The sequence below is a fragment of the Grampus griseus genome (genome assembly GCF_964374135.1).
Source record: "Grampus griseus genome assembly, chromosome: 1".
Taxonomy (NCBI): Eukaryota; Metazoa; Chordata; class Mammalia; order Artiodactyla; family Delphinidae; genus Grampus; species Grampus griseus.
The window spans coordinates 31,106,293-31,338,714 of NC_139017.1; the positions used below are offsets into that span (position 1 = coordinate 31,106,293).

At 38.3% G+C, this 232,422-nt stretch overlaps 2 protein-coding genes across 2 annotated transcripts; one reads left to right on the forward strand and one right to left on the reverse strand.

Moving 5' to 3' along the window:
• Positions 1 to 11,838: 11,838 nt before the first annotated feature.
• Positions 11,839 to 174,974, forward strand: RALGPS2 (Ral GEF with PH domain and SH3 binding motif 2). The gene is made up of 20 exons (XM_082655989.1): positions 11,839 to 11,972; positions 51,659 to 51,803; positions 56,970 to 57,074; positions 58,143 to 58,193; positions 73,398 to 73,481; positions 88,002 to 88,091; positions 91,464 to 91,556; positions 98,329 to 98,455; positions 134,046 to 134,183; positions 135,276 to 135,366; positions 139,228 to 139,295; positions 140,674 to 140,809; positions 141,604 to 141,755; positions 151,394 to 151,448; positions 154,130 to 154,207; positions 155,808 to 155,913; positions 156,474 to 156,566; positions 163,815 to 163,920; positions 166,497 to 166,588; positions 169,273 to 174,974. The coding sequence occupies exons 2-20, from the start codon at positions 51,747 to 51,749 to the stop codon at positions 169,300 to 169,302; spliced, it is 1,752 nt and encodes a 583-aa protein (XP_082512115.1). The 5' UTR covers positions 11,839 to 11,972; positions 51,659 to 51,746; the 3' UTR covers positions 169,303 to 174,974.
• On the reverse strand, positions 106,514 to 128,829 carry ANGPTL1 (angiopoietin like 1). The gene is made up of 5 exons (XM_082675511.1): positions 128,524 to 128,829; positions 122,637 to 123,482; positions 111,365 to 111,558; positions 109,784 to 110,054; positions 106,514 to 108,478 (listed from the first exon to the last, which is right to left on the reverse strand). The coding sequence occupies exons 2-5, from the start codon at positions 123,457 to 123,459 to the stop codon at positions 108,291 to 108,293; spliced, it is 1,476 nt and encodes a 491-aa protein (XP_082531637.1). The 5' UTR covers positions 123,460 to 123,482; positions 128,524 to 128,829; the 3' UTR covers positions 106,514 to 108,290.
• Positions 174,975 to 232,422: the final 57,448 nt, after the last annotated feature.

Below are 232,422 nucleotides of genomic sequence, written 5' to 3' on the forward strand. Positions count from 1 at the left end.
CCTCTAGAAAGAATAGGTGTGTCGATTAAATGCTGCCCAGGTAAGTTTGTCTGAATTCCCTTTCTAGGCAAGATGGGCCCTGATCAGTGTCCAAAAGCCTGACCTGGACATTGGCAGGCAAGACTAGACCAGGGGTTGGTGAAGCAGAGAATTGGAAGGCATCTAGAACAAGGTAAACACAGCATTGACCTGATGTTTCTGGGCAGCAATTTGAAAACAAGGGAAAGAAAATGGAGACACTATGATTGTTCAGGTCTTACAACTTCTGGCTAGAACCAAACATTTAAATTAATGTTGGTGGTTTAGAAAAGTGCTTAGAAATTAACATTATAATACATAACAAATAACGTTACTTATAAAACCTGAGAGAAACACTTTTCAAAGTTTTTTTTTAACTTTTATAATATTATTTAATCTTTAGAATAAAGATATGAGGAAGACAGCATGAATATTATCATCCTACTTTTAAAGTAAAAGAAACTGGATACAGAAAGGAAAGTTAAGTTGTTTATTGTGGTTTACTGGAAAATGGTGACTAATGCCTAGTTCACCATGCTCCCAACATGATATTATTTATTCCAGGATAAATATTGAGAAATAATAATAAATAAAAGATCAGTTGTTAATAAGAAGACTTGAAAATAGTCTACACATCATACTTCTTATTTTACCCAGGAAATGGTTGGGGACAAGAAATAGAAAACTACTCACACTAGCTTCAGAAACAGACATGGCAGACAAACATCATGACATAAAAGGAAGCAAGGCCAGTGGACCTGGAACTGGGAAGTCAGGAATCATCTCTCATGTGGCTTCTGTCCCTGCTCTCATCATTCTTGTAGTCCTCTACAGAGACTGGCTTGTTTTTCCTGCTTCCTTGTGTCTTTTCTGCTATGCACTGAGTGCTGCATAACCTTGCAGTTTGGCTCCCAAGACCAACTGACTGCTTCTCAGTGACCTTATTCCAAATTCTGGGAGAAGTGGAATGGTTTAGCTTGCCCTGGTGGTCAAGGGAGGAACAGGTACCGGTTCATAGTCACTTAAGGCCACTATCCTAGCACAGGCTCTGGGTGATGGCAGAAGTGTGGGTAAAGAGGTAGACACACAACAAATATGAGAAAAGTCTTATATGCTCATATGCTATCAGTATTGTCCTATCATTAAAAACCAGAAACCAAAAAATAAATTAAATTTTTTAAAATTTTAATAAGTTAAATTACATAGAAAAAACCCCAGAGAGGACAATATACCTAGTCATTGATTATAATAAAATGTCAGATTCAAGAGGATTGTTTATTATAGTATAGGGTCCAATTTGGGGCATTTCAACCCAAAAATACTAAGGCTTTAGGTTTGATTGGAAATTAAGACCTTTTAAATGATAAATGGAGGCACTAACTCAGTAGGTTAAAATAATTTTTAAGAAATAGATATAAAATTTAAAAGACATGAAAAGGTACACAATGGAAATTTAGTCTCCCATTCACCAGTACCCTCAGCCACCAGTACCCCTTTTCAGAGGTAATCACCATTGTTATTTCTGAGATATCTTACCAGAAATGTATTCTCTGTATATAAGCACACGGTTCTACATCTTGCTTTTTTCAGTATACTTTAGAAATTATTTCATATGAATATAACTTGAGTGACCTTATTTTTTTTAATGGCTGTATCCTATTGTAGGGGTGTAACATAATTTTTTGACCAGTTTCCAATTGATGACATTTAGTATATTTCCAGACTTCTGTTATTACTGTCCTTGTATATAGCTCTTTTTTTTTTAATTTTTTAAAAATTTATTTATTTTTGGCTCTGTTGGGTCTCCGTTACTGTGCGACAGCTTTCTCTAGTTGCGGTGCATGGGGGCCACTCTTCTTCGCGGTGCGCGGGCCTCTCACTGTCGCGGCCTCTCTTGTTGTGGAGCACAGGCTCCAAGTGTGCAGGCTCAGTAGTTGTGGCTCACGGGCCTAGTTGCTCCGCGGCATGTGGGATCTTCCCAGACTAGGGCTTGAACCCGTGTCCCCTGCACTGGCAGGCAGATTCTCAACCACTGCACCACCAGGGAAGCCCTATAGTTCTTTTTGTATACAAGTGAGTTTATCTGCAGGATAAAATTTCTAGAAATGGAATTTCTGGATTAAAGGGAATTATATTTCTGATTTTGAAAGAAATTGCCAAACTGCCCTCTGCAGAAATTTTACCAATTTCCTTCTAATCAGCAATTCATAACAACATCAGTTTGCTCACACTTATAGGTGAGTGTAGAGTTATGACATGCTTAAGTCTCGAGTCTTTTACTTGCTGGGGAATTTCCTCAATTTTATCTTCCAACCTACTGTTGACATCTTTATATTGGCTATTATATTTTTAATTCATAAGAGCTTTTTTTCTGTTCTTTGATTGTAACTTTCTCGTATTAGTCTTAATAAATGCAATATTGTGTCTTGCTGTAAGGTACTGATTGAACTTTTTAAAAATTTCCCCTTGCTTTGTGCTTTTTTTTTTTTTTTGGTTTCGTTTTTTGTTTGTGGTTTGTTGTTTGTTTTTAGAGGTGGGGGCAGCTCTGCGTTAGAGACTTTTCTAAGATGTTTGGCCATTCTTGACTGACTGTTCATATGTAAAGGTCAGATACCTTTCCTCAATATTTTTGATTTAATATTCTATAGAACAAAAGTCCATTCTCCCTTTGGGGTGGGGGAGGGATGGTAGCTTGAGGGGGAACAGGGGCTGTGTGTCCAATTGTTCCTTCTAGTACTTTTGTCCAATTCTATTTTTAGAGGCACTTTCATTCCCACTTTTCTCAGTACCCAGTGTCTCCAATTCCTAAACTTTCCAGAGTTCTGCTGTGCAAATCAGCTGGCTTCTTTTGGCCCTTCTCCTCTGCAGGCAGTTAATTTCATTTTTCTCCACTTAATTAAATCTATTTGTCCTTTATTTTTTTCATCTTCCCAAAATTTTTATTCATTATCCTCTCCTCTTCCATTCTTTTCATCCTTTATTATAATTTTAGGTGAATTTTGGGAGGTAGCAGATAGAAACATGTATATTCAGTTCACCAAGTTTAGAAGGTAGTCAATAAATTTGTTTTTAATCTATCAGAAACCCTGCTTTTCTTGTGGTTATATTGCAAAATTAATAATGTTGTTAAGAAAGAAAAGTACTGAAACGTAAGTACATCTTTGTAAATATTTATGTTTAGATATAACTCAGCCCCCAAACCCATTAGTTTTAAAGTGGTTTTATTTTAGTTTCAGTGTGTGTGCTGCTATTGTTTATGTTATAGTAGATATCAGTAAATTTAAAACAATTTTTTGGAAAAGTGACTAACATATTAGGCTGTTTTTAATAAAGTCATGTTTTCTAACTGTAGTTACAGTTTAAAAGTCAATCTGTAATTAATTTTGCCACCATTTATTTATACTTTCTCATGTCAAATACTCTTAAATAACAACCACTATGTTATAGATATAGTGGTTTTTAAAGACAAGTATAATTGCCAGTTCAACAATGAGTTTCAAATCTGTGTATGCTGGGTTAAGCCATAATGAAGAAAGTCTAAGTGAAGTCTATTAAATACAGTAAGAATTACATAAAATTTATTGGTTGATCTAACAGAGGTATTAAATGCTTATGTTACTAATTTTCAGAAGGAGTAAGAATATTTCTTTCTGGAATGTGAAACCACAGATAGAATTGCATCTCTCCGGGGAAAGGGTCTCAGTGGTTATACAGTAAGCTTTTCCCATCTGTAATGTGATAACCAACTTTATTACTACACTACTATGGTAGAAAATTATCTCCTATAATATATTTTTTAATACATTTGGCTGGACAAAATGGGGAATTGGATCTAATGCCTTTTTTTCCCATTTAACTTTCCCCATTATTCTAAAAACATTTAGATTTTTGAAAGCAGTTTTACTCTGGAACTCTTGAATAAGCTTCTATAACCAAACTGGATTCTAGAAAATACTATTTTAAAATTAAACATGTATTGGGTATCTCATGTCAAATTGTTCATTGTTAGCATAAAGTATATTATATTCAATAAATATTTTCCAAGCTTCATTTATGTACATGACGTTGTGCTGTTAATTGACAAGAATATATAAGAAGCACAGTTTTTTGGGGAGGCAATACAGCATGGAGATTGTGAGTCAGACTGCCTGGATTTGACTCCCAGCTTTGTCATTGCTTAGCAGCATGACCTTGGGCAAATCACTGAGCTTCTCTAAGCCTCATTTTCAAAAATATGGTAAAAATACCTGCCTTTCAGGGTTGTCCTGAGAACAAAATGAGGTAACATAGACATTTAATGTGTTGTCTGTATTGTAAATGCTCAATAAACATGAATCCAGAGATAGAGAGAGAGAGATTGAAAGAGAGATTGAGAGAGAGATTGTATGGTGCTCTCCAGGAGCTTACAGTCTATTTGGGGATACAAGAAACACACACTTGGTAAAACTGTATGTCATCACATAGTAAATTTCCAAAGTGAGAGAGTGATACCATGATAACCTCAGCAGGGGTTGGAGAGGGGAGATGTCAGTGTGAAATGTCAGACAAGAGGGACATGGAAAAGTTGCGCTGGAATGAAACGAATGGAAGTATATTTGGTGCTTAAGAGGAGAAATAAGTGTTTGCTTATTGAATGACTAAATCAAAGAATGGCCTGGCTAGTGTGTGGAGTGGTGATAAGGTGAATTAGCACGGTGGACTGAGCTTATAGAAGTCCTTGGATGCCGCCTTAGTAAACCATAAGGAACTGGGGAGTTTTCAACTGGGAGGTGAGTAAGGGTAGAGAAGACCTGTGACATAATGAAAATAGTGGTGTAGGAGAAGGTGTGTAAAACTGCAAAAAATTTATAAGGCTAAGGAGTAAATGGAAGGACGGAGAAGAGTTAACATTAAAGGAAGGAAAAGAGTTAACATTGATTCTAAAGCCTGTTAAAGAGAAGAAATGATGTGAACGGTGACTGAATAAGAAAAGTTTTCAGGTTAAAAAGAAAGTTCTTTTATTGCTGTCCTTGCTTTTATAAAAGCTATACATGCTTCTGGTAAAAAAAAAAACACAAGACCAAACAATAGAAATATATAAAGTATATAGAGTAGAAAAATGAAAGTCCCCTCCTCCTCCCCCAATTCCGTTCTCCTGGGGTAACCATTGTGATAGTTTGTTTGCATAGCTCTCCAGGCTGATTTCTATGTATGCACCAACTTAAAAGGAAATGGGAGACTGGTACACACAGTTCTCTTCAACTTGTTTGGGTTCTTTTCCATGTTGGTTCATATACAGCTATGTTTTCATGTATGCAAGGAAACATTATAATTGTATTTACCCACTGCTGTACTGATGGATATTAAGTATTCCGATTTTTGCTGTTATAAACAATACTTAAAGAGCAGTCCTGTATAGTTCTTTGAATGTCACCACAGTATTTTTGTAGGACGATATCTATGTGTGAAATTGCTGGGTCAAAGGGTACGTACCTTAAAAATTTTCCTTGCTTTTGGCAAATTGTCCACTAAAGAGATATGCTCATTTATACTCCTGCCATCAGTGTTTGACAGAGTCTGTTGTCCACATTCTGGCTAAACCTGAATATTATAAACCTTGTTAACTGGCCAGTCTATTAGGCAAAACATACCTTGTTTTAACGTGTCTTTCTCTGATTATCAGTAAGGGTAGACGTATTCTCATAAGTTTTATTTTTTTCCTGTGGTGATTTCAGTTTTGACCTTGTAGAGGTTCAACTGATGATAAGTGTCCTCATCTAGAGGCCATAGAGGAAATTAGACATGTGGTACTGAAGTCTGGGTAAGTTTCACCAGTGGAGCAGTGATAGTTGAAACAGTAAAGTCATAAAAATTCCCTGTATAATCGTAAAAAGAAGGGAATACAAGGCCCTTAGGAAACAGCGTTAGCAAAGAGGAAAAGAGAAAGCGCTAGAAACTGAGCAGTAAGCTCAGGTAGAAAGAAAGCTCAGTAGTTGTTGAGATAGAAGTAGAATCAAGATTGTGCTCTGACATGCTAACTGGTTAAAGGATTTTGGGTAAGTCTTGAATCTCTGAGCTGTAGTTTCCTCATCTCTAAAATAAAAACGTTGGATAAGATGTCCCTTTCACTGTAAAATTCATTGTTTCTATAATTTTAACCCAAGAGATGAGACGATTTCATGGGGGTAGTCAACAATTTTAGAAAGCATGTAGGATTTGGCAGTGAGGTGGTCATTTAAAATAATTAGGATGTTACAGTCTATGGATGGCTTATTGCTGCTTTTTTTGAAATTATAACTTTTTTTAAAAAAAGCTTTTTATTTGGAAATAATTTCAGATTTATAGAAAAGTTACAAGGAATACCCAAACACCGTTTACCCAGAGTCACCTATTGTTAACATTTTAGCTCTTTTGTTTTATAACTTTTGTTTTCTCTCTCTCTCTCTCTCTCTCTCTCTCTATATATATATATATATGTGTGTGTGTGTGTGTGTGTGTGTGTATATTCCCCCCCCAACCTTACATACATCCTAGTCCTTTACTCCTAAATACTGCAGTATTTAGGGACATAATCACAGTACAGTTATGAATTTCAGTGATTTTAACGTTGATACAATACTTTAATCAATCTACCATCTGTTTTCCAATCAACCTAATAATGTGCTTTATAGAATTTTTCCCCTCCAGTAAAGGATCCGATCTAGTATCTCATGTTGCATTTAGTTGTCATGGCTCTTTAGCTGGGATATTTTCACAACTTTTGTCTTTTGTGGCATTGACATCTTGAAGAATACAGCCCCCACCCCCCTTAAAAAAACGACAACAGCAAGTTCCTCATTTGGGATTTATCTGATAGTTCCTCATTAGATTCCTCATTAGATTTCCTCATTAGATGCTGTGTCCTCTGGGGATTGCATCTTGAGGCAAACAATGTCCATCTGTCCCTCATTCGTGATGTTAATTTTGATTACCTGGTCAAGGTTTTGTTCAACTTCTCCAGTGTATAATTACTGTTTTTCCTTCCTTGCAAGTGATAGGATGTCTATAGGAAGAATTCTAAGATGATGCAAATATCCTGTTCCTCATCAAAATTTCTCCCTACAGTTGGCATCCATTGATGGTTCTTGTCTTACCCAAACTTTGCTACTATGATTGCAAAGTGATGATTGCTCAACTCCAGTACTCCCTCCACATTTACCTGTTGGCATTCAACATTCTAGCATAAGCGAGAGTACTTCCTTCTTCTCTATTTATTTAATCTATTTATTACTGGTATGGATTTATGAACTCCTGTTGCTGTTTTTTAATTCTAACCTTAATTTGAATGCAGGGTATATGAGTATAAGGAAACTACTGTGATGACCATCACTGACAAAGATTCTCACCTTCCATTAAGTGTCTAGAACAATGCCTAGAATTTTTATAAAGGAAGTAGAATGCGATAATAATTTACTTATCTGGTAAACTCAATTTTCAAAATATAGAGGAAAATACGAAAGTAGGCAAATGGATTCTATACTAAGTAAATGCCCCGAAGTATCAGAGTTGCTTTAGCATTTTCTGAGGTTCTTTACTCCTACTTTATACATGTATTTTTAAAATATTGGTTATTTGGCTAGCATGTTAAGACAGTTCAAAGGGAGGTGTGAGTGTGCACACAATCAGTGCTGTAGCAGTGGTGCAAGAAGGGACAGCAGGGGGATCAGTCATTAGTACCGTCCAGATCAATTAGACTCAAAGGAGTGCAGGAACATAGTAGGCCATGATTATTTATTGTAGAGTGAAGGGTACTAAGTACTTCTAAGCTTCTGGGGACATCTTGGTATTACAGCTTTTGTATTTAAGACACCTCTGGGTCATTAGGTATAGGTTAAGCTACACCATGTTTTTGTTTTTGTTTTTGTTTTGCTATACGCGGGCCTCTCACTGTTGTGGCCTCTCCCATTGCAGAGCACAGGCTCCGGAGGCGCAGGCCCATAGGCCATGGCTCATGGACCCAGCTGCTCCGCGGCATGTGGGATCTTCCCGGACTGGGGCACGAAACCGTGTCCCCTGCATCGGCAGGTGGACTCTCAACCACTGCACCACCAGGAAAGTCCCTACACCACGTTTTATTAGTTTAAGGCAGAGAAACAAGTGATATTTCAGAAAAAACATCAATACAAGTGGTTTAAATGAAGCTATTACTAGCGCTTGCAGATTAAAACCTCAGTTATCTAGAATATCTAATCATGTTCAATCCCTCACTGCCCCCTTTCCTTACACTGCCATATAAATGAGGCATTACTGAAATTGTCCTTAAAGTTAATATTGAAAATTATTAGTTCATGCAAACATTTATTTATACACTAACTGGTCTCCCCAAGAGTTGTTCCAGAGAAACATTAATCTTAAGTAAATACATCCCTGCTGATCCACACCCTGCATAGAGTTGCCCTTGTGAGAGATAGCTCAGTCGTAAAATAAGGCCTTACGCCTTTTGAAATTTGTTGCTCATATTTGAACGGACTGGTGATTATCTTTGTTCTTCGTATCTTAGTATCTGTGGCATGTCTCTCTCGATTTGGGAATTGTGGCAGGCTCTCCTAGTAACTTGGTGTCAGTTTTCTGGAGAATGTCTGTCTATCCCTTCAAAGACCCCTGTGCATTTGAATTTTGGATATGCTACTTTGCCTATATTTTCAATCAGATTATCACAAACATAACAGATTGTTTCAAAATATCCAGCCAATATATATATTTGAAAAAAAGGTTACAGCCCAGAGAAATAATAGATATATGTTATTACTGAAATTCTGTTGATTGCAATAGAATTAGGTGTTACTGAAATAATCTTTCTTGTGACACCAGTTCGATTTTGTTTTGACAGCTGTAATGAGATGAGTTGTTTGTTGATTTGTTTTTTTTTTGCAGTGGTGGTCTCTTGTCTTTGAAACTGCTTGTTCTACATCTAAATGAGCTCCTTGGCTTATCCCTTGGAAATATATTGATGGACAGTAATAAAACTGTTACATAATGGTGATTCTTCTGAAACTACTTTTAAGCATATTGAATTCTTATTGATTTCTATTTTATATAATGGCATTTCTATTTTATACATTCGTACTTTTTGTTATACTAAGACTTTGCATATTTCTTGTCTTTGGCAAAAGCAAATGGAAAACATAAAGCAACTCAGAGAATTTAACAGTGATAAAAGATGCTCTGGTGAAGAAAATTCGCTGCTCGTACTCTTTGGGTGTAAGAAGTCATTGTTTTCATTTACATATCAGTGAATCGGAAGGGACACTGACTTTCTAAAATAATTTCTAACCTATGGCAAAAACAAAAAAGACATTGAGAATGAACTTTTTTCTGTATTTTTATACACAAATTCTTAACCTTAACCAGGTTCAGAAATTTGAACTTAACATAACTCTAAAAGTTAATAAAAATACTATTTTACAAGTTATTAACATAAGAAATTCAGTATGTATAAGAATTTAGTATCTCCATGGCCTAGCTTCATGAGTCACATGGCTTTTTCTCTTCAGAGTCCAAATGAAAACTTCACTGCTCTTACAGTAAACTGTGAAAATTATTGGCAGATGTGGGAACACAGGCTCATTTATTTTTATGAAACCCTAATTCAAGTTTAAAGTAGTTGCAAGACATTTATACAAAATAGAATTCCCTGTTGTTCCTCAGTTTTCCCATTTTTTAAAAAGCAGTGATAATGGGATATATATACATATATGCTTATAAATATATACATATATAATTGTATGTATTACTGTCGGCACATAGCCATCTACCTTTTCCTTAATCTTTTTTTTTGCCACTTCTTTTTTTTAAATTTTATTTTTATACAGCAGGTTCTTATTAGTTATCTATTTTATACAAATTAGTGTATACATGTCAATCCTAATCTCCCAGTTCATCCCACCCCCCACTGCTTTCCCCCCTTGGTGTCCATATGTTTGTTCTCTGCATCTGTGTCTCTATTTCTGCCTTACTAACACTTAAAAAAGATTAAATATTTACCCAACTTGATTTACCCAACTGGAAGGATTTTTCCTCCAATTGCTAATTCTCTTTGCCTGTTGTTCCTTTGGAACCTGAAGCAATTAACATCTAGGGGAAAACTTCTTGTATGCATCATACATTTCTCCCCTTTTCACCAGTAGTCTGTTTTCCTTTTTTTTTGTGCCTTGGTCTATTCTCATTTGAAAGATTTTTGGTTTGTTTTGTTTTGTTTTGTTTTTTTGTGGTATGTGGGCCTCTCACTGTTGTGGCCTCTCCCGTTGCGGAGCACAGGCTCAGCGGCCATGGCTCACGGGCCTAGCCGCTCCGCGGTATGTGGGATCTTCCCGGACTGGGGCACGAACCCGTGTCCCCTGCATCGGCAGGTGGACTGTCAAACACTGCGCCACCAGGGAAGCCCTTTTGTTTTATTTTGGTTTTGGTTTCTCTGCTTCTAGTGAGTTCATCATGATTCTTTTTAAGACTTTCTTTAAGAGTAAATGAAATAAAAATGAAGAACCATGAACTTAACCTATGTTTTTTTTTCTGTTGCTTTTGTTTTTTAACCTACCTTTGGGTGTGGGGTGGGGGAGAGGGAGGCTTTAAAGAAGTAACTATTTGAAAGAAAGGGGTTGAAGGGCATTCAAGCTTCCCTAACTAGAGTGAAGGGCTATGACACAAGGCAATCAAAGCAGGAAATAATTAGCATTCTTCAATATCACGATTAATCCATTCTGTTTAGTGGTTATTAAAGAGAGGAAAGAAACCAAATGAGAATAATTTTGGCCCTTTCATGTTTTATGCACAATGCTGGTACACAGTATTCCTTCCACATTCTACTGCATATTGCCTAGAGAAAGGGCTGCAGATTATCCAATAATCATCCATTTCTAAACGGTCTAATGATAGCATATACAAAGGTGCCTCACTTAAAACCTTCCATTTATAGTCACACTGCATCAAATGGTGCTAATTCTAAGTAGGCCACCGCATACAGTGCACCCTCCGAAACAACACCCTTTCACAGTTTAACCAAATCCATTCCTTTTTCATTCACAGGAAAGATTTAATATTTCAGAATCTTGTTCTTGCATTCAACGTGAAAAGACTGCTCACCTGGAACTCATCAATTTGAGACCCAAGGGATGCCAGATTTCTGTCATTTGCTCATTAAGCCAAGGGCATCACACAAAGGCCTACTTCTAACGCCTCTCGAATCTTAATATGTGAGAGTATTGATCACTATAATTTATGATCCTACGGCAGTGGGGTGGCTCTTCACATTTGGAACCCCCTCACTTGTGCGCAGCGACTTCTAAAAACACGGCTAGCGCGGGCAGGATATTTGATCTGGAGCCCAAGTGTTTCCAGACTTTGTTCTCTGGCCTTAAAGAAGAGGTGCCTGCGCTGAAGGAGACGGCCACCACAGGGGATTTCACCGTGGAGGGCCGGATGCGGGGAACGGATGGCGGGGCTGCTGCGGGGGCCACACCTGTCCGTCCGCCAACCCTTCCCGCCCCCTCGTTTGGCCGGTAGCGGCCCCTCCTTTGGGCGGGCACCCAGCAAAGGGACTGCGGCTGTTGGCGCGCGCCGCGGCCGCGGGCCCCCAGCAGCAGTTGGTCTCCGCACAGCTGAAGAGCCGCTAGCTGCGCGCGCGCCGGGAAGACCCCGCCGGCCGCGGCGCTCAGGGCCCGCGCGAGCGCGCTCGGTTGGTGCGCGAGCGCGGCTCCGCCCCGCCTGCTCGGCGCGCGCCCCCGCCCAGTCCGCTCTCCTCCCCCACCCCCGGCGCGGATGGGGTGGATCCAGCTCACTCCCGTCCCCTGAGCGGCCGCGGTGGCGGCCGGGGCTGAATGAGAGACGCCGACTGCTCCGGTCGCCGAGCGCTAGCCTAGGCGGCGGCGGCTGCAAAGCGGCGGAGCGGGGGGGCCGGCGCCGTCTTTCCAATCTCCGAAGCGTCTGCCGCGGCTGCACAGGTCGGTCCCCTCGCCGTGGGCCTGGTGCGGAGCCTCGGTGGGCGGTGCGGGGGAGGGAAGGTGGGAGCGCTGCGCCCCGCCGGGCTGCGCGGAGCCGCAGCGGCGGCGGCGGCGGCGCGGGGAATGGCGGCGGCTCGGGCGCTGCGGTGTGTTGATCTCCCGGCCGCGGGCCCCGGCGCTGCTCGACCCCGGCGCGGAGAGAGAGCTGCAGAGCTTGGGCTGAGGGAGGAGGGGGGCCGGCGTCTGGGAACCCAGGGCCGCGCCTCCCTCGGCGGCTCGCTCTCGGCGTCAGGAGGCGGCCATGGGGTCCCGGCTCCGGGTCTCTGTCCCGAGGCCGGGGGCGCGGCGACCCTCCGAGCCCGCCTCGCCTCCCTCTCTCCTGGGTGGCGGAAGCCCCTGGGCTCCGCCCGCGCTACCCTGGCGCCCAGCGGCGCCTCAGCCTCCCTTCAGGTGAGCTGGAGCTGGGACTCCGGGAGCCGGGACCCGCCGAGCCGGGCCACACCCCCTCCCCGGCCCTAGCAGCTGCGCCCCCGAAGCCCGGCCGCCCAGCTGGCCGCCTGCGGACCCGCAGTCTCGCGGTCAGGGTGACCTGTTGCGGAGCGGTCCGTAGCCCTAGTCGCTCGCCGGCCTCGTACCCAGAGGGGCGGTCCTGCGCTGGCCCCGGGCCGGGCGCGCGGCAGGACGCGGGGCCTGGAGCGCTGCCCGAGATCCGGTGCTGTACCGCTAGGAACGGGCGTATTGAAAAAAAGAAGAGGTTCCCCACGATCTGATCAAACAGTTGCAAATATCCGGGATTCTACTGCAGTATCGGATTAGGCAGGCTCATAAACACCATGCTTTGGAGGTGATTTGCAAAAAACCCGAGACAGGAGTGAGAAGCTGTTATCTGTATCTGGAAAATAGCAGTAAACCTGTGCGGAGCTACATTATCCCCCACCTGCCCCCATCAAAGCGCTTTTCCTGTAGCTGTGTTGTAGACGCAGGCCAGTTTCAGTGTACGTGGGCGTGTTTGGGAAGAAGCTGCGAGCTGATAGGAGGTACCTAAGTACAAATGTTAATTTGTTTTAACTGGGAGGGGTGAGGGAGGAGGAAGAAAGGGCACGGATGTTAGCTGTGGAGGAGGGGCCATTGAAACACTAAATTTCTGTTTAAGAGAGCGCTAAAAAGGAATATCGAATACCTGGCGTTTAAGACCGTAAAGTAGGAAATACAGGCAGCAATTAATTGAGCTTTATCTTTTACATGCCCTGGGTTTTAAAATTTCAACGCTATAGTTGCTGTAGAGAGCTTTGTTTTCGTACCAGTGTTTATGAGTTGGTGTTTTTCTGTATTCCCCATCAGATCGACTTTGTGTAAGTCTCTCTGAAGATGACCATCAGAATTTTGGGAAACTTTTCGATCCGTGCAGCATAGTATTACAGTCATAGCAAGTCATAGCTTGCTAGCTGTAAAAGCCTGTTCCATCCAGATAATTATGCTTATCCTAGTGCTGTAAAATCATAATGTGTATTACTGTTACTGCTGCATATTTTACTGTAGACTTTAGAATTATAAAGGAACTTATCCAAACAGTGTTATTTTAATAAAAAGAACCTCTTACTCAAGCTCTGTAGGCATAAAGTTTATCATCTAGCTTCAAAGATTTGGAAAGTACTTGTCTTACTAGCTTAAGGGACATGTGTAAGGACCTAAGATGCCTTTTTGAATAAATAATTTTAACATAATTTATTTTAAACTTAGATTTTCTCTTTTTAAAATTCAGTATAATAATTTTGAAATGGCAAGATCTACGTTTTTTTCATTTGATTCATTCATTGACCTTTCTTTCAATTAATTTGAATTTGACTTTAAAATACTCAGGGTGGGACTCTGGAAATATTGTTCATTTTGGCTAAATTATTCCAGATTGCAACAGAACTTTAAAGATAGTGCTGTGTTATCAATATTGCAACATGCTTTTCTAATGTATATTTTGATTATCAGGAAGAACAGACCAAAATCTCCTGAGGGAAAGTATAACTACTATGAAACTGGCTTCGTTAATCTTTTACTTTGTGTACTTTTATTATACACGTGAGTGATGTATTTGTGTGTGTTTATGTATCCAGTTCTTGTCTTTTTCAGCTTTTTGTGTCATTACAGTTGAGACAGTAGTTTTTTGTAGTGAATGATGGATAGATGTACAGGTGAAATTGTTCTGTTGCAACTGAAAACACTTCAGCTTTTGTCCAGAGGTCCAGTTTGTTCATTCATTCATTCTACACATGTTTATTGGGTTCCTATTTGGTGCCAGTTAGTTGTCTAGATGTTGGTGATACAACAGAGAAAAAGGTCTGTGCCCTGATGGAGCTTAAAGGGTAAGTAGGCAAAAATAGTCTACTGCTTCATTGTCAGATAACACTGTTTAGTGTTAGTTTAAAAGTTTCAGAAGTAAAAACCCCTCTGATGAGTTTTTTTGATTAAGGATATTTGTTGTGTTTTTCCTTCTAAGAATAGTGGGAATTATTACTCAGTGAACAAAAGCATTAAGACAGTTGTTTTAAAAATATGCTGATGTTTATGTACTTTGGGTATCTGGTTCCCAAGTACACCAAAAATAAACATTCTACCTGCAGTCACATGGTGCACAGTTTACATGTGGTTAAACAGCTTTATTCTTTTGGTTTATATAGTTAAATGTTTGCTAAAAATGCTCTCTTGACACTTGTTTATAAGGGAGTCTAATTCTTTTTTTTTTAAGTCTAAATTTTAAAAAAAAATCATCTTTTCTTCTTCTGGCTGTGTATGTGTGAGTGGACCAAGGTCTCGTTGTTCTTCCTTAGAATCTGATAACCATTATCACTAAAATCAGAATTTTGACTGAAAGTGATAGTTGTTTTTTTAAATTAAAATATGAAAAACATTGGTGTAGTTCTTCACCGATTACAAAGCTTTTTAATATATATTATCGATACTTCAATGTTTTGGTACTTCTTATTTACAGGAGTGCCAACAATTAACCCTGACCTTAGGTAGGCATTATTATCTCCATTTTAGATGAGGAAATGGGTTTAAAGATGTTAGCACACCACCGATAAGCAAGCAGTGAACCTAAACCCAAGTTGTAGCTCTTACTATAATGCGGTGCACCACCTGGGGAGTGTGGATGGGGAGAGCAGCAGCATCCAGTGCTATACTACAGCTACTAGCCTGCTTTTCCAGAAATTTCAAAATAATTTTTAAACTTTAAGCCCAACAGTTAATTGAGATTTAATTAATTGAATTTGTTTTCTTTTTGTGAGTTAAACTTTAAGACCTACTTAAAATCTAAAAGTGCTGCTTTTTTTGCTATATAAAAAAAGGCAGTTTGGATTCACTTCTAATTATAAGTGTTTTGAGAATAAGACATTAAAATCAGTCCTCTTTTCTGAATATGAGGTTTTTATTGTGTAACAACTGTATTTGGAATAAAACGTTGCTTTAATCTGGATGCTACATTTTTTTAGTTATTCAGTTTTCAATAAAAAGATAATTCAATAGCCTGAAACTCTGGTTTAGGGTTTCTCTTTAGTGAGAAAATGAAGATCGGATGCGAATAATTTCGGTAACTTGGAATTAATCTGGAATCTTTCTTGATTAACATCTTGAACTTTTGATTTAGGAAAACTTTTAACTATGTAATAGGAATAAAAACACTGGAAATTGAAGTGTGTGACATCCACCTGTTCTATGGAGAGAAAAAAGTTTGTATAAATTTAGTCAGTCACTTTAATAAGTAATGGCTAGTTAGGGATGTAGGAAGAGTATGAACAGCAATGTTCATAGGACTTAGCTTGACGGTGCCTGACAGTTTATGTATGCCACTACAGGGAACTTTGGCACTGGCTTTTGAATGATACATGGCTTTAGAGTATGAGAGGCTTAAAATGAAGCTCTCACCTTGAGCTTAATTGGTACCCTTCTGTTATCTTATTTACATAACCTTTTCTCAAAACAGATTTTTCCTTTTTATCTCGATTTCCTTTTTGTTGACTCTTGGACAGCCCTTTTCTGAAAACCCTACTTAAACAGCATCCCCATTACTCTCTACCCTCACCTTTATTTGTCTTCAGAACATTAATTTATCTGACATTATAGCATACATTGATTTTGTTTATTATCTTCTTCCCTCTGGATATAAACTTCATGAGGGCAGGGACTTAGTTTTGTTCACTGATGCATTCCGAGCACCTAGAAAAGTACCTGGCATAGTTAATACCCAGATAAAATTTGTGGAGTGAGTGAGTTAATTGGTATTAAATGATACAAAGCTCACTAGTTTTGTTTGTTCTTTGAAAAAAAAATTAACTTTTGACTTTAAATAATAGAACTGTGCAGTTAAAAAGAAAGCTGTACTATAAGACTTAAAATGAAGAACACCACTCCCCTGTACAACTTTCCCTGCCAGGTCCTGCTCCTAGAGCAACCATTTTTGATACTTTTAGCTGTTTTTTTTTATAATATTTACGTCCATATTTTAAGATATTACTTGTTTTTCAATTTTAGATATCTGTTGGCTTCCTCCTGTGGAAGATGAGTCTATCTATGGTTTTGGGTTCTTATGCCACCTGAAGTTCCTCTCCCTTTATCTCCTAATATAGTTATAGCATGCTGTTTATTGTTTGCATTATTATGATTTTGTATGCATGTTTATTGTTGAACTGTGCAGTGTACTATGATGATATTTCTTGGAGTTAAAATTTTTTCTTTTTTGTTTTTTGCTTAGTTTCCTATTTGTCTCTGTTTTTTTCTTTCCCAGAAACTGTCTCAGTATGTTCAAACACATCAGGTAACTGATCATTCGATTTTTTTTTAATTGGAAAAATCCCAGGGCTCTCCATCCTTTTGCTCAGACCTGCAAGGGGGCTCTCCACTCTGCTTGGTCTTAGCTTGTGATTTCCCTTCATGATTCTGTGAATTCTCTTTGCCTTTTCCCTGCATTAGAGCCTATGGTCTCTCGATCCATGTCTTCCTCTTTCTCCAGTTTACCCCTTTGTTTTGGTGAAATACATCCCTCAGTAACTTTCAAGAAAGGATATTTGAGGAGGTGAAATTTTTGAGATGTTTGTATTGCTGAAAATATCTTCTTTCTACCCTGACACCTGGTTGATAATTTGGCTGGTCTGGGTATAGAATTCTAAGGTGAAATAATTTTCCCTCAAAATTTAAGGGATTGTACTATAATTTTTGAAAAGTCTTATGCCCTTTAGTCTTCATCCTTTATATGTGACCTTTTTCTGTTAAGATCCTTTCTTTGTCATCAGTCTCTGATATGTCTCTGATGTTGTATGGGTCTTGTGTGGATCTTAACTTCATTCTTATGCATGGGACTTAGTGGGCCTTTTCAACCAGCAGTGTCCGTATTAGATGAGAGCGGAGATGATCTAGTACAAGACTCAAGCCAGTTTTTTCTTTAAAGGGCTGAATAGTAAGTATTTTAGGCTTTGTGGGCAGTACAGTCTCTGTCACTACTACTCAGCTTTGCTTTTGTAGCGTGAAATCAGCCATAGACATAGACTTGTGGCACAGGTGGAAGGATTAGCCTTTGAACTTTACTAGGAGTACGGAGAGTTTGTCTACAGAATTGGGAGAGAAGAACAGAATATATGGAAAGAGACATGATGGTGGTAGCTTGAGGAAGTTCTCATCTGAGGTTTTCTGTTAATGTATGAGAAGCAAGATCATTAGCTGAGAGTAGGGAAGAATGGGAGTATGTATTGGAGGTTTGACAAGAGGGAAAATATGTGACATAATCATCAAAGAGTGGGAAGGGGAATAGAATAGAGTAGAAGAGAATAGAATAGAGAAATATAGTGTGATTGCCAGTCAGCATTAAGGGCCTACTTGAGAGAGATGATCCTGAATTTCATGTTCCTGACTTCAATAGGAATACCTCTAAAATCTCATCAAGTATGACAGCTTACTGAAGGTTTTGTGTTTTTTTTTCCCTATCAGATAGGGTTTTAAAAATTAATCATCAGAACGATTTTCATACATAAGTACTATATACATATAAATGTGTATATTTTTATACATACAAACGTGGCCTGTATATAACTGCTTATTTCTAGAGAAATGCCAAAAGAAAGTACTATAATTTTTCCCAAATGCAAATTTTGATTTAGATATCATTCATTTATTCATTTTTTAAAAGCCATGGAGCATTTTCTGTGTTCCAGGAATAGTTCTTGGTGCTGGGGATACAGCTAAAGACAAAAACATTTGCCTTTATTACATTTATATTTTAACTAACTAACATAATTAAATTAAACACACACAGAGACGTTAACAAGAAAGGAAAATTATGCAGAAAAGAGAACATAATAGATGTTATTAACTGTATTTTTTCAGCTTTACTGAGGTATAATTGACAAATAAAATGGTAAGATATTTAAAGTATACAACATGATAATTTGATATATGTATACATTGTGAAGGTATTCCCTGCATTGAGTTAATTAATACACCTGTCACCTCATATAGTTTTCTTTTTTTTTTTTTTGGTGAGAACACTAAAGTTCTACTTTTTAAGCAAATTTCAGTTTTACAATATAGTGTTATCAACTATAGTTACCATATGATATACATTAAATCCTCAGACTTTTTTCTTATAACTTTCTTATAACTGAAAGTTTATACTACCATTTTACCAACCTCTCCCTATTTCCCCTACCTTACTATAAGTTTTTGATAATATAACTAAAAAAGGTTAAGAAATACCTTCTAGTCTTAGTTTTGTAAGACTTTTTTCTTATAATATCATAAGTATTGCATTTTATCAAGTGCTTTTTCTGTATTGTTAGAAATGATCATATATATTTTCTCCATTAATCCGCTATAGGATGTATTACATTAATAGTTTGCATTATTGCGTCCAACCCTACATAGCTGTGTTGCATTCGTTTTTTTCTCCCTCTAACTGCTGAACTTGATTTGCCACTGCCTTAGAGCTTTTTAAAAATTTACTTTTATCAGTAGATAAATTTATCAGAGATTTATATGTATCTGTTTGACTTCAGAGTTGTGGTAGGTTCATAAAATGAGTTGTGAAGCTCTCCCTTTTTTTCTCTTCTCTGAAATAATTTTGTAACATAGGGATTATGTGCTCCTTGAAGGAACTATAGATGTAACATCGAAGGTGAAAAATAAAGTTTCTAGAGGAAAACATAGAAAAATATCTACATGACCCTATGGAAGGGAGAGGTTTTTGTTAAACAAGACATAAGGAATACCAGAAAAGAACGATTGATAAATTTTTCTTCATTAAATAAGAACTTATGTTCATCAAAGGATACTATTAAGAGAGTGAAAAGACAAGTGACACAGTGGAGAAAGTGTCTGCAATACTTATAGTACAACAGTGGACTTGTATCCAGAGTATATGAAAAATATACAAGTCAATTAAAAAAAATACAGGCAACCCAATTTTAAAACAAATGGGCAAAAGACCAGAAAAGGCATTTATGAAATGAATTATCCATATGGCCAAAGTGAAAGGTACTCACACATAATTTTCAGGGAATTGCAAATTAAAACTACCATGTGATATGAGTACATACCCACCAGAAATAGTGTAAATGAAAAAAACCTGAAAATACTAAGTGTTGACAAGAATGGAAAGCACTTGGGACACTCATCCATTTCAGATGGCTTTGAAAATTGGTACAAACACTTTGGAAAATTCTTTAGGTAGCATCTGCTAAAGCTCTACATGTGTATGCCGTATGATCCATCAATTTCACTTCTTGATATAGACCCAACAGAAATCAATATATATGCACATCAAAAGACATGGACTTTAGAAGAAACATAGGGGTAAATTTTCATGACCTTGGATATGACACCAAAAACAGGAACAACAAAACAAAAATGACATAAATTTTATTTCATCAAAATTTAAAACTTGTTCTTCAAAGGACACCATCAGGAAAGTGAAAAGATAACCCACAAAATGGGAGAAGATATTTGCAAATCAAATATCTGATAAAAGACTTGCATTCAGAGTACATTAAGAGCTCTTTAACAACTCAATAAAAAGAAAACCCAATTTAAAAACGGGCAGAGGATCTGAATAGGCATTTCTCAAAGAAGATATACAGTAAACACATGAAAAAATGCTCAACATCATTAGCTATAAGGGAAGTGAAGTTAAACCATGATGAGATACCCCTTCACACTACTAGAATGGCTAGAATCAAAAAGTTAGATGATAACAAGTATAGAGGCGGATGTTGAGAAATTGAATCCCTCATCCACTAATAGGAATGTAAAATTGTATAGCTACTTTGGAAGATAGCATGGCAATTCTTAAGATGATTAAACATAGAGTTACTATATGACCCAGCAGTTCTTTCCTAGGTATATACCCAAGGAAGATGAAAACATGTCTCCACAAAATATTGTTCACAGATGATTATGGCAGCATTATTCATTGTAGGCAAAAAAAATGGAAACAACTCAAATGTCCGTTACCCAACAAGTGAATAAACAAAATGTGACATATCTATACATTGGATTATTATTTAGCCCTTAAAAGGAGTAAGGTACTGATGCATGTTACATCATCAGTAAATCTTGAAAGTATTATGCTAGGTGAAAGAAGCAGTCACAAAAGGCCACATATTATATGATTCCATTCATATGAAATGTGCAGAACAGGGAAATCTGTAGAGACAGAAAGCAGATTAGTGGTTGCTTGAGGTTGGGGCTAGGGAATGGGGAGGTCTAAGGAGTGTGGGGTTTCTTTTTAAAATGATAAGAATGTTCTAAAATTGACTATAGTGATAGTTCTACATGCCATTGAATTGTATACTTTTTTGGGGGGGCCGTGCTGCGCAGCTTGTGGGATCTTAGCTCCCCGACCAGGGATTGAACCCGGGCCCTTGGCAGTGAAAACTCAGAGTCCTAACCACTGGACCGCCAGGGAAGTCCCTGAATTGTATACTGTAAATGGGTGAATTGTATGGCATGTGAATTACAACTCAAAGCTGATTAAAAAAAACAAGACATGGCAAAAATAATCAGTGATGTGAGGACATTTTCACCATATTTAATTGAGAAAAGCAAGATAACAGAGGAATATATAAAACACCCATTTTAGTAAAACAAACAATAAAAACCCTGTGTGTGTGAGAGGGAGAGTATAAGTGATCTTGTAAAGCAGAAAATGTTGCACATCAAATGTAAACATTTGTTACCTAGTTGGTCTAAGGTAAAAAGGAGAGAGAGGGAAAGAAGGGAGAAAGTAAAGGAAAAGGGGTTGATTTAGAAAAAACAGCATTTATAACATCATTTCAGTTATGTAAAACATAAATCTTAAAATGGTAGTTGTCTATACGATGAGGTACCAGGGTTTTTTTTCTTTATCATGTTTTTCTGGGTTTGATCCTTTTTGTTTTATTAATATAACTATTTGAAACTAAATTAAGAAACAATACAAATAAAATAAGTTATGAAATCTGGAAAAATATAGCAGTTTTTTACATAATAGCTCCCAACTGGAAGCAAGCCAAATGTCCGTCAGCAGAATAATGGAGCAATAATTTGTAGTATGCTCTATACTGGAATACTATACATCAGTGAAAAAGAAGGAACTACTGCTATACTTAGCAAATGTGAGTGAATATCACAAAATGTTGAAAGAAACCAGACACAAAAGAGCATGTACTGTGTGATTCTCTTTTTGAAGTTCAGGAAAAGGTCAAACTCATCTATGTTGATGGAAGTCAGAGCAGTGGTTAGGGGTTCGGACTAGGGGAGCAAGACTTCTGGAGTGCTGGAATTGCTCTATATCTTTATCTGATTGGTGGTTGCATGCATGTCTACATAGTAAAAATTTATAAATACATTTCAGTATTTGTGTATATCTCAATAAGAAAAGTAAAACACTTTAAGCCAGAAAAAAAGAATAAGTTTTTAAAAATCTGGTGCTCATATAAAAAGTCTTTGTAGGGGCTTCCCTGGTGGTGCAGTGGTTGAGAGTCTGCCTGCCAATGCAGGGGACATGGGTTCAAGCCCTGGTCTGGGAGGATCCCACATGCCGCGGAGCGGCTGGGCCCGTGAGCCACAACTACTGAGCCTGCGTGTCTGGAGCCTGTGCTCCGTAACAAGAGAGGCCGCGACAGTGAGAGGCCCGCACACTGCGATGAAGAGTGGCCCCCGCTCACCGCAACTGGAGAAAGCCCTCACACAGAAACGAAGACCCAACACAGGAATAACAAATAAATTAATTAATTAATTAAAAAGTCATCTTCTTAAAAAAGAAAGTCTTTATATACTTCCAAGGTTAGTTATATCACTTCGAAAGACAGTTTCTCTCTACCCTCATTTTTAATGGCTGTATTGTATCACTTTGTGTGGGTGTATCATAATTTATTTAATCAATCTCTTAATGGACACTTAGGTTGTTTCTAACTTTTATATACTATGAAGAGTGATAGAGTTCGCTTTTTTTATACATATTCCTGTACTTTTTTGATGATTTCCTTTTTTTTTTTTAAATTTTATTATTTATGTTTGGCTGCGTTGGGTCTTCATTACTGTGTGTGGGCTTTCCTAGTGGCATGCGGGGACTACTCTTCATTGCAGTGCACGTACTCCTCATTGCAGTGGCCTCACGTTGCGGAGCGCGGGGTTCAGTAGTTGCAGCATGAGGGCTCAGTAGTTGCTACATGCGGGCTTCAGTAGTTGTGGCGCATGGGCTTCGTACTTGTGGCTCGTGGGCTCTAGAGCCCAGGCTCATTAGTTGTGGCACGTGGGGTTAGTTGCTCCACAGCATGTGGGATCTTCCCGGACTAGGGCTCAGACCCGTGTCCCCTGCATTGGCAGGCGGATTCTTTTTTTTTTTTTAATATCTTTATTGGAGTATAACTGCTTTACAATGGTGTGTTAGTTTCTGCTGTTCCCCTCCCTCTTGGGTCTCCCTCCCACCCTCCCTATCCCACCCCTCTAGGTGGTCACAAAGCACCCAGCTGATCTCCCCATGCAGTGCAGCAGCTTCCCACTAGCTATCTGTTTTACATTTGGTAGTGTATATATGTCAGTGCTACTCTCTCACTTTGTCCCACCTTACCCTTCCCCCTCCCCATGTCCTCAAGTCCATTCTCTATGTCTGCGTCTTTATTCCTGTCCTGCCTCTAGGTTTGTCAGAACCATTTTTTGTTGTTGTTCAGGTTCCATATATATGTGTTAGCATGCAGTATTTGTTTTTCTCTTTCTGACTTACTTCACTCTGTATGACAGACTCTAGGTCCACCCACCTCACTACAAATAACTCAATTTCGTTTCTTTTTATGGCTGAGTAATATTCCATTGTACATATGTGCCACATCTTCTTTATCCATTCATCTGTCAGTGGACACTAATGTTGCTTCCATGTCCTGGCTATCGTAAATAGTGCTGCAATGAACATTGCGGTACATGACTCTTTTTGAATTACAGTTTTCCCAGGGTATATGCCCAGTACTGGAATTGCTGAGTTGTATGGTAGTTCTATTTTTAGTTTTTTAAGGAACGTCTATACTGTTCTCCATAGTGGGCAGGCAGATTCTTAACCTCTGCGCCACCAGGGAAGTCCCTCTGATCATTTCCTTTTGATGAATTTCTAAAAGGAGGATGGATTGCTGTTTGGAGGTTAAGTACATTTGTATTTTTGCCCATGGCGTATAATTGTTTCTCTGTACTCTTACTGACTTGGTGATTAGCTTTAAAAACATAAATATTGATCTGTAATGTAATAAATTCTTGTTATAATTTGCATTTTTTAACTTTTTCAGTGAAGTTTATATTTTCATGTTTTCGGACATTTGTGTATAATTTCCTTTTCATATCTTATATTCTTATTGCTCAGTCTCTTAAAAATCTTTTAAGGAGATAAGTCAGATAAACAAAAAGTACATAAAGATTAATACAGTTAACCTCAGAAAGAGAAAGACAAATACCATATGATATCACTTAACATGTGGAATCTAAAATAGGACACAAATGAACTTATCTATGGAGCAGAAACAGACTCACAGATACAGAGAACAGACTTGTGGTTGCCAAGGCGAGGGGTTGGGGGAGGATTGGGTGTTTGGGATTAGCAGATGCAAACTGTTAACATAGAATGATAAACAACAAGGTCCTATTGTATAGCACAGGAAACTATTTTCAATATCCTGTGATAAACCGTAATGGAAAAAAAAAAATACAGTTAACCCATAACTTAAGAAATGAAACATAACCAGTGCAGTTGAAGCACCCTGTTATTTAACATGTTAGAGCTCTTTATGTATGAAGAATATTGTTTTTGTTGGTTGTTGTAGATCTTTTCCCTATTTTATTTTTTTGTCACCTCACTTATTTTATTAAATCTAAGTTGACTTCAGTTGTGAGATACACTGTGTAACAACAGTTAAGGATAGAAATATGCTGTCAGTTAAACCATGACACTCTGTTAGTTTTAAGAGGCATCCTGATTTCAGAGATGTTAAAAGATGAGAAAATATTCATCCTAGAATTGATGCAATACATGTGTTCTGCTGTCTATGTGTGTCATGTTTTCTTTAGTCAGATTTATCAGTCTTCTACTGTTTCTGTTTTTCTGTTATCAGTCCAAGACTTTCCTGTGCCAACATTAAAAAAAACTCACCTATGTTTACTTCTTGTGTTTTTATGCCTTAAATGTTTTTCATCTTTAATTCATCCTATTTATTTTAATGAAAGATCTAATTTTTGTCTTTTTATCCAAATAGCCAGTTGTCATAAAGTTAAAGGACACTCACAGTTTTTTGATCGAGGAATGAATGATATATTCAGATGTACTTGTTTGAAAAATAAGGCTATGGATTTTGGTTGGGTTTAGTCTAAAAATTATCAGTTGGATTATCTATTAAATATATATATATATATATATATATTTTTTTTTTTTTTCGGTACACGGGCCTCTCACCGTTGTGGCCTCTCCCGTTGCGGAGCACAGGCTCCGGACGTGCAGGCTCAGCGGCCATGGCTCATGGGCCCAGCCGCTCCACGGCACGTGGGATCTTCCTGGACCGGGGCACGAACCCGTGTCCCCTGCATCGGCAGGCGGACTCTCAACCACTGCGCCACCAGGGAAGCCCTGACTTACTTCTTTTTGTCAACAGTATTTCTGAATGTTTTCTGTGAGCCCAGTACTTGTGAATGTTACCATAGAAGAATAAGTTTTAGATCTTGCACTCATTGTTTACATCTTCTTGGTGAGAGATGAAGTCTTTTATGTGAGTGAAACCACAGTAAATAACATGAGATCATATGTAGTTATGTGTCAGATTGAAGAGCAGTTTGCAGGAGCGGAGGGAGGCTCAGTGAGGGCAGGAGTGGTCCTTAAGAAATGTGTTTCATTAAGGTGGTAAGAACTTAAATATTGGGGAACAGCATTACTGAAGATATAGTAACAGAAATTAGTCTTTTTGGCATGCTTTGGATTGAAGGGTTTTTGGAGTGATGGAGTGGGAAATAACTTGGTAAAATGGGCAGGTTATTCAGTCCTTAGAAGTAAAGCAGATTAAAATTTAAGGGGTAGTACATACTCTTAATAACTTAGCTTCTCACTCTGTTTCCTTTCTTCTTAAGGCTGTAAATTGATAATTTGTAAATGAAGACTGGAGGGAAAATCCAAACTGTTTAGAACCAGTGTTCTTTTAAAAAAAGGGAGAGGGGCTTCTAGTTATATATGTATTAGGTAATCTTCCCAACAAGAAGGTTTAAAACAATATTGATAGCAAAGTAACATTAATAAGTTATATGTTTACTTTTTCCTTTCTGTCCCTATGACTTGGTCTTAGCTAATTAGGTAGCAGAAGGTTTTCAATTCAAAACTTTCCTCTGCCATTAAGAAAGCCAAAAGGTGTAGGGTTGAACTCATCTGCAGAAAGAGTTTTAGAGGTATAATGTTGAAGATTTGAACTTAAGGGAACTAGCAGTACTGTTGAAGCCGTCTGTGGGCAGCAAGGGCAGCTGTGAATTGGCTGTAGTAATAGTGTCAACATATCTAGCCCCCCTCTTCTGCTTCAGTTCAATGTGGCGTAATAGACATAGCTATAGGAATGGATAGGGTTATTGATGTTTACTACTTCTGTCTCTGAGCAGAATTGAAAATGATAGATGGCAATGGGTTTTTCCTTCTCTCAGTCATAATACTGTTGCTGTAGTATGGCCACCCTTGACTTAACAGTTGCTGGGCCTGTGTCCCATGTCTTACTTGTGTGACCCTGTAAATTATATGATCTCCTTAATAACAACCAAAATTTGTATTTATAACTCCTTAATTACACTATAACTAAATAGATTAAAAATACTGAAAAGACTTTTGAGCCCCAGATTAATGGTGACTTAGCTGACTCAGTGTCCTAGACATGTGTTTTATAATTCTGGTGTGCCTACAGTTCCTTTGAAGGAAATCTCCTTTTTCCACAGTACACTGCAGAGGAACAGACTTTAATAGCTATGTTTTTAACCATATAGAACTATATTGCACCTGATTGGTCCAGGAGTGGGCATTTGACCTAAGGGCTGTTAATCTGTAAACCAGCTAACAACCTAGGATTGTCTGATGGGGGAAATTACAGCCATTTATAGGAAACATGGAGTTAATTTGCCATTGAGCCATGGGAGCTGATGCTGGAAGGATACATTCGTGTAGAATCCTGTAAAACTAAAGTTTAAGAGACTGGAAAGTAAGTATAAGCAGAAGCTATGAGTACAGAAATGATAAAGGAGTTGAGAAAGCCAGTGGGTAACCAGAAAAGAATATGGGGCACCTGTCCGAGAGAAGCACAAAGCTGTAAGCAAGAAACCATGTGGTGAGAGAAAGACAGGCACAGAGCCTGAGATTGAAGATTCTGCTTTCTGGCTCTGTAGATACTCTTCTTCCATTACCTCTAGTACGTCTGTGGCTCCTGCCCTTCTTGAGACGACATCCAGTTTTTTCCCAAGAAAGAATGCAGGCTTTGGGGTCAGACTTCTGGCAGTCAAATTCTGGTTATGTCTTTTACTATCTGTGTGACTTGGGCAGGTTGTTTTAATTGCTCTGTCTCATTCCTCATCTGTAAAAAGTGAGCATCGTAAATCCTTTCCTTTTGGGGTTGATGTGAAGATTAAATGAGATGACACATACAAAGCTTTTACAACAATACTAAGACCATAATATATACCTAAAATGATATTTGGGGTAACTTGAATGAATTTCTTGCAAGTAAAAGAGCCTAAGTAGTTAATTTACTTGTAGATTCACTTAGAGAAGTGCAACCCAGTGTGTGGGTTGGTAAAGATTATTTTAGGTAGTGTATAGGGCATTAAAAAATACTGTCTTATTCATTGTGAATAATAGGACTTGTTATATTTACAGGCATACCTTGTTTTACTGCACTTTGCTTTATTGCACTTCACAGATACTTTGTTTTTTTACAAATTGAAGGTTTGTGGCAACCCTGCATTGAGCAAGCCTGTTGGTGCCATTTTTCCAACAGCATTTTCTCACTTTGTGTCTCTGGGTCACATTTTGGTAGTAATCCTCACAATGTTTCAAGCTTTTTCATTATTATATTTGTTATGGTGATCTGTGGTCAGTCATCTTTGATGTTACTATTGTAATTGTTTTGGGGCACCACGAACCTTACCCCTGTGTAAGATAGTGAACTTAATAAATGTGTGTGCTCTGACTTCTCCACCAACTGGCCATGGCCCACCCCCAGCCCCGCTGGTCTCTCTCCCTCTCTTGGGGCCCCCCCTATTCCAAGAAAGGGTATTGAAATTAGGCCAGTTAATAACCCTACATTGGCCTCTATGTGTTCAAGGGAAAGGAAGGGTCGCACATCTTTCCCTTTAAATCAGAAGCTAGAAATGATTAAGCTTAGTGTGGAAGACATGTTGAAAACTGAGATAAGAAGTGAAACAGCCTTATTGTTCATAATGGAGAAAGTTGTAGTGGTCTGAACCGAAGATCAAACCAGCTACAGCATTCTGTTCAGCCAAAGCCTGATCCAGGGCAAGGCCCTAACTCTCTTCAATTGTATGAATACTGGGAGAGGTGAGGAAGCTGCAGAAGAAAAGTTTGAAGCTAGTAGAGGTTGGTTCATGAGGTTGAAGGAAAGAAGCCGTCTCTATAACGTAAAAGTGCAAGGTGAAACAGCAAGTGCTGATGGAGAATCTGCAGCAACTTAGCCAGAAGATCTAGCTAACTAAGATAATTAATGAAGGTGGCTACACTAAACAGCACATTTTCAATGTAGACAAAACAGCATTCTATTGGAAGAAGATGCCATCTAGGACTTTGATAGCTAGAGAGGAGAAGCCAATGCTTGGCTTCAAAGTTTCAAAGGACAGGCTGACTCTACTGTTACCAGCTAATGCATCTGGTGGCTTTATTTATTCATTCATTCATTTATTTTTGGCTGCACCACATGGCTTGTGGGATCTACTTTAAATTGAAGCCAGTGCTCATTTACCATTCCAAAAGTCCTATGCCCCTTAAGAATTATGCTAAATCTACTTTGCCTGTGCTTTACAAATGGAACAACAAAGCCTTAAGGGTAGCGCATCTCTTTCCAATTTTTGTTTGTTTTTCAAAACAACTTTTTATTGAAGCATGGTTGATTTACAATGTTGTGTTAGTTTCAGGTGTACAGCAAAGTGATTCAGTTATATATATTCATTTTCAGATTCTTTTCCATTACAGGTTGTTACAGGATATTGAATATAGTTCCCTGTGCCATATAATAGGTCTTTGTTGTTTATTTAATTTATATGTAGTAGTATGTGTCTGTTAATCCCAAACTCCTAATTTATACCTCCCCCACACCTTTCCCCTTTGGTAACCGTAAGTTAGTTTTCTATGTCTGTGAGTCTGTTTCTGTTTTGTAAATAAGTTCATTTGTATCATATTTTTAGATTACACATATAACTGATATCATATAATATTTGTCTTTCTCTGACTTACTTCATTCAGTATGATAATCTCTGGGTCCACTCATGTTGCTGCAAATGGTATTATTCCCTTTTTATGGCTGAGTAATATTCCATTGTGTGTATGTATGGGTATGTGTGTGTGTGTGTGTGTGTGTCTATATATTATATATATAGACACACACGCACATACCATATCTTCTCTATCCATTCATCTGTCAGTGGACATTTAGGTTGTTTCCATGTCTTGGCTGTTGTAAATAGTGCTGCTGTGAACTTTGGGGTGCATGTATCTTTTCGAGTTAGAGTTTTTGTCGTTTCTGGATATATGCCCAAGAGTGGACTACTGGATCATATGGTAATTATTTTTTAAGGAACCTCCATACTGTTCTCCATAGTGGCTGCACCAGTTTACATTCCCACCAACAGTGTTTACAACATGTTTTACTGAATATTTTAAGTCTACTGTTGAAACCTACTGCTCGGAAAAAAGATTCCTTTCAAAATATTACTGCTTATTGACAGTGCACCTGGTTACCCAAGAGCTCTGATGGAGGTGTATGAGATTAATGTTGTTTTCATGCCTCCTAATACAAGATCCATTCTGCAGCCCATGGATCAGAGAGTCATTTTGACTTTCTAGTCTTATTATTTAAGAAATACATTTTCTAAGGCTATAGCTGCCATAGATAGTGATTCCTCTGATGGATCTGGGCAAAGTCAATTGAAAACCTTCTGGAAAGGATTCACCATTCTTGATGCCAGTGAGAATGTTCATGATGCATGGGAAGAGGTCAAAATATCAACATGAACAGGAGTTTGGAAGAAGTTGATTACAACTCTCATGGATGATTTTGAAGGGTTCAAGACTTAAGTGGAGGAAGTAACTGCAGCTATGGTGGAAATAGCAAGAGAACTAGAACAAGAAGTGGAACCTGAAGATGTGATTGAATTGCTGCAATCTCATGATAAAACTTGAATGGATGAGGAGTTGCTTCTTAGGGATGAGCAAGGAAGTGTTTTCTTGATATAGAATCTACTCCTGATGCAGATACAGTGACAAACCTTTAACAAAGGTTTAGAATATAACAAAAACTTAGTTGATAAAGCAGTGGAAGTGTTTGAGGCTTGATTCCAATTTTTGAAAGAAGTTCTGTGGGTAAAACGCTATCAAACAGCATTGCATGCTACAAAGAAATCATTCATGAAAGGAAGAGTCAATCAGTGTGGCAAGCTTCATTGTTGTCTTATTTTAAGAAATTGCCATAGCCACCCAGTCTTCAGCAACCACCAATGTGATCAAACAGCAGCCATCAACATTGAGGCAAGACCCTCCACCCACAACATGATTGACTTGCTGAAGGCTCAGATGGTGGTTACTGTTTTCTAGAAATAAAGTATTTTTTTTTAAAGAAAGAGTACATTTATTTATTTATTTATTTATTGGCTGCGTTGGGTCTTCATTGCTGCTTGCAGGCTTTCTCTAGTTGTGGTGAGTCGGGGCTACTCTTCATTGCGGTGCGTGGGCTTCTTATTGCAGTGGCTTCTCTTGTTGCGGAGCACGGGCCCTAGAGCACGCAGGGTTCAGTAGTTGCAGCACATGGGCTTCAGTAGTTGCAGCACATGGGGTCTAGGTCGTGTGGGCTCTAGGGCACGTGGGCTTCAGGATCAGTAGTTGCAGCTTGTGGGCTCTAGAGTGCAGACTCAGTAGTTGTGGCACATGGGCTTAGTTGCTCTGTGGCATGTGGGATCTTACCGGAACAGGGCTCAAAGCCCTGTCCCCTACACTGGCAGGTGGATTCTTAACCTGTACCACCAGGGGAGTTCCCCAAATAAAGTATTTTAAAATAAAGGTATGTACATTTTGTTAGACATAACATTGTACACTTAATAGACCATAGTATAGTGTAAACATAACTTCTGTATGCACTGAAAAACCAAAAAAATTGGTGAAACTTGCTTTATTGCAATATTCAGTTTATTGCGGTGGTCTGGAACTGAACTCAGAATATCTCAGAGGTATTCTTTATTTTTTAACCATTTCATAGTTACTTGGTGCTGTTCTAAGCATTTTACTTGTGTTAACTCATTGGATTGTCACAATAACCTGGTGAAGAAGGTACTGTTGTTACTTTCATTTTAAAGAGGTAGAAACTGAGAAACAGGAAGGCTAATCATCTTGCCTTATGTTATACAATATGTAAGTGGCAGAACTAGGATTTGAACCCAGGTGTTATGGTTGTAGTTCTAGTTTTTAAGCATCTATTTCCTTCTCAGTTCTTATTTGCCTTTTAAATGAAGCCAAGGAAGAGGTCTCAGTTTGTTGCTACTATTTCTTTTACATTTCTCTAGTGCTTCTCTCCCATTTTTAACAAAGAGGTAGCATTTATGAACAGAGTGTTAGGTGAGCAAGATATGATACGAGGTAGTATACTACTGTAAGAATTTTATACTGTATCTGAAGTGGTATAATATCACTTGAAGGTAGACCATGGTAAGTGAAAAGATACATACTATCCTCAAGCAATTCTGTTTTTAAAAAGGTTACAAGTAATAAGCCATCAAAAGAGTTAAAGTGAAATCAGAGTATATACTCATTTAATTCAAAAAAGGCATAAAAAGAGGGAAAAAAAGAACATGGGACAAAGAGAAACAAATAGTAAGGCAATAGACTTAATTTTAACCAGATTGGTAATCACATTAAATATAAATGGTCTAAACACACCAGTTAAAAGGCAGAGATTAACAGATTGGATTTAGCAAGACCCAACTATATCATTGCCTGTAAGAAACATAACTTTAAATATAAAGATACAAATAGGTTAAAAGTAAAGGATGGCAAAAGATATACTATACTTACAATAGTCAAAAGAAAGATGGAGTGGCTATAGTAATATTAGACAAAGTAGATTTCTTCAGAGCAAAGGATGTTTCCAAGGATAAAGAATGTCATTACAAAATAATAGAGGTCAGTTAATCAAGGGGGCATAACAGTTCTAAACGTTTGTGCCTCTGATAACAGAATTTCAAAAATACCTGAAACAAAATGGATAGAACTCCAAGGAGAAACAGTCAAATCTGCAATTTTAGTTGGATATTTTAATACCCTTTCCTGAGCATTGAAAGTTACAAAGATATTTTACAAAGATATAATGGACTTGAACAATACTGTCAACCAATTGACCTAATTAACATTTATAGAATATTTCACCTAACGATAGCAGAATATTCTTCTCAATTCTTCTTACATGTCCACAGAACATTCTCCATGATGGACCATGTTTTGGGGTCATAAAACAAGTCTCCATAATTTAAAAGGATTGAGATCCTGTGCTCTCTGATCACAATGGAATTAAATTAGAAATTACTAACAGAAGACTTTGGAAAACTTACTTGGAAACTAAATAACACAATTCAAAGAGATTAAAAGATTTTGTATGGAATGAAAATGAAAACACAACATATCAGAATTTGTGAGATTCCACTAAAGCAGAACTTGGGGGGAATTTATAGCACTGAATGCTTATATTAGGAAAAAAAAGATCTCAAATTAATGACCTCCACTTCTACCTTAAGAAATTAAAAATCAAATTAAACCATAGTAATTAGAAGAGAGGAAACAGTAAAGACCGATGTGGAAATTAAGTATAGAAAACAGAAAAAAGTAGACAGAATTAGTGAAACCTAAAACTGACTTTGGGAAGATCAATAAAATTGATGAAGTTCTAACCGGACCGACAGAGGTGACATCATTACAGATTCTATAGATAATAAAAGAGTAACAGGGCTTCCCTGGTGGCGCAGTGGTTGAGAGTCCGCCTGCCGATGCAGGAGACACGGGTTCGTGCCCCGGTCTGGGAAGATCCCACATGCTGCGGAGCAGCTGGGCCCGTGAGCCATGGCCGCTGAGCCTGCACGTCCAGAGCCTGTGCTCCTCAATGGGAGAGGCCACAACAGTGAGAGGCCCACGTACCGCAAAAAAAAAAAAAAAAAAAAGAATAACAAGAGAATATTGTGAACAACTTTATGCCTATAAATTTTATAACAAAGGAAAAGGACAAATTCTTCAAAAGACATGCTACTAAACTTCACTCAAGAATAGACAACCTGAATGGCCGTGTATCTATTAGAGAAATTGAATTTTTGATTGAAATATTCCCACCAAAAGAATACCTCCAGGCCCAGATGACTTCACAAGTGAATTCTACTAAGTATTTAAGGAATAAATTATAGCAGTTCTACAGAAACACTTTGAGAAAATTTCAGAGGAGGGAGTGCTTCTTAATTTATCAATAGTTCTAGTAGTTTCATAGGTTCCATCAGATTTTCTACACAGTCATGTTTGCAAAAAAAAACAGACACTTTTTCCTTTCCATTCTAGATGCCTTTTATTTCTTTTTCTTTCTTGACTGCACTGTCTGGAATCTCCAGTACACTGTGGAACAGAAGTGGTGAGAGTAGACAACCTTGTTTTATTTCTGGTCTTAGGGAGAAATCATTTGGTTTTCGACCATTAAAACTACATTATTTGTAGTTTTTTCAGATATGCCCTTTATTGGGTTGAAGAAGTTCCTTTCTAAAATGTGCTCCGGTATTATCTGGAATGGAGGTAAGACTGTTAAATGCTTTTTTATTTTTGCATTTATAGAGTTGATTACATGGTTTTTCTTTTTTAGTTGGTTCATAGAATGAATTACTTTCATTGCTTTTTTTTTTTTTTTTTTTTTTTTTGTGGTATGCGGGCCTCTCACTATTGTGGCTTCGCCTGTTGTGGAGCACAGGCTCCGGACGCGCAGGCTCAGCGGCCATGGCTCACGGGCCCAGCTGCTCCGCGGCATGTGGGGTCTTCCCGGACCGGGGCATGAACCCGTGTCCCCTGCATCGGCAGGCGGACTCTCAACCACTGCGCCACCAGGGAAGCCCCATTCATTGCTTTTTAAATGTTAAACTAAACTTGCATTCCTAGAATAAACCCCATTTGGTCATCATGTACTATATTTTCTTTAGAAAAATGTTGCGTTCAGTTTCCTATAATTTGTTTAGAACTTTTGCATGTGGAATATTTTTGTGCAGTCTTCTTTTCTCATACTGTTTGTGTCTAGTTTAAGTATAAGGGTTATTCTGGCCTCACAAAGTATTATTAAGTGAGTTTAGTAAAGTTATGGGATACAGGATCAATATATAAATATCAATTGCACTTCTTTGTACTAGCAACGAACAGTCAGAAATTGAAATTTAATAAAACCGATACCATTGACAATAGCAACATGTATGAAATACTGAAAACTACGCACAGCATTGCTGAACAAAACTTAAAGAACATGTAGATACATGGGGAGATATTCTTTGTGCATGGGTTGGAAGACTCATTGTTGCTAAGGTGAAATCACTCCCCAATTGAGCTGTTGATTCAGTGCAACCCAATCAAAATCTTAGCAGGCTTTATTGTAGAAATTGACAAGCTGATTCTGAAATTCATGTAGAAATGGCAAGGACCTAGAATATCTAAAACAACTTTGAAAAAGGAGAACAAAGTTGGAGAGCTAATACTACCTGATATCACAATTCATTATAAAGCTAAAGTAATCAAAACAGTATAGTATTGGTGTAAATATAGAGAAATAGATCAGTGAAATAGAAGAGTCCAAAAATAAGTCCAGTAAATATATAGACAACTGAATTTTAATGAAGTACAAAGGCAATTCATTGAAGAAAGGATAGTCTGTTTTAAAAAAATGCTGGCTCAATTGGATATCCATATACAAGCAAATGAACTTCAGTCTGTATCTTGCATTGTCTACAAAAATTAAGTCAAAATGAATCATAGGCCTACGTGTAACACCTAAAGATATAAAATTTTTAGACAAAAACAGGAGAAAATCTTTGTGACCTTGAGTTAGGCGAATATTTGTTAGGTACGACACCAAAAGCACAACCAATAAAACGACACATTGATAAAATGAACTCTATCAAATTAAAAATGTGTGTTCTTTGGGGGCTTCCCTGGTGGCGCAGTGGTTGAGGGTCCGCCTGCTGATGCAGGGGACATGGGTTCGTGCCCCGGTCCAGGAAGATCCCACATCCACATGCCGCGGAGCGGCTGGGCCCGTGAGCCGTGGCCGCTGAGCCTGCGTGTCCGGAGCCTGTGCTCCGCAATGGGAGAGGCCACGACAGTGAGAGGCCCACGTACCGCAAAAATAAATAAATAAAAAATGTGTGCTCTTTGAAAGATAATAAGAGATGCTTAGTAAGCACCTGTGGAAATGAGTTGGCTCTTTGGTCCTCTTGGTGTCCTGACCTGGAACTGAGGGTCATGGGCTCCTGCCTCTCTTACGCTCTCAACTGCCTCAAGTGGCCCTCTATAGCCCTTATTTTTCTCACCTGTAAAATGTATGGTTTGGACCACATGATTTCCAAGGTTCCTTCCAGCTCAGGCACCCAACATGTCTGTGTAACAACTGACTTGGAAAGCAAAAGAAACATGTTTTAAAAAAAATTTTTTTTTAAGTTTAATTCTTTTGGAGCAGTGGTTCTCAGCTGAGGCAGTTTTGCTCCCCAGGAGACATTTGGCAGTATCTGGAGATGTTTGATTGCCAAAACTAGTTCAATGGCATCTAGTGGATAGAGACCACAGCTACTACCAAACAGCCTACAATGCACAGCAAAGTCCTCCTCACACAGAATTACCTAGTTCCAAATGTCAATAGCACCAACGTTAAGAAACCTTGGTTTAAAGTATCTAAAGTCAATTTAGCTGCTTATTATTTGAAACCTGTGTTATTATACATTCCTGTGTTGAACATGTTATTGGCAAAAAAAAGTTGCTAAATAAAATCCTTTGGAGAAAATTGTCTTAGACTTTTGGGAATGTGAGGATGATGTGTTTATGAGACTCTTTCTTTCATTTTTGAAATAATGATTTTTATATAGCCACCTGGAGTTGATCAATTTGGATATGTTGAAATATTTGTTTTCATATCATTTGGAAAAAGTGTTTTAAAAAAATTATGACCACCATACATATAATTTCCCACGCTAGTCTAGTAGAAGCCACCCGTAGAGCTTAATTTTAATTGATGGACTAAAATCTAGTTTGTTTTTGAAATAATTAGTGGAGCTTTGATATCTGAAATTTAGATTTAAGATTCATTAATTTAAAATGTCTACCTAGCCTCCTTTTTTCCAGTATTCCACAAATAGGCCAAGACCCTGGTTCTCAGATAAGTTCAGCAGCTTACATGGTGACACTTGGATTTTAGTATTTTCTTCTTTTTCCTTTTAAAAAGAGAGCCTGGGGGAGAAAGTAGGTTTTAGTGGAAGAATGAGGGAAAAGAACAAGGATTTGAAATGGGTTGAGAACATTGGTCCTTATTAATATGTTGCTTACGAGGAACAGTATTTTTCCAAGTAGAGGAATACTGGGAATTTTGTATATTCAATTTGATTAGGAGTAGTTTGCTGGTACTACAAATATATCTACAGTTGTGCCCAGAAGACTGATGTTATACGGCTGAATTTCGTCCAATTACAGCCTTCCTCTGCATATTACTCCCATCTGTTGTACTAAAGGAGTGCTTTCTGAGGTAGAATCTGTCCCTGTTTTTGTTCTAGACCAAGAGTTGGCCAACTTTGCATAAAGGCCCAGATAGTCAATAAAAGTATTGCAGGTCATACAGTCTGTGTTGCATCTATTCAGGTCTGCCTTTATAGCATGAAAGTAATCATAAACAATACAGAAATGAATGAGTGTGGCTGTGTTCCAATAAAACTTAATTTATAAAAACAGGCCTGGGTTCAGATTGTGGGTTATAGTTGGCCAGCCCCTGTTCTAGACCATCAGCATTTTCTCTTTGGAACATTTGACACTTTCTGGTTAGTTTCCCAGTGGTGGCCAGTTGCAAATGGAAGAAAGAGGTACCTTTTCACTTGCAGCTGCTCTGCTTGTATGGCATGGCTTTTCCTGATGATGGTATGTGATAAGTAGATGACAGGAACTTTAAATGAGAAGTAGAATGGTAAGGCAGGCTGAGTTCCTTTCTTGATCACAACCCAAATTCTAGCAAGTTTACCTTTGAAAAGTTTCTGGAATTAGTTATTTTTTTTTTATGTAAGTACTTATAACCTCTTGGCTAGAGTAGGGCAGTACCTTCTTATCGCTCCCTCTGCTTTTAAGGTTCTCTCCCTAATCCATCAGCCTGCACAGATGTTGCCAGTTACCTTTCTAAAATGAAAGTATTATGGCACATATCTCTACCTGTAACATTATACAGTGACTTTCAGTCACCGGGGATAGTGATTCGTAACCGCTTTTCATTTCTGAGTCCCTTTGAAAAATCATTTGATAGCTGTGGATCCAGGAAAATGATATTTTTGTGTGTTCATCATACAGTTTTCCTGCTTTTGGGGAGTTGGGCATTTCATGGCCCCAGGGTTTAATTCATAGTCTCTTAGTTAAGAAATCTTGATTTAGAAAATAAAATGCATGTTTCTTTCCCATGCTGTTAATGCTTTATGATCTGACTCCAGTCTGCCTTTACAGTTTATTGTCCATGTTCACTCACACACACACACACACACACACACACACACACATGCATGCTTTTTCTGCAAAGAATTAACCAACATTCTCCTATCATGCCAATTTCTCCTATTCTGTCTTTGCAAGTATTATTTCCTCTTGCCATGAACGTCCTTACCATTTCCCTTGCATCGGCCTAATATCTACTCATCTCAAATATCAGATTCTCTGTGAAAATTTTCCTCACATTTCCTCCTTGGCATAAATAAATATGAAGGAATTGTGGTGACTGATACATGTAGGGAAGCCTTTCTTTTGGAAGGGAGGGGTGGGAAAAACTTGGAAGGAGGAAACTTCCAGGAAAGATTTCTTTACTCTTAAGAGATATTCCTCTTCTTAAACGTCTGTGAGCCTCAGTTTCTTAAGTTGAACATAATATTTATCTTAGGGGGCTGTTAAATAAAGAAGAGTGTTCCAATCTCCATAACACCTCAATATTTATACAGGAAATTATCTTCTCCTGGTCATTGGGTGGCCCCAGGAACTTACGCAGGAGTAAACATCTTAAGAGACCCAGAACTCTTGGTTCTTAATAAAATGTTCGAATGGAAAACTAGGTTGTAAATTTACTAAAACAAAATTTCCTGAAATCCTTCTGCTGAAATTCTGGTAGGGTGTGTTTTGTGAGCTACAAGTTACTATGCAAATATTTATGTTGTTAAAGGCATTGCTGCTTTTAAAAGGCCAGTGGAGTTTTTGCTATTAGAATGATGCTTTTTTTGTCTAGTCAGTTCTGATAGAATAGAGCTCTGTCTCTCACAAATTAACACTTGTGGTTTTCACTCTTCCATGAATGACTGGGAGGGTGTATGAAATATGATAATTTGTAATTTTTCTGGGCACATATTTGATCCTAGTCTGACACTGGTAGGCACATCTCCGTGTAATTTGTTATTCTCCGTTTCTTGTGTGTAGTTAATTATTATTGCCAGCACTGTCTGCTGTGGGAGCCAGCTTGTAGTGCTGTGGCCAAAGAGGAGCAAAGGCAATACATCTAGGAAGAGGGATTTTGGATAAACTAAAAAGTAAAATGTAAGATTCTGTGGTGGTTTAGATTCATGATGTGAATGAGTCTACTTTGCAAGTTGTATGGTACTGTAAGTAGAAATTATTTAAGTGTTTTTAGAGTCATTGAACGTCTGTAGGAGTAAAAAAATTAGTTATACTTTAATGTGTTATATGCCATAGTAATATTCTCAAATTTGGGGATTTTTCAAGATGTCTTGGGACAGATCCCTCATAAACATGAGGGTCTGTTGTACTTGAAGTCATCAGAAGGGTATCCTTTGTTGAGATTTATGAATTCAACAGGAGTATCTTTCTGTCACTGTGTATGTGCATGTGTGCATATCTTCTGAATGAAACTTGTAAGATCGTATAATTTAATAGTCCCATATATAAGGACTCTGCCTTTTCATTGCCTATAGGATAAAGTCCAGGCTTTTCTTTTTTTTTTTTTTTTTTTTGCGGTACTTGGGCCTCTCACCGTTGTGGCCTCTCCCGTTGCACAGCACAGGCCCCGGACGCGCAGGCTCAGCGGCCATGGCTCACGGGCCTAGCCGCTCCGCGGCATGTGGGATCTTCCTGGACCGGCAGACTCTCAACCACTGCACCACCAGGGAAGGCCCAGGCTTTTCTTTTTACTGTGGCAAACGTTGCCCTTTATACCTACTTCTCCAGACTCAGTTCCTGTTGCTTTCCATCACTCGTGCATTTTACCCTCTAATTACATTGCCCTCAATTGTTGGTGGTTCCCTGAATGCCAGTGACAAAGGCTTTCACTGTTCGTAGCCTGTGTACGTGGTATTTTCTCTCATGTTCACCTAATGAACTTCTGTTAGACGTGAAGAGAGAGAGAGACCAGATATTTTACCCTCTACTGCCCCACATTTCCACAGTATTTAAACATCCAGTTAAGGATTGGTAGAGAGAGAGGGTAATTTGGCATTGTAGAAAGCACGAAAGTTTAGCAAACAGCAGACTTGTATTTAAGATCTACCTCTGCGTTTAACTGATTATGTGAGCTTGGCCAGATCACATGACCTCCCATTAGAGTGTTGTCTTACTGTAAAATCAGGGGATTGGAATAAAGCAGGGGGTTAGCAAACTTGCCTGTCCCTTCTTTTCTTTTTCTTTACTTCCATTTTCCTTCCCTCCCCTTCTTTTTTACTCTTGCACATTTGAAGGATACAATGCTTTCACATTGCTTTATAGTAAATTACTACAGCGGTGATTCTCGGTGGGGAGTGGAGGGGTAGCGCATTTCCCGGGATGAGGGAGGCAAATATTAAAATAAAGGAAGACCTGGGGGTTTGAAATGTACTCCAAGGGGAGATCTCCAGAGCACCTTCCACCTCTTAAATAATATTCATCTGTGTTATTGCATGAGGCAAAAATATTTAAGAGTTTATGTAGCTTAGTTCCAAAAGGCTTGTTCATGAGATCATTTTGGCTCTGAGGTTGAAAATGACACTAAATAAATGGCTACTAACGCCATCTGTTGGTAGGAAGAGTTTTACTTTTTATTAGATGTGTATTCTCTGAAATTTTGCAAGTTGAAGATTTTTACGTCGAGGAGGTTTTGTATAATTCAGGAGAACTTTTTATTTTGAAAGAATTTCAAACTGAAAGGAAAGTTATTATAAGAGTAGTAAAGAGAACTCCTGTATGCCCTCTATACAAATTCACCAGTTTTCAACATTTTGCCCCATTCGCTTTGTCATTCATTTATTTCTCTTTCTCTCTCACACACATACATGCTATTTTTCTGAAATATTTGAGATTAGTTTGCATGCCTCATATCGTTTTACCTCTTTTTTTTTTTTTTTTTTCTTGCATTACACAGACCTCTCACTGTTGTGGCCTCTCTCGTTGCGGAGCACAGTCTCCGGACACGCAGGCTCAGCGGCCATGGCTCAGGGACCCAGCCGCTCCGCGGCATGTGGGATCTTCCCGGACCGGGGCACGAACCCATGTCCCCTGCATCTGCAGGCGGACTCCCAACCACTGCGCCACCAGGAAAGCCCTCCCTTTACCTCTTAATACTTCATTTCTTAAGAACAAATTTTTTTTTTTAAAGGGCATATGCGTTTTTTGTTTGTTTTTTAAAGAAGATCTTGGGGGTAGGAGTTTATTTATTTTTGCTGTGTTGCGTCTTCGTTTCTGTGCGAGGGTTTTCTCTAGCTGTAGCAAGCTGGGGCCACTCTTCATCGCCGTGCGCGGGCCTCTCACTATCGCGGCCTCTCTTGTTGCGGAGCACAGGCTCCAGACGCACAGGCTCAGTAGTTGTGGCTCACGGGCCTAGTTGCTCCGTGGCATGTGGGATCCTCCCAGAGCAGGGCTCGAACCCGTGTCCCCTGCATTAGCAGGCAGATTCTCAACCACTGCGCCACCAGGGAAGCCCAAGAACAAATTTATTCTTTTATATAACCACAATATAGTTATCAAATTCAGGAAACTGATAAAATACTTTGATCTACAGTCTGTATTCCGGTTTTATGAATTGTCCCAATAACATCTTTTATAGCATTTACTGCCCTCCAATACAGGATGTATAGTTGTCATATCTCTTGACTTTCCTTTAGTTTGTAATGGTTCCTCAGTTTTTCTTTGTGCCTCGTAACAATGGCATTTTTTAAAGAACGCATTTATGGAATATTCCTCAGTTTAGTTTTGTCCATTTCCTTGAGATTAGATTCAGGTTATGCATTCGCAGCTTGAGTACTCATAAGTGATGTTGAATCCCTCCCGGAGTATCACATCAGAGGCACACGATGTCTGTCTGCTCCTCATTGGTGATGGTAAATTTGATTCACTCAGTCAAGGTGTTGTCCAGTTTCTTCACAGTATAGTTACTTATTTTCCCTCTTGCAACTAATAAGCAGTCTGTGGGAAAACAGTGTTTTTGTACTTTTTAAAAATTAAAGTCTTTGTAGAAAATTTTTTAATTAAATTTTTTTTTTAATTTAAAAATTTTCCAAAGTTAGGAAAAAATTGACTTGTAAACCTGGAGATAGCCACATTTTAGTGTATGTCGGTACAGTCTCTCTTCTATGCTATAATGATAATGACAACCAAAAAGGATTATACCTCAAATACTGTTTGTCAGATTGCTTTATTGATTTAGCAGTAAGTTGTGGATATTTCCCCATGTATCACTAGTATATCCTCCTGTGGTATTTTAGTGGCTGCCTAGTGTTCTATTGTATATAATCCTTTGCCTACGGATTGTTCTGTGATGTTCAGTTTAGCCTCATGTTTCAGGTATAAGAATCTCCTGGGTGTCCAGGCTATTGAGTTGCCCTCCTTTTTAGACCATTTTGTCTTGCGTTTTTAGGGAGGCACTGCTGTACTGTTGCCTCACCTGAAATCTTGGCTCCTTGGCTCCGACATAGAGTCCTGACGTCTGTCTTGATCCTGTCACACTGACTCGCCATGCTGTTTTTCTGTTCCACCATTTCATACTGACAAGCTGAGTTCCTTTCTCTGATCATTCTTAGGCCTACAGTGGCACATTTTTGCCAAATTCAGAAATGTATTTCTGATTCAACTGAATTGTTTTTATGTTTTAATTGCTAAAATTGTGCAGTATTGGGATTTTTGTTTAATTTCAAGTAGTGTATAGTCTTATGAGTGGACTTTTATGGGCTAGTCTTCTGAGTTGAGCTTCTGGCCAAAATGCACACACACCCACCAGAACACACACACACAAACAAATGTTTGAAGCACGGTTCATCTTTTTGCTTGGAACTTCCTTTCTGTTACCTGAATTTCTGGTTAACCTATATTTATATTTTGGGCCAGGTCGTATAGGAGATCTGAGAGCTCTTATGTATTAGAATCACTTGGCAAATTATCTTTAGTGAACCTTCTATGCTGGAGGTAGAATATAACCTTTAGAGGCATTATTTAATAGATTTTTTCCCCCTTTAATATCTAGTCATTTGAAAGTCTCTCTTCCCCTACAGCTAATTCGTTTTAGACCGTTTAGGTACATGGAAATATAAGCTTTCTTTGTAGCTGTGGGCCAGTTTATAAATGGTTCATCTCATTACATCTACAATTTAGTACAAATGCGACAAAATTATATCGGAAAGACTTGTGTTGGGTCTTTATTGACTTAAGGCAAAACAGTTTTAATCCAAGCACATTCTTTAAAGTAGCTTCATTATTTTTAAGCTTTCCTTTACACTGAGAAATAATATCTGCTGTTTCATAGATGGGGAGGTTTAAGTGGACCAGTTTCTTTTCATTGCCCTTTTAATATATGCACTCTAGGTAGGGTATTAAAGTGGCAGTGTGGTAAGTGAAACAGTTTTCTGCTATCATCTTTTTCCTTCTAATTTAAGATCTCAGCTTACTTTGTTTTGAAAATCATCTTAAATATGTACCTAAAATATTTATAAATAAAATATATGTCTGGAAAAAATATAGAGATGTTTAAGCTTAAACAGTAACTTGGTAAGTGATCTAGTAAACAGTCTTGCCGGGAAACAACTTAAGTTCTTTTGACAGGAGATTTCTAAATATATAGATTAATTTAGACATTATCTTTTTTTTTTTCAACCTGGGTGGTGTGTGAAATTGCTAAACCTGTCATTGTGGTTCGCTTTACAGTGATTGAAGTTTCTCCAGAACGTCTTTTTTTTTTCCTTACAGTTTCAGGGTGTTCTTATCCATGTGAACTGCTATTGTTTGAAACATGCTTGTTATCCTTTGATTAAGAATTAAGCAAAAAAAAAAAAAAGCATAGCTTAGAATTTTTTATCACTTATTCTGTACTACTAAAGATACGTGGAATAATTTCAAGTTGTGTACTTCTGAATAAATTCATAACATGATTTATAACATTCATGTTTAATTTACCCTTAGAAATTAGTCAGTCAGCATGCAAAGTGGTATCTCTCTTAAGGGACCTCTCAGCGTTAAATGCAACGATATAGTATTGCAAGCTATTTGTAGATTTATCTCCTTTTTGTCCTGAAAGATATAGTTATTATTAGTTAACATGTTTACACACTTAGAACTTCTAAGAAATGAATATTTTTTAAGTAAAAAAATTTTTTTAATTGTTTAGTAAATTTATTTTCCAGTGTACTTGTGTCAAAATATGCTTTCAAAATGGTTCGTTTAGAGGCATAGTTTACTTAGTTTTTCTAATTCATTAGTTTATATTGTAATATTCACATGCTTTTGGAATTTAGAAGGTCTGCCTTCTATTTAGAAGAAGGTCTGCCTCTTCCTCTCCTTTTGTTTTGTTTGTTGTTGTTGTTTGTTTTTTTGTTTAAAGCCTCATTACTGATAGATGGACTGTGAGCCTCTGCCTAAATATTAGGGAAGTTCCTTGCTCAAGGCCTTACAGCTGGCTGGTAGTGCCCAAGCTAGGATTTGAGCCTAGGACTTTCCAACTCCAAAATTTGTGTTCTTGCTGCTATACTCTACCATTTTTAGATGCATTGAGTTTTTCCTATATGATTTCGTTTAATTCTTACAACATCTCTCTGAGGTACATTTTATTGTCCCTCATTTATAAACAATTAAATCAGAGTTCAGAGATTACATAATTTACCCAGCATCACATACCTGCTTAAAGTCCTAGAATTAGTATTCTGTATCTTATGCTTTTCCCACTGAACTGCTTTCACTACCCCTTAGCGTGGGCGGGACCAGCATTCACAAATTAATATGAATTTTGTTAAATTTTTTTCTTTTAAATATCATCTGAGATTGCCATTTTCATGGCTCAGGGATTCTGAATTAGAATGGTGATGGAGGATGAAGGTGATAGAAGTTAAGAGGATAGAATGTGATCATGGGAGTTTTATACAACTAGAAGACTAGGAGAGGGTCCTGGAGAGCAGAGATTAGAGAAGCCTGGGTGGGAAAGGGGCCTGTACGTCACTTCAGGTGCTTTGCTTTTTTGGCAAAAGTTGGGAGTATTGTTTATTACTCACCTTCCCTAAAGCCCAGTGGCATACCCCTGCATGGTAATCCTTGAAATACTGGTTTTAGTTTCCTAAGGTCATTTCCCTACTCAGAAACCTTTAATGATGCCTAGTGCCTGTCCCTTCCAATTTAAATTCCCCCTCTTTGACAGTTGAGACCCTCTGCAATCTGGTCCTGTCACTTCTTTGAACCTTTCCAGAGCTCATCAGAAAGGTTCTCCCCACCAGGCAGGTCAGTGTCCACATCATAACTTCTCTCTGGGCCACCTTTACTTTTAAATTTGCACCCTTCATGGTTTTTACTTACCCTTTCTTCATACTCTTCAACCTGTGTTTCTTTATAAACCTATACATCATTTTCTCCTGTAGAAATCATGCGACTCTTGAAGCTGAATCACAGCTTAACAAGTTGTAGCATTCTCCGATTCTCTCATTTCTGCTCTTTCCCCTCTAGCCATTTATAAATCTGCTCAGAGGAAGAACAACCTTTTAGGTTCTCTTCTCTGGTTCCCTTCTTCCCTCATTTTGTCTCTCCCCCCCCCACCCCCGCCCCCATCCTAGTTTTTTCCTATCCATCAGTTTATCCTTCTTTCCTGTCTTTTGTTTTTCTATCCACCTGTCCTCCTTTTTTTCCTCCCTTCTGGCTGCCTATTCCTACTGTGTAAGCTTGGGCAAGTTACCTATTTGCTCATCTCTAAAAATGGGGTGTAATATAATAACTTCATAGGGTTTGTTTTGATGATTGAGTGAATTTTTAATGAAAAAGTGCTTAGAGCAGGACCTGGATAATAAGCACTCCATAAATGTTAGCTTTTGTTTGTTATTGTTGTACCGTTTTGTGTATTTTAATGTATGAAACAAATGGTAGGGTGTCTATAAAAGGAGAAATAGTTTTTCTTTTTGACATAAAAGCAAGTTATTTTTTAAAATAGTTATTAAATAGAGGTTAATTTAAAACTTTTAAACATTTTGACAGTCATCTAAAATCATTAATCATCCTAACAGTCTCGATTAACATAACTGTTTCTATTCCTGACTTTACTTTTATTCGATACAAAGTTAAACAGAAACCAGGACAAGTTTTTCTACCTAGAGATAAATTAGTATTTCAGGTACATACTACAACATTCTTACTTGCTTGCTGCATGGACTAATTTTGTGATAAATTCTTTCTTTGTCTGAAAAATGTCTTTATGTTGCCTTCTCTTGGATGAGAATTTAGCTGGGTATGGAATTTTAGGTTGACAGTTATTTTCTCTTGGCACTTTGAAAATATTTCATTGTCTTCTGTGTCTTTTGGTATTGTTGAGAAGCTTTCCATTTAATTCGTTCCTATGTAAATAAAATACCTTACCCACTTGTTTTTTAAATAAGTATTCTCCAGTTTAAAGTGATGTATATAGAATATGATTCTTTTTATTTATTTATCCTGCTCAAAGTTTGTGGTTCCTGAATGTGAAGATATATGTCTTTCCCCTATCTTGGAAACTTCCCAGCCTTTCTCTCTTTAAGTGTTGCCTTTCGTTATCTCTCTTCCTCTGGAACTCCTCTTAGACGTGTTAGATCTTGTTCTATTTTGCATTTCTTTAGTCTTGCTTCACATTTTACATATCATTAAGCCTTCGTTAGAATTTTTGCATAATTTCATTTCTCTTTTCTACTTCACAAATTCTCTCTTTAGTTGTGTTAATCTGATGCTTAATTCTCCAGTGACTCTATCTTCCTTTTCTTTTTAAAAATTTTATTTGGTTCCCTTACAAACGTCTGTCTCGCTTTTTTTTTATAACGTCTTATTGTATTTTCAGTGTCTTCTTTTAAGGCCGCTGGCTTTAATCTTTAATCTGGTTTTATAGCCTGTATCTGATAATTTTTCATCTAAAGCTCTCAAGAGATAATCCTAATGATTGTTGTGTTTCCTGCTTTTACTTACACTGGGTTGTTTGCTTATAGAGTTGGTAAATTTCTATTTTGAGCTTGCTGGCAGGGGGAATTCCGCATTGCCTGGGTTGAAGGAATGTTCCCCCCCCCCCCCAAATTTTGTTCCCTCCATCTGCCTTGGGTTCCAGAAGTCTCACTGGCTTGTGAACATTTTATTTGAATTTCTAGTCTTGAAGGTCTTGGGCCATGCTGGTAGTATAAATTCAAATTCTGTGTCTGTGCTGGAGCATGCCTAGGATTACAAATTATCATCTTGTAGACACCCTCCACCAGCCACAGTGGTAAGCCCAGGCCAAGACACACAAGTTTCTTATCTTGCTGTACCAGAATTTTTTTTACAGACCATCTTATCACTGATTGGGTAGACTATCAGTCTCTCTGGCTTTATTCTAGGTAAAAGTGTGTGTGGATGGGTTGGTGTGGGGAGTGTATGTCTCAATTCCATTCTCATCTCTTGGTTGCTTTTTCTGTCCAACTGATGTCAATGTCCATTTCTAAATTTCTCTTGTGGTACAAAGATTTTTACGTTGTTTTTCAGCCATGTTGCTGGAAATAGAAAATAGTCATCATATTCTTTTAAATGTGTGTAGTATTGTGTGTATTGAGTATTTGATTGCCATTCTCCCTATACTTTTATTGTTAATTGGGCATTTATCTAATGTTATCCTGTGAATAACTGCTTTTGTTCAGTCATTTATTCATCTTTCGCAGATTAAATAGGCAATTGAGGTCAGTATTGTGTTTATGTGCCTGAGTGCAAAGATGAAAAATAATGGTTTTTCTGTTGTGTTTTGTTTTAAATATGGGTCTTTAAAATCAAGGAACTCAAAATTCATTAAGGAGAGACATTTAAATATATCAGTGTGAAAATATAGCAATAGAATTCTGACAGAAGAGCAGTGGAAGCATAAAAGAAGGAGACTAATGACCTCTCTGTGGGAGGCATTGGGGAGCTCTTATAACCCTGGATGTTCATCAGAACCCCTTTCTTTTTAATTTCTTTTGTAATAACTTGAACATGTTATAAGCAAATACCAAAGGTGATCTTGTTTAGTGCTATAGCAGAAATGATTTGAAGAGGCAACCACATTCTTTATTAAACTTTTGTCAAAATAGCTCAGTATCAATCATGTCAAAGACAAAATCTTTTTTTGTTGTTGTCGTTACTCATCAGACTTTTGATGGCTGTAATTATTAAAACAAAGTACTGGGGAATTCGGGACTAATCTCTAATTTTCTTAGATAAAAAAATAAAGAAGGCAGTGCAAGTTTAGCTTAGTGTCAGAAATGCTGCAAGTGCTATGATATACAGACATTTAAATCTTTGGACCTTCCATGAGTGTCATATAAAATGTCTTTAACATTTATTTTAAAATAAATTTTAAAGGAGAGCCAAGCACTATAACAACTTTTAAATATTGAGTTGCAATTATGTTGTTTTAACTTTACCCTGTTACTTTTTTTTTCTCATGAAATTTGTAAGTTTACAGTAAGAAGGTTCAGTTTCTTTTGTTGAAATTGTCACTTATGTTTTTTTTCTTATAATTGTCTATTTGAATTTTTTAATGTGGTTATATACAAAGGCATGAAAGTCACTTCTGGTTTTCACTATTGTAAATAGTGCTTGATTTAAATAACCTTTATCTATGTAGTTTTTTCTTTTTCTGCCGAGTTTTTTTTTTTAAGTTTCAAGTGTCCCAGCTTTGGCAGTTTACTATTTATTTATTTATTTGGTTGCTCTGGGTCTTTAGTTGTGGCAGGCGGGCTCCTTAGTTGTGGCATGCGAACTCTTAGTTGCAGCATGCATGAGGGATCTAGTTCCCTGACCAGGGATTGAACCCGTGCCCCTGCATTGGGAGCTGTGGAGTCTTACCCACTGGACCACTAGGGAAGTCCCCTCCAGAGTTATAGTAAGATGAATTTCTGGTACTGAGATTTTAAGCCATGTGTAAGCATATCAATTCTGTACTATCTGAATGTTTCCAAAGAAATTGCAGTAATTAATTACATTTCACTACCTTTTTCCTTATAGTTGCTTAGCTCTTCTAGAGCATGTTTTGTAAAACTATTAAATGTCTTTAGCATAATATTCTTTCTTTCTTTTTTTTTTTTTTTTTTTGCGGTACGCTGCTGTGGCCTCTCCCGTTGCGGAGCACAGGCTCCGGACGTGCAGGCTCAGCGGCCATGGCTCACGTGCCCAGCCGCTCCGCGGCGTGTGGGATCCTCCCGGACCGGGGCACGAACCCGTGTCCCTTGCATCGGCAGGCGGACTCACAACCACTGAGCCATCAGGGAATCCCTAGCATGATATTCTTAATGATGATAGCATAAATTATTTTAGAAAAGAACTGGTACTATGAAATGAGATTACATTAATGAGAAGTTGTCACTTTAACTTTACCCTCTTGTTTACTGTTTTAAAAAAGCATTGGTTTCTTTGTGGGGGTACCATTGAGAAAGTGAGGAGTTAGGAGACTGAATGATTGTGCCTGCAGTTTAAATAATCTAGTTTGTGACCTCAAGCAGGGGAGGTAAATCTACACATTTCAGATTTCCTATTTGGGGATTATATTGAAGTACTATGCCTGTTTTGGTATTTAAACCCTTTTAAAGGACAGATTAAATGTCCTTAGAAGTTTCAGAAGAGAATAGGAAATAATAAATTTCATTAAGAAAAGAGCTGCTGTGATGTTCGTGTTTATTATGAATGATTGTGCTGTTTATACATAGCGCTAGGAAAAGTAAATAATATTAAGGCATATATTTGACTTATCTAATTTGAACTTTTTTGTGTGCAAAGCACAGAAACGTCTTGGGGCACTATTATAAAAATATAAACCCATGCCTGTCTCTTAGGACTGGCAGTGTTTTTATGGTATCGTATGAGGCTTTGCTGTACTTAAACAGTATTAAATACTGACATGTAGTACATTTGTAAGTAATTATGAATAAGATTTTTGTTGAGGTATGCTTTGCTATACTTTTTTTTTCATGTAATGGGTTTTAATATGACAATTTTCATAGGGTATTTAAATGACATTTTGATTAAAAGCAGGCAGAGAAAACTGTTCTTTATTGTTAATAGTTTACAAATGTATTAATGTTTTTTCCTGGTGTATTACCTCTTTTTCAGTAGATATTAACCATAAAATTTATATATCTGATATATAAGTTTTAGACTAAGGATACATTTTTTTTAACGATTTGATTAATTTTTCTTAACACTAGGGGGCACTGTTGATTTATGAATTCATATCTAAATTAATCAGGCATAGCATGTGGAATGAAATGAAATTATTTGAAGACATTTCATTGCAAATTGAGTGTTGCCTTCAGAGAGAATTTGGATTATCAAGTTCATTTTGTATAGTACTATAAATATAAATGATTCTTAGTAAGATTCTTAATAAGAATAAATGAAGTTTATAAAATAAATACTGTAGATTGAAGGAAATTAGAGTATTTCTATGCTCTATTCATTTTCATATTGGTTTTCTAAATTTTTTTTTAAAAATCATTATTTCTAATGTATTTCTCATTTTAAAAATTCTAGCACGATGTTTTGCTCTTAGCAGGTACTCAGGGTATATCTGAAGAAATGAAGATAAATTGAAGATGTGACTGAAGGCTGCTATCATTAGTAATACTTTTTAAGCATTTGAAAACCAGCAACATGTTTTGCTACATCTAGGAAACATATTTTAGGCATTCTCATTCATTATTTCTGCAGTCAGGATTTTGCTGATGCCCACCAACATGTGTTTTGTGAGAGGTATACTTCTAAGGTTTTTGTCTTCTTTAATTAGAAGACTCCCTTGAATTTAAGCCTTGTGTGGATTCATTAGATAGTAGACAAAGTGTGTGTCATTATAATAGCACTCTTACCATGTGTCAGCACTGTTTTAGGTGCTTTGAATATATTAATTTCTCCTCACCACAACTCTATGAAGTGGGTACTTATTGCTATCTCTGTTCTATAGGTAAGGAAATTGAACACAGAAAAGGCAAACAGTTTCCTGGGTTCAAACTTAAGCAGTTTTTTTCTAGAGTTTGTGCTTCTAAATCACTGTCCTATATTGCTTCTCCAGAGAGAGGAAACTTAGCATTTCAAGAGAATTATTATTGATATTTCAAACTAAGTTTTTAAAGTGGGTACAATTTTGTAATGCACAGCATAAGGAATATAGTCAGTAGTATTGTTAATAACTCTGTATGGTGACAGATGGTAACTAGATTATTGTGGTAGTCATTTTGTAATGTGTAAAAATATCAAATCCCTATGTTATACACCTCAAACTAATATAATAATGTAAGTCAATTACACTTCAATAAAAAAGTAGATATAGTTTTAAATACCTAATTTATAGACAATTAACCATTTCTCTTATGAAAGATATCATTGAAATTTAAAGTTGGAAAGGGACCTTACTCTGTTTATTTGTGTCATTTTACAGAGAGGAAGAAATTCCCTCCTAGATAGGTGAAGTTACCAACACAGTGATATACAGCAAGTTTTTTGTGGAAAGGGATTAGACTCTCAAGTAAACATTCTGACTTCCAGTAAAGTGGAAAAACTATGGTGGTGTGGAAAGAATATTTGACTAGAATTTTAGATGACTTGAATTTTATTCTTGACCCGTCATTTACCAGCCTGTGTCCTCAGAGGCTATGTTTGTGTTATATGAGTATCATGATATCTTCCTTAGTCTTATTGGTAGTTGTGAAGATCAGTGAGATAATGGAGTAAAGATACTCAGCAAACTTTAAAGCCCTATACAAATAAATATATCATGTACTGTGGTATTTTTATAACATGCTCCATAATAATTTATTTTTAATTATTCATGATATCTTTGTAAACTACATTATCAGCACTGCTAAACTTATTCAGTATGGTTGAGTTAGGGATGTCATTCAGATCTCTAAAATCTATTTCATTAGACCATATATTACTTTGCCACATGTTTTTTACACTTTTCACTTTCTTAAGACTAAAAAGATTTTGAATTTTTCTCACAATAAATGAAAAATTATACCTTTGCTTTGCTGATAAAGAATATAACAGCAACATGTGTTGACCACTGGCCATTTGGTGTTTCTGATCATTTGAAAATAGCATAATAGGATTGTCCTCAAACCAGATTTAGTGATTTAACTGAAGTGAAAAATAAAGTTTAGTAAATTTGAAGTATTTTATTTCTTGGCATGGTGACAGGCATGGGTTTCTTTTCTTAAACTTCCAATAAGACACACAGTTAAAGTTTTCTATTTATTTTTTACAGGAATAATAATGTATTTGTGGCCTTGGACGTGAAGCAATCAGTCTTCTGTTGCTGTTAACTAGCGTCAGGGACTGATGTTGTGGGAAGCATGGACCTAATGAACGGGCAGGCAAGCAGTGTTAATATTGCTGCTACTGCTTCTGAGGTAAGACATTTAAAAAGTTTAGTTGTAAAATTTCTTACCTGGCATTCTGATTTTTTAAGCATTATGATTGGTCACAGATGTAAATCAGAGCTTGAGAAAAAGCGTTACGGACTTTTCAGTTTTCAAAAAACTATTTTCATTGTACCATCCATGTGTTCATTGTATGTTTTAGGAGTTCATCCCTACCTACTTCATATACTTGACAAATCATGATTACTTAAAACCCTTTCTTGGGTTTAGTTTTAAAGAATGCATAGAATTTCTTTTCAAAGTGTTTTTACATTTTATGAACCTTGAGGGCAACAGTACAAATAGGGCAAAGAATGACATAATATTGACACTGTCAGATCCCTTGATTCCAAGCCTGTTGAAGGAGATCAAAGACCTATTAGGCTGGAATGTTGAAAGCTACTCCGGTGATGTAGCTCAGAGTGTTAAAGATGGAGATAAAGACTGAACTAGGTGCTCACCTACCCCCCCCCCTTTTTTTTTTGCTTTGTCTGTAAATCTAGGGTACTTGGCCTGCTTTCCTTAATAACTTTTGTATTTAGCTTCTATATTTCTCCTTAATTTTACTCTTACCATAGAGGATGAGAATAAATGTTTATGACACTTTAACGCCTTGACCTCAGAGTTCCTTGATAACTTCATTTTGCCCAAGCCAATTACTTAGGCCTTGCTGTCATTGAAAATATTCTATTCTAAGTCAGTAGTTTCAATTATTTTTCTTATTAGATGATTTCTGTATTTTTTAACATCTTTATTGGAGTATGATTTCTGTATTTTTAACTCTAGCTCTGGCTTCCCTTATGAATTTTATTAAGCATTTCTGATGGATGGACTTTTTACTTACAATATGAACAAAATCAGGTTACTTTGTTTCTATTCTGCTGCACTACCTGTAAAGAAAATAGGCCACCCTCTTTCTCTGACTTTTGTTAGTAGCATCACCGTTTCCTTAGCATCAGAGTTCAGATCTGTAGATTTGGCATTAACCTGCTTCCCCTTGCCCACCACAGCCATTTTCACATCACAGCAGGGAGAGTCCGCTAACAAAACAGAAGTTAGAATCCTCTGTAATGTAATCATCTAGTGACATCTCATCCTGCCCACACTCAAGTGGAGAGGATTACACAGCGGGGTGACCACCAAGAGATAGAGATGCCTGGCAGCCGGCTCAGAGCCTGTCCACCACACCTTATCTCTGAGATCTAGTCCTTTACTCCTTATTTCTACTAGTACCATCTTAGTTTGGTCATTTATTATTTCTTGTCTAGAATGTTATAGTGGCCTTTTATTTTGATCTTGCACTTCTGTTCCCTGCTATTTTTGGTACATTTGACTGTAATTCAATTTTAATATTCTTAAAATAGCTGTTATACTTTATTTTATTCCCAAACTGTCCATGGTTCCTCATTACCTACTAACTAAATATTAACTAAATACACATTCAGCCCTGCATTTAAGACTTCCATCAAAATGAGCCTAAATTTTCTTTCTAATGGATTTAACTGCTAATAATTCTTTATGTGAAATTTACATTCTAATGAAAGAATACTACATCTTGTTGATGTTTGTATAAACCCTTAGCCTTTTCTATTTCAAAAAATTAGGGAAGTTTTCTCCTGATTCCCTGAACAGATAGGAGCTTTCTGATTTTTGAAACTATCACTTAAAAAAAACCATTTTTAATAATTTTTCCATAAATTTATACATAGCTTTTCTTCCTCCTTGAGACAGGGATTATATATGTTTGTAAATATGTCTGTAATATATGTATATTTACATGGTATTTTTATGACCATATTTCTTGACTATGTTAAATGTATGTGTGTATATGTATAGTATATTTATGACTGTATCCTGAAACATGAGCTAGTATTACAGGAAACAGTACACAATTGTTTGTTAAATAAAATAGATCATTTCACTCATATAAAAAATTGTGTTGGCCTTTCTGAAAGTGGATGAATTACATCAGACCTCAGAGTAATATAATTTAGTACATGAGAAGTAAGGGGTGGGGGTGGGGGGGAGTCAGCCTTTTAAATTGTCCTCCTGCTGTGGCAAGAAGATAAAATTAAAAATATATGTTTTTCTACCTTCTCTTAAAATAAGGATGTGTTAACATATCAAAATGCAAACTTCACAAATGTGAAAACCTCACAAGTACTTAAGGTATTTGATGGGTGATTGACTCCTCCTGTCTCTGCCTTCTAGACTTAACCTTTGTTTAAGCTTCTGGTCAGTAGAGTGGTGGCAAACTTTTTTCAGACATTTAGAAGTGTCAGTAGTTTTTTAGTCTTGTTGTGAATAAAGAATTACTACTATGCACATTATGTCTCAGTACTGCTTAGCTTCTTGTCGTTACCAGCTTATTTATTGGTAGTGGGAAAGCAGATAGAAGCACATCATTCATAATTTTTAAAGCCTCTACTAATGGCTTGTAAGAAGGAAAAGAGGAAAATGATTACTGACTTTGATAAGCAATAAGATTGCCATTATGATTTGCTCACTTGTCTTGAATGAGTTAGAAACTTGGAGAAAATTACCAAATTATGTTTAAAACGAATGTATTTACTTGACAATGTATTTATTATTTGGTAGTTATTGGATTAGTATATACTGCTTAACTGATGTCTATTTGAATGCTTAACATGAATAAATTTCTATATTTGTCTTGGAATATAAAGTAACATTGTCAACATACTGTAAGCTAGTCTTAGTTACAGAAGTTAAGCACATGGAATAAGATACTATATATGAAATCCATTTATGAGACTTTGGACTTCTGCTCAGACACGTAAAGAGCTTGGAATTCATTACTCCTGTCCTCACAGCTTGATAAAAGCTGAACAAACTGAAAACCAATAACTCGTCTTAGCTCTATCAGAGAACTGATGTCACAGAGCAAATTGACAGTGATGCCCTGAAAACTGGAGAAAGAGGCAAATACAGAGAATCACTGTTTACCAAGAGCAGAATTCCGTGGAGCCAGGAAAGGGTAGGAAAGCTTACTGTAATTGACAAACTGCTGGAGGCAGTGTGTGGACTAGCTTGAGAGTTAAGAACTCCTGGGGGCTCAGTTTTAGGTCTCCCTCCCCACTTTTGTGAGTTTTACCTCCAGGAGCCCCACCAAGTTCTCACAGTGAGGTTCAGAGGAAAATCCCTCCTGTTCCCAGCAGAGGGAGGGGAAAGTAACCATTTTGAAATATACTAGGGGGAAGTAATCATCCTAAAATATGCCCAGCACATTGTATTCCCCACCTGACCTCAGGGGAGAGTGCTTTACCAGAGCCTAACCTACTTGCCGAAAGAGAAATACCCAACTCTGGGCCCTCTAGCCTTCCTGTCTTACTTTCTAAGGGGAGTCCGGGGTACTGAGAAGCACCTAAGGTCACAGCCCAAGGGCACAGGCTCACTAAAGTACCTGATTGTAGGGCAATGGAACGCTTCTCCTCTTCCCACACCTTACCACCACATCAACAGGGCTCCTGTATAATAGTAAAGGATCACAGCTGAAAGAACTGCAAAGCACAGACTCTTATCTAAGGAGGAGTTTCTAGAAAAACCCAGAGACCAAAACAGGGACACTAGAGGAAAGTGAAGGCACCCCTAACCACAACAAATAGTAAGCAGCATAACTCCTGTACAAATAAACGTAAACCCTTACACTAAAGGCCTATTTGCCTCAGTTTCTGTTACCCACTAAATCATGTCTGGCTTTCAGCAAATTTTAAGTCATGCTGAAAGTAACAAAAAAACATAGGCTGAAGAGGCAGAGCAAGCAGCACAGCCAGACTCAGATATGGCAAAGATTTTGGAATTAACGGACTGGGAATTAAAATAACCATGATTAATAATGCTAATAGCTCTCATGGAAAAAACTGACCAACATGCAAGAATAGATGGATAGTAGAAGCAGGGATATTGAAACTCTAAGAGTCAAAAGGAGATGCTAGAAATCGAAAACGTCGTTCCAGAAATGGCGAGTGACTTTGATTGGCTCACCAGTAGACTGGTGACCAGTAGACAGCTAAGGAAAGAATCAGTGAACCTGAAGACATGTTAATAGTATCGTCCCAAGCTGAAGTGCAAAGAAAAAATAGAATGAGGAAAATGGAACTCAGTATTCAGGAACTGCGGGGCAATGACAAAAGGTGTAGCATGTACGTAGTAGGGCTGCCAGAAGGAGGAGAAAGAGAAAGGAGCAGAAGAAATATTTGAAGTAATAATGGTTGAGAATTTTCCAAAATTAATGACAGATCCCTTCTTTGTAATGATTTTGATATTTAGTTGCTCCTGCAAGGGAAGTAAAAATGAAGCATAATGACAGGTGCTCAAAATTGTTGTATAATAACTGATAGGTTGACATACATAATATTATACCTCTGTAAACGAAACTTTGGTTCGTTTTTTCTGCCACTGACTGTAGCCTGATATCCTACCACCGTTTCACAGAGAGTGATCTAAATGTTCTTGCAGGGATGATACTCTGGTTTCAGCCAAAACTGATTGCAAAATAACACTTTTATTTTGTAGTACAGATGAAGTGGAAATTTAACAGAAATAAGATTTTCAGGGCCAAAAGCCGCCTTTTGTTCTGCATATAGCAACAGCAAATTCAAAATTAAAGCAGAAAATGCTTAAATCTGTACTATAATAAGAAGAAGAGTATCAGTTGTACTATCACAGACAGACATTCACTTAACAAACTAGACTGGGTTATTTAGTTAATGGAGTTCTGAATGTTTTCCTGTGGTTTATGTTAGGAAAATAATTTGTCTTTTTCTTAATAAAAATTAGTTTTAAGAATTATAGATGGGTATATCCTTCTCCCCTAACTTCTTTTACCCCATTTGAAAATCATTGAACTTGTTATTGATAATATCTTTTATTTCTTTTGGAAATGATAGGATGTCAGGGTGAGGAAACAGACAGGAAAACTTACTCGAGAACCTAAAAACCTAAAGTTGAGGTTAGATTTCAAGTTGCCCGACCCTTTTCCTAGTGCTCTTCCAAGGAAGCAGTGTGTTCTGCCCAACTTTTCTACAGCATTTGTTAACTCACTTTTAGCTTCCTCAGTTTTAAGGCCGGTCTAGTTTCCATGACACTTAACTGAAAGACAGTTTTTAAATGGCTGCATTTTTTTTTCCAATTCAACAGAAAAGTAGCAGTTCTGAGTCATTGAGTGACAAAGGTTCTGAATTGAAGAAAAGCTTTGATGCTGTGGTATTTGATGTCCTTAAGGTTACACCAGAAGAATATGCGGTAAGCCTCCCACCTCTTGTTCTCCAGTTTTTGCACATAATTTACATATTGGTGCTATTCAGTTAGAATTTGTAGGCCCAACAGAGGAGATTTTTTTTAAAAAACTGGATGTGGGAATCAATGGGGAGAGTAGCACAACAATGGAGCAAGCAGAGGAATGAACAGGAGAAGGTAAGAAAATCCATTGATATTTTTAGAGCAGCTTCGTAAGTTACACTATCAACTTGGTAAGTAATAGTAAGTATTTACCTTCATGGTAATTGCTTTTGTCCCTACCAATACCACCTCCCCAAGCTAACTGTACTTTATTGACATATGTAAGAAGAATTTTTACTTTTTCCTAAATTAAAAAATTAAAGTTGAAGGCATTATTGCAGTATCATGAAGGATACCTAGAAAAACTTTTAATTCTTAACTGATGTAAGTGTTCATTTATTTGTGCTTTTTCCTTTAACTTGTTAGCAGAATATATTGATTTCCTGATATTGCATCACTCTTGCATTCCAGGAGTAAACTGTGTTTGGCCATAGCATATTATTCCTTGGTATATTGCTAGATTTTGTTTTACATCTATAGCCACAGTTGAGATAGGTCCCTGTGAAGTCCTTCAATATGAGTTGCCACTAGTGTAGAGTCAGTTACTTCTTATAAATTGGGAAGAATACCTTTTCATTAATGTCATATTTTATATTACTGTTTGAGTAGATATGATTTAATAGTCACAACAACAACACTGCTCTATGAACCAGTAGATCCAAGGTTTTTTTTTTTATTTGGATTTAATGTATGACCATGTTCAAATTTTTAAAATTAGTTTTGTTTATTTTGTAGCTTTACCTTATTTATCTCACAAAACAATATGAATAGGCATGAGATAATCAGAAATAATTATATTTAATGATATAAGGGCTAAATTTTCATTTTCTTAAGCCCTTATAAAACTGGGATTTATTTCTGGTAAAGATTTGAGTACTCAATATGTTTTAGTACAGAATATAAGTTTAATTGCAAATATATGTCACATTATGGAATGCCAAGAAATTGTAATTTTTTTACTTTTTATATCAGGGTCAGATAACGCTAATGGATGTTCCAGTATTTAAAGCCATTCAGCCAGATGTGAGTAGTTTTAAGAATTTTCCTTTAAAATATACAAGATGGTGAATTATAGTATCCCCAATTAAGAAGTTTCAGAAGTGACAAATTACACTGTATATTAATTTTTAAATGTTTAAAGCTTTTGATGTAACTTCTCTCTATATTACTCAGCCTCAAAAACTCATGTGGCATTCATAGCTATACACTGTTGAGTCATAGATAGTACTGTTTGAATCATTTTGGTTGATTTGGCTTCATCATTTTACTGAAGTATCTATTTTACTGATGAGAAAACAGAATGACATTTGTCCCCGATACACAGCTAAGTGTTGGAACTGGCTTTCAGACTCTAAAAACTGATGCTTTTCCCACTCTTATCAGGTAAGAATATTAATATGATTCTGTATCTCAAAACTAAGTCATTGATAATACCGACATATTCAGTACCATAAGGTATTTTTTTAGTTCTTCTGGGAACAAAATATAGTGTATTTGTTGCAGTATTTTCAAGTCAACTATAACATAGATGTTACAGAAAACATCTGTATCTTCAGTAGTATAGACAGTATTAGTCCTGTGTTTTTCAGGTAAGTTACTTAATGTCTGAGTATCTCAAGTCTGTCACTTAACAAAATGAAAGGATGGGCCTGAATGATCTCTGAGTCTTTGTCATTTCCACAACTCTGTGTTTTTCTAACTTTCCTTCCTTACCATGGAGGACACCCTCAATAGAACCATTAGTTTAGCAACAGAGGAAGAGAAACCATCTAGTCTATAAATAAGGCACAAACAGAAAATGGCTTTTGTATTTAAATGATAGTAACTGAAATATTCATTTCCTCACATCCCCGAACAAAACAAAGCAAACTAAATTCTTTATAAAAATTACATTTTTTTGCCCTGAAGTTCAGCCATCTTCTCCTTAGACATATTTTTTTCCTTTTTTTTTTTGCGGTACGCGGGCCTCTCACTGTTGTGGCCTCTCCCGTTGCGGAGCACAGGCTCCGGACACGCAGGCTCAGCGGCCATGGCTCACGGGCCCAGCCACTCCACGGCATGTGGGATCTTCCCGGACCGGGGCACGAACGCGTGTCCCCTGCATCGGCAGGCGGACTCTCAACCACTGCGCCACTAGGGAAGCCCCTATTTTTTTCCTTTTGAATAAACTGCAATTACTATATTTCTGTTTCATACAACATTAGTACCATCCAGTAGAAATATAATGTGAACCATTTCTATAACTTTACATTTTCTAGTAGCCACATTACAAATTAAAAAGAAACAAGTAAAATTAATTTTAATAATTGTATTTAACCTACTGCATCCAAAATAATTATCATTTCAACTTGTAATCAGTATAAAAATTATTGAGATGTTGTACTCTCTTTTTTCTGTACTAAGACTTTGAAATTCAGTGTATATTGTATAATTACAGCACATCTTTATGTGGAGTTGCCACATTGCAAGTGCTTGTGCTTGATAGTCATTTGTGGAGAGGGGTTTGACATTGAAGATCTAGACAGTGACTATTACTTAAGGACATAAACTTCAAGTCAATGGGAAATTTTTATTTCCCTGGGACATCTAACAGTGCTTTGTAAACTTCATAGAAGTGAACCTTAAAAATTCCCTCGACCCCACTTCCTGATCTCATTTAACACCAACCCCACTGATTTTTTTTTTAACCTAAGTATCTTATTTATCCATTCTCTCTCTACTCTCAACACCCCAATCCAAGACACCATTGTAACTCAGCTGAATTACTGCAGTGCCCTCTTACCTGATCTGTCCACATCCACCCTGACCCTTCTAAACTTTCTCTACCCAATAACCAAGGTAATCTTTCAACATGTAAATCTGCTCATCGGATTCCTCTGCTTATAATGCTTCAGTGGCTTCCTGTCACTCTGAGGGTAAAGACAAACTATCCTAATACCATCTACAAATCTCTTCAGAGTTTTGCCTCTTCTTACCCACTCCAACCTTATCTTATACCTTTTCCACCTTTTTCTGGTCTAGCTACAGTGGCCTTTTAGCCCCTCTCACCACTGAGCCTGTGTACATCCTAGTTAACTGCTACTCATCCTTCAGTTCTCAGATCAAGTTTGACTTTCTCAGGTGAGCCTTTCTTCTCTTCCTACAGGCTCTCCCAGCACTTCCTAGTTCTTTACTGGACTTGTCAGTTGCAGTTTTACATGTATGTGTTGTGGTTCAACAAGTATTTACTGAGTGTGTATTCTGTGCCAGGCACTGGCTTACAGCACTGAAGAGACTACAATTCCTGCCCTCATGCATCTTACATTTGAGTGAGGTGAACTAGCACTGTGTCATGAAAAACATGGAACAGCCAGAAAAGGACAGGGTGGCGTAAGGGCAGTGGGAGCTGTGATTTTAGATAGGATGGTCAGAAAGGCTTCACTGAAAAGGTGCCGTCTGAGAAAGACCTGAACGAGGTGAGAGAGCAAGCTGTACTGGTGTTTAGGGGAAGAGTGTTCCAGGCAGAGAAAACAGTACTGATACTTAACTACCGTAAGTTTCGTTCTTAGTTCTTCCGGGAACAAAATATAGTGTGTTTGTTGTAGTATATACAAGTCTGCAATGGCCCTGGATACTTTTCATTATACTTTTATTTTATGACTTTATAATATGACTGTGTGTTGTATTTTAGAGACAAGAAAGAAATCAAGGAAGGCATTTTTTTTTAAAGGAGACTAACATTTATTATGCATCTACCCATTGTAAGCCATTTATTATGCTCACATAAGGGAAAAGATTACTGGTGTGAGGTGTGAAGCCCAGGGCAAAAGCCAGTGAGCTGCAGTGAGTGAGCGCGAGGGTCTAGTAGAAAGTGAGAAACGTAGAGAGGGCTGGATGGCATGGTGCCTTGAAAACCATTCCTCTGAAAAAGATCGGAAGGTAGGGGAGGGTTTTGAGCAAACAAGTGACATTTTCTGACTTGGGTTTTAAGTAGCTCTTCCTGACTACTGACCAGGGTATGTGGGGAAGCAAGCCTGGGGGTGGGGAGGGGCTGGTACCAAGGACTGAATCGAGGAGACCAGGTGAGAGATGAAGGTGGCTTGCATCAGGGTGTGAGGGAAGAGGTGATGAGAAGTTGTCAGGCACTGTATGTGCAAGAGGCGTCAAGGATGATGACAAGGTTTTTGGCCTGACACCGGACACATGTAGTTGATAGTCTCTGAGATGGAAAATTATTAGTATTGTGTTCATAGCTCCTGGGGCTGCCATTTATATAGGATAGACTGCGCAGTGTAGCCTGTGGAGAAGGGCCAGAGGAGCGGGTTTTGAAGGAAGACCCTGAGTTCAGCTTTGGACGTGTTTAGTTTTACCTGCCTGTTGGACAGCCACAGAGAATGTTAAGTTACGTAACATATACTAGCGTATATTTTCAGTTCAGACTGGAAGTGTAAGTTTGGGAGTTGTCAGTGTAGGGATATTTAAAGCATAGGTGAGATTACCAAGAGAGTGAACACAGATGCAGAAAAGAAGGGACCTATTTAGTGTTGAGGAGGAGCTAACAAAAGAAACTGAGAAGCAGCAGCGGGTGATTTAGGAGGAAACCTAGGTTAGTGTGAAATTCGATGAACCAAGTGAAAGACATTTTTAAGAAGGAAGGCGTGATCAGGTGCAAAGTGGTGTTAATCATGTGCTTATTTGTTCATTGCTTGCCACTTCTGCTAGGTTTTAAGCTACATGAGGACACTTAGGTCGGATAATTTTGCTTTCACTATTTTATCTGTCTGGCATGTACTGGGAACTCAGTATTTAGAATGAGAAAATGAACAGTGTTTAGTAAATGTTTGTTCAATGAGAGAATGTCTTAAAAAATTGAAATAGGAACCCTTGGAAGAAATGCTGTAGCACCACAATATTCTGATGTATCCATCTCATATAATCATCAAGATTACATTAAATCTGGCAGCGTAAACAGGACTTTGTCATCTGGCAGAAAAATGTTTTCTAATTTATCCTGAGATATTTAAGACATACAACAAGGCATATGTAATGAGATGAACCTCTCATCTCAACCTTCAGCCTAAGCAGTACTGTTGAAGCCACTCTGCGTCCTCCCATATTCACCTCTCTTCCCTCCTCCCACCAAAGGAACCACTATCCAGTATTGATCTGTATCATTCCTGTGCATTTAGATACAGATTTTCTGTAAGTATATGTATCCCTTAGCAATATGTGCTTTTGCAGGTTTCAGATTTTTTTATGTAAGTGGTATCCTGTTTTTTTTCTTCTTTAGCTTCTTATGTCTAACATCATTGACTAGCATCCATGTTTATACTCTAGGGCATTAATTACTGAGTTGTAGCACATTAACATCCTTAAATTTATTAAATACTGCCAAATTGTTTTCCATGTTGTTTGTACAGATATTGTTTATTATGTGAAACTCTTGCTATTGATAACTTTAACAGAAGATTTTTTAAGCCACGATGGTGGCCAATCTAATGTATTAGTCTCATTTATTAGCATAAAATGGTGTCTACCTTATTATGTAGTTAGAATATTAACTTTACTAAAGAATGAATTATTTTTGTTAAATCCAAATTTAACCTCAGATATGAAAAGATAGTGTTATCACTGAACCCAGTAAATTTATCTTCATGTTTCTGCCCATTATACCAATGTTCATTCTACTTTATATATAATTTTATATAAAACTTAAAAAACTATATATATATAATGAGACTATTAAAAAGATCTTTAGTTAAGTTACACTAAAACTGTTTCAGTCAAAACTCATTATTATGTGTGAATATCCACATGTAACTTTATTTCAGGTGATGATTTATTCACGTTTTCTGAAATAAAATGTGTTCTAAATTTGAGCTTTGAAGATTATAGATTCTGAATCCAACTATGTGGTTTATTGGTTTTTCTTGCAAATTGGTGATTGAACCACACAGGTCTCACTCAGTTTTCTACAATAGAGGCAATTTCTGAGTTATTTGAAACTTATTAAAATATATAACTCCTATTAATTCTGTTCCCTAAGTAGGTCCCTGTCATTCTTACCAGTTTGTGGCATTCTGTATTCCCAAGTCTTTCATATAAAGCAGAATTTGTTTAAACTTTTGTCCCTAAACTTATTCTTGACTTGTAGAAAGAAAGGGGCAGCTATAAGAAGCACAGTGATTTTCTCAGAATGAAGCTGCTTATCTGCCTGTCTGTTACACTGTCTACCTCAAAATTGCTCAGGGAAAAAAGAAAAATTCCAAGCCTTTTACTTCCCTCTAAAAACTATTGGCCTTATCTTTGAGATGTTAAAAATTATTTTTTATTATATAGGGACTGGTCTTAGTCGTCAGTAAAATACTGGACAACGAAATCACATCTTGAAGTAAGCAGATCTGAAGCAAACATAATGCTAAGTCTGGTTTTTCTCCAACCTTATATCACACTTGAAATTACCTCAGAGTGAAGGAAAACAAAAGAACAGATTTCGACACTCTGTTTCTTAGTTTTTTGTTTTATGGTAGAGAAGAATAGAAAAACATGTTCACCAATGAAAAGAATTTAATGGTAAAGGAAAAGTCCAGTAATTTTAAAAACTACTTAGTAGGAATATAATTACATGTTTGCTCTGGTTTTAGTTTTTAAGGTCCCCTGTCTGAGTGATTTGTACCATTTATCCATTTTTAATACCAGTCAGAAACCTTCGAGTCATTCTTTTCCCTTCTCCCTGCATCCTCTTTCCTCTGTTCTCCAGTATCTCCGGTCGACTTTACTTCCTAAATAACTTTTCTCCCCTTCCCCTTCCCTATGAACTCTGAAGGTTGTTTATTAAAAGAGCACAGTGTTTTTTCAGGGCTGCTGCTCATTGGCTCTAGAAGTATGAACATTCCTTAGTGCCTGTACATGGTTGCTGGGCCTGAGACAGGTCTCAGCTCAATCTGTTATCTGTATATACTGGTGGATCCCCCTTCATCTGAACACTTCGCCCTGATATTCCCATAGCTAGTGCTACAGAAATCCTAAGAATCTTCACTTGCCCTTTGGCCCAAGCAGCATGGCCAAATTTGGAAGCTTCTATGTATAGTGTGATCCCTCTCACACAAAACCAGTCTTTTCGTTCTTCTCCCCTCCTCCTAATAAGTAGCCATTTCTTAGTGATAGGGACTGGAAGGAAACACAATAATATGGTTGCTGGCACTGAAGTTATACTGATTACAAGGAAGGAGAAAAGTTAGTAGTTCCATCATCTGCACTCACCCTCTGTTAACATGTCCTTACAACTCTCACTTCCACAGAGTTGCTCACTGTCTTTTTGTTCTTGTTGTTCTTTAATTTAAACCAGTTTTGGGGGTAAATTTCCATGTACTTTGCTGCCTCTTTTTCTTTTTTAATCAGTGTCCAACATTCACAGCTCTCTGAATGGGTGCTCAGAAAATGCTTAATTACTTAATTTCACTTCCTTTAAAATTAATTTTAAAGCCCTTTGAATCCCAAAAGATAATTTTTAGTGGCAAAACATAAAAGCAATGAGCCAGAAGAGATGCATTTTTGTTTCAGCTTTGCCATCTATAGACTGTGCCAGTAATACAACCTATTCCATATCTTCAGCCTTTCTTAAAAAAAAAAAAAAATTAAATGTGTGAAATAAGGGATTTTGGACTACTTGACCTTTAAAATACCTTCTAGGGACTTCCCGGTGGCACAGTGGTTAAAGAATCCACCTGCCAATGCAGGGGACACGGGTTCAAGCCCTGGCCTGGGCAGATCCCACATGCCACAGAGCAACTAAGCCCGTGCACTTCAACTACTGAGCCCGTGTGCTTCAACTGCACTCTAGAGCCTGCATGCCGCGACTGCTGAAGCCGCGAGCCACAGCTACTGAAGCCCACGCGCCAGGAGCTGGTTCTCCACAACAAGAGAAGCCACCGCGGTGAGAAGCCTGCGCACTGCAACAAGGAGTAGCCCCCGCTCACCGCAACTAGAGAAAGCCCGCGCGCAGCAACAAAGACCGAACACAGCCGAAAATAAATAAATAAATAAATTTTATTTAAATAAATAAATAAAATAAAATACCTTCTAGGTCTTTTGAGAAATTCCTGGAAGTAGAATAATTTTGGGGCGTGACTTCAGAGTAAGAGCTTCAGTTAAGTGTAGCTGTCAATCAGTAATAAATAGGACTTTGACCAAAACTGCAGAAGTCTTAAGGAGGTGATAATTGTTGGGGGTGGTCATAAGTCAAGTTCTTAGAGATTGGGGGTCTCACTAGAACGTAAATTCCACAAGGGCAGAAACTTTTCTGCTCTTTTCACTGATGTATCTATAGTGCTTGAATAATACTTGTTCAGTATTTGCGTTTGATGAGTGACCATTCCAAGGCTTTATTCTGTACAGCCTACAGGCATATCGTCTTCCATTGTTTATCATGTTTGGAGTTATTTTTGCAAAAGTCTGTTACCCAGTCCAAGAATGTAACTTTTATAAAGTAACACTCATTCTATGGAAGCAGAATTTTTTTCCCCTCTGCCCACAATTCAGAACCATTTTCTTCCCTAGTATGAATTCTTCAGTGTTCAGTAAGGGCAAAAGTTTACCATAAGGGAAACACTCATTAATTTCAAGTATGAATTTTCTGGTATTTAGTTGAAGCTCAGCTCTTGTTAAAGTTTTCCCACATTTCTTATATGCATAGGTTGCCCCAGTATGATTTCTCTTCTGATTGTGAAGGGTTTTTTTCTTTTAGAAAGCTCTTACACATTTACAGGGCTTCCCTCCATTGTGAGTTCTTTCATGTCGAGGAAGCAATGACTGTATTCTGAAGATTTTTCCATGTTTATTACATTCATAGGATTTTGGGGGTTTTTTTCTATTATGAATTCTCTGATGCTCTATAAAGCTTGTATTTCTCCTGGAGGCATTGCCACGTTCATTACGCCGATGGGGTTTCTCTTCAGAATGAGTATTACGTTATTCAACACAGGATGAGTTATGACACAAAGCTCTCTTGCAATCAGGCTTTCTCTCCAATAGCAATTCTCTGGTGATTTTGATCAGTCTTAAGTAAGGGGGGTGAACTGCGCTTGAAATCTGTCCTGTAGTCATTACGTTGAATAACGTTTACCTCTCTCATGAGGTTCCCAAGTGTTTATAAAGTGACAGGCTCTGACTGAAAGTCCTGTGATGTGTATTACATTCAAAGAAGAAAGTTCCACACTTTATTATTTGTTCTGGTAGGTCAATATAATAAGTCATTTAGATTATATCAATAAACACATTAAATACAAAGGATAGATAAGGCCCTCCTGAATAACTGGGATGCACTAGAGATTGAGGAAGAATCCTGGTTAAATGAGGGAAAGTACATAATAGGTCATTCTGAATCTTATTAAAACATTTCTGAAAAACTTACAATTGAGATATTTCTGACAATATGTATAAAGAGCTTTCTCTATGCGAAATTTCTTCTGTATGCAAACAGCCTATAATCTTGGCAACATCCAAAATTCCAACATCAGGAATATCATAATTCTATCCTTGTTTTAATGAAAATTATCATTTTCATTAGAATTAAAATGTAAAAATCCATGAATATAGTGGGAGGTTTGAAGAAAGCAAAGAAGACATGTGACTCTTCTTGTGGACTAGAAAAAGCTAGCTGTTTTGTCAGTTCATATTATTGCTGTTCCTTACTGCGAACTTCCTTTATATACAGTAAGGGCAGGCTTAGATTAGAACTAGGGAAGATAACTGTTGACTAGGAGAGTAGGTATATCACAGTATCAGTGGCAGAAGATAGCTTCTGCCTTTCTCTCTGATCTCCCTATAGAGGTGGCTTTAAGGTATTGGAAGGAGGGAGGTTGGGGGAGGAAAGAATGTGAGTACATTACATTACAGAAAAGTGAGGTGGTGTTTTTGATTTAACATATTCCATTAGAATTATATAGTTTCAGGGCTTATTCTACCCATTAAGAATATAGGAATCGCGGTGAGCCCCTCATCTCAGGGTGAGCGCCCATCTATGGCTGAGACTTCTTTCCAAAGAGCCATACAGGCTGAATGCTAATGGCTGTATTATGCCCCGCTAAAGCTTCCAGCTTTGGAGCCTAGGAATGCCTCAGCAGCAGTCATCTTCTCACTCTGAGGGCCCCCACACCCCACAGTCTTTTACAAATTCCATTGCTTTTTCTTTCCTTGCCTCAGTCTCTGTCTACATGCTGGTCTATATTGGCCTTTTCTCTTCTTCTATCTATAGGTATCCCTACAACATCACCCTTAGAGCAGTGCTTTTAAAAGTGTTGGAACCTACAAGATGAAATTTAGATCAAGAATTTGACTTTACAGAACAAACCTACAAGACGTAAGAGAAGCTGTGGCTCCTGAGAAATTCAGTAGTTCTTTCATAGGGTAGGTGGTCATCAGTTGTGGTGTTTGCCTTCCCACGTGCTTCCAAAATAATCTGTTTAATGGCTCAAAATCAGTCCGTGAATATACTTTCAAATACACTTTTAATGACTATTAAGAAATCGCCTTTGTATATGTGAGTTACTGTTAGAAGATTTCTCTTCACTGCCTGATTTAAAAATTGAAGGTTGAATCCATTTGAACAAATTTTAAGAGGCATCAAGGCGGTTCTGTTTCATTTAGCCTTTGCTAAAACAGAGGCTTATTTACGCAGTGTACTCAACTTGAATCAGTCTTATTCATAAGTTAGACCCCCAAAAAAACGTCTTTTGAGTCACTAAGTTTACTTTAACTTTTTGGTGTTCGTGGGAAATGGATTAGTATAGAATAACTTGACCTGGCTGATAAGCTGTCAATACAAGATGATCTGGTAGGAGAATTTATTTCTTAGATTGTATAGTGTCACTTGGAGAAAGAGTCTAGGTTCTGAGACAAAAAGAGGCAGAGACAAAGGGAAAAGCATCTTTTTTCTCACAGAGATATTTAGTGGCTATTGGGAGGTTGAGATGGGGCAGGGCAAAATTCCTTTAAGGCCAGTTAACCATAAATGCATGTCAAGGTTTAAGAAGAAAGTACTGGATGAGTTCCTGGAGTCCCAGTGCAATGCCTACTTCATAATCCATTAACTTGGTTTTTGTTTTCGTTGTTTTTTAAACTTTTTATTTTGAGGTAATTACAGTTTCACAGGAAGTTGCAAAAAAATAGTACAAGGATCATTTTAGATTCACAATATCAAACCCAGGAAATGGATGTTTGTACAAGACGTGTCTGTATAGTTCTGTGACGTTTTACCTTTTTTTTTTTTTTTTAATTTATTTTTGGCTGCGTCGGGTCTTCGTTGCTGCGTGTGGGCTTTCTCTAGTAGTGGCGAGCGGGGGCTACTCTTCGTTGCGGTGCACGGGCTTCTCATTGTAGTGGCTTCTCTTGTTGTGGAGCACGGTCTCTAGGCGCGTGGGATTCAGTAGTTGTGGCATGTGTGCTCAGTAGTTGTGGTGCACAGGCTTTAGAGCGCAGGCTCAGTAGTTGTGGCGCATGGGCTTAGCTGCTCTGCGGCATGTGGGATCTTCCCGGACCAGGGCTTGAACCCATGTTCCCTGCATTGGCAGGCGGATTCTTAACCACTGCGCCACCAGGGAAGACCACGTTTTAGCACTTGTGTAGATTTGTCTTATTGCTACCCCCATCCAGATACAGAACTATTCCATCACCACAAAAGATTTCTCATTTGTGCTACCCCTTTACAGTCACACCCATCCTACTCCCACCCTCATTCCCCACCATCCTTAACTCCTGGCAGCCACTATGCTGTTCTCTATCTTTATAGCCCTAGTTTGTTGTTGTCTTAGATGGGCTAGTAGTGTAACATTGTTTCAAAGGGGAAATGTTTTCTGAAGCAGAGACTATCTTAAGTTTTTAAGAACCTGCTTGTTCTTATTTTTTAATTATAAGTCTCTTTAGGATGGAGGGCTCCAATGGAATTTTAACCTGTTTGCTCCCAAGTAATGTGACTGGAGGTTCATTTAACTCCTGCCTTCTTTCAGTCTGCTTCAAACAGAGTTTTATTAAAGGGGAAAAGCATTTTTTCATTAAGCTAATGGTGTTGAAATGTCCCAAAAATTGAATGGATTTTTCAAAATGTCTTAGCATTTCTTAGTTGAGGAATCAGAAAAGCATTAAAAAAAAATTTTAATGTAAAAAATAAGGCCACAATTCACTAATACCTTTGTCTGTGTTTCTTATCATAATAAATTATAATGATAAAGGTAGGATCAAATGAGTTGATATGTCTAAAGCACTTAGAACAGTGCCTGGCACATAGTGATCTCTATGTTAGTTTTAACTATTATTTTTATTGCTGCTGTTAAGACATATGTTCTCAGGAAGAAAGGACTTTTTAAGCACAAAATCAGCAGATGAGATCACACAGAAAAGGACAGGTGTATTGGCTACTTTAAACAAACAAAAGCCAGCCCCCATATGCACATAAAGAAAATTGGGAAGATGTTTACATAGGTTTATTCGGGTGGTGGGTTTATAGGTGATTTACGGCCCCCTAACCCCCATTTTCTATTTAACAAATACATTTAGCGACCATAATTCCTCTTACAGTTGGGGAAATTAAAGTATAATATATAGAAAGGGAATTAAATATACCTAGTTTTGATATGACTCTTGTGAACTAACACTCAGCAGTGCTAGTATAAATGATTCAGTATTTCAGAAGGGCAGTTTGACAAGGATCAAGGCCTTGAAAGGTTCCTACTCTTTGACCTAGTGATTTCACTTCTAGGACTATATATTTAGGAAATGATCAGAAATGTCGGAAAAGGTGCAAGAATGTTCATTATAGTGTAACCTTACTTACAATAGGAAAATGGCTTATCAAATGGCTTGATAAGTTTAATAGCAATTTGTTAGAGACACTTTGATTATAGAATTAATATAAATATGGAAATTATATTAACTGGTTAAAAAACAAATTCAGAGTTGATGGATTTAAATCTAGGAATTTTGTCCTAAACTGTGACATCTTTATATGGTTGTATAAATAGGCTGTGATTTTTAGAAAGAACAAACATGTCTTCTAGAAGTTTGATGTTTTTAATATAGTTATTATATGTCATTTTATGTTAATATCTACCACTAAATATTTTCTGTCTCTACAGGGAGATAATGTGCAATGAGCATGTATCTAGGCTGAGTATCAAGTACCAAAAATTTCTTTCACTGTAGAGTTGCTTCTGTCATTTTTTTTTTTCCGTTAGTAATTTCGAATTTGAAAGTTGCAATTTAATTTTAGGTTTAAAAAAAGTAATTCATATCTTCAGAGCATTTACTGTTTATCTATTGTGTTAAAGTGATAATTTTCATCACTTTCTTCAGTATTCCCTGTCTCAATTGCTCAAGCCAGAAACTTGGGAATTGTAGTACTTCTGGATACGTCATTCTTAGCTTTACACTGTGTGGATCCAGTTTTTGACCAAGTCCTGCCTACCTCCAAAATATCTTGAATATTTTACCAGTTTTTTTCAATATCCACTGACACTACCCTACTCAAGGAACATTACCTTTTTCTTGAAGTATTATAATATCATCACAACTATTTCCTCAGTCTTCCCTTGAATCAATTCATTCTTTTTTGTTTCTATTTTATTTTAAAATTTTATTGGAGATATGCATATATCATGTTTAAGAAGCCATATATTTCCATAGGAGAACAAAATATAGCACTATCCTGTTGCTCCCACCCTTCCAGCCTCCACCCTTGAGCCCCACGCCCATCCAAGCCTCTTTGTGTTTCTTATTTGGAGAAATTTATATGTTTTTAAGATAATATGTCTAAATGCCTATTGCTTATGATTTTTCCATTTTGGTTATGATTTATTGATTCTCTACTATAGAAGATGATTTCAGTCTCTTATTTTCTCTTCCTCTCACATTTACACAATTTACTTCCTCCTCTTTCTGTGTAGTTATGTCACAATTTTGACATGAGTAAGTAATACTGGCTCAACCATTCTTTACAAGTGTAGAGAAAGCTAAAGAACAGTTGAGCCATGATTACTTACTTAAATTTTGTTTTCCTTGAGCTAAATAACTTACTTTAGCTTTCTCTACATTTGTCACTAATATTTCTGCCAGAAGTGAATGTAACGAGTGTGTTTTCTCAATGTGTTCAAACACTCCAGATATTGCTTCATCTTTCAGAGATGTCTCTTCGAATTTCCATCCTTGCTACTTACCATCTGGACTGTTGTTCTTAAGGTCTGCTCATTGCTTTGTCCCAGGATCTCCCTTTACTGTTTATCTGGGAATTTCCAATATTTTCTTTCTATGTTGGTTCCTCGGTTTCCTGGATCTTGTCTTCCTTTTTCTTTGCTAGTTTGTTTTGATGGAACACATATTCTACTAGCTCTCTGATAATAGGTGCATATAAGGCAAATTCTCTGAGACTTTCATGTCTGAAAATGTCTGTGGTATACTTTCATACTTAATTGATATTTTTGTTGGATAAAGAATTCTAGGATTTTGAAGGCTTTGTTTCAGTTGTCTTTTAACTTCTAGGGTTGCTATTGAGATTTCTGATACCTTCTGATCCCTATTTTTCTGTAGGTGATCTGTTTTTGTTTCGTTCTGTTTTTGAACTGATAGATTTTATTATTTCTTTGTCTCCAATGTGCTACAGGTTTTTGATGCTAGGCCTTGGTTTGAGTCTTCTTTTTCTTTTCTTTCTTTCTTTTTTTTTTTTTTTAATCTTTTGTAATGGGCATTAGACAGGTCTTTTGTCCTTCAAGTTCTGGAGGTATTTTCTTGAATTAGCTTTTTTTTTTTTTTTGATAAGTTACTTTCCTCTATTTTCTCTGTATTCTCTTAAAATTCTTTTTATTATTCAGAAGTTGACTCTTCTAATTAACATGATATTTTTGCTCCTACTTTTAGCTTATTGTTTAAAAGATATTATCACCTTTATCTCACAACTCTTCTGTTGATTTTTTAAATTTCTTGTATTATATTTTCATGTCCAAAGCTTTTATTTTGTTTTCTAAATATTTCTTATTTGTATCCTTCTGTTTTTGCCATTTAATGGGAGAAATATCTGTCTGAAAGTAATAATTATATGGTTTTGTCCTTTTCTTTTCTCAGTTTTCTTTTGTTCTCTGACCTAACTTGATTTCTTCAGAGGTTTTTCTTTTTTCCTATGGATTCTGTCTCTTTCTGGTGGTGGTGGTTGTATTACAGCAGGGTTCTTTTTTTTTTTTTTTTTTTTTCCTGTATACAGAGATTTTATTCAATTTTTAAAGAAAATGAGGACTTTAGACAAAGCTTTGACCCTATAACAAAGCAAATCTGTCCAGCTTTAAATACAGCAGGGTTCTTAACCTATTTAGAACCTTGAACCCTTTTGGCAAACTGAAGCTTCTGGAACTGAACGCTTCTTTAATATCAAAGGAAATCAGTCCTAATAAGATACACTTATTAAAATATTTTTAAAAACTCTTCTATGGCAATATATGTGCCTCTTTATTAACATATTAAGTAAGATTTATAGGTGATGAGATTACAACTTCAAAGTAGTGATGAGGGTGAATGATATTTTTGAGATATCTGTACCAGTTGTAATGTGCTATGAAAATATCTGTGATTTTTATTAGTGACAAAGTCACATGTATTGACAATTCTTCTATAATTTGTGGCCTGCATGTATAATTAAAAGGAATGTCATTTCAGTTAGAGGTTAGTGTAAAACAAAAATTTATTTATTTTTTTTTACATCCAAGTTCTTGTGCCCTTTGAATTCTATTGATAGACCCTGTGGGGGATCAAACCCCCCTTTATTAGAGGTTTCTTCAAATACCTGGGGTCGTTGGCTGTCAGCTCAAAGATTGAGGTACTAGAAAGCTGATTGGAAGCTCTGAATGAATGACTGGGGCTTGACAACTAGTGGGCTTCACTCTATGTTGTGGGATGCTCAGCTTTCATTGTTTGTAGATAGATTTTTCCTCTTGGGATTCAAACCTCTTGAAAGAAGAACCCATCATTCTGCACATGGAGTATAAGTCTAATTATCTGTGTTCACATAGACAAGTAATTTTGCCCTCTTATATTCTAATAAAATTTCCTTTTGTGTTTTAACTGAATGGTTATGCTATTAAATGTGTTCATATTAAATAAAACAGTTCTGGGAAAGTACACAACTGTCTTTAATGCTTTGAAACCATTAATGCAACAGGAAAACTGGGCTATTTCATGAATTTATATTTAATTTTCAACTTAATTTTTCAGGAGCTTTCAAGTTGTGGATGGAATAAAAAGGAAAAATACAGTTCTGCACCAAATGCGGTTGCCTTTACAAGAAGATTTAATCATGTGAGTTGCTTATAAAATTTTGATGTTTAGTTTCTGAAATTCAATTTCTCAGTTTATAATTTTCATTAAGAAATAGCTTTAAGTTTTTACATCAATTCTAGAGCATTTTCAGCCAGTATCTCTTCAAATATTGTCTCTGCATGATCTCTGTGTTTTTCCTTCTGTAATTCCTATTGGAAATTTATTGGAACTTGACATTCTTTCCTACTTGTATCTTAACCTTTCATATTTCATCTATCCCTTTGTGCTCTGTTCTGCATGATTTCCTCAGATCTATATTTCAGATCACTAATTCTTTTCAGATGTGTCAAATCTGTTTCAAATCTGTGCTTTTACACTACTGTCATTTTTTTTCTTATTTTTAAAATTTCTTAAATCATTTTCAACTTTTTATTTTATAATTTCTGTTATTATCCAAAGTCCTGGGAGTACTAATTCTCTGTATCTGCTGATCCTTACTCAAAATGGTTTGTTTTCTTATGATTTTGTAATTTTGAATTGAGAGCTCATGTTCATTTAAGCTTTAGCTGTGGGAATTTTGCTGCTGCCTAGATTGAGGGTGTATACTGTCTAAGAGGCATTTTGTTTGCTTTTGCCAATACCAAGGGCTATTACAGAAGTAGGACTATTTTTTTATGTTATATGTTTTGGCTGGGGAACATCTGTACTGCTCTGTACTGAAAGTTTAAGCTCCAAATCCAATTAAGGGCAAGTTACAAATTCTTGTGAAAGGCTTAATTTTCTCCTTCTTCTGTGTCATCTCCCTCTGTCAGTAGGTGAATTGTTTAGTCTACTTTTTCACCAAAATTGTAGCCCTTTGAAGATCCCTTAGATAGGAACAGACAGGGGACGGTAGAGGTGTGAGGCCTTATATTATGACTTTGAAGGAGTATTAAATCCCTAGTCCCTATGCTCTTGAGAGGAAATCTTCCAAGGACAGCTGTAGTACCCTTTCCTTTTTTGCCTTTATTTCCTTTGTTTTTGACCTCTAGTGAAATCTTTTCTTTTCCTTTCAAGTTAGTTATACACTTTTTAAAAAATGGTTGGGGTTTAAAAATGGGGTTTATAGCAAATAGTTTCTCAAGTTATTTGGTTCACTGTATACCCAAAATGGAAATGAGTTAAAGGTTTTTTTTTAATTAGATTAAACCATTATTAAGGGGCCTAGACAAACATGTTTTATACTGAATTCCTTATTTAAGCTATTTAGAAGTTTTAAAATTTTTCTGAGGTGGTCAGAATTTATCATCACAGTAAAACTTTTTTCTTTGCCATACAAAAACATTGTAACAATACCCATAAATTTGACTTTAGGTTTTTAAGCACTCATATTCTTCTCTTTTTTTTTCATATTATTCTTAAGTAAGCCAAAAGGTTGTTAGAGTCAAATATGTCACAGTGTACCAAAAGCTCTTATGCTTAATCAAGATTACAGTTGATCTATAATAAGCTCCATTACTTAGTTATTCCATTACTGTCATTTTCTCCTAGGAGGGTGTTAGGAAATCTGAAGGTAGCAAATTACAAAGGAAGTTACAGAGAGTCTTTTATTTTTAAAATGAGTTTCTTGTAGGACTTCCTTGCTGGTGCAGTGGTTGAGAGTCCGCCTGCCAATGAAGGGGAGACGGGTTCGTGCCCCGGTCTGGGAAGATCCCACATGCCGCGGAGCGGCTGGGCCCGTGAGCCATGGCCTCTGAGCCTGTGCATCCGGAGCCTGTGCTCCGCAACGGGAGAGGCCACAACAGTGAGAGGCCCGCGTACCGCAAAAAAAAAAAAAAAAAAAAAAAAAAGAGTTTCTTGTAGATAGCATATAGTTGGGTCTTCCTTTTTTTTGGTCTGGTCTGACAATCTCTGCTTTTCAATTTAGACATAGAAAAAAATGCAAAGAGAGTTTCTGTATATCCCTAACCTCCCCTAATCTTAACATCTTAGGTAAGTATAATACAGCTATCAGAGCCTGGAAATTAACATGGGTACAATACCATTAACTAAACTAAGGGCCCTATTCAAATTTCTTCAGTATTCCCACCAATATCCTTTTTGTTGTTGTTCCAAGATACCATTTTGGATCCCACATTGCATTTAGTTGTCACTAATTCCAACAAAAGAGTTATTTTGGAGTCTGTTTCTTTTTAATGCTTTTTCTCTTAACAGTCAACTTTGAATCTGTTTCTTTGTGTGTCTGGTAATTTTTTCATTTGTATTGTCATCATTATGGATAATATGTTATAGAGATTCTGGATTTTGTTGTCTTCTTTAGAAAAGTATTAATTTTTATTTTATCAGGCAGTTAACTTGGCTGGACTCAAAGTCTAAATTCTGCCTCTCCTTGGAGAACATATTTCTCCTTGGAGAAGTCTTTCCAGATTTTATCTTCATTTGGGCTTCTTCGAGTTTCCCTTGCACGTGCACAATTGCATGGTCAGCCAAAGATTTGGATGGAATTTTTTTTTTTTTTTTTTTGTGGTACGCGGGCCTCTCACCGTTGTGGCCTCTCCCATTGCGGAGCACAGGCTCTGGACGCGCAGGCTCAGCAGCCATGGCTCATGGGCCTAGCCGCTCCGTGGCATGTGGGATCTTCCCAGACTGGGGCACGAACCCATGTCCCCTGCATCGGCAGGCGGACTCTCAGCCACTGCGCCACCAGGGAAGCCCCTGGATGGAGTTTTTATATAGATTTGGGGGATTTTTCTCGCCTTTCCAGAATTTCCCCCCTCACTTTCTAGCCAATTGTCCTCTGACTTTCAAAGCCATTAAGACTGTGGCCTTCTGCTTGAGTTTCTGGTGCTCCACATTGTAACTGGTGAATGTCCTCAGACAATAAACTTTATAAGTGCCATTCTCACCCAGTGCATCTTACTTTTTCCAAAGATCTGTTCTCCAGTTTCTGCCTTCTTTTGGTTCCTCTCTTGTGCTTTTAATAGTTGTTTTTATAATTTGTAATTATAATCAGATGAGCATTTCCAAAGATACCTGCTTCTCCACATTACCAGAAATGGAACTCTCCCCCATCCTTTTAAAACTATGATTTTTTATTAATTATCGAAACAGTAACATACATTGCAGGGAAACTGTAGCAAGGTAGAAATTTATTAAAAGGTGGGGGGAGAAATCACCCTGAGGTGACTGTTGTTAACATTTTTAGTATATATTCTTCCATTCTTTATTTTTTTACTAATCTCATAGAAATAATGCTGTACATGTAATTTACAGTCCTATTGTCTTAACATACCATGAAATATTATTGTATCATAAAATCATTTTGAAAACATTTTAAGTATCTGTATAATCTCCTATGACTTGACTCTATCATAATTTTAATAATCACTCTATTTTGGCTATTTCTCTGATAACTTGTATTCATGCCTTCTGGCCAGTGGCTTCCTGATTTTTTTTTTTATTGGGGGAAGGGTTGTCTAAGTTTCTTTTAAATGTTACCTTTTGATAATCAGAAATTTGACTAATAATTGGAAATTAATGTTTTTAGGAATGATAATGATTTTAGATTATGTTTATAAAAATACTCCTTTTAGAAAATATAGATGCAATTATATATTGTCCATGATTTGCTTCACAGTATTAATGGGGCACTTGAGGGTAGAGTGAGGGTGGAGGTGAGAAAGCTTGGCCATAACTTGGTTGTTGAAGCCAGTTGATGTGTACTGGGGACTTCATTACTATCATCTGTTAGTTCAGTATACATTTAAAGATTTCCATGATAAAAAATTAAGAAACTGTCTTTAAAAGCTTAACATATGTTTGGCTGCAAATAAAAGGTTTTCATAATGCTTTTATATGATTATAAAACCCTGAATAAAGCAACTAGAGTTAAAAATAGCCTATGAATAAAATTTTTCCAGGATTTACTTCTTAATGAACTATTTGATACATTTTTAAGAATGTGTTAAATGTTTGTTTGAATCTTATGAAATTGCCAATGTTTGACCATTTTTAGGCTACAAAACTGGCAAGTTCATATGGTTAATCTAATATATATTAGGAATTATTCTGATAAACAACTGTGAATTCACCACCTAAACTAAGAAATAGAATATTACCAAAACTATTGAAGTATTTTACATATTCTTTGTTCTATCCTCAATTAAGGGGGGTAACCATTATCTAAAAATTTTTATTTTCTTCTATCTTTTGTATTTTTTTAAACTTGATTTAAAAAAAATTTTAACTCGTCTCATAATTCCCATATATATAGATTTACCAGAAATATTTGTACCCCTAAACAGCATGTTGTATATCTTGCTTGTTTTTCATCTTTGAAAAATATATCATCAGACTATATGTAGTCTTCTCTGGTTGCCTTTTTTCACTTCTGTGTTTCTCTGCCATATCCACGGTCATGTATGTAGCTCTCGTTCATTGTACTTTCAGTGCTATCTTCTAGCGTTTCATTGCATGAATGTATCAGAAAGAATGTATTATTCTTTTGAGGATGGACATGAGATGTGTCTCCTAATTTTTTGCTGTTATGAAGTATGTTGCTCTGAATATTCTAAGAGTCTTTTTGGTACCCATGTGCAGTAGTTTCTTAGGCAGCGGCTTTCAAACTTTTTGACTGTGACCCACAAGAAGATAAAATATTTTACATTTCAACCCAATACAGAAATTAAAGTTTTCTGAAATAATATTTACTTGTATTAGATGATATGTACTTTGATCTTTTTCTGCAAAAAAAAAAAAGCAGTTGAAAAACATTGCTGCTTAGACTTACTAAACTGATACCATAAAGTGGGTGAAAAACACTGTGATTTGTTTGAAAAAATATGTGCCTAGATGTAAAATTTGTATCATAAAGAGTATATCCATGTTTAACTACACAAGACAGTGTCTAATTTTTTTTTCAAAATGATGGTACCAAATTTGCATTGAGCTTTCATTACTGCATATCCTTGTCAACATTTGGTATCATCAGACTTTGCAATCTGGTATAAAATGACTTCAGCTTTCATTCTCATTCAATTAAATATTTATTAAGTTCCTACTATGTCCTGGGCATTGGTCTTGATGTTTGGGATATATTAGTGAATACGAAAAACAGAGACCACTCTCTTCGTGTACCTTTTCATTCTAGTTCTTCCTAATTTTAATTTCACATATTTCTTTTTTCATTTTCAGAAGTTCTGTCATTTTCAAATCTCTCCAGTCATTTGTATTATTCTCTTATTTCCTACTTTAAACCACTTATTGTAAAATAAAACATGGATACAAAAAAACACACAAAACAAATATATGGTTTAATGAAGTTTTACTAACTACTCTACAGACTCCTCCAAGTGCCTCATCTCAGTCCACACCCTTTCTTCTTCCAGCAATACCCACTGTCTTGACTTTTATAGTTCCCACTGTCTGGTGTTTTGTAGTTTTATCACATAAATGTGATCGCTAGTTTAGCCTTGCCAGTTTTTTTAATTTGTTAAATGTTTACCACTATGTTTTTTTGAATTTTATTTTATTTATTTTTTTATATAGCAGGTTCTTATTAGTCATCAATTTTATACACATCAGTGTATAAACTTCAATCCCAATCGCCCAATTCAGCACACCACCATCCCCACCCCCCCATGGCTTTCCCCGCTTGGCGTCCATACGTTTGTTCTCTACATCTGTGTCTCAACTTCTGCCCTGCAAACCGGTTCATCTGTATCAGTTTTCTACGTTCCACATACATGCATTAATATACGATATTTGTTTTTCTCTTTCTGACTTACTTCACTCTGTATGACAGTCTCTAGGTCCATCCACGTCTCAACAAATGACTCAATTTCATTCCTTTTTATGGCTGAGTAATAATCCATTGTATATATGTACCACAACTTCTTTATCCATTCGTCTGGCGATGGGCGTTTAGGTTGCTTCCCTGACGTGGCTGTTGTAAAGAGTACTGCAGTGAACATTGGGGTGCATGTGTCTTTTTGAATTATGGTTCTCTCTGGATATATGCTCAGTAGTAGAATTGCTGGATCATATGATAGTTCTATTTTTAGTTTTTTAAGGAAACTTCATACTGTTCTCCATAGTGGCTGTATCAACTTACATTCCCACCAACAGTGCAAGAGGGTTCCCTTTTCTCCACACCCTCTCCAGCATTTGTTGTTTGTAAATTTTCTGATGATGCCCATTCTAACTGGTGTGAGGTGATACCTCATTGTAGTTTTGATTTGCATTTCTCTAATAATTAGTGATGTTGAGCAGCTTTTCATGTGCTTCTTGGCCATCTGTATGTCTTCTTTGGAGAAATGTCTATTTAGGTCTTCTGCCCATTTTTGGATTGGGTTGTTTGTTTCTTTGATATTGAGCTGCATGAGCTGTTTATGTATTTTGGAGATTAATCCTTTGTCCATTGCTTCATTTGCAGATATTTCTCCCATTCTGAGGGTTGCCTTTTCATCTTGTTTACGGTTTCCTTTGCTGTGAAAAAGCTTTGAAGTTTCATTAGATACCATTTGTTTATTTTTGTTTTTATTTCCATTACTCTAAGAGGTGGATCAAAAAGATCTCACTGTGATTTATGTCAAAGAATGTTCTTCCTATGTTTTCCTGTAAGAGTTTTATAGTGTCTGGTCTTACATTTAGGTCTTGAACCCATTTTGAGTTTATTTTTGTGTATGGTGTTAGGGAGTGTTCTAATTTCATTCTTTTACATGTAGCTGTCCAGTTTTCCCAGCACCACTTATTGAAGAGACTGTCTTTTCTCCATATCCTTGCCTCCTTTGTCATGGATTATTTGACCATAGGTGTGTGGGTTTATCTCTGGGCTTTCTATCTTGTTCCATTGATCTATGTTTCTGTTTTTGTGCCAGTACCATATTGTCTTGATTACTGTAGCTTTGTAGTATAGTCTGAAGTCAGGGAGTCTGATTCCTCCAGCTCCGTTTTTTTACCTCAAGACTGCATTGGCTATTCGGGGTCTTTTGTGTCTCCATAGAAATTTTAAGATTTTTTCTTCTAGTTCTGTAAAAAATGCCATTGGTAATTTGATAGGGATTGTATAGAATCTGGAGATTGCTTTGGGTAGTATGGTCATTTTCACAATATGGATTCTTCCAGTCCAAGAACATGGTGTATCTCTCCATCTGTTGGTATCAACTTTAATTTCTTTCATAAGTGTCTTATAGTTTTCTGCATACAGGTCTTTTGTCTCCCTAGGTAGGTTTATTCCTGGATGTTTTATTCTTTTTGTTGCAGTGGTAAATGGAAGGGTTCCCTTAATTTCTCTTTCAGATTTTTCATCATTAGTGTAGAGGAATGCCAGAGATTTCTGTGCGTTAATTTTGTATCCTGCAACTTTACCAAATTCATTGATTAGCTCTAGTAGTTTTCTGGTGGCATTTATAGGATTCTCTATGTATAGTATCACGTCATCTGCAAACAGTGACAGCCTTTCTTCTTCTTTTTCAATTTGTATTCCTTTAATTTCTTTTCCTTCTCTGATTGCCATGGCTAGGACTTCCAAAACTATGCTGAATAATAGTGGTGAGAGTGGATATCCTTGTCTTGTTCCTGATCGTAGAGGAAATGCTTTCAGTTTTTCACCATTGAGAATGATGTTTGCCGTGGGTTTGTCATACATGGCCTTTATTATGTTGAGGTAGGTTCCCTCTCTGCCCACTTTCTGGAGCATTTTTATCATAAATGGGTGTTGAATTTTGTACATCTGTTTTCTGCATCTGTTAAGATGATCATATGGTTTTTATTTCTTCAATTTGTTAATATAGTTTATCACATGGATTGATTTGTGTATATTGAAGAATCCTTGCATCCCTGGGATAAATCCCACTTGATCATGGTGTATGATCCTTTTAATGTGTTGTTGGATTCTGTTTGCTAGTATTTTGTTGAGGATTTTTGCATCTGTATTCATCAGTGATATTGGTCTGTAATTTTCTCTTTTTGTAGTATCTTTCTCTGGTTTTGGTATCAGGGTGATGGTGGCCTCATAGAATGAGTTTGGGAGTGTTCCTTCCTCCACAGTTTTTTGGAAGAGTTTGAGAAGGATGGGTGTTAGCTCTTCTCTAAATGTTTGATAGAATTCACCTGTGAAGCCATCTGGTCTGGGACTTCTGTTTGTTGGAAGATTTTTAATTCCAGTTTCAATTTCAGTGCTTGTGATTGGTCTGTCCATATTTTCTATTTCTTCCTGGTTCAGTCTTGGAAGGTTATACCTTTCTAAGATTTTGTCCATTTCTTCCAGGTTGTCCATTTTGTTGGCATAGAGTTGCTTGTAGTAGTCTCTTAGGATGCTTTGTATTTCTGCGGTGTCTGTTGTAACTTTTCCTTTTTCATTTCTAATTTTATTGATTTGAGTCCTCTCCCTCTTTTTCTTGATGAGTCTGGCTAATGGTTTATCAGTTTTGTTTATCTTCTCAAAGAACCAGCTTTTAGTTTTATTGATCTTTGTTCTTGTTTTCTTTGTTTCTATTTCATTTGTTTCTGCTCTGATCTTTATGATTTCTTTCCTTCTGGTAACTTTGGGTTTTGTTTGTTCTTCTTTCCCTAGTTCCTTTAGGTGTAAGGTTAGATTGTTTATTTGAGATTTTTCTTGTTTCTTGAGGTAGGCTTGTATTGCTATAAACTTCCCTCTTAGAACTGCTTTTGCTGCATCCCATAGGTTTTGGATCATTGTGTTTTCATTGTCATTTGTCTCTAGGTATTTTTTGATTTCCTCTTTGATTTCTTCAGTGATCTTTTGGTTATTTAGTAACGTATTTTTTAGCCTCCATGTGTTTCTGTTTTTTATGTTTTTTTCCCTGTAATTCATTTCTAATCTCATAGCGTTGTGGCCAGAAAAGATGCTTGATATGATTTCAATTTTCTGAAATTTACTGAGGCTTGATTTGTGAACCAAGATGTGATCTATCCTGGAGAATGTTCCGTGCGCACTTGAGAAGAAAGTGTAATCTGCTGTTTTTGGATGGAATGTCCTATAAATATAAATTAAATCTATCTGGTCTGTTGTGTCATTTAAAGCTTCTGAAAATGAAGCTTTAAAATGAAATTTATTTTCATTTTGGATGATCTGTCCATTGGTGTAAGTGAGCTGTTAAAGTCCCCCACTATTATTGTGTTACTGGCGATTTCCTCTTTTATAGCTGTTAGCAGTTGCCTAATGTATTGAGGTGCTCCTATGTTGGGTGCATGTATATTTATAATTGTTATATCTTCTTCTTAGATTGATCCCTTGATCATTATGTAGTGTCCTTCCTTGTCTCTTGTAACATTCTTTATTTTAAAGTCTAGTTTATGTGATATGAGTACAGCTACTCCAGCTTTCTTTTGATTTCCACTTGCATGGAATATCTTTTTCCATCCCCTCACTTTCAGTCTGTATGTGTCCCTAGGTCTGACGTGGGTCTCTTGTAGACAGCATATATATGGGTCTTGTTTTTGTATCCATTCAGCAAGCCTGTGTCTTTTGGTTGGAGCGTTGAATCCATTCACGTTTAAGGTAATTATCGATGTGTATGTTCCTTCGACCATTTTCTTAATTGTTTTGTGTTTGTTTTTGTAGGTCCTTTTCTTCTCTTGTGTTTCCCTCTTAGGGAACTTCCTTTAGCATTTGTTGTAGAGCTGGTTTGTTGGTGCTGAATTCTCTTAGCTTTTGCTTGTCTGTAAAGCTTTTGATTTCTCCTTTGAATCTGAATGAGATGCTTGCCAGGTAAAGTAATTTTGGTTGTAGGTTCTTCCCTTTCATCAGTTTAAGTATATCATGACACTCCCTTCTGGCTTGTAAAGTTTCTGCTGAGAAATCAGCTGTTAATCTTATGGGAGTTCCCTTGTATGTTATTTGTCATTTTTCCATTGCTGTTTTCAATAATTTTTCTTTGTCTTTAATTTTTGCTAATTTGATTACTATGTGTCTCTGCGTGTTTCTCCTTGGGTTTATCCTGTATGGGACTCGCTGCGCTTCCTGGACTTGGGTGGCTATTTCCTTTCCCATGTTAGGGAAGTTTTCGACTATAAACTCTTCAGATATTTTCTCTGGTCCTTTCTCTCTCTCTTGTCCTTCTGGGACCCCTATAATGCGAATGTTGTTGTGTTTAATGTTGTCCCAGAGGTCTTAGGCTGTCTTCATTTCTTTTCATTCTTTTTTTCTTTATTCTGTTCCACAGCAGTGAATTCCACCATTCTGTCTTCTAGGTCACTTACCTGTTCTTCTGCCTCAGTTATTCTGCTATTTATTCCTTCTAGTGTAGTTTTCATTTCAGTTATTGTATTGTTCATCTCTGTTTGTTTGTTTTTTAATTCTTCTAGGTCTTTGTTAAACATTTCTTGCATCTTCTTGATCTTTGTCTCCATTCATTTTCCGAGGTCCTGGATCATTCTCACTATCATTATTCTGAATTCTTTTTCTGGAAGGTTGCCTATGTCCACTTGGTTTAGTTGTTTTTCTGGGGTTTTATCTTGTTCCTTCATCTGGTGCATAGCTCTCTGCCTTTTCATCTTGTCTATCTTTTTGTGAATGTGGTTTTTGTTCCACAGGCTGCAGGATTGTAGTTCTTGCTTCTGCTGTCTGCCCTCTGGTGGATGAGGCTATCTAAGAGGCTTGTGTAAGTTTCCTGATGGGAGGGACTGGTCATGTGTAGAGCCTGGTGTTGCTCTGGTGGGCAGAGCTCAGTAAAACTTTAATTGCTTGTCTGCTGATGGGTGGAGCTGTGTTCCCTCCCTGTTGGTTGTTTGGCCTGAGGCAACCCAACACTGGAGCCTACCTGGCCTCTTTAGTGGGGCTAATGATAGACTATGGGGGGGGCTCACGCCAAGGAGTACTTCCCAGAACTTCTGCTGCCAGTGTCCTTGTCCCCATGGTGAGCCAGAGCCACCACCCCCACCCCACCCCCTCTGCAGGAGACCCTCCAACACTAGCCGGTAAGTGTGGTTCAGTCTCCCCTAGGGTCACTGCTCCTTCCCCTGGCTCCCAATGTGCACAGTGCTTTGTGTATGCCCTCCAAGAGTGGAGTCTCTGTTTCCCCCAGTCCTGTCAAAGTCCTGCAATCAGATCGCACTAAGCTTCAAAGTCTGATTCTCTAGGAATTCATCCTCCCGTTGCTGGACCCCAGGTTGGGAAGCCTGACGTGGGGCTCAGAACCTTCACTCCAGTGGGTGGACTTCTGTGGTATAATTGTTCTCCCATTTGTGAGTCACCCACCCAGCGATTAAGGGATTTGATTTTTATCTATCGTGTTTGCGCCCCTCCTACCATCTCATTGCACCTTCTCCTTTGTCTTTGCATATGGGATATCTTTTTTGGTGAGTTCAGTGTCTTCCTGTCAATGATTGTCCAGCAGCTAGTTGTGATTCTGGTGTTCTCACAAGAGGGAGTGAGAGCACATCCTTCTACTCCACCATCTTGGTTCCTCTCTCCACCACTTTTTAATTTACAGTTTCTCCCTTTATCCTTTTCCTTACTATTTACCTGTGGAGGAACCTCTAGAGTCTCCCACAGTCTAGACTGCATTCAGTGCAGTTTAATATGTTCTGTGTCTTCTAGAAATTAGCTGCTGGTTCCAAAGGTTCAGTTGGGTTCAGTGCCTTTGGCAAGAGTCTGGGTTGTGTTGGGTTTTTTCATCAGGTCTGTTTCTTGATGTTAGCAGTTGTCTAGATCCGTTATTTGAGGTTGTTAAAAGGTGAATTCTCATTTCATTCTTTTTTATTTATTAGTGGGAATGCTTTTATAAAGAGACATTTTTCCCTCATCTAGTATTTGCATACCCAGAGGTCCATTTCCTATGGCAAGGAAGGATAAATATTGGATTTTTTTCTCTTTATTTAGCAGTTCTGAAGATAATGAATTGGTGTTGTCATTTAACGAAGACCAAGTAGTTTATTTTAATTTTATTTTGAACTCATAAATGTAAACAAAGATGATGTGTTTCAACCCATTGCAATTATTACCCTTATTGAAACTCACATTGTCCCATCTTTGGCCAATGGAAGTCTCTTCAGGTTGGCAGACCCTAGTAATCTTGTTAACAGTTTCTTTGCTATTTGTGTGAAAAGATGTTGCATGTTCATTTTGTCCATCGCCTGCCCTCTGCCTGGAATCAACATTTCTTTAATAAACCTTGGTTTCTTATAGTGGGACATGGACCTGGGTGCTAAAAATGCTCATTGCTACTAGGGTGACCATAATTTCTAGGCCATTTCAGCAGATATAGCTAGGATATCTATATATCATACACACACAAATATTTAAAGATAAAATATCTCATGAGTTCTTATTAATACTTCTAATTCAAATTCAGGACCAGAGTTTTACTTCACCTCTTCCATATTATATCTGCATATCCTTTCTTCCATACCCCCAGTCTGGTTTTCAGGGAACACAGGGCATGATACAGTATCCTGTGTGACTCATTTGCTTTAGCCTACATAACAAATAACAGTCTCAGAATAACAATACTAATACCAATAATATTCCTATAAAGAGGTAACTATATGTTTTGCAAATGTTGTATTTTTTATAATTGTATATATTGTCTGGGCATATAGGCATTATATAACGTACTCGCCTTCTTTTAACCCTCATTACTCTTATTTCTGTGAATAAGTGCATATTTAATGCTCACTACCATCCTCATGTTGATGTTTCTCCAGTCATTTGACTGTCGGAAGCTCGTTTTCCAGGAAATTACTTGGGAAGGGTTCATCGGAACAGTAATTCTTGAGTTTTTTACATGTTGACAAGTTTGCCTGTCCTTTGTATGAAATTTCTTTCTTGATAATATTTGATATAGTACTCCATTTTTTTTTCTGGCAGAGTGTTGCTATTGAAAAGTCTGATGATAATTAAATTTTCTTTTCCCTAAAAATCACTTTCTCTTTTTGTCTCGGCCTAAAGATTTTTTTCCTCTAAGTCCAGTAATTTCATTAATCTATGCCTCAGTGTTGATCATTCTGGGGCAGTGTTCTCAGGTGTGGTTGGCTTTAGCTGGGACTTTCAACTGGGGAGCACCTACACTTAGCCTTTCTGGCATGGTGCTCTCAGGGTAGTTGGACTTCTTACATGGTAGTTTAGGAGTCCCAGAGAGAATGTTCCAGCAATCAAGGCAGGGGCTGCATGTTCTTTTATGACCTTTTCCTGGAAGCCAGCATCAGTTTTGTTAATTTTCTGTTTCTTGAAGCAGTCATGAGCTTGTCTAGGTTCAACGAGAGGTGACATACACCCCAACTTTCAATGTGAGGAGTGACAGAGAATTTGTGGCCATGTTTTTAATTTTATTTTTACTTTTATTTTTTTTAATTAAAAAATTTTTTATTGAAGTATAGCTGACTTACAATGTTGTGTTAGTTTCAGGTGTACAGCAAAGTGAATCTGTTACACAAATACATATATCCGCTCTTTTTTAGATTCTTTTTTTTTAATTACCGTAGTATTTGACATAAAATTTAATTAAATCAATGATTATGCAGTTTAGATTGAATCGTAATTAATATTTGCTAAGGTTGTTAAAATATCTAAAGTATAACTTTAGATATACTGTAGAAGTAAACTTTATTAGAATCAGGGATAATTATTGCCATTAGTAGCTCAAGTATAGTAACAAATATAAAGATGGCTTGGTAAAATATATACATTTTACATTTACACATTTGTTTAGAGGTGAAAGTTGCAAGTAAAATCTAAAATATTTCTCACTAAGAAAAGGTGACAAAATATCAGGCAGTGGCTTTATCCTTTGCACTAAGATTTCTAACTGCATCCTGTTTTTAGGTTTGTATAATTTTGAACCAACTGATAGTGCTTTGATTTTGCTTTCATAGTACATGAATATGTTACATACATATTACTTTATATCATATGATAAGCCCACTATTTTCACCAGAGTAGAGCATTTTAGTAATGTTACAGATCTAGTCAGCATTCTGATGAATGATTTTTAATGTTTTTTAAAAGAAATCTTGAAAATGGTTTCATTGAATTAGAAAACGTTACATAATTTTAAAAATACAATCTTAATTTTAGAGTGACTTAGATATATTTTTCTTTATGATATTTTATTTTATTTTATTCATACCAGTAAAACTGTACTTGAGATTCTTTACACTTATGATTCTACTCAATGTAAATAAAATGGCAGCATGGGATTACACAGCCACAGTAAAACATACTATAGCATGTTTTACAATGTCTGATCTTAGAGCTTGTCTATTTCTGCCAAAGTGTTTCAAAATACAGCAGAAAACACTTTTATAGTGCTCATGTTGCATCACTCTGGTTTTATTGCATTCTCTTTTCCTTCAAAATTTGTATTAGCTTTTATAAATTAAAAATTGTAGTGATGTTTTTATGTGTGTGTACACACTTATATACATTTCTGTATCTGTCTGTGTATATATGAAGTGTATGCAACATTTGAAGATTGTTTATGTCCTGGTGGTGAATCAAGGGAAAGAGAAAGTATTTTTTTTTAACAGCTATCTGTTTCTCAAATAGCTCTTGTCATTAATTTGATCCTAGTAAGTAAAGAATCTTGCTATTCAACTATTTTTAATTTCTATTTGCAGGTAAGCTTTTGGGTTGTTAGAGAGATTCTTCATGCTCAAACATTAAAAATTAGAGCAGAAGTTTTGAGCCACTATATTAAAACTGCTAAGGTAAGACAAACTTGTGTTTCTATTTTTGAGTTTAATCATTTAGCAACGCTTGTAAGTAAATGTTTGCCTGTGACACTATGTTCACTTTTTATCGACCCTAGAAAATATGGCCTACTGACTAATATAAGTCTGTTTTTTAAATTGAATGCCTGTTTCCTTTGCCTTTTCTTTTATTCCTCCTGTCTTCCTCCCCTTTCTTTTATACTTTTCCTCCCTCTCTCAGAGAAGCTGAATTACATAATATTTGACTGGGCAGAGGTCAGATTATGATGAAGTTTAATATTTATAAAATACTGGTCTATTCTGCAGGCGATTGAAAAAGCCTTATAGGATTAAGTAGGAAAATACGTATCAATTATTTGCCTTTGAAATAGATCACTCTGCCAACCATATGGAGAATGATAAGACTTTATTTTTTTTTAAATAGTATAAATGAGGATGTTAACCAAATACCTTAATTGAGCAACGTAGATAATAGATGCAGCAAGAGAAATAAAACATGGATTTCAAGGATAGTCAAAATTTAGAGAGGAGGATGGAATAGAACATTCAAGATTTTATTAAAATTTGTAACAACTCCAAATTTATGTTAACTAAAAAGAGGTATAATTGTAACCATATCCGTCATTATTCTTATAATAAATGCATAACTTATCTCACCTGTGAACAAAGATGGAATAAAATGAGGATATCATTTTTACAATTGTAAATTATTGTAAAAATGTAATTATTGTAAGTCATAACTCTTCCATATTTCCCCCTTGAGCACCTTGGAACAATTGTATTCTAACATTCTATGGCACTAGGTGGCAGAGCTAGCCTTCTGAAAATTTGATATTTTGCAGAAGTGTCATAAAATTTTTAAAAACATTCTTTGTGATATGTTAGATAAATATTGGGTTTTAGCTAATAGAAGTCCATGACTTTTCTCCATAGATCCTGAATTTGCATTATTGTTTTCTGGTATTTTTGTTAGTTTTTTTTTTTATGTACTTGTTGTATGTTCCACTCAGAACCACCAAATTTTGTCCATCAAACCTGCCATTATCCTCATCAAATAATCATTTAATTCCAATTCAGACTCTTAGGCTTTGAGTTATTTTTGACGGTGTTTACTTTCATCTCAAGCCCTAAATTCATAATTTTTTTGTCTCATTTCTGTCTCTTAAATCCCTGTAGTTAGACTCGCCTTCTGTATTCAGTTTGTTATAAAACTGGCAGGTCTTTCTCTTCTTTTAGTAGGTTGTTTCAGTTACGGTTCTGTAGAGACAGGAAAAAAAAATACACACACACATACATATATGTATATAATGTATAAAAAGATTTAAGGAATTATCTCGTGTGATTAGGTGGGGGGAAACGCAAATCTGAAATCTGTAGGGCAGACAGCCTAGAAACTTGGGCAGGAGTTTCTAGATTTTTGCTGTTATAAGTACCACTGCTTATAAAGCATTCATGTGTGAGTCTCTTGGTGCTCAACTGCAGGTTAAAGCCCTAGAAATATAGAGAGAAAAGACAAATTTATCTTCAAAGAAATGACAGTTACACCACTAACTTTCATTGAATCTGGTGAAAAATAACATTTTTTGTGTGTTGGCTGTTTAGGTTTTCTCTCCTGAAATGTCTGTTCAAGATCTTTGAACAATTTTCTATTATAGTATTGGTCTTTGATTTTTATAGCAGTTTTAAAAATATAATTCCAGATACTAAAGTTCTTTGCTATATTCTTTGCATACATCTTCCTATTTGTGACTTGTTTTATAACTCTTTTCATGTTATCTTTTGATATAGATGCTCTTAATTTTAATAGTCAAATGTATTAATCTGTAACTTTCATTTTCTGATTTAAGAATATCTCACTTAAATATCTTACTCTCACCTCTGAGAATATCAAAGATTTTCTCTTATATTATTCTTTAAAAGTTCTACAGCTTTGATTTTGATATTTAATTCATCTGAAATTTTAGATATAATATGTAGGAATTATGGATTCCAGTTCATATTTTTCCATATGAATAATCCTGTTGGCACCATTTTTTAAATCTTTTTAAAAAGTTCTCTTTCTTTTGTCTGGAAGCATTGTTATGTCATCCTTGTTCTTGAAAAATGCTATTCCAGACTTACAGTTGTTTTTGTTTTTAATTTACTCTACTTGGGATTTCTTGAACTTACTAGCCCTGGGAATTAGTGTCTTTTGGTAATTTGAGAAAATAATCCACCATTATCTCTCATATTGTTTCTACCCCATTGTTTTTTATCATGTCCGTCTGAAGCTCCATTAAGATAAATGTTGGCCTTTTTTGCTCTTCCTTTGATGTCTCTTTACCTTTTATTTCACATTTTTTAAAAGACCCTTTGGCTTTTATGTTGCTTTCTAGATAATGCCTTCATTTTTAATCTTCATTTTATTTGAGGCTAATACCTGATGTTCTCCATTTGTGAATTATTGTTTCCTTGTATTTATCCTTTTCCTTTTCCTTTTTTTCTCTTACTTGAGTTCATATTTCTTGAAATTTTATGGGGGTTCTTTGAGACCTGAGTTAAGGTGGTATTAGTTAGGGTTCTTCAGAGGAATAGAACCCTTCACTTTGCCTTGGTTTTCATATTCAGAACAGGCCATTTTTGCCTTGGAGTCGCTTCATGGTGAGGACAGTTTTTAAATGATAAGACCATTGAGATGTAAGCGTCTGATAGTTTGAAGAAACCTGGGCAATTAGCAATAATTTGACAAAAATAGTAGATCTCTCGGTAAACGGTTGGAACCTAGCATTAGATGGGAGCCTTCTGCACGGAGGCTGTAAAAAGCAAGGTCTGGTATTGGGAAGCAGGTGGATATCCCAACATGAACAAGGAACAAAGGATTTGAAGATTCAGCCAGGAGGAAGCAGGAAATTGAGGAGGGCTATGGAAAGCAGGTTTGAACCCTAGCCCTGGAATAATGGGGATCCGGAGTAGGACACCAGATCAGGATCCTGGGCATGGACGCTTCCTTTAAACTCAGATCATAAGGCAGAGGCTAGTAATATTTCAGTATAAGGAAGGAAACTGCTTACAAGAAATGAGGATGCATGGTCATACCAGGTAACCTTGATACTGAGCCATAATTTTGGTTTTCTTAATGTATTACACAACTAGAGGTAGATTTGTTCCCAGAGCTTGGGGGCAGTGCCAAGTTAGAATGTGGAAGTTCTATTGTGGGCCGAAATCAGCTTACTGTAAATATAGTGGATACCCCAAAGACAAATCTCAACAATGAGGGTAATAAGTACTAGAACACTACCAGTTGCCTAGATTATACTTGTTGTTAAAGTTGTCTTGTATTCATGCTGTTTATTTTTCATCTCTCCTCCCTGCTTTTCTTAAATCTTCCAGAAACTGTACGAGCTGAATAACCTTCACGCACTTATGGCAGTGGTTTCTGGCTTACAGAGTGCCCCAATTTTCAGGTTGACTAAAACATGGGCGGTGAGTAATTTTCCTTAGTTAATGAAAGGTTAGACTTCCTGTTGGAAGTAAAGATGTGTTAGTTCCTTTTATAGTTCTTAGTAAGGTTAATATTATGATAATAGATAAGGATTTTTGAAGTACTTTGTACTGTTCTTTGAAACCTACATACTTTTTTCTCTCTCCTTAAATAAGTATTTCACTAGGCTTGTTAGGTATTTTTTGGGTAAATTAACAACTTGGTGCTTCGTTTCTGCTCTTTAGGAACTCATTTTTCTAGAACCTCTTTAAACATCTTTGACAACATAGCATTTCAAGCTTATTGATGGGAAAGTGTAAATGCAAAAAAAAAAATTGTGTTAATCATGTAAAGATTATGCTTTTGGAAAATTTGAGGAAGATACAAATTGTAATTTTCAAAAAAAATTTTACTGATTCAGATTTCCATTATTTTTTAGTCAATAAACTCTCAGGTTGTTTCCTTAGGAACAATGGGAAATCTGATAGTTAACATGAAAGTAGGCAGTGTTTCTGCACATTGTGGTATTATGCTAATCATATTTGGTTCTATTACTTTAACAAGGTCAGGGTGTGAATTTTTACTTGTGCAAATTTGTGTACTTTTACAGTTGATTAACCGGATACTGGCCTCAAGGTTTCTAGATATTTTTCATTTAGATTTTATATAACTGAAATTTTAGATTCAGTTAAATCTGTTCATATTTAATACTGTTCTTTAATGTAAAAGAGGAATGATTTTGTACAAAGGGTTAGTGTGTTCTTACTGTCCTGTAATAAAGACTTGACTGACTTTAAAACACTTTTTTACTTGATAAAATATAACTTTGTTTTTAATTAGCCTAGTGCTGTTTTCACTTTTCATAGTATCTGAAGAGACAGATGTTTCTCATGAAAATCAGGGTAGATTTCTATACTGGAAAAACATTAGCTTGGAACAGTTTATGGTCCTCTTTATATTTTATTTGTATTTTAGAAACACCTGAGTGAACGGTTTTCCTACTCTAAAAATTATTTTTAATGATGACCTTATTTGTTAAAATTTGAACTTAATGAGGGAATGGAAATGATTATAAATATACAGTTATGAATTCCATCTTTGAAGTTTTAGGGAAAAGAATTATACTCTGGTTTATATTGTGGTTTACAAATGAGATACATTTCCCTCAAGTTAATTTTTATTTTCCTTGAAGTTATTTTCGTTGTCTCCCTCATGTATTGCATGGAGAATAATTTTGTTTAAATTTAGTAACAGCTCTATTATTAATCTGAATAAAATTTTTGGTATTTATATTAAACTTTAAAATATTCCACTTTGTGCCAGGCACTGTCTAATTGCTTGACATGCATAGTGAATGATACAGACAAAGTCCATTCTTGTACAGCTAACATTCTTCTGGGGAAAGATAAGCTGTAAATAAATGAATGATATATCATAAATAGTGATAAACGCTCTGTAGAAAAGTAAAGCAGAGTAAGTGAGATATAAGATACTTCCGTGCTTTCCTTTTTATGATGTGTGGTAAGAGGCTCTGATAAGTGACATTTGGGTAGAGACCTAGAGTAACTGAGGAAAACATTCATGTGCATATCTGAGAGAAGAGAATTCCAAACAAGTAGCCAGTGCAAAGGGCCTGGCAATGTTCACAGAATAGCAGGGTGGTCAGTGTTGGCAGAGTGAAACAAGCTAAGGAGTAGTTGATGACAGGAGCTGAATTCAGAGAGATGGCATCGAATAAGAGAATGCAGATGCAATTTACTGATATTCAGGGAGGTATAGAGAAGGAATGTTGGGGGGGGGTTCTATCTTATACATATCAATTTTGAGTTGGCTGATAAAATATTCACGTGGAACTATAAGGTCAGAGTTAGGTATACAAGTTTAATAGAACAGTTAGAGCTAGAGATACATTTTTGTGATCATCAGCATAAAGATAGTATTTAAAACATGAGGTTGTAATCAACAAAGGAAATATCACGGGTAGAAGTTTTCCACAGTCAGGTAAAGAAGGTGTTTCAAGAAAGAGTGCTCACCTGTGTCAAATGAGAACTTTGAGATGACCATTGAATCTGGCAGTTGGAAAGGATTGGTGACCTTGGCAGAGGTGGCTTCAGTACGGTAGTGGGGTGAAAGACTGATTGGATTTGAGAGAATGGTGGAGAAAAAAATGGGACAGTAAGTACAGAGAATGCATTTGAGGAATTTTGCTGTAAAGGACTGGGGTGAGGTCCTGTAGAGAAATCTGGCAGTAGCTGGAGGGAAATAGGATATTAAAGGTTCGTGGTGTTTTGTTTTCATTTTGAAGATGAGATCCATGACAATATATTTGTATGTTGGTGCAATGATCTAATATAATAGAATGAGGAAATAGTAAGAGAAAAAAGAGTCACTCCAGTGATACCTACTAGATTAGGCACGAGGGAATGAGGTCCAGTACTCTAGTGGGGCAGGAAGAGTTTATCCATTTTAACAGGAGAGAAGGGGATGCATTTGGTTACAGACACAGGTATGTTGGTAGATTTGGTGGTGGGATTCTGCAGAAGTTCTTCTGATGCTTTATTTCATAAGACATAAGAAGCAAGGTCATTAGTTGAGAGTGGGGGAGGTCTTGGTTTGCAGAAGGAGGAAAGGATGAAAGTCATCTAGGAGAGTGTGAGAGTGAATTAACTAGAGAAACATTGTAGGTTTGGTAGGTCTTATGAAGGTCATTTGAGATTTTTGGTCGGGAACTTACAGTGAAACCAGTCAGGAAAGTTATGTACTCTCCAGCCAGGTTCAGGTGTTCAGCATTAACCTGGAGAAGTGCAGATAATTGTATTTAAGCAGAGATGGAATTTTTTTAGGCTTGTCTGTACCACAGAGGGGTCAAGGATAGTATAAGAGATAAAGTAGTCAAAAGTAAAAGTTGTTTTAGTGATAGACGAGGAGTTTAACCCAAGTAAAAGGAAAGAGATAATGAACATTGAAAAGGTAGTATGGTAACTGGTGGAAATCCTGGTGCCCTCAAATATTTATTGGGTTCAGGACGTCCTAGGGAGTGGAGGCTGAGTGGTGGAAGATGAGATGGTTCAAAGAGGAGTGAAGAAACTTAGAAACCAGGGTATTGGGAGTATCATCTGTATAAAGACTGCAGTCATCAGGATATAAGAATAATATTGGTTCATAGACTCCTCTTCTCCAACTACTAAAATCTTAATGATGGGAAAATAACTTGTAGCTCTATTAATGACAGTAATATAAGTGTTGTAATCTAGTGTTCTTTTGTCCAGTACTATAGCCACTAGCCACATGTGGCTATTAAATTTAAATCCTTAGGATTAAATAAAATTTAAGGTTCAGTTCCTTAGTCTTTCTAGCCATGTTACAAATGCTCAGTAGTCACATGTGGCTAGTGGCTATTGTATGGACAGCACAGACGTAGAACATTTCCATCATCACACAAAATTTGATTGGACAGCACTGATCTAGTGCTTGAACTTAATTAGAAGCTGGAAGATTTTGGGGAGGATAGTGTGACAATAAGCTGGAAGGAATTGTGAAGAGAAAGGAGGAAGAACGGCACCTAACTGAACTCCAGACTGATGTTACAACGTTTGTAAGAAAAGAAAGAATGCTTCAAGAAAAGGTCAAAGATGGGACTTTTGCAGAGAACGGACCCTGAGTCCTAGAGGGTACAGTTGGAAAGGATTGAGAGGGGTAGGGTATCGGGTCACGTTAGAAGATAATAAAGATCATATGAATGAAGAATTGAGAGTGTTTGGGGTTTTCTTTAAAACCGACAAAGGGAATGTACCAGAAAAAATCCAAGTGGGGGAAATATTAGCAACGTTCGCTTTAACATCAAGGAAAAGGATGCCCATTTTCACCGTTTCTATTCAACATAGAGATCTTAGCCAGCACAGTCAGAAAAAAATGATTAGAAATAATAGGATTTATCCTCAAAAAATTAGAATTACATAGAGTTACCATTTATCCATCAATTCCACTTCTGGATGTATACCCAAAAGAACTGAAAGTGGGGATTCAAACATATTTTTACACCAGTGTTCAAAGCAGTATGATTAACAATAACCAAAAGGTATGAACAATCCAGATGTCCACCAACAGGTAAATGGATGTACAAAATGTGGTATAAACATAGCATGAAATATTATTCAGCCTTAAAAAGGAATGAAATTCTGACACATGCTGCACCATGGATAAATCTTGATGATATTAATGCTAAATGAAATGAGCTAGACACAATAGGACAAATACTGAATGATTCCATATATATGAGGTCCCAAGAGTAGTCACATTGGTTGAGACAGAAAGTAGAAGGTGGTTACCAGGGCCTGGGAGGAACAAGCAATGAGGAGTTTCTGTTTAATGGGTGTGGAGTTCCAGTTTGGGAAGATGAAAAGAGTTCTGTCCTTGGGTGGTTGCAGTGATTGGCCGATGATGCTACTAAACTATATACTTCAAAATGTTTAAAGTGGTAAATATTATGTATATTTTACCACAGCCTTTTAAAATAGTCTTCTGAAAACAAGTCTCTGCTATGCCACTGGAGATTGAATCCTTTCAATCTAGTTATTGATTTGTTATGAAAATTCCAAAATATAAGTTATTTTTATACATGTTAGACTGTGTGGTTCTTTAGTTTTGTGTTTCAGATGTGTCAAGATCAGTTATGAGTCCCAAGTAATTTGTTTCTCCTGATACTGTACCAGAGTTTTAGAATGATTGACTTTGGAAAAAAAGAATAAGTTTCTTTTTATCCTTGCTATGTCATGTCAGTATATTTTGCACATTTAAATGCTTTGTTATGTGGGAGAGAAAAGGATGTTTGGATTTACAGGTCACTCAAGCAGAGAGTTGCACCTAATCTTGAAAATGCTGATCAAGTGTGTTGAAGCTGGGCCACAAAAAGCTGTGAAACCAGTGTTTCAGACCCTGGAAAATCTATCTAAAACATTCAGGCAAAGAACTCCTTGAACTCTTGTGTTTTAAAGAGAGAGGGATATTGGTCAGACATTTTCTTGATAAAGATTATCCAATGGTAATCTGCCTCTTGGAGCCTGTGAAAAATAGATTCCAACATCAATTCCAACTGTACTACTTGTAATACTAGAAAGAGCAGGTGTTAGAGTTTTCTGTCTCCAGGACCAGACTGAAAAACAGGACCCTGAAAAACAGGACCTAGTCTTTGTGAGTGGATGACTGATGAGTGTTGATATGTACTGCTTCTCCTTTGAATCTCAGTCACCTCATCTTTAAATCAATCCTCTGACTTTTCTGTTAACCTCATAGGAGAATTAGAATTTTATTGGTGGAAGTGTTTTGCCTACTATAAAATAACGTAAATATTTTATGATACAAAGTGAAATCTGATTACATCATAATGAAATAGTAACTTCACATATTTAAAGAGAAAAAATTTTTTCAGAGTCTTTGGAATACTTAAAAATACATATTTTCTGAATCTTTTAGTAAATACTTTTTGGGTGACTGACCCTGCTTTTCTTTTATTCCCCTTGATAGCTCCATTTTTTCTCAAAGGGCACCCACTACAAATCTACTCCTCAAGCCTCCTAAAACAGCTGCTGTTGATTGATAAACTGTATGCAATATAGCACTGATCAAAGGGATCAAAGAAAAAAATGTCAAAAATCCAAACATGTAAATCATAGTTGTTTTTCTTTTCTTAATTTATTTATTTAATTTATTTATTTTTGGCTGCATTGGGTCTTCATTGCTGTGCATGGGCTTTCTCTAGTTGCGGAGAGCGAGGGCTACGCTTCATTGCGGTGTGCAGGCTACTCTTCATTGTGGTGCGTGGGCTTCTTATTGTGGTGGCTTCTCTTGTTGCAGAGCACGGGCTCTAGAGCACAGGCTCAGTAGTTGTGGCACATGGGCTTAGTAGTTGTGGCACACAGGCTCAGTAGTTGTGGCTCACGGGCTTAGTTGCTCCGCGGCATGTAGGATCTTCCCGGACCAGGGCTCGAACCCATGTCCCCTGCATTGGCAGGTGGATTCTTAACCACCGTGCCACCAGGGAAACCCTAAATCATAGTTTTATAGTTACTGGTAGGACTAGCCATGATTAGATTTATCAAGGAAAATTATTACTTAAATTATGAAATGCAGTATTTATTTCTTAATGATTATGTAAGATTTATCTTTGAAGAGGCAGGGGACAATGCATGAAAATATTTGGGCATTTGAGCTGAATATGAATACATAATTATTATTATTTTATTTTTTATTTTTTTGCGGTACGCGGGCCTCTCACTGTTGTGGCCTCTCCCGTTGCGGAGCACAGGCTCCGGACGCACAGGCTCAGCGGCCATGGCTCACGGGCCTGGCTGCTCCGCGGCATGTGGGATCTTCCCGGACCGGGACACGAACCCATGTCCCCTGCATCGGCAGGCGGACTCTCAACCACTGCGCCACCAGGGAAGCCCCATAATTATTTTAAATTAGGAAAATGATTAATAAAAATTATTTAGCCATTTAAAATAGTAAAGATAAGAAATAATGTATAATTTACTACTTAGTAAGTTAATTATTTTATGTACATACAAAGTATATTGTATTTTAAAAATAATGAATTTGGGTTTATTATATTAATAGACATGTTTGATTTTGTTTTATTTATATACTACCAAAATATAATTAAAGAAGATATAACTTTGAAATTAAAATTCAAATTTATAGTAACTATAACTTCAAGTCTTTGCTATAATAAAATTGGATTCGGAAATAACTTAGGCTTTTCTGTTTGTTTTTTAGTTATTAAGTCGAAAAGACAAAACTACCTTTGAAAAATTAGAATATGTAATGAGTAAAGAAGATAACTACAAAAGACTCAGAGACTATATAAGTAGCTTAAAGATGACACCTTGCATTCCCTATTTAGGTGAGTTACATCATGTGTGTTCATTATGCCTGGTTGTTGCTCTGCCTTAATCAGTAGTTTATATAAAATTCAATATATTTTAAAAGTTCGTGTGTCCTTTAAAGAAATTAAAGGATTGTTAAGTTGAAAAAATAGACTAGAGGAATGTGTTAACTTATTACCTGGAGTGTATTTTCATGTCTTCTTAGAGATGGACCATATGGTAAAGCAATATGTTTTACCTATTTTAGTAATGCTTTTAAAGAATGAACCAATAGTTTGCCGTGAAGTTTAATGCTGTCAAAATATTTAACATTAACTAAAGAAATTGATCAAAAGATTTAATGAATTTATTTTCAACATTGTGAGTTCTTGCTTTATGTAGTTGGCAGATATTTTACAGTGAATTATGAAAAGCAGTCTCAGTGAATATTGGTGTTACTGTTTTCCTGGAAGAAATTAGCTGTTTAGCTGTGGAACTTTAGCTCAGTGCTGAGACAGACAAATCTGTATTTGACATATTATTTGCCTAAGAATGTATCTCTTTACTGTATAGTTTATAGTGTTGATGAATTCCAAGAAGTATTGAACCTAAACATTATAAGCTTATGTTCAACAAAATATGAATAGTAGTGCCTTATTAGGTATTTGAATAAAAAAGACTGAAACTATACCATTTTAAATGTATATGTAAATTTAAATACAGAAAATACTTTATATTATATACACCTAGTATATGCATTAAAATAAATTGGTCTGATCCCATGTAGAGAGTAATCAAATGAAAACATTTGCTTTGTCCCAGTATCCTCTTTGCTCCCCTATTTCCACTTTGTCTTTTATGTAACTACTCATACTGGATTTCACCATAACTATTTTTGAAAATAATGGAAAAAGCTGTTACTAGTTTAGGAGACTCTACAGTGTAAACTTTGAAGTGTTTACAATACCAGTGACCGGAACACAAAGTAGGGACAAAGACAGTTGATGACACTGTCATTCAGCTGCTCTACGGCATCAGCCTTAGTTTGTCAGAGAAGACTTGAACTTATTAGACCATTGTGGGACATTCTAGAATTCCAGTGATAATGGGGAATGTTGTACACCCTGAATTGAAGGCAGAATACTCCTATGCATTGTATAGATAGTGGCCACTACATACCATTTGTCTGTTTCTTTGATAAATAGTTCAGGGCCATAATAAGCATGACTCAGTCAGAGAGGCTGTAAGCTGGATATTAGGAAAGACATTCTGCATGTGCTTCACTTTTTACCACTTGTCACCTTGGCTGTGCCCATTCTTGAAAGATGTAATTTGGGGAGCGGAAGAATAGAGGATTTTAAAAAGTCATCAATATCTTCATACTCCATAAAAACATAAACTTTTTATAGCATAAAGAACATTAGACTGAGAATTGGGAACCATAAATTCCAAAATGGCTCTACCATACTAACTTTTCAAGTCATCGAATTGTCTTCTTTAAGCCTTGTTTTCTTTACCTAGAAATAGCACACATAGGACCAGAATCATGTTCTTCTTAAGGCTGGCTGGGACCACAGTGGTCTCTTGTATCTAATTCACTTATATTACAATTGAGAAAACCGAAGTCCAGAAAGGTAAAAGAGCTGGCTCATAATCCTAAAACCTAGGTAATGACAAATCTGAAGTTCTGATCTAGCATCTTTCCAATTATACCTGCTAAACTCTCATTCTAAAATTTACTGATTCTATGATTGCATTTTTTTCTCATTGAAATGTTTTTCTCAAATTTCATAATTTGTATTTTTTAGAAAAAGATTATTTCCTATTGAAAATGAGAAAATAACAATATAAATCCTTGTGCTCTGATGTCTAGTTCAGAGGTCTTTGTTTTATATTTATTCACAGTAGAGACTTCAGTACAAGATTTGATGTTGTCTGTGCATGTACACATAAGCGTACTCTCATGCACGTACAGGGGCGGGGTGGGAAATCGTTGAAATAGTGGAATCTGGAAAGGTTTTCCATTAAAGAATATACCTGTTTTCTCCCAGCACTGGTACCTAAAACAGAGTAATTGTTCCTGTGGGTTAGAGCAAATGAGGCAAATACTGAGGTGCAGAAGTTGGTTTGGAGAAAATAATAGAACCATGATCTTTCCTGTGTCTTCAGTTTGGTCTCCATTGACTCCTCAATTCAGTTCTTTTTCAGTTTATATATTTTCATGACCCAGAATCTCCCTTCTCACTATTACCTGTAATTTTGTGAGAGGTTGATGCTAGTTATTTCTGCTTATTGAAATTCTCCACTTGTAGCACCAGTCTCTCTTGATTTGCCTTCCGCGTTTCTGGCTTTTGTTTTATCGATTTCTCTTTCTCTGCCTTTCTCTTAAATCTGTTCTTATAAAGGTCTCAGTCCACTTCTTTTCTTCCTCTATACGCTCACTTGGAGTAGTCTCATGCAGTTTTTTTCTGTATATTGCCTGATGACTCCCAAATCTTAGACTAGACCTGTACATCTAATTGTCTTTGTAATTCCTGCAGCCTGGTAACATTTTAGGTACTCAAATACTCAAATACTGATTGAACGAGATATGTATTGGTAACTCTTAATTTAGCATGTTCAGAAGTAAATTCATCGTTTTTCCCCTTCTTCCATACCTGATCCCCATCTTATTTCCTGGCTTAGTCTACTAGTGATCACAGTGTTGCATTATCTGCACTGCTCCACCACCCTAGAAACCTGGGGGTTTTGTTTGTGTTTTTTTTTTTTTTTTACTGGATTTCTCCTCCTCCACTTCTTATATTCTCTGTTGACGCAAGATGCATGTTTCTGAGGGTTATTCAAGAACTAGAAGCCAAAAGGGGGGGGGGTGGGAAATGGCAAAAACTTAAAATAGAGAACATACACTTTAGCATCTACATAATTTTATACATTGGATTCTTCATATAATTATTCATCCCTATACCAATTTGTGAAGAAGCATCTGAGAATGTAAGATGATTGTGGAACATTTGGCACAAACATTTGGTAGACTTGGGAAGGGAAAGTGAAACATTGAAACGTTTGTCAGACAAGTTATTGTGACTCAGTTTAGTTCATTTCCAGCATGAAAATCGTCTTTTTAATGTAGTGACAGTTTCATTTTATCGCAAACTTTGAGATTAACTGTATTCATTCCATCTATCAAAACATACATGCTTTTCCTAAGAAAATGTGAAGCATTTTCAACTTCATACAACTTTTTGACTGCTTGATTTATTTATGTCATAGACAGCTGGTTCATTTTCTCATTCCTAATCTTCAATACCGAAGTGTATTGAAGAATGAAGATTTTACAGTAGTTTATATCCTGTTAATATTTACATTGTTCATATTTTGTTCTAATTTAAAATGAATTAGGATTGTGATTTTTAAATTTAACTTTTCTTTATTTCAGAATTTTTTACCAGTCATATTAAACTAGGCCCAGTGCAGATAGATGCCAAAAATGTCAACATTTACAAGATGCTGTACATTTGATAGGAGAGAACCTGTCCCGAAGACATTTGAAAGATAATGCTCATTATTCATATTGGTAGCTTCTATTTAACTATCTGTCTTCAAATATACAGAATTTGCATAATGCTACCCTTCATCCACTATGTCTGCAAAGTTTCTTTTGGAACAAATGTATCAATCAAAAGAATCTGTCTACAGTGCACAGAGAAAAGGTGAAGGCTAATTATCTGTTTCTTAACATGAGAGACATGATCCAAACTGTTGGTGTTTTTGCCCCTAAAAATTATGATCAGAACCAACCATTTTTTGTGAAGCTTAAAAAAGAATATGGAGGTTTGTATGCTGACAAAACTCTTATTTTGATACTGCCAGATTTATTTATAATTCAATGTGGATTAAATTATAAGAAGTAGAAAATGTTTTCTTGGCTTTCAACTCATCATCCCTTGAAAAATTGTCTCTTCTGTTGGTTTGCATTCAAGGTAAAAATTAGTCAGCCTGGACAATATAGTGAAAAATTCTTAGACTAAGGATACAGTTTTTCTGGAGAGAAATAGTTTGGCAAATCTCAAGGAAAAAATTGTTTTATATGAGAATTATTGCTTTAAATCTGAAAATCATTAACAGCACTCATTTGTTCTTGTCATTGGAGAACAATCTTAAGGAGCTTATTGCAGAATTTGGCATGGGAAGTTTTGCTTTGCTGGAGAGAGAGAAAAAGAACATTGTGCAAAAATAATTTAGTTGTATGAAACATGATAAATATTCTTTCATGTGCATTTTCTAACCTCATTTCTACTTTATTTATGTAATTTTGGGAAGATGCAGTAGCTCAACCAGCTTAGGTGGTTTTCTGAGAAGGAAAGCATATGTTTTTAGAACTATGGAAATAAGTTGTTGCAGTTCTATACATTGCTTTCTATTAAGTAGAAGCAGAATGTTACAGAGAAGTCTTTTTAAACTCTCCTGCCCTTCTGTAGGACATGAGTACACTGTTTTGATGTGTCTACGTATGACTCCATCTCTTGTAGAGGAAGTCCCCTGCCCCAACTTAAAGATTTTCATAATAGGCCTTTTTTTTTTTTTTTAAGAAGAGAAAAGCTGTCCTTATATCCATCTGTAATATGGAATATAGTGCCCCTCTCATCCCCTGTCCTCTGACAAGCACCATTTTGTTTTCATTAATCTCTTTCCCTCGGCAGTGTACAAGCCCTGAATTTGTCTTGGTCCAGGGCTCTATGTTTAGCATATAGAATAAAAGCAGGCACTTACTTACTTATTGGTTGACTTAATTAATTATATGATCCCTTTCTGGCTCTTCCCATTGTTCCAGCAACTTCTTTTGTTTTAAATACAATACATTTATTTGCATGCACTTTTGTATACCACTCCCTGCCCACCCCCAGTTTTCTTTTTGGTGCATCAGCTGGCCATCCAGTGTTTGCTTAGCTCTATTCTTGGTGATAGATGTAGAACAGGGATCAAAATGGACTTTGTTCCTTCCTTTGTGGAACTTAACATCTCTTTAATGCCAAAGGCTCAAGTTGATGTCATTACCTTGTGAATAATCTCTCCTATATCCTATGTCATGAAAGAGGTACATAGCATTACCAGGCCTTGATAGCGGTGTCCTCATCACAGCTAATGAGATGTTTAAAGCATGCCTAAATTTACAAGGACTTTCAGATTTTATCTGATCCTCTTTTATGTTTCACTAGTTTTTAACCTATGTTGATCTCTGAGTAGAATATAGTTCTTTAGTTTTACGTTAGTTTGAGAAATTTTTGCTAATCTATGTATAAATATTTTCAAAAATAGTAGCTTTTTATTCGCATTTCTATTCAGATAATTTCAACAAAGTCCAAAGCTTTCTGCAGCTCTCTGGGAATTAATGAGATTGTTTTCCTGCCCCATTGGTAGAATTTTACTTGGTTAAAATGTATAGAAGTCTCTAACACTGATCTCAGAAATGCCTAATGGTCAAAAAATGTCATTGGCTTTTCATATTTTAAGAGTTTTATTCCATTTTCCTTTCTTTTGTTTAATTTGTATATAATACACACCACGGATTACTTTACCTTATTCTTCTCGTTAAGATTACATATTGAATTCTAAAACAGCAATAAAGCATGTTCAGTCATTTTCTTTTGAATCTTGAGAATGAGCTCTGACCAAATGGCAGCTAGCCCTAGCTTTTTCTTTAGCCAGAATTACATTCCCATTTTCCATTACCTCATTGATATCCCCTTTTACCCTCATTCTTTTTTATATATTTAAAATTCTTCTAACATTCGTTAATAGTATATTTTCTGAAGTTTACTTTAGACCACTCAAAGACTTGTGATATAAAAGGGCTGGGGGGGGCTTCCCTGGTGGCGCAGTTGTTGAGAGTCTGCCTGCCGATGCAGGGGACACGGGTTCGTGCCCCGGTCCGGGAAGATCCCACATGCCGCGGAGCGGCTGGGCCCGTGTGCCATGGCCGCTGAGCCTGCGTGTCCGGAGCCTGTGCTCCGCAACGGGAGAGACCACAACAGTGAGAGGCCCGCGTACAGCAAAAAAAAAAAAAAAAAAAAAAAAAAAAAAAAAAAGCGCTGGGGATGGGGTTACATTGATTTCTTTCCCATTTTCATAGTTTTTCTCTTAGTGGCCTTGTATCTTTAAAAAAATATCATGTGTAGAAGCTATACAGATCTGCATTTTAATCATAAACAGAATCAGTTTCCCCCAGTTGCAGCAGCTTTGCCAGTAGTGTTTCCAACAGCTGATATTTCAGTAATGTATTTTGTAAATTTTTTAGCAAACCTTAACAGGAGACTAATAATAAAAATCTTAATAAGTAACATTTATTTGCAACTTAATCCTCTATGCCCAACACTGTATACTTTACATAAATTATCTAATTCTTAACAACAATGTATGAGATACATGATATTATTCATATATTATAAGTGAAGAAACTGGGGCAAGGGAAGTTAAATTCAGTTGCTATAAAGATATGCATTATAACCATTTCATTTATAGTTCAAAGAAAGCATTGTGGAATTATATTAATATTTTGGAAATCTGTCCTTAGTTTTAATTTTGAGTTCATTCTTCAGTCTTTCCTGTAATTATCTATAGAATTACGATGTAATAACTATTGACCCCACTGATAAAATTGAAAACTGAGCTTATTTTTAGATGGCTTTTTGAGGAGGGGTCATGGCATCATCATGGTAAGTGGAATCATTCTTTTCTTATTTTCTCAGACACTAAATAAAAGACTAAAAAATTGTTAGGATGTAATCATTTTTAACTTACCATTGATTAATTTAAATATATAAAAATCATATCACATTAGTAAAGGTTTACAAGTAATTTGAAACATTTTCATGATTGTGGAAGTTTTTACAGGCTTATTATATTATTACCAGTAGGAGTCCTAAGAAATATAATGCTAGAAGAATTAGCACTCCTGTATCATGACTCATAGAGTCAAGTGAATATTAGACTGAAAATTTGATCTTTATACTCAACCAGACTTGGAGCCTGAGGATGAGCTTGTTAGTTCATATCTACTAAATTTCAGGATGGTTTCTAATATTGGCCTTATCCAATATCTCATGTTTTAAAAGTCTACTTCAGAGATGCCAAGTTTCCTTGACATTGATGGATGGTATCCCATTGAGTGGAGAATATAGAGTCTAAGTCATTTTTAGGATAAGCTTCATTTCATTTATTAAAAATAACTAAGCATAAATAATTCTTCTGTAAACCAGCTGCAAGGTTATAGCTCAATCCTACTGAATGTCAGGCAACCATACCTTATTCCTTGGTAACCTGTAAAGTAGCTAGCCTTGCCTGCCATACATGTGACTTATCTAATCTCTGACAAGATTCTCATTAGGCTGAAATCCCTTACTGTAGCTATTCTTACCTTAATTTTTCTTACGGCCCATTCTCTTAACTACCTGCTGTAGCAGCTGACATAGCTCTGTTAGGTTTGCAAATGAAGATCATGGATCAGTGTAATTTTGCACCTGAAAATTTGGATATATTGTTTCTTTTAGTACATTTATTACTCACTCTATGCAAGGCACCGTGATAGGTAATGCAGAAAGTACATAGATGAGCAGTAGTAATCTGGTACTTAAAGGCTACTGAGTACTTACTAGTGTCAGGCATTATTCTAAATGTTTTACCACATGTATTACCTCCTTTGATTTTCACAGTAACTACGTGAGCTAGGTACTGTTGTTATCTCCATTTTATAGATAACAAAACTGAGGCAGGAATACATAAATTGCCCCAGGGAACACATGTACCTGGTAGATTTGGGCCACAAACCCAAGCAGTTCTGCCTTTAGGACCTATGCTTAGCTATGACATAATACTGCTTCTTTTTTTTTTTTCCTTTGCGGTACGCGGGCCTCTCACTTCTGTGGCCTCTCCCGTTGCGGAGCATAGGCTCCGGACACGCAAGCTCAGAGGCCATGGCTCACGGGCCCAGCCGCTCCGCGGCATGTGGGATCTTCGCAGACCTGGGCACGAACTCGTGTCCCCTGCATCGGCAGGCGGACTCTCACCCACTGCGCCACCAGGGAAGCCCAATACTGCTTCTTATTCCTTGATCTCAAGGAACTCACTTGCCTAAGTCATTCTTAAGCTTTCCAGGAACTTCAGAGCAGAGCTATATCACCTCTATAAAGGAGAGCACAATGCACCCTGTGGCCGAGGCAGTTAGCATTCAGCACAGTTTTCTAGTTTGTTGACTTTCACATGATTCTAGCTTTAATAATATTCCTCTTCTGTGAAAATTCTCTAAGACTTGTCTTTAATAGGGTTTTGGATGTTTAAGTGAAATGCTGTAGTTCTGCAAATAAATGGAATGCCCTAGTAAAATTTTATTCAGTTAAGATTTGATGAAACAATTAGATGCCTAATTTCTCCCAGAAATCTTACAGCAGATTTTTCTGGTTCTGGGGGTGGTGGAGAGGGACTTTAACGCCATCCCGAAAGGACCACAGGTAAAACAAAGAATAACATCAGGGTTTCAGGGTTTGATGTTCTCTTACCTTCTTTCACCAGAAGTTTTATTTTGAGATGTGGCAGAGCAAAAACATTGGTCGTGTTGATGGACTTGAGTTGTTCAGATAATTATCTTCAGTTTTGATTGGTTGAGCAAAAGTCTCAAGAGATTTCTCTAAAATTTTTAGTTCACAAGTGAATTAAGGGAAGGTCAGCTCTAAGCAGAACATAATTTCTAGAAGAAAATTGTTCTGGAAGATTGGTAATAAAGTTGTTAGTTGCAAAGATGAGTTAAAGATACACACACACACACACACTGGAATTGGCAGTTTGGACTAGCCAAACCCCTGTGTATTCCATTCTGAAGCTGTTGAATCTCAGTATTGGAAAAATATCTAACAGTTTCTTGAAGTTGTTTTAGTCTCACCCGTAAGTATGCAGTAATGCTTGTAAAGCTGTCCAAGCTTTCTGACTTGACTAGCAGACAAGTTTTTTCTAAATAGTAAAGATCAGTAAATTAGGGAGGGAAAAGTATTAATAAATAAACTTAGAGTTATAATTCAGTTCTTTAAACCATTGGCTCACTAAATATTCTGCACTTTTGTAATATCAACACTTTACTGATATAACAACATAAATAGATTTCAGGAGATTTTGATGTTCAGCAAATCATATGAAGATAATATTGAAAAATTCATTTGTATATTTCTGTTTTTATAAATTGACCATTTAAATACGGCATACATTATTTTTTTGTTTTTAAAGATATGTATTTTAATACTGTGGGTTTCTTAATTCTTTTGGGAAATTGACATAAAATATATTGTCAAGAATTCATACTTAATCATTTCATGTGAAAGGCACAAATTCACTTTGAAGTAACTTTTATTCAATGTAGAATGTTGACAAAACTAGAGTTTTCTTCTAATTTCCTGTCTATATTTTTATAAATAAAATGTATTATTTTGCTGAAATCTTAAAATTATTTTTCCATTGGAAGTTATAGCATTTTCATAAAGTTTTTAAATAAATTGATAAGGATCTTGAACATGATTGAATTTTGATTTAAAATAAAGCTAAAATTTGTTTTACATTGTGGCAAATATTTACATTTTAGAGAAGAAACTTTGCCTGTAATTAGTCAATAATATTTTTAAAATAACTTGGATTATAGATACAAATAATCTGCAGTATATTAAGGGAAGATGAGACTACATTCATAAATCCCCTTTTATAGTTGTAGTAAAATTCATTTAAAAAACTATATCTGTAGAAATGAATTGTGCAAAATAATATACATGTAACATTTACATTTTTAGGAACTGAAAAATAGAGTTCTATGTCATTTAAATTGGAGACTGTCTCCCTTCAGTCAATAGGCTTGATCATCATCTGAGCTGCTCTCAAGGAGTATGAGCCACCTCGGTATTCAGCCCAAAATATTCCGTCTTGGTACTTGCTTCTGTAATGGCCTCCTCTGTACCATACTCCATTTAGGTTAGAGTGTGCACAGGCATTGTACCACCATCCTCCTTTATGAAAGTGGGCGCAGTTTCCTTTGAGGAAAAAATATAGACATCAGAGTAAAAGTTTCTTCTAAGTGTGGTACTCTGTAAACCATCAAATACTTATTCTACTTTTAGAACAATGTGAGTTTTTCTTACTGATTTCAGTTACCTTTATCTTCATAGTGTTGTTTCTTCATTTATTCTGTTACTGTTGCTTAAGTATCACCTACTTGAAAGATCACTTGAATTGCCGTTTTTATTTTGCCCTTTGCTTAGTACCTGCTTTTTTGTTGTTGTTAAGTGATTTAATTTTCTGGCTAGCAGGGTAAATAAAATGCAAGTAGTTTTTGTGTGCAAGAGAGAGAGGTTGGAGAGATGGGGAGGGAAGGATATGGAGTTGCTAATAAACAGAGTAAAGTTTGGGGAAAATTGATTTTCAAAATAGCAAAAAAATAATATGAAATAGTACTATTAGCAATCAAATGAATTTCTATAAATAAGGCATGTATTATGATCATATTTGTTTTCCTCTTGCTGGTGTGAAATAGAGACCTATGCGCTGCTTGCCAAGACACAGCTGAATGTAAAAATAAATCAACTTTCAGGGGTATGTCTTTATCAGAGCCAGAAACCTAGGTTAAAAAGGCAAAAGTATGTGAAAATTAAATTAAAAATATGTGATGGCCTAAATGAGTCTTTCTAAAGAGACTATTTCCCCTCTGAATAAAGCTTTTTTGCTATTCCTGTACCACATGCTGCAGTCGTCTTGCTAGTCCCCTTTACCAAGAAGTGCCTTTACCCAGTGTACCCAAATGGCTTGTTTCCTTCACTCCCTTCAGGTAACATTCAAATGTTACCTTTCTTGGCCAACCCACATAAAATGGCACCCACCCCCTGTTCCCTTATTCGGTTTTACTTTTCCTAAAGTACTTGTCACCAACTAACAAATCATCTTGTCTCCTTCTAGAAAGTAAGTTCCAAAAGGGCAGGAACTTTGTTCACTGCTGTATTCCTCAGCACCTACAACAGTGTCTAGCACGTGGTAGGGGTCCAGTGGGATTTGTTAGCAATTTTAGGCAGTTGGAAGTTTTATTTCCAGATGAGTATGTTTTGTTTCCCATCCCCACCCCATCAAGTTAGAACAACAGAACCTTTTTCACAGAGTTCACACTTTGGGATTGCCTTAGAGAAGAGCTCCTAAAAGCTGTTCCTTTCAGCAGGTTGTATTCTCTTTGAGTCCAAAACAACCTTTCTGAAAAGACTTTAATGGCAGTACTTTAATAACAGTGTTCTATTTAATGCGTAGAAAGTGGTGATTCTACAGAGAATACACATCAGTTTTTTCTTACTCACCTGCATACATATCTTTATCTCTGTCCAGTGTGGTGAACTGTTTACCATTATGCCACATCATAGAATCCCCAGCATTCCCCTGGTAAGTTCCCAGGCGCAGTCTATAGAATTCACTTTCAGGTTCCAGGCGAAAGCTGCTATATTCTGCATAGACTTTTTTATCACTCCAGTCTTCTAATTCAATCAACAACTTATAATTATCTTGATTGCTAAGCATATAGATATTTTGCAGTCCAAGCCAATATTCTCCATCTATGTTTCCAAATCCTTTCTGTTAATAAACAGAGAGCATGCTTACATGAGTAAGTATAGAGATAGTAAACTTTTTATAGATAAGTTTTAAACATTTGATAGCATAAAAATATTGACAATTTAAGTGGTAATGTGACCTTCCACTTTTGTAGATCACCTGTTCTACTGAAGTCCCATATAATCACTTTGTTTTGTTTTGCTTTCTCTTAATTTGTCAGCATTTATTTGCACAACTACCTCCAAACTTTACAAATAAGACAAAGGCAGAAGGGACTAAAATTATTCATAGTGACTAAAAACATTAACTAAGTAAACTACCCAGGCCCTTAAAAGGGGTTCCTGATTTCTCTCATACTCATAAAAAGAAACAATTTTTTGTATATAGATACTGTCCCCACCATAGTCAAACAAATAGGACATCTAACATTTTTATGATATTCAATAAAAATGATAGTATCTGTTCTAGAACAAATTATCTTCTTTGACTCTATTAGAAATAAAATTAGTAAATGTAAGAAGATAAAACAGTAATCTTCAAAGCTCCTTCTTTGAAAGATTGTAGGTTAATATTTGAAAAACATAATAAATCAATTAACTATCCTACTTCAGTAAGCATTTGCCATTGCAGGTATGCAGCAGAATATAAGTTTGGTAAACCTGATCTTAACGCTAAATGTATTTTCAGGGGGGTTGTGTTGCAGGATTTTTTCCCCTTGTTAAAGTAGAGAACTTCCCTGGCGGTCCAGTGGTTAAGATTTCCCCTTCCAATGCAGGGGGTGCGGGTTCAAATCCCTGGTGGGGGAGCTGAGATCCCACATGCCTTGCCGCCAAAAAACCAAAACATAAAACAGAAGCAATGTTGTAACAAATTCAATAAAGACTTTAAAAATGGTCCACATCAAAAAAATCTTTTAAATAAATAAGTAAGTAAATATAAAGTATAGGACCTCCAGCACATGACCGTTTTTCTAGGACTGTTTATCTCTGATTAAATGTACTTGATAATGGGCACAAATGTGGTCATGATTAAAAAAGCAGTTGTCTTCTTAGAAAATGAAATTAGGATCAGTCTTTGCAAAGAATTAAATACATATGTAAGTCATTCAGACTGAAAGGAAACATTTTAAAGTACATCTTCAGTTTCCTTTCTGCGTTTTAATTTTGACTTTAAAACCAGAGATGAGAATTGTCTTTCTGACAAATGCAGATAATGAAAAACAGATGGATAGTTTTTTTTTAACTGTGTATCTTATTTATTGCATATAATGACTATTATTGCAAGAGCTGCTTTGTTCCTACCTCTCCCCCACGTCTGAAACACTGATTTACCTTATAATTTTCCCAATTTCTGAAGAAGTTGACAGAGCCATCTGTTCTTTTCTGAATAACAGTCCAACCCCCAGGATCCAAACTGTTCTCACACCATAACTGCATTGGTCCATTGCTGTTTTCAGGTTTGATCATATAAATCCCACTGACTGAATGTCCAGCTTCTTTTGCATGCTGACAGTCTTTGAATGGTCCTATAATCAGAATATCTTTGATTGCCAGGAAACTTAATAGGAAAAGAGCCATATTAAAGTAGTTTTTAGTCAAGAGTCTTACTTACCTTTGTATCTTTCTTTACAGATACCACTTTTTATGTATTGTGTACACAATACAAGTTAAAGAAACTAAATTTATATTTAAAAAAAAGCTAAATAAAAGAATTACCCTAGTCCCACTATCTGGAACATTAACTTGTTTTATCTTCCACTGTTCTTGCAAGTCTTTGTCCAAATACATACATTTTTGTATTGTTATAATTCTAACACACATAGAAAATTGGATTCTGTCTTTTTATTTTAACAAACATTTCCATTGTCTCCATTCTAGCACCTACGGTAGCTGTAATATGCAATCTTTGATGTTGATATATCATGTTTATTCCACTGCCATTGGACACTGAGGTTTTATCTGATTTTTGCTATTATTAATAACACTGTACAAAGTGTCTTCTTATTGGCTTCATTTTTTCATACTTATAAAAATGTTGCAGGATTGATCTACTGGATCAAAATGGTACAAACAGCTTTACAGTTCTTCATAGTGCCCAATTTTTAGTTTCCAAAATTTGATTTCAGTGGAACACACTAGTCCCTTGAGATGCTCAGTGAAAATGGCATACCACAGTCAAATAAGTTTTAGACTGCTAAATATTATGTTACCCTTTCGGAAACACAATATACATTCACATATTAAAGACTGAGAAGCCCTGAAGTAAACCAGTTTCCCAAACTTTTGGAATCTTTTAACGTTTTCCCTCATACAACAGTTCATAAGAATACACTTCAGGAATGTTGGCAAAATGCCTTTCTAAAGTGTTGTATCAATTTATATGACTGATAGTAATTTTCTTATTTAATCTACACAATGACTTTCTGATAGTTTACAGATGTTCTATAGATGAAACAGTTAACTAACTAGTCTTTAAACCATAGGCTTAAACCCACTTTTTTCTAATCCCAGCATCTATGCTCTGAACTGCTGTGCTACAGTTGTCCCCATGTTATCTCACAGTTCTATGAATTCACTTCCTATTTTTTAATCCACTGATAAGTTTTTCATAAATTTTAAAGTGACAAAACATTTTGTAAAATCATTTGTAGAGTGTCTTGACTCTTCAACTTGTGATTTCCATATTTTTGATCTAAAGAAAGACAGCTTCTAGTTTTACTGAACATTATTTAGTTTCACCCTTCTCCAGTGTTTTGATGCTTTGATTCTTTTTCGTATGTCAAGATGTGAAGTGGTTCAGAAATAAGAATTACCCTAAAGATCTATTAGAACAACCAAAAAAGTATAGAAATTTCAGTTGTCAAATTTTATATGTTACTAAAAATTTTTAAATTCTGACATGTAGAATTTTTAGAAAATGTGTGAAAGTAAGAGAGTTTAGTCAAGTAAAATTCATCCAAGAAAGTCTGTACTGTAACGATGATAGGATTGTTGAAATTTTGAGGAATGTGTTATCTATACTGTGCCAAGTATATACAGGGTCCCTTATGGGGCCTTATTGGGATAGAATTAATCTCATTAAATAAACAGTTCCACAGTTACGTCATTAGAAGGGATTCTTAGAGACTATAAACTCTTCCCTCTAGATTCCTCCTTGAAGATGGAGACTGTTTTTGTTTTTCTTCTGACTTCATGTCATCACTGTTTTAACTATTAAGTAGATGGTCAATACATTTTTGTTAAGCAAATGAATCTACTAAGTTGCCTTCACATTTTAAATAACAAGGAAATTGAAAACCACACACAAAAATCAGAGATGATCAATTCTCTAGTGCATGTTTTTATTATGTTTCAGGTTTTTAAAAATTATAATACAGTGACTTGTAAGCACTACAGTTACTATTAAAAATTTGTGGAAACTGGAAATATGTAATTCTATCTTTCTTGGGTTATATTTATGTTAGGTATTAAATGTCTTAGTTATAGAGTTTCAATTTGATTATTTTTTTATCGTTTTTATTTCTCTTCTGAGATTCCAGTCTTGCATTTATTATGAACATAGTTTCCTTTAAGCCGTAATAACTACTTTAAAAATTCTTGTTCCTTCTATTTCCTAGTTTGTTGAGAGTTCTTACCATGAATGGATTTAGGATTTTGTCAAAGGCTTTTTATTTATCTACTGACATGATGATATGGTTTTTCTTTTTTGTTAATATGATAAATTCTGTGGATTGTATTTTTAATGTCAAACCAACCTTTTATTCCTGGGATAACCTCAACTTTGTCATGTTATCGTTTTTATGTATAGATTGTTTTGATTTGCTAAAATTTTGTTCAGAATTTATGCTTTTATAGTCATGAGGTTATTTGTTAGTTTGTGAAAGCTCGTAAATAGTTTCTTAAGCTAGGGAGGACTATTCTAAAAATAATGTTTGCCCTTTTCAGACTGGCCATAAATTAGATCACATTCCATTTAAATTCAGTGTGAATTATTTTTATGCTATCTAGCTTCTCAGTTATTGAATTTAAATTACAGAGTATTCAGAGCCTTTAACACAATGCTTTACAAAGTAGTCATCTTGGGTAATTTTGTTCCCTTTTCTTCTTCGTTGCTGACCTTGACACTTACTGCGTAATTTAAGGAGCTTGTGTAGTAAATGTTTATTTAATTCATAAATTTAACGCAACTATTCAAAGATGAATATACAGTCATTTCTATTGCAGAAAAATAACGTACCCTGAAAAATCTCGTGTTCTGCAAAACTGTGCACTAAAAATAGCAGCTGATGTTAGCTGTTAGCATACTTTGTGTTCAGCTGCAGTTACTTGTGGCACAGAACATTAATATGCTTGGGGAAAATTCCATATGAATCAATATGACCACTTTGTTTTGCTGATATTATTCTCCTTTTTTATCAGTCACGTATGAGCTACTTCACGTTACAGAAACACACATTGTAGTCAAGTCAGAGAAGGGTAGAGAAGTTTAAATGAAGTATGATTTCCAGGTCCAATCTTAAATTATTTTGTGTAATGCATGGTAACGTGTTTATTTGTTTACTCACGAGCAAGGACTGTAATTTTTGGTTGTGTATCCACAGGTTAACCCACTTAGGTGCTCAAATATTTGTTGAACTAAATGATTCCTGGCAGCCACAGTGGTTTCCTCAGTTCTGCATTATTTTTCCCAGAAATGTCTTTTCTGCATCTATGATAGCCTAGAAATCTTTAGGCTCCAGGGATAAGGAAACAACCATAGAGTCCAGTGGGAAGTGGGGGGAGAGAACTCCACTACAGCTTGCTGAGTACTCTGATTGAATCAGCAGGGCACCCGGGAACACTGGCTAAGAATTAGCTAACCTAGATTTGTGGGGAAGAGCTGGAGTCGGCTCCATCTGAGCTGAGTTGTGAAGATTGAGTAGGAGTTTGGCCATTAGGGGTAGAGGGTCTGATCAAGGCCACACATGGGTGAAATGTGCTGAGGCGTGGAGACAGAAGAGAGCTTGATGTTCCAGCGGAGTTACAAATTTTGCATGTCTGAAATGTCAGTGGTTGGAGGGTGGTACTTAGAGCTCTTGAGGTTGGCTGTACGGTTGAAATTGATTTCTTCAGTCTAAGAATGCAGTCATCATAGTTGTTTACCACGTTAACCAGATTTTTTTTCTAAATTGTCACTTTCACAATAGTCAAGGATATCTGAGGAGCATTGCTCTTATTTTAAAACCTATTAGTGTTGTAGTTAAGGCACACATGAAGTGGTTTTGTTGCAATACATACAGATATCTCTCTTATTTTAGAAATTTGCTTATTCTATGAATGTCATCTTTGTAAATGTTTGCTCTGCACTCATTTGAGTATAGTTTTGACAGTTTACATTTTATGTTTAACTATATATTCACAAGTTGGACTTTCATTAGATTATTTGAATTGCTGTTAAAATATTTAGAAACATCAAGGTTTTGAATCTTGACAGAATATTAGTAAAATGCCATTTGTTCCTTTCCTGCTATTTAATAAGCCCTCGGATGTTTAAGCAAACTGGGGAGTTCTGGGTTTTCTAGATCCAGCTTTGATTTGATAAGACTTCAATTTATGCAAATTTAAAATTATCTTCAACTTTAATTTTCAACCCACTTTTTCGTAGTGGGCTTCATGTTTACAGTTTGGATGCCTGTTAGACTTGGTTGATATAAAGGCTTAGGAAAATGTGGTTGAAATTCTTTTCCAAGACATATGGATAAAATTAGCAGTGCTCATAGCTGTTTTTTTTCTCGTCAGTAAAGATAGTAAATGTCAAAATTTAGTATTTGTTTATTTTTATAAATAAACCATTAACCTGTCTTAGCCCAGTGTATACTGTTGGTCTTGGCATAAATATTTTCTCATTATTAACTTGCATATCTTATTCATTTTCTGCTGTAGAATTAGGTTATAGATCATTCTTACATTAAATATTTTACTGCTTTCTCTGTACCATACAAAATGCTTAACAGGAATTCTTAAAATGACTAGTAAAAAAGTAGCAGCTTTACTTTTGAGAAGCCAGTTTTAACTTGCTGGTTTATATTATCAGAAATAAATTAATTGATTTATTTATCTATGATATTTATATATGATTCAGGAATTTGTTATTAATGGTTCAAAGGGTATAGACTGGAAGTACCTTTCTTTCAAAATAGGAATTTTATTAACCTTTTGTTTGCATTGAGTAATTTTTTTTTTTAATTTTATTGGAGTATAGTTGATTTACAATGTTGTGTCAGTTTCAGGGGTACAGCAAAGTGAAAGTTAAACATATATCCACTCTTTTTTAGATTCTTTTCCCATGTAGGTCGTTACAGAGTACTGAGTAGAGTTCCCTGTGCCATACAGTAGCTTCTTACTAGTTATCTATAATATTTTATTTATAATAGTGTGTATATGTCAGTCCCAATCTCCCAGTTTATCCCTACCCACCCCGCCTTTCCCCCTGGTACCCATAAGTTTGTTTTCTACATCTGTGACTTGCACTGAGTAATCTTGAAATAGTCATCTTCTATGACACAATTGCATTCTTCTCAAAGCGGGAAAATGGAATTCTGTACATTGAATTTGAAGGACCAGTCTCTTTCTTCCTCAGTTTCTTTGATGATTAAAATTTGTATAAGACTAACAAACTCCAGTTAACAGGTCTGATTCATCATAGAAAGAAAAACATTGACCAGTCATGCCACATATTTTCCAACATGTATTTTTTCATTAAGAACCCGTATTTTGAACAGAACAGTGGGCTACAAAAGACAAGAGGTTTCATACTTTGAATAGCACCTTTACTGGGAACCATCTTTATTTAACCTACCTATTCTCTTTCTATAAAGAAACTATTTAATTACTTAAAAGGAAAATCGTTTTCTTTTTGTTGCTGAATTCCTCATTCATTTTCTTACTTTGTCCCAATCCTGTGCTCTTTGTGATAGGAGAAATAGGACAAAAGACATAACCAATTTAGAGCGTTCAAATAATTGGTCAGCAAGTAAAATCTTTTAAGAGGTAAACTTTTTAATTGGGTTGTGAGTTAAGCATAAGGTAAGTATATTCAACAGCATTTCTGGAATGGGAAATTTGAGGCAAATACTTTCTAAAGTGATAATAGATTCTTTCTTGTAATAATATGAATTACTTTATTAATGTATAAGTTTAAAATGCAGTTAGCAACCTGAGCTTTTATATTGAAGTTACTTAAGAATATACCGATTATTTTTTATAAGTGGTTAATGGAATCATGTTTCAGCCCCTTTGCTTAACCAGTCTTCTTTAGTTTCTCTTAGTTTAAGTGCTAATATAAATATGCCACTGAAACCAATTGCATTTTTAAAATTTACTAATAGGAAACATTATAAATAATTGAAAATTAGCTTATTACCCACTAAAAAGCATTTTTTTTAGTTTCTAATGACTGTTTTTCAAATTTAACTTTTTAAGCTTACCTTTTATATTCCCATACGTGGCAAGGCATATATTGGAAAGTGCACTCAAAAAATGTAATAATGATATTCAGACTGTACACAAAGCATTTTCACATGCATCACCTCATTTAATCATCACAACAAACTCTTACAAAAGAAGCAACTGGGCCTAGGAAAAGCCTGGCCAGAATCCAAGTTTCCTGGTATTCAGATCTATTCTCTAACATACTCTGAAGGAACTTTCTCAACTTCATTCACCTACAAGGAATGAACGTACTTTTATAAATACACCATTTGTAAAAGGAAAATGTTTTCTTTTATGAAAGACTAACCCAAAATGTAGCCAATGAATAACATTAACAGTTAAGAATTTTTTGATGGCAGTTTGCCAAGTGTATAGTTACATTCTCAAACATTTTGTTTTTTAGGTAGAGGGAAAGTAATGTTTCTGGAGATTATTTATTGTAAACCAACAAAAGTATTCTGTTATTTGGCATAAGTTCATAGTAAGTTTGTTCTCTTGAGGTGCATTTTTCTTATAACCATTTTAAACGAAAATATAAAATTGTCATTAAAACACCTTTTAAAAAAATGCTGATAAATAAAAAGAAACAAAATTGAGTTAATTTGTAATGAGGTGGATGGACCTAGAGTCTGTCATACAGAGTGAAGTAAGTCAGAAAGAGAAAAACAAATACCATGTGCTAACACATATATATGGAATCTAAAAAAAAAAAAACCAATGGTTCTGAAGAACCTAGGGGCAGGACAGGAATAAAGATGCAGACCTACTAGGGAATGGGCTTGAGGACACGGGGAGGGGGAGAAGGGTAAGCTGGGACGAAGTGAGAGAGTGGCATGGACATATATATACTACCAAACGTAAAATAGATAGCTAGTGGGAAGCAGCCACATAGCACAGGGAGATAAGCTCCGAGCTTTGTGACCACCTAGAGGGGTGGGATAGGGAGGGTGGGAGGGAGGGAGACTCGAGAGGGAAGAAATATGGGAACATATGTATATGTATAACTGATTCACTTTGTTATAAAGCAGAAACTAACACACCATTGTAAAGCAATTATACTCCAATAAAGATGTAAAAAAAAATGCTGGTAAGATATATATAACATAAAATTTACCAGCTTAACCATTTTTAAGTATACAGTTCAGTGGCATTAGTACATTCTCATTATTGTACAGTTAATCTCCATAACTCTTGTCATCTTGCAAAACTAAAACTCTGTACCCATCAAATAACAACTCCACATCCTCCCCTCACCCAGCCCCTGGCAGCCACCATTTCTACTTTCTATCTCTACAAATTTAACTACTCTAGGTACCTCGTATAAGTGGAATTGTACAGTATTTGACTTTTTTGTGACTGGCTAGGACACTTTTTAAATAATACATATACATTATGCATTTAAAGAGTTTAGAATGATCATGTACCTACATGTAGAGTGCAGTAATATGAACTTCTTGGTGCCAGAAGCATATGTAAGTACAGCAATAGACATCCATCTTTGCCCTTTTTTGTGCAAGTACCCAAACAGCTTAGACATATTTTCCAGTCTGACATAAGAATAATATGAACAAAGATTTTAGCACGTTATATGTAAAGAAAAAATAGCAAGTCTATTTATTGTTGCTTGTAGTAGTTTATATTTGATAAGAATCACAGAATATTAGAACTAGAAAGAGGTGTTAGAATCTTCCAGTCCAACCAGCACTCTCTCATTGTACAAACGAGAAAACACAGGCAAAGTGACTTACCCAGGGTCAATAACAAAGGAAACAAGCTTCCTTAATTCTGTGCAGTTTCCCTTGTAGCTAATTATGTCCTTGAATTTCAGAGACCAACATTTATAGAAAAAAATAAAAAGTTAATGTTTACTTATAACAACAAATAAATAATGAATAACAGAAAAAGTTATGCGCGTGCTTAGTTTTTACATTAAGGATTGGTTTATTTGGGATGTATACACCATTGTTTCATTAAAGCAAAAGTCTGTTTAATGGGACCTTTGATATGCTAAATCCTCAGCATGATTTAAGTCTGTAATGCTAGATTTTTTTGCACTACAGCTCAATGTGTAATAAAACCTAGAACTGACGCATCTCATTTTGCTTAGGCATTTTTCGTGTGTCAGTGTATGAATATGTGAATAATCATTTCTTCTAGAACTGGTGATACCTCCAGTTAAGATCAGTACTGACAGAAAATACTCCATGGCAGTCATCTCCATACTTACATAATTGTACATCCCATCAGTTAAAAAAAATTTCACACACTTCAGATATGTTTACTTATAAATTGTATGTAAAAACTACTGGTAAATTGTATACAGTAGTAAAAGCTTACACAAGACATATTTTAAAAGAATATAAAAATTATTTTTTTTTCTTTCTATACCCAGGTAATCATTTCATACACGTTATTCCTTTGGAAATCTTAATAATGATCATCATTTGCCTAATTTAATGGAACACTAGCCAGTTGTTACTGTTAGTTAGAACACTATAAAATGAATGACTCCAGTACAATAAAATGTGTTAAATTACTTTCATGAAGGTCTTTGGAATGACAACTTTAAGAATCTCTGTAAAAATGTAGTTATCAAGTCAACCAGCATTTATTTAGCATCTGCAAATGACACAGTATCCATCTACCAGGAAGGAGCTTGTATTATAGATGGAAGGCATTTTATTTAGATGTGTGTACAAGTACTGTGTGTACATGTGAAGGTAACTGATAATTCAACAGTGAATATAAGAAATGTTGTGTCTGTGTTACAGAGAGTAGAGACATTCTAAGGCACAGAGGAACCCTTTCCACCCGCCCCCAGCCCCGCCAAGGTCACCCAGTTAGAAATCCAGGATGTCTCTATCCTCTAGCTGCTTCCATAGATAATTTGGATCTAAGTTAGAGTTCTGGCTCTGAATAGAAATAAGGGACACATCCGTGAAAGACTGAAAAGCAACATGAATAGAACTTAGTTGACTGCGTGTGTGGGACAGGAGGGAAGTGTCAAAGATGAGCCAAGCGAATTCCAAAACGGGTAGTAACATACACCAAACTAGAGAAGTCAAAATCCATTTACCTGTCAATTTTACTTACAGAAATTTATATCCTGAGAGTATAATCATAGAGGAAAAAAAAGAAGAACAAAGTTAATTTTTAAAGTTGCAAGAATATTGATTACCATGTTTATGGGGGCGGGAGGGGTGAGAAAGACCTGAAGGTTATTACCAAAGTGTTAACTGTAGTTTATTTCTGAGTATTTGGATATTCAGCAAACCTTTTTACAAAGTTTGTTAGTGTTTTCTAGATTTTCTTTGGTAATTATTGCTTTTATAATAATAATTTACTTATTTCTAAAAGGAGAATGCCAGTTTAGGGAAAAGATTGTTTTAGGGTTTAGTTACTCATTTATTTATTCGTTCTTCAAGTATTTATTGTAGTGCTTACAATGTGCTGAGTACAGCATGCCAAACCTAATCCTGGCTAGATGTTTGAGAGAGAGACATGAAAAGACAGTTCACTTTCTTCCAGAAGCATTCAGTCTAGCAGGGAGACAGACATGCAAACAAATAGCTCCAGTGTAATATGATGTAAAAAACATAGTCAAGGCTTAGTCAGCAATTTGGGGAAGGAGCCATCTAGATACGTTTGTCTGAATCTGAGTAGGTATAACATTTAAGACACTATTTTAGCTAAGCCTTGAAATCTGCCAGGTTGACAGATAAGCTGAAAGAAGGCATTTCAGTAGAGGAAGCAGCAGCATGTGAGGTAATGGTCGAATAACCAGATGCAAACATCTAGCTTTGGTTAGAATCAAGAGGGAGAGCTCCATACAGGAGTCATCTGAGCAATGGTGATACTTGTAGCCTTGAAGGAGTATAGACCTCTAAAACAGAGTATCTTCAAGAAAGCCTTTTTAAGCCATAGGAGAAGGAAAAAGGTGCCAGTTGAAGGACCTAGAGAAGTAGAAAGAGTCAGAGTATTATGATGTGGAGGCCCAAGAAAGCAGAGATGTGAATGGTCAGTGGTGTCCACTGCTGGAGAAAGACACGTCCACTTTGTGATGTACATACTTCCAGTCTTTGTCTTTGTTCTGTGTTTTTGTTGTTGTTTAAAATTATTTCATAGTCTGTGCGCAGTTTTTTGTCCTGCCTTTTCAGAAAGTAAGTGAATGAACTGTAATTAATTTTTTTTTTTTTTTACTTTTGGGCATTTGGGTTTTTTCCCTTTACTCCAAGAAAACAAATCAACCTGTAAAGAATTCAGGAGAACGGCTTATGAGAAATTGGATGTAGGTGTAAAAGAAATGTTTTCAGAAAGTTAGCAGTGAGCTTATTACTAGACTGAAACAAAGATGAATTCTTCATCTTTTTATTCTGGGCACCTTGATGAGTGACTGATAATGAAGGGAAGAAGGAATGAAATTAGAAACAGAGGTAGAGATATTAGGATCAATTCTCAGGTTTTTTAATGTATTGAAGACTTACTTATACTTACATGGTTACAGGGTACAATGGTAGGATTTTAGCTTTGGAAAATAGGAGGGATATCTTTTCCTCGTGAGACTGAGGGCAAGAAGGCATGGGTTTTGTGCAAATGTTTTCAAGATAGGAAAGCACAAGGAACCTAGGCCTGAGTAGACTTAATCTAAGCACAGCTGTAGCTGGTGCATGTGCTGAGAGTGGAGATAAGAGGGGGTTAATTCTAGCCTTTAGGAGAGCGAAAGCAAATTATTACATGTTCCTTTTGAGGAAGATGGTGATGGGAAGAGCATCAAGAGGTAAATGAAAGGATTGTTTAGCAGTCGTGAGGATCTAGTTGGAGTCCGAGAGGATGGTCATAGAGGTTAGGAGTGGATTGTGGACTCATCCTGTCTCAATGCTAGTAATTCAGATTGTAAGAATTTGGATGAAAGACTACTTTTTCCACGAAATATACTGTTTCTATGAACTCTTAGAGCTGAGAGGTGTATTTAAGATCAATTCTTGGTTGATAGAAAACAAAAACAGAAAATTTAATGTTCATGTATAATTACATCACCAAAATGAAGAATAGGCATGTATTACGAGCATTGTCTCATAAACCATAAAACATATTAACCTTGTACTTCCATTTTTAACAGTAAGAGGTAACTCACCTTCATTGATGAACGTAACCGGTGGTACCTTGAAAGGGCTTTTGGTGGGAGAAGTTGCCAGATCAGGTGGTGGCACTAAATCTCTGGGGTAACCTGGATCCCTCTGTATCTCATTGCCTCCCAGCAGACCAGGAGTATACTGATAACTGTTAGGAATGTGCTGTGGCACTACCTGGACGAGAGGAGGAGACACATGGGGGTCTTGTCGGGAAAATATCCTCAAGCACTGTTCTTCCAACAGAGTGATCATCACAGACTGGTTATTGACAAGATCAGTCAAGGAAGCATATTTCAGCTCTAGTTCCCTGTACCTTGTTGCCATCTTCAGCATTTCTGTGGTGACATTGAGTATTTTATTTTCCAACTGGGAAAGTTCGAGTGAATTATCCCTCTTACGGATAATCTCATGTAATAGTTGCATATAGAGTTGAGTAACACGGGAGTTCATGTTACGGCTTTCTTTTCTCAGCAGCTTTACCTCATTGACAATGTTTCCATCTACATCCACCACCAATTGCAGGACATCTATCTCCCGCTTCTGCCTGGAGAGCACGTCCTTCAGGTTTTCAAGGTCCATCCTGGTGATCATGTCTTTAATGGTACCTGCATCTTGCCCTTTGGTATTGACACATATTGGCCCTGTTATTTTTTGTTCAGGTACCAGGAACGTGTATGAACATTTCTTTGCTTCCTCTTTACCATCTGTGGCACGAGGGTATCTCCTCTGGGTTATTTTTTTTATTTTGAACTGTCCTCCTCTGCAATGTCCAATGCCCATTAGTAGGAAGAATAGCACACTTAGGGTCCAGATAAAAGCCTTCATTTTGAAACGAGGTTGTATGACGTCTTTAAAAAAAAAAAAAAAAAAAAAGATGAAGGGAAAAAGTAGAAAAGAATTTATATTAATCTACTTTTAAAGTCAGTAACATAAAAAAAGTATCTAAGGGAAAAACTGAATATCTATTGGTGTTAATAAATTGGGCCAGAATTAAAGTTATTAATTTCTTAAATTCAGTATTAAGCACCTTCCTATTTGTTTAAAAATTAGGTTTCAGAGATGAGCTCTCCAACTACCACCTTATTGTAATGCTTTTTGTTCCCCAGCTCAATGAGCAGATCTTGGTGAGTGCCCACTGTGTGCTGAGGCATATTGTTAGGTGCTGTTGCGGCTTCTGAGACCCTGATAAGACACTTTTCTTACCTTTAAAAAGTTCACTTGCTATCTTAAGGCTTGGAAAATGGTACATAATGTTGGTAAGGCATTAATTAAAACATCTTCTCTAACTAGTATGAAAGTTGCCTGTGTTTTTTATTTATATTGTGCAGTTTCAATTAAATTGGCCCTCTCTAATAAGTATCTTTTTTATCTATCAAATTAAAAAAATATTTTTAGACAAATCTAAAACCAGAAAGTTTTAGCATCATATTTTTTGTTTGTTTTTGTAACATGTCCTTTTGGGATTGATGACAAGTTTAAGAATGATAGCATGCTCACAGTCATTATTGTGGCTAATTGTGTTTCCTAAATCGTAATCATATATACGCTCTAAACTTATATATGATTCAGCAGGTTCATTTTTCTAACAGAAGTTCTACTGAACTTCATTTTAGTAAAATGCTAATAATTTTTTATAACGATTACCAAGGAAAGAAACTCATCTGTCATTGAATCTGATCGTTAGAGTTGGAAAGTACCTTAAAGACCATCTCATCTCATTCAAGACAAGACCTCTTTGCTCCCATGGGTATGTTGAAAGCCAAGGCCACGGCCACACAAATAGGTAATATTAGAACCGGGTCTAGAATTCAGGTTCCCTGGCTCTTCAGTCAGTGTTTATAGCAGTGGCGCATACGCTAAAATGTGTGCTTGGAATGTTCCATTTTTGCTGTGGCAGATACATACTTGCCTTTTATAGTACAATTTCTATAGAAACACTCGAGGAAACCATAAGAGTAGTTCCAAGAACCAAAGCTGCTTTCTTTTTCTTTAGCTACCTCCCTAAAGAGTAGTAGCAGTTAGAATGAGTAAGATGTGTCACCCCATCAGGTTCATTAACAAGCTGCTATAGTATAGCCCACCTTCTCTCTCTTATAAACTTGATTCCTGTCTGCTGTTTCTGAAGGATGGCAGTGGATATACTAAGAAGTTTTCTATCCCATTTTCCACCCAGGTACTTGTTTTTTGCTTTGGGGAGCCAGGTCCCAAGTTGTTTATGCCTGCTATTAATAAATAGCAATGCAGCAATAACAATAGTTCATTTTTATTGGGTGCGTGTTAAGTGCCAGGCATTGTTTCAGCCTTTTACACGTATTAAATCATTTACATCTCACCACAACCCTCTGAGGTAGATTATTATTATCCTCATCTTCAAATGAAGAAACTGGCATCCAGATGTTAAGTACCTCACAGCTTCTAAGACATGAAACCAGAATTTGAACTCAGGCAGAAGACTCCAGGGTTCACGTTTTTCAATAACAACTACATCATATGGCAACGTATTCTAACCTTTTTTCTATCACCAACACTGTAGCAATCCCTTATATTTTTGTAGTGCTTAACGCGTGTTAACTGTTTGCATTCACAACAGCACTGTGAAGTAAACATCTACCATTTTGCAAAGAAATAAACCTGGAGGAGCTAAAACACTCAACTGGGATTCAGATCTTCTACTCATAACTTTCTAGACCTGTGATTTTTATCCTCGTCATGTAGTAACTGCAGAGGAGTCTTAACTTTGTGTTCCGTGTCTTTTACAGTCTTTTCCTGGTTTGTATCTCTTTACATTGACCCATTAACTTAATTATGCACAGGTATTTGTGGATCATTTTTATATCCCAGACTTTTCTGCTGTCACTCCTTTCCCTCCATATGTATTCTGTTAGTTGATAGTTACCTGTCTAACTTGATTATGAAGCCTCCTAAAATTAAAGGTTGTATCAATGAAATATGGACTCTTCAACTAGAGTCATAAAAATGACTACTGCTTTCTAAGACCATGTCTCCTTCGGTGTTTTCAAATGAAATGAGTAATGTTTGCAAAACAGGTGATAATGAAAATAAAGCAAAGAATGGATGGAATGTACAGAATTCTTTTTCTTTTCCTAACATAAGATAGGAAGGAGGTGCATAGTAATATTCCATGTTTGTGTCAAAGGCTTTCTGTTTGCTGACTGAGAGCCAGAAGTACACTTGGATGAGTACTTTTAGTTTTTTGCTTTCATACTTCGCCTTCTGACATTAGTAGAAAACTTAGACCGAGTGTCATCTATTTTATTTAAAAAGGACTCTAGTTACTATACTAGAGTTACCTGTACCAAAAACCAATAAAATATTTCTTGTTATACTTGCAGATTCATAGAATTTAGATATGGTTTATTTTTAAAACTGCAGACAGTAAAATAGAAGCCATCAGCCTGCTGGGTAAACGTATAGCATTTTTCCTGCGTAGTTAACGTATCCAGTGTTCAGATGCACTCATTTCAGTCACTTCAGGAATGGAATGGAAACTCTTAGATCATAAAATTATTTTATCTAAATAAACTAGTATGAAATAAGCTACCAAAACAAGGAAAATTCAGAGAGTATCATGAAACCTCAAAACATGTAGACTTTTCTGAACAGTATTCCGACTGAAGATCTTGTATTCCTATCAGACACAGATTTTCATAGAACTAAGAGCATATAATGCAAGTCTGCTAATGTGACTTTGTATCCGTGTTATCATGGAAGAACAAAAATGTGAAAATACAAATCTAAATTAAAATAGCAATAGCTTCCTTTTGGTGTGTTCTGCCTTGGCTCTCTGTGGGTTCCTGTATAATTAAATCATAAGATGAATTCTTGTCTACCATAAGAGACTCTGACCTAAGTTAATATTTAAAGGAGACAACCAAAAGTTTATTTTTTAAAAAAACAAATACAATTCCCTTAACCTTTACAAAAGTCATGACTTCGTTGTCACCTAAAGCTGAATAAGGAACCACACTTCTTAAGGAGCAGACTAGCTACATCATGAGTAAAGAAGGAGTTTTTAAAATACATTTACTGTTTATCTTTTATGAAAACATTCTCTTATTTGTATTTTCCCACATATGTTCAGTTTTTAAAGTGAAAGATCCATAAATCTGTGTTACATCATAAAACCTTTCTGTATATGTTAAAATTTTCCTAGGTCCCACAAGAATGTTGTAAATTAGTCACAGTATACTTAAGTTTAAATCTATGTCTTTGCTTGGTTGTTTTTAGGGGGGGAGAAAAAAAGCCTTCCATGCTTTGAGTTAATTTTATTGGTACTATTTCTCTTCATAGTTGCTACATTGCCAGCTAGTAGGGAGAAGAAATGAAAGTTAGGATATACTTCCTTTCAGATGGTAAACGCATAGAGGCATTTAACTGGCTGTGTCACGCACTGAAAACAGCATGAGGCAATGAACTTAAATTTATGAAGCACCAAAGATACCTTAGATAAAGACTTCTAGATTGTGAATTATGTTCTGGGAAGAGACTTGAGAACAGTTTCATCCCCTGGAGATATTTAAGGAAGGGATAAATAGTTATCTGGGTTTCAGATTAAATGCTTGCCTAAGGCTTCAGTAAGAACTGAGATTTAACTGAGGTCCTGTATTTTCATAGCGACAACAACAGAAAAAGAAAGAGATGACAGTATTTCGGATCTAGTATTGTTTGGAAATTTTATCGGAATTTCTTGTAAAATATGTTTAACAGAGATCCTCCCAGTATTGAGAGTTTTGAATCTTTAAGGAAAGGACATGAAAGTAGAAGAAATCCTATTTAGCTTTACCATTTTTTGCTTGTTGAAGATTCTTACCTTGAATTTCTTTGATTTTTAAAAGGACAGAGGACCCCCAGATCATAACAAATTTAAGTGTCTTTGGTGTTAAAGCTCATTGTTGGTAACTAGTAATTTTATTTTTCATAATTCTAGTAATACAATTAAACAAAGCCCCCAGATAGAATATTGAAAGAATCGTGTTTGTTGACCTATATTTTTGGTCTTTTAATTATGTATTTAAGTAATTGTATCTTCTGGGTTCTTATTTGCTATTGTTAATGCTGACGACTTACACAATACTTCTATCACATTTTGTTTCTTCTCCTCAATTCTAATCTGTCAGGTTTTAGGATTTTTTAATGTATCAGTCACTTTGCTTTTTCACATAATTCCAGTTGTAGCAGTTTTAATTTCTGTTGCCCAAGTTAAAGTACTGTTGCATATAAGCCTATGAAACTATTTAAAAATTTGAGTTTTAGCAAGAAATACCGTAGACTTGTTTTAAATCTTTAATATTTAGTAATATGAAATATTAATATTTAGGTTATATTTGGTTATGCTATAATTGAGGTATTGTTGCAGAGCCTTTCAGTTAATTTTATATCTTCTTAGCTGTGTTTTGTAGCTATACTTTAAGATATCTTCACAGTATATGTAAATCTTTAGCATATACACTGTAGCTATGTAAAGAGAAACAAACCATGTTTACATCTATTTTCTTTAGTCTGTATCCCTTTGTTTTTAATCACTGTGCTGTAAATCTTATACATTTAATCTGTTACTTGTTAAAATTTCTTATGTCACTAAAGTACTTGTTTTCTGAAACCCAGCATGTATGCATCAGTCTATAAACATATACACTAAATACCATTAAATTGAACCTCAAATAATTCATTAATCATCATAAAGTATATAATGACCAGTTTTATATAAAGTTGCAAAACAAAACCTTTTTCAGACTAAACAAATTGTAGTATATTCCAAAATTCTTTGCTTAATAAGAGATTTTGAAATTTCTACTACAAATGTAAAATAATTATACATTTCAACATACATAGAATTTTTAAATAAAAGTAAAAGAAATATTATAATACCTTTTGCATCTGTTGATAAAGCAAACCCAGAGACTTGCTGCTCTTACTCTTGCTTTTAAAAATCAGTGAAGTTTGTTCGTCTGTGACTTCAATGGCAACTGCATTTTTGTTTTGGACCGTTGAATCCAAGCTGTACTAAGGAACTTCTTTTTCTTCTTACAGCACAAATCAATTGAATTTGACAAGCCACCTATGTAATTTTAAGTAGTATAGTGGAAGTTCCTGGTCTGCGGGCTGTCTTTAATCCAGCAGAGAAAGCATTGTGGCTTTGCTCTGTCTGCCACATGGAGAAATTCAGTAACCAGCTGCAGCTGACCCGGATTGTATATACAGTACCCTTGAATAGTGATTCCCTCTCTTTCTCAGGAGACTCGAGTTCAGCCCACATATTACGTCACCAAAAATTTGCTGGAGACTTGGGGGGAAAATCTCTTTAGGATTTCCTCTCTGTAGCTTTAAATAGGGGTGGGGGTAGTGTGATCAGCAGGAGGTTGAAAAGCTCCGAACAAGGAGAGACTGTGCAGGTTGAAGGAAGGGCACCATCTGGAAACAAACTATCATAGTTCAGCGGGCAATTATAAAACAAACATTTTAGTCTGCTGCCCAGAGATCTTTTAAGTTGAACACTGAAAAAATAGTACTCAACTTCACTTAGAAGTAGGCGCAGGCTGATGAGTTTGTTTTTTATTACAAAGAACAAGAGTTAGGCTCTGTTCTAAGAGGCAGTCCCCTAAATAATATAATACCCTTTATAGCCTAGAAGAATTTCTAAACGTTGAGTCGCCAGTTCAGAAGTTTTTAAAGTTGTAAGAAACCTGATGTTGTAATATGTTATATCTTACTGTGTAATGTTTCTGAGATAAAACTGTTCATTTTTTAAATTCTAATGTTATATAATTAAATTCTGATGTTATATAATGTCACTGCCTCCCATTCTGCAGCATGACTCCTCTTGCCTGAATACGGTTATTCTTATTAGTTGATGCTGTGATTTAAAAGCAAACATAACCCTGGCCTGAGTGGGAGAAAAAAGAGAATTCTGACTCCCCGCTGGCTATGGGAACTTAGACAAGTCACTTTACCTACCTCTGGCCCAGTTCTTCTGCTATGAAATTAGGGTGCTGGAGAGGGAATTAGTAATTGTTGAGTACCAACTATGCTTTTATATTTCATTAAATCAAGAATGTTGATTAACTCAGTGGCTGAGGAGACACAGATTTAGACATTTTAAGTAATTTGGCTTAGGACTTCCATACTAAGCGGTAAGAACTGGGATTTGAATCTCTCTCCAAAGCATTCGGCCACACTCTCTCTCATTGGATCATATAATTGCTGATTGCTGCTTCTAGATAAAACCTGTGCGTTTCTACTTTCTGTGCATACCGTTGTGCTTTCCCCTCTTCGTTGCCTTACCTTGTGCTACGTTCTCTTTCTCAGGCCCTACCATCGACTGTTTGTTGATCAACATCCTTTATTTAAAGTCAGCTTACAATAGTTTCTACTTATTTCACAGAACTAATTATTTCTTAAATTCCTATGACATACATAGGTATAGCAGGGGTTCCATACTCTAAGGCCTGCAAATGCTCACAACAAGAATGAAGCAGGTAATGTATATAAGTGAAGTAAACCAGAAGTAAGAGCAGAAGAAAATAGGGTTATGACAAACTGGCATCCTTAATGGCTCGTATAATGGTATCTACACCCTTCTCAGCTATACCTCATTGTTGCCAGATCTCCCCCCCCGCCCTTTTTTCTTTTTTTTAAGGAAAAGAGGGTCATATGTAGATATGTCTTATGGTATTTCCTGATTTTAAAAACATTGGGACAGCTTCTAGCCTCTGATTTATATTATATAATATATTACTTGATCATTCAGTGATCATATTGTATTCACTAATAGCTTAATCTGGAAAAATACGAGATAGTAAGCTCCTCCTGAGCTCTTTGCTTGAGCTATTTAAAGCAGTTAATAATATCACTAACCAAGGTTGGAAAGTGGAATGGCAGGTGTTTAGGGACAAATAATGGTTAATTTGGCATGTTAAATTGAAAATGAAAGTCAGGAGGTGTGTTCTATACAGAGGTTTGGAAAGTCATCGGCAATTAGGTGACAGTTGAAGCCTCAGAAGTAAGATAATCCAGAAAAAGTACATGCAGAGTGAAAAGATTAGTGACAGAACCATGGGGAATAACAATTCCAGGGAACATGAGGAAAAAGAAGAATGGTGGGAGGGTGGACGCGAGGAAGGTTCAAGCCAGTAAAGACCAAGAAACAAAGGGAATAGTATAAATACTGCAGAGAGACTGAGCAGAAGGGAGGAGACCAAGAGAGATGTCTAAAGATTTAGTAATGAGGAGATCATGTATGCCTTTGCCAGAATAAGTTTCAGCAACGAGATAGATGTGGATTTCAGATCATCTACAAGTGTTAGCATGTGTGGATCAGTAGAAACTTATGTACTGTCAGTGGGAGTATGAATTGATATAGCTTTAAAAACAACGTGGCGCTGTCTTGTAAAGTTGAACATTATAATGTAAGACATACATGTATGTATATATCTGTATAGATCTCTGCTAGAGAAATTCTTGTACATGCGCACCAGGAGACATTTACAAGAATGTCTGTAGCAACAAGGAGGGAAGGGGCAAGTAACTCAAAACTCTATCAAATAAAATGAATAAGTAAATTGTGATATAGTTACATATTAGTTTATTCTCAATTTAAGGAATTACAGCTGTACCTAACATGAGTAAGTCTTAGAAACAAAATAGTAAGGCAAAGCAATCACAGACCATATTTTTAAAAATTGATATAACAACCACTTTAAAATCACTTACTGTGTACCCATTCTAACTTTACTGATATTATTTAATTTAATCACACATATATAAAGTATGATTTTTTAAAGCTCAAAAATAAGCGAAAGTAAAATAATACATTGTGCAGGAATACAGACAGGTGCCTCAAAAAATAAACAAGGGAATAATCTTAAAATTCGGAATAGTTGGTTACCTCTAGACAGGAGGCAGGGAGATAACATAGGGAAAGAGCATGTAGATGATGCAGCAGTACTGAGGTTGTAGTTCTTAAGTTGACCGGTATTTATTACATTGTTTGATAACAACCAATATTATGTGTTAAACTGTTATTTTTTAAAAGGTAAAATTATGCTTCTCATACAAAATGAATACATGTCAAATGTTTTGTTTAAATCATTAAATATATAAGGGAATCAGGAAGCTATTACAGCCACTTCAAGGGAGAATTCGAAGTATCACACATACATGCAGGCAGTCAGGAATGCTGAAATGAATTTACAGATAGTTGCAAAACTGGTCAACATCCACGGGGCAATCATCAGTTACATCCCACTGGACATAATTCATTGGTATTTTTATGGACAAGAATTTGTATTTTATAAGTTTTCAACAACTTACAGAGTTGTAAAATAGCTCAGGCCAAAAGGAGGCACTGAAGAGAGGATATACCTAGTAATCATTTTTGCCTATTCCAAAGTCTGTCACAATTTTCCTGACCCAAGTAAACTTTTATATGTACCAAATATTACATAAAAATAGAATGAAGGATAAAAAAGGTAAGTGTACTAATCTGTGTTTCTCTTTCAATGTGTTTGTTGAAAGAGGGAGGGGCAAGGGTTCTATCTTGAGGAGAGGATCAGATTTACAGGAAGGGTGGCTTTGATTTTGTTTTCTTAAATAGAGGAGATTTAAATGTGTGCATTGGCTTTGGGAAAGGAGCCATTGGAGGGTGAGTGATAGTGAAGGCAACAGTGGACATTCTAGAGGAGGCAGTAGCGATTATGTTCAGATTCGCAGGTTAAATTTGGAGAGAGGAAGGGGATTCTCCTTCCTCTAAGATGGGAGGAAAAGGAAGGGAGCCAGGCTATAGATTTATTTGAAGTCATAAAAAATGAAGTTGAGAATCTCTAAAGAAAAAGAAGTATTTATGATAGGTGGCTTAAAGAATACGGTTAAGATTTACTGAATGGAATAGGAATGATACTAGGATGAATAAAAGGATTGCCATGCCAGCCTTTTACATTGTGTTAAGCTCCAATTGTCTGAAAATCCTGGTCAGGATCTTCATTTTTTTAGAGTGCAAGATAGAGCAACCGCCTGAATGAGTTTATAGTCTTGAGCAGATAAGATATAAAGACAAAAGATTTTCAATAAGAAGATTATAAAGTCTTAAAAATGATCAAGTGAATAGTATAGATACTGTATGAGTTTGTAACAGAGTGTAATAAAAAATAAAATAAAAAAAAAACTTGGGGTACAAGTGTATACTCTGAGATCCAGCTCTGTCACTAACAGTTTACAGGGCATTAGCCACTTCCTTAATATCTGTGGACCTTAGAGTATTCACCTATAAAAAGAGGGGTTTAGACTAGACAGTTTCTAAATTCCTTTCTTGGAATCTGTGAAAAAACTAAAGAACAGTTGACAATGACCTGGATATAAGATATGATTTAAATGGGCAGAGTTGAGGCTAGGTCTCATTTAAGATGGAAGAAGTGGCATGAAAAAAAACATAGGGCTTATTTGGAAGGCAGTGGGTACATCATTTTAGTTGCATTTACTCAGAGTTCATGAATGGGCAGTAATGAGGAGAAAGTAGGAAAGTGTATTTTTCTCTCCAGCTGTAGTTGTCTTTTACACTTTACCTGTGCATAGTAAACTCTCAGGAAATATTTTTTATAGATGTGACCTTGCATATCCAGAACTAGTACAACCAAATTATTTGGGGGTATATGTTCTTTTTGTTGGTACAGAGAAAGGGCAAGGTTAACTTCAATTTGTAGTCACATGAACTGTTTCAAAGACACAGCTGTTAATCTTTGAAACAAGATGTTTCTGCCAGAATGAGACAATTTTCAAAGTAATTAAGACTCAAGTGACAGTTATCAACTCAAGGCAAGGGGGTATAGAACTAATATTAAGTAACTACCCCATGGCCAGGTAGTGGTTAGGCTGGCTAACTTAAAACTTCAGGCTAGGGCTTCCCTGGTGGCGCAGTGGTTGAGAGTCCGCCTGCCGATGCAGGGGACACGGGTTTGTGCCCCGGTCCGGGAAGATCCCACGTGCCGCGGAGCGGCTGGGCCCCGTGAGCCATGGCCGCTGAGCCTGTGCGTCCGGAGCCTGTGCTCCACAACGGGAGAGGCCACAACAGTGAGGGGCCCGCGTACCACAAAAAAGAGCCAGTTCAGGAGCTCAGTTTCTTTCCATTAAGACCCATAGGTAGGTAGGTACTGGAGTTTCTAACTCCAGCCTCAAGCCGTATTTTAAAATGGTATCATAAGAGGACATTTACAGAAAACATACTTGCATGTCTGACCCCAACTCCACAGAAATCTAGGCCTCAGTGGTCATGTTTTAACAAGGCTGCAGTGTATTAATAATGATACATTCTAAATATGGCATATACTGAAATACAGCTATAAACTATACTCTTCCAAACTATAAGTAGGAAAACACTCATTTATCTAATTTCATTTCAGGTATCTACCTGTCAGATTTAACATACATTGATTCAGCATACCCATCAACTGGCAGCATTCTAGAAAATGAGCAAAGATCAAATTTGATGAATAACATCCTTAGAATAATTTCTGATTTACAGCAGTCCTGTGAATATGGTGAGTTTCTGATAATGGTATGATTCATTTACACAGGTTGATGGCCACTTTTCACACAACAGGGAACATCATCCTAATATAAAGGAAAATAATGATTGTATCATTTCACTGTTTAACATTTAGCATCTTGTTTAAGATCTTGCTTTTAAGGAATTGAAGTATTTCATATTTAAAATGCTAAGTTTTATCTTTTGCTTTTCTGTTATTTTGTAGCAACTTTGCTAACATAATTTTCACAATTATTTTCTATTCTCTTCATCTCATTTGATCTCCCCGATCTATTATGTAAATAGTTCTTTTATTTAGTTAGGGAGGGAGCTGAGACCCTTGATCCTAGTTAACAGTTGACTAGCTTTCTTGAGTCCTATGTTGAGTAAAAATAACCAATTTTTGTGCAAGATGTATTTTATGGAAACACATTTATAGAAAGAGCTTTTGCAAACCCAAATGATTAGAAAAAAAATGTTTTAATGTTTTAAAATGTTTGGATGCTTTCAGTTTGATAGGGAATAAAGATAGACTATTATAGCTATATAATTTTTATGGTGTTTAAAAACCGTGAGTTTACATTATCTGAAAGCTGTATCAAATAATCTCTTGTTTTATACTTTTCTCAATTTTTTTTAACATAACATCAAATTGTAATGTTAAATTAATCATATTTGAAATTTCTAAGTAGGGAAGAAAAAACTACTTTACAGATGTGAGCCAGGCTTCTTTAAAAATAAAAAACCTAAAGAGCCTTACATCTTGTATTTAGATGAGGTTTGAATATAAATCACAATGATGTCTCTGATTTTTTTCCATGAAGTTTCTCAAGTACGTGGGACTTTGTAAATGGGGCTATTGGGGTTTTTTTTCTTCTTCTTCTTCTTTTTTAATCTATACAGACAATATACAACTGTAGTTTTCTAAATTACCTCCAGTTTTACATTAAATAACATTTACCTCAGTAACGTCCTTCTAGAGTTCATTTAAATTTCGGTGCCATGTGGCCTTAATTTACCTTTAAATATATTTTTCTCAGCTTAACTTTAAAAATTCTGCCTAAGATGTACTTTATCAGATAATTATTTATCACATTTTGCCTAGATATCCCCATGTTGCCTCACGTCCAAAAATACCTGAACTCCGTTCAGTATATAGAAGAACTACAAAAGTTTGTGGAAGATGATAATTACAAGTAGGTTGGATCTTCAGAAGTGGTTTGTATAACTTTGTCCTGTCCTCCACCCTTTCATCACCGTGTATTTAAACATCGAAATCCTACATCTTATCGTGCATATGCCTAATCCAGTTGTACATTTACAATGGTAAAGGTTATTTACATGTATTTCTCTTTAATCACTTGATGTGATTGAGCCAATATACAAGTACCTCCTCTGTTCTTCCAATGAAAAAGCATTTCATGTTTCTCAAGTTGTTGAGAGCTGATGTTTGGTAGTTCTAGTTTTAAATTTTTTCCTTTCTCTCTAAATTCAAGCATTAAATCTTTATGGAAATTTATCTTTGAATAGGCTGAAAAATTAATGAAACAGTCTGTGAATAGAAAAATTACTCCTTTTTTAATGGTAATTTTTAACACAATTTTGAACTCGTTTTCAGTTGTTTTTGTGTATTGAAAGAATATTGAACCTTCTGGACTCTGGGTTAGAGACATATTTGTTCAGTATAGCACCACACTTGCCCTTTTTTCTACTCAAGCAAATCCTTCTTCATTAAAGATTTTTAAACTTACTTTTAAGACAGCTGATATCCATTTCCTTTTCCTTAACCATCCACAGTCCTGCCCAAGGGAGGAAGGATTTTTAAAATCATTAACCCTTTTTTATTTTTCAGTGGTGTGCTATACATCATGACTGCCAGGTTTTTTTCCCAAAAGATAGGAGGATAAAGAGCTTATTTCTCTTGAGACTTGTCATCTTCCTTGTAGCTTCATTTGTTAATTTCAAAATTTTGTGCTGTTCCCAAGCTTTCAAATTTAACTTGGTGTCTTCCACAAATATTTTTTCCAGTAAAAGGTTATACTTTAAAATTTTATCGAAGTGAAAGACTAGGTTATTTTTCAGTATTAATGCATTATATAAAATTTTTCTTATGCCATATGATAGTGATGATCAACTTCCTTGTTCCCTAAGTTTCACTAATTTTTAAAGAATTCTGCAGTACAGAATTAGTACCAATAAAAGACTAGAAATTCTGGAAAACAACTAGCAATAACTTTTCTTCTAATATTAAATATATTAAGAAGCTCTGTATTTATACTTAAATGTATCTAAACCTTTATTAATGTTTGAAAACACCTTTATTGCCACCTTCTCCACCATACCATATTATTACCACTTTATATTTCTATATCAATTTTTATTTTACAGAATATTTTCTCAGGGTAATTCATTTGAAAATGTATGAAGTCAGTGGATCGGCTTTTTAAGGTTGGAGTTGTTTCACAGATCTGATGTTGGCCTAGCTTGTAAGCTTCTTGAGTTTGATGGTCTGTGTCATATTTATCACTATTTCTTCCATCTCTCTAATTACTGACATAGCACAAAACACTCATGTTTTGTCCAATTATGTACAGAAGATTATCTTAAAACTCAAAATATGAGTAAGTACTTATTAAAATTTCTATATCCGGCTCAAGAAACTTAATGGATTTAAAAGAAGTTAAAGTTTATTCAGTAGAAATGAAGTCTAAGAAATTGTTGCATAATTATAGAGGATGGTGAATTTTAACTCTAAAAGGATAGAGTTGGCCAGTTAAGCCATTAAGTAGTTTTAGCTGTCTATAACCTGACATATTATAAGATAGCTTCATTTTGGTAGGAAAGCGGATGCTATTATACTGATTTTTGTTTTCATGAGTAGCTAGAACTCGAGCAGCCTTCTCATTATATTCATTAACAAATATTTATTCAGCTTTTGGTATTGACGAGTTATTGTGCTAGCTGCTGGGATTACAAAAGTAAGATCTTGTTCTTGCCCTTAAGAAGCTCAGTCTAATGCAAAATACATCCACAAAACAAATAATTACGAAACAATTCAAACAGTACTATATATAGAGATGTGCCCAGGATGCTATGGGAACATAGATGAGAGGAGACCTAACTCAGCTTTAAGTGGGAAAAGTGAAGAGAAAAGAAACATGAACAGCTTGAGGTGACATTATTACCTGAGGCTGCATCTGAACCGGTGAGTAGGAGTTAGCTCCACGTGAAGAGTTAAGAAAGGTGTTCCAGGGTATGGAAATGATCAAAGGAATAGGGTGGGAAACTTTGTTTGCTTGGGGAACTACAAGTCTCTTGGTGGTGTTGGAGCATCATATGGGGAACTGAAGAAGATAGTGTTTTCCTAAAGATACAGTTGTATTGCATGAACCTACCGATTAAATGTGTTGAAAATCAGAGCATTTTAACATAAGAGCCATTAAGGTGATAAGTTAGAAAAAAAATGGTTTTTTATGATGAAAGATTTAAATAAAAATGATACTTCATTTATCCATAGGCCTCTGTTTTCGGCAACTTCATCTATATAGGCAGCCAATATCAATATTACAGATTACATGTATATGTTTTAATTGGGGTGAAAATCTTTCAAAGTTATTTCATTTTAATACTGAGCATACTATCTTTTCTCAGTGAATCAGCATCACTGTTATATATAGTGTTTTGATGATGATACAGGCAACTGACACTGACTAGCCTTCACTGCTGTGCTGTTTAAATGCTTCGGCTTTTATACTGCTCTTGGTTATCAGCTGATATTGATAGCAATGTGATTCTCCCAGAGCCTTCTTTCTGTCCCTTTCTATTTTGGTTCTGTGTTAGGAAATTGTACTTGTTCTGTTTACTTCTTTGTCTTCCACCTACTAAACTGTGAGCTTCAGAAGGGAGGAGACACCATGTCTGCCTTAGTCTCCATTATATTCCAGTGCTGAGAGCACAGTGCCCGACACAAAACAGGTGTTCAGTGAATGAATGCAGCACAGTCTGGCGCCCAAATAATTAAAGTCAACGACTCTGTAAAAAGAAAAAGAGCAGAGAGTTCTGGTTAATCAAACATCTGTTCAATACATGCATTTTACATGGTCAAATAATTGGAATACAATTATATATAATTTCTTCTTTAGGATATCAAAGAAATACAAGTTAAGAACCTATAATAGATTTATCATTATAATATCATGTATGATATCATTTGTATTGCGCGGTTTCATTGTCTAATTCCAGTTGGTGAACGCTAAAAAATAAAAAGTCTTTATTAATTTCCAGACAAATGCTTAATAATAATACAGAGTACACCAAAGTGTACTTCATGGACTACATCAAAATAGTTTCTACAACTGCTTTAGTATCCTATTTCCTGAAACAGTTTCCACTGATAGGAATTATAATCTCGTTTTGCCATGGAACTCAAAACTGATATTTTATCCTAAATGGAACTTAAGTACCAACTAACAAACTTTGACTTAGGAAAGGGATTTATCCTGGATTTTGTAAATAACCTTTTTATTTGTGTAGATAGATCTTTCTTTTGATAAGTTGAGTTGGTTGTTTTTTTTGGATGGTTACTTTTAAATAAGGTGTTTTTTAAATTTTCAGTGTTACAGAGGCCATTAGCCCACCCAGTAAAGATTCTAGAAAGAATTTGCATAATATATTTAATAATATATGTGAAAGTTACTGAATTTAATTGTCAAGTATCAATATAACCTCAAGTTAAATCACCTTTTAGTCATTCATCAAATATCTTTAAATGTGTTGAATTGTTTGGCAACATTGGGGTCGTTTGGGGAGATTTCTCTGATTTTAAATATGAGTTTTTGATGTTTTTTTCCCTCCCTAATATATCCTGGAATCACCGTAAGATCAGCTTTATATGAAAGAGAAAGGAGACTTAATTAAAGATTGCTCTTGAAGAAAAATATATAGCTGAGATTATTTTATGAAAATGTTTTAAGGTTTTTGGTAGAAAATACATGATTTTAATATTATTTTGTCAAATATTAATCATTTTATGTGCTTTGTTTCTTTTTGAAATTCAGGCTTTCATTAAAGATAGAACCAGGGACAAGCACACCACGTTCTGCTGCTTCCAGGGAGGATTTAGTAGGTTAGTGCAGCTTTCTCTCATTACGGAGTAATAAACCAGATAACCTAATAAGAAAGAATACACTCCAAAGTGAATAACACTTAGCACATTTTATTCTGCATGCACAGTTTTCTTTTTGGTATTAAAATATGTCCGTTTTTCTGTTGGTTTTCTTGTTTAATCAAAAACTCCTTGTAGTTTGTAGTTTGTACAAATACAAATAAATTTATAAATAAATATGCCAACTAATCAAGAAAAATAGGTATAACCAACAGAAAATAATAAGTGTTTATGAATATCGACTCTTTTTTTTAGTTAAGAATACACTGTCCTAGGCAACAAGGCTTGATTACATTAGAAATTACTGTGGTCTGAGTGGGAAATTCTAATTTGAATAATTATAAGAGTCAATTTTAGTGGCTTAATTTTTTTTTAATTCACTCTAATACTGGACCAAGTACTGAAAGTATTAAAAAATAGTGTTAGTCCCTTAATTTTTATCTGTTGCATTACAATGGGGAGTTATATGTATACCACACATAATCAAAACTATAAAATTGAAGAGAATTATTTATTTTTTAAGAATTCATAAGTAATAACCTTTTTTAAAATTCTAAAACAGACCTTGGCACTAAGCTTTATATTATTGTATATTCTAAAAATATTTGGAGACCCATCTAATGAGGTATGAAGGAAGTGAGGGAACAAAGCCATGACAGTGTCTCAGGGGAAGAGTACTCCAAGCAGAGGAAGTCATTTCAGTCTAAATCTGTTTAAGTTTGCTTTTCTTTCCAGTCTTAAAGTGATACTTTGCAAATCTGTACATTTTTGAGTTCCACTTTTTTAATTCCCATAAGCTTGAACAGTGTCAATATAGATTTAAATTCTAACTTGAATGCTTGACCTACCTACCCCTACACATTTTTTATCTAAGAAGAAGCTGAAACTAAGAGTGAAGAAGTAATGTGTAAAATTAAATGAGCACTGAACTAGGATTCAGAAGACCTGAGTGTTTAGTCCAGGTTTCATCTGTGATATGAGATCCTTACCCCTTCTCTTCTAATTCTGCTGCTTCTTCTGTAAATGGGGAGGATATTTATACTGGCTACTTAGTGCAAGTAAAATAGATAGAAATTAATGGATATTGTATGTATTGAGGTTTGTGTTTTAGGATTCAGAAAATAAATATTTCTCTTGTTCAGTCTATTAAATAGAATTAATATTAAAATTTAAACCACACTTTATATTTCATATCAAAGGATTACAAATAAAACAATTTTTTTAAACCATGTAACAATTTCTTTCCCTCTCCCTCTCCCTCTCCCTGTGTGTGTGTGTCTATGTCTGTGTCTGTGTCTATGTCTGTGTGTCTCTCTCTCTTTTTTAATTTAACCCTTAGGTCCTGAAGTAGGAGCATCTCCACAAAGTGGAAGAAAAAGTGTGGCAGCTGAAGGAGCCTTGCTACCACAGACACCACCATCCCCTCGGAACCTGATTCCACATGGACATAGGAAGTGCCATAGCTTGGGTTATAAGTCAGCATTTTTAATTTTATCTTTCAAATTTTTGTGTTTTTTTTTAAGTTGGCTTTCTTTTCTATTTATTTTACTAGTTGGACAGAAAATAGTGTCCTTGCATAGTTTTATTTGTGTAACAGTAGTCTTTTTCTGATTTAGTAAAATATCTTGTTTGCATAAAGGCATTTATTTCTTCCTTTACCTTAATTTGGAAATGAGCTTTTTCCAACAGTGCCTTCACATCTGGGGGAGAGAAATGAACATTACAGATCATCATCATAAATAAAATCAGGAAAGCAATATACCATTTTCATTTTAAATTATCATAAGTATCAAGAGTGATCACTTATCTTAACCCAAATAAGTCACTGTAAATGAAGCCTATAAAAATTGTTCTTTTTATTCCTAAATATAAAGAAAGGGAAACTGATTTTTTGTTTAGCTTTGCAAGATTGTTTTCTCAAAATGGAGCCCAAGGTTCACCTTTGTCATGATTTTTGTGAAAATTTAATAGCTATTTTCCAAAAGTGAATGTGAAAACAATTTTTAATGTACCCAAGAATCAAGATAAAATTAAAGTATTCTCTGTTACATAGGAAGATATGGCCTAGTTTCCTAAAAAGCTTTCCCTAAACTGTTAGTTTGAGGCTCTCATGATAAAATCTGTGTGTTCATTAGTATGAGAGTTCGGAAGTAAGTTCAGGATAGCAGGTAAATCTTTTATATCCTGAATCTTTATATAAGAGTATCTTTTATATCCTGAATTAGTAACAGTAATAAAAGATATGAAAAATATTTCTCTTTGTTTCCAGTTTCATTCATAAAATGAACACAGCAGAGTTTAAGAGTGCAACGTTCCCAAATGCAGGGCCAAGACATCTATTAGATGATAGCGTCATGGAGCCCCATGCACCATCTCGAGGCCAAGCTGAAAGCTCTACTCTTTCTAGTGGAATATCAATAGGTGAGAAATAATTCTCTGAGAGGATTCCAACTTAATGAAAAATAAGATTTTTAATAAAACTCAGCTGGGAATGAGTAATTAACCCTACTACAAGTAGAAAAAAATTGATAAAAGCTAAGTAGCAAAGTAGATAATGAGATGATACTACTAGTAGCTACTGAAGTTAATAATTCGTAATTGTTTGAAAAGTGCTTGATGGTTTGACTTCAAAGGGGGAGGCATTTGAGGAATGGTGAGAAGAGAACATGTGCTGATTGAATTGGTTACTGCATGTAGTTGGAATGTGGGAATGAGGAAAAGGGCAGATCAAGTATGACTCTCGGTTTCTTAGATTAAGCAACTAGTTAGATGGTGGTGCTGTTACCAAGGCAGAGAACACTAGAAGAGCAGCCATTTGTAAATGTCGAGGTATTTGTGAAGGATGACTAGGTTTGGGGAATTAAGAATTATGTTTTGGACATGTTTGGTCCATATTGAGTTGTCAGGTAGGTAATTGAATGTATGAATCTGGCGCTTAATGGGGTGAGGTCAGGTTTGTAGATACACGTATAAGAATTAGCATATTTATAGTATTTCAAGCCATGAGACTGGATGAGGTCACCTAGGGAGAGAATGTAAATAAATAAGAAAGACATTCTAACATTTGGAAGTGTGATTTTAAAAAAAAAATTGCTTCTTTTAATGGTGGGCCATCAAAGGAAACTTCAAAGGAAAAAAACAGTGTGGTATCACAAAAGCCCAGTAGAGGAGGTGTCTCTGAAGGGCAGGAAGTGTTGAATGTATCAATATAAAGTGCACAGAAGAGAAGTAAGGTGAGAATGGGAGTTGATCACTGGATTTGGCAAGATCAAAGTCACTGGGTGCCTCAGATGGTGGGGGGTGGAGCACCAGCAACGTCGAAGACGCATCAGCCAGGGTGAGCGTGATGATGACGTAGCTTTCAAGAGTGGGTTCCTTGGTTTGAATGTCTGAAAAGCTTGTGGCAGGTTTTCAACAGGTGCAAGTATTGAAAGATCTGATTCTCAAGTACAACCCTTCAGTGATCCCAAAGGGTAACAACACTCCCAGAGCCACTGCAAGATTTACTTGATGTTACAAAGAAAAAGAAACAATTTTCTCTAACATGTCCTGACTTTTATTTAGCCTCCTCCAAAGCATCGACAGTCTGCAGTCAGAACCCAGTTCATTGCACTGACATTCTTCGGATGTTCTCTCAGAAGGTTCAGTTTAGCCTGAGGTCTCACTGCCACAAATGTGGTCGCCCCCCCCCATTCAGGCACCGGAAGCACCATAAAGCAGTTGTCGTTGTCAACATCATTATCATACTAGGGTTACCAAGAGAGAAGAACCGGGGTTTTGGGGCTTGGTGCTCCGGCTGGGTGTCGGGCCTGAGCCTTGGAGGTGGGAGAGCCAAGTCCAGGACGTTGGACCACCAGAGACCTCCAGGCCCCATGTAATATTAATTGGCAAGAGCTCTCCTAGAGATCTCCAGCTCAACCCTAAGACCCAACTCCACCCAACAGCCAGCAAGCTCCAGTACTGGAGGCCCCACGCCAAACAACTATCAAGACAGGAACACAACCACACGCATTAGCAGACAGGCTGCCTAAAGTCATGCTAAGTTCACAGACACCCCAAAACACACCACCGGACTCAGCCCTGCCCACCAGAGGGACAAGATCTAGCCCCACCCACCAGAACACAGACACCAGTCCCCCCAGCCAGGAAGCCTACACAGGCCCCTGAACCAACCTAACCCACTGGGGGCAGACACCAGAAATAAGAAGAAAAATGAACCTGCAGGCACCAAAAAGGAGACCCCAAACACAATAAGCTAAACAAAATGAGAAGACAGAGAAATATGCAGCAGATGAAGGAGCAAGGTAAAAACCCACCATCCCAAACAAATGAAGAGGAAATAGGCAGTCTACCTGAAAACGAATTCAGAGTGATGATCGTAAAAATGATCCAAAATCTCGGAAATACAATGGAGAAAATACAAGAAATGTTTAACGAGGACCTAGAAGAACTAAAGAGCAGACAAACAGTGATGAACAACACAATAAATGAAATTAAAGATACTCTAGAAGGAATCAGTGCAGAATAACTGAGACAGAAAAACGGATAAGTGACCTGGAAGATAGAATAGTGGAAATAACTGCCACAGAGCAGAATAAAGAAAAAAGAAGGAAAAGAATTGAGGACAGTCCCAGAGACCTCTGGGACAACATTAAACGCACCAATATTCAAATGATAGGGGTCCCAGAAGAAGAGAAAAACAAAGGGTCTGAGAAAATATTTGAAGAGATTGTCCAAAACTTCCCAAACATGGGAAGGGAAATAGTCAAGTCCAGGAAGCTCAGAGAGTCCCATACAGGAAAAACCCAAGGAGAAACATGCCGAGACACATATTAATCAAACTATCAAAAATTAAATACAAAGAAAAAATACTAAAAGCAGCAAGGGAAAAGCAACAAACAACATACAAAAGAATTCCCATATGGTTAACAGCTGATCTTTCAGCAGAAACTCTGCAAGCCAGAAGGGAGTGGCAGGACCTATTTAAAGTGATGAAGGAGGAAAACCTACAACCAAGATTAGTCTACCCAGCAAGAATCTCATTCAGATTCGACAGAGAAATTAAAACCTTTACAGACAAGCAAAAGCTAAGAGAATTCAGCACCACCAAACCAGCTTTACAACAAATGCTAAAGGAACTTCTCTGGGCAGGAAACACAAGAGAAGGAACAGACCAATAAAAATGAAAGCAAAACAGTTAAGAAAATGGTGATATGAACATACATACATATCGATAATTATGTAATAGGAACATACATACATATCGATAATTACCTTAAATGTGAATGGATTAAATGCTCCAACCAAAAGACACAGGCTTGCTGATTGGATACAAAAATAAGATCCATATATATGCTGTCAACAAGAGACCCACTTCAGACCTAAGGACACATACAGACTGAAAGTGAGGGGATGGAGAAAGATATTCCATGCAAATGGAAATCAAAAGAAAGCTGGAGTAGCAATTCTCATATCAGACAAAATAGAGTTTAAAATAAAAACTATTACAAGAGACAAAGAAGGACACTACATAATGATCAAGGGATCCATCCAAGAAGATAATGTAACAATTGTAAATATTTATGCACCCAACATAGGAGCACCTCAATACATAAGGCAAATGCTAACAGCCATAAAAGGGGAAATTGACAGTTACAATCACAGTAGGGGACTTTAACACCCTGCTTACACCAATGCACAGCTCATCCAAAATGAAAATAAATAAGGAAACACAAGCTTTAAATGACACAGTAGACCAGATGGACTTAATTGATATTTATAGGACAGTCCATCCAAAAATAATAGAATACACTTTCTTCTAAAGTGCTCATGGAACATTCTCCAGAATAGATAATATCTTGGGTCACAAATCAAGCCTCGGTAAATTTAAGAAAATTGAAATCATATCAACTGTCTTTTCCACCCCCAGTGCTATGAGACTAGATAGCAGGAAAAAAAACTAAATTACAGGAAAAAAACTAAAAAGTACATACCCATGGAGGCTAAACAATACACTACTAAATAACCAAGAGATCACTGAAGAAATCAAAGAGGAAATCAAAAAATACCTAGAAACAAATGACAATGAAAACACGACGACCCAAAACCTATGGGATACAGCAAAAGCAGTTCTAAGAGGGAAGTTTATAGCTGTACAATCCTACCTCAAGAAACAAGAAAAATCTCAAATAAACAACCTAACCTTACATCTAAAGCAATTAGAGAAAGAAGAATAAAAGAACCCCGAAGTTAGCAGAAGGAAAGAAATCATAAAGGTCAGATCAGAAGTAAATGAAAAAGAAACAAAGAAAACAATAGCAAAGATCAATAAAACTAAAAGCTGGTTCTTTAAGAAGATAAAATTGATAAGCCATTAGCCAGACTCATCAGGAAAAAGGAGAAGACATAAATCAACAGAATTAGAAATGAAAAAGGAAAAGTAACAACTGACACTGCAGAAATGCAAAGGATCATGACAGAGTACTACAGACAGCTATATGCCAATAAAATGGATAACCTGGAAGAAATGGACAAATTCTTAGAAAAGTACAACCCTCCAAGACTGAACCAGGAAGAAATAGAAAATATGAACAGACCAATCACAAGCACTGAAATTGAAACTGTGATTAAAAGTCTTCCAACAAACAAAAGCCCAGGACAGGTGGCTTCACAGGTGAATTCTATCAAACATTTAGAGAAGAGCTAACACCTGTCCTTCTCAAACTCTTCCAAAATATAGCAGAGGGAGGAACACTCCCAAACTCATTCTATGAGGCCACCATCACCCTGATACCAAAACCAGACAAAGATGTCACAAAAAAAGAAAACTACAGGCCAGTATCACTGATGAACATAGGTGCAAAAATCCTCAACGAAATACTAGCAAACAGAATCCAACAGCACATTTAAAGGATCATACACCATGATCAAGTGGCGTTTTTCCCAGGAATGCAAGCATTCTTTAATATATGCAAATCAGTCAATGTGATACACCATATTAACAAACTGAAGGATAAAAACCATATGATAATCTCAATAGATGCAGAAAAAGCTTTTGACAAAATTCAACACCAATTTATGATAAAAACTCTCCAGAAATTGGGCATAGAGGGAACCTACCTCAATGTAATAAAGGCCATATATGACAAACCCACAGCCAACATCATTCTCAGTGGTGAAAAACTGAAACCATTTCCTCTAAGATCAGGAACAAGACAAGGGTGCCCACTCTCTCCACTGTTATTCAACTGAGTTTTCAAAGCTTTAGCCACGGCAATCAGAGAAGAAAAAGAAATAAAAGGAATCCAAATCGGAAAAAAAGAAGTAAAGCTGTCACTGTTTGCAGATGACATGATACTATACACAGAGAATCCTAAAGATACCACCAGAAAACTACTAGAGCTAATCAATGAATTTGGTTAAGTAGCAGGATACAAAAGTAATGCACAGAAATCTCCTGTATTCCTATACACTAACAACAAAAAATCAGAAAGAAAAATTAAGGAAACACTCCCATTTACGATTGGAACAAAAAGAATAAAGTACCTAGGAATAAACTGACCTAAGGAGAGAAAAGACCTGTATGCAGAAAACTGTAAGACACTGATGAAAGAAGTCAAAGGCGATACAAACAGATGGAGAGATGCACCATGTTCTTGGATTGGAAGAATCAACATTGTGAAAATGACTCTACTACCCAAAGCAATCTACAGATTCAATGCAATCTTTATCAAACTACCAATGGGGGCCTTCCCTGGTGGCGCAGTGGTTGAGAGTCCGCCTGCCGATGCAGGGGACACGGGTTCGTGACCTGGTCCGGGAAGATCCCACATGCCACGGAGAGGCTGGGCCCGTGAGCCATGGCCACTGAGCCTGCGTGTCCGGAGCCTGTGCTCCGCGACGGGAGAGGCCAGAACAGTGAGAGGCCCACGTACCGCTAAAAAAAAAAAAAAAAAAAAAATTTGTTTAGCAATCAAACTACCAATGGCATTTTTCACAGAACTAGAACAAAAAATTTTACAATTCGTATGGAGACAAAAAAGACCCCAAATAGCCAAAGCAATCTTGAGAAAGAAAAACGGAGCTGGAGGAATCAGCCTCCCTCACTTCAGACTATACTACAAAACTACAGTAATCAAGACAGTATGGTACTGGCACAAAAACAGAAATATAGATCAATGGAACAGGATAGAAAGCCCAGAGATAGAAAACCCACACACCTATGGTCACCTTATCTTTGACAAAGGAAGCAAGAATATACAGTGGAGAAAAGACAGCCTCTTCAATAAGTAGTGCTGGGAAAACTGGACAGCTACATGTAAAAGAATGAATTTAGAACACTTCCTAACACCATACACAAAAATAAACTCAAAAAGGATTAAAGACCTAAATCTAAGGCCAGACACTACAAAACTCTTAGAGGAAAACAGAGGCAGAACACTCTGTGACATAAATCACAGCAAGATCCTTTTTGACCCACCTCCTAGAGTAATGGAAAAAGAAACAAAAGTAAACAAATGGGTCCTAATGAAACTTAAAAGCTTTTGCACAGCGAAGGAAACCATAAACTAGACAAAAAGACAACCCTCAGAGTGGGAGAAAATATTTTCAAACAAAGCAACTGACAGGATTAATCTCCAAAATATACGAGTAGCTCATGCAGCTCAATAACAAAAAAACAAACAACCCAATCCAAAAATGGGCAGAAGAGCTAAATAGACATTTCTCCAAAGAAGATACACAGAGTGCCAACAAACACATGAAAGAATGCTCAACATCATTAATCATTAGAGAAATAACAAATCAAAACTACAATGAGATATCATCTCACACCGGTCAGAATGGCCATCATCAAAAAATCTAGAAACAAATGCTGGAGAGGGTGTGGAGAAAAGGGAACCCTCTTGCACTGTTGGTAAGAATGTAAACTGATGAGCCACTATGGAGAACAGTATGGAGGTTCCTTAAAAAACTAAAAATAGAGCTACCATATGACCCAGCAATCGCACTACTGGGCATATACCCGGAGAAAGCTGTAATTCAGGAGGAGACATGTCGCACAATGTTCACTGCAGCATTAATTACAATAAATAGCCAGGACATGGAAGCAACCTAAATGTCCATCAACAGATGAATGGATAAAGAAGATGTGGCACATATGTACAATGGAATATTACTCAGCCATAAAAAGAAACGAAATTGAGTTATTTGTAGTGAGGTGGATGGATGAACCTAGAGTCTGTCATACAGAGTGAAGTAAGTCAGAAAGAGAAAAACAAATATCGTATGCTAACGCGTATATATGGAATCCAAAAGAAAAAAAAATGATTCTGAGGAACCTAGTGGCAGGACAGGAATGAAGACGCACGCAGACGTAGAGAATGGATTTGAGGACACGGGGCCGGGGGAGAAGCTGGGACAAAGTGAGAGAGTGGCATTGACATATATACAGTACCAAATGTAAAACAGATAGCTAGTGGGAAACAGCTGCATAGCACAGGGAGATCAGCTAGGTGCTTTTACCACCTAGAGGGGTGGGATAGGGAGGGTGGGAGGAAGACGCAAGAGGGAGGGGATATTGGGGTATATGTATACATATAGCTGATTCTCTTTGTTATACAGCAGAAACTAACACTACATTGTAAAGCAATTATGCTCCAATAAAGATGTAAAAGAAACAAAAAAAAGTCACTTGGTGACCTTGACAAGATTTGCTTTATAGAGTAGTATGGGCAAAGCTTGGAGATTGGAGAATGAGAGGTAAGGAAATAGGGATAGCTATTATGGAGTGGGAGCAGAAAATTGGGACTGGAAAAGGATGTGAGATTAAGAGAGGAATTTGTTTGGTTTTACTTCCTAAACTTTTATTTATTTTCTGAACCTTCTAGATGAGCATTATTTCTTTGGATGTTTGGAGTTAGAAAATCTCCATACAGTGTTATTTTTATTTTTAAAAGCAATAATGGAGGAAAATGTCTTCTTCTGTGATTAATTGCCAGGTTTCTCAAAGGCTAAGCCTATTATAATTAATACGATCATTTCAATATTGATGAACAGTCAATAGAAAGAAATGTAGGAGTTCATTTTCTTGAACATGTTGACTTCCTTTAACGCTTGAGAGTTTCAAACCCTGAAAGTGAAATTGCTTTGGAGCTGGAATGCTCCATTCAGCAGTTTTATTCCAATATTCCCCTTTTTATAAATACAAATGATTAAATGATGACAAAATTTACAAAACAGAAGACAAGTTGGCCTCTTGAAGTACATCTCTGTTAATACTGTGAATTGCCTATATGTAAATATCAACCTCAATCTGAAAAAATGATACACAGAATAATTTTGCAAAAAAGAGAGGAAGAACCTTTTTCCAATTAAAAATGTGTTACACTTATGGAATTTAGCCTGTCACTTTAAGCCAAAAATAGTAATTTTAAAAATTACAGCTCTCAATTCAGTACAGAATATTTGGCTTTTCTGTAATACTTATCATAAGTATTATAATGATTATTATTCTCTATTTGTGGCTTTTACTTTCCATAGATGTTCTTTTTGTTACCACAAGATAGTTATTTCATTCCATTAGAGTTAGTGTCTTAGTTTAGAGACCTGTCTTTTAGAATAAGAAGAGGCTAATTCAATTTTTGCCTTTGTATTTATTGTTTAATTATTCCAAGGCTAAGGAGATAAGCAGTAGAGATTGTTACATCTTTGTTTATAAATTTAAAACATTAGACATAGGCATTACCTTCCAGGGTGTTTGCTTTAAAACATTCTGAAAAGAAAGTCTATAACCATAGATGGTAATTGTTAATACACACACGCAATTCATAATCACAAAAAGGTTTTTTCCTCAGCTGTAACTTTTACATACAATATTAATATATCCCTTGGAGGCTTTGAGAAAGTACTCTGGAGAAATTAACCAGTGCTTGGGACTATGGCCTCTAACGTTTTTTAACATGGTATATATGTCCTAGGTAACCTAAAGTAGTCTTGCCCAGATAAAGGAGGTGTATCCACTCTGAACTTCATGCTTCTGGAAGAAACTTTTATTTTCTACAAATAAGTCATACTAACTATGCTTAAATTTTCAGTCTTTATCACATAATTCTACATCAAAAGATAACCTACAAGACCCCACTGCCAGCAACAGATTACTTCCAGTTTCTTATCTGAACCACACAACCAGAAAATTACTTCAGTGACTGTTACTCCGTTCTTCAAAGAATGGGACGTAACTCATGCCATTCTAAATGCATGGAAGAGGTGTTATTCCATCACATATAATGGGTTCCTTATAGTAGTCAAGTTTGAGCCTCTCACAGAACCCTGGTTGTGAAAGTCTGATAGACGATTCAACTTGATACATAAGGGACATATTAATTATTGATTTTATTGAGAGCCAGTATTATCTTTAAAATAACTTTTAAATCAACCTAAGCTGTTTTAGACTCTCCAAATTCTTTCCCCTCAGATTAAGCTAATTTAAAACTTTCTATTTTAACTGATATTCTGGGTCTCTTAAGAGAAACTTTTACATTGTTATGGCACCTTTTTTTTTTTTTTTCCCCTGAATTTAAGGATTCTGTCCTCTTCTGCCTTGCCCCCAAAGGCAAAAATTGAACGTCATTAAGCTTTTTTATCCTTAGGGTAGTAATGGGTTTTAAAAAAGTACAAAGGGAAGTAGTATACCATGAACCTGTAAGAAATGCATAATTATATTGGTCTTAAATTATGGCAAACCTAATAAGGAAAAATTTTGTGCTTATGTACATTCTCTGGTGGTAGGAAAAGTGTTTACTAATGAATTTAAGCCGTAACTATACATGCAAAAATGTTTTATGCTATTTTGTTATTTTGGGTAGTCTTGTCAACTCTATTCTAATATATTGCAAAATAAATCAAGCACATGATATTAGAATGAAGAATTGATATGTGGATGTTCACCCACAAATAATGTGACTGTCATTTTATAAGCACCGTTAGAGTATTTATTTTTAAAAGACAACATCCAAACCCTAATTACGATGTTTAAAAAATAAGATAACTTTTGATTTTAGGTAGCAGTGATGGCTCTGAACTAAGTGAAGAGACTTCATGGCCTGCTTTTGAAAGGTAAGAAAAATTGCCCATTTAAGCTATTTTGAGTTTATTTTGTCTGTCTTAAAGTATATGATAATGTGAATTTAAAGACATAATATTTATCACATATCTCCAAGGGACTATTTTAGGCTTCCTGCTGGTGGCAAAAAAAAAAAAAGTTAATATTTAAGCCTGGAATTTAGTGTTATCTAGTAAAGACATGTTTATTTGGAGGCTTGACACATATATTTGAATTTTAGTACATTTTAAATTGTAACTTAAAAATAATAATAACCAATCACAGCTTACCTACATATGTGTACAAAAAAAATTATTTCCTTAAATTATGGTTCATTTAAGTAATTTTAAGGCATTTAGTGGAGTGGTCAACTTCATTCATTCTCAGTTAATTTGTCAAGAGCAAAATGACTTAGTAAATTTTAAATTATACTGTAAGTAAAGCAGCTAAAAGTTTGAATTTAAATTGTCATTAATTCAAAGTTTGCACAAAGCACACAGATTTGTACTGAAATAATGTAAGTCATGTTCTGTTTTCTTTTCCTTGATGCTTTAAGCTGTAAGATCTGTCATCTGCTTGTGGCAAATACGCCATATTGATCTTCCAAAATAAGATTTTTCTAAAAACGTAGTCAAACAGTGTAAATAATTGTTATTTAAAAAATATCCATTAGAATTTTACTGTCTTTGACCATTTCCATTCTGCCATTGTCATATTAAGATACTTGAATCATGAGCAAAATAATTGCTCCCTGTTGTATATAAACTGAGCAATCTAAGTTTCTAAGCAACAAGATTAGATTGAATTTTGAATGTCATGTTAAAATTGATGAAGTTGAATATATTCAGTTACCTAAGTCCCTGTCAGTCACTTTTTAATAGAAAACAATTATACTAACTGTATATTTGAAATTGAACTATACATACTTGAATTGGTAAATTTCATGATGTAACTGGAAAATTAGATCCTTGTTCTTGAAACTTAATAAAGATTTCTCACCATTATGTGATTAAGATTTTACTTGCAAATCTAATATTTCAAACTACTTTTGAACCTTTCTACTCTAATTGTCAGTGTTCCTAAGTTTTGTTCTCTTTGTTTTGGGGGATTTTTAACAATTTTTTTTACATATTATTTCTCTTTCAACTTTTTCTTTCAATCTCTTTATTTGGGTTTGCCTGAAACAGGAAAAACACAAGAGTTGCCTCTGGCTTGCTGTCTGTACAAATTGTCTTATTAGTTCTTTCCCTCTAGTAAGAACATAATATCATCAGATGTTGATTTCAGAGTGTACTGTATTTAAGTAAGAAACATTGATGAACAGAATTGTTCCTCAAATCGCATGAGTTATGAGCGAGTAACCAGAATGGTGTTGTGTTAAATAATCTGTTCTTATCCCAGCAGGTTACTTATGAAGATGGTATTTAACAGTATTAACCTTCACATCTCAAAACAGTATTTTTCTTTTGACAGAATTTTTGCTTTGCAGATATTTGCAGCCAAAAGCATGTACTGTGCTTGTGCCAAGTTTAAATCAGTGGCTCTTGGGACATTTTGAGAGCAAATTAATGCTGCCCAGCAAGACTCAGACATGAAATATTAAAAAGTGAATAAAGAACTAGGATTTAAAATGCTACCTGTGGATAGTGAACTTCGAAAATAGACATCAAATATGTTGCCCCTTAAGTTGCTAAAATAATACTTTCTGTTTTAAATATCATTTATCAACAGTGCTACTTTTGGCTTTTCCTAGGCAAAGAAGTAACAGTGTTTCTACGTGTGTGTGTGTGTGTGTGTGTGTGTGTGTGTGTATTTCCTTTGTTAAGTATCACATGCCATTTTGGATGAATATTAACTCATACCATTTTTATCATTTATTGGCTTTATCATGTATTCATTTTAATTGATGTGGAAATAGAAGACTGCCTTATTTATTACTCAGTTCATCTCTTTTGGTAGTTTTCTTGGATTTTATATAAAAGAAAGGAAAATAAGGTGTTTAAGCCACATTACTTTTTTTTTTTTTTTTTTTTTTTTTTGCGGTATGCGGGCCTCTCACTGTTGTGGCCTCTCCCGTTGCGGAGCACAGGCTCCGGACGCGCAGGCTCAACGGCCATGGCTCACAGGCCTAGCCGCTCCGCGGCATGTGGGATCCTCCCGGACCGGGGCACGAACCCGTGTCCCCTGCATCAGCAGGTGGACTCTCAACCACTGTGCCACCAGGGAAGCCCTAAGCCACATTACTTTTAAGTTTATAGGTCACATTGCTTTTAGCTGTCTTTATAGGGGCATACAATAAAAATTTATTGTTATATAAATCCAGGTATCATATTTAAAGTGGAATCCAAGAACTGGAATATGAACAAAAGGATATTTTAAGTATTTTTCAGGCTTTGATAGTGTTTGGTTATAAATACCTCTTTAATTATTTTAGCAGATTTGTGAAAGTGAATGTATATAAATATATGGTTCGAACTAATAAACACCTTTAAGTATTTATAGTCAATAGTAGAAGAAACAATAATTTGAAATTTATGCTGTATGCTTTAAAAAAAGAAAGAGGAGCAATCACATACTATCCTTTTGTAGGATTTAGAAAGCTGTATTACACAAAGAAATTATAATGCTGTTCTAGGTTATGATGATGATTGTGTGAGTAAAAGTAATATATACAATTTATAATGGAATCCAACAGGAACAGATTATACCATTCTCTCGGCCCGGTGACAAGAGTGGCACGAAATGGCTATCGAAGCCACGTGAAGGCCAGCAGGTACAATTCCCCTGCATTCAGGGGTCACAGAACTCCCCTCTGGTGTTGGTGATTGGCTTACACGGGTGTGGTCTCATATTATTTCTGTTCTTTCTCAACTAATTGGTTTAAAAACTAAACAAAATGCCCATGAAAACTTTCTTTCCAAGATTTAATCTAGAGATAAATTTGAACTATTCTTTCTGATCCCAGAGCTAATTGCTAGAACTTGCATCTTTATGTCAACATTTTTAAATAATTCCAAATCTGTCGCTTTTTAACTGCACAGGTCTTTCTAATGTTGCTGATTATTGGATAAGCAGTACAAAAATCCACTTGTTATTCAAGGCTGCAATCGAAGAATTTACTACATTCAATTTATCTTTTTTAAGAATTTTTCAGGTTAACTTCAGGTCCTGAATTTAGACAAGTCTTTTTTATTAAATAATATTTCTGTGTTTAAACTCATGTTCATTCAGTTGTTTATCTTGTTAAACCTGGTCTCTTTCTGTACTACAGTAGCTGCAGAAGAAAATAAGTATGGTAGATTGATTGGGGGCTAGAGGTTAACAGTAATGGATAATCCACCAATTCTCATAATACAACAAAATACCAGACTTTAAAGTTAATTTTATGTCAATTTAATGGTGTCTAATCTCCTTGAATATATACCCCCTTGAATATAAATAGCTCCAGCATGAAATTTCTAGTGGTTTCTAAGTTTTTAAGTCACTTTGAAGACACCTAAATAATAAAAAAAGGATAAACTTGCAAACTTCAGGTTTCTTCACTGTTGTAGCAATTCTGCAGCTCATGTCAAATGACCGGAGGAATGACAGATTTTTTTTTTTTAATCAGTGTGTTATGTTTTAATTGACTTATATAGGAATTGTTCTTATTTTAACTGTTGGACCTTAAATGAGTCGGGAAGAGAGATTTAGATGTTTGATTATTATTTTGTGACGGTTTTCTTAAGATACAAGAAAAAGAAATCTTGAGTTTGGAGTTATTCCTTTCTTGGAGAGCTGTTAAGCTATAATCACTTAGATGCATTGCTGACATTAAAATGTCATCAAATTTTATTGCAGAAAGTTGGTTTTTTAAATATGTTGTTAATCGCCTTCATTACTTCTTTCACCTATTTTAGAATTAAGCATGGGTTTTCTTTTGCTTTTTTCCTTTTGATTCTGCTATTTTTATTTTGAGTTTTATATGCGTAAATACTTTTAACAAATAGAATCCTCATCTTTCCCACTAGGACTTAAGTTTCTACTGGGGAAAAAAAGGTTTCAGCAGTGCTGCAGTGTGGCATGTTAAGAAGAAAAGTCTTAAATCCCTAATTTAATCTTTACTAGGGTGAATCTCTGTATTCTTTCTAAATTATACTTGTTCAGATATGCAATAAAATGTGTTTTTTAACCATCTGCTGACTTCAGTAACTTCCTGTTAATTTTGTGACAGCTTACAAATTTCAGATCAGTAAGCCTTTATAATTGTCAGTGTCTTCTTATTCTGAATAAAGTAACAGTTTTAAAATTAAGAATAATTACATTTTATTTAAGTACCTACTTGATAATCACTAAAGCGCTTATATGTTCTTTTCTTCATTTCATTATTATAGTTCTGCAGAATCAGAAGATTTGGCAGTACATTTATATCCAGGAGCTGTTACTATTCAAGGTGTTCTCAGGAGAAAAACTTTGTTAAAAGAAGGCAAAAAGCCTACAGTAAGAATTTAATATATTTTAATACACGTTCTAAAATTAAGCAAATGAATAGGACCCTAAAAAATATGAAGACAGTTGAAATAAAATATATTTCAGATATATAATACACTTGAAATAATTTAAGATACACCTTTGCCTCACAATGTTATTTAATTTAAAGTGTTATTATACCTGCCATATAGATTTTGGTTAAATAATACATTTTGGGTGTTTAAATCAAGATGCTCCTGTACTTCTCTTTGCTCCCTAATATAGTTCTTAGAGAACCTTGAAAATATATCCCGTTAAGAAGTATTTTAAGTAGTAAGCTTAGAAGAAATAGAAAACAGAGTGACAGCCCCAAAAAATAGAATTCAACCAATTTTGTTTGGTCAGTCCTAAGTAGAATGTATTGAGTGGACGTGATAAGAATATTTGAGATAAAGATTTCAGAAGTGATGAAACTCGAAGCTAAGGTGGTGGAAGTGAAGTGGAGCTAAAGATCTTTGGCACTGAGAAAGCAGAGTGACTGAGAAGCCAGTAGCATTTGCGTAGTATATTCATGTGTCTGTCCTCTCCAGGTAGCATCTTGGACGAAATATTGGGCAGCTTTGTGTGGGACACAACTTTTCTACTATGCTGCCAAATCTCTAAAGGCTACAGAAAGAAAACATGTAAGTATTCCTGTTCCAAGTTGTTAGCATACTTTCACAGCCTCTTCATGATTGTAAAGAAAGTAGATCTAATGCGATGCAAGGGTTTGGGTTTTTTCCCACATTCTAACCCAGAAGTTCTTACACTTTCCTTGTTGGAATATTATAATGGAATTATTTTTGTTTAGTAAGACCATTCCAAGGAAGGTCTTGGAACAACTTCCATATTTTGTAGTTTCGTTTTTGAATGCTATTTTTCCATTGCAAATGTCAAAACTGCACACTACAAGTATCTATCTTCACTTCCAAGCCCTCTCAAACCTGGGTTTTTTGGGTCAGAAAATGGTTGAAAACTATCGCCTTGGAGTCTCGTTTCCTAATTTGTAAAATATGAAAGATTCGGACCAGCATCTCTGGTTCTTTCCACCTCAGTCTCTGTTTGAGTGATTTTCCCAGCAGTGAAGAGGAATAATAGTTACTAAGGTTACTGTGATCACCTTCTTGTGTTTAAAAGAAGCTTTGAAATGCTCTTTTCTCCAGATGTAGAATCTTCCTATAAATCTTTTTTTTTGCATGCTGTTTTTTCTATGCCAGTGATACAGTATTTGAAAATGGAAAACTAAGTTTCCATTTTCCATGTTGCGTTAACACAGTCCCCTGGAGAGGAATTTTATTTCTAAATTGTGTATTTTGGGGGTGGGGGGGGGGAATTAAGTGGTTTACCATACTGAGGAAAGGTAAGCCACTGAAAAAAAAAATTAAGTTCTTTTACTACTTATACGTTACCCAGTGATACTGCATAATTCAGAGAAGACCTTCTTTTTTTTTGGAGGCGGTAGGGGGGCGGCGGGGGAGGGCATTTATCACTTCACGTTTTTTTATTCTAACAATGGCTCTTAAAAACTATAACACACACACATTACTTGTATACATTTTAATATCAGGTATTACTTCACCAAACACTTTGACTAAATTTACTGGGATTCAGTGTTTTTTTGTTTTGTTGTTGTTTTGTTTTGTTCCTTTTAGTAAGAATAATCCCTAGTTTGAAGTTTGGTTGGATGAGGCCAGTTACAAGTTCAACTTCAGACATTATCATTAGAGAAGCTTTTCTTTATTCTCACAGTTTTAGCCCTTTAATCACACCAGGGGTAGAGGAGAATACGTTTTCGGTTTAAATGAATGTGGGAAGTGCCATATGATAGCATCACCTACCTTTCCTTATCAGCGGTACCCATACCTTGTCACTGTCCTGAATTTCATGTTAATCATTGTCTTGCTTTTCTTTAGAGTTTACCACATATGTTTCCTTAAACAGTACATTGTGTCATTCTTTAATTGTACCTGAATGGAATCATACAAATTCCTGAGCACTGACTTTTTTGCTCACTCTTATGTTAGAATTATCTAGATATAGTCCTCACATTGAGGTGAAGGACTGTTTTTTGTATTCTAGTCAAATTGACTATAATGCCCACATACCTGACAAAGCTACAGTTTAGTTTCACTAGAACGTTTTACAGAGTAATTGCCTCTGGTTAGTACTGCTGTACTCAAAGGAGGGGGGAAAAAAAAGGGTGATATAGCTAAATTAAATTGTCATCTTCAGATATAGTTAACTGTTCACTTAGCCACTTCCAGAGACTTGGCTGGATTTCACTTATTATAAAGAAGTTGACTATGATAAAGAAGTAAAATGTATAAGGTAAATTTTTTTTTGCTTTTTCCTAACTTTAATTAGAAAGAAGCCAAATTAGAGAATTGATTAAATAACTGAATTTGTCCTCTAATACATATGTTAAATATCTTTTTGTGTTTGGCATTGGTACTTATACATAGAGAATAATAATATGCTAGTTTGGGCTTTTAATTATATGAAGTGATAAATAATGCATATGAAATGTTTAGAAATTAGAGCATAGTGGGCTGTGAAGGGAGCCCAACTGAGTGCCGAGGAAATGGGCTGTATTCCTCATCTTTTCTAATTTAAACTGTTAAGATTAAAGAAAATTATAAGAACAAAATAGAGTATAGAGACAAGTCCATGTTTATATTTAGTATCAATTTTAGGATAGAAAAGATAGGGCACAGAACTAGAAGCAATGAAGGAAAAAAAATTTTAATCATTTTCAAACAGTTAAAATACAAATTGGAAGAAAATATTAGCTATACATAAGCAATAGATAAGAGATTAAAATCTTTTATATAAACACAGCACCATCTATGTAGTGTTCTTGCCAAAAATTTAACCTGAATTTAATCATGAAGAAACAATTAAATCCACATTGTGGAACATTCCTATAAGACAACTGGCTTGGATTCTTAAGACCAAAATTTGGCAGATGGAATAGGGTAGGGGGACAGAAGGACTGTTCTAGATTAAGAGAAACTAAAGAGTCTTGACAGCTAAATGCAATGTATGTACCTTGGTTTAATCTTGGAGGAAGTCTTTTTAAGCTATAAAGCTCATAATTAGGACAATCAAAGAAATTGTAATATGGACTTTATATGATTGTGACTGTTAAATTTCTTGAATATGTTACATTGTGGTTATATAGTAGTATATTCTTAGGAGATACATGTTGAAATATTTAGAGTCCAATGTTATGTGTGCAGCTTACATTTAAATGTTCAAAGAGATCAAGCAAATGAAAAATGTAGATATATGGGTAATCATTGTAGCATTGTTTCAACTTCTCTGTAGTTTGAACCTTTTCAAAATTAAAAGCTGAGGAGGAAAAAGTGTCACCAATGAAAGTATACCTGTTCATATGTATATAAATAAATGTGGGAGGAGGAAATCTGGAAGCCTACACCTCTATGTTTTATTGCTCTCTAAAGTATGAATGTTTTTGCCTGTGAGGAGCAGAGCAGACTTGGGAAGAGAGAATAACTGGGAAGAAAGGAGGGGGACTATGGTTTTATTATGTCTATATTTTTGAATGTTTTAAGGTGAAAACATTCACTGTAAAATTATTTTTAATTGAAGTGTATTCATTTAAAAAATTTTTTTGCAGATATGTTTGAGCCTATCTCTGCATAGTAATGAGTGAATAAATACTGTTTGATAAGTTAAAATTTAAAAACCAAGGCTACACCTGAAAAAGAAATCTGTAACCTATATAAAGACCTTCCACAACTCAGTAAGAATAAAACAACAGTAGAAAAATGGAATAGGGAGATAAAGAAGGTGAAATATAAATGGTTAATAAACATGAAAAGGTGATGAACCTCACTAGGTATCAAAAACACAGATTAAAGAAGATGCCCATTTTTTTGGCCATTAGGCAGAAATTTTAATGATTGATAATATAACACTAGCCAGGATGTAGGGAAACATAGACAGTTGGTGGAAATTTAAATTGGTATTGTTTTTGTGGTGGACAATTCTAGTCAGTATATAACTTAATAACCAGCGATTCTTTATCTGAAAGTCTGTCCTATGGAAATCCTTGAACAAGTGCACAGATATCTATAGAAGAATATTCCTGGAATATTTATAGTATCAGAAATCTGCAAACACTGAAAATACTTATTATTAAGGAAATACTGATAGGTAAAAACCACAAGTCAGAGTAAGTATACCCCCATTTGTATATAAAAACCAACAGCAACAGAAAAGTCAGTCTTTGGTGTAATGCATAGAGAAAGGTCCAGATGGCTACACCCCAAAGGATGATGAATTCTGGGGAGTGGGATGAGATTCAGCTGGTGGTTGAGGGCATTTGTACTCTATGTAAAGGGGCTTATACTGTTTGAATTACTTTTTTTTTAATTGAAAAAAGAAGCAATTGATGCAGATGTTTTGGGGGCTAGGAAAAGAATATTAGAAAATCATGCTATCTGCTTTGACATAAATTATTAGCTGTGAAATCAGCTGTTCTGTAGTATTGCCAATTTGATTCTCCATAGTATTAAAACTTCCTAATCCCTTTGGCTTTCATTTTTGTAGTACCCATGTTGTTACAAATAATGTGATGTGTTCCTTCTTTTCCCCATTTCTTTAAAATGTGAAACATATACATGCAAAGATATATAGTATACATGTACATTTTAAAGAATAATAAATAAAATGAACACCTCTATAACTCCACGCAGCATAAGAAGACAGAGCATTACCAGAACCGTCCAAGACTTCCCAGATAGCATCCTCTTCCTTCCTTATCAGCCACACCCACAGCCTATCACTGTCCTAAATTTCATGTTCATCACTGCCTTGTTTTTGTTCAAGATTTTACTATATATGTTTCCTTAACACATTATCTCATTTTTGAACTGTACCTGAATGGATTCACATATATAATTTTAAGCAGTCCATTTGTTGCTTAATATATTGTTGATGAGATTCATCACTGTTGATGCATATAGCTGTCCTTTATTCCTTTTCACACTTGAATAGTCTTCCACGTTATGAATCTGCCATAATTTATTCATCATTCTACTGATGGATATTTGGATGCTTTCCAGGTTATTGCTGTATCTAACAGAGCTACTATGAATATTTTTGTGCATATGTTCTCTAGATTATATACCAAGGAAGGCAAACGTTCAACTTTACAAGAAAATGCCAAATTGATTTACGTACTCACCAACAGCATAATGAGGTTTTTCATTGTTCCACACCCTCACCATACTTGTTGTCAGGCTTTTTAATTTTGGCTAACCTAGTAAATATGAAATGGTACCTTGTGATTTTAATGTACACACCCCAGATTATTAATGAGTTTGAAGTTTTTTTCATGTTGTTGGTCATTCATGTTTCTTCTCTAAAATGCCTGGATAAATCTTTTGCTTATTGGATAGCGTGTTTTCTTACTAATTGGTAAAGGTTCCTTATATACTCTGGATACTAATCTATTAGCAGTTATGTGTTACTAATATCTTCTTCCAATTTGTTTGATTTGTTTTTTTTTTACTCTCTTTGTGATGTTTTTAGTGAATAGTTCTTAATTTTAAAGTAATAAAATTTATCCTTTCCTTTATGCATAACAGTTTCTGAGTCATGTTTTTAAAGTAAAATACTTCTCTAACCGGAGATCATCAAGATATTCTCCTATAATTTCTACTAATAGATTTAAAGTTTTGCAATTTGCTTTAAAATCCTTGATCCACCTGGAGTCAGAGGGGTGTGTGTGTGAAATGTGTTATGAAATAGGCATTCATTTTGATTTTTCTGCACGGATGAGAAATTTTCCTGGCACCATCTATTGAACAGTCCATTCTTCCTTCACTGATCTGCAGAGCCCACTCTTATCGTTTGAGTTTGCATCTGTGTGCACAGATTGCTTTCTAGACTTCCATCGCCCTGTCAGTCTGTCCTTGTCCCAGTAGCTCATGGTCTCAGTTACTGTAGATTTATAAGTCTTGTGTAGCAAGGCAAGTCCAGCCTAATTCTTCAGGAGTGTCTTGGCTATTTCTGATCCTTTGCTCTTATATGTAAGTTTTAGAATCAGCTTCTCAAGTTCCACATAAAACCCTACTGGAATTTTTATTGAAATGACACTGAATCTGTAGACCAATTTAGGGAGAATTGGCATCTTTACAACATTGAACCTTTTTCTTCATCTCATGGTTTTTCTCTGTTGATTTAGGTCTTCTTGAAAGTCTTAACTGTTACACTTTCCTGTATGTCTTTTGTTACATATATTACTAGGTACCTTTCCTATAAGTGACTTTTATAATTCTAGTGTATAAAATTGCAGTTGACTTTTTTTTTTTTTTTTGCGGTACGCGGGCCTCTCACTGTTGCGGCCTCTCCCGTTGCGGAGCACAGGCTCTGGACGCGTAGGCTCAGCGGCCATGGCTCACGGGCCCAGCCGCTCTGCGGCACGTGGGATCTTCCCGTACCGGGGCACGAACCCGTGTCCCCTGCATCGGCAGGCAGACTCTCAACCACTGCACCACCAGGGAAGCCCGCAGTTGACTTTTATATTGATCTTTTCCAAGCATCCTTGCTGATCTTTCTTATTAACTTGGTGGATTTTCTGTGTAGATAATATCATGTGTGAATAATGGCAGTTTTATTTCTTCCTCACCCTTATACCTTTTATTTCTTTCCTGTTATCTTAGTGTGCTGACTAGGTCTTCCAATTCAGTGTTGGATGGAAGTAGCAATGGTGGACATCCTTGTCTTAAAACTGATTTTGAAGTGTTTTTAGCATTCTACCCTTGAGCATGCGTTGCAGGGTTTTGGCTTGGGTTTTGTTTTGTTTTGTTTTTTTCTTTCCTGCTTTGTTTTGTTCGGGTTTTGTGGGGGGTTTGTTGTTGTTTGTTTGGTAGGTACTCCTTATTGAATTAGGAAATTCTGTTCCATTCCAAGTCACACAGATATGCATTATATTTTAGCAAATGGTTTTATTTTACATCAACTGAGTTGATCATACTTTTTTCTTTTAATGTTAATATGGTGATTTATTTTAACAATTTATCTAAAGTTGAACTAAGCTTGCTTTCATGAAATAAACCGAACTTAGTTGCAGTCATTGATTTCTAACATTAAATCACCCTCATATTCCTGGGATAAATCCAGTTTGGCCATCATGTACCAGCTTTTTTATACACTGCTAGATTCAGTTTGCCAAAATTTTATTTAACATTTTTTCATTTATGTTCATGAGTAGGATTAACTTAAATTTCTTGCTTTTATAACAGTCCTTTTTTTTCCATTACTAAAGTGTAACTTTATAAAAAAAAAGAATAACTAGACAAGCATGCTAAGAATACCTTCTTTTTGAGAAATACAGGCAAGAATATATTATTAAGAATTGTGATGGCGGTGCTGATTCATTAAATCATCAGGTTATCAGGTTTAAGATAACACCCCTATTACATTGGTACACCTTAAACTTATACAATGTTATATGTCAGTTATATTCAGTAAAGGGTGTGTGTGTGGAGATAACACCTCTATTAAAATGAAAGTGTGTTTCCTATAACGAAGGGGTGAGGTGTAGCACAGTAACAAAAAAAAAAAACAATAGAGAAAAATTTACCAGATCTACTAACAGATCATGGTCTTTGGGAGTGGACGCTAGGACAGTTAACTTTTGATGAAGAGTTGAAGCTGGGAAAGATCTGGAAAGTATAAGAGACTATCTGAAGAGGGCATGCCTACATGGAATTTAGTAGTAAGAGACCGGGAGCAGACCTGACCAGCGTGAAATCTCGTCTCTCTCTAGGAGAAACTGAAAATATGCTCTCTAACAGTTAATTTTTACATAGAATAAGCCATAAATTTTGTTTCCATTAATTATTTTTTTTATCTCTCAGTTCAAATCAACATCAAATAAGAACGTGTCTGTAGTAGGATGGATGGTGATGATGGCTGATGACCCGGAACATCCAGATCTCTTCTTGCTGACTGACTCTGAGAAAGGTGAATCATTAAAATAACTAGGGCTTAAGGTATTGCATGTACACAACTTTCGATAAGCCAAAATTTATCAATAGTTTAACTGGAATACACGACTAGGGGCATTGTTTGTGTAGTTCACTCTCTTGGGAAATATTTGTGTCACATAATGTAATGTATACTAATGATAGCAATATTTTTAGATATCAATATCTATTAATTGCTTATTTAATAAGCGTATTAAATAAGCTTATTTTCTTTGCTACATGGGCATAAGCTTGAAATTAAAAACCCAAATAATCCCTAGAGAGCTAATAACCAGAAAAGGAAGGAGGGAATTTGAGAATCTATAGACCACTGTTAACTTTAAAATCTCAGATTTACAATATGCAGTACCCCTTCATTTATATTCTGAGATCATTTGTTATTCTTAAGCTCTGAATGTGGCAGAAGTTTTCCTTTAAATGATTTTTATTCCATTACTTTTAATTAAATTGGTAATTTGACTCAAACCACTTTCCAAATAAGTATAATTTTAATTATAATACTTAGCTTACAATGTATAGAGACATTTATGAGTGAAAGTGTTGGCTATTGACCCTAGGAGTTTTAAAAACTTTAAAACTTTAAAAGTGGATGAGAGAGGTTGGAGGGTGGGCTGTGTAGTAGAATCAGATCATACCTTCTCACCCTGCCTGTGCCAGTTGTGGAAACCTCAGTGGTCATCAGAACAGATCCTCATGTGGTTGCAGCTCTTCCTTCGTAAAATCTGCCAGCTGTTGATAAGCACCACAAAGGAAGCCAGAAAGAAAATTCTTTCATATCTGCCCAGAATCTTCCACTTCAGCAGCTCACTACTACTAAAATGAAGTTATATTACCTTTTACTGACTGTAAAATTATACTCTGACTTCTGTTTATTTAGAATGCATATCCATAGATATTCTGCTTTTAGGATATTGTGGTACTTTAAGTAAAAATTTAAGAAAATATGCAGAAAAAGTTAGTGCAGAAAAAAATAATAGCAAAATGTTATGTTTTTAGATGAAATAGGTTGACTTACAGAGTAAGGAGCTCCTACTCAACATTCTGAATTCAAAGCCCCAGCCTCCACCCTGCCAATCCCAAAGGCCTTCATTATTTATAAAAGATCATTTTCATGGGGTTCAGTTAACAAATTATTTGTCTTCCATCAGTTCCTTAGTGTGTTTGACAGAACCGTTTCAGAGTACAAGGTTTTTATGAAGTCTGTACTGATGGTCTTTTTCAGGGAGGAGAGAGTAGGTAAATGGCAGCTGTGGCCAGCTGATCAGATACGTCTGCTATTTAGGTTGATCTAATGTTTGCATCTGTGTTTAACAAGCAAAACAGTGTTATTTTAGTAATTAAACATTTGGTGAAGAAAGCTGTTGCCTCTGAAAGTGAAAAAAAGTCTTTGAGAAAATCTCAAAGAAGAGCTGTATAACGCCTGCATATAGATGAGGCTCTTGAGCCATTGAATTCAGTTATAAAGGAAAGAGTAGCACTCAGTAAGAATTGGGAGATAAAAAGAACTCAGGTCAGTGAAAAAGGGGAATTAAGCTCAACTTAGGGCACCTGTACTACATAAGTCCTTTCTTCTTTTCTCAGTTTATTACCTTAATACATATAAACATATAAAATATCCTTATTATGTGTCAGTTTTGAATTAGAGTCAACATAAGGTCTAAATACCTACAACACACATGAAACAAATGAATTTCTAATTTTCTAAAAGAGAAAAAGTTGCCTTCTCAGATTTTTCACATAAGCCCTCACTAGACCTAGAAATTTCTCTAATAATTTTGACAAATGTTAACTAAAAACTAAAAGCATAGGTTATATTGATGTTAGCTGATTAATCCTTAATCACATTAAATAGCTAATATTTAAGTGTTAAACATGTTAAAGCATTCTGGCCTATAAAAATTCAGTATTAGCATCTACTAATATTTAGATCATCTAAATAGTGCTGAGAAGTGATATCCTGCACTCTCATCCACTCATACAAATCTAGAGAAGCCAAACAATTATTATTATTTTTTTTTTTTGGCTGCGTTGGGTCTTCGCTGCGTGCGGTCTTTCTCTAGTTGCGGTGAGCGGGGGCTACTCTTCGTTGCGGTGCGCAGGCTTCTCATTGCGGAGGCTTCTCTTGCTGCGGAGCACAGGCTCTAGGCACACGGGCTTCAGTAGTCGTGGCTCGTGGGCTCTAGAGTGCAGGCTCAGTAGTTGCGGCACATGGGCTTAGTTGCTCCGCGGCATGTGGGATCTTCCCAGACCAGGGATCGAACCCGTGTCTCCTGCATTGGCAGGTGGATTCTTAACCACTGCGGCACCAGGGAAGCCCCAAACAATTATTTTATTTAAATATACTTTAAAGAGCATTTAAGGAGGCAAAATACTTCTTTTCCAATTCATAAACAGCAAAACAGTGACTTTCTGCATAAATGATAGCACGTGAATGTAGCACAGAGAACTCTTCGTTTTATATGTATTGGAAAATCAGGTGTTAGAGAAGTAGAATTCTTAAACGGAGAACTGTCATCAATTTTTATTGTTTCCCTTTGTTTTTAATAATTTTAGGAAATTCATACAAATTTCAAGCTGGCAGTAGGATGAATGCAATGCTGTGGTTTAAGCACTTGAGTGCAGCCTGCCAAAGTAACAAACAACAGGTAAGCATCTCTCTTAACCCTCAAAATAGTCCATAAATTGCGAATATATTTAAAAGAGTTCCAAAGAGAAGTAAGTGGACTCATTTTTGGAGTGAAGTAGGGAAACTGTTCATATTCTATTTCTTGTTGACCACAGTCAGCAAGACATGAAGTCCACATTTTAGAGAGGAGATGGGTAATAAACAAGCGAACAAATAACAAAATTTCAAGTAGTAAAAACCGTATGAACAAAATAGAATTACATGATACGGAGTGATGGGAGTAGAGACAGACTTTAAATAAATAAGAGTGAACAGCAAAGATCTCCCTAAGGAGATGACAGTGACATGAATGACAGGAAGGAAGGGCCATGTGAAGATAAGGGGGAACAAAGTTCTGGTGGAGGGAAGAGTAAGTGCACAAAGACCCTGAAGATGGAACAAGCTTCAGGTGTTCAAAACAGGGAACTGTAGCCCTTGTTGGGAGAATGTAGTGGGAGGCAAGGAGACTCTAGAGAGGTAAAAATATGATGGCACCTTAACAAAAATTATTCTGATTTGTCTTTACTTGTTCTATTGACAATTTTATGCGGGTTCCTGTGCTTGCAGTGAAACCCAAAACTATGTGGACTTTTTGTTTGTTTTTATTTTTACTGAAACAAAGATGGTCTAACTCAAAGGCTTTCAGCTACAAAGGGGAATGAATCCATAGTGGTGTTTTCCCCAAACCCGGTTGCAGATTTAAAGTTGAACCATGAATTGGTAGGGCAGACATAAATAAACATAGACTTTTTTAGGCCAGTTTTCAGTTGAATATATTTGAAAATTTTATTGTCTTAAGGTACTGAAATACAGAAGTATATGGTAAGTGTTATCAATAGCTAATTTTGAATAATATAATACATTATACAAGTTTATGAAGGTTATAAACGTATTTTCCACTGTGTGCTATCAGGACCCAAGTTATTATCCCTTTTTTGATAAAGGAAGAAACTAAGGCTCGGAAATCCTAAATGACCTACACAGGGTCAAACAAGTAAAAAATCGTGGACCTGAGATGACACAAACTCTGTCTTCATCCTGTAGATTCATTCTTCTTAAATATTGTTGGAATGGGCCTTGTTCTCTTACAATTTTTATTTCAAAAATATATGAAAGACTAATAGCAATATTTGGTACCATTCTTAACAATGTCCCTTAAGGACATGAAATACCATAGAGCAAAAATTACTTTCTTGCCCCTGTCAAGTTAGTGTCTGGGACAGAATGAAGGAAACAAACCTTCTTTTGCCTAAACCAAGTTTTTCAGGATTCAGCTCCATGCCGTACATTTTCTTTAAATGTAGCTTAAAGTACTGTATCATTTCTTTTCAATCTCAAGTTTCAAGATTAATCTAGACAGGGTATGCGTACCAGCATAGAGGTTCAATTTCTTTTTATTATATTAGTGGACTTTGCTACTGAATAAGCCAACCAGATGTGTATAAATGGGGTTTTTTTAATTTGTTTGTTCCTATACTTGGAAGAATCAGAGAAGTAGCAAATTTATAAATAGAAGCTGTGAAATTTGAAAACTTTTAGTAGAAGACTCTAACTCAGGTACAACACCTTAAACCATAGTCAGGCAACTTAGGAGGAAATGAAAGTGTTACTTTATTAAAATATTGGTTTTCTTAGAACCAGACCCTGAGAATTTATACTTTAATTTAAGCACTCTTGGATTTGTATTGTTGTATTTATAGTTCAGTTATGATTATATTGTCAAATAATTTTTCATTCAGAAGCTGACACACATAAGAGATTAATCTTTTTTTTTTTTTTTAGTATCCCAGGTTTTCAGAAAAAGGTTGCTAAAGTGTGGGAACTGTTAAGCTCTTTTAAAGGACAGAGTAATGACCACTGATGCATGAATTTCTCTACCAGCACAACTTTGGAAAACTGGTAGTAAAAGTTAAGAGCATTTTTTTTTAGCATGGTGAAGCCCTCTTTAGTCCTTGACTAGAGGGTTCATTAATTTTTAAAAACAAAATATATTCATATTTCTAAGAATTATTGTTGAATTTCAGACTTAAAAGAAATCAAATTAAATTTGATCCAGTCTATAAGCAGCAAACTGTTATATAACCTATAGATTTTTCAGAGTCACAAAGTTTCAGGTAAGAGTTTATCTAGCAATGAGTTTTATTCTTTTATACTCATTTTCATGATGATTTCACAAAGAAATTCTTAGTAATGTTTGTTATAAAATTATCTGTGCTGCATTTTAAAATTTGCATGTAGGAATTCATTGTAATACATATAATGAAAAAATAAATGATGACAGGCATTTTGTGTGGAATCTCATACACTACTACGGCCATACTTACTCTTTCCTCATTCATTTATTCACTCAGCAAACATCTCCTGAGCTCCCCTGTGTTAGACAAGAAAGATACTGTCTCTGCCCTTTTTCCCACCCGGATTTCAATTTATTGGAAAAAGTATTAACTCATCTCAGTGACTTCCTCTCAAAAATGTTCTAGTGTATTTTATTCATTATTCATAAACAATTACAGTACCTTCTATCAAATTCCTTATTTAAAAAGATATTTAGGTCAGAAAGATTTTAATATTTGGGCTTACTTAGAATGACAAGGAAATATAAGAAATAGTACTTTGAAAAACACCTTTTAAATACTGTCAGTTTGTAATGCTTATATTTTTTAGGTTCCTACAAACTTGATGACTTTTGAGTAAAAGCCTGATAAAAAACAAGGTGAACTGTTATCTTAAGTGAAAGCAAGGACCTGATGAAAGAGCGCCAGCTATAAACCAATCCTGTGCCAGGAAGAGCCCAGAGGTTCCATCTCAGCCTCTGGAGTTCTGAACCAAAAAAGCACTAATTTCAGGGAATGAAGTGAGATATTCCCAGAGAACAAATTGGAGTTGCAAAACAAACTGCCATGGACCATGCTTCTTATCTCTGAACTGACCTGTGGAAACCACTGCCTTAAAAGAATGAAAGGAAAACCAACATGAAACACCAAATAGTGTGTGTGAATCTTCTGGCGGTGCTGTGCTTGGAATAGATCGTAGCTAATTTGCATTTCTTTTAACTTTGTACTAATTTTGGAGGGGAGAATCGCCTTTTTTTAGATACACTTTAAAAAGAAAAACATATTTCTTATGGGTTACATTAGGAGCTGGGTTTAAAGTGAGGTGTAAAGCTACTCCAGCTTAGTAGGGTTCTACCAGCAGCCTAGCGGAAAGGTTTGCTTGAGCTTCCATTAGTCTGCAGCCTCACTCGCTTTTTCACAACAAGAGTGTAGGAATTAGAAATGTTAATAATGTGAGTTGTTGGAGTTTGTTTGGGATTTGGGGGGGGGTTGTTTTGGATGAGGGGAGATTTTTAAAAACACTAAACTTCTGAAATTTAGTACTGTTTGGGGTACATTATTTCCTGCAGGAGGTATAAAGGCTGAGTGTTCATATGCCAGACACTTTTTTCAAGTGGGCTCCAGAAAACATGGTTGTTTTTAGCTGGGTTTAAAGCTTGGCCTTCTATATGAGTTCATTGTTGGACCACAGATCTGCTTAGTAGAGAACTGTAATCCCTACCTAAACTTTTCTAAGAAGATTTTACAATAACTACATTTTTCAAGTGAATTGGATTACCCCTTCTATCACTCACAGGTGATTTTTATCATCAAGGGTGATGTATTGATATTTTATCAGGATAGTTTCCTTTACAGTGTTTCATGTGCACAATGCCAGTTATTTTTTTTGTTATTCATTTTCATTATTTTTGATCAATATGAGATTCAGGATCACATTTGTTTAAAAGAGAGTCGACGTATGTACGTATGCATGTATGTATTTTATTATAAGGCATACAAAATAATTTTCAAAGGGAAAAAGGTGAAAGACTGAGATGCTGGGAATTTTAAGTATCAAAACTTTCCTTCCTACTTAAGCTTCCTTTATTACAAACATTTTTCTCAAAACTTACTATAGGTCCTTACAATGAAACCATATTTTGTCAGTAGTTGATCAAGCAGTTTTGTGAGAGCTCTTTAATGCAATAATGCATTTAACTTTTGAAATAAATGTTAAGTTACAAAAAATGTTTGCAGGTGAAATGCCTTAGAGTTTTAACAAAAAACTGGCACTTGAAAAAAGGCTGTGTGTTGGATGTTACAAACTCATGAGGCATCATGGATTTTGGCTGTGGCCCAGAGTAAGAAGTGCTTTTTGACTGGTAACTTCTGATAGACTTCTATTACTTTGGGCCTCACATAAAATTTTTCAGATTGTATTCTTGGAGAATTTTATGCTTTTTTTTAATCATAAGTATTTCATCCTTGAATCCATGAAACTTAAATAGAAAATATTGCTTATTAGAATAATTAGCTAAAAAATCTCTCCATTGGAAAGTAGAAGAGCTTTCCCTGAATGCTTAGTTTTTAAATTCAGTGTTCTGTTTGGAAAGGATATTAAGAGTTCAAATATCTTTCTCATATAGCACAGTTAGTAATACCATTACTTCTGGTTTTGTGAAAAGTGACATGAGCTGGAAGAGGGCAAAATGTGGCCTATGCTAGTGATTTTATCTCCCAGCATAGCCCACACTGGGCGCTGAGAAGAGGCCCTCTGCATAACCAGCATAGCAGTATTACTCTGTAGACCTTGCACATCTGACTTTTGTTTTAATTTTCTTGTTTATTTCTCTTCAGAAATAAGTGTTTTTAACAGTGTATGTGCTTTTTAAAAAACACTGTGGATGAAAACCCTGTGGATTTTTTATTATGTTTTCTGTTTGTCATAAATAAGCTGAAGTAGATAAGTTTCTGTGGAGAGATGCACCTGGAAGTCAGAGCCTGACAGCCCACAGTTTTGCCAAAGAGAGAGCTCCACTGGAAGATGTGTTTGATATTTTCAGCGCTAAACATGAGGCTGCTTGTGCAGCATGAGAACAGTGTTCAGGTTTGGTGACTAAGTCCATATATAGATTTGTGGCCTCTGACTGACTGAAACTGAACCGTGCAGCGGACGTCACCATTATTTTTGTCTTCAAATTTGTCCATTCAAAAGATTGCTCATTGCTTTTTAAGGTGAATTTAGCATTTGAAGCAAAGATCAGTGAAGGAAGTGAATTAAAATAGTGTAGGTGAATTTTTTATCTGTAATTCACCAAATGAGACCTAATAATAATTCAAGGAAAAATAAATGTTACCAAAATATATTAAATATTTAGGCAGTGTATTAGTGGGAAGGTGAAATTTTTCTCCTCTTGTAAGGCCTACCCTTAATACATTTGTAAAGTAGCGACTCAAAAGCTTGAAATTTCCACCAATATTAAGCTCATTTGTTTCTCTCCAAGTCAAGAAGACCTCATTGGAAATTCCATTATAATTTAAGCTACTTTTTGGTAAACATAATGATTGGTATATTATCCAGCCTGGTGTAATAGTATAATACCACCCAAAATACAGTTTGAGGCACATCTTATTTAACTGTTTGTTTGAACATGGAAGCTTATTTTTCATGCAGAAGTAACATAACAGTTTTTAAAATACAACTATAAAAATAACTGCTGACCTCGAAGAGCACTGTTTTTGGTCTCATGCTCCCTCTTTGTTTGAGTTCTGCTTATTTTTTTCAGAGGCTTTATTTTTACCGTACCTCCAAACTGTAAGAATTAAAAGAACCAATCAAACACACCTTCCTATTACATTTTCTTCACTGTGTAGATATTAGTTGCGTAAACATTGCAAAAAGGGATCCAAGCAATTTGAGTTTGAGTATTTTTTACTCCCCAGGCATGTACTTCAATGACAAATGTTTTCCTGTGTGGAAAATGCCATATGACTATTGCACTACTTTCTGTATGGACTGTCTTGGTATTGTGTCTTTTTGTATGTCAAGAACTAGGGTGTTTGTAGCTGCAAAGTTTCTGTAAGTGGCTTTATTCCTCTTCTAGAAGATTTATAAAGGAGCCCAAGGTGCACTGTTATAGAAGGAAAAAATGTTTACGGTCTCTAGTGTATACACCTTATGTATTAGTTGAAACCAGGGCCCTCCAAGAGCAGCCCGGCCTATTGCTCTCTTAGGATTACTAGAATTTACCTGGCCAAATGATTTGAGCGGAAGTCTTTTTTCTTTTTTCTTTTTTAAGGTTAAATCTGTAAGTTAAATATGCCTTTACTACTGAAGACAACACTATAGGACATCATATTAATTAGAAATCGACAATAATAGTAGATTTAATCCATTAACTTTTTAGAAGAATGTATCCACTATTGATTTCCTTCCTGTTTTTTTGAGGCACATTCCTTTACAACGAGTTTTTAAACCACCATATTATCTTCTTCTGCAAACAAGGGGTACCAGCGTTGCTTAACAGAAGATAATCATCAATTTTAAAAAATTCTCTGCTTCAAAGGCTTTTGAAATAATTGGATCCCTTTTTGAAAATGAAGATGAATTTTTACTGTGTCCCCGTGGAACAGTAGTACAGCTGTTGCATGAATAGGTGATACAAAGCAAGTGGTGAGGTTTGTCTGACTTCTTCAGTGATCTTTTAGGGTTTGCTTTTATTTTCTCTCTCTCTCTCTCTCTCTCTCTCCTTTTATATTTCTTTCAAACATAGTAAATTTATAATTTTACAGCCAGAGTAGTATTCTGTTTTTTTCTAACAAACATTGTTATTTAATCACATTGGTGATAATTATTTTCTGTGTGAAGTCAACCTTTTCAAAATGATTTAAGTATTTCTGGTTTTGCTTCCTTAAAAATGGCTTGTGTCTAAAGTAATTACTTTTCTCTTGTTAGAGGATTCCAATGAAAGACATCTGTGCATGCAAACTTTTAAGCTTTTGGAAAGCAATTTCATTACACTGGTATCTCAAGTATGTAGTGTGGGGAAGATTTGGTCAGTGCCTTATCAATTTGAAGACCAACTTTAGGGCATCGAGTATGACAATAATCACTTGCCCTGTTACTCCTCTTATTTCAGGAGTGTGTGCTATCCCTCTCTCCACCAGCTTACTCTTTCTCACAGCAGGTCTAAGAAAATGTGTGCAGGTCACTCTAGGTAATTGTTGCATTCCACCTTGGCTTTGAGTCTTTTCAGACAAGCTCCGTCCCTGCTCCTCTCCTTCCAGGGTAGAAGATTAAAATTAAACCCACCAAATCAGCCTTTAGATGAGCACTCCTGAGAACAACTTTGAAGAGCATCCATCCAGCTGAGTTTATTTTTATTTTGTGTTGTTGAAATTGTTGTTTTGAACATAGATTTAATTATGTCCTTTCAGAAAATCCTTAAAAGAATACAGTACAGCCAGAAAGATCTGTTTGGGTTTTGTTAAAGCTACTGAAATCCCGAAATGAGAGTCCCTTTTCCCAGAAGTGAGATTTAGTTCAGTACATTCTTATATTTAAATAAGACTCAGACCAAACAAGCAGTCACTTAACCTACCAGTTATTGTTTACTTGAAAATACTATGTCAGGAAAGTGAAAACAGCTCCAAAATATAAATTAAAAAGAAGTTAAGAGAGTAAGCCAATTCTCAGTAAAAGCAAAGCCTGGAAACATTTTGCTTCTCCGAGATTATTGCAAGATCTGGAGCTACTCTTGTTCAACTGAGTCAAGATGCTATTTTCACATTTTTTAAAGGGCTAGTATGTTCTAGAATAGGCAAGTAAATTTAGTGTTTAAAGCCAAATGAAGGGTTAACTCGTCCTTAGGGGTTGTTAGTAGAAATTAAAGTTTGATTCTAGTCATTTGGACTGCAAAGTGGTGATGGGATTAAAGGAATACATAATTAGAATGTTTTGGGATTGAACTTTTTTTCAAAATAGACAAGTAGAAAATTTCGTACTTAGCTGTGCTTTAGATATGAGGTAACAAATATTAATTTTCCCATGAAGATACCACTTATTAGAACTATTCACAGATATAGTCCAGTAATTATTGACTTACTAGGTCTGAAAGAGTAGCTGATAATAAGTCACCAGACACTCAAAAGAGTTTCTATACCTTGATTATTGACAAATCCATTGTTTTACAGCCGACTGAAGTATGTTATGTGTGGGGAGGGGGTGGGGAACTCATTCACAGTGTAATCTAAAGGAGATAAAAGCATCTGTGGGGATGAATATCCAATGATGATAATATACAGGAAAACACAAGCCATTTTTATTCTCCTTCATCCCGGTTAACTTGAGGTACAAAGATGAAGTACTCATTTGCACTATGACCTCCTGGAGTGACGTGCAGCTTGGTTCCTCTCTCACTTTTTGTTTCTGTTTAATATGCAAATGTGAGTGTGAGATCTTCAGTGTGTTTGCATAATCTAACTTAAAATGAATTTAAGTACAGTTTTCTGAAATATTTCTATTGGAATAAATTACTTAAAAATATAGATTGTGTGGGGATAGTTTGTTTCCATATTTACATTTTTATCATTAACTTTTAAATAAATGCTCTAAGTTGATTTTTTTCCTCTTTCTAAAATAGTTGACAAGGATTTTGTTGGTATGGGGAAGCTTCTATCTGGGTAAACTTCAGTTGCTCTTCTTTATCCCAGAACAAGGATGTGCCCTGGCATGCTGACAGATGGGGCCTTGGGGAAAAGAGGTCAAGGGTATAATATTTCCAACTGTATCTCCCCACTCCAAGTATGTGATATAATATGACCAGTCCCCATAGAGGCCCTCTTTGCTAGTACTGTATTTCATAGATTCCAAAAAATGACACTTTCACTTCTCGCCATTTCTGAAAATAGAATCCGTCTTCCAGCCTAGGGAGCCTTAAATTGGAAGAAGTACAGAAATACATGTGTTGAGTCTCCTATAAGTCATCGGCTGGGGTGTTTGCTCTGCTCTAAGAATTCCACATGAGCTTGCCTCTTAAGAAGCTTGCGAAACCTCCAGACAGGACTGAATGCCCAGTGTTTGGGTAAACCATAACCCAATTTTCAACTGTTTTCTCACCTTTCTGATGCCTTTGAAATTTTTCCCTGTCCCTGCACTAGAACCAAAAGAGAGTGACAACTCTCTGATGGGGTCAGCCTGTCTTTACCTCACACAGCACCCCGTTCTCCATGTATGCATGCTAAGTTTCTGGGTTCCCTTTTCTGTTTCATTAGTTGTTTGTCCCTGAGCCAGTACCATATTGTCTTCATTACTGTATTAGCTGTGTAAGTCTTGATATCTGGTGAGATAATTGCATTGTTCTTCAAATTTGCCTTAGCTCTTCTTGACTCTTTCATCCTCTCTATGAATTTTAGAATCAGTGTGTCAAGTTCAGTGAAAATACTGTTGGTATTTTTATTGGAAGTGCTTTCAATTTATAGATTAATTTGAGAGTTAACAGTTTGAAAGATTTACTCATCTCATTTATGAACATGAAATGTCTCTCCATTTATTTAGAGTTTTTAGTGTCTGTTAATGTTTTACAATTTTCTCCCTACTGTTTTCATACATCTTTCATTAGTTTATTCCTAGGTAAACTAGTTTTTGTTTCTGCTGAATTACTAGTGTGTATGAATGCTATTGATTTTTTTTAATATTTATTTATTATCTGGTTTCTTGGGGTCTTAGTTGCAGCATGTGAGCTCCCTAGTTGCGGCTCACCAGCTCCCTAGTTGCGGCACGCAGGCTCCTTAGTTGTGGCATGCGAACTCTTAGTTGCGGCATGTATGTGAGATCTAGTTCCCTGGCCAGAGATGGAACCCGCGGCCCCCCTGCATTGGGAGCGCAGAGTCTTATCCACTGCACCACCAGGGAAGTCCCAATGCTATGGATTTTTTTTTTAATTTATATTTTATTTTTGGCTGCACTGGGTCTTTGTTGCTGCATGCAGACTTTTCTCTAGTTGAGGCGAGCAGGGGCTACTCTTTGTTGTAGTGCGTGGACTTCTCATTGCGGTGGCCTCTCATGTTGCGGAGCACGGGCTCTAGGCGTGTGGACTTCAGTAGTTGGGGCTCGCAGGCTCTAGAGCTCAGGCTCAGTAGTTATGGCGCACGGGCTTAGTTGCTCTGCAGCATGTGGGATCTTCCCAGACCAGGGCTCTAACCCACGTCCCCTGCATTGGCAGGCGGATTCCTAACCACTGCACCACCAGGGAAGCCCATGCTGTTGATTTTTATGTCAATACTTAACATCTGGCAACTTTATTGAAATCCCTTATCTAGTTCCAGTGGTTTGTCCAGTATGATTCCATTACCATATTGGCTGCAAATAAGGTGATAAGATTAGGAGAAAATATTTGGAGTTTATAAAACAAAGGATTCATATCAAGAATATACACGGATTTTTTTTTCTCTGTAATAAGAAAATTTATTCAATAGAGAAGTGTGCTAAAGGATATGAATAAACAGTTTATAGAAGGAAGCCTATGTGGCTGATCTATGGAAAGATGCTCAACCTCACTAATAGAGAAATTCAAAGTAAAATCACGGAAGAGCTGTCACATTATATTCATCAAACTGGTGAGGCCATGCCAAAGAGCATCTGGGCAATATTAGGGAAATTGTGTATGTATACAGAGCATAAGAATTAAGAATTCCAGCACTGGATCACTTACTAGTTGCATGATCTTGAGCAGATGACTTAACCTTCTTTCTCAAGTTCCTCATCTATAAAATGTACACAATGCAAAGGACACCTCATAGAGTTGTGAGACTCACCTTAGCTCATGTCTCTAAAGCCCCAAGAGCAGGACCAGCATTAGGAAGAGCTGTCAGTGTTATAGGGAGAGTTGTTGTCACTGTTGCTCCGTAGCCTGCCATTTCTGCTCATGGAGTCAGTTATAGGGAGTGGGATTAGAGGTGAAGGGGAAATTTTAAGTAAAACAAGGGAGAGGTCTTTGCATAGTGAAGTCATAGTGAACCAAGGAGCATCTTCTTGTAAACCAGTAAGCCAACTGAAGAAGTAAGCCAGGTATATTCATTATAGACAGACTGGCAGGTAGAGAAAAACATGAAGAAAAGCCACCTAAAAAGAGCCCTCATGGGCTTCCCTAGTGGCACAGTGGTTGAGAGTCCGCCCGCTGATGCAGGGGACACGGGTTTGCGCCCCGGTCCGGGAAGATCCCACATGCCGCGGAGTGGCTGGGCCCGTGAGCCATGGCCGCTGGGCCTGCGCGTCCGGAGCCTGTGCTCCACAACGGGAGAGGCCACAACAGTGAGAGGCCTGTGTACCGCAAAAAAAAAAAAAAAGAGCCCTCATGTATTATTGTTGATTATTAAGAACAGTATTGCAACCACCTGGTGCTTGTTTAAAATGATGACTTCTGAACACCACCCCAAATTGCCTAAATCAGAATATGAGGACAGTGCCTGGTACCCACTAAAACTGGAATTCAATTTGGGCTGATTTGACCACAGCCCAGTCTCAGGTAAAAGTAACGATTATTCAGTTTGCTTTGTTATTGCGTGTCAAAACCAAGTTGTTCATACAGTTTAGGTTTGGAAACTGTTAGCATCTATACTAAGCTATTGCAGAAGAGAGACAAGTTGCTGTTTTTATTGCCAGATACTATTCTGAGATTTTAACGTGAAAACAGGAAACTTTTCCAATAGGCGTGGAAGGAAAACCTGGAGATTCACTGTGTCTTACATCTTAAGCAATTAACAGTAAGTACAACCAACCAGTGGACCTCTACTGACCACTAAGTTCTACAGTAGCCATGTTTTATGACCTTTTGCAATCTCAATAATGTTTTAACAAATCTTAACCACACAAATACAGGATCAGAATTTCTGTGTTGAAAGAGATTAAATGACTGTACTTTGGGTCGTGGTCACATATCTCCCTGGATCTTTGGGATAGACAGCCTACAGAAAAGTCCATAGTATGGCCTGATGCAATTTGAATTGAGACCTTTGATTCTAGCCTAACTTGCTATGACATAGCTAATTATGTTCTATGTCTCATTCCAAATCAAGATAATTCATGCACTTGGGTGACAAATTTTATGTGATTCCTTAGTTTTACTAAATTAAACCTAATTCCCCTCTCAAAGGAAGACTTATTTCTCGTTTCATGCTTTTCGTTCTTTAAGAAGAGGCTTGTATTCAGTTTTCCTATTGGTTAAAATCGTCCATGGATGCCCTTTGTTCTTTGAGCTTACTGCCAGCAGGAGGGCCTTCTGCACTAAAGGAACTTTCACAGGAGCTCATCCTATGTGTAATGGTGACTTGACACTCTTTTGCAGCTCAAGCTCAAGTTCCCTCTATCGAACTCAGAGAAGGGAAAAGGACAGTGAAGGGAACATATCAAATGATGAAAGTGTCTCATAGAGAGCTGTGTGTTTTGAAGCAGTAAAGAGAACTTTTCATGTAATACCCCCAGCAGTTTAGAAACTATCAATATATACTTGTTCCCAAAGGAGATAATAAGCTTTTCAGCCTAATTTAAATTGTGGGAGCGGGGTTATCTGTAACAGTGTCTAATGCAAACCATCTCTCTTCTTTCTACTTCTGATTTCACAGTTTAACCTCTCATGTTAGACTTTTTCCCCCCTACGTTTTTTGTCAATGTGTCTCACTTTTGGATATCAACTTAATCATTTACAGTATGATTGTCTCCCTTCCTATTTGTTTAGATCAGTGGTTCTCAACCTTGGCTGCAACTCAGAATCATCCAGGGAACTTTTAAAAATCCCAAAGCCTGGGCTACACACCAGACCAATTATATAAGTAAGCATGGGGGCGGGGAGGCAGTAAGCCCCTCAGGTGACATGAATGTGCAGCCAGGGTTAAAAACCAATGTTTAGACTGTTGGTCTCTGAACATTACAGAGGCTTTAGGACTGTGGCTTTCAAACATCAGAAGGCATCAGAATCCCATGGAGGGCTTGTTAAGACTTAGATTGCTGGGTCCCACCCCACAGAGTTTCTGATTCAGCAGGTCTGGAGTGGGACCTGAAAACGTTCATTTCTAACAAGGTCCCAGATGAGGTTGATGCTGCTGGCTTGCAGGCCATAGTCCGAGAACCACTGGGAATGAGAAATCGGATTAGAAAGGGGAGATTGGAGGATCCATCCTCACAGCACACTAAGCTGTGCGTGTGCAGCTCCATCCCTGTGAATGCGATGGATGGCATGCCAAGGGGAGAATGAGCATATGCGCCAGGTGGTGGGAGGGCACGAAAGGAGGAGACGGCGCCCCGGAACTCTGAGGAGGCTTGGGATGGGAGGCCGAGCTTGTGGCTGGGCCGCAGCAAGGTCCCCAGCAGCTGTGGAGTGGCTGAGGAAGCCTTCACCCTCATTTGATCTCTGGCCCACCTCCCATCCTCCCTGCAGCTCAGTGTTGACCTCTGCAAAACTGGAGCAATAACAATGTTTTGACTGCTTGCAACAATGTATTTACTCACGAAGCAGTTATTTCAGAACATCCCCGTGATCCTCTTTTCCTCCCTCTAACAACAACGAAATATCTTGAAGCAACAGGAAAGTGGTTCTGTTAAAAGCCTTTGGCAAGGTCATTTGCCCCAATGCGCCATAGTCCCAACCACTCCCCATTAGTCTTTTGACCGATTTTCTCCACTGGAACAGAGGGTCCCATTTTATGACCGAGAAATAAGCTGGCCTGGAAGCAAAGCTGTCCCAAAGAGCAGAGAGGAAGATGGAAAGAACCTAGGTCCTCAGTGATTTCCTTGTGCTGCTGAATTAACCCAACCCTGGGAGAGTCCAACTTCCGGACTTCTTACATATAATAATAATAATCTCTTTTATTTTTAAGAGAAGAAAAAAAGGAAGAAAGAAGATACAAGGGAAATAGAGAAAGGAGAAAGGGAGGGAAGAGAGGAAAAAAAAGATGGGATGGAGAAAAGAAAAAACGAGGAAGATGGGGAAAAGGCAAGCCACCTTTAAGACTTCTGTGTGCTGGTAAGGAATGATGGAGCTGCAAAAAGAATAATAGATTTCTTGCAAGATTTCTGTTTGTGCCCCCATAATTCATTAATTTTTAAAAGTAACAGCCAGGAGGTATTAACAGTCTCAAAATAAGGGAGAGGAACATTTGTTCCTTATGTGGATCCTTTTTGTTTGTTTTGTTTTGATTAAAGGGGAGGAAGTGCGCCTCCACAGGCCAGAAAGGTGGTGTAGAGACTGGACGCAGGGGCAGGCGGCGGAGCCCTGGTCAGCCAGTGCCCTCACTCATGGCTGGAGCGCCCTGAGCCGCCTCTGCCCGCAGCCCTGTCAGCCGCAGTTCTACTCGAGGGGGAACGTTCTGTTCCTCCACTTGGGTAAACGGGACGCAGGCCCCTGCTGGTTCTTGAATCAACGGGGAGGCCAGCTGAGCAGCTGCCTCCTCACGGGGTCAGTCAGTGTTGGCAGGCCCTCTGCTCCCTCGGGGCCCTAGTCTCCCTTTGTCAACAACACCAGCTTCTTCAGAGATGCTGAATTCTCCTAAACTCTTAGAGCCAGATTGTTTCCCTCGTTGCTTTTGTTTTGATGTGTCTTAAAATAATTAAGCTTTTACTGGCAAGTATTTCCCTTCTCCCGTATGGCTAAGGAGGCGTCTCACACATCACACCAGGGCAAGGTGTGCTACTATGGTATCTGGTAAACAGTTGCTAAAACAAAGGCAAAAGTCCTGCTCAAATCAAGTTCTCTTTTGTACTGTTCTTCCATCTGCCCTGAGCTATGTAATTGCTGTCAAAAAATGTAACCCACTGCACCTCTGAGGAGTTTAAGAAAAGCAGCTTCTGGTACCTTTCTGGTACCTCTGCCAGGGACTTCCTGGCAACATTTGAATTATCCATTTGCTAGTTAGCAAGTTGGTCTAGGAAGAAGTCTCTTCTTTTACTCTTGGAAAGTATATACTTGGGAATGTCCAGTAAAAACCAGTATGTGCTGGATGCCTGCTCTCTGCCAGATTCTGGGGAATGGGAGGCTGTCTCTGACCGAGGGCTCTCACAGTCGGGGTGGGAACAGGAGGGCTGAGGAGAGTCACTCAGGAGTGACCAAGTGCCTGACGAGTGATCACCTGCGTGAGCCCGGCAGGGTCTCTCACCCAGCAGTTGAGGTCAGAACAGACAGATGGCTGGGTGGGGGCAGCTCCCTCCCCATCACCCAGTCCCTGTACCTGGACCCCAAAGCCAATCTAGGCAAAGGTGACTAAGCCGCTGGTCTCCTGTCCAGCCCACTCGAGTCCTGCCCTATGTCTCCTCACTGTGTCCCTACAGACACCACTCCACATTCCCAATGTGTTTCATGGAAACTTAGCAATTTGATTCATCCCATAATCCCATAAGTGAGTAATCTTACTCACTTTATATGCAATATCTCAGTATTCCTTATAACAACCCTATGAGGAAGGGATACTTCTTCCCAAATAACAACAGGAAAAGTCAGAAGGGTTGAGGAATTTGCCTACGTAGTCACCCAGCAAGGGATGGAGCCAGGATTCAAACTCTGATTGGTCTGATTCTCAACCTGGTGGACTTTGGCTTTCAGAGCTGTAACTAGCGGATTTTGGTGCCCAGAGCTAGCAGCACAAAAGCTCAGCAAATAATGTTGTGATTTATTAAGTGACTCAAAGAAAGAACAACCAGCAGCTTCCTGTTTTAGTTATTCTTGCTTAGGACAGTTTCTAGCTGAAGAAATTCATGTGCTGTCAACATGCAAATGTAATCTTTTTTTTTTTCAATGTCTGTGCCAGGCCAGAACCTCCCTATAAGGCCTCGCACGCACTGTGCTGAATCTGGTCCCTGGAGTTCTACAACCTCACTTCAAATACAAAGCACAGAACAATTAGCACAAACAATCCCGAATTGCTTAACTGTCACGTGTACGTGCTAGACCAGAAAAGTTCTGCCTAATCAGAGGGAGAAGCACCACGGTGGAGCCTAGAGAGGTTGGGAAGGCTGGGTGGAAGAGGTGAGATTTATGTGTGGGTAGGATTTACGGCCAGAGGAGAATTGAAAGCAAGAACTGGAAGTGTTACCGACCCAGGTTCTTGGCCTCTTTAATCAATAGCAGTTGGTAAGAGGCCGGACGAGGAATTCAGGCAAGGCTTTATTGTGACTCATGCTACAGCAGCAGGGAGCGAGAACAGGACACAGTTTCCCTTGCTTGCTCCCTGGCAGGGCGTCGAGCCAGTCCCTTAAATGGGGCGAGGGTAGGAGCGGATTGGTGGTTCAGGCTGCAGGGCGGCTTAGGTGGTCGGCCCACCCCCTTGGTGGTGCTGTGCGCACGTGCAGCACCCTGCGTTTGCTCCCGGCACCCCAGAAGTGGCAGTTGGGTTTTGGTCTTTTTTTCCCAGGTCCCAGCCTGTCTCAGAAGTATATAGTTGAGGCTGCGAAGAGACCACACTGACGAGCGGCAGGACATAAAGTTGAAAAAGTAGGTTGGAGCCACACTGGTCAGGACTTTAACTGCCAGCATGAGGAATTGAGGGTGGAAGCTGGGAGAACAGGCCGGGAGTAGTTACACTTGAAGGGAAAGAGAATAAGGGCCTGTCCCAACGTAGGAGCACAGGAGAGAGAAGACTGAAGCCTGTTGAAGGAAGGCTGCTCTTCGGTCCCATGCACCCAGGACCCCTGCTCTCTGGTAAACAGTACAACTAGCTGGTAACGATGAATAGTTGCTCAGTGGCAGGCTACGTTGGCCCTCGCTAGCAGTACAATACCCTTTCTAGAAAAAAGTGGGACCTCCCAGCACCCTCCACGTTCAACTGCCTATTTCACTCAACTCTTCCTGTCAATCATACTTAACCTCTCCCCAGGCTGGCTCCTCATCTATAAAATCAGCATGAACCGGTTCTTCCATCCTAGGGTTATTATGAGGTTGAATGAGATAATGCATGGAAAATGCAAAGCCCAAGGCCAGGCACTAGGAAACACTCAGCAGTGATGAGCCACCAGTGTGATAATCTGCTCCCTTGGTCAGCTAGAGCCAATGCCTCCTGAGCCATGAGCACGCTATGTGAGGACCTGCTGCTGTGGAAAGTGGCTATTGTGCTGTCTGTCTCTCTCTAGGAAGCGTTAGACACTAGCAACTAGCTGAAGGTGCAGTCAGGCAAATTTAAAGTGTGATCCCTCTCTAGAGTTTCCCGTAAGTTAATTTGAACACAGGCAGCTTTCTGACAGTGAACCGTGATGTCATAGCTCCTTATTTTATACTATTGTTTTACATACAGACTTGTCTTCTCCCTTTGTGTTTATACTATAATGTCCTTGAGCCAAACTCTAACAGAGCTCCTGGATGGGAATCGGGGATGCTTTGGACCCCATCCATAGAGGTCAAGACCTGAGAATACTGGAAGGGCCCGTCTCACACAAGACTTCACTTATTTCAACCTCCAGGACACTGCGCTGTACATTTGGCATATGTCATGTTATGCAGTCCTCACATCAGTCTCGTGAGGCAGGAATTAATTGCATTGTTATAAATGAGAAAATAGAATCTTGGTTGAAGGATCTTGCCCAGACACATGCATCTAGCCAGAGTTATAACAAAAATCCTCTCGTGCGCCTGGCTGAAGCCCCTTCTTTCCTGCACATGTTCCTTCTCACAGATTGTCACTCCAGGCCTCATGCTAAGGCTGGTGCAGTTGTTACTATGATTTTCAAGTTTAGCATTTTGTTGTTGTTGTTGTTGTTACAGAATGCTTGAGAGGTTTGTAGTTCCATAATGGTGATTTGCTATAATAATTACCTCTAACCTATATAATTAGGAATAAATGTAAACACTGCAATCTCTCATCAGCCCCAAATAGCATCTTATTTCATGACAAGTAAATGACATGTTGAATGAAAATAAAAGCCATAGGACAGAGTATGGAAAGCCATGGTAAGTGGAATTTCTTGCTCATCACTAAAGAAAGTAGGATGGATGGCATGGCGAGTCAATTCAGGCAGAAACTAAAGAGCAAACAACAGAACATTTTATCTTGTTTTAGTTATGCCTTTTACAGTTAGATTGCAAGGAAGATACATTTTATTTGCACTTCTCATCTTTTCAAATATCTTTGCTTGTAAAGGCAGTCAATTTATTGAGCATCAGACAAGGAATTTAAAACTTGTATGTATGTATGATTTAGGAGATGTAATCTTGTGTGTATGTGTGATTAATATGCTAAGGATGCTAATGGATAAAGTAGACAGCATGCAAGAACAGATGGGCAATGTAAGCAGAGAAATGGAAATCCTGAGAGAGAACCAAAAAGAAATGCTAGAGATGAAAAACACTGAAACGGAAATGAAGAATGCCTTTGATGGGCTTATTAGTATACTGGACACAGCTGAGGAGAGACTCTCTGAGCTTGAGGCTATTTCAATAGAAATCTCCAAAACTGAAAAGCAAAGAGAACAAAAACTGAAAAAATAAATAAAAATACAAATAAAAAACCCAGACCAGAATATCCAAGGTCTGTGGGACAACTGCAAAAAGTGTAACCTATGAGTAATTTGAATACCAGAAGGAGAAGAAAGAGAAAAAGAAACAGAAGATATATTTGAGACAATAATAACTGAGAATTTCCCCCAAATTCCAGATACCAAATCACAGATCCAGGAAGCTCAGAGAACACCAACCAGGATAAATGTCTAAAAAACTACACCTAAGCATACATAGCATTTTCAAGTTACAGAAAATTAAAGGTAAAGAAAAAATCCTGAAAGAAACCAGAGAAGAAAAATGCGTTACATATAGAGGATCAAAGATAAGAATTAAGCCAACTTCTCCACAGAAACCATGCAAGCAAGAGAAAAGTGGAGTGAAATATTAAAAGTTTTGAGAGAAAAAACTACCAACCTAGAATTCTGCACTTTGTAAAATTATCCTTCAGAAGTAAAAGAAACAGACTTTCTCAGACAAACAAAAATTGAGGGAATTTGTTGCCAGCAGACCTGCTTTAAAAAGTTAAAAGTTCTTAGTTAAAAAGTTAAAAGTTCTTCTCTTTAAAGAGAAGAAAATTGACATAGGTCAGAAACTCCACTCTACGTAAAGAAAGGAAGAGCATCAAAGTAAGAATAGTGAAGGTAAAATAAAAATTTTTATTTTCTTATTCTTAAATTATCTAACAGTTTGTTCAAAATAATAATAGCAATGATGCGTTTGATTATGTATGCTTATATATCTATCATATATATATATCTTACGTATATATACGCACACACATATGTATGTGTATATATATGCTTATGTATGTTTATGTAATGCGTGAAATGAGTGACAGTAGTGATACAAGGGACAGGAAGGAATTAGGATTATTTCCTTATTATTAGGCACTCACACTACCCAAGAAATAGTTTAGTGTTTTTTTTGTTTTGTTTGCGGCACGTGGGCCTCTCACTGCTGTGGCCTCTCCCACCGCGGAGCACAGGCTCTGGACGCGCAAGCCCAGCGGCCATGGCCCACGGGCCCAGCCGCTCCACGGCACATGGAATCCTCCTGGACCAGGGCACGAACCCGCATCCCCCGCATCGGCAGGTGGACCCTCAACCACTGCGCCACCAGGGAAGCCCAGTATAGTGTTATTGTAAAGTGAACTTGTATTAGTTGTAAATGTGTATTCTGACTCTAGGGCAACCACTAAAAAAAAAAAGAAAGAAAAGAAAAAAAAGAAGTATAACTGATACCCTAAGAAAGGAGAGGAAATGGAATCGTATAAAATGCTCAATTAAGTCACAAAAGGGAGAAAAAGAGTGGAAAAGAACACGGGCAACAAAGAGAAAACAGTAACAAATAAGGTAGATATTAATCCAACCATATCAATAATCCCTTTGAATGTCAATAGTCTAAATGCACTAATTAAAAGACAGAGATTGTCACAGTAGATAAAAAGACAAGAAACAAATGTATGTTGTCTACAAGAAACCCACTTTAAATAAAAAGACACATGTAGATTAAAAATAAATGGATGGAGAAAAATATACCATGCTAACACTAATCAAAAGAAAGAAGGAGTGGCTCTATTTTCATCAGAGCAGACTTCAAAGCAAGAAAGAGGTCAGGGATAAAGAAGGATGCAATGTAATGATCAAAGTGTCAATATTCCAAGAAGACCTAACAATCTTTAATGTATATGCATCTAACAGAGCATCAAACTCTGTGAAAATTGCTTGTTAAGCAGAAGTCAGGGAAAAGGTGTTGAGGGGTGTGTGTCTCAGATTCTGGTAGAGTCTGGAATGCCTTCTCTACCATTCTCTTGACACTCCTGGGTAAACACCAATGTGATTCTTATTCTTTAACCAAGGCTCAATACAGGGTCATTCATGTCTACCTATTTAATTCTCTTCAAATAACATGACCTTATTACAACCTACTTTGTCATTTATGTAATTTAATCTTCCAATAAACTTTGAGTTACCTAATCTTGATGTAGCAAACTATGAAATCCTCAGCAGTACATGTGCAAAACCTCCCCTAGGACCGGTTGCATCTGCAGGTGGTTAATCTCAGTTATATTGTGAGAGTTCTAGTAGCATCTTCCTTCAATGCCTGACACTTTCTGACCATGTCCCCAAATTCTGGAGGTGCTCTCTGTATTGCTCATACAGACAATAAATGTGTTTTAGATTCTAAAAATGCTAGAAGATTCTGGAGGGAAAGAGGAACTGACTTTATACTGGCATGAAACAAACCTGACTGCACAGAGACTGGTCTCACATGGTTCTTTTATGTCTGATGCAGCTCAAGTGTACAGATAGCTGATCCCCTGGAGTTCACGGTAACAGAGCACCTAATAGCTTGCTTGAATATTGTTCTAATCTGTTTGAGCTGCTATAACAAAATACCGTAGATTGGCTGGCTTAAACAGGAGTCATTTACTTCTTACAGTTCTTGAGGCTGAGAAGTCCAACATCAAGGTGCCAGCAGATTCTGTTCCTAGTGAGAGCTCTCTTCCTGGCTTGCAGACAGTGGGCTTCTTGTTGTGCGCTCACATGGTGGAGAGGTGACCTCTTGTCCCTTCCCCTTCTTAAAAGGGCACTGATCCCATCATGGGGGCCCCACCCTCATGACCTCATCTAAACCTAAGTATCTCCCCAAAGCTGCTCCTCCAACTACCATCACATTAGTAGTTAGGGTTTCAAACTATGAATTTGGGGAGAACACATACATTCAGTCCACAGCAAATACCACTGGGTTCTTTTGTACCAGATATTTTCTATTAAGTGGGGAAATGGTGGAAATTTTTTGGTACACATACAACTGTTTTGGTACAGAGCCCAAATGAATGGTAGGACAGAGAGGTTTGTTTTCTAACCAGCTTCTTAAATGAGCTTCAAGTAAAGGGTGAAGGAAATTAATGTACCTAGATATGGGGCCATCATTTTGCTGAGGATTGTCCAGGGTCTTTTAAGGCCATAATTAGAGAGAAGACCAGACCTTTCCATTCCTCATCTTCTCTTCTGGAGTCCAAAGCACTGTCTTTTTCCAAAAAGGAAAATTAAAAACACAAATTCTCCAGTGGTTTGACAGTAATTCAGCCCAGCAAATTTTAGTTTCCCTAAAAGTCACCAGCTGTCATGTGCTTAGCTTTAAATGGGAATAACTTGCTCTCAAAGAACATTTTTCAGTTGATGTCACTTGGGAGTTTTGTTTTCTCCTAATGAAAAATGGATTTGCATTAGTATGGCTTTGGTGACAGGAAAACCCTGGATGGAGGCCTGACTTGGTGATCTGCCCCTGCCCCGAGGAAAGGTAAATTGCTCTACCAGCCAGCTCAGAGGATTGACACTGCGGTCAGGAGGAGCCTTTGGGGGAGGCAGAGGAGAGAGGTGACAATAATGTTCTGTCTTCTTTCAGGGAGGGTCTCACAGGGCTTCTCCCCCACAAAAAAAAAAAATTGATTAAAGAATGCTTTTAGGTGTTGAGGTTGTTTGGAGAGAGGAGTGATTAATTTTAATATGATTAACAGTTTGAGGGAGGCAGCCCTTCTGATACACGTGTGCCCAGAGCCTGTCACAGCTGAGACCAGATCCCTGCCAGAGCTCTTCTCAGAAGGGTCCCTGTGGACCCTCCACTCTGTGCAAGTGCCTAGAATCTCTTGTCTGTGGCCATTGGAATAATCTCTTCATAAGTTTCAAGAACAAAACAAAGCAAAACAACAAGAATCTCTGGACTGAAGCTCCCGAAGCCTGAACCGTATCATGTGCAGTCATGACTCTGTGGACACTCAGGAGCTGCCTGCAGGTGGCCCTGAGACAACCATTGGCTTGGCAGACAGAAGGCAGGTGTGATACCAAGGACCCTGGCTTTACCTACTGGCAGTGTCTGATGAGGAGGCCAGCGCAGGCTCTGCTAGTCATTCAAACAAGGTCCCAACCCACTGAAAATGACCTAAGGTGACCAGAGACACAGGGAGGTGGTTAAACTAATGAAACTAGGAAACAGAAACAGGGAGACACGGACAACTCCAGCACTGAGCAGCCTGCACACCTGAGAGCCGGAGGCACCCTTGACCTGTGTCCTCAGAAGGGCTTGGCAGGCTCTCTTGCCTCGCCGGCCCCCGACCTGCACACACACGCTGGCACACACACACACAAGCATCGCGCGCCGCCTGTGGGCGCGCTCCCTGTGCAAACAGCAGCATCTGAACCTGGGGCCGTGCAGCCCAGGCAAAGCTCCCCCAACCCCACTGCCCACCCACCCCCCATCACAGTGCTCACAGTGAGGGCTCAGGAACTATCCAAGAATTTCTGAATCATGCTCTTGACAGACACCGAAGCGCTCTCCTCCTCTGAGCGTGGAGCGCCGGGGCTGCCCCCAGGGAAGATGACCCTGGCTCAGACCCTGTCCGAGCAGCTGCGGCCAGCTCCAGGAACACTGAATTCTGGCTGCACTTACAGGTTAGCCTGGTTTCTTTAGATTCCCTCTCCTCTCGGCTTGTCTTTTCAAGCAGCAGCCAGCCAAGATATTCGTCATATTTCCAAGCTACCCTGCTGCTTGATTTATGCTCCAACGGGGCAGAAGTGAAGACTCCAGAGTGGGCGGTGAAGGCAGGGTCTGGGTGGGCAGGGGGTTGAGGGGTGCTGGAGAGTCCTGTCACCCCAGGGGACACTGAGAGGGTCCCCGGTTTTAGGATCGACTCTGTTCAGTTAGTGCTGAGGAACACACAGGCTCCACAGACATCAGGGGAACAGAGATGATTCTCTCTCTCTCTCTTTCTCTCTCTCTCATTGTGAGATACGGCCATAAAAGGAGTCAAGCTTCATTTGCCCTCTCACTTGGGCTTCACCTAAAAGGGCTTTCAGAAAAATTTCCAGCCTTCTCCTGTGGGACGCTGGGTGTGATCTCGTTGGCCAAAGAGAAAACAAGTAACAGATGACGCCCATGCGGATGAAGAGGCCAAAACCAAAATGTTAATCACCTCAAAGTATGCACTGCTCCTTCCAAAGCCTCTCTTGGCTCTCCTCAGAGGATGTTTGGAGACTTTCACCCCTGGGGTGGGGAGTTTGCTGCTGATACGGGCAATACATTCGAGGGTCCAAGTTGCAGGAAGATAGAGCATTGTCATTCAGGATAATTAATGTATTGTCTGTTGTGGTGACTTTAAATAGCTGGGATACTGACTGCCCCTCTTGGTTAAACTAAAGCCCTCTAGGACGCTCCCGTAAAAGCTCAAATGCTGTCATCCAAGATGAATAAAAATGCCTCTTTTTATTCCACTGCATATGAAAACATGAGATCATTGGAATATATTTAGAGTGAGATTTGGCAGCCTATACGTGTTTACAATTCTTGGACTCGAAGCTCTAATGTGAATCGGCGACACTCTTTTCCCTCTTCACCTTCTTTTCTTGCTCTAAGAGGGTGAAGACCTGTTCCAAGAGTTTAGAATCCCTTTTCTTGTTAGTTTCTGAAGTTAACCTTGTTCTGTGATTAACAACGTCCTCAGTACCACCGACCAGCTTTAGGGGCCGCATCTTGAGGTGTTCACGTGTTAATCCGACCATTGAAGTGGCTCCCCACCAGGGCGAAGCATCCATTGGGTTTGAGCAGAGCATCTAAAACATACAGACTTCTCAGTTCTTTGAATCATGACTTGGTCTGATTGCATTAGGGAGAAGTCTATAATGCCTTATGGTCACTGACTCTTGTTATGACATAGATTTTGGGTTTCTTTCTGGAGCCTTCAGGAGCAGCATGGAATCAACGGGAGACTGCCTGTGCTCTGCTGTCTTGTACAATCTCATCTTTAAAGGCACTGGTTCTCAGCAGTGGCTGCCCGTTAGAATCATCGGGAAGCCTTAAAAAACACTGATCCTTTGTCCCCAGCCCACAGCGATTCTGATTGTATTGATCTGGGGTATAGCCGAGCACCAAAAGTTTTAAAAACGGTATGACACTCTATTCCAAATTTGTTTTTAAAAATCATATATCACAGAAAAAAGATTTGGAAGAACATTCACCAATATGTTGACTATCTCTGAGTAACAGAATTGAGAGAAAATTTTATTCACCTATATACTTTTCTGTATGACCTGAATTTTGTTTGCAACAAAGCAAATTGCCGTGAAACAAATTATTGGTATAAAGGAGGGAAAAGCTATTCCTCACTTAAAAGGAAAGAAGCTCAAGATACTCAAAACAGAACTCTTCACCTTCTGCCATAACCTGATATCCTCCTGCATCCCTAATTCTGAAAATGGCACTGCCCTCACCCAGTGTCATCCCAGCCTCCTTCCTTCCCTAAGTCTCTGCATTCAGCATCCTTAATACTTCTTAACTTTCTCTGCTTCTGACCACACAGGCCCCCTTCCTCTGCTACCTGAACGCGAATCCCTCATAATCTTGCTTTCGTGGTGATGGGCTGGCTCCTCACCGGGCTCTCTGTCCTGGAGGCTGCTGTGTGGCGGTCCTCCAGGGCACACTGCAGCCACATTTATCCTATGCCCCACACCCGCTCCTGGCACTCACCTCTTATTTCCAGAGCACGCCGCAGCTCCTTGCATGGCTTACCAGGCCCTCCATGACCCGACCTGCCCGTTCTCATAGCACCTCACCCTGCCCCCTTCCCCCCCGACCATGTACAATATTTGGAGGTCCCCAAATATCGCCTTTGCTTATGCTTCTCCCGTGCTTGGAAGACCCTTCTCTCCCATCCTAACCATTTTCCCCTAGTAAACTCCTGCCACTCAAAGATCCTTCCTTCTCCAAGGAGTCTTCACATTACCAGATCCTCAACACCCCGTCTCTTTCACACTCACATACACCTGTGTCTTTGTCTAGCAATGGCTATCTGTCTGTCTGTCTCCCACACTGCTCTCTGACTTCCTTGAGGATTAGGACCTCTCACCTTTGTGCCCCAGCACCACTCACATTACCTGACATTCCCCGGGCATTCAATGATGAGGTAAGGAATAAATGGATAATATCGATCCCTTACATTTATACAGCTCTTTGAGTTTTTCAAAGTACTTTTACATATGTTTGGGGTTGGATGCTGTGCCCCCAAATTGTCTTCAAATGTACCACCTTGTCCTCCAGGTAAGTTTGGGAGAGAGGAGCGGTGTATTCTTCCTCCTTTGCCGGTAAGGCAAAGGAAAGTGAGGTGCGTGATTAAGGCGGGGGGTGGGGGGAGGGCTGCCCAAGGCCATGCAGCTGGCTCGTGGAAGACCCAGGAGACAGACTCTCTGCCTGTGTTCTTCACCCTCGCCACCTCATTTCTTCAGCACGCTGGCTCCACTAGCCTGGATCTCGAGTCCGCCCTGGGTGGTTGCCCACAAAGAAATGGAGATTGTCAGTCATTAAAAACCCTGCCTCCTTCATTTTCCAGTCATGCTTTCAGAAAGGAAGGGCGGGGAAACCAGGAGATATGAAGTGGAACCTGTAGCTCTGTTGAGTTTAAGATGAGCTACTCAAGGCTCTTGAGTCTTCCGCAATCAACATCTTCTGGAGAGAAAGCAGATTCAGTATATGTGGATTTCACCTCTCTGGAGGAAATACACATTCACTAATCCCTTCCACTTTAACCAGGCCTGGGCTGCCAGGGGATCCTTTCCACAGTGGCATCAGTGGGAGAAAGAGCAGAGCCACCTGTCTTCTGACTCAGTGGCCCACAGACCACATCCTTAGCCTATACACAGTGACCAAAACCGTGGCTCATGGCTTTGCCCGTCAAGCCAGATTTGGGAGGATAACATGAGGAGGGCCTTGTCTCTGGCACACTTGGAGTCATCCTCACTTGATCCTTGCATTAAGTCTGATGCAGAGAGGGCTCCTGGCCCCTCTCCACTCAAGCAGGTGTTGGAGGAGGTCATCGGGAGGATGTGGCAGTCAAAGGCTCTTCACCCCCTCCCCTGGTCCTTGGAATGTACGTTCCACTTACCTTCCCTGCACTGGGAGCTGCCCAAGGACACAGCCTCGAAATAGTAAGCTGTTGTTGAGACCATCTGGACAGTATATATGATTGAACCCAGTGAAGCCCTCTATGTAAACTTTTAAGATTCTGGCAGAGGGTACACAGAGATCCACTTATCTAGCAGCTACCAAGACAAGCCTTATATGTCAGTCCCCTTGCTTATTACACCTGCCACCTACCAATTTAATGTGCCACAGTCTGCCTCTTTCTTCAGTCTCTCCCTGCCCTCCGTGTACAGGGGGCACACTTCCAGTGACAACCAGGGAAGCTCCCAAGGTTTTGAATGAACAGCAGGGCCAAAGGTGCATCTTTACCATCACCTTCCCAGGAGAGTGCAGAAGCGGAGGTGAGGAGGCTGTGGGGGTCAGGGTGGGAGGGTGGCGGGCAGAGAGGAGTGCTACCCCTACCTCAGATTCTCTTACAAGCTATAGCATGGAGCCCTGGGACGGACGCCGTCCCTACCGGGAGAAGGAAGTCACATAGCTGAGCTCCACAAACTCCTAACAGGCACCTACGTTGTGCCAGCTGTTATGCCAGGAGCCAGTCAGATAGGGATACATTAGACATGGCTCCTCACCGGAGAAAAGGCATGTACACACACAGGCAAATAACCATGATGCCTGGAAAACGGTGACAAGAGATGCAAACAAGATGCTGTGGGCAGTTAGGAAAGATGATTTCCAGATGGGAATTCAGCAAAGACTTCCTGGAGGAGGTGGCATTCTTTAAGCTGAACTTTGAAGTGAGGGTAAAATTTGGACAAGAAACGTGGTTGGAGATGGGGGGAGATGGAGTAGTAAAGATAGTGAAGGCTTTTCAAGTTGCAATGTCTACTATTGGATTAAATCATGTGAAACTGTTGATATTTTACTGTTTTACCAATAACATTGATTTCAGATGGTTCAACATAATACTTTCCAGGTAAGTGGAGACAGGAAAACACAGGTTGTAGAGAGTAAACAAGGCAGAAGAAGTTCAGCAGTAGCTGGTAAACTTTACATTAAGTTTCACCTTTCAATAACGTAATAGAAACCACATGATAGAAATAGTTTCACCTTTCAATAACGTGATAGAAATAGTTTCACCTTTCAATAACGTGATAGAAATATTCTAGGAATGGCATTTTCCTACTTTCTCCAAAGGAGACTGATATTGCAAGGTTTGTCTACTGTCCAAAGAGCTGAACTTCAGAATCAGACAGAACTGACAAATCACTGGAAGGCAGTGTTGCACCCCCAAGTCTGAAAGAGTTGAGTTCAAATCCTGGCTCTACAGCTTGTGAGCTATGCAACCAGCTTCATAACTTTCTGAATCACAGTTTTCTCACCTGGAAAATGGTGATAATAGTAGTACTTCTCTTCCTCATAAGACTGTGGAGACGATTACATGAGATGGTGCCTGCATTGCTTAGCACAATCGCTGGTCCTCAAGAAGTGCCCAGCAGCTGTTTGCAGGGCTGTAATCTATGTCAAGAGGCACCGAGGATGACACCATGTCCAAAAATCATAATGGGAATTCCATCCTCAGGGTCATGGCTTGTTTCAGTGGAGAAGGCAAGGCTGTGACCTATTTTAGCACCTACTTCAGTCACAAGAGAAGGGGGAAAGGAGACACAAGGGAACATACGATACTTGAGCATCTCAGGCCAGAATGACAAGAATAACAAAAGCTCAACATGATCCTCTAAAACCATTCAGTTGCTTTCAGCCCTCAGAGCAAACCTGCTAAGGAATTTCACATTCCCAGGTCTCCCCTGGCAGGCACACCTGGCGCAGAGATGGCTTTTTTTGAGCAAAAGGTTTCTGCAAGCTACCGAGTCAACCACCCTGGAGCGGTTCCCAGGAAAGCAGCGGTGACATTAGAACAGCAGGCTTACTTGGGCACCAGAGGAGCGGGAGAAACAGACACTCGGCTTTCCAGGAAAAGAAGTCTTGGCCACTCAGGAAAATCTAAAACCAGAGAGGTAAGGCAGTGAAGAGCACATTCTGACCAGAAAGCACAGGGTTGGGGCAGGCACCTGGGCAGGACTTCTGGCCAACCAGGATGTGGGGTGACTTACCTGTCTTGGTTCCCGGCCTTCCACTTCATTCTAAGCCATCTCCTGCTGGGCATGGGGACAGTGTCCTATCACCACCAGGAAAATTGGCTTGTGTATTTTATAACCCTTGTCAATAAGAATTTTTAAATGAACTTCAGGATTCTAAAGCAAATAGTGTTTGTGATAGGGTGCTGCTTCGAGACTAAGAAACAGTGTCAGGGAACATACTTCTGCCAGCCCCACCTGGCCCTCCCCCCACCTGTCCTTCCCCCGTATCACTGCTGTCTTCAGTGACCCGCATCTCCCCCCAGGGTCCTCCAGGGGGCCAGCAGCTCGGTTTCCTGTTCCAGGCAGGTTCCTGAGGCCAGCTCAGCTGGCATCTTCCCGTTTTTCTGTGCGTCTTCTACCACCCTTTCCCCCAAAACGGAATTGATGGAGCTGGGGGCAGGAGTGAGTTGTGAACAACCTGAGCCAGTATCATCTTTGGGGACTAGAGACCCCTGTAAAAGCCCTGAGAGCAGCACTTCTCTCTGCAGCCCTGAACAGTTTCCCCACGGTTTAAATTTTTCATTCAAGTCACCATTTCCAGTCCTGCTGACAAGTCTGCGGGGTCGGAAAGTGGCTCTGGCTGGGAGCAACAGCACACCGGCAGCAGCCAGCCAGGCCTGGCCTGTGTGTCGACAGCTGGGAGCCATCCCAGAGGCTTGGGGACCAGTTCACGCTGCGAGATTGGTTCCTCCACCACGACGGAGGGGGACCGCAAGCCAGCGCTCCTGCCATGCGGAGGGAAACTCCAGGCCTCCGCGCTCAGGAGGATGTCTTCTCTGTCATTCCCTGCGGCGTCAGCAGGCCCAACTCTAGCCGCCCTTCACCTCACCCCATCCAGGGAACCCCGGAGAATTTCCTCTCTAATTTCAAAGACAGCGTCTTTGAAACGGTCCCTCCATGACTGTCCTTAAAGACTAAACCTGCTCTGGGAGATCATTCTGCAGAAGATCAGAGAGGACCCAGCCCCATGCCAGGCTCTCCTGACTCAGAAATGAGTGAATCCACAGGCCCATCTCAAGGGACATGTGGGGGAGGACCCCCAGGATCAAGACACTTTTCCTCAAGCATTCAAGGCACTGTGTATGCAGGCAGCAGCCCCAAGTGGAGTCTTTCCCCAGGAGGTGACATTGGAGTTGAATCTTGTAAAATGAAAAGGAGCCAGGGAAAGGGGGCAGCATTTGCAGAAAGCCAGGAGACAGGAATTATGAGCCCTTAGGCCCTCCTGGTGTGTGAGCTGGGTCCGGAGAGAGGCCCGGAGCCAGACCAGAAATGGCCTCATGGGTAAATGTTTAACAAGCAGCTGTGGACAGAGCTGGGCAAGTTGCTGATGTGTAATGATTGTGCCAGTTTCCGTGGTATAAATACCTCCCTCCGTGGCAGATTTTGATCTACCGATGGTGTGACAACCAACTCACGAAACTTCCTGGAATTTCAACAGTTTGCGAGCTGGTAAAGGACTAGTGCATCACACGTCACATATAAACCCTACCCTCCCTCCCCCATTCCCTGCCACAGAATCCCTACAAAGTCCTTGGGTAGAGCGGCCCCAGATTAATTAAGTAACTCAGTCCCCCTCACCTCTCCCTGCCCATAGCTCTTCCTTCTCTCTACCCCATGGACACAGGCGTGGAGCTCAGTCACTTTTCCTGGAGTTCCACAGAAAAAAAAGCTCACTCACACAGCGTAGCCAATTTGTGGAAATGGAGAAGGTCCACATCACAGTGATGCTAATTACATCAAACTTAATATTAAACTGCCCAGTCTTAAATGTTTCCTTAGCCATTTCCACAATCCCGGGCTTTGGTCTCCTGCCATATTTCTTTGTCCCCCTCTCTCCAACCTTGACTGAATCCCTCTGCCCTTGACACCCGCCCCCGCAAATCCTTCTATCTATCACAGAGAGCAACTTGGCCCTTTTTTGCTACCCCTCGCCCAGGCCTGCAATGTTCAGTACATGTTCAGGCCACTGAGGGCAATTTCAAGTCTGAAGGGCCTCTGGGCATGGAGAGGAATACTGACTACTCTTTACACCTGGTTTAATGTCCATTGATTAATCTTATGAAAGTATAACAATCATCATTCCTTAAACTATCAGCATTCCTTTAAATATTCACACACTACTAACACAGCTAATAAAAAAAATTCATGGTAAACAATGAGATACCACTCCACATCTATCAGAACAGCCAAAATCCAGAGCAATGACAGCACCGAATGCTTGGAGGATGTGAAGCAACAGGAACTCTCATTCACTGCTGGTGGGTACGTAAAGTGGTACAGCCACTCTGGAAGACAGTTGGACAGTTTCTTCCAAAACTAAACATACTCTTACCACATGATCCAGCAATTGTACTCCTTGGTATTTACCCAAAGGAATTGAAACTTATGTCTAAACAATAACCTGCGCACAACTATTTATAGCAGCTTTATTCATAATTGCCAAAACTTGGAAGCAATCAGGATGTCCTTCGGTAGGTGAATGGATAAATAAACTGTGGTACATCCAGACGATGGAATATTATTGAGCACTAAAGGAAAAAAATGAGCTACCAAGCCATGAAAAGACATGAAGGAAGCTTAAATGCATGTTACTAAGTGAAAGAAGCCAAACTGTAAAGTCTACATACTGTGTGATTCCAACTACATGATGTTCTGGAAAGGGCAAAATTATGAAGACAGTGAAAGGCTCAGTGGTTGCCAAGGGTTGGCAGGGAGGGAGGAATGAATGGGCAGAGCACAGAGGCTTTTTAGGGCAGTGAAACTACTCTGTGTGACACTGTAATGGTGGATACAGAGCATTATACATTTGTCCACACCCATAGAGTGCCCACCACCAAGAGTGACCCTTAGAGCAAACGATGGGCTCTGGGTGATGATGATATGTCAGTGCAGGTTCACTGATTATAGTACCTACCATCTGGTGAGGGATGTTGACAGTGTGGGAGGCTGCATCTGGTTGGGGGACAGCGGGTAAATGGGAATTCTCTACTTCCCACTATTTTGCTGTGAACCTGAAACTGTTCTAAAAATACTTTTTCCAAAAATTCATTAATTTAGCCCATCGGATTTTCACAAGCATTTAACATTGATTGCAAACTTAAAGAAATACCTCCAAACATTTAATTTAAATTCACAAATTTAATATAGCAGATCCTCTTAAAAACTCTACATGCATTAAATGTACAAAATATTACAATTCCAAAGCTGGTCGATACCCTTACATCAAAACCTATTCTAAAAGTGCTAATATTGTGGGATTCACTTTGTTTCTTATCCTGAATTCCACACCTTTCTGGGGTGCCAGTTTTGACACCTTCCTAGGATATCAGTGATTTTTACCAAGTACTATTTTTACCTTCCTAGGGATTTTAACAATCTTACCAGACAAAAAGGAAAAAGAAAAATACCAACTTTGACTGCTGGAGTTGCAAAATCTGGGTGGTCGAACAATTCATTCTGGGTCAGGATGTAAGCCTGGGTTGCAAAGGAAAAGAAATCAAATGGAAGGGGGGATCCTTTTCATAATTATTCTTTGTTTCTTCAATAAGACTTTTCAAGTCCACACTTCTGGAGAAGGTTTCCAGTTTGACAGCATTGAATTTTCCCTCTGAAATGAGATGAATTCTCATCTTGCTTGGCCAGCGTTGGCCTAACCCATTGTCCTGTCATCATGATGTATTGAGCTGATCTGTTAGCATTATTAAAAATGTGCATCTCCTTGCTGGTGTTGTATTATAATTTATAGAGACCATCTCAAAGTTTCATACCGCAAGGGAGGAGGCACCAAGTCCATAGTTTCTGCTCCTCTCTAGGACCCCATGGAACACAGAGGGACCCACCTTTACTCAGTTGTCCTGTGTGACCCCAGTGCTGAGAAGCCCCATCCTGGGACAGTGCCTACTTTTTCCTCAACAAGTTGGCTAACTCAGTGTTCCCTGATTTATTCTTTCCTGCTTTCACAGATAGAAACAAAAACATATCTCTCCTTGGTAAACAGATATGTAATTAATAGAAGAAACAAAAGACCTGTTTATATGAAGTGCCCACTTACTAAAGTCAATACAAATTAACATACACCATTGTAGTCTCTGTCCTTTTGTTCTCCAACCACTGCGCTACATACTTCAGAATTTTTTGAGAATTGTCTTGAACCCACATTCTTTCTCTGGCTCGACTTGTTCTAATTAATGCCCAAATGGTCAAAGCTTGGCCCAGAAGCCCCCTGGTTTGGCTCCTTTGTCCTTGCAACACTGCCCCTGACATCCTTGAAAGCATTCTTGCTTTCTGGCAACAAGATGTTCCAGACCTATCCTAACTTTTTTCCAGCCTCAGTACATGGACTCAGGTGTCCTCCGTGGAATCCTCGTTCCTGTTAGTGATATCAGAGACCACAATCTGGGAGCTTGAGGTGCATGTGAGCATCGGGGGAAGTGAGGGACAGGGGCAAGAGTCCCACCCTGAGGGTAACAGAGACAGAAAGGTAACATGATTATACTACTATTTCCAGCTTAACACAACATACCTGGTAGCTTCCACCTACTTTTCTCACAGTATAAGTCATCAGTGACCACTAAGCCTTTCTCTGCAGCTCTCACCTATTCTCCCCACCCCTTCCTGCAAGGGGAAGGGAGATGGACATAGATTTATTTGCCCATTGATAGAAACTGTGCCACTGCCTCACCCTCAGAAGGACGCTGCCTGCAATGATTTGGTTTTCAACTGTTTTCTCCATTGTACATTCCAAGGGAATGGGGCGGGGCACATGATCAACTTTGTATCAAACCTATTGAGTTTGATATGTTTCCATTCAGATGGAAACATCTAACAGTCAGTTTCAGTTGGACATATGGGTCAGAATTTCTAACATGAACCACAAGCAGAGAAAGCCTCTCAAGCTAAAGGCAGGTGGTTTGAAGCTGTCTGTTGCCAAAGGGGCCATCAACAGCTTGGGCTATTTGCTTGGGAAAACTTGGAGACTCTTCTGTTTTTCTAATTCTCATTTTGTCTGAGTCCTTGCCAGGAATCCCTGATGTTTTTACTTAACACCAGAGTTCCAAAACAAAAATTAGCTAACAGCCCAAGAGGCTGGGACCCAGAGAAGGGGCCAGCCACCTCTCCCCATTGCTAACCCTAGAGAAAAAGGTGATGGAGACCTGGAACCAAGGCAATAGAGGCTTTTGGAGCAAGCCCTGGCCATTCCAGAAGATGTCTCCCCAGGCTTTCCTGGTATGTTCTGGAGCCTCTGGAGGAACCACAGAAGTGAGGAACAGCGGCGGGTTTGCCGAGAAAGACCTTCTCTCATCTCCCAAGCAGCCATTCCTAGTGGTGCTGTGGGGAGCGTCTGGCCTGAGCATCACCTGCCCCCTTGGCTGAGACAAGACAGTGCAGCTTCTTTCCTGACCCTGCAGGACTGTGTTCATCTGAGAGCATTGTTAGAATTGAGACAGACGCTAGGCAGCCTGCTCTCACTCAGGGTCTGGACATAGCAACTTGGATCTCAGTTGTTTACCTAATCAAGCGTTAGGTTATTTTTTTCCCCTTTCCTGATTATAAGAAATTGCCAAATGTAATCAGCCCCTTCATCCTCATCACTGTTCTCCACTCTGAGCCAGAGAAAGTCAGACCTGGAGAAGAATCACTCCCCAGGCTAACAGCTAGTCCAGCGGCCCTGTTTTCCAGCCTCATTTCTCGCCTTTCCCCAACACAAATCCATCCGAGTGAGTTCTGTCTCTTCACTGGCTCCCCACCTCCACACACAACAGTCCTGGCCTCTCTGTCCCTCCAAAAGAAATGTATGGGCAAAGATGTCCATCATACAATTATTTATAAAAATTAACTTCCATCTTCAACTATTGGGGAATAATTTAACCATGGCTCAAAGATGTGATAGAAGACTCTACAGATATTAGAATGGATCAACGTGAAGATGAGAGTACAGAAAGATGCTTGTAAGTTACTTCCAAGTAAAATAAGCAGAACACAAAATTGTTTATAAACCGTGATTAGAACTAATTCTAAAAATGTGTATTTCTCTGGCTAAATGTTGAAAAATAGACACAAATGAAAACAATTGTGTAAGAAGAGTAGGTAAGATTATACATTGGACTGTTATCTCTAAATTCCTTCAACGTTACTGAAAAGTTGTGTCAATAATAAAAATGTCATATAAAATTGAAGCGCCAGGGCTTCCCTGGTGGCGCAGTGGTTGAGAGTCCGCCTGCCGATGCAGGGGACACGGGTTCGTGCCCCGGTCCGGGAAGATCCCACATGCCGCGGAGCGGTTAGGCCCGTGAGCCATGGCCGCTGAGCCTGCACGTCGGGAGCCTGTGCTCCGCAATGGGAGAGGCCACAACAGTGAGAGGCCCGTGTACCACAAAAAAAAAAAAATATTGAAGCGCCGGGTTAGTGGACTTACTTATCCCAAGTAAATTCATGACAAGCTGATCATGGCTTGTGGTTTACCTTCCCCTAGTTACATATTTGGATCTGAAAGAAGTCTCTTGGGAAGGAGACCTCTTGAATTGAAGAGATTCCAGGAGGTGAGGTCTTGGGTGGGGCAGAGTGGAACAAGGTCTCTGCTTCCCCAGCACCTGGTATGTGTCCTCACAGGGCTGGAGAATTCCGTGGCTCTGCTGGCCATAGAGACCACTACACATTTCTGGGCTCCTCCCATGGGCCGAGTACCCAGGGATCAAGAGGAAAATGAGAGATGGCACCATGGAGGTGGCAGACAGACCAGGCACAGTCCAGGCTATGGCATGCGTTACAAGGGCAGGAAGTGAGTCCCTGAGGTCCCAAAAGATGAGGACGATTTTGACAGATGAAGAAGAGCTCAGACCTGACTGAAGTGAACTGGATGAGGCCCATGCTGGGAGGCAGTGTGCTCCAGGAGAGAAAGCACAGACTTTGCACCCTGAGTTTAGATCTCAGCTCCATCACTTACTACCCAGGTGATCTGGAGCAAGCTACTAACTTCCCCAAGCCTTAGTTTTCTTGTCTGTAAAATGGGCATTAATGATCCCTACGGGAGTATTAATTCTTCTGAGTATTAAAAGAAGACAAAGACATGAAAGTACAGTGCCTACACATGGGAGGCACTCTAAGTATTGGTTTCCAAACCGGGGCAGTCTGTCTTCAAATCCATGATGCTCCCACAGAACCACATAATGGGAAGGACAGAAAGAGAACTGTGAATCAGGGCAAGAGGCATAGAAACCCCAGGCAGTTTCCAGAAGAGAACAGGGAGAGTGCAGCCCAGCCCAGATAATCCCTCTGGGTAGGGCTCTTTCTTCTAGATTTTTACCCCACACCTGTTCATGTCTTATCATCACCATCTGTATCAGTCTCAGCATCACAAGAACTCTAAATCTGTTCCCACTGAGTTGGGTGATGTCTCTCCAAAGGGCTTTGCCCTTCAGGTTTGACAAAGTTCAGGGAGCGGAGTGGTGGCCGCATGCAAGTTCTCTGGTCAGTCAAGGGTGATCTTGCAAAGTCTTGACCAACTGTGCCAACCCAACACCTAAATTGTTAAATGAATGTCTAGAGGTAGTCTCCATGAGTGCTGGCTGCCCTATGTGATAGGAAGGGCAGTGGATTAGGATTCAGGACCCTGGAGCTGGGTTCATAGCCTGGTCCCACCCCCCCCACCCCCACCCCCCCACCCCACCCCCACCCCACCCCCGCTGTACATTACATGTCCTCAGGCAAGTATCTTGACCTTTCTGGGCTGCAGATTCTTTGTGGGCTAAATGAGGGCGTTGGACTTCATCAGAGGTTCTCAGCCCCCTGCACATTACTACCACCTGGAGACCTAACAAAACCAACCAAAAGAACGCCCAGGCCCTCACAGAGAGTCTCATTTTTGGTTTAGGGTGAGGCTGGGACATGAGGATTTTTTTTAAATTCCCTAGATCACCTTTTTTCAAACTTGGCCACACCTTGGAGTCCCATGGGGCATTATTTGTTTGTTTTTTATTGAAGTAGAGATGATTTACTGTATTATGTTAGTTTCAGGTATACAGCATAGTGATTCAGTATTTTTGCAGGTTATATTCCATTATAGGTTATTACAAGATAATGAGTATAATTCCCTGCACTGTACAATATATCCTTGTTGCTATCTTTTTTTTTTTTTTTTGCGGTACGCGGGCCTCTCACTGTTGTGGCCCCTCCCATTGCGGAGCACAGGCTCCGGACGCGCAGGCTCAGCGGCCATGGCTCACGGGCCCCGCCTCTCTGCGGCATGTGGGATCTTCCCGGACCTGGGCACGAACCCGTGTCCCCTGCATCGGCAGGCGGACTCTCAACCACTGCGCCCCCAGGGAAGCCCTATCTATTTTATGTATAGTAGTTTGTATCTGTTAATCCCATCTACCCCATTGTCCCTCTGCACTTTCCTCTCCCCTTTGGTAAACACAAGTTTGTTTTCTATGTCTGTGAGTCTGTTTCTGTTTTGTATATACATTCATTTGTATTACTTTTTAGATTCCACTTATAAAGATATCATATAGAATTTGTCTTTCTCTGTCTGACTTATTCCACTAAGCATAATATTCTCTAGGTCCATCCATGTTTCTGGGGTGTTTTAAAGACTACTGATAGCTGAGTCCCACCTCCAGCAATTCTGCTATGGGGTGAAGCCTGGGCATTGTGGTTTTTGAAGCTCCCCAGGTGATCCTAATGTGCAGCAAAAACACATCTCACCTGGAGGCCTCTCCACAGGAGGCTTGCATCACACTGGCTGGTGATACTTTCTCTGGCTTCATCAGATTTTCATTCCTGCTCAGGAAGAGGCACCTCAAGAGCCCAGTGGAACCGGAACCAGGAGTGACCAGCAACACCCAGCTCAGTGGCAAAGCTGAGGCCCCTGCGACAGGCAGACAAGCCGTGGCTGCAGAGAGGGCGTTGGGCGCCTTCTTCCTCCCTGCTCCAGGCAAGGTGAGTGTGCTGGCTGGACACAAGCTTCACGGGGCTTTGTGTCTGTGGCCGCCATCCCTCCGGCAGCAACTGCAGAAACCCGAGAGAAGGGCACAAGCACCAAACGCAGCTGATGCTGGAGACTTGGGTTTGGGTCTTGGTTTGAATACTAGAGAATCCGGGTGAGTCCCTCACTCTCTCCACTTATTCATTTTTTCATAGATGTTTTCCACGATTTATCAAGCACTCTGCTGGGCCGTGAGAAAAACTGAATTGGTGTAAGTGACTGCCAGGCAGAAAGGGTAGGGGAGGAGAAGGTTCAGGCAGAGTCCGGGGGCTCTAAGCGGTGAGATAAGGATGGTCCAAGGGAGGGACAGGCAGGGGCCCAGTCGAGCCTCATGCGCCATGCTAAGGACCTCAGGCCTTTACCTGGTGACCCCCACTGCCCATGCATGGGAGCCTCAGGCCAAGTAGTGTCGCAGTCACTACAGGACGAACATGGCTGCCCTCCTGGCCTCCACCTGCTATCATGGGATGCCTGCTACAAGGTACCCTAATTCTGGGAGTCCCTGGGGCTGTCTCTGGCCGTACCAAGGCAGCACTGTGGTGCCCACCCCACTCTTACTGTGCCTTTCTTCTAGCCTCTGTAAAGGCATCCTCTGCCGAGTGCTCCCCGGAGCCCAAGAAGGGCCCCTGGGCCCCCGGATGGTACTGAGGCTTCTCCATGCAGCACCTCACCCTGGGGGTCTCAGCTTCATGCAGGCCTGTCCTCCTGGGCTGAGAAGGAACTTAGGGAAATTATGCCATCCCTTGTGTTTATTGACCTTCCTGCTGGGATTCCCCAGAGGTACTCAAAGCCACCTCTCCCCTTCAGACAGCCACCCCAAGCCCTGACTTCTACCCTTTCCTCCATCAGGATGAGTTCTCCCCTTGTGGGCGATCCATGGTCCCTGCTAGAAATGGGCCCCAGCAGACCCCCAGCGCCCAGAATTCTGTGACCCACACGTACTGCTGGCAACCAGGAGAACTCAAGACGGAAGGTGAGCCAGAGAGTGACATCTGCTTTCCTTTGTAGAAAAAATATATGGAAAATTGAAAATTCGTTTGTCATCTTTGGGCACGGTCAGGCTCTTGAGCATCAAGGCTTGAGCATCTTTGAGATTAACATATACACACTGTGATATATAAAATAGGTAAATAACAATGACCTGTATAGCACAGGAAACTATACCTATAATGGCAAAGAATCTGAAAAAGAATATATATATATATATGAATGAATCACTTTACTGTACACTTGAAACTAACACAGCATTGTAAATTAACTATACTTCTATTTTTTTAAAAAGTGAAAAAAAAAAACCTTGAATGTCAAGTGAGATGAGGTGTCAACTCCACAACAGCCACCTTCAGCTGTTAGCACTTTACAACTTGAACGTGAGTTTGCTGGAGTTTGCCCACGAGATTCACAACTAGCCTATGAAACAGGAATCATTATTTTCCCCATTTCACAAATGAGTAAATGGAGGCTCAGAGTGGTTAGGTGATTTGCCCAGGGTTGCACAGCTAGGACAAAGAATGGGAATCTAAACATTTTGGCTCCAAAATACTGGCTATATCAAGCTGCTGACAGCATTTTTAAAACTATGAAGTGTTACACAAATGTCAGGCATTAATAATTATTATCACTTCTACCATGTGGATCTTGGCTTGAAGCCCCAACGTAGACCGCACTTCAGCCCCACGGCACTACACACGCTCCCCTTTCCACTCGCCTGTCCCCAGCTGGCCCTCGATGAAAAGCCACCATCAGGAGTGGGTAGAGCTATCTTGGGATTCTCCTGGCCAAGACCCCAGGCTCCCAACAAAATGTGAATCCCTGTCTGGTTTCACATAAGTCTTTGTACTATCTGGCTTTGTACTGTCCTGATTCCAAGTGTGTAAAGAGACATCGAGGTTCCAAAAGCTGCCTCCACGGCTCCAAAAGCAACGCTGAGGGAGTGGGACACGCAGGGAATGGATGAGGGCAGTCTGTCTGATGCGGCGTGAGGCTTGGAGGTGACGGCCCCTGGAGGAGGCCCCTGGAGGCATCTCAGTGGCTCAAAGCCATTCATGCTTCTCAGGGCATAGCCTTAGTGTTTCCCCCAAGTTTGGCTTTTGCTGGAACATGAATTCCCACTTCTAAAGTGTTGGGAGAGATGGGATAATGCAGAAGACAGGGAGAGGAAAGTGGGGGAAGGTTCTGAGGTTTGGGGAAGTCAAAACTCCCTAGGAAACATTTCAGTGTATAAAAGACTGAGAAACATATGGATTGAATTTTCCCAAAGAATACACAAAGAATTTAAAAATTAAAGGGCTAAGGTGAGGGTTGGATTTTTTTTTTTTTTCCTGGATGATTGGGTGTTTCCCAATCATATTTTGGGGAATTTTACTGGCAGCTAAACCACTTACAACACCCTGAGATATTAACCAGACATGGAGTCATCCAAGTGATCTATCACCCAGCTCTACAGGTTACTAAGCTGTCAGCCCCTCCCTGTTTCTGAGCACACATTCCTGCCTCACTCCACACCCAGAGGCTGCAGAGATATAAGGAGATGATGACTGCAGGTATTCCCACTGCCAGCTGGCACGCTTTGACTGAGGTCTGTTGGAGCTGGGGTTCATCCACTGTGAGCTCCAGAATGTTGACTGATAAAAGTCAAGAGGTGACCGGTGGATCTGGCCTGAACTTGTCCATGCTGCAGTTTCATCTGACAAACGGGAATAATAATAGCACTTATCTCAGATTTAATTTCTGAGAATTAAATGAATATGTACACGTAAAATGCTTAGATCTGTGCCTTGCAAACTTTTTAAGTGTTTGGCACTCAAAAAAACCCTAATAATACTGATAATAACTAATGTTATTATTGTATATGGTATATCTGTCAACACCTAGAGTAGAGTTCTTTAACTCAGGACTTTATGAAGACAGCCAAAGGATTCATTGACTATTTATTCATTAAATATTTATTGAGGTCCTAATGTATCAGTCAAGATCAGCTAGGTTATTCTGCAGTAACAAACATCCCCATCATCTCAGTGACTAAAACAACAAGGTGTCTTTCTTGCCAACGCTACTGTGCACCTCAGGCTGCAGGGGCTTTGCTCCACCCCATCCTAAGGGATGAGGGCAAACATACAGGATGCAGGGGGCGAGTCACACACTGGCTGTGAAACGTCCCTTTTGGAAGTAGTACATGTCATCTTTTACTCACATTTCAGGAGCCAAAACAAATCCAATGGCCATTCCAGGGGAGTGGGGAGAGTGTGGTTCTACCCTGTACCAGAAGAGGCAGAACAGGAAGTGGCAGCACAGATTACTAAGGAATCCAATGGGCCAGCTGTTACTCTAGATGCTTGGGATATAATAGTGAACAAAATAGACCAAAACCCCTGTCCTCAGAGAGCTGACCATCTAGCTAAGGGAGAAAGACAATAAACATCATAAGTTGAGGGCTGCAATTTTTTTTTAGTTTTTTATTTTTATTTTATTTTATTTTTTAAAATTTTATTGGAATATGGTTGACTTACAAGTTCTGTTAGTTTCAGGTGTACAGCACAGTGATTCAGTTATACATATACATGTATCCTTTTTCAGATTCTTCTCCCATATAGGTTATTACAAAATACTGGGTAGAGTTCCCTGTGCTATACAGTAGTCCTGTTGGTTATGTCTTTTGTATATAGTAGTGTGTGTATGTTAATCCAGGCTCCTAATTTATCCCTCCCCTCCACGTTTCCCCTTTGGTAACCGTAAGTGTGTTTTCAAAATCTGTGAGTCTGGTTTTGTTTTGTAAATAAGTTCATTTATAACGTTTTTTAATTAGATCCCATGTATGAGTGATATCATATGATATTTCTCTTTCTCTGTCTGACTTAACTTAGTAGGATAATCTCTAGGTACATCCATGTTGCTGCAAATGCCATTATTTCATTCTTTTTTATGGCTGAGTAATATTCCATTGTATATAGGTACCCCATCATCTTTACCCATCCCTCTGTCAGTGGACATGTAGGTTGCTTCCATGTCTTGGGTATTGTGAATAGTGCTGCTATGTACATAGGGGTGCATGTATCTTTTTTTTTTTTTTTTTTTTTTGCATGTATCTTTTTGAATTACAGTTTTATCCAGGTATACTCCCGGGAGTGAGATTGCTGGATCATATGGTAATTCTATTTTTAGTTTTTTTAGATTTTTAAGGAACCTCCATACTGTTCTCCATAGTGGCTGTACCAATTTACATTCCCACCAACAGTGCAAGAGGGTTGCCTTTTCTCCACACCTTCTCCAGCATTTATTGTTTGTAGACTTTTTGATGATGGCCATTCTGACCAGTGTGAAGCTATACCTCACTGTAGTTTTGATTTGCATTTCTCTGATAATTAGTGATGTTGAGCATCTGTTCATGGGCTTTTTGGCCATCAAGGGCTGCAATTTTAAATAGGATAGTCAGGGTAGGCCTCATTGAGAAGATGACACCGGAGCAAAGACTTGAAGGAGTTGAGGGAGGGAGCCATCTGGGCATCTGGAGGAAAGTGTTGTGAGTAGAGGGGACAGCCTGTGCAAAGCCCAAAGCCGGGTGTGTTGCAGGAATAGCGAGGAGGCCAGCAGGACCTGGGTGGAGTGAGCGAGGAGAGGGCAGCGGGAGCTGAGCTGAGAGGGAGGAAGGTGGGGCCAGACCCCCTAGGACTTCCGAGGGGAGGACTTCAGCTTCTACCCTGATGGGATGAGGAGCCACTGGAGAATCCTGACTTAAGATTGAAAAGGCTAATTGACTGCCATGTGGAGAGTAGACTGCGGGGAAGCAGGGAGACCAGTTAGGAGAGAAATGACAGCTCCAGCCTCCCTCTGTGATAAGAATGCACATGACTCGCTGTTTCTGGGCAAGTGTGCTTGTTCCCCCCTGAAATGGCTGACATTTGGTCAGCCCTACTGGTCTCTGCAACCCCGGCCCTCTGTAAACATAATCTTGAGCCAATGGGCTCTGGCTGTGGGGTCAGGGTTCCTTCTGTGGTGGTCACGTGGGGTGGGAAACATTGTTAGTTTAAAGCATTTTGAAAAGAAGTATTGCTTCATGCTATTGCTCCCCACTTTGATTTAAATTAGGCACTGCACCCTAAAAAAAATTCTCCACTCCCTCCTGGTAGCCCTACCCACTATTCTCAGCAAGAGAGGCACAAGACCTAAGTACCCTGTACATGTCAGTTTAGGTCTGCCCTGATCCCTGCCCACCCCCCTTGATAGAATTCCATTAATAAGCCCTTTTCAAGAACTTTCATGGAACCAGCCTACAAGCCCATCTACATTAGTCAACTTGGGCGGCCATAACAAAATATCACAGTCTGGATGGCTGAAACAATGGAGATTTTATTTTCTCACAGTTCTGTAGACTGAAAGTCCAAGATCACTGTGCCAGCAGAGTCGGATTCTGGTGAGACACCTCATCCTGGCTTACAGATAGCCACCTTCTCACTGTGTTCTCATGCGGTGAAGAGAGAGAGAAAGAGGGTGCTCTGGTGTCTCTTCGTCTTCTTATAAGGGCGTTGATCCCACCATTAGGACCCCACCCTCATGACTTTATCTAATTATCTCCCATAGACTCCTCAACTAGGACCAATCAGAATTTGGGGATATTCTTTGCAGGTTCTGTCCATGCTCTGGGATGTATCTGAACTAGGTTAAAGGTGCCAGGAACTCCCTTCCTTGTGTAACTGGATAATTTCTCCTTTAAATGTCCTGGTCCCGGGACTTCTCTGGTGGTCCAGTGATTAAGACTTTGTGCTCCCAATGCAGGGGGCCCGGGTTCAATCCCTGGTCAAAACTAGATCCCTCATGCCGCAACTAAGAGCCCGCGTGAAGCAAAGAAGATCCTGCCCGGGCAACAAAGATCCCACGTGCTGCAGCTAAGAGAGCAGCCAAATAAATAAAAATTTTTAAAAAATAAATGTCCTGGTGCCAAGATTGGTGAAGGTAGCTGGGTCCTTATGTGTTACCTTCTATGGGAGTTTTATACAATGAGGCCCAAAATAGAAGTACTCACTTGGCTGTCTATTCCGGAATTGGTTGAAGAGATTATGATAAATATTTTTATGGCAATTGGAAGATTAGGGGACAGAATTCCCTGAGGCAAAAAAAAATAGTCATCAATCAAGATAGGGAGGATGCGGGGTAAGTGCCTTGATGGACCTCCTAAAAAAAAAAAAGACAGGAAGGAGCAAGTCCTGGGTCGATGGCTGCCTGGTACCCCTGGAGAGGCTAGAGCACCGGTACCAGGGTGCCCCATCTCATCAACGATTTCCACACCCACACGTGGCATTCAAACAGAGAAAACCTTCAAGGGATCACTCTGAGTTTAGACAAGGAACATATCAGCCACAACCATATGAGCCTAGAGCTGTGTGACTTTGGACAAGTTCCTGAACCTCTCTGGGTCTCAGTTTTTTCACCTGTAAAATGGAGATGTTAGTATTACTTGTGTCAGGATTGTTATGAGGATTAAATGAGTTCACATGTGTAAATACTTAGAGCAGTGCCTGGCAGGTAGAACTGTAGTGATGGTAATGATTGATTGTTCAGAGGTGCAGCCTCTGAATTCCAGGGAAAGGAGGAGCCTTGGGTAATAATTCAAATTGGGTTTCCTGCCAACCTGGCAGGATAGGAACTTGCCAATTTGAAGAAAATGGAGAAATGTGACCTTTCTTGCACACTTGAATTTGTGAATCAAGATTCTCACGGGCTACACTATCTCACTCCATGTCGTGTTGCAATTTCCTCTTAAAATTGTTTGTTTTCCCCTTTATGGAGCAGATAGCATCTGAGTGGGCTCTGACACCCATCAGCATTTACCACCAAGCAGTGGGTCTACCCCTTTTTAATTAATCTTTCTTACTCTTCCAAACAAAACTAAAATAACTATGACAGACAGAATGGTCCCCCAAAGATGCCCACATCCTAATCCTGAGAATCTATGAATGTGTTACGTTACTTAGCAAAGAGGATATCTATGGAATTAAGGAATGTAAGGTTGCAGATAGAATTAAGGTTATTAATTAGCTGCCTGTAAAATAAGGAGATTATCTTGGACTATCCTAGTGGGCCAAGGAAGTCACAAGTGTCCTTAAAAGTAGAAGAGGGAGGCAATAAAGGGAGATAGAAGAGATGGCAGCATGAGACAGGCATGGCCCGATGTTACTGGTTTTGAAGATGGAGTAAGGGGCCACTAGACAAGGAATGTGGGCAACCTCTAGAAGGTTGGAAAGGCAAGAAAACAGATTCTCCCCTAGTGCCTCCAGAAGGAATACAGAGTGCCAACACCTTGATTGAGACTCGTGTTAGACTTCTGATCTCCAGAATTGTAAGATTATGAATTTGTATTGTTTTAAGCCACTAAAATTGTGGTAATTTGTTACAGCAGCAGTAGGAAACAAATACACAAACAATAAACAAAAACAACCGAATTAGAACAACTGTTTTTTCAAAGCTCAGCTTTACCTTTCCTGACACTATTCTGAAAGTATTCTTGCTCTTCCCTTCAGTTTGTCCTTGCTTCTCTGTCCCCCATCCAGGACTGATGTGTGTTCTTTCAGATAAAGAGCTTTTTAAAGAGAACCCTGTTCCATTTATTTAGACATGCCTCTCTTCACTGAGGTTATTCCTGGTTAAACTCTCAGAACTTTCTTTTCTAGAACCTCCTGTCCCTCTCACATTGTATTGCTTTTTCGTGTCTCTGGGGTCATGCCTGCCTTTCCTCTGGACTTTCTGAAATCCTTCCCTAATACATGGGGAGGCCTGATACATGGGAATGACTCGTTAAGATACCAAGATACGAAGTCACTCACTTACACGTAGCTCATAATCCATCGGCCTGGACCATAGGAAACTGGAATTTTTTTGAAGATCTAAAAAAGTCGAGATCATTAATAATTCCATACAGTTCAACCTAAGGAAAGAGAAGACATGTAAATAACTACAAGTATGGAAAATACACAACAGGAAGCAGAAGCAAGGAGAAGAGGCATCAAGGAGGAGAGGGACAAATAAATAAAAGGATAGTGGATAAGGAGAAGTTCTGTCACGAACATAAAAGCCAGCCCCATCAGGCAGAGCACCTGGGAGCCACTTTAGACTGAGTGGCCAGGGAAGGTGATTGGTGTGCCCTGCACAGGAGCTAGGTCTGTGCCCTGGGAACACTCAGGAAGGTGGGGAAGACTTCAAGAGGACAGGACCCACTGACTTTGTAGCTTGCTCTCTCTGGGGGAGTGTTGGGGAGGGATGGAGGGGGCCAGTCCAGGAGGCGACTGGAGGGGTGCTTTCAGTAGCCCATGCATGGGATGGCAGTGTCCTAGAGGAAGACCATGACAGGGGGTTGGGGGAGAGTGGAGGTGTTTAGGATACAGACAAGCAGGACTTTCTGGTGACTGAGTTTGTTGGGGGAGGGGCAGAGAAGAGAGGGGAACTTCAGGGGAGAGTCTGGGCTCAGTGTTAGGGGACTGGATGGTTGTGCCCCTCCTCGAGATGAGGAACCCAAGAAGAGGGCCAGATTGGGCAGACAGAGATGTGGGTAGAGGAGAATGGAGGAGGTGATAAACTCCAGTTCTAGAAATGCTGAGCCTGGCAGTGAGTCTGTAAAAATGGTCCCCAAGGACCCACCACCTCCCAGTATTCACCACCTAGTATATGACCCTCCCTTGAATCCAGGCTGGGCCTATGGGTCTCTTTAACCATTGGGATGTGGTGGCTCTCATGCTGTGTCAGGTCAGGGCCTGAGCCGTAAGAAAGTCTGGCATCTCCTGGCTTTGCGCCTTTGGGAGCCCCAGACTGCCATGTAAGAAGTCTGGCTGCCCTGCTGGAGTGACCATTTGGAGAGGCCGCTTGGGGAGGATGAGGCCCTGAGTCTGCAAGGAGAGAGAGGCCCAGTCACCCCAGTGTCCCAGCTGAGCCCACCTTCCAGGTGTTCCCCCCAGAGTGCCAACCATGTGAGTGAGTCCCAGCCAAGCTCCAGATGACTGCAGCCCCAGCGGACATCACATGGAGAAAGAGTACCTCTCAGGCAGGCCCAGAGAATGCACCGAATCATGAGAGATAATAAAATGGGTCTTGGTTGGGTTTTTTTTTTTTTTTTTTGGTGGGGGGGGGGGGTAGTATATAAACTTTTTGTAAAATTGGAGTAAAAATACATAAAATTTATTATTTTAATCCTTTTTAAGTATAAGGTTCAGTGGCATTAAGTACATTCACACTGTTGTGCTACCATCACCACCATCCATCCACAGAATAATTTTCATCTTCTCAAACTAAAACTCTGTACCCATTAAACAGTAACTCTGTTGCCCCAGCCCTTGGCAACCACCATTCTACTTTCTGTCTCTCTGAATTTTATTGGGTTGGCCAAACTGTTCATTCAGTTTTTCTGTAAGATGGCTCTAGTTGCGCTTAGTTGTCTTTAACTTCAATTGAAACAATTTTGTTAGATTGTATGTGACAGCTGTCACATCAGCGTGCATTTAAAAAAAACTTATGGGCTTCCCTGGTGGTGCAGTGGTTGAGAGTCTGCCTGCCAATGCAGGGGACACGGGTTCAAGCCCTGGTCTGGGGGGATCCCACATGCCGCGGAGCAGCTGGGCCCGCGAGCCACAGCTGCTGAGCCTGCACGTCTGGAGCCTGTGCCCCGCAACAGGAGAGGCCGCAACAGTGAGGGGCCCGTGCACCGCGATGAAGAGTGGCCCCCGCTTGCCGCAACTAGAGAGAGCCCTTGCACAGAAACGAAGACCCAACACAACCAAAAAAATAAAATTAAATAAATAAAACATCAAAATTGGTGAATTTTTGTGTAGCCATTTTAATATTGAAGACGGAAGAAAAACAACATTTTCAGCATATTATGCTTTATTATTTCAAGAAAGGTAAAAACTAAACTGAAATGCAAGAAAAGATTTGTGCAGTGTATGGAGAAGGTGCTGTGACTGATCGAACGTGTCAAAAGTGGTTTGTGAAGTTTCACGATGGAGATTTCTCGCTGGACGATGCTCCACGGTGGGGTAGAGCAGTTGAAGTTGATAGCGATCAAATCGAGACATTAATTGAAAACAATCAATGTTATACTCCATGGGACACAGCTGACATACTCAAAATATCCAAATCAAGCATTGAAAATTACTTGCCCCAGCTTGGTTATGTTAATCACTTTGATGTTTGGGTTCCACATAAGTTAAGCGAAAAAACCTTCTTGACTATACTTCCGCATGTGATTCTCTACTGAAAGTAAAAAAAAAATTCTGTTTTTAAAACAAATTGTGACGGGTGATGAAAAGTGGATACTGTACAATAATATGGAATGGAGGAGATCGCAGGGCAAGCGAAATGAACCACCACTAACCACACCAAAGGCCAATCTTCATCCAAGAAGGTGACGTTGTGTATATGTGTATATGGTGGGATTGGAAGTGAGTCCTCTATTATGAGCTCCTTCCAGAAAACCAAGTGATTAATTCCAACAAGTACTGCTCCCAGTTAGACCAACTGAAAGCAGCACTCAACAAAAAGCATCTGGAATTAGTCAACAGAAAATGCATCATCTCCCATCAGGATAACGCAAGACTGCATGTTTTTTGATGACCAGGCAAAACTGTTACAGCTTGGCTGGGAAGTTCTGATTCATCCGCCATATTCATCAGGCGTTGCACCTTTGGATTTCCATTTACTTCGGTGTTTAAAAATTCTCTTAATGGAAAAAATTTCAATTCCCTGGAAGACTGTAAAAGGCACCTGGAACAGTTCTTTCTCAAAAAGATGAAAAGTTTAGGGAAGATAGAATTATGAAGTTGCCTGAAAAATGGCAGAAGGCAGTGGAACAAAAGGGTGAATATGTTGTTCAATAAAGTTCTTGGTGAAATGAAAAATGTGTCTTTTATTTTTACTTTAAAATCGAAGGAACTTTTTTGGCCAACCCAATACTACTCTAAGTAGCTCATTCAAGTAGAATTGTATCATATTTGTCCTTTTGTGACTGGTTTATTTCACCTAGCATAATGTCTTTAAGTGTCTTCATGTGTCAGAATTTCCTTCCTTTTTTTTTTTTTCTTTTAAATATTTATTTTATTTTTGGCTGTGTTGGGTCTTTCTTGCTGTGCGTGGGCTTTCTCTAGTTGCGGTGAGCGGGGGCTACTCTTCGTTGCAGTGCGTGGGCTTCTCATTGCGGTGGCTTCTCTTGTTGCGGAGCACGGGCTCTAGGCACGCGGGCTTCAGTAGCTGCCACACGTGGGCTCAGTAGTTGTGGCTTGTGGTCTGTAGAGCACAGGCTCAGTAGTTGTGACTCACTGGCTTAGTCGCTCTGCAGCATATGGGATCTTCCCGGACCAGGGATTGAACCCATGTCCTCTGCAGTGGCAGGCGGATTCTTAACCACTGTGCCACCGGGGAAGTCCCGGAATTTCCTTCCTTTTTAAAGCTAAATAATATTCTATTGTGTGTATATGTATATCACATTTTGTTTATCCATTCATCCATTGATGGACACTTGGAATGCTTCCACCTTTAGGATATTGTGAAAAATACTGCTAGGAACTTGAAATATCTCTTCAAGTTTTCAATTTTGGGGGGTATAAACCCAGAAGCGGAATTGCTGGATCATATGGTAATTCTGTCTTTAATTTTTGGAGGAACTGCCGTACTATTTTCCACAGCAGCTGCACCATTTTACATTTCCACCAACAGTGCCCAAGTGTTCCAATCTCTCCACATACTCACCAACACTTACTGTTTTCTGTTCTTCAGGTTTTTGTTTAAGAGTAGACATCTCAGTGGCTGTGAGGTGTTGGGTTAGTTTGTCATGCAGCAGTGGATAACCAAGGCACTGTGTTTGCAGTCCTGGTGCTTCCCTGGCTGTCTAGTTACCATTGGCTCTAAGATGGCACAGTGACCTCCCCATAAGATCTACCATCTGTACTTTCCAATTTTTTGTGCTTGGTCAGAGTTAAGTTGGAAAATCATGTTGAAAATTTCCCCAACACCTTTTTCCAGAAGAATCAGACACGCTCCTCCCGTGGCTTACTGTACCATTTTGGGGTTGGCTCCACAGGTGACTTGCATAGGAAATACTGGAACTCCTCCTTCAAGGTAGAAGGGTTTAAGGCCGTGGCTGGCCACCCTCGCTTACCATCATAGACACAGATCTCACACCCCAGAGGCCTTGTACATTTCTTTACATGTTCACATATAAATCTAACGTTTCACTGCTTCCCACATTCACATGCTCAAGTACCAGGTCAGACCCTGTTACACAATTATGATGTAGCACAACCAAGGTCAGCAAAGGACAATTTGTCTAGCTGTCCTGGAGCCTTCTGCAAGCCTGCAAGCTGGGAGGAAGAGGTGCCAGCCCAGTGGAAATAGAAGGGAAGGTCCTGGGTGTTGGGATCCCTTAGGCAGCTTTCATAAAGCTCTGTGTTCACGCCTCTCCTCATGCCAATTATGTTAGAAAACTGGGTGTGGGACCCAGGCATCAGTATTGACTGGTGACTCATATGTGCAGCCATGTTTGAAAACCAAAGATCTTCATCCATCATCAAACATGGGCCTGTAGTAGAGATTTTTTTTTAATTGGGGTAAAATTCACATAACATAAAATTAATTATTTTAAAGTGTACAATACAGTGGCATTTACTACATTCACAATATTGTGCAACTACCACCTCTATCTAGCTCATCTTCATCACCTCCAAAGGAAACCCTGTACACATTAAGCCGTTATTCTCCCCAGCCCCTGGCAAGTGCTAGTCTGCTATTTCTACCCATGCCATGTCCTTTGCTTGGAGGGGGCTTCTGCTCACGTTTACCTGGTGATTTCAAAGACTAGCCAAGGTGCCCAATCTTCAAAGTGGAATGAACCACTCTGTCATCCAATTTCCCTTGAAACCTTGTGCACACGTCCTGCTATTTATCCTATTTACCGTATTTACCAGGGCTTCTTTGTGGGTTTGTCTTCTCACATCCACATTGGAAATTCCCTTACAGAAGAGTCAGATCTGCACCAGAAATAGTAACAGGGGCCCCACTGAATAAAATATTTACCAGCCCCCAAAAAAATCTGTTTCTGTGGATTTAGCTAATCTGGATATTTCATGCAGATGGAACCACATAAGGGACCTTTTGTTTTTGGCTTCTTTCATTTAGCATAGGTTTATTATATTGTAGCATGTATCAGAACTTCATTCCTTCTTATAGCCGAATAATATTCCATTGGGTAGATAGACCACATTTTGTTTATCCATTCATCAGTTGAAGGATATTTGGGTGGTTTCTCCCTTTTGGCTGTTGTGACTAATGCTGCTATGAACATTCATGCACAAGTTTTTATTTGAGTATCTGTTTTTGATTCTTTGGGGGTATATATCTAACAGTGGGATTCCTGGGTCATATGGTAAGTCTATTTTTAGCTTTCTGATGATCCACTAAACTGTCTTCCACAGCAGCTGCTCTATTTTATATTCCCACCAACAACGTACGAGTGTTCCGATTGTTCCACATCCTCGTCAACACTTGTTATTTTTCATTTTCCTTTTTATTATTACAGCCATTCTAGTAGGTGTGGAGTGTTATCTCATTGTGGCTTTAATTTTCATTTCCCTAATGACTAATGATGTTGAGCAACTTTTCATGTGCTTGTTGACCATTTGTATATCTTTGGAGAAAGGTCTATTCAGGACCCAGATATTTCATAATCCCCAATCCTCACAACTGAAAGGAAAGGATTGTGCATGTTTTTATAGATGAAGAAACTGAGACTAAGAGAGGTTAGGTTGCCCCAGATCCAACTGGTGATGGAAAACGAGGTCTGCCTGACTCTGAAATTCACACCACACACATGACCCAGACATCCAAGTGTGCAGATGCTAGAGCCAAATGAGAATTGCAGTCAGAGCTGCAGGGTGTGGAGGAGGGGTGAGTACAAAACGCCAGAGCCCCCAGGGAGGTCTTCAGGTGGGAAGTGGGGAGGGGATTCCACATGGGTTTGCAGTGACAGAGAAGGACACAGAGCGTAAGGGGCAGGGCACATTGAAGGGAACGCCTTTGGCCCGGTCTGTGTCTGCAGCAGAGAAAGACACAGTTGGTGTGTTCAGATGGGGGCTACTTGAGTTTCATGCTCTGGGCTCCCTTGTGTCCCAGGAAGTCTCCAAGTTTGGCCACACTCTGCTCCCGCTACAGATTCTGGGATGGACTCAGACAGACACAGCCTCACCCGGGGTCACACAAATGGAAGCAGTAAGTCAGAGCCCCCTGAACAAGATACCACTGCAGCTGCAGGAAGCCTGGAGGTGTGAGCCATCATTTCTGTTAAACTTCCAACTTCATAAAAACCAGTGCCAGTGCCAGAAAATGGCTTTGCAGCCGTGTGTGTGTGTGCGTGTGTGTGTACACATGGACTCCAACGTGGGCCCTTTAAGAATCTAACCTCTACCTCTAAGAGGTGCAAAGTGAGATTGGGCCGGGTGGGTCATGAGGTGCAAGGAGTTCTGATGATCTGAGACTGAGGAAAAATAAGGACCACAGCTGCCCTCAGGCCCTGGCAGGCAGCCTTCAACTCTGGAAATGATGTGAAATATTTAAGCCTCTCTCTCCTGGGGCTTCCTGTTTCCTATTTGGTCTCTGGTTTCCAGGCAACACGTGAATACCCCCAAACTCCTGAAACGTTCAGGTCTCCAAGTGTCCCTGTTACTCTGAGTCTCACATCTGTAATGAGTTTCCGATCTGCGGGATCTCCCAGGGCAGCCCATCCATCCTGCTCTCTCCAGAGGACAATAGCAACCGAAGGTGCCTTGTGGTTTGAGGGGTGTGTGTGTGTGTGTGTGTGTGTGTGTGTGTGTGTGTGTGTGTGTGTGTGTGTTTTCCCCCTTTGTAAGTGCCTCCAGTTTAATAAATCCTCCTGCAAAGTTAGTTTGGCTGGATCTGGTGTGAGGGTGAGGCAGGAGATTTAGGGTTTGATTTAGTAAAGAATCAAGTCTGGGCAGGAGCCCAGCAGCGTAGAGGGAAGGTGAGGGAATAAACCCTCTCCACCGGCTGCTGCGCTGTTGGCTGAGTTTCTCTCTCTCTCACGAAGGGACACAGAGGCTGCTTCTGCTTTTGGTGACTGGTGGGCTTCAGGGGACTTGAGAAGCCCTTTCTTAGATGCATGGAGACCTGGTTTCTGAGTGCAGAGGCCCTGGTTGGGTTGTAGTATAAAGAGGGGGGAGGGCAGAAGTTTGGGGAATTGCCATCAGTTTTTGTTTTTAGCGCACTAATACAGATACATGGTTTTCACAGCTAAATGGTATTTCAAGGCTTGTAATAAAAAACAAGGGTCCTCCACCACTCCTATCCCCCTTTGAGCCCCAACCCCAGGGGAAGCCACCTTTATTTCCTGTAGCTATTTTTAAAAATTTATCTCCATCTTTAAAAGGCTATTTCTTTATTTTTCATTCTAGACATCCTTTATTGACTTCTACCACAAAAGATAAAAATTTATCTCTCTTACACACCCCACCCACCCCCACCCCCGCCCAAACACACACACACACACACACACACACACACTTCTACTCTCCCACCTCACGGTAAGTTGTATGGCAGTATTTAAAAATCAATATTCCGTATTTGTATTATTACTAAGTAAATACTGTTCCCAGCTGAGGTTCCTGGCTCCAGATTACACTCTCTTTCTGGTGCAGCTTCTTCACCTCTACCCCACCCGTGCATTCAGAACTGCCTTTTTTGTTTGCTTTCTTCTCTATGTACCTATCATTAATTTTTCTCCATAAACCTCTCTCTCTCTATGTGATCTGACACCCAGGTAATGGGCCATGTCTGTTTTTCCTCTGATGCACCCCGTCCCCCAACTCCCAGCCTCGGCCCTGACCTGGACCTGAGGGAGTTCAGGGCTGCCATCCAGGACTTGTCTTCAACCTTATCCTGGAGATTTCCCTCATCTCCCTTTGGAGTTCTCTTTCTTGGTTTACTCCCTCATTTTGCTGGAGCTCCTGCTCCAGTAGCTTCCTGAGACACATGTGCATGGGAGGTGCATTGTTTTAAACCCTACAGGTTTGAAATGCCTTTAGTCTGTCCTCCCAAGATTAAGAGCTTGGCTGGAAATAGAAGCTGAAACTGGAAGGCATTTCTCCCATTATTTTGAAGGGATCATTTCCTTGTCTTCTGGTTCCCAGCGCTGCTGGTGAGAAACCTCATCCCTTTCTCACTATTGATCTTTGCCTGTGACTTTATTCCTTGACTCCACAAGCTGATAGCATCATCTCTTTATTCTGGATGTTCTGACAATTCAAGATTAAGTGCCTTGGGTTGGCTGTATTTTCATTCTTCTTGCTGGTGCCCTGTGGGACCTTTCAGACTGGTGATTTATGGCCTCAAGCTGCTGAAAATATTTCTTGTATTAGTTTATTGATAGTGTCTTCCTCAATTTCCCCTGGTCTCTTCCACTGAAACTTCTCTAGTATATGATATTTGACCACCTTATTTTCCATCTCTCTTTTTGTTCTACCTTCTGAGAGATTTCCACAAATTTTCCACCCCTCCTACTGAATTTATTTTATTTTATTTATTTATTTATTTTTTGCGGTACGCAGGCCTCTCACTGCTGTGGCCTCTCCCGTTGCGGAGCACAGGCTCCGGATGCGCAGGCCCAGCGGACACGGCTCACGGGCCCAGCCGCTGCACGGCATGTGGGATCTTCCCGGACCGGGATATGAACCCGTGGCCCCTGCATCGGCAGGCGGACTCTCAACCACTGCGCCACCAGGGAAGCCCCTGCCCTCTTTTTTACGGCTCCTGATCTTTCTGAGGATCATTATAATTGCTTAAGTTTTCTTCTGTACATTACATTATCTTTGTTTCCTGAATTTCTTTTTGATTTCTGTTTATTTTTGCTTGTTTTGTCTCCATCTTTAACATTGGGGGTTGTCTGGTATGGATAAAAATTACATAAGCCAAAAAAAGCAAAACATAAATAAGCCTCCCTTTAGAAATAAAATATAATAAATATATAAGCTCCCCTCTTAAGGAAAAGAAATTAGGGGTTTTTTTCAATAAAATGCTTTGCCAGGTAAACTCACTAGGGTAAAATTTAGAATCCCAAATCAGATTGCATTTTACTGTACACTGTATTTTCTGTTCTTTAAAACTCCTGACACCTAAGGAATAAAAAATAAGAAACTTGGGCTTCCCTGGTGGCACAGTGGTTGAGAGTCCGCCTGCCAATGCAGGGGACACGGGTTCGTGCCCCAGTCCAGGAAGATCCCACATGCCACGGAGCGGCTGGGCCCGTGAGCCATGGCCGCTGAGCCTGCGCGTCCGGAGCCTGTGCTCCGCAATGGGAGAGGCCACGACAATGAGAGGCCCGCGTACCGCAAAAAGAAACTTTATTTGCATTAAAACTTGTTTTTAATATAAGAAACACATAGAAAACACCTCCTATTCTTGAATTAGTCATCAGATTTGTGAAACCTTATTTAGATAATTATGTTAATCATAAATTTACAACTATGTGAATAATATTAATGGTTTGAAGTTCACATAAGCCTTTTTTCATAAAAAGCATGGTTTTCAAAACTCAATGTAAACTCCTAGCAGATCAGGATAATTCTACTTGTTCTCTTACTTCTGCAGTAGAGTGGTAGTTGTTTTAAATATTCACAGGCATACCTAGCTTTATGGCGCTTTGCAAATATTGCGGTTTTTACAAATTGAAGGTTTGTGGCAACTCTGCATTGTCAGGTGATGGTCAGCATTTTTCAGTGATAAAGTATTTTTTAATTAAGGGGTGTACATTATTTTTTTTAGACATAATGCAATTGCACACTTAATAGATTACAGTGTAGTGTAAACATAACTAATACCTGCACTGGGAAACAACAAAATTCATGTGACTTGCTTTATTTGCTTTATCGTGGTGGTCTGGAAACGAACCTGCAATATCTCCAAGCTATGCCTGGATAGTGTTTTCTGAGCATTTTCCCTAAAACTTGAATACAAGGCCAAGTTTGTGTTTGTTGGTTTACTAATGATTTTCTCCCACTCTGGTGACCCTGGGCTGTCTGGGAGTGATTGAGTGGGCCTCTCTGAGTGTTGCACCAGGCATAGGGCCTGCTGGAGCTCTCTACAGAGTGACCAGGCTGAGACCTGCTTATTTTGTTGGGAGGACCCAAATTTCAGAAGCTGTAGGTCTTTTCTGTCAAGCTGGTCAGTTTTTCCAGAGAAGAACCCTCCAGCTGCCAACCTGGAAGCACCTACAGTTGCTGGGCTGCTCAGATCAGGGTGGAAAAGGGCCCCTGGGGCCTCAGAGGATAGTGTGAGGCCTTGTACTCCATTGCCTTGACTTCAGTGGGTGCCTCCCAGTCCGCTGGGCCTTGTGACCTGGAAGGTGGTCTGTCTGATCTATTTCTGCAGTGAATAGACTTCCCATCTCCCACAAGGGTGAGGACAGGAGAGGTGGGTTCCGACTCTCCCTGCGTGCCCTGCCCCATTTCGCCCCCCACCTTCTGAGGAAGCTGGCACCTACTGCAGCCTCCTTGGCCCGGACAGGCCAGTTCCACTTATTCTGTCTTTTAAACAGTTGTTGACATCTCTTATCTTTGTCTCTGGGAGTTTACACCTTTTGTATTTTTTTTTTTTTTTTTTTTTTGGCTATGCCGTGTCCCATGTGGGATCTTAGTTCCCTGACCAGGGATTGAACCCATGCCCCCTGCAGTGGAAGCGCGGAGTCTTAACCACTGGACCTCCAGGGAAGTCCCAGTGTTTTTTAATGAAACTTCTTCTTAAATGGAGTTTGGGGAGGGAGGAGAGATATACATATGTTTTCAATCCATCTTGTTTAACCCAAAGTTTTCATTTTTCTTTTGTGATGACCAGATATTGTGCCTATCAGGCTCCAGCTCCTTCACAAATGCCTTCCCAACTACTCATTTATTTGCTTATCTATTCATTTATTTAACCAGTATTTTTTCAGTACCCCAGCCTCAGAGCCTGGTGGAACACTCATGTAAACAGACAGAGGCCAGCGTGATAAGGCTTGTACTTGACAGATACGGGACTCAAATCTGGGTTATCGAATCAGACCCAGAGCTCTTTCCTCATGAGAATTCAAGTTAAAGAATCATATACAGTGGGCCCTCTGTACCCACATGTTCCACATCTGTGGATTCAACCAACCGCAGATAAAAATATTTTTTAAAAATTTCCAGGAAGTTCCAAAAAGCAAAGCTTGAATTTGCAGTGTGCTGGCAACTATCTCCATAGCATTTACATTGTATTTACAACGAATTTACTTAGGATTTACACTGCATTAGGTATGCTAAGTAATCTAGAGATGATTTAAAGTATATAGGAGGAGGTTATACGCAAATACAACACCACTTTATATAAGGGACTTGATTGGGGGATTTTGAGATCCTGGGGGTCTTGGAACCAATCCCTGATGGATACTGAGGGACGAGGGGCAATCGTACTGCCTTCCAAATCCCTGACCTGGGCAGCACAAAAGAAAGTTACTTCCCTTGGGAGAAGGTGAGTGCTCCCTTCTGCAGGGCTGGAGGCTGTGGGGAGCCTGGGGGGTCATGGGTAAGGAAACAGTGGGTGTAGGCTTGTCTGTCATGGGTGCTGTCCCAGGGCAAGGTCATTGGACAACCCCCCATATCCCTTGTGATTCTTAATTCCTTACTTCAGTGCAACCCACCGACCCAAACACGAATTATGTGTCCTGGGCTGAGATTTCCACCTGGATGTTTATCAGGAGACAATGAGGTGACCCTAACAGCTCCCCAGCCAGTGTCCTAATCCATAAAACTTGATTCATTCAGTCCCCTAACTCAAAATTGGATCCTCACGGAGGCTGGAATAGTGTTTCCAAATTCTTGACAGATATTTAACTTTAGGATTCAGGAACAAGAAGTTAAATTCCTGGGAATTCTTGGAAATTTTCCAAAGCCATAAGTTATTCTTAAAACACTTTCAACATTCTTGATACTCTTTACTCATTATTATGTATATCTAAAAATTTTTTTTAATATATAAGAAATATTAACTTTAGTGGTATTCACAAAGAATCACGGCCTATAGTGAATATGCAAACATGGGAAGACAATGTGTGTTTTTGGGTTGTGTTATATTTGGATAATGTAACATTCAGATCTTCTAACAAAGTAAACAGTGCTATACAGAATTGTGTTAGAATTGCCAATTTAGGAACTTATTTTTGCTTTTAGAGCTTGTTATTTCTTGGAACACCACTCATAGGATTTGAATAAAGTATACAAAGTATATAACCCTATTAATATTTATGGTGTTTGCAGTAGTAACTCAAGCACCAAACAGGGCCACAAACACACACTCATAATATCATAAGAGCTTTAAGCAAGACCGATTATATGGTGACCACATCTCTGCTCCCATCACTGTTCCCAAACATGTCGACCTTAACCCTCAACTCGGAGTTATCAGCACTTTCTGATTCTGATTTCACTAGAGGTCAGTGGAATCCTTCAAACCAGTCATGTCTCTGTGTTGACTGCTAAGCTTTGATTCTCACAGGAGAATTATAATACTTTTCCCTGTTTCCCAGATTGATTTTTCTCAGGATTCAGGATTTGTTAAAGCATACTAATTTTCCAAGAAATGCCTGCATATAAACGCTAGGCTGCAGTTGGTCTTTGCCTGATTTCTGAAGGAAGAACCTTGTTAAACAAAATAGTGTTGTAGATGAGAAGGTGGGCAAAGGGAAGGAAGGCAGCTGGTTTGGCCCCGGTTACCTGGTTGCTGCGTTTTATGGGCTGTTCCCTGACCCTCATTACACCCATGGCCACTCAGGCACAAAACAGCCTTTATTATGCCCTCAGGGTCCTCCTGGGAGCAGTCAGATCCCCCAACGCCATTCTGCTCTTCAAATTCATTGAGCACCAACTACATACCAAGAAGCATGCTAGGCGCAGGGGACGTGTAGATAAGTAAGACACAGCCTTTGCCATCAGGAGATTTGGTCTCATCCAAGGACAACTCAGGGTAGGGTCTTGTGGGGCCTTGGGGGGGAAATGGCAATGACCCCAACATCAGCCACCAGTTACCCCAGCCTCTATCTCATCTTGTCAACCTAGAGCTTCAACCCTCACTCCAGGGAGAAAAGCCTGTGGAGATCCCAGATATGTTTTCCTCAGAAATATGATTACTCACTTCAGCCCTCTGGTCACAGCTAAAGGTGCACCATCAATACCATCAAAGGTGTGCCTTTGTCTCTCTGGGACACCCAAGTGGAAAGAAGATGAAGGCAAGTTAGAAGATTTGTTTTATTTCCTATGTCTGTTGTCTCTACTTGTCAAATCAGTGGAAAGCTTAGAAGGGCCGTATATTTACTGGAAGGAAGAGCAAGGTCCTAGAGAGGCTGGGGACCCAGATCTGCTCTGGCTTCCATCTGGGAGGGGAAGAAATTCCTCCACCAGAAGGAACACAAGTTGGGCGGTGGAGAGCAAAGAAGGCAAGCCAATTCCTGGAAGAGGGAAGAAGCGGGGAGAGAGTGATGGGTTCTAGGCAAGGGTGGATTTAGCATGAACCTAATGAAGCACAAGCTTCAGGACCCCTCACTGGCAAGGAAGGACCTGGGAGAGGCCCTTAGCAGTTGCTTAAAATTTGTAAAATTTGGAAGAATGAGATATATTAACCATTATCAATTAAGACCATCATCTTAGATGACTGATATATGTATACATTGGGAAAAGATTCCCCCTTTGACTTAATTAAAATATCCATCACCTAAAAAAAAAAAAAAAGCCTATAGTCTTTTCCCAATTTGACATCTCTTGGTCACACTTCCTTTCATGGTGGACTGTGTTTGGAATGGCTATGGACATTTTTAGTATCTGGCTAAGGGGAAATTGAGCCCAGAGTGCATTTATATATGTGATTTGCAGTGACTTCCTAGTATAGTTAAATAATGTCTAGCACCCTTTCCCCAGTGTAGGAATGGCTCCTAGCAACGTTCCTCCTGTCCACTCACGACTCATGACCAAAGGCCATGTTGCAATATGAATGTGACCTGCAGCACCTAGTACCGGAAGTAGGTGGGAAATGTGAGAGAAACAAGGTTCAAAATGTACAGAATCAGAAGCTAGTGTGTGGAAAATTCCTCCAGTCATCATAAATGTAAAAGACCGAGTTTGGTTCTCAGCAATGTCCAGTCAAAGTTTTCCTCTGCCGGGAGGTTCTCTCTCGTCAGGAATATACTTAATAATGCAGCATATTACAATTATAAGCACACCACATGTTTTCTGTCTTTGCTGGGATTGACAAAATAGAATGTATGAATTCCTGAGTTTGTAAGCATAAACCTGTAGCGATATTACATACAATTTTGATCAGCCATAGTAAAGATTGAATTATCTTCCTATTCTTCCTATAGAAAATATTATAAAATTGCTGGCAAATGAAGTGGTTATCAAAGAGTATGCAGCCAAAAACACCTGGAAAGATACTGTAGAGGTGTAGTGGTCGGTTAACAAAAAGGTTATTTTTCTAAAGGTTTTGTGATATTTGTGCTATTTGTCAGTTTTTTAAAATTTGTAATTTGACGTCACCTATTGTCCCATTCTAAGGAAATATTTATTTCTAAGTAAATATTTATTTCTCATTCTAAGTAAAAATCTCATTCTAAGTAAATACTTATAAAATTGTATTTACAAATACAATTTTGTATTTGTAATTTTATATTATTTTTCTTAAAGAGATACCCAAATGGTAAAAGCTTCAGACCCACAAAGCCTAGATCTGGGCCTGGGCCCAGGTTTGGGGCCAGTCTCGGTCCTCAGAGTCCCCTGGGGTCCGCAGCGCACTCCACCTCCAAAGTCTCCATCCTGGCCTCATCTCTCAGGCCGTGGGAGCCATCAACAACTTGAAGCCGAGGAACACCTCACCCCTCTGGGGAGTGGGAGGGTCTGCCAGCCAGTGAGACATGCCTCTGCTGGATTAGGCCTCTGGGAACTTTCCTTCAGAAAGCCCTGTCGGCAGGGTGGTTGGCCATTGTGTCAGCACACACACAGCACACACCACACTCTACAAGTGAGCCCCCCGGGCCTCATGGCCTGGCCTGAGACCCGAACAACCAGCACTACCTGAGACTAGGTGTCCTGTAGCTGTTAAAAACAGGACCAGCAGAGGTAGGCTGCAGTTGATTGGAATCCCCAGATGTTCCTGAGGGGCATGACACTCCATCTTCCTAAACTTGCGTAATTCAGGCTTTTCGCCTGTTATTGCACAATTTCCTGCTCACCCCACATCGGCCCAAGTGAGTGCCTACTGTTTTGTTTATTTATTTATTTATTTGGTTGCTCCGGGTCTTAGTTGCGGCTGGCGGGCTCCTTAGTTGCAGCATGTGGGCTCCTTAGTTGCAGCTCGCCAGCTCCTTAGTTGTGGCATACGAACTCTTAGTTGCGGCATGCATGTGGGATCTAGTTCCCTGACCAGGGATGGAACCCGGGCCCCCTGCATTGCGAGCGCGGAGTCTTACCCACTGCACCACCAGGGAAGTCTCGAGTGCCTACTGTTTTTATACAGTCAGAGAGCATGGAGCCAGCCTGTGCAGGGCATCTGGGCAGGGTCCTGTGGCTCCTCTCAGTGAAACAACGTGACTGTGCAAATAACCTGCTGCTCTTCTTCCTCACCCAGACTACTGGGTCCCTCTGACCACATTGCTCCAAGCCTTAGGGAAGTTTTTTGCACAGTTAGCCAGAACTCTCTGCTGAGAGATGCTACAGAGAGCTGTGGGGTCCAGGGCAGTTCCCAGCCAACTGTGCCAACCCAAGCATGAAAGGACACTGACCCCGTGTGGCCACTGGTGGAGGTGCAGCACCAGGAGAGAAAGGAAAGGGAGTCAGGCACCCACTGGTGTGGTCCCTTGGCCCTTTGACCTCAGGCAAATGACCCTTTCAGGCCCTCCCTGATCAGCTAAGCTTGGTGCCTACTCACAGCACATGACCTTTGGGCGGGGGTGATCCGGGCCCCTCGGGGCCTGCTAACTGTTCTCTGGTGACATGTCCCTATCAGGAACTCACCTCCATGCTGTTTCTGGGCTTCAGTTTCACTGGCCATTTGAGCTCAACATGGGCAGGAGAGGTGCCATTGAGGGGGTGGACCTGGGCTCAAAGAACAGGAAGGGTTCTGACAGGCTGAGGGGAGGAGAGTTCTGTTCCTCACTTATCCTCAGGTCCCCAAAGCACAGAGCACAATGTCCCAAACATAGTGGCTTACTTGATAGTGAGGAATAAGCAGATGCCCACACACCTGCACTCCAGGTGAGAGAACTGGCCTGAGCCCAGGCAGGCAGGCAGGTGTGAGAACAGGCACGGAGGGCTGGCCAGGGGCGCTGCCTCTCAAGAAGCAAAGGTTCCAGGATAGGTGGAGCTCTGAACTGACTGCTCTAGAAGCTGAGTCTCCAGCCCCAATTCTGTGGTCTTGCCCCGACCACAGGGCTTTCTGGAAGGGAAGGGGCCCAAATGCTGCAGTCTGGGCTAGAGGCGGGATGGGTGTAGAGCCAGGCAGTTGTAGCATTTCTGTGGCTATTTGAATTCCAAACGTGTCAAAATCAGGCTCTATTTCTAAGCATTCACTCTTCTTTGCTGCTGCGATCAAAGTCCCGTAAAAAGAAAATGCCATGCTTGGGACAGATGAGGAAAGAGAGGCTCAGACAAGTCAAGTAGCTTTGTCTCAAGCCACAGCTATTCCGTTTGTAAGAAGCCAGGTTGGGGTTTGAATAATACAATGAAAATACAACACAGGCGAGGCTGTTGGGCTCCAGAGTCCCTGTCCAGCCCCTGCACCCTGTAGCTTCGAAGGGAACAAAAGCCTGACGCGTTTCCGGGGCTCCCACCTCCTCCACCTTAATCCACTCTCCCCATTGCAGCAGAGTTGCCGCCTAAAAGGCAAATCTGACCACATCACTCCCTGCTCAACCCTGTCAGCAGCTCTCCTCTGGTGTCAGGGCAAACGCCAAGACCTTGCCTTGGCTTTAGGGGCCTTGCCGACCTTGCCCCTTTTGCTCCAACCTCAATGCCGTTCTAATTTCTAGCTGCACTGATCCTTAGACAGTCCCTTAACCCACTACCTCTCAGACTTGATGTGCAAATGAATTTCCTGGGGACTTTGATAAAAACTCAGATTCTGATTCCCTAGACCTGGGGTGGGGCTCTAGATTCTAGAGTTCTAACAAGCTCCCAGATAATGCCAATTCTGCTGGTCCATAGACCACAGGTGAGTGACAAAGTGCTAAACACGTCACATTCCCGTCACCTTTGACCTCCGCACAAACTCTTCCTTCAGTCTGAAACGTTTGCCCCTTCCTGCCCTCCTCCTCCTGCCCTGTCACTTTTACCCACGTGGCTGCCAATCCTACTCTTCCAGACCTCAGATTAGATGCCATTGCCTCCAGGGAGCCTTCCTGTCCCCTTTGAGACTGGTTAGGGCATGCCTCATCGGTTAGAGCTACAAACAGAAAATCAAAATGGGAGAAATGATATAATATCTGGGGTTGGTTTTTAAAATACTCAAGAAAAATTTGGGATCAGGAGACAGATGAAATAAGAATGGCAGCTTATTGATTACTGTTGAAGCTGGATGATAGATGCTACATGAGAGTTCATTGTGCTCACAACATTTGTATATGTTTGGAAGTTTCCAAAAGAAAAAGGTTGAAAAACCAAAGCCTGGGTTAGGATCCTCTCCCATGTGCCTCTTCCTGTCCCGGGCCTAGGCATCAACACAGCCAATGAACCACTTCCCCACTCCATTTCCTACCCCCATCTGCTCGGACCCAGTGCTGCTTTAACGCTCTGATGTCGCATGGTGGCCATGAGCAATGGGGGACGGGAGAAGAGAGCATCATCTCGGTTTTCTGACTTGGAGAATGGAGTGAACGGTGATGCCCTTCAAAGGCATGAGAAATACAGTGGGAAGAGCAAGCCTGAAGGAAACATGGTGAGTTCACACATGGAAACTGTTCACTAGAGGATCCCCCTTAAAGTGTGAGAGATAGGCTTATGAAACCAAAAGAGGAGGTCACCCAGTTCCCCCAACAGGGAACGGGATTCCAGGACTCATTACCCTAAGAGGCAGGATCACAAAAGGCAGGTGGGTCCGAGAGTTAGGAGAGACAGAGCGTAGGGGAACTAGGATGCATCACTGCAAGTTCAAAACTTCTGAGGTTAACAACAAGAAAGACGACGGAGTTCTCTGACGGCACGTCTTTGACCCAGAGTGGCAAAACTTACGCACCTATGATCTCAGGTGCAGAAGTTGGCTGACTTCCACTAAACCATAAAATCTGGGGACAGACCCAACATCTTGTTCATTTCTGTACAACCAGCCCTAGAATAATGTCTAACTCAAAGCAGGTGCTGAGCCAATGTTTGAAAAATCAATGAATGAAATGAATGTGCTTGGAATGGTGTTGATTTTTGCTCTGCCCCCAAGCTGGAATGATTAATCTAGCTCACTCACACTCTATGTTATTATTATCTTGGTTACTGTGTTTATACAGCATTTTATAACTCCCTTCTCCTCCCAAACTTCAGGGAAATTGAAGCTTCGGTAATGAGGTAAATTTCCACTTGATTGTTTTCTGTGGGAAGTCAACCTTAGCTAACATCTGGTGGCCTCTATGATGTCCTCATTGCTGAAGGGATTTTGTGTTTTCCTTTGGCCTGCTAGATCCAGACCTTAGAGAAAAAGACCCCCCTGTCTTTCCATTAAGAGGAAGTTTAGTCTCATCTAGACCCTGTCTGGTTAGGGCCTGATTTTAGGTGGGCAGAGCAGACTTTAGCAAAATAATCAGAGAGGAGAGGGGCTTCCGATGTTGGGATTAGGCTTTTTTCAAAGTGAGGGGAGACCCTGGGGCTAGGAGGAGGAGAGAGCATTAGTGTAAACTTCACCGTGGAGACCTCAACTGTCTGTGACCTATCAGACATGGGCATGAGTCTGCCTGGCCAGCTGCGCCATTCTCCATTCCCGCTCCCTCCCAAGTCTCTGGTTCCGCTTGTTCCCTTTCTTCTCTGGACTTTGCTGCTTCTCTAGCCCCCAGCCATGTTCCTTCTTCTCCACATCCAGGTCTATGGACTTCATATGTGTGAGCAGTGACACACTGATGCTCTCTCAACAATGCTCATTCATTCAGCAAATATTTATGGAGCTCCCCGTATGTATCAAGCACTGTTCTAGTCATTGGGAATATAGCAGTAAACAAGGTAGGAAAAATTCCTGACCACATGTGGTTTATAACTCAGTGAGGGAATGCTATAATATTGCTAAACAAATGAGCACGCCCAGCACTTTCTGAAACAGTATGCACAGAGAGGGGTATCCCTAAGAGAGGTTTGCTCTGACACCCCTCTCACTATCCAGAAACAGCGTCCATTCAGACACAGGCAAAACTTATCTCTGCTATTAAAAGCCAGGATAGTGGTTACCTTCGAGAAAGACAAACAAGACAGCAATTGGGAGAAGGTAGGTGGGGCTCCTGGGATGCTGGAAATGTTCTATTTCTTGACCTAGGTGGTTGTTCCATGAGTGTGTTCATTCTGTGATAATTTTTCTGTTAGCTTCTGATTTTTAAACTTTTCTGTAAACACATTTCACTTTAATAAAAAAAAAAAAAACTGTTTCAGTGATTAGACTATATTCCCCAAAAGACAAGTGATGTAGGTATAACTTACACAGTCAGATACAGTCACAGGCCCAGGGGTGTGGTAGGTGAAGCTTTCCGGCTGTCCCGTAAGCCCCATTGGACACACTGCCAGGGGCCAAGGGTGACACCTCTCTCAGGGTGTCTCACTGCATAGAGGAGCACTAGACAGCACCCTGTCTCACTCTGCCCTCCAGAATGGTCCTCAGTCAATCAAAGGCCCGGCTTGTTGTGCAGAGCAGTCAGCACTGTGATCTGGGAGGAGAGGCTGGTCCCTCCCCAGACCCCAATCTCCCAATATTTACCAAAGGGGCTTGTGAGAAAGACCAGGAGTGGGAAAGGGGCTTTCCAGATCTTTGAGGCCAGTGAGCCAACTACCTAGAACCCCCCAGGCTGTGCAAGATTTCAGAGGAGACAGCTCCCCTCTCCCTTCTTCCCACTCACACCACAAAAAACATCCTTTGCCCCCAGGCCAATGTCAGTTTTCTCTCTGAGGTGATCACTGGCTAAGTTCAGATACTTCATAGGGCCTCCATTCTCCTGCAAAGACAGGTCAACAAGATAACCCAACCTTAAAAATGGACAAAAGATTTAGACAGGCTCCTCACAAAAGAGGATATACAAATGGCCAAGAAACATGTGAAAAGATGCTCAATATCATTAGTTATCAGGGAAATGAGAATTAAAAGCACAATGAGATATGACTATACTTCCACTTGGAATGGCTACAATGAAAAGACCTGACGACACCAAGTGTCCGGTTGCAGGGCAAACGTCTACTTTGCTGGTGGGACTGTAAATTGGTCCCCCTCTT

Excerpts from the sequence above, each read along its gene's own strand:
- ANGPTL1 (XM_082675511.1), bottom strand. The coding sequence starts at position 123,459 with ATGAAGGCTTTTATCTGGACCCTAAGTGTGCTATTCTTCCTACTAATG. Across the intron at positions 110,055-111,364 it reads GAAATTGGGAAAATTATAAG|AAAGGATTTGGAAACATAGA; the intron begins GTAAATCAGTGT and ends GTTTATTAACAG. Across the intron at positions 108,479-109,783 it reads AGATAAAGATATGTATGCAG|GAAACTGCGCCCACTTTCAT; the intron begins GTGAGTAAGAAA and ends TTTTCCTCAAAG.
- RALGPS2 (XM_082655989.1), top strand. The coding sequence starts at position 51,747 with ATGGACCTAATGAACGGGCAGGCAAGCAGTGTTAATATTGCTGCTACT. Across the intron at positions 156,567-163,814 it reads AGGCTACAGAAAGAAAACAT|TTCAAATCAACATCAAATAA; the intron begins GTAAGTATTCCT and ends TTTATCTCTCAG. Across the intron at positions 163,921-166,496 it reads GCTGACTGACTCTGAGAAAG|GAAATTCATACAAATTTCAA; the intron begins GTGAATCATTAA and ends TAATAATTTTAG.